The sequence below is a fragment of the Athene noctua genome, chromosome 4, assembly GCF_965140245.1.
Source record: "Athene noctua chromosome 4, bAthNoc1.hap1.1, whole genome shotgun sequence".
NCBI classification, from domain to species: domain Eukaryota; kingdom Metazoa; phylum Chordata; class Aves; order Strigiformes; family Strigidae; genus Athene; species Athene noctua.
Genome location: NC_134040.1, coordinates 75,730,795 through 75,984,212, shown reverse-complemented (window position 1 = coordinate 75,984,212; position 253,418 = coordinate 75,730,795). Strand labels below are relative to the sequence as shown.

At 37.9% G+C, this 253,418-nt stretch overlaps 3 protein-coding genes across 12 annotated transcripts; 1 reads left to right on the top strand and 2 right to left on the bottom strand.

Moving 5' to 3' along the window:
- Window positions 1-46,078: 46,078 nt before the first annotated feature.
- Window positions 46,079-53,770, bottom strand: SPCS3 (signal peptidase complex subunit 3). Its single transcript, XM_074905782.1, has 5 exons — window positions 53,471-53,770; window positions 51,227-51,300; window positions 48,515-48,591; window positions 46,968-47,083; window positions 46,079-46,506 (listed from the first exon to the last, which is right to left on the bottom strand). Exons 1-5 carry the CDS (start codon window positions 53,611-53,613, stop codon window positions 46,374-46,376), a joined length of 543 nt encoding a protein of 180 aa, XP_074761883.1. The 5' UTR covers window positions 53,614-53,770; the 3' UTR covers window positions 46,079-46,373.
- Window positions 53,771-54,942: 1,172 nt separating this feature from the next.
- On the top strand, window positions 54,943-95,967 carry ASB5 (ankyrin repeat and SOCS box containing 5). 8 transcript variants are annotated; one of them, XM_074904085.1, is made up of 10 exons: window positions 54,943-55,192; window positions 56,260-56,420; window positions 57,769-57,879; window positions 67,069-67,361; window positions 88,680-88,759; window positions 89,859-89,966; window positions 91,378-91,528; window positions 91,660-91,794; window positions 93,693-93,884; window positions 95,257-95,967. In XM_074904085.1, the coding sequence occupies exons 4-10, from the start codon at window positions 67,166-67,168 to the stop codon at window positions 95,382-95,384; spliced, it is 990 nt and encodes a 329-aa protein (XP_074760186.1). In that variant the 5' UTR covers window positions 54,943-55,192; window positions 56,260-56,420; window positions 57,769-57,879; window positions 67,069-67,165; the 3' UTR covers window positions 95,385-95,967. The 8 variants fall into 8 exon arrangements, with proteins under 8 accessions (XP_074760186.1, XP_074760185.1, XP_074760183.1 ...); XM_074904084.1 differs by having other exon boundaries at window positions 57,769-57,883; XM_074904082.1 differs by lacking the exon at window positions 57,769-57,879.
- Window positions 95,968-104,520: 8,553 nt separating this feature from the next.
- On the bottom strand, window positions 104,521-183,823 carry WDR17 (WD repeat domain 17). Of its 3 annotated transcripts, XM_074905776.1 has the most exons (32): window positions 179,379-180,358; window positions 178,850-178,901; window positions 159,997-160,097; window positions 150,960-151,088; window positions 149,659-149,842; window positions 147,719-147,949; window positions 142,893-143,144; window positions 142,062-142,184; window positions 141,537-141,724; window positions 140,155-140,323; window positions 138,091-138,182; window positions 136,841-136,923; window positions 135,826-135,912; window positions 134,926-135,090; window positions 131,562-131,764; window positions 131,278-131,427; window positions 131,041-131,171; window positions 129,295-129,420; window positions 124,580-124,735; window positions 124,234-124,298; window positions 123,877-124,009; window positions 122,207-122,298; window positions 121,176-121,275; window positions 119,878-120,017; window positions 117,387-117,407; window positions 116,296-116,407; window positions 115,438-115,579; window positions 115,249-115,351; window positions 114,424-114,525; window positions 109,283-109,378; window positions 108,914-109,097; window positions 104,521-107,217 (listed from the first exon to the last, which is right to left on the bottom strand). In XM_074905776.1, exons 3-32 carry the CDS (start codon window positions 160,060-160,062, stop codon window positions 107,098-107,100), a joined length of 3,945 nt encoding a protein of 1,314 aa, XP_074761877.1. In that variant the 5' UTR covers window positions 160,063-160,097; window positions 178,850-178,901; window positions 179,379-180,358; the 3' UTR covers window positions 104,521-107,097. The 3 variants fall into 3 exon arrangements, with proteins under 3 accessions (XP_074761877.1, XP_074761878.1, XP_074761879.1); XM_074905777.1 differs by lacking the exons at window positions 159,997-160,097; window positions 178,850-178,901; window positions 179,379-180,358 and adding an exon at window positions 183,743-183,823 and having other exon boundaries at window positions 149,608-149,842; XM_074905778.1 differs by lacking the exons at window positions 104,521-107,217; window positions 108,914-109,097; window positions 109,283-109,378; ... (6 more) ...; window positions 178,850-178,901; window positions 179,379-180,358 and adding exons at window positions 119,003-119,295; window positions 183,743-183,823 and having other exon boundaries at window positions 149,608-149,842.
- Window positions 183,824-253,418: the final 69,595 nt, after the last annotated feature.

Genomic DNA, 253,418 nt, shown 5'->3' with positions numbered 1-253,418 from the left:
AATACCAAAAAATAAGAATAAGAAGTATTACATCTCTTAATTTTTCTTATAGTTAACTAAGTGTGGGTTTGGATGCACTGACTAGAGACTCAAGGTTTCATTCAAGGTTTATTAAACTCATTGGCAAACTGTTCTTGAATATAGATACCAGGACTATTTCCAAGATCCTCTTTCAAAATTTAAAATGTAGGGTTTAATTTTCTGTCACTATCGTGAGCCTTTATGACACCACAGATGGCTTTAAAGTATCACTTACAAGATGAATCATGGAACATCTGTTGAAAACACTTTGAGGGTATGAAAGAAAACAATTTCTTCAGGTTTTTTGCTTTTAATACAGAACAGGTTACCTAAAAAACAACTCAGGGATTTTCATAGGACCAAACTATAGATTTTTCCCATGTTCAATAGACGTTTTTTCCATTAAATGTGTGCTTGGTATTGTAATTTGTCTTTAAACGGTGCTTACAGAGATAACATTAAAAGTTGCCATGTAACAAATGAGATTTCCTCTTATTGTGAAGAAGAAAACACTCCCTCTTAGTCACAGCTAGTGTAGAAGAGGGGGGAACACAGTTACAAGACTGTTTCTTTATTTAGTTATGGTTGCCAAATTGGACCACATTCACATTCATCAAGTATTTCAAGCAAGTTCCTTTTTTAAATTGTTTCAAGTGTTTCATTTTTTGAATATAGTTTAATTATGAGAGGCAGATTAACACTGAAAGTTAATTGTAACATTGAGTTGAAAAGTCTGCTTTAACAGAATACCAGCTTTTAAAAAATGAACACAGCTTTTTTACTATGAAAATTTAAATATATATTAATCGGATAATATGAAATTATATTAATTTAGAAATAAACTTTTAAGACTATAGATAGTCCCAAAAGTTCACCAGAAATTATTTTAATAACTTACACTATATTTAGATATTTCAAACAGAACCCCCCACCATAGTCTAGGTTACAAACATCAGCACTGGAATGTTTCACTGGCTGAAGGAAATTTAAAACAAAATATTGGTTTAACTCACAAAAAGCAATTTCAAAATCTTCTAGAATGTTCTTTTCAGCATGCAAGTCCAAATTTTATAAAGATAAAAGAAAAGCCTGAAAGGTCACAGGACTGCAGCTATAACTATCTACTTAAAAAATACGGTATTTGACAGAATTATACTAACAAGATTTTTTGAAAAACAAATTTCAGTGTTGTCATGCTGAAACTCATAATATCAAGGTCAATTCTAATTCAAGTAAGAAATGTTGATATCTCATTTCTGAGTCTTCTCATTACCGTACAGAATCACCAGGGATTGCATAGAGAAAATACATAGTGTCCAATACAAATGTCCTCATATATCACCTCTCATTATTTCCTTACTTATATAAGCACTAAACTACCTGCACCTGATTTCAGGGATAAACAATTTGAGCCCCCTTCCTATTAAGACTCACACATACTCAAGACTATTTTCTCTCAGCTGTCTGCCAGACTACCATAATGCACCTCAGAGCAATTTCTCCCAACCTGCTCTTAAATTGAAACTTGCAAACTCATCTTGGATAATGATAAAGACTTTTGTGCCAAAAAGTTGGGAGAAATAAAAAAGGTAATTATTATCAGCTGGACTTAATAAAAGCAACAGCTTCTCTAAGCTCCTATAACTCACACGGCTATGAAGTTTTACAGTCTCAACATATCCCTTTCTAAAACAGCCTACCAGTATTTTCTTGGCATAGTTCAGACTGGAAGTAACTTTTTTTTTTTTTTTTTTTTTTTTTTAATTAAACCTGTCTTTACATTCTTGGGACCAATTAACTTCTTGGTTTTCATTTGGAAATTGGTTTTGCTTTCTATTTTGGCCAGTAAGGGGCTGAAAGACACCACCATAAATATATAATGGTCTACCAAAAGATGCAAAAGTCATTTGTCTGATGATCCAGCAGAGAAAGAAAAAAGGATCACATGCCACTTCTATTTGACTGAGCTAAGTCAATGATTTCAAAATTTTGCCATCACTGACTCCTGCCAGGACTCCACTTTGAAGGCTCAGCTTTGACTTCTAGAGTACCATTAAGAAAAAGCCAAGCCCTGGGTAAAGGCAAGGAGGGCTATAAACCTCACGAAAAGCAGGCTACTCCAGGAAACAGACACCTTTGGTCATATTGTAACACCAGGACACCAGATATCAAACAAGAAAATGTCATTGTGAGTCATTTTTACATGTCCTCTTCATTGCCATATAATTTCTGCTGGAGGAAAAACAGCAGCACAGAGGAATCCAGATACCAAATAGAATAAACCAAGAGTATATCATTATGCCCATATAACTCCTACCTATCTATAAGCCTAACCCAAAGCCTCTTCAATTTGATTAAAAGAATTTTATTTAGTCTTCTATAAGTCCCATGACTGGAATTACAGAACCAATACCAGTTCTCTGAAGTAATTTTTTTAAACTTAATAAAAGACAAATACAGAAGAAACAAACAGTTCAGAGTGGAGGAGCCTCACAGTATTAATAAAATTATTATTAGTAGGCCCATTAATAAATGCCAACTTATTTGCAGATCTTTAAGTAATGTGCTACGTTAGTGGACCACTTTTGAGTTTTCCCAACATGCTTTCTCATTGTGATCTCTCCTAGAGCCTACAGAATACTATACATACTCTCCTTGTGAATAGATACCTTGAATGCATTCCAAACTAAAAATAACAGTTTTTTCTCTTACAGAAAAAGCCAGAATGCTGTTAATACCTCCAAGTGTCAGAGTCAAGCCAGACCACTACGATCTGTTTAAATAATTTCATATCAAATTATTATGGCTAATTAAAATGGATTCCTTTTTAAATGGTAGTGTCTACCACCTTAGCCAAACAAATTATTACACGATATGCACCGAACAACATGAAATCACAAAATTTTTTGGAATATGCTTGGATACCAGAATGTCATATTAGGTTATCACTTTGAGAGTTAGTTTGCATTCAGCTTCTCATTTGGAGGTTGGTGATCTCTCAAGCTTTCTCAATAATATCATGAATAGTCTGACACCTTTATCATGATATAGTTTTAACCAAATCAGGCAACAGTATGTAGGTTTGTTTTGGTTCATGATAGATAACTACTATTTGAAGGACCTAGTATTTATGAAGGATATTAAGTGACTGAACAGGGAAGTAATATAAAATCATAGAACAGTTTGGGTTGGAAGGGACCTTTAAAGGTCATCTAGTACAACACCCCCTGCAATAAACAGGGACATCTTCAACTGGATCAGGTTGTTCAGGGTCCTGTCCAGCCTGACCTTGAATGTCTCCAGGGAGGGGGCATCTATGACCTCTATGGACAACCTGTTCCAGTGCTTCATTATCCTCATCATAAAAAATTTCTCCCTTATAACTAATCTAAATCTACCCTCCTTTAGTTTAAAACCATCACCCTTTGTCCTATCACAACAGACCTCACCAAAAAGTTTGTCCCCATCTTTCTTGTAAGTGCCCTTTAAAGTACCAGAAAGCCACTGTAAGGTCTCCCCAGAGCTTTCTCTTCTCCAGGCTGAACAACCCCAGCTCTCTCAGCCTGTTCTCACAGGGGAGGTGCTCCAGCCCCCTGATCTTCTTTGTGGCCTCCTCTGGACCCACTCCAACAGGTCCATGTCTTTCCTGTGTTGAGAGCCCCAGAGCTGGACACAGCACTGCAGGTGGGGTCTCACAAGAGCAGAATGGAGAGGGAGAATCCCCTCCCTCAACCTGCTGGCCACACTCCCCTTGATGCAGCCCAGGGTACAGTTGGCTTTCTGAGCTGCAAGTGCACATTGCTGGCTCATAGTCAGTTTTACATCCACCAATATCTCAAGCCATTCTCCACAGGGCTGCTCTCAATATACTCCTCAACCAGCCTGTATTGATACTGGGGGTTGCCCCAACTCAGGTGCAGAACCTTGCACTTGGCCTTGTTGAAACTCATGAACATGTCACATGAAGACTAAAAATATCTGAAGCAAAGTTTCTAATTCACCCATACTTATTGTCACCATCTGTACCTGAACAAAGAAGCACAGTTGTTAAACACAATGCGTTGAATACAAAGCTCAAAAATATAGCACATGAAACCTTTCATCAGTTTTGAAAGAGATGCAGATAAACTGCATTTCTGCAACTGCAGCAGTACAAGCTTCAGTGATATTTTTGGGATATCTCTGCTTTAGTGCACTGGAGAAGAACACTACTACATCTAGTCTACATTAGTCATTTCTAAACCAGCTAAAGGAAATACTTTTCTTACAATATGCTGGTAAATTTGTGTGAATGAGACATAATGATAATAAGTTAAAACTTGGCAGAGTAAAATAGTGTATACTTTTAAGGGTACCAAAAGCAGCCAGTCCATTAGACATCACGGTTTTCTACCTTTTGTAGTGTTTCGCCCTGCTTATTTCCCTTACTTGAGAGAATTCAACTATGTATTGAGGTAATTGCCCTAAATATACACACCCCAGCACTTCTCAGTATAAAGAAACCACTTAAATGAGTTTGTGTGGCTATCAGAAACAGCCACAATAGCAGATACCAGGAACTGCATGGCATTCATGTGAGTCTCAATCTTCCTTTACTAACCTTTCCTTAACACCCTTTCAGTTCAGCAATACTGCCAGCTTCAGTTCCTTCTTTACTTTCTCATGCTCTTGTGTTCATTCTTTTTTCCATGTACAGGAGCGAGTCCAGAATGACCAAAAATAAAGACTTTGCAATCAAAAGTTCAATCTCACAGTTCTATTGTAATTCCCATTAGAGAAGCTGTAACTTCTAACCCACATATTGATGGTGCAAACAGGCTGCAAATGCAATGTGACCCTATTTATATGACCAACATAAACCCACAAAACCAGCTTTCAAATCTATTTCCTTCATGTAAGTCTGAAAAATACATTCCACCTCAAGTTCTTCTGTAGAATATCACCATATTGTAGAGCTGTTTTTCAGAAGATTAATTTTAACATTGTTTGAGAAAATTTTTCTGATGAAATCAAGAGATTATATTACGTTTTTTCATATGCTCCACCAAATATGTAAACAACACTGAACACACCAGTGTGTACATTTTTATGCGTCTAAGTTTTTCAGTCCTCTATTATTTCTAACAACCAGAAAGAACCCCTTCAAGCTTTTCATCGATTGGAAAGCCTGTTGTTTTCTTTGGAATCAGATTCAAAAGACATCACTTTGCACATAACCCATGACAAGCACTGGCTGGTTCGTCGACATGACAACACAAATGAATTTGAAACCCCACTGTCCTCACCATTGCACTATGAAACCTGCAGGTTAGAACCAGATGATGTTCCATGTATTCAGTTAAATATAACGAGACGCTCTATATAACTTAAGAAAAGATGAAAGAGGTGGGTGGAAATCAAAGCACATTTCTAAACCTTGGGAAATAACAGGTTTCCTTTAAATTAAACCAGGTTGTATGGGTACACAACAATGTTTTATATGGTTAAGGTTTTGATTACTTAGAGCACACCCTATTCTACTAGAGTCTAGTAGAATTAATACAAATGGGATGTATGGCATTAAAGCCCATAGGACTGCCAGGGAGCCTTGTTCTGAAATTTCTTGATTTCCATGATGTGGAAATCAAGATGTTTCGATTTTGGCGTAGGTATAGGAAGATCTAAGAAAAAAGACTGTAACTGGGGAAAATGCAGCAATCTTTTTACCAGGAAACCAAGTCAATATCCAGTTGAGAAAATAACAGACATGGAAAGAAAGGAACAATATGATCAACAGAAAATAAATCAGTATAGACATCGAAACATAAGAACAAACAGATGAGTAATTTTTCAGGTTTTAATTAACCTTCTGTAGTCCCTCAAGTACTACTTGAAGTAATGTAGGTATATTATTTATCTTTTCACCAGCTGAAATCTAAAAGGAAAATTTTTTCTAGATTACATAAATTTACCAACTAAACTTTACGTTCCAATTGTTACATGATAAATATCCCTCTGTGTTCCAGAACATGTGCTTTAAACTGAATAAAAAATTAACAGATAAAATGATGGAGACCTTTTATTATAAGATTTAAAAATCCATTTTACTTTACTATAATCTTGATCTTCACATTTTAATATCCAATTATATGCCACATTGAATGAATTCAGATATTTATGCCTGTGTACAAATAACTGTGAACAATGCAGAAACTTTTTTTAGCCAAATACCAAAGGTTTATTAATTAAAGGTTGGTTAATTTTATCCAGTGCATTACAGGTTTTATACATACAGTGTGCATATAGATGTGCATTTATGTAACATATGAAAGAAAGCACTTGTTCTATTAAGTACCTCAAACCTGCAAATTTGACAAATCTAAACACTATAGTGAGATTTTCTAATTCCTTGAGCTAAACCATAGCAAAGTGCATCTTTCCTGCTTTTAGTATATAAAAAACAACCACATCAACATTTTTTCTGAGTATACCTCATTTCTATTTACAAATTGTTTGGATTTCCCTCTCTTCTTCCTTCAACTTTGTTAAATATACTTTCTTTGCAATAGTTTTATCAGATTGTATCTCTTTCTAGCACTGATAGTTAAACAAGCTATTTCAACAGCAAGGTATCTGGTTATCAGACCTGACAAATCCTCACCCATTCACTTCTATCCTGCTGCTTCCTCAGCTTTACCACAATAAATATTTGTGTGACTGCTCTCTAACAGACAATGATTAAGTCATCTGGTTGAAAAGACCTACAAAAATGAGGTAGGGGTAGAACATGGCCAAGAGCAAGCAGACTTGGGGAGAAAAACTGAGATTGGAGACAACCTGCACAAATTCATCCTCTGGTGGGAAATCCAATTAAATCTCGGAATGACTAAGGATTATAAACCTGATTTTAAATCACATAATATCTATTAAACACTGAAACTGCAGACTTTATTTATATTTTCACAATAACCAAAGCAATGTACATGAAAATTGTCTTCTGGGGGAAGGTATAAGGATTTGCATTCAAATATTTTTCTTTCACATTTATTGTATTGAATAGGAAAATTCTTAAATATACTTGAAGACAATCATTCATAACGTTTTGCTTAAAGAAGCAACAAAAACAATGCCAGAAAGTAACCAAATCACAGTCTCAGACAGTAGTTGACATTGCTCAGATTATCATAAAGATTATCAACATCAGAAAGAGACAAAACAGAAGAGAACATTTTTACCATATTACAGAACACTCTTTCTATCATATACGGTCTTGAGTTACAGTTGTAGATCACACCAGAGGGGGGGAAAAAAAAAAAAAAAAAAGCATATGGTTTTAGTAGATACCTTGTAGCTCTAAGATCTTTAACATAATGTTACACATTTTGAAGTAAAAAGAAAAGAACTAGCTGGAAGATTCCTCCTCCCAGTCACTGGAAAGAAAAGACATTTTATAGAACATTCTTTATATAATTCAGGTGTCTGATCCCAGCTGAACAGTGTGTCAGCAGACAAGTTTGCACAATGGATAACCTGAAGTGTACCAGCTAAATGCAGAACCTGATTTTCTGAAAAGCCCGAGTGAAGCTTTGTCTGATGCACGTTTGTCACAGGTGAAATCATGCCATTGATGAAATCATTCTTTTTGCAACCAGTAGAAGTTTGATAGAGAGAGAATATCACCTCTGCCTCTGTTTTTGTGACATTATAACAGATATGTTTTGTCTTTCATTATTACAAGTTTACTTTTTCTAAGAACCCCTGTAAGTTATTGACAGAAATATAGTCCAATCCTCACTATAATTAGTTTTGGACTCTGGAATGTTGTTTTTTATCTGTTTCTTTCTAATGTTTCTCATTCTCATAGATCTGCTTGCAATTTAATTTGCCCATCAGTATTAAATGTATTTTGTAATCTTATTTTCTCATTCAGAAGTTGCCAAAACTCTTCCAGTAGTAGTAATAGCAGCTATATTGGCAACAACCACCAACATTAGTGGTTGACACTCTTAACTCTACCTTGCCACATTACTCTCCAATACATTTAGTGATACACATACCACAGTTTAGAAGATCCTGTTCTAACCTGAATTCTTTGGGGTTTTCCAAAGTTACTACTTTTGCTTACCTCTACAGTGGCCCATTTTTCTTATTAAACTACATTTTCCTCGGAGCCCTACAGCAGAGGAACCAGGAATCAAGAATTAATTTGGAATAGTATTTCAAACACCTCTCATTTAAGATGACATTGTTTTAAAGTTTGAAAGTACTTGACTGATTTAATATAATGTGAAAGCACAGGCACTATAACTAGTTTCTGTGTCCGTGTTTGTTTTATACTAAATCCAAACCAACTGACAGAACTAATCTTGGCTTACATATATGTATATTCATTAATGAAGACATAAAGTATACCCTATGTATATTTCAGTTGGCAGATAACAGATTTCACCTAAACATAGTGAAGTTTCTACAGAGGTCCCAGTTTGTTCAAAAGCTTTCATTGTTTTTGCAGCTGACACTACTTCTTTCCATCCATATAAAGAAATTTCCCATATCAAGGGATTTCAGACTTGGCACAAGAAAAGAGGGTTTGCATTAGTTTCTATACTTGGGCTCTTTCTCCCTCTGTACAAAGTTCATAAATCTATAAATGTCAAGCTACAATGCAATGTTAAAATTCTAACAACCTTACAAAAACGAAATGCACAAGCTTTTAATCGACATATAATACTGTGGTGGGTTGATCCCAGTCGTCAGCTAAACCCCCATCCAGTTGCTTGCTTACTCCTTCCCACTGAGATAGGGGAGAGAATTGGAAGGGCAAAAGCGAGAAAAACTCATGGGTGAAGATAAAGACAGTTTAAGAATTTAAGAAAACCAAAACCAAACAAAAAACCCCAAATGATGCAAAGGCAGTCACTCACCACCTCCCACCAGCAGACCAATGCCCAGCCAATTCCCCAGCAAAGGCCACCTTGGAAAAACTCTCTGCTGCCAATTTATTGCTAAGCGTGACGTTTTATGGCATGGAATGTCTCTTTGGTCATTTCTCACTGTCCCCTCCCAACCTCTTGCCCACCCCCAACCTACTCCCTGGAGGGACAGAGTGAGAAACAGAGAAGGCCTTGATGCTGCGCAAGTGATAAGCAATAGCAAAAATATCGGTGTTATCAACACTGTTTTGATCACAAATCTAAAACACAGCACCATATGGGCTGCTATGAAGAAAATTAATTTCATCCCATGAGACCCAGTACAGCTACTAAGACTGAACAAAGGGTATTTTTAACCGCAACAAGAAATAACAGAGTATGAATTTGGAAAACAGACTGAAAGTATGTTTGTCTAAATATTGTTCAAAAGTAAGTTAACATGTCTCTCCAAAAAGTATTATTGATACACCTAGAAGAATAAGGTTCTGTGTACAGCTATTTAAGAAATACAGCCCTTCTAAAGTTAACATTTAGTAGGCTTACCTCAGGCTTTTTCTAAATGCTAGCCTGCGAGCTATCATTTGGGTTTTGTTAATAGAAAAATCAGTTACAATAGCAGTTATAGCTGAGATGCAAATGAATCAAGTCCTAATATAAAGCTACTCCAGTGGAATGTTTAATCTAAATCAGTCAGAAAGTCAGTTCACTTTGTTTCAAATGGCATTTGTATACTTCATCAAAGGAAGTGCTTATAATGTACATTTTTTTTTTTTCTCTAATGCTTAATGCCTATAAAAAGTAAATGACTGGCAGCAGGAAAAGAAGACACAATACAAACCTACTGTCCTACCAGTGACCTCTATCATGAGTTACAGCTACTGCCTTCTGCAGATGTCGGAGAGAGTTTATCATTCATGTTTCTTCATCCCAAAGCAGTGCCCCAATGCAAAATGAAGGGGGGAAACATGAGTGGCTGTACTACAGGCACTGGAGTCTGTAAACTAGCCGCAATCCCATTCTGTTAAAATCTAAACTATTCTTCATTTCGATTTAAAACAGGTTTGGGGCAAGAACGTTCCCTTTGTCAAAGTATAGCTGCATCACAATCAAAAAAATTTAAAATGAGGTTTTCCTGAAGGAAAATAAAAGGAACTTGTCCATAACTCACATTTTTCAGAAAAAAAAAAAAAAAAAATCCTGAAAGCAAACTAGTTTTAGCTACTAATGTCCTTGACATTACAAGAAACCATTTCTGGTCAGCAGTGGGTCAGGTTTCTTCCTGTTTCCTAAATATAACAGAGAACATGTGCAAGCACAGCTGGCTCCTGACAGAAAAACTGAGCAGGTTCTATGTCAAACTGGGAAGGTAGACACCATCCGGAAGGACACAGTCATCTAGCAAAAAAATAATGAAAAGGACTCATGTACATACAGTCACTGAACATATCAGTGCTTTCATCATAACCAGAAAATGGTTATGCAGCTACAGAAACACTACAACAATATGCCTTTTTGTTCTGATGGCTTTTTTCTTAGAATTGAAAATCTTTAGAGAGCAAATAGCTTTATATCAGCCTTGAAAATTCTAAGTAATGAATACAGAACTGTCTTCTATCTAGAGGTTGATGCTCTTCTTTTATGTAGACCTGCTGTTTTCCTCCATGTGAAGGTTCTGAATTAGATAAATTTGATACACCTAGAGATATCAAATAAAACTGGAAATTTGAAGGGGAGATATAACACAAGCCTCAAAAAGCTGAGTACTACTTCGGTGGCCAGTTGGTTGACTCGAGAATAAAAATAATCTTGAAAATCTAATTGTAGACATTCCACAACCACTCTGTTTTAACACTTTACTCATTACTAGCAAAGTTAAATTCTGAAGCACACAATGGAACAAAATTATAGATATTTCCCTTCAGGCTTCTAAAAATACAGAGTGGTAACAATTAACATAGTGAGCCAGAGGTGAAACAGGCTCCTTTCCCAGGTCAGCACAAAGGCTTTAACTGTCCTTAAGCTTTTTCTGTTCTTAAACTACACCAGCTAGCTCCAGGGCCTCTCACAATTGAGAGACACCAAAAATACTAAGTTATATAAGTCTTTCTGCTAAACGGCTTCAGCTTGCCTCCTGTCACAGGGTGCAACCCACAGGAAATGGGAGCAAGACTCCACTGAAGCTGGCAGCAGGACCCCAGTAAGACAAAACAAAACCAGAATTCAATCGTTTCGTCCTTTTTTTTTTTTTTTTTTTTTTTCCAGAAATCAAGGATAAGAATGTCATTCATTGCTTTTCTGTAGGTTTTCCCACATAAGCATCAAGAAGCAAATAAAGAAAAGGTTTTTCATTATTCAATCATTTCCTATAAGTTTTAAGTACCCATTTAGGGCATTAGACTGTACTATTCCTGTTTAGCACTAGAAGCATCAGCTTGCTTAAAACATAAAAATGGGCACTTCACAGGAGTGTGTTGCAGTAGATAATAAATAAGAGAGTATTTGTAGCATAAAAAATACAGCAACAAATTTATCCATCCTGTGTAAAATTACTGTCCACACACAGAAGACTTTAACCATTCCTCTAATCAGGAAACCAAATGGGCATTTTTTTCATAATTAGCTAAAGCTAAATCCATTTTTTTTTTTCTATAAGTAGGAATAGAGATGACAGAATTATATCCAAATAGAAATCAATAATATTAGGGACAGAGATGAGTATACAGTATAACCAAGGCATTTTATTTTCAAAGTGGACTGCTTATTACACTTGGACAGGAAAACCTAAATCAGTTCTTATGGCACACTTTTATGAAGCCCTCTAAATAAACAAACCAAGTAATTAAATGAAACTGTGGCAGCAGAATGCATGTTTCATTCGTCTTCACCCAGAGGTAGCCAAACCCCCTTTCCTTCTCTATTCCCTTCCTGATGGAAAGGAGGAAGTGAACATCTCGGCCTCCTACTCATTTGCATTGGCTTTCTTCCATGAATCTCTCATCTGGATTTAATTAATTATCACTTAACCGCCTATCAGAAACAGCTCAGTCATTCCTATGCAAAGGCTGATTATTTTGTATTTATCTACATAGGTGATCATTTATGTTATCTTCAGTGTTAATCATGTTAGTCCTGTCCAGTTTGTATTGCATTTTTTACTTTTTAGAGAAAAATGTCACCCGATGGTTTAAAAAAATAAAAAGGTGAAAAAGCATACCTACGTACATACATATTCTGAACAAATAGCTTTGGTAAGGATTTTAAAATACCATTCCTATAACATAATTGATGTAGTAGGCTTTTATTTCATGCTTGTAAATAAGTCTAGTAGCATTGGTCCTCGTCTTACTCATCTTCCACAATTGCTTGCAAACTACCTTACCCTCCCAATTTCAGACGGCAGACTATTGCACCTAATGCCATCCCGTTCACACTCTTAATTATACAAATCATAACTTCCTATAGACATGAGAGTAAATATGGAACAACGAGTCACACAAATGATCTTAGTAGTGCTACCTTTTTGAAATATATCAAGTATGTGAATGGTTCCTCAATAAGCAGGCACCTTCAGAAAAGTTATTAGCAAACAAGAGTAATAGCTATAAAGCACAAGAGCTGATAATTTTCACATAATAACAGTTCTGCCCTCAGCATGTCTTGGCTGGCATCTATGGGAAAAGGAAAATATTCTTTAACACCAGGATATCCCATTGCAACATGGTAATATAAAACACAGTTGCTCCAAACATGTCCGGTGCCAAAAAGTGAAAAGGCTTTCAAAGGGTTGCTGTGAAACACCACAGTAGGGTTATTTTAAAAATGGGGAAATAAACTGTTCCGTGTTTCTATAGACATGATGTTTTAATTTTGTTTGGTTTTTCACTTTTTCCTGTGGCACCGTGGTCAACTAACCCCACAGCACTCTTCCTATTCTCCTGAATAAAAAAAAAAAATAAATTAAAAGGGTTTTGTGAGAAAAAGAGGAGGGAAAAAGACAGACATTTTTATTCAAAAGATGTGAAGCAGTCCATGCTAGCTGACATCCAGCTGCTCTAATTTTGAATTATGTGTCACTCCAGCACTGATTCACTGATATGACTAGATTGTTGCAAGCAACTATTCAAGACTGTGCTACATTTTCCACTTACTCCAAATACAGCCCCAAACATTTACAAGAACACACAACTACACAAATGTTTATTCACCCACTTTTTACAACAATGCCATAATGAAAGTGCTCTATTGTAGTTTCCAGAGTCATAACATTTTCTGTTAAATTTGCAAAAGAAGACAAATTCAGATAGTACTCTTAAAAACCAGAACAGCTACTTCTTGTTGATTTACGAGACTTTTCTATCCAGGTTCGTGAGACAACAGGGCATAGGCTTAGGCCAAAGGATCATCTGGATGTACAGACCTCTCCTCCTACAACAGGGCAACCTGCTTATTGGACAAGGGAAAGGCTGTGGATGTTTTTTACCTCGACTTCACTAACGCTTTTGACACCATTTCCCACAGCATTCTCCTGAAGAAACTGACTGCTCAAGGCTTGGCACAGGCTTGGCTGGGTAACAAACTGGCTGGATGGCCAGGCACAAACAGTTGTGGTGAACGGAGCTAAATCCAGTTGGTGGCCGGTCACGAGTGGTGTCCCCCAGGGCTCGGTTTTGGGGCCACTCCTGTTTAACATCTTCATTGATGATCTAGACGAGGGGATCGAGTGCACCCTCAGTCAGTTTGCAGATGACACCCAGTTGGGTGGGAGTGTTGATCTGCTCGAGGGTAGGGAGGCTCTGCAGAGAGACCTGGACAGGCTGGAGCCATGGGCTGAGGCCAACTGGGGGAGTTTCCATAAGGGCAAATGCCGGGGGCTGCCCTTGGGCCACAACAACCCCCAGCAGCGCTACAGGCTTGGGGAGGAGTGGCTGGAGAGCTGCCAGTCAGAGAGGGACCTGGGGGGGTTGATTGACAGCCCGATGAACAGGAACCAGTAGTGTGCCCAGGTGGCCAAGAAGGCCAATGGCATCCTGGCCTGTGTCAGCAATAGCGTGGCCAGCAGGGACAGGGAAGGGATCTGACCCCTGTACTCGGCACTGGTGAGGCCGCCCCTCGATTCCTGTGTTCAGTTTTGGGCCCCTCACTACAAAAAGGACATGGAATGACTCGAGCGTGTCCAGAGAAGGGCAGCGGAGCTGGGGCAGGGTCTGGAGCACAGGTCGTACGGGGAGCGGCTGAGGGAACTGGGGGTGTTTAGTCTGGAGAAGAGGAGGCTGAGGGGAGACCTCATTGCCCTCTACAGCTACCTGAAAGGAGGGTGCAGAGAGCTGGGGATGAGTCTCTTTAACCAAGGAACAAGCGATAGTACAAGAGGGAATGGCCTCAAGTTGCACCAGGGAAGGTTTAGACTGGATGTTAGGAAGCATTTCTTTCCAGAAGGGGTTGTTAGGGTTGGAATGGGCTGCCCAGGGAGGTGGTGGAGTCCCCATCCCTGGAGGGGTTTAAGAGTTGGGTAGACATAGCGCTGAGGGATATGGTGTAGTTGAGAACTGTCACTGTTAGGTTGGACTAGATGATCTTCAAGGTCTTTTCCAACCTAGATGATTCTGTGAACAAGTACCCTTTTTTTTTTTTTTTCCAGACTAAACAAAATGACTGGGAAGAGTAAGCAAGTATAGAGGGATATTTCCCCCGAATACTCTCCCATTCTGTAGCTAACTTCCAATTTAGTGACTTCCTGAACCAGAGGTGTCATCTTTGCCTTTGACAGATTTTTCTTGAGTGAACTTAGTCAGCCCACCCTTCAGTCTACAGAGATGTTTATAACAGAAAAAAATTTACAGATAGCTCAAAGGGTGAGGCATAACCAATCATAACTTCCTAGTGTTTATTTTTTTAGTTTTTTTTCTAAACCTTGATGCTGACACAATACAAGAATTAGTATTTTTGGATTTTACGTTACTTGGTAGAAGTCATATGCCTTGTTATTACAAAAATGTGATTTAATCAAAACTTGTTAGAGTATAGCAGTTGCAATATATTATCATATTTTTAAAAAAATAACTGGAATGAATATGTTGGTTTTATTGCAGTACCTCCAACTCCTGTTCATTGGAATACCTTTGGCAAGTTCTCCTATGTCTTACATTATCCCCCTACAAAACTTTTAGATGAAAACCCCTCTACTTTAAGATAAAGTAATAATCCAGATAATTCAGGAGTAAAACACATGTGTGTGCACACACACACTACAGTTTTGGTATAGGACACAACACACCGTAAACATTTTTTCTTTTTTTCTGTATCACCTATTTTCTAAAATTATTGACTGCATATACAACTTGTAAGTAAATCTGGTGCATGAAAAACATTAAATAGGCTTTGCACTTTAGTAAAGTGTGCCATACTGCGTAAGTGAAAGAAACTGTGTGATTAAATCTGTAGGCTGGTATATAGATTATCAGACAGCAAAGCACTTCTGTTCATGAATAAACAAGACTCTTGAATGCCTTCCCCTTTCTAGCTCCTCTCTCTCCCCAGCAGAGAGGAGCTACAACAAGACACCATTTCACCATTTCCATCAACAGAAGAGCTTTTGAAGACAGAACTATCAGCATCATTGAACCAGGCTTCACAGCTAGTCTCTGGAAAAAAAAAAAAAAACAACAACAAAAAAAACCCCAAAACATTCTTACTCAGTAAACTGGACAACGTTTATTTCTAAGAACAAAGCACACCCATTGTGAATAAGAGAAAGAAAGGGGTTGCTTTCACAGTCAAAAATTCTGAAAGGAACACACAGCTGCACCTGCAAGCTTTCTTTACTGCCGCACAAGCATCGCCTTACCCTTTCTTAAGGACTGCCTAAAAGCCAAAGGTGCAAAATAAGCTGAACCCTTGTGCATGAGGAAGTGCAATGCTGTCATTACTCTGAGTACACTTTCTTTTGCCTGGGTTTTTTTTGTTTGCTTGCTTTATAAGGACAAGACTGATGTAGAGGATTCTGGGTGCCGTTGCTATCCCAACTTGTTTTGGTTCCAGTCAGGCAAAAAAACCCACAGGCCATTTACAAAACACACAGGCAACAGAAAAGTATCTGGATTGAAGCAAGTTGTTTAGAAATTATTATAATCAAAGTACTATTGCAGGTGAGTAAGAGGCTAAGTACAATACAGGTGTGCTCCTCTGTGTTATTGCTATCGTCTTGCCCCCTCCAGCATGTGGCTAAATACTGTACTTTGCCTAAAAGTTTCTTGTCAAACCTTTTGAAGTTGGTTTAGATTACTATGGTCTCACCAGCCACAAGGGTGTAATGATGTAAAGGGCTCAAAACTCTGCCTAGAGAAGGGAAGAACTTTAAAAACTCAAGCTAGAGCTAAGAAAAAAATAAGAAGGTGCCAGTATCTATGTAAATGTATCTGGAGCTCCATATTGAAGAAGCAGGTCAATTCAGAAAATATTGATATCTTCATAAACAATTCCTGGGCAATCTAAGCTGTAATGAAATTCCATTCTTTGCTGACAGAATCCTTAAAGAAAGAAATAACACAGCTACTGCCTGCCCTCGCTGAAATGCAGCAGGATCATGCAAGTCTGAACTCTCCTACACCAGCAAAGATTAAGCAAGTCCAATAAATATCATGTGTTCTAGATCAACATATATAAACACAGCTGGCAGGATGCATTTGAAGTCTGGATAGCATGAAGTTTCTACCTGCACTTGAGGCTGGTTAATATTTTTAGTTGCAGCTGCTTTGTAGGATGCTGCATTTCAAAGGCATCCAAAACTTCAAGAAAGGGTTAGGTTCACGTGTCCTCCCCATGGGTGGTCCTCTTCCTCTTCAGGCTGACACACAGAGCTAACATTCAGTAGGCTGTGTGATTTCATTCTCCCTCCTCTCCCTGCCTGGACTTTTTTTTTTCCTTTTTTTTCCCCCCTTCTTTTCCCTCCATTCTTTCCCACCCCAAAATCAGCTGTATCCGGCTATAAACATTCATTCTTACAAACAGTGTAAATTGCTCAGTGTACATTATAAGCTTTCTATGCTCTTACTGGCTGCTATTCCAAATGCTAGCCAAATAGCTTAATTTAAGAATTACAACATCTGCATTTGTATACTGAAGGACTTTCTAAAAAGATAAAAGCAGAAGGGCGAATTCTGATCTCACTTATGTCATTGAATAATTTCACTAACGCTAAAAAGAGTTGCTACAGACTTTCCTCCAGGATCACTGAGATCAGGATTTGACCACTTGCTTTAATTATGTGCTTATATTTGCTTCAAACATATAATGAGAAAAGGAAAGTAATTGATGCTGGCATTCCAAATATTTGCTCCCTGTGAATGCTCAGAGTGTGAATTCCATCTATGGTGTGTCTTAATTTCTATGAAAAACTGCATTTTATTGTTTCTCCATTCTCAAATCTACATCTTTAATAGATGGGAAATTGCGTGAATATCTCCTTACACTGGCCTTTTCAATTTACAAGAATAGTATTTACAATTCAAAAGAATAGCAGGAAATGTCTAATAGACTTAGCACTTGGTCTCTAGGAAACGAGAAATACCATGCTAATCACCGAAGGCTGCACCTTAACTATATTAAAAGTGTTTAAGCAAGCATGAGAAAGTGTACTTTTCTGTGGGCAGCGGTACTCTGAACACAGAAAATACAGATATTTTTAAAAAAAGAAGTCATTACTCTTATCAGCTGTAAACATGAGCAAATTGTATTCTTCTGTTGTAGACTTAAAAAGAAGGATCAGTAAGCTTAATCTGCACAAAAATTCTGAAAATTGTCTTGGACATCTTGAAGATGTTTATAATCTTGAATTATTATTTTTTTCCATATCAAATATGTAGTCTACAGACAAAATACCAAAAAATGTTAAACTTCAGTCCTGCAAAACCTAGTAACGTTAACCTTATGAGTTGTAAGTATTCAGGCAAATTGTACTCCACAGTTGTTTATATTTTAAAAAGCAGCAACCATGATTTGCAGCCCAAAAACTCTGAAAATTATATTAAAAATCCTAAAACTAAGGGGTTTCTTTTAAAAGGTTTTCATATCAAATAGATAGTTTACAAGTAAAATAGCAAAGAACATTAAATTTCAGCCCCACAAATCCAAGTAAAAACTACAAGATAGATAAGATGCTGTCATCCTCATGCACTTTTACCAATACTAATGTGTATTGACCAACTTAATCGTGGAAATGTACCTCTGCAGTCTTATTTTCTTCTGCTTGCCCTTAATGGCACTTATATAACACCATTAGCCTTCCACAGATGTAATGGATTAGTATAAACAGAAAATATAATTCTCAGTCTGAATAAGAAATGAAAACATTCGTTATTTACTTGCTTTGGCAAACAATAATTTTAAAAAGTATTTTATTACCAAGACAAAAAAATTCACTGTTGAATGCATGGGTAGAGAAGACACCTAACAACACAGGCACAACCATCTTTACACAGTCAGGCTACTTGATCAGCAACTTTCCAGCTAAAATTATGCACAAAATTGCGAAGTAACGCAAAATTACAGATAACATGTTACAAAAGTAAAACATCTAACACTAAAGATAACAAAAAGGACAACTACAATCATCATTATCTCTTCTGAAACTTTTCCAGAAAAAAAAAAACACAAACCCAAAGCATGGACAATGCATTTGATGCTCATATCATGGACACAGATAACACAGGTATAATCAGTATATTTGATGATTCTACAGACCAAAAAACCTACATCTTCCTCCCTAAACAGACTCATGGCTGTATGAAGTAAAATATGTGGAAGTAGAGTATTTCAGAGTACTTTCACAATAATCTGCTGATGTTGATATGTTTGTGTACTCGCTTTAAGTCTCTAAAAGGGAAACACAGACCACATTGCTTTCTTCGTCATCTCTGACACTACCAGAAGTTTTAAGCTTCTTCGTAGACTTCCTTTAAAGTGCACTAGGTATGTAGGGGGGAAAAGTTGTTGGATTTGGCAGTTTCGAGTAACAGCTGCTGTGTAAGGATGGCAGTTCTGCTCCCTAGGAGACATCTCACCTTGTTCTAATTGCAAGTCACTGTTCAAAAGCCCCTCAGGATTTCTAACAACTTGACCTATTCTCTTAGTTTCCAACACAAGGGCAAAAGATTTTAAAAAATTTTTGTTGGTTAAAATTTTGTTTGGTTTTAGCATTGCCGCATCAGCCTCCTTCCTTCATGGTGAGTCACTACGACTCACCCGCATAATTAATTATAGCAACCTGTGGGAGCAGAGAAGAAAAGAGCTTCTAATAAGAACATATAGGACTGCCACAGGCTACGAAATAGCCACATAAGCGGAAGAACAGCCCTCTTGCACACAGTTCACATCACAAGCCCTTCCCCATCTCCTCAGGGGTGACAAAGTGGAAGACGTCATATGGAAAAAGATTAATTTCAAGTTGGTTGATGACTATGTCTATCCCCCAGTCTTAAAATTCACTATACATATAATACACTAACACAGGCAGGAAACAGAAATCTCTTGGAGTAACTATACAGTTTTCACTTCAGCCACAAGAACCTGATGTACTACAAAGGAGTCTGCATCCATTATAATGAAATCTTAAATATTTGAGTGCTGCAGTCCAAACAACAACTCAACCAGTCAGGGACAGAACGTATCGTGCATGTAACCACTATTACTGTAATTGTAGCTTCAACAGCAAATTTTAGGTTTTGTTTCAAGAAACAGCCCAAATACAAACTACCAACTGAGCTATAAGACCTATTTAATAGTTCACAGCTTCATGTTAAATAGCATCTTTGGTGTAGACAGGTAATGACTTGGCAATATCTTGCAGCTTGGAGATCTTCTTAAAAGACATCTGTGAAGAATGGCCACCTAAAATAAGCCAATGACATGTAGACACAGACAAGAAGAAGTGCCACCAAAGCTGTGGAATCTCCTTGGAAGTACCAGAACATGAGCAAGCTGAGCAAGACTATTGCTGGGACCCTGAGCACCTCACTCCAGCTACCGACACAGGGCCAACCACGAAGCATGACCAAGGGCAAGCTGCGACAGTGCCAGCCTAGCCCTCATCAACCACTTTGGGCCAGGGCTGGGCACGTGATCACTGCTACCAAGCCACGGGGGGACTGCGGGCCCTGACCCAGCAGGCCAATGTCCTTTTCCCATGGCCCTGCCCCACTGTTGTGGGACTGGGTCTGACACTGGTTCCCCTCATGGGGCCTGACCCTGACCCCCACCCACAGGCTGACATCCAGGCCGGCCCTTGCCTGTGCCATCCCCAGGGATGTACCTGATTCCTGGGCTGGAGCCACCCCTCGTTGCCCTGCTCCTGGCTGGGGTGGTGGGATATCCCTGTCTAGAAAAGCCCTGCCCTGGGATACCCTGAACTACCTGACCTAAAGATGGCCCTATTTTGTGATTCCTGAGGTCTCCTTCCCCTTGATTTATTCAGGATTCTGTGACTTAAACATATTTTATTATTGCACCAATGTCGAGTTTCTAAGATATGGGAAGCACAGGATCATTCAGGTTGGAAGGGATCTCTTGAGATCATGCAGTCCAGTCCCCCCCAAATTTTTTTTTTTTTGGCAGTTTTAATGATGCAGGTATTATTCATCAAGACATTTACCATTTATAGAAAGCTTTAAAAATCCAAGTATCTCCACAGCAACACACATTTTTCCACCTTTCTCAAAAGTACATGGACTATTTTTAAAGCAGAGTCACTGCATTTCTGGTCTCAATAGGCGTATTTAAGAAAAGTCTCTTCACAGCTACAGCAAATAACTAAATACTTCTAATTCCTAATTACACTGTAAACTACATACTCTTTGAGGACTTATTCTATTAGTAAATGAGAGTCAAGTTTGCACTCAGAAGATTAGTCTTGATTAATATGTTAGAGTAATTATGCAAACATATTTACGTTACAATTATTATAAAAACAATGATTTTGGTTATCTGCTTCATTTCTAGCTGACTCAAGAAAGAAGGAAACAGTCAGGGACCAAACCTTACCTTTAAAAAAGACATTACAGCATTACTAGACTTTGTAAAATTCTGCTAGTTATGAAAAATCACATGCATTCTGGAAGGAAATTAAACTCACATTAGATTATAACTGAAAGTCTTTTAAATTTTGGCATTTATCATTTTGACTCTTGGTAGAAAATTATAGTTAACCCACAGACTTGTGGCAATTTCGTTACAAAGAGAAGGGTCTGAGGAATTACTTGTAAAAAAAAAAATGTGATGTTCCTGGGCTGCTTTATCTTGTCTATCCTCTGCAATGAGAGTTTGAAACTAATACAACTTAAGCAAACTGCATTATATTTATAAGATAGCAGCAACAAGCAACACTACTATATTTTGGTTTTATACATCATTTTTCACCAGGGGATCTCAGAATAGTTAAAAGTAAGGAAATGTCAGTAATCCATTTTACAGGTAGATAAATTTCACAGATTTCAGTTTTTCTCTGCCTATTTCACATCCTCCTATGCAAGGAGAAACAATGGAAACTATATTTAGCAGCAGCTTCCAAACTGTGCCCTGTGAGAATTCAATAATTCACAGAATCACAGTCAAGTGCTTTTAGTGTGCTCTTTAAAAAAGTACGTATGGATGCAGAAGTTCTGAAATTTGATAGCTGTTAATTGGGCCCAAAATTTTGCAAGCTGACCATTTATACATGTTCCCACATACTTTAAAGTGCTGTTCTTTGTAAAGCCTACTGTAAAATCCCTGATTCCCATACTCTAATATTTTACACCTACCCAACTGAAACTGAAGCCAAACTGAAATTTGTCTGTCTGGACAAATATTTCCTATCTCTGAAAGTGTTTTCCCTTTACGAATTAAAGGCAAAAATCGAAGTCATAAAACTTTGTGGAAAGAAGTATTCCAATGTAACTGAATACACTGGGCTTTTTTTAAAAAAAAAAAAAAATTTAAAATGGGTTTGCATTCAAATTGAAATTTTCAAGGAAGAAATATTTCTTTTTTAAAAATCAGAAATTTATCATCATCTGGAGGGGGGGGATAAATCTGACAAATCTGCATTTTTGTACCGGGTGGAGAGGTGATAAATTTTATTAGTAAATATCTTTATAACTCCCTAGTATGGTAGTGCTGAGTATCTCAAGTTTTTAATGATGGACTCTTATTCATGATCCTAAAGAATAGCCTGAGGTTTCATATTCACAAAACCCAGTCCCAGAGTCTATATGCCTTATCAGCTGCCTCAGGCTATATGGAGGTCTGTAGATTTAGCAACAATTTCAGCAACAAATATAAATAACTACGTATACAAATCCAAACTTCATTCAAGTTCCAAACTATCTTAAATGTAGGACTAGAAGGCTAACTATAAATCTTAGAAAATAAAATAAGAAAAAAAAAAATCTTGAATTTAGTGTCTTTTCTTCTTCACCTCCATCCATTTATTTATCATGTTAAATAGCAACAGCACCAAATTATATCAGCTTCAGATTCTTGCCACTTCTGTTTTCTTTAATCATCAAAATAACGACCAATACTCCTGGCATGTTTGTGTAACAAATTTCATATCTAAAAGCTCAGTGTTGTGTCAAGGGAAATCTTTGTACACCCAAACATGTCCTAAATGCTTCCTGGCTGTAGTTGAGCAGGTTCCCACCAAAAGATTGAGGTCACCTCAGGAAACAAAGTGAAATTAAACATTTCCACATTAACATTTGCAAGAATTTAAATGGTCAGACAGATGGCTTTCATGGCTATTTCAAGAGTCTGTGATAGACAGCTTCCATAGGAAAATAAAAGATTAAGTATCCTTCTGTGTACAACTTAATACGTTGAAGCACTGAACTTATACACCTGTATCAATCCACCAAAATCCACAGAAATAGCAGTCTGTTCCTGGTGTGCTATGGGGCTTTGTTCCCTTAAACTATATAGCAGAGAGGAAAACCTTGCCTCACCGATGTAGGTTTGGAGAGCTGAATGTTGGCTGTTGTGCCTGCAAATGCCTCTGGACATGAGCTTACACCACAAACCAAAGAAGAAAAAGATCTTAGATTCACAAACAGCTTACAGCTCCCACTGTTTCTACCCATGAAGTTGCCATAATTCAGTTATAAATTTTCTTACTGGGAGACTGTGAATGTTGCTAGTTACCATATCTGCATCCCTGCAGAGTCAGATGTGCCAAGGTCTGCCCTGCTGGGCTTGTCAGGGAAGGTAAGAGATAACAGGAATGCAGTCAAAGTTGGAAATGGCAGAGCTTAGTACGGCTTCTGCAAGCCCTCAGACCAGAAACGTAACTCAGGTTTCCTGGCAGCAGTTTTAGACTGCGTCAAGTCTGAAACAATGAAACCTATTGTCCCTCATCACTAGGGCAATTCGGGTTTTAGTTATACAGGTTTATAGCTGATACAAACACTGAAACTCTAACTTATGAAATTTTATGCTCAGTTGCAAACTTTTAAATAGTTCAGGAATAAATATAACAATAGATAAACTGGATTTATTATTAAATACAGCCCTCTCAAATGATGAAGCTGAGACGTTATAAAACAGATGAGGGAATTTAGCTACACAACTTGTAACAAAAGAATAGCCGCAAGGTTAAATCCCTAGCTACAACTGGAAAAAAGATATCACAGGAAACAAGTAATCACGCAAGTACTAGCCAGTATTCTGCTCATCTACGTCAATTTTAAATACTAATACTTTTATTCAGAGGCTATCTACACTGACAAAACCAGGGCCAGAAAACAGACAATTCTGCTTCATGCAAATCTTTGATATAAGCTTTTCAGGATGAAAAGGTCTTCAGGGTCCCCTCAGCATTGAAGCATAACCTGCTTTAGAATTGAAAAGAGAAAAGGAAGAACAGAAAAATCCCTCTTCTACTACTCTGAAAAAAGCTTTGGGCATGAAGAAGATGCTATATGATTCCTAACATTATGGTTCCTTCTGTAACCATAGTTTGCATTTTAAATCTAAACTTTGGTTGTCATCTCAAAGATAGAACTCATTCTGCTATAATAAGCACTTAGAATGTGACCGTACATATTTTTATCCCAGGATGTAATGCCTAGACATAAAAATTAAGACAGAGGTTAACCTTTTCATTCACTACGATCCTCATTATTCTGTACAGAAGTGAACTTCAACACATCTAATACAGGTAAAAGTCATGGTAAATGTGAATGACAAAAAAAGTCCTAACAACATACTTCCTGTAAATCCTACCAAATACCAAACCCAATGCCAACAAATGTCTTAGCCTTGAAAGCCTTCAAAAGTACTTTCTAGTGATTAGGAAAAGGAGGTATTTTACGAATATACTCACATTCTCCAATACTGAATGCTGCTACTTTGCACTACTGAAGTGTTTTTCAGGGCTCAGCTTAACTGACAACCAGGTAAGGAGCTTGCAGGAAGTAAATCTAAGTCCTGCTGACCTAACTTACTTGACAATACATAAAAATAAAAGACATTCTTAAGATGTAAGTACTCTACATACCTAACACTGGACTTGAAGTCCAGATGATTTTATATGTAGATTCTCACTCAACTGAATAAAATAGAATGGAAAAAAAGAGAACTTGAAAAAAATGTAATTGCCCAAAGATCTGAAAAAAATCCCAATAGCAACGATGCCCAAACTGCATTTCACATGCAGTCGCTTGACCTGCAATAAGAGAAGGGTGTTAATTTCTGATTACTACCGTAAAACATATTCAACTGCACATATTTTTTAAAGAATGTCTTCATCTGGAAGAACTGGAAGTTAAAGTCATAAAACTCTTTTTTCAAATTTTAATGAAGAGTGGATTGCAGTTCAAATTTCATAACACAACTGAGACTTGCAAAATATTTTTGAAGTATAAAAGCATTGACTTTATCTCAACATTCAATATACATATAGAATGGATAATGGTTTATACATATAGCATTTGACAACATAAGTGCTTTAACTGAAAAATCCATGTTTTTTCACGTACCTACATGTTGCATGTGGGCTAAATATACCGCAATGCATATTTTTAACAAAATGCATTTTGTAAGTAAAGCAACAGTGAAGGAGCGTTATTAAAAAGCCATGTATCCCCACAGTTAAGGGTAGAAACGCACTTTATAAACTAGTCGGGGAAGGTCTGGCAACCAAGGCACAAAGCAAAGGAGCCACATGAGGCCCAAGGGACACTTCCAGGGAACCCAGCACCCACTCACCGGCCAGGAAGCAGGAAGGATGAGGAGCAAACACCACCCCAAGAGCTGAATGCCTCCTCCAACAGTGGCTCACAAGAAAACAGGCAGAGAACACATGGGGCAGTGGGAAAGTAGGGTCCACCTTTCTGTCACCCTCTGCCACTCCCTGGGGCAGCAGGGGACGTGGCAGGTCAGGGGGCCTTGTGCCCTGCCAAGGAGAGACTGAGGGAAAGACCTAGCATCTGGGGTGGCAATCGCTTGGAAACACACTGTTCAGCCATAGCTGGCAGCAAAAGTGGCTTTCTGTGTGGCTGCACCCAGTGGCCACCACTGGCTAGCTTTCTAGGGCAGCACCAAAGAAAGCAATTCCAGCAGCTGGTGCCCTGTTAGCCTAAAGGAGGGATGCTTGTACATGGAGGAAGGAGAGGGGCAATACTGTTGCAACAGAGAAAGGAGGCCAAGAGTGCAAGCAAAAAGAATTTTAGCAGAGGATTTAATGCTACAGGAAGAAAAGAGTGTGCAAGTCATCTCAGGTGTCAAACAATAGACACTGTATTTCAGAAGTAAAACATTTTGTCTCCAGGATTATGCATTACAAACTGAACAGTAGGCTAGAGCTTGAGAAAATAAATAAAAGAAGGCACAGACAGTAATCTTTCATTTAATCCTCTGGCAAAACCCCCAAATAATCAACTTTTGCATGTTCTCCATCATGCGAGGGTTTAATTTAAAATAGTAGAATGTAAACTTATGTGAAAAGTCTGTTAGCTGCACATTTTGCCATAGTTATCTGGATTCTTCTGATTTTATTGGCTTGGTAAATTCTTAATTGATTACACAAATAAAAAGAAATAAAAAGGTAAGGAGATAAATTGCAAACCACGAAAACAGTACTAGCTGAGTCCAAGGTCCATATAGGCAAGCACCTTGATCACCAACAGTGGAAAAAGCACGAAGTAGGTAAGTATATATGAGCTTGTGCAAGTAAAAATCTTCTCAGTTATTTTCATCTCAAAGGTTATCCCAAAGCTGATGGGGTTTTTTTAGTAACCACTCATAGATGTCTCTTTCAAATGCTTAGGCCCCCCCTGAACTCAAGCAGATATTTTTCATGTCATTCATGAACATAGTCCTTGTTCTGCAAATGGTTCTGGAAGCAGCTTTCAGCTGAAACATCTCTAAATCATCACTGACTCTGAACTCACAGGAAATTCACCACTGCATAAGCAAAAGAAAAGTGACAGAATTACTTCTAAAAGTCAAAATATTAGGGGGAAATAACTATCATATGCTTATAAGAAGGCTAAAAGAATAACACTTGCATACACAGAGAAAAAAAAGCTAAAAACTCTGGTCTTAGAGAGAACTAATTATGAATGTCTTACAGTTAAAAAATCAATTATTGTTTGATTCTTAACCTGAACATCTTTCGTTATTTCAAATATGCGTGTTGTCACTACTCTGTTATTCTCATACAGAATAAATTGCAAATATCCTAAGTCTATTCCATACAGAATTGGCAGCCAGAAACTTGTCATTTAAAAATTGTACAAAATTGGGTGCCATACAAACATTGCCAGTAGAAAGCTTCGGAGATTAATTTCCAACTGTGTTTTGCAAATCACGGTTTATGTATTTTTTACCTGTTTTTCCTGCTATTGCTACCAAGAATATACAAATACATTCAAAACACTTCAGAGGTGAAAAAACACATGGAAAATTCAGGTCCAGAGTGACAGAGCTGATCCATTTTTCTCTTCCATTTTGGAAGTAATGCTAAGACCTTAAAACCCACAGGTAAAGGAGGGCAGGGGAGGATGGAACTTTATGTCATATTACCTAGGCAATTGGGTTAAAGATTACAGAAGAACAAGAGAACATTTATTTTTAGCTTTTGTACGAAAAGCTGAAGCAGTCTCAGTTGCAAGAATTTGCAACACTAATTCACATCTCTTTCATGTGGAAGAACCTAAGGCCTGCTTAAATTGAACAGGATAATTAAATTAAAACATTACCCTTTGTACACAAACATTTCAGCAGATTTTAGCTTGTTTGTAACCATAACTATTTCATGAAATAATCTTTATGGGACAGCCAAGAATCTGGTTCATTACATCAGCAATGAGTAGCAATTTCTCTTATTTATCTCAAATCAGTTTCACTTTGATACCACAGTTTAATCAATACTGTATGTATTATAATTTATTGCTTACTGTGATAATTGATTTTTCCATCTATAGGTGTATCTAACTCCTTAAGGCATCTGTTGTCAATTTACTGGCAAAACTAAATATGTTTATTTAAAAAACAGGGTTTTGGCATTGCTAACTCATTTGTAGCAGGACAAATATTCCTCAGTGGTTAATTTCTTGATTATAGCCTGAAGTCATGTTTGTAAAAGAAAAAAACCAACCCTTACCAAAAATGCACAAAGCCTTACTTTATTTCAGATCTTGTGTAACTTTGTATAATTTTGAGATGTAATACATGTCCATTATTTGATAAGCAAAAACAATTTTAATTTAGTAGCCTCAAAGTTTTTGGTAATCTCCAACAAGCCAGGAGCAGGCTTTTTGTCACATCCTACCTGCAAACAATCCATTTCCAAGTGCCAGGCAAACATTGCCCAGTTTGCTAACACAACACGTTTGTTTACATAGGCAGTGAAACAGGCCTTATCTAGTTCTTTTTGTGATTTACTGTTCACTTTTGCCAGAAAGTGATGCTACTACTTTTATTCTGTTAACTTCACTTCCCCACTGTTCACCTTCTTTCTACCATCACCTGTAAGTTTTCCCCTCCATGCAAGCAGACCAAACTTCCATGTTTTTCCTACAGAACCTGAATCATAAAACCCTAGTTCTTTAAAAGTTTAAGAAGTCTTTTGGATACAGGACTGCCGCCTTATAGCAATCACAAATCCATGTACCTTGTTCAGTTTACTTAGGTTTTCTGGAACACTTATAAGTGACACCATGGAACAGGTTCCTGGGGGGGAAATGAATATAAATAAAATCTGAGGCAGGCATGAGGAAAAATTAGGATATCTTGAAGACAGCCTTAGCTTCCCTACTGAGGAAGTTTGAGCAGAGATCAACATTAACTGAGCAGCTAGGTCCTGGTCACTGGAAATTTATGTGTGTGTATGCCGGTCTGCTTCAGTTGTCATGAAGCTCTTTGAAAATAAACTAATGAACCATTAAAACTTCCAGTGAGGTAAATAATTATCATCCTTCTTTCACAGATGAGTAAATAAAGATAGTAAATAAATAGCTGGTCTGAAGCCACAGAGGGAATTCAGTAGTTACAGAAACAGAACACCAGTTTTCATGTTTACATATTCCCTTTTCAAAGCTTCTATCCCACTCTACTTCTTCGTTCTGATTACATATTAGTCTGTTACTGCTTCCAGCTAGCACACTTAGCTCAGATTCACAGGAAAACCTCACAACGGAACAGAATAATGTATACGTTATACAGTATAATACAGCGTAGAGATCTCTAAACCGGATCCAGAATAAGCAGCAAGACAAAGCACATCAGCCTGAAGTAATCTGTTAGTAGAGGAAGACTCAAAAAATTATTCCTTCAGAGGTCAGTTTTAAGGTCATGACAGCATCAGTCATCTCATTTGCAACACAAGCATCTTCCCACTATGCTCTACTACCAACTACAGGCAAAAAGTAGCTTACTTCATTAGGAGTTTGACACCTAGCTTTGTAACAAAATTCCAGCCCAAGTTATTGAAACTATAGCAGTACATTGCCTGATAGACCAGCTTTCATGCTACTTAATTACATCCACGTGAACCAGTAACTCAGCACAGATCAACTACCGATTGATCTTTTTGAAAAGAGAAGTACCGTGAGGAGCATGGAAGAGCCACTAGCTGAGCTTCTGTAACTGGGGACTGGGTTTACACTCTGGACTACTAGGTAGGAACTGAAACCTTAGTACTACTTTTGTAGAGATAAAACAGAAAGCTTTGTATTCCAGGTTCTTAAAGAACAACAGCACCAAAGAAGGTAGCATAGAAAAGATACATTTGACAAAGAGTACAATTCTCAGCAGCAAATCATGGCCAAACAGAAAGAAAAACAATCCTCTTACTTAAACTACTTATCAGTAAAATATGACTGGTCAAAAAAGCTTGATGGAACCACAAGAGGCTGCTTGATAGGGATGGCTACACAAGAACATGTGTGGCATACGGAAATGGAAAAGAAGGTACATCATTAAAAATAAAAACTGAGTGACACTTGAGGGCACTGCACTTAAGAATAGGGAGAAGGTCAATCCTTTATTTCATAAAGATACAGAAAGTTAGCTTATTTCTTACTTCATTTGTGTAATGCAGAATAAGAAAAATCATAGTTATTCCTCTGCTCCCACATCTCATGCCTGTATAATGCCTTTAATTAAAATTTGAAATGAAAACACATAACATATAAAAGCAGGAAAGTATAATTTCTGTCTTCGACAAGGTAACATTTTAAAGCATTACAATTTGAATTGTTTTACAGTGGATACATTTTAGAACTTTTACTTTCCAAAAGATTTCCTTAAAACTGGCATCTCTCCAAGAAGAATTTTGTGTTTGCTACTACATTTGTCTACTGGAAAAATGTTTAGGAACTTAAGAATAATATAGCACCTCAATCCATTTATGGGTATCCATTTGAAAGTCTGTACACAGTTAATTTATACAAAACAATTTTTTTAGGGCTGAACTAACGGTTCAAACCAGTGAAGCTTTGAACTTTTTTATTAAATAAACTTGGTTCTGCAAAAAACAAAGTTACCAAGAATCCAGATGTGGTCCATAGCCATACTAAGGGAAGATGGGAAGATATAAATGTCTCTCTTTTAGGCCTGTAACACCACCTTTATAAAATTGTACTTCCACTGAATTGAGTTTAGGTGTTTGATGAGAGAGCTTGGCATAGAGGAAGAGTTGTTGGGAGTAGGGCAAAGAAATTTTAGAGAAACAGACTTATCAGAATGATTAAAGCAAAAGCTGAGAACCCCAAAAGCATATTGATATGCAGAAATGAAATGTTCACAGAAGTCAACCATATTTCATTTTAGTGATTGACTGACACCTAATAAATATAATAGTATGTCTATATATTTAGGCAATATCGCTCTGTGGATTTGCATACATTGTCTTTCATATTTCAATCCATCTGTTCATGGTCTGAGGTTGTATTTTTATTAAATTGCTCACTCTATAACGTATTCCAAGATCTTTAAAAGATTTTCAGTAGACAACCACTGAAATATCTGGTAATTTGATAATGTTAATATAGCCCTATAAAAAAAAAAGTCAGAACACATACACATTTAGGAGCAACTCTTCCAGATGACAGTTTAAAGAGTTTGCCAAACATAGTTAAGGAGCACTGATAAATTAACATGAAAATGACCGTATATGACACAGTATGTTTTCTCTTTAGTGAATTAACAGACAACTCTAGTCTATTAGTGTTCTCAGTGCTATATACACATCAAATCACCACTAAAAATACAACTTCCGTAATTTTAACTTCAACTCCCAGATAAACAAGACTCCTTTAACATGACAGCTACAAGCATTCATGAGAAAATAAGTCTTCTAAGCAGTCATGTAACAGAAGCCATATGCAGAGACACATACCAGTAGCATAGCAGATCAAAATCTTGCTATGCTGAACTCAGTCTCCTCAAGAAACAATTCTGTTCCATTTTCTGACACAGAAGAACCAATATTTACAGGAGTATATTTCTCACATGGTAAAATCAGTTATGTGACTTAGTTGGATCTCAAGTTGTTTTGCCAATTATTAGGCCTAGCATAAAGGACACAGCCAGCATAAAGATGAACCAATAACCAAACTGTATTTGATACAAAAGGGTCAGTACATGGGTGAGCGCTGGGGGTACAAACCAGTCAGATTATACATAGTCGACATCAATCCCACTGACCCCAACAATGACACCACACAACAAACAATGGGTGGAATAAATGGTGACATGCAGTCTCCCATAGAAGGGACAGGAAACAACCGAGTCAACAAGCCAAACACATAAGACCAAGGAAGCCACACACTGAATCTCTACACAGCCCACATTTACAAAAGCCAGACCTGACTGGAGCCCAGTCCCAGGGAGGCGGGAGGTCCTTCCCCAACAGGGAACTCTGCACAGGGCACCCACCTCACACACAGACACTGCCCTGCCTGCAAGTGGTCCCAGCTTTTATCCCTCAGTGGGACACCTGACCTTCGGTTACTGAATGTGGGACACCTGGGGTCATTTACCCAATGGCTCTGTCTGCCAGGCTGCCACACCCTGGAGGGAAGCCTAAAGGTAAACTCACACCCCTTTGTGAAGGGCTGTGGGAATCACCCATATGTCAACCTTAATTTGGGGCTTAGGGTTGAAACCCCAGCATTTCACAAGTGTTGTCACAAAGAGGAGCAGTTGGGAAACTCCAGTGGATCTGGACGGACTAGATAGGAAAAAGACATTTACAAAAGAACTTGAAGGGAGGGGAGAGGGGGGTGTGTTTGAAAACATCAATCCCTTATCACAAATGTGTAAAGTGCATAAAAATTAAAACATAAAAATCCATCACAGTCTGTGGCTTATCACATTACAATGCGTATTCTTCTTCTGGTCACTGTGTTCCTGTTTTAGTGCTAGTTTTCACAATATTGTTATACTGAATTTAACATTTTAAAGACCTAAGCCTTTGAAATATTAAACTTATTCTGCTAAATACTTCAAAAGACAGCTCCAAAGATTGGAGAAACTTAATGCCAGAGAAAGCAGTCAGCTCTTTGCAGAATGTAACTCCTGTAAATCTTCAAAGTAAGGGCAGTCTCTAAAGACAATGGATTGGGCAAGAAATTTTTAGCATGCCATTAATCCAAAAAAAGCTCAAAACAAAAGTACAAGCAGATTGGGTTGTCTCTCTGAAAACAATACTTTCCATGCCATAGTATTTCTTCAATATAATTTTCATTTCGCTACAACATTACTTCGAGTTTTCTTTAGCAGACTTTCTTTGAAAGGTGGGAATTTCTGAAGCATAGACTCCACTTGCGAGTCATTACTATTGTTTCCTTTAAATTTTCTCACCAGCTCATCCTGCATCACTTCCCTTGTTCTCATGAATGAACAACAGTAATGGAAACATATCCATTGGTGAGAAAGACTGAGAAAACTATTGTGATAGGTTTAAAATGCCCTGTCAACAAAAAGTTAAATTTAATTCTAGTTGCTAACTTTTAGGATTGTAGGTAGGAATTAAGAAAATTTGTTTCCTTGTTTAATACAAACTCATTTAAACTTTGAAGCCATGTGACTTCTTAACAGCAAATAAAATGCACCCATCTTGTGCAACACTGTTTTATGATCCATTACCGTAAAAAGGAAAGGGAATGTGATTTTAATCTTAAAATAATATGCCATTTGTGTAAAGTCAATGCATCATCAAGGCTTCATTTCCCCATAGCATCTCTGTATTTCAGCACAAGGGGAAAAAACCCCCGTCCTTACATACCATGAAATCTTACCGCCCTTCAAGATTAATGGGTACTAGTCTGTACGTACATTAAGAGGTCACTCGACCCCATCTGTTGTGCAATAGCCAGGCACACTGGGATAAGAGGAGGAGACTGAAAAGCTTAGTTTCCCCTCTATAATTCATTGCATGCAATCTTTGTGTTGCGGACCCTTCGTGCATTATGCCTGTCAAACTCCCTTTGATGGAATTTCTGAGCATGACTAGAGTGCCACACCATCACATCAGGCTCTGCCAAGTGCTGTTTTCCTGCAGCAAATCCCCCCAGTTATTGAGGCCTTTCTTAATATTGGGTCTGGAGGTTAGAAAACAAACAAACAAAACTTCACCAAACAAACAAGAGAATAAATTCCCCATGGAAATAAGAGGAATGATCTAGTTTTATTAAGCATGTGCAAGCTTTCACAGGTTGCAGACACGGTGTTACTCAGCTATCAAGAGGGACAGGAGATGCAAAGACCTTTCAAAGTGCCCTTCCATGAAGGAGCACTATAACACAAACTCTGACTAGATAGCTATCTAACTACTGATGGTCCTCTAACACAACTGACCACAAACATTGCTAATGCTTCTCTCCTGTCACGATTATAAATACACCGTCTTCAGGGAACAGCCTTGCAACAAGATTCTCTTTCTTCTTGTTTGCTGCTCTTTTATCCATTAAAACTGTCTCAAAAAGATGCTTTCTCTCGATATTAAGATCTTGCTTGTACTGTTAAGTCAAAAGCCCCCGGTGCTATATGTAATATTGCCATCTAGTGACATACTGCAAGGGTGTTTCCTGCTGATAAACTGCTCAATCACTTTTTTCCCAATAAAATCTAGCTCAGTGTATTAGTGTTAATAAAGGATTATTCAAACCGTTAATGTAGTTTAATACAAAAGGAAATATTATTTTATTGATTTTACAATATTTCTCACTGTGTGTTTGCATTTCCATGATTAGAAATCTGGCTGGTACCTTTTAATATTGCTAATGACAAAGACCTTTATATCAGTAGGAAGTGGAAGTTAGTATTTTCTCCTTCAGAAAGGGATAATGTGGAACTATTTGCATGGTTGCAGACCTTGCTGTTAGTGCTCTGAACAGTCATGTGCATTTTTACTTGTTTTACATTTTAAAATAGTGCCTTCTCCTGATGCATGTCTTACATGCCATCACCTTAATCAATACCAGCTACTTTCAAAACTATAAACATAAGACCCGATAGCCTAAGTGGAAAAGCTAATCTTGTCAAAAAATGAACAGGCTTGTGCTGTGGATCAGCACCATACACCCACTGCTGGGTTGCAGACTTCTCTTGGGCAGAAGTTAGTCCCAGCAAGGTCAGGTGAGAGACAGTGCCACAGGCTCGCCCTACTGAGACACTGAAAATCCGCTGAAACAGCAGAAGCTGCTCCAACACTGTCTTGTTAAAGCAATAAAAGCTCTAGGGAATCACAGTCAAACCCCAACCTGACAGTAACCCTGTCATGCTCCCTCCCTTCAGCTTTACAGGGCCTGTAGCATGCACCTCAGCCTTCCCAGCCCTGGGGAGACTGCACTGCACTGCCTCTCACCACTCTCATGACAGGTTTATAGCTCATAGTTCCACAAATAAAGGACATTTCCAAAGGGCCTGTCATAGTTTACACAAATTAATTGGTTGACAAGGTTACCGTTACCTGTCTCTCAACGTATCACCAGTTCCAAGCAGTCTTTGAAATGGCGCTGCTTGCTAGAAGTTATTTTACGCATGTGTTGGCAGGGTGGGATGCCCTATCTGAGCCATTTTTAGGCTTTGGACCCAGCCAATGAAGGTGACCATTTGGTTGAATTTCTTAGAGTTCACAGATGAAATGAATGAGGTTCAAATGAAAGAAATGGAAACCTAACCATGCTAGTTTTGCACCTCAAACGGCTAAGTGCAGTGTTAAGCAGATAATAATTGATTATCGATGCATGACTAAAGGAGCTATTATACTTTATTCATTCAGAGAGAAACTGTGTTTTGTCAATCAGATCTTTACTTCACCACTACTTACTTAGTGCTACAGAGGGATCAGCTCTTGAGCCAGGGTGTAAGAGGTGAAGGAAGGGTGGAAGATTTTCTTCCAAATCCGTTACCTTTACACAAAGTCATCCTCTGTCGTATCTTATCTTGGCACTTTCAATGTGTGGCACTTTCCAAGTGGCTTATGAACACTATTGATCCCTACTTACAGTAGATCTAGACTTTGTCAAAAATACTTTCCTAGTGCTTGCACATGAGAGAAAAACCCACAACATTCTGGAACAGGTATAAAAAAGCTCAATAGATGTAGTCCTCTCTCTTTCTTTCACATATATACAGAATATAATATTTTCTTATGCCAGTTATTTTTGTCCTTTTATTTGGAGTGGCTAAAGTTGGGTAGGGAAAGGATAAAAATAGTGGTTTGTTTCTAACACAGTGGGAACTGCCAAGACAGCAGTTCTCATTTCATGCTCAATCCTTTCTGTTGTTTTTAACCAAGACTTCTTTGAGACTCATGCTGCTGCAGCACTAGCAACTGACTGGTATCTTTTCTCCTTGGGAAGCAGCTGTTCCCACTTAGCAGGGGTACATGCTCAGAACACAGGCGTTTACCTTAAAGAACGGGGTCAATGTGGTTATCTGTATAGAAATACCACCCCACTTCAAAGGACAGCTATTCATGCTCCACTGCCCAAATATTTAGGAAAAATATTTTTATTTTGTTTCCTACAGAAGACTTTTAACAGGCAGTTAATAAACACACTGAAAATTGCCAACAACAGCAGAACACCAGAAAGAAGATAATGTTGTCCGGTCTTGTCATTCTCTTATCACAACCCCTGCATATACAGTTCAAAATTGAAAAATTTGACTTCATAATGAATTAGGTTTCAAAGTGCTTGTGAGACAACCAACCATTACTCCTATAAATTTTAAAACTCTGTACCCTAGTTCTGTCATCTGTAACTCTGGCCCATGAAAGATCTGTAGAGGAGCCAAGAATAATATCCCAGAGTCCTGACTCCGTCATGGACTTTAATTGTAAGGATTCTTTCATTTGTAACAGATGACTGGTCAAATCCCAGGGATAAACTAAACAGTACTATCTTAAATGTCACCAGACATTTAATGTCTAGAAAAGGGAAATGCAAGGATATCACCTATGTACACATGTACATCGTTTTGACTCATTTTTTACCATATTATATATGGCATTCATAAATATGTCAAATATTACAAAAGATGTCACATTAAGATTAAGCCCACCACTGTTTAACATAAAACACCTTGAGAAGTCATTAATTAAATTAAAATCTGTCAAGTCTAATGGGTAACAAGCTGCACAATAGCATTATATATCTAAAATTAAAACCAAAGCTTCTTATATCCTACTGCAAAAATGGACACTTTTCAATCTCAGTTGTTTTGTAAAGCGAATGCCTGACATCTGCTGGTAATTATACAAACTGTATATTGCTGAATCAAACTGTCTTTAGCTTTGAGACTAAGGAACATGCTTTAGAATATATAAATTATTCTAATAAAAAAGATTTAAATTATTATATTCATGATACAATGAGGTTTCAAAACTGAACTGCATCAATGTTGCTTTTACTTGTTTGATGAAAGGTAGCGAGTGTCTTAAAATTTCCTACAAAATTTTCCTACAGGAGTGATCAAGTCCGGTCCTTGAAAACAGTTTTTCCCCAAGATGATTTATGTGCACGCTACTTTTAATAAATTAGCAGAAGCAATTCTAGTGGTATTGTACTTCAGATTCCCTTTTCTTTAGATTGAACATTTTTTAGAAAAATACTATTCTGTAATATTTCACTCATGCTACCGAAAAATAAAATTGCTAATTGAAACAACAGGACTGCAGAAATGCTCATTAAAATACAGACTTACAAAAGTCCCACCTGTGATGAAGGCTGCAAAACATGCCTTTATTTAAGAAGACTTATAGAGAGTCAGTAAAGACATAAGAAAAAAAAAGGGATATTGCACTAGAAAAAGCAGCAAAAGGGGACTGCCCTAAAAACAATAAACTGAAGGCTTTCTGTTTTTCACCCTTTCATGAGTTACATGATTCTTTTTCAAAAATTTGGGGATTTCCCAGCATAAATAAGTAGGACTCAGTTTTACAATACTTAAGCACCTGTGATTTTATGAAGGAACAATATAACATGAGTCTTTGTAAAACAATTCAGAAACTAATTTTGTGCATGAAGAAGTCAGCATATCAGAATGAAAATAATCCTGCTGGATCACAAACAGAAATTAGGAGAGAAAGAAAGAACATACACAGCAAAATGGGGAATTGTAAAACATTTTACAAATTCTTTAATATGGAGGTAGCAAATAAAATGCTGTTTGACAAATTTTAGAGGGAAAAATAACTCAAAACTTCCAAAGTTATCAGCTGACCTTTACTTAAAGTCTGTATGGATATCAGATAGCAGAACTCCTTCTGTCACAGAATCTGATCTTTCACTCCAAACAAAAATAAATTTTATTGGACAAGATTTTCTCTTGCCCTGTAGAAGAATCACCATGAACCCCATGAAACGGAGAGGGGGGGGAAAAAAAAAAAAAAAAAAAGTAAAAGCCATTGCCTCCATCCATTTTTATTTTCTCAATTTTCCTCTGTGCCAAAAAACCCAATAAAATAGAATTAAAATCTGGTAGAGTATTTTTGAATCCCTAAAATTCCCTGGTATTGACCATTTTTTGAAGGATTACACTGAAATAAAATACACATTTATACCATACATAGTTACTGGCTCTCACTGGAAGGATAATAGTTTGTTATGTTAAATACAAATGGAAGTTCCACATTATTTGTTTTCTTTATTATTAAAAAATCAGAAATTTTATAGTACTTGAACAATTTCTCCTCCTCATGGGATAGGGAGAGCGTTAAAAAAAAGAGACATGTGACTAATGAACTCATGACATTATTACTATGCTAAGTATCCAGGAAAAAAACAAACATACCTTATCTGAAGTCATCCACTGACTGACTTTGATGAATATTGATGGGATTATCATGGAATTAGCTGCCTTTGAGGAGTGGCCTACTGTCCATTTTCAGGAAGTCAGCAAATTTCTGACTGATAACTTATAAAAATGGGGGATGGGAAAAGAATAGTGCTGACTATTCACCAAGCAAAGACAACTCTCAAGTCCCAAAAAGTTTTGTTACTTTTTTATATCAATATGCTTTTGGAAGATTTAAATATTTGCAAGGACAAATCCCATCCATTTTAAGAAAATTAGAAGTGTCAAATCTGCAAATCCTTTTTCCTTAGAGACTTCAGACACAGTATAGCTTAATGTTATTCTGGAATACCATGGTAGGGAGTTGCTTTGCCAGTATTTCTACTTATTGGTTATGGGTTTTTAAACAGTAAAAAAAGGTTGTTTGTTTATAAAGAAAGGGAGTCCATTAAAAATCAGCTTGTTGGGATGCCAAAAATATTAAAACCCACAAAGATATATTCTGTAACTGGGTCAAAGATTATCTGGGTTATTCTGAATTCTAAAACTGAGTGGCAGGACATTCTTGAAGCAGCACAGACTTCTGCTTTTATACTTTCCAGCCAAGCTTGTAAGAGACAGACTTTTGCTTTCTTGCAAAATTAATGTTACACCCTTCATAGAGCTGTTTTCCAAATACAGAATAAAAATGATAATAAACTTTATCACACAGTCAAGGCTTAAGTTATTTTCTAGATACAAGGAAGTTATTTATTTTTTTTCCCCTTCTCCTTTTGACAGAAAGATGGCAACTCTAGATGCCAGAATGTTAAAAACCCATTGACTACTCTGTGCTTTTTCCAAGACATAGCACTAGTTTACTTGGAGCCGTTCAGAATTTTTACTTCATCCATCTTCTTTGATTTCTAGCAGTTATAAGCAACGCATTCCTTAGATTCAAGACTCAAGGGTGAAAATCCAGAAGAAGTACATTTGTTGACCTTATTTATGTGAATTTCTGTCTGTACAACGTTTTCAGTGACATATGCTCAATTGCATGTAAGAAATTCTCCAACCACTTTCAGCTTGCAACCAGAAAGTTCCTTTTAAATATAATTGTTTTCAAAAAGCACTTGAACATCATTAGAAAGCAGTATTTGTAACACTTTCTACTCAGTCCAGGACTATTACAGCATCAATTCGCTCAGTTGAAATGCAGTTTCAGATCTGTGTTTAAGATTATGCAGATACAATTTCTCACGTTCTTATACTGCATGGATTTATGCAATGTGATACCTCCAGAGAACAAGATTAAATTAAATACAATACAGGAAACTTGCATTAACTGTGAAGAATATAAATATCACATAATTCTACTGATTGTATCAACATCTTAACATTAAGAATCACAAAAGCTATAAAAATAGCCAGAGTCATCTTTAAATCCTTCATTTAATCAGTCATTCAAGACATTAGTACGTAGATTTCTAATAAAGATTAACTGAATGGGGTGGTGGGAAATTAGAAGTAAATATTCAATTACAAATACTTCATAATACAACTTATTTTTGTTATCCGATACCACATATGGCTTCTACATGTATACACAATTTTAAAAATCTAGACAGCAATAACCAAAGAATGTGGGTGGAATGTGGAAAGTGTCCTGACAGTCATCCCTTCATCTATTCTTCTCTCCTAGTTACCCCAAAATAAAAAATTCAGACTATTTTGGTTAAAGATTTAACTCTTCTCAGTGTCTAGAGCTATCATTACCAGCTCTATGCTCCCAATACTATATTTAGCAAGTAACACTCTAACCCTAAAGCATATGACTAAGTCATATCTACTACATACCTTTGATGAGTTAATGGATCTATTGCCTAAGTTCTGGCAACTAAGGCACCAAAATTTTGGGACTCCAGTTTTGGAAACTGCTTTCTCATACTTCATTATGGCCTGTGATTTTAACTATTGAAACAGTTATCTGGAGCATGAATATACCACTTAGTGGAGTAACTCATACACTAAGGTGAGCTGGGATAGTTTTACTTACATTAATATGATTGCATAAATGCCAGCCTCCAACCACAAATCCTTTCCCACCTCAGCCCCTAGGCACATAACTTAGCTGCTGCCCCATCATCGTGATGAGGGGGACACTGCTTCAACCCACCTCCCATTGCTGGGCTCCTCGTCCCAGGGTGGACAGGGGCCACAGATGACCACATCAAGAGCTTACGCAGGCAGGGAATGCTCTCTTCATCAAAACCCACAAGAGAAATACAAAACTTAGGTACACGCCGTAATGGGCCAACCCAATCTATACCATCAACCTTTCCCAGGGGTAAGTTCTATCAGATATAAATCATCCCAGACAGACACTAGCATCACCTGTTATTTCCAGCAAAAGTTCCATATCTTCCTAGAAAATCTGTGTTAATTTTAGGAAATTCTTCTTGATGGATGAGGGGAAAGATTCAGGCTAAATATTCAAACACAAATACGCTATACAAACACATTCTACTCCCACCCCCAGTAGATGTAACACTTTTCTTCCCATGGACAGCAAAGTAATATGCATTTCAAAACCTGGAACTCAGGTGCTCTTAAACGCACACACCTATAAGTCATAGTTTGTAAAAAACCCACTGATTTCCTATTCTGAAGGTCAAAATTTGGAGGGAATGTACAGCCTCCACCATCAAAAAATACTTACAGAGTACCCCAGCACTGACTTTGCTAGAGACAGATACATAGGGAGAATAATTTAATATGATTTACTGACTACCTTTGCTTGAATGTCCAAACAGTTACAAGTTTCTACACAGAGCATGATCTCTAAATTTCATAAAGTATAATTCCTATTCTATCCCCTATGCTATTAATGAGAATAGTAAACAGCATGAGAGCCAGGAAAAACTAAGAGAAATGAAAAAACCCACCTCTAAAACATGAAGCCCAACACAGTCTTCCAGTCTGATACTGAAAAACTTACAGCTACTAACTGTGTATAAGCTTCCAAATAGTTTTACACCTATCTTGCAAGTATTTTCCCCTCTTTGGATCTTTTCCCTAAAGCTCATTAATAGCACCAAAGACAGTGTCAAAAGCCTTATTTCAATCAAGATAGCTTGGTACAGTCTTCACTGTTTCTAGGGATGCTCCTTTGACTAATTCTTCAAAGCTATTTTGCTCAAATGTTTTTGAAAATGTGAGGCCTAGTGAGATACTCCATTTAGGAGTGAGACTTGACAATACAGAGAGGTGGCAATGAAGCAAAGTTCCTATGGAAGTGGATCAGAGCTTTTGAAATGAGATAGTCCTTACAGTGAGATCAGATAATATATCTGATGAGATATATAATTTAAAATAGTTTTATTACAGCTTGAAATTGTACAAAGTACTTTTTAAGATTAATATTTGTAAATGTAAAAACCCCCAATCCTCAAAAAGAAGAATGCTAGTGTTGGCTGTTGCCACACATGCAGCTTGATTGCAGGAGCCAGTGCTCCTCTCTATTTCTTACTATGCTGGTTCCTAAAGCAAAAAACAAGTGAACTGGTAGTATTTAATGAGATGGGGGCCGGAAGAGCAGAGAAGAAAAAGAAACTCTGACCCTCTCCTTTCAGAATTGGGACAGAAAGAGGAAAAAATAAAACAGGAGGAAAATTACCTTTTAGAAAAAGAAAAAAAAAAAAAAAAAAAAAAGAAAAACCAGCCACAATCTCATCACTATTAGTTCACAATCACAGTTAAACTACTTCTATCTTAAACTTCAATTACTACCTTACACAAAAAGAGCTCTTTTATCTGCCTGCCTTGTCAGCCACTCATAACTACTTCTAATACAAGCCATTTTTAAAGGCAAATATTTTTTAGACTTAAACCAAATACTCATTTCTGAACTGACCATCCATAGCCACACCCAAACCCCTTTTTCTCATAACAGCTCCTATCACCACACTCTGAAACCTACGTGTACAAAATCCAAGTCATCGTCCTCAGCATGAGCACCCAGGATCACAGCAGTCACTTGGAAAAAAACAAAACAAACCCAGTAACGCAAGAAACACTGAGCAAGGAGGCAGACTGAATTAACAGCACTATCTGTACCTGTTGGCCCTGTTGCACCACAGAAGCAAACCCCACACGTGAAGTCCAAAGCCGTGCTCTGCAAAGGGAGTGCCCCATGAGGAGTTCCCAATCAGGAGTCCTCAGTTTCACGTTTGCCTGCCAACCACCTGTGCAGCCAGGTGGTGGAAGCCCATGGAAGGCTGGTCACACACTGTCCCAGGCAATTCTACCTACCGCCAGACAATGTTTTTGAGAAGGTTGCTCACAAAAACACTTCCAGTATGGCTTAAGAATACCAATCTCTTTCTGGAAATAAATACGTAATTTTCTTGTAAAGCACTTGGAAGTCATTGGATTACAAGTGCAAAATACATGGTAATTGCTGTTAACAGACTTACAGGTATACTATAAACATGTCTTCAAATTATAGAAACACTTGATCACTGTCATGGTCCTCTAGCGCTGGAAATATGTATATTGTCTCTAATCCATTTTTGCCAGTTTCATGATTTTAAAGGAGTGCTGGCTGTTTTGCCAGAGCCAATGGCCTGGAGCACTGCTAACAAGCACAGGGGGATACAGCTGGAAAGCAGAGGGTAGTTCCAGGTGTCTTTGGTGGGCATCATTAACACTCAGCTGGGGGAAGAAAAGGAGTCAGGAGGTCAGATATCACCTTTTGACCACATCTTGAGTTTTGAAATATTAATTATATATTTGACCCCATTATATTTATTCTTAATCAATAGCTTGTAAGTCTGGATAATGTAACGATATTGATTCAGAGGGATGTTTTTGTTTGGTTTGTTTTCTCAACGGCTAATGCAACGAGGATATAGTTTCATTGTTAGACCATTAACGTTTGGAAAAAGAAATCATTAATGCAACTCTTCTGGAGTTTGGAGTAAACAGAAAAGAGAGAGCGAAAATTCTATCTTTCCATTTAAAACAAGTGAATTAAGAATTGCTAATTAAGAACAATTATTAGTGGATAAACTAAATAGTAACTTGCTTAAAAGGAATTATTACTGTGACACGATATTGAGGGAAAAAGAAACTTTAACAATGGAATGCCTAATCTGTGCTAATCCAAATACCTGTGCTTTATCACTTCAAGAAAGTGCAGATTCACAAAAATAGTCCCAGGGAAATGGTAGAGGGTGCCAGAAAAAAAAAAACAAACAGCTGCAGTTTGGCTTGTTCAAGCTAAATTCTGAATTTTTTCTGCTTAATAAAAACATGCCTGATGTGGCTACTGTAATACGAGCATTTACATGTGTGCTTGGAAGGGGACTCTTCATGCTAAAAATTATATGCCTGTTTGCTTGTTTGTTCCCATGAACAGTTTTAAATGTTTTCAAAAGTTTTGAACTGTTATAAACTGTAGCAGAAGAGACAAGACAAAGTAAAAGCCATTTGTTCTCATGAAAGTTTTTAAGTTTGAAATGGTTTTTAATGGAGAAAAATCAATTTTCTTCCAAAATAAAGCAAGCAAATAAACCAGACCATTCCGTAAGTACCATAGACTTACAACTAGTTATTTTCTATATATTTTCTGACAAATTTGGCGTAAGATTGCTCCTTCAATACCTGAATTTTCAATCTAAATACTTTCATTTTACAGAACTGTTCCTGCAAAACCTCTCTTGAAATAATTTTCAGAAGCATATAATTTTCAACATTTGGAATCCAAAAACATTGCAGGAACACTACTTGAATCTGGCTGTTAAGCAATGATACAGCTAGCTTTAATTTCTTTGTTTAGAAGACGCTTATTAAAAGAATAAACCACCAATAGTTAAAAATAATTTATTTTCTCAATGTCTATTTTCAATATCTATAGTGCCAATCCACAAGACTCTAGGGCAGGGTAGCAGAGCTTTAAATACAGATTTTAAAAGTTATTTTCCTTTCTTGCATAGGGCTTTCCATGTTGCAAAGCATGCTCTCACCAGTAAATAGAAACCCAGGCCACTTTAAGATTCAGTCTTTAGACAGGAGCTCCTGTCTCCAGAACCTCAATAAATTGCTACCTAAAATGCATCAGAAGTGTTTTCAGTTCAAATTTCCTACAAAATTGTTTCAAGACTTTTCCCATTAAATAAATCAGTTGCTGGGGAATACACCTTTTGTACACATCCCTACATAAACCATCATTATTTAGTTAGTAACACATGTCAGAAAATAATCAGCTGCCAGCAATACTACTACTTATTTTTATAAGATGTATCAGAAGAGACAAGGGAAAGTAAATATGACATGTCCCATAAAAGGGTATTCTTTTTATAAATGATTTGAGCATTGTCACAACAAAATACAGCAGTCATTTTACTTTTTGAAAGGCTTTAAAGAGACCAACTGAGGAATTTGTCTTTTTACTCCTTGAACCAAGAAGAGAACAGAAAGCCTCTTGTCCTGCCTGGTAGCGAAGAAGCAAAGAGCAAGCTATTACAGTATCATTTAAGTGCTCATCTATGCTGTCTTCTTCCTCAGGATAAAACTGAGCTCTGCTCCCTAAGAACTTGAAAACTCAAAGTGATGGTTTCTTCTTCAGCCCTCTAAAGGGCTTACATCAAACATTCTAATTCCTCTTTACTGGAAGAGGCTAGAAAACTTCAAGCATTATGCTTAAAGCTACAATTTGTGTCTTGAAATTCTGATATCTGCTGGGAGGAATATACCAATTTGGAGAAAAGGAGGTAGATTTATCTCTGACATTTTTTGACAGCGGATCCTTGTCTTCATAGTTAAAAGCATGTTTTCCACAGACAGCCATTATATTCATTAGAAGAATACTGGCAAAGGAATACAGGGAAGCAGTCGAATGCCAAACCCCAAGAAATCAGTTTCAGTAAACATTTCAGGAATATAATTTATGAATAAACCAATCACTCACTTGGCAATTAACAAAACCACTCCACAACTCTGCCCAGCTATCTCTAAAAAAAAATTTCCCTTCTGTATATCAGCATTCTCTATAACAGTTTTTAGAGCAATATATATTTTTGATATCAAAGCACAGAAAAACTAGAATGTATTTAGAATGTACTAAATAATCACTTTGGGGCAATTCACAAATATTAGACCCCTTTTCAAAAGCAAGTTGGCTTCCTCAAAATCTGTCAGCTCTTCAGTGAACTCTCAAGAAAGAGGGGACCCCGCTCCAATCTTTTGCATCTCCTTTTGAAAGGTTTCTCACACTGCAATTCTCATTATTTTTCGTATTTTTTTTCTGATTTGCAGTATTAAAAAGCTTAAACTATGTTTGCTATTTTTAAAAGCCCCCAGTACACTCAGAACATTTGGCATTTGTCAAGAATTTAACTTCTACCATATTTTGGTTGAATATATACATGTACATGAAGAACTATGTCAGAAAGTGGCAAGATATGCAAGTGCTCCTCCTTCTGGACACATGATGAGCACATAACACTGGTCAATCAGTATGAACCAAGAAGCAATCCTGATACCCTGGTTTCTTCTTTCTGTCCTCCCAGCAATGACAGGCATTTGCAGCTGTAGTTGAGTGAAGGAGGACACAAAGAGCAGGACGTGCAGCCACAGAGGCCACTTCTTCAGCAGAGGCGCTGACTGGAACTGCGACACACTGCTTGCTACCTTTCCTGGTTGATGCAAATCAGGAAGACTTGCAGGTAGACTCATATCCAAATTCAAGTTGGTAAATCTGTCTCAATTTCTCTATGTTCCCATGGAAAATCCTCTATTTCTTAAATGTTTTCCCAGACTGTTTTGGAGAATAGCTGTCCCATTCCTTTCTGGGAAAGGGCCCCTCTAATATTAGTTGCCCCAGCCCGCTCCCGAACAAGTGTCTTCATTCTCCCTGCCAAGCAGATCCCAATAAAGATCAAGTGGTTGCTTTTGTAGCCTTTCTTCACCTAAAGCTTTCTTCTTACTGACTTATGCTTCATACACTGAAAAGATTTTTTTAACTCTTCCAGTTAACTGCATTTTAAGCAGTTATTAAAATGTTTTATAATACAGAATTGCATGCGGGCTACATCAACGGCACACAAAACAAGATCTACAGGCTGACAGATAATGAACAGTTTTCAAAGTAATTATTGGCAGTCCTAAAAAGCTCCGAGTTTACTTTCTGTAATGCACTAAGCATGCACATTTAGCAAAATGCTGTAAACCAGAATAGCCATTTCCTTCAGGCACTGGCAGAAACTGACTCCAGAAGGTGTATTTGAGTTCTACACAGATTAAATAACTATCACAGTACCTAAAAAAAAAAACACAGTAAGACTACCTTCTGGTTTAAAAACGTTTATTTAAAAGAAAAGCAGATCTATACCCAGATGGCCAGGAGAAAAAAACAGAAATCCCCAGTTCCACCCTCCCTGCCCCATCCCCCCCCGCAACATTGCTGTGCAATTTACCTTTCCCTTAAGTTTCAGCTTCAGTGTTTTAATTAAAAAAAACAACACACACACCTGAACTTTCATTTCCTTTTTCTATGCTCTTAGACCTGAGGAAATTAAGTACCTTTCACTGAAGGGTTGCATGGGATGTGAGAAGAAACCGCCATAAAATTTATTCACAATATACAAGTATAAAAATATCTTGCTTAGGATTCAGTATTATAATTTAATAACTTTTAGTTGTTTCATAGGTATCTGGGAAAGGTACAGACACATGTCCTGATCCTGTTACAAGAGGTAGAATGCCAGCATTTGGTACAACATTCCAAGAGAGAGTCAAAGTGACATTCCTGTTTCCCCTGCAAAAGCAACAAAGAATATCAGTACAAATACTCAAGTTAACTAATTTAATTAACAATAGTAAATAAATTAGGATACAAATTGTTTTCCTGAATCAGAAATAATGGGCTTTTTAATTTTATGTAGTTACTTCATGAAGTATTACCTATTTCCCAGATAAGCTTTTTTTTTTTTTTACTGCTACCTAACTCCTTTGGAGTGGAGTGCATTACAGAACCAACTCTACACAGACAAGAATACTGGAAACAGAAACCTACTGCTTATATTAGCAGTGTATCTTCTCGTCTACAGAAGAAACAGGATACCTTGTATTCCAAGGTAATCTTCTAACAATCAAACTACAAAGAATCAGATAGAACACATGTACCTTACCAGAGCAGTAAAAACACATATAAAATGCAATGTACGCAAGTAAATCAAGACAGTGACATGAAGAGTAATTAGAAAAGGATGTACGTACTTGAGACCATTTCCATCATCGAAGAAAAAGTACTTTGACTTCATGTCTTTCAAGAACAGCCTTGGGTTATCTCCTCTCAACATTATCTTGTCCCAAAGGACCACCTGGTTTAGAGCCTAAAACCAGAATTGTCATTAAGTTGGCACGGTACCTTACAAGATCATAGTCAGTCACTGGAATTTCACAGCATTGTTCATCTAAAAACCCTGAAGTTGAAATATGTGCTTGTAATCCATAACTAATTTAACAAAATAATGCTTTACAGGAGGGAAAATAATATTACTACAGACTGAAATGTGGCACAGAATAAATGGGAACAACAAAGAACAGCTCAGTAAAACATGAGAAAGCCATTTAAAATAGCCATAAACTTTCAAAGTCTTACAAATAATGATGGGTTTTCCTTTTGAATTGCAAAGATAAGTCACTTTTCAAGCAGTATTTTGACTCTGTTTCAAATAAAGGACTTAAATCGAGCTATCATGACACTGCCTAGATATTTAACATTTTTCCAACTTTAATGGAAAAAAACCTACTGGAATTGCAAGTGTAACCCCAAGAATTGTATGAACAAATCAAAAGACTGACCCCAAAAATCTCAAATATTTGAAACTTTACACTGTTCTTTTAAGTAGTTAAGTGCTAGAGTCTTGTTTAGTACCTTACAGAACAATTTAGAAAAAAATATTTCTAAATATTTGTAAGAACTATTGATTTATGTGAAAAAAAACCCCAACCTAAGTAAAACAAGACAACAAAGTCCCAGATATAGAACCTTAAAAACTATTTTAGTATAAACACAGTATTGGCATGTATAAAATAACTAAGATAGTTTAAAATAAAAATGTAGGTAGATAGTTTTGTGTCAAAAGTTAAGAAAAAACCCCAGGCTTTCACTATATCCTTGCAAAGGGACCACAGTAGCTTTGACTAGAATCCAGTGGTACCATGGCGTCATGATGTTTCATTAAGGTAATTTATTTCCATACGCTGTTCTACATAGCTCCTATCAGATCAGTGAAAAAAGCTGATCCAAACTGAAGTATCAGTAGCATCCAATTTAAAGGATGCAGCAAGGCCAATTATTTTGAGTAGTATGACAAGATAGCATAAATGTATTATGAAGCTACAGTACAGGCAAACACATCTGTGATCTATGAATAAAAGACCCATCACACCTGGCCAGACCAAAGGCCACTACATCTTGTTTGTAACAGCAGTCAACTGCAGAACATCAGGGAAAAGTAAAACAAACAGAACAAATAAGTGGGGGAAAAAAAAATAATTTACAGTCCACTATTGTCAGTGAACAACAAGGCATGTGTCACCATTCTCGACTCTGCTGGCCACATACCAAGTTAGGTTTCATGAGGGTGACTTTCCCACCTGGCAGTTAACCTGTCAATAAAATAACAATCTTGAAGACCAGTAAAACCAGTCCAAGCTAGTAGGAAATGTGGTGCCTTAACTCTTCCCAGCAGAACTTCAGAATGTTAAAAATAGCTGCTGTACAAAATGGGTAATTGCTTCAACTTTTTGATACTTACATTGTTTTTTGTTGAATATTCTGCCGACAAATACAGAAACAATTGTTTAACATTCCAGTCAAATATACTCTGCAGATGTATGCAAGTTAAGAAATATACCATATTGTACTTACATAACCTTGTTTTATTTTGACAAGATCTATACAGACTATGATAATTACAGTGAGTTCTTACCTTTCAACATACCTCATCTTATTTATAAATCAGAGCCCTTCCAGGAGTTCTAATAAATATTTTAATCCTATTAAAGCAACAGGTTTCAGGGCTGTTCTTTTTTTACTATTTAAGAAATCTAACAGCTATTTCCTCCAATGATTTAAGAGTTCTATATTTGACACTGCAACCCAGTAACAATAATCCACTGCTAGACAATCTATGATAAAACCTTAAAAGGCAAGACAGAATTCTTCAGTAAATATCTTCAAGGCAATTATTCATACTGTCAACTGGTATCTAACTGTGGATCGAGATACAGTGGCATTAAATAAGATATAAACACAAAATTAACAGAGTGTACAGAGTTTAAAGATCCTATAATACCCACATTAGGGAAGTTAGTAGATGGGAAGTACTGCATATTGGAAGGCACATCAGGAATTAGTAAATTTAATTACCTACTTACTCCAAAGAAAGTCAGCTGATTACAATGGAACAAAACTGCTCAGATTTTTGGTCAACAGTAAAGAACTAATGACTGCTATTTGAGAGTGTCAGTATAATAAAGCTATTATTCTAAATACTTGTCTGTTTATTTGGCAATAAAATGCACCATGCGTCACTAAGCAAAAGATCTTTTAACTCACTTTTATTCCAGTATTGTTTTTTATTATATTTGACATTATCTCAAAGAATAAATTAAGTAGATTCTCCAACCAGCCGCAAAAGCTGTTCTATCTTGTTTCACTCATCCCAAGACTCATGTTAAGCCGCTAATTCTAAAGGCAAGTAAGGAAAGAATTTAATAATTAACTGCTGTTTCTGCATGGATAGAGCTATTTTATTTGGAACATTTTTCATCACCTAACTCAAAACAGGATTCTGAAGATCTCCTTTGTAGAATTTCTTAATACTTGTTAAAAGTTAGCCATGAATTAAGTAAGCTAAAAAGAGTTTGTGAAAACTGTCTCCTCCCCTTTCTCTAGTTTCTTTTTCTGTCATTTTATTTAATTCTTCCTAGGACTAACAACTTGTTTCCTTTAGCTAAGAGAGCCCACATCCCAGTAGCTCTTTACAAATTTTGTCCAGAAAGACTAATCAGAAAGTTGTATCTTACAACCCTACACACTGCAAGGCTTGTTTATGCCAGGCATGAAATATTAAGTCAGAGATTTATATAAAAAAAATATCAAACTACTACTATTAAAAGTCATTAAAACATGGAATCTTTATGTCCACATACTGCAGACTAATCCTCGTATAAGAACATTTCTTTTAGTGGTCCTGTCCTGCCTTGTTCTGTCTCCTACTATATACACTGCATACAATTAATCTACTTTTGAATTTCAGTCTCTGGTTTTAATACGTATAAGCATTTCAGAGGTAAAACTCAGACTTAGGACTTCACATCTCCTGCTTCCATCTGATAAAAAAAAAAAAATCCCACTTACTCCTGTGCAACGCATATCTGCAAAAATGTGATTAACCTGTTTATCCAGTGTTCACACACATTCAAGACTTATTTTGTTTGATCTACTTACACAGTGTGGTACTCTTCAAAACAGGGAAACTGAAACACTGAGGTAATCAGTGCCTTGCCCAACAGTGACAAAAAACACCAGACAGGGAAAAATCCCAAGAATCTCAGCCCAGCTGCAAAGCAAGGCTTAGTGTAATCACCTGAGGTAAAGCACGCTGTCTCATATTGACTTCTGCAGAAAAACACAGATTTATTTTTTTCAATGTCAATATCCTAAATCCTAAGAATGATACCCTTCTACCACCAAAAAACCTACGCAAAATAAAACCAAAACATCCCCACATAACCCTCTTTCCCCAATAAAAAAGAGGCTAACAAGGAAGCAGAAAAATACAAAAGAAAGGTCACAAAAAGGTAACAGCAATGAGAAAGAGGCCAAAAAATAATGTGATAAATTTTGTAGTACCTCATATGCTTCCCAATGAATTTCATAATATTCAACATTAAAGATTTGATAGTTTAACATCTAAGCAAGTAAAATATTACAATGTCTTTTTATTTTTAAAGGAAGACAGGTACTTGTATGCAATTATTATGTGGCTAGAACTTTGAAAACCTCACAACAAAAGAGTATGAAAGGTGCACTGGAGTTTCTAGATTCAGTATGACAGTCAAAACAGTATGTTATATAAACCCCATAATTCACACCTCAAACCAATACGTACTTCACTTAACGGTAACACTGTCCAGATGTTAAAATGCAGTTCCTGTTATTAGATACACTGCACTGTACTTCACTATAGAGCTTAATTTTAAAACCAGGAATTTAAAAAAAAAAAAAAAAAAGAGAGAAAACATGCCCTGTGTCATCTCCTAGACACAGAACAAGCTCCTCCAAGTTCTATTTTACTGCCCTACCTATGTAAATACCACTTTTCATTGCTTTAGATTTATATTTGAAGACAAACTGCTAGTTTTCCCCAAGTCCTGAATATCTGAAGATTAAGTAACAAAAATAGATGTAAAGATGTTCTTATTTCAAAGTGTTTGCAAACCATTTTTCCCATTAAGGATATCTGCAGTAATGTCAAATGTGATGAATCCCAGATCACTTCTTTCTCTAGGTCCAGTGAAATCTTCTACATTTTTTCTAAGACAAAACAAAACACAAGATTATCTTTCCTCATTATTTCTCTTTCATGCGTTACATAAATTATTCTTATTACATATCTCATCCATTTCCTGTACTTTCCTTTAAATACTTTTGGCTAAAATACAGTCAACATTATAAAATAAAACATGCCTTCCAGAAATTACGGAGCCAGTTTTGAGTGACAGACCTTGCCACTACAGTAGTCTAAATTATATAAGTAGTCTATAGACTTTTTCCTGTTAACAAAAATCTCTATCTGTACCTAAACTACCACACATTTCATTTTAGTAAAATATGTGTTAGCCATCTGCAAATATATAAAGCTGACTGGAATACCGCCAGCAAAGCTGTCTGCTGGCAACGATTTTCAATATTATTTCTCAACTTTCCATAAAAAAAAGCCTCTAGTGCTCAGTCTCATACAAGACACTTCAGCCATTCTGATAAAACAGCGTTTACGTTTGTAGTTCACATAACTTAGAAGATTTCTCAATGGAATGTGTTTTTTTCTACATTATTATTACAAATCAGTGTTTGAAGAAATATCTGACATTGCCATACTAAACCACATTAGAAAAAACCCCTGGAAAATAACAGACACACAGAAGATATTTTCATATGTATTCACAAAATTTGGTCAACTTACACTCTACAAGGAGGACCACCATAAAGAGGTTGGTAATCAGCTAATGTAACAAAACTTTTATGAATTATGAGCTTCTTACATTTATTCCAGCTTGAAAATTAGTCCATTAAAATATCATTTCATTAAAATTAGACTTAGTAATCTCAAAGAAAAAAAAAAGTTTACCAGCAGAAAAAACACTTTTGGAGACAGTAGTTAAGAAAAACACCAGCAAGACTTTCCAATGTAGGTCTTGCTGTAAATTTCCATTTCTCTGCAAAAAGCAACGTCTTTTTAAGCAGTAAACCTTATCAAGCATTTGACTTCATTTCTGAATCCCTGACAATGTGGTAATGGGCCTTAAGCTAGGGACATGCAGAATTTCTCAGAAGTTCCAAGAAAAGCAACTAAGGTATAACATCTCTCGTTAATAGCAGATCAGCACATCATGGAAGGGACTGGTATAACACTGTAAATTCATACAAATTGGGTATTAGTAGTCTCCCTCATATGCATCAAGCTCACCAGAGCACTCAAAAAGATGCTTTTATGATGGTTTTATATTGTTTGCAATCCTCAATCTAGCATAAATGCAGAATTTATTTTCACGAGAGAACGTCAATACAAAATGCAATGGCAGTTCACACCTTTTATTTGCATTCACCTCCCCTTTCAAACCCTGCTGCTAGCCATCCACTCCTGCCACCTACCTTGGGGTGCTCCAAAGCTCCACGAGCTGCTTTAGCTCACTGACTTGGCCAAAACCAAACTAAATGGACTCATTAGTCGAGCTAAAACAGCTCAGTCTTCAAGGACCATGTGGCTAAAAGCAGCAGCAAAGACTTCCACTTTTTGGTGGCTGTAGCAGCTGCTCAACTGCTCGCGAAACTACGGCCCTCCACACCATACACACTTAACTCGATTAAAGTTTCCTGTGACAGTTTCGTTTTCAAAAAAAAAAAAAAAAAATTGTAAAAAAGGTTCCCTGGCACAAATTTGCATCGGCATATTGTGTCACGCGGGCAACATGCTTCTGGTGTGGCGTCACGTATTCCGTCTACACCTGGCGCACTGGACGGGAAGGTGAGCCGGCCCAGTCAGGCTGCTGTCACCGAGCTCGCCCAAAAGAAAGTATGTTACCAGAGGGAAAACGCACGGGACCTACGCATTAAAAGAGAGGGACTACGGGGAGAAACCGCGTATCGGTTTACGTCCCCGCAGTTTGCCGCGCGGACGGCGGCGGAACGCCCAAGGCGGGCGGCGCCGCCCCAGCTCCCGCCCGGCAGGGGCGTGAGGCGGCGGAGCGCCGTCGTGGGGCTCCCCCATTGGCGCGGGCAGGAGCGAGGGCGCGGGCAGGAAGCGGAGACCTCCGCGGCCCCGGCCGGGGCAGCCGCTGGAGCGGCAGCGGCAAGAGGCCCTCGCCGCCGCCCCGCGGCGGGGCGCTGCGGCCCCCAGACAAGCTCCTTCCCCGCGCCGGCGGGCAGCCCGCCGCCCGGCCCGGCCCTCCGCCGGCGCTCCCTCCCCTCTCCCGCCCGCACTCACAGCGTGACCCGGGAGACGGCGATGCTGACGGGCACGCTGCGCTCCTTGAAGGCGGTGGTGATGAAGCAGCCGAAGGTGAGCGCCGCCATCACGCTCAAAGAGAAGGCGAAGAGCGAGTTGGCCCGGGACAGCACCGTGTTCATCTCCCCGCTCGGCCCGGCCGCCGCGCCGCGCAGGCTCCCAGGCTCCGGCCGCTGCTCGGACGGGGGGCGGCTCCCGCGGGCCCGGCGGCGCTGGGACGCGGCAGGAAACGGGCGGCGGCGCCTTCGCTGGGCCGGCCGAGGGAGGGGCGCGCGCGCGCGCCGCCGGCGGGGCGGGGCGTGGCCTCGCCGAGAGCCCGCCCGCCGGGGCGGGGCCACACGCCTCCCGCGCCTGCGCTCGCGGCGGGGGCGGTGCCCTCCCGCTTCCGCCTGTCGCAACATGGCGGCGCGGCCTGTAGCCGAGGGCCCGCCTGTAGCCGAGGGCCCGCCTGCTGCCTGGGCGGCCCTCTGCCGCCCCCCACCTGTGCTCCTGCCGGGTAGCCGTTAGTTTTGCGCCGCGATACCTTTTGGGACCCGCGCACTCGCAGGTCCTGTTTTGCTGGTTAAGGATACTAATTAAATTCGGACACCAGAGTGAAAAGAGTAGGTGTATTTTATTGGTGACAGCCAGATAATGTAACAGAGTAATGCAGAAAACATGCAGTAAGAAAAGGCAGAATAGTGCACCTAAAGCAACAAACAGGAAAATACAGGGTAATGCATCAAATCATTACTACATGAGAGAGAGAATAGTGATTAAGAAAGATCCATCACCATTTGCACACGTTGCCATCACCCAGACCCGCAGATGCTGGGCAGCCCTGGTCACAGCGAGGGTTTGCAGAGCCTGTCCCGGCAAGGGGGAAATCCTACGCGGTGCCTCCACCCATAGGTGAGGCTGCCAAAGTCGCTGTGAGCAGGTCCGGCCTTATATACCCAAAAATCAGAATAGCTGGCACCTTTGTTTTGAGGGGAAAATTTGTGGATTAATTCTCCTGTTGGATTCCACCCAAAGCCTGGCCAGGGCTTGGAGAGGGAGACCAAGGGAGTTTCTATCAAGGCCAAATAGGTGGGTTCTCAGCCTTGAACAAGGCTAAACAAGGGAAGTTGGATACATTCTCTCAGCATTTCATCCTGATTATATTCTAGGCTGCATCTTTCACTAGCGAGTTACATACTTTGTTAATGATTACAGACTAAGTTAGCAGCTTCGGCTTGGGGCCTGTTGCTCAGGCTTTGGTATTTCAATGCTTTAGCACTTTTTACATCAGCATAAGTGGGTTATTATAACTTAGTACAATACCTACTAGCACAATGGTTTGCAGTTATAAAATATACAGGATTCATCTATAGGTCAACTCTGGCTTGGGCTGGTTGTTCAGGCCTTAACACTTCAGGACCCTCTCACATTTGTGAGTCTGGAGAAAGAAGAGGGTTGTGCCCTTTGGTTGTGGTATATCAAATGTGACTGACTTTCATAAAAGAGTCTGTACAGTATTTCTGCATCTGGTTTACAGAAGAAAAAACACCTGAAGGCAAGACGTGCCTGCTTAATTCTGTCCTGTTCAGCTGTGCGTGGTTTATTTTCCTTCTGTGAGCAGGTGCAACAGCAGCGTGTCTATCTCCTGCGTGGCTATGGGAAGGTCCCCAGTGCTGCTCACAGCTGTGGCCCCTCAGAGCAGCACATGGTGGAGGCACATCTGTAAGTGGGCCCTGGTGGAGGGCTTCGTGGGGTTGCTATTCACTACTCTTGCCATTAATACTAGCGATATATATTCTTGCCCTAGCTCCTTCATAACATTGGGGGGAAAAAAGGGATGTTACGTGTTGGAGCATTTTTTTATTAATTAATTGTTTGCCACCTGCTATATTTCTAAGGCATTTGTTCTTAAGAGTGAAGTTAGTATATGTAGCTCTGTTGGATTTTTACATTTATATAGTAAAACGTAAATAACTTTTGAGGTGAAGGCTTGTTTTTTCCCTTGATGTCTATATCTTCCTTTCATTGGCATTGTGCCTTGCCATTCATAACCTTGTTTCCTATGGGATGTTCCTATTCATTTCTGCTTTGTTACATACATACACAGTATGTAAGTATCTTGTTTAGAAACCTTATTTAGTAGCATAGCATGTCACTGGAATCCTTTTTCTTTACCAGACAGCTCAGTGGTCCTGCACCATTCTCAGGATGACACAGTCTTTCACCTTACTCTTCCGAGTTCATTGAAATTTTGCTACAAATTGATGCTAAAAAAGTTTAGCTTATGTAGTGAGGTGGTTTTAAACTCCTCTTCCTAGGTCCGTACTTGGCACCAGTTCCTGCTTCCAGGTCTTGCAACATTATGAGTCTGAGAACTAGGGGGGGAAAGAGAGCCTATACACTGGTGTTTTGAGTTTTTTCCATGTTCCACTGTATTAAGTACACCTGAATAACACAGATTTCTCAGTGCGGACAACAGGTGTCAGCAGTGGTTCAGTTATATTTAACTTCTTCCCAGCACTTAAGATCCCAATGCTGTAAATACACGAGCTCAGATACAGTGGTCTAAAAAGGTGGAAGGCCTTACGGTGACTGAAGGGATGGGGAGAAGGAGGTGTGGACTGTCAGGACATTTTGAAATTCATAAGTTCTGTAATGATGGTGCTGTTTCTTCTCCTCCCCTGTAACTGAGAGTCAGGTCCGTGATTCAGGGAAGAAAAATCTTTGCAAATAAATGTTGGGAATGGAAGAGGCAAAAGATGATACTAATGCTCTGTGTTTCCACCCAGCTTGAGTATCTGCAGCACATCTATGTTTAGCACTATTATTAAATGCAGGATGTGAAGGATGTGGAGACATTCCTTGCAGCTGGGAAGCTCTGTTCCACTATGCTGTTGGTTTCCATGTCTGTGCATTTGCCATAATGAAATCCATCACCGGCCCAAAGAGGGTAAGTTAATTGCAATGTTCTGATGATAAACTCTGCCAGTTTGCATTTGGTAATTCTTGACATTCCTGATATTTCAGACGAGTTTCAGAAGCACAGAGAGTTTCTTTTGTAAAGGTTTTTGTTGACTTGTTATTTTAGGTTTTGATTTTCTATTCAAAACATTAATTGTTGTGAGGTAAAGGGTTTTGATTTATGGTTTATGGAACATAGTGTTACTGAAACCTTGGATAACTGTTACTGAAAAGTGGGTACTTTTCACAAAAATATTTGAAGACTTAGAAACAAAATGGAAGCTTTAACTGCAAACTGGGGAACCTAAACTTTTGAGAAGCTGTTAAATCTTTGCCGTAATCAACAAGATAGTTCCAAATGTGAATGCTATTATTTTCTTATATATGCAAGCAAAAGGCTCATTTGCCTTTGCTCTTGCTTTTAGGTCTTACAGTTGGTACTCAGTTTTTCATTAGATATTAAACAACTCTGCTGTTGGTGAAAACTTAAATAACTAAGGCAGAACCTATAGGAGTAAAATAGTGAAATTTCCAAAGCAGCAGTCAAGTACCCGAAGAAGACTGAAATCAAAAAGTTTAGCCAAATTCATGTTAGCGTGTTTTTTAAGACAAATTAATAAATATGCCCGTTGCTCATGTAGTTTTGGATTTCTTTTAGTAGAACCCTTAAATAAATGTCACTTAAAAGCACAATATGCAGGGAAAGACAGATGGTGTAGTTTATTCAAGGACTAATCCATTACTGTTTCAGAACAAATAAATCTTCTGTAGGTTTTTGATGACTGAAAATCTTGAAAAATTAAAAGAGGAGAAAAATTTTGAAATTGGGAAGGCAGTTGTGAATTAAGAATGGAAGAGGATTATACGCAATAGCTGTTTCCTGGTAAATTCCAAGTTGTTCTGTGAAAAATATAAAATCTATTCTTTTAGTAAAGAATAATGGCATAATATTAATGTCACAAGTCACTGTCAGGTAAATATATTGTGTTAGTCTGAATTGATCAAATACTATAATTATGAAAACAGATTTATAGAATCTTGGGGAGGCAGAAATGTTGGGGAGACCATTTGTAAGATGCAGTGGTGTAAGGTATTCAGTGTGCCTGAGCAGTTTACTTGGGCCCACACCAGTGGAGCACCTAAGGTATGGCAGTGGTCGGGCTGGTTCTTACTTCAAGAAATTTCAATTGTTCAACTGAACAAAATGCAGAGATGGGATTGGGAGCAGGTCTGAAACGTAGAATTCTCTATTCTTCTGTCCTTCCCCAAAATTATCCAACTTCAGAATTGTGCTCTAACGCACTCTTTGATCTATTAATTGTGTTCTTTTTTTATAGTGTCATCACTTCAGCAGGATTGATTCCAGTCAGCAGCTGGTGATTAGAGTAGTCTTCTGAGAGAAAGTAGCTTTCTTTCTTTGGTTGATATGTTTCTACTCTGATGTTCAAGTTAGTAAGTGATTCCTTTAATCATCTTTAAACAAAATGGCAAGTGTTGACATTGACCATCAGCAGAGATCTATGAGTTCTTTGTTTTTCTGCTGAAGTCAGATTGGTTCTAACATGGTACACATAGGCAGGAGCTTCAAGGTGGCTGACAGTTTGGGGTGTATGGTTTGTGAATTCCAAGTGGAGGGGAGGTGTTAACTGTAGCCCACATAGTAGCAACTTTAGCCTTCTCGGAGCTTAAATTTCTAAGTTTACATGTGAAAGTTTAGGTGCCTGTGGCATCTTTGGCACCTAGCTAATTAGATGAGGATTGTATAGATAACTTTTTTTGGTCTAGGGCCATGTCTGTACTTCGTAAATTTTACCATAAGTGTCTAAATCCTTTATTTAATTTGTATTTTATTAATCATTGACATGTTAACTCTTTAAGAGACAATAATAACACACAGCCTCTTAGGCTGCTCTGACAGTGGCATCATGCAGATGAAGGTTAATAATAAATTAAGGATTAAGAATAAATATGGCCATGAACACCTTGGGGAATTTTTGTCTCTATTGCAACAGCCCCCTTTCAGCTAGCACCTCTTCTGGGTGGACCATTTTTACAACTGCTGTGGAAAGGCTGTGGCTAAGAGTAGCCTTTCCAGTCTGCATTGAAGGGTTTTTGTTTCTAACCTTCTCACCTCTGTTTCTTTGCTTTGGATGTAGAAAGCATGGAGAATAAGAATATAAGCAAACAGAAATTTTCATTTGCCTCTGTATTCTTATTGCTAGTCCTTCAGTAAGAAATCTCAGGAAATTTTTAAGTTTCTGATTTCAGAATGAACTTGATATTTTATAACACTGTCTCATTTAGCGTCGTAAGAATGCTGTGTTGGAGATGGAACCAAATATTCTTGGCTCCAAAAGCAACTCTTAAGTATATTTTGGAGCCCAATGCAGTTCATTTTTGGCTCCTGGCAGGTTTGCTATTGCCCATTCCATGGCATATGAAGCCATGTTAGGTAAAGTCCTCTCGTACATCAGTGCTTCATCTGAAGCTTTCACACTTCATTGTGCTTTGCATTCTGTGGCAAGAAGCCTGTGTGCTGCTGATCCACCTCACTCTGGTTTTACCTCATTTCCTAAGTCAGTTACAAGTTCTTCATCACAAAGTATTTTTATGTCTCTTGTTAAAGCACCAAGCAGAGACTGTCATGCCTCAGCTTGCGGAAAAGAATGTTTTGCAAGCTCTGTCATGATGCTATCACTTAACTGATACCAATTTTAGTGGATGGAAAAAACCTTTCTGATATGAACACTAGCCATGAGAGTCAGTGTGTAGTGACATATGCTTGCAGAATAATCTTTTAACTTTCATCCCTACCAAGTCATGAAACTGACTTTGTAATTTCCTTTTATTAATACCATTCACAGGCACCAAAATACACTTTACACAGAAAGGAGACAAATGAAGTCCATTTTACTTAGTCTAGAAGAAAACCTGGCAAAAGTAATAAGGAAGGAGATATAAAGTTAAAAGAAACAGATTATTTCACTGGTTTTAGAAACAGTTTGTAATGAAGAAAAAAATCAGTTAAACAATCAAAGAAAAATTAACAAGCTGTAATATAGAATATAATTAACAATTTTGAAAGGAATTCAAACTGGTAGCAGAAAACATTAAGAACTCAGAGGTACTGTTTCAAGCAAACTTTTCACTTTGGAATTATTGACAGTTGTCTAATCTTGATGACATAATTTAAAGGTCTTACACATAAATAAATAAATAATTAATACGGATCTAAAATAGTTTCATAAGTCCAGGTAGTATTATTTCAAACAGCTGAAGAGGTCTGTCTAGGTTTCAAAGTGGTAGAGAGTTATTAGATTATATTTAGATTAATAGGGAGGTTGCACTGCCTGCTAGAGAAATGAGAAATAGCAAAGTTAGTTCTGTCAAGCTAGTTCAAACACCAAAAGCATAGTAGCTGTACTACCACATACCTAAGGAAGAGGGTGAGTTAGTTGCTGAAGAAGGAATCTGTGAAGTTCTATAGGCAAGTGGTTGGTGATTAAAACATTGGTTTGGACCCAAGAAAGGAACTGTACAAAGGGAAAGAGATGCAAAATGAGGAGACTTCAAAGTTTCACTGATGCAGCCATATCAGTACACTGAGTTATCAGAAATTACAGCTAAATATCCTTATTAAGAGGCAGTTGGTATGTGCATTTTGACATTACTCTCCCCTCATAGTCTGCTACTACTTTTTAACAGGAGGTTCCTATCTCTGTAGCAGAATAGGTGGTAGGGAGCATGAGTGGCTTTTTCAGTGTAAAGTCCAGCAGGTTTAAACTCATCAACAGTTTAAATTGACAGATCTTGAACTTAAGTGGCTGAATACCGATACACATTCCTTCCTGTTGATTTCCTGGAGGAGAAAATGAGGGGCAGGGACCTTTAGCTGAGTAATGGATTCAGCAGCTGGAGGTGGTAACTTTTTAAATTCCTGGAGGGCAAGATTTGCTAGAGTCTGTCTGTCAGCAGTCTGTGTGTGTCTGCTGTCTGACACATTTTTGGTTTATAGAAATGTCTCAAGGACACATGCAACTTATTTTTGAATCTTCTTCTATAATACTCTTAATAAGTGGGTTGTGTTAGGAATCCAAAGAGAACAGCAACGAATACAGTGGGACAAATTTACTATGTTTATTAGGAGAACTCAGATTGAGTTTACTTGTAAGCAGATCAGTTATACCTGTTTCCCTCTGTATAGAACTTTATTGTCAGTGATTAGATGGACTGGTTAAGCAGATCAAGCACACTCATATGATAATGTTGCTGATAGCAGGGATTGTTTGATATTAGACCTGAAGTGAAATCTATCACTATTATGAGAAGCAGCTGTCTAGTGGGTGTCTAACAAAGTGATACACCTTTAATATTTCTGTGTATTCTTTCAAAGAACTGAGAAAGTTAGAAAACTGGAATTTTGTAATTGCTACGTTTTGTAATTGAAAGGTTGCATCATTCATGTACCAGAACAACTTGATTTGTACAGAACCTAAACTGTATCAGAGCACTGATTTTAATAGTGGAGAATAAAAAAAGTACTACCATATCCACCCAAAGGTGTGAATTTAGACTTTCTGGAGCAATTTGAGAAGTGATGGAAATAATGTGCAACACCAACATACAGAGAGAAACTACATATGTACAAAATATGCATAAGATAAATTTTTGTGCATTAAAGCTTTATAAACGATCTGGTGTGTTTTGTAGTTTTATGAGAGAACGGGAATGGTGTCTAAATACATAGTTGTTTAGTAGAATGAGTGTCAAAAGTCAGAGCATGACTACTAAGCGGAGGAGAGTGACATGTTTTATGACACTGATTTTCCCTGTTACTGTCACTGCATTGCATTTTGAAAGAGTCTTTTGGTTAAATTCTTCAGTTGGGTTGTCGGAGACTAGCATGAATTATGAGAACTGCAGAAATCTGGATGAAAAATGACTTTGGGTATCATTTATAACTTCACATGGCATTGTGTATATTCTGAATAGACAGGAATACTTCAGGAAGAAAAGCTGTGAAGAGATGTAGGTCTTTATTTGTTTTACAGTGTTGTGTTTGTTTCAATTGGCAACACAACTGTGAAATATTTGTGCTGAGAAAATGGCTTTGTCATGTAGTCAAGTAAGTCTATAGAATTTTCAAGGATAGCAACAGGGTGCAGTGAAGAGCAGTTGAGATCTGAACTAAGTGTGGTCTTTTCTGGACCAAAGTTTGTGTTCTCTCACTTTTCTACTTTTCACTCCCCCAAAACAGTAGCACAAAGTCTGTACTTTGGCCACCTTTTCATATTTGACAAAGAAAGAGTAGTGTCTGTGTTATGCTAATGGGTTTAAATTCCTGTTTGGAAAAGGACTCAGCAGCTGCTTGATGTCTTCCAGTCACTCCAATTTCTGAATTTCTTGTAGCTATAAATAGTGTTTATTTGTTTTTCTATGACTAAGCATAGATGCATAATACCCTTACCTTATGAAGGATATTCCTGAAAATGTTTAATATTTTTTGAAGGTTGTTTTTATGGTATGTCCGTCTTTTTTGTCTTACCTCCAATGTTAACTTAAGGTAGCATTTTGCATAGCAACATAGATGAGCAAATGCACTTTAAAATAGTAGCTCCGTGTCTGGATTTATTCAGTTCAAATGCTTTGAATAGGAGATAATAGAAAAAATTACTTAACATCAAGGAGGAAACAATGTAAACAGCATTCAGTAACTTTAGATGAGTCAGATAAAATTTTAAGTATTGAGGATTAGCATCCCATACACCTACTAAAATACAAGTCAGCAGGTCACCAAGCAGGTCATTTTTCATGCTGAATTAGATGTTGCCTTTTCAGTAGTTCAGGCTTCTCAGCATTTTTGAGTCCTTCATCAAGTATTGTATGCTTACATCAGAAACTTGGTACAAGAACTGATTTTATTTTAAACTCTTTCTGTTTCGAGGTCATTGTTTCAGAAGTTTCTCCTCATGGGTTGTCTATAATGTATACAACAATGTATTCTTCAAAGCACCTAAGAGTTCCCATTCCTCTGCCTGGCATCCTATTTAATTAAATTATCTTCTGCTATATTTGTTATTAGCCAGAAGTTTCTAAACCAGAATGACTATCTTAACTTCTTGTGTATTTTTAGCCAAATCGCTTGTATATGGGGAAAGACATGCCGGTGAAGGTCACACAAATAATTCCCTATAGTGTATTGTATATCTTGTCTTTAAAAAAAACATTTTCACTTTCAGACATTTAGATGCATCTCCAAAATACTAAAGCAAGCTATTAAGACTAAGTGTAACAGAATTTGTGTAATTAGTGCTCTTCTACAGCCTATATTAAGTATATTACTTTAAAAGATTCAATTAGAAGTAAATATTTTTTCCAGAACCAAAGACACAGTACATGCTTGCTGTAACGAAATCATATTTCTAAGTGTTTTACAGACTTTAATATTAAAAAATGCTTTCAAAGACTAAATATTGTCTCAGTTGTGTTATTTTTCTTGTGTATCTTGCCTTACTGAACATTAAGTACACCAGTCTTCTAAAGCATTGAGGAAAAATTGCCAGAATAAAATAATTAATGTGGTTATGTAATTAATCATAGAAGACGGAGCATACTTTTTTTCTGAGAGTTCCTCGCTTAGGGTGTGGGTAAATTGCACGAGATTTCACCATCAGTTTGAACTAGCATAAACAGGAGCCACTGCTGAATACTGTCTGCACTTGGCCACTACACAGTAGGGCATTAAAGAACAGGCTACTTCAGGCACTGAGTTTGAAATGAACCACTTTTGTAGCTATTATAAGTGGCAATATTGTCATCTTGAATATACTTGCTGTGTTCTTTAGAAATGATACCTGACCAAGCTACATTAAAAGGGTATTTAAGACCATAAATTCAAGCATTTTAAGTTTTTTAAATTACAATAGTTAATTGCCAGAAATGGGGAAAACACACCAGAGAAATCATGACATTGTTCTTGGTTTATTTGCTGGGAATATACTAGTATGTCAAGCTAGGGGGATCCTTGTCTGTCACAGTATTACTATGTTCTTAAAACAAACCAAAAATTCTAACACAGTTTATCTGCAGCGTAGCTTGGTGCCATTTTCCCGTATGCTGTGATGAAGCCTTAAATGTTGGAATAATTTTACATGCTATCCCTTTTGTAGCCGTTAAGTGACTGAACCTTCAATATTACGTTTTATTTCATTTTGTTATCCAAATTTTGTATTGAAAGAAAAATTATGAGATACCTAGTTAGTTTCAGTACTGTTTTCACCACAATATCTGAGTGTTTTGTTAACAGCAATGAAGTCACCTTCAGAATGCTTATCTTGAGTGGTCCTTTTAAACCCATTTTACAAGAGAGGAAATGAGGCAGAGAAATTTCATTCCCAAAAGTGAAACTGTACAGGAAATGTGAATGTCCGGATGAAGCCACTGCTCAAGCCCTTTGATATTTTTATTACATTGTATATTTGTTACATATTGCTGATGCATTTCTATTTGGAAGCTCTCAGTATCCTGCACTGATTCAAGACCAGACTCCAATCTCTTCATGTTGCTATGCAATACAAAGCTTGGAACACTTGTCAGTTTTTTATGCTCTTTCATGGCATCACATTGACTGTTTGATCCTTTATTTATTATGCTTGTACTTTCTGATTTCCATTACAACATCTGTAGCTTTAGCTTTCTGTTACTGGTTCTCCCAGTCTGCATGGGCTTGCTCTCTGCTATTTTATGTTCAAGTTTCAGGATTCACAGTATTAATCCTTCCAAAAACCTGTCTGAGCAGTAACATCTGAACAGTTGTTCTGTTTTCATGACTGGATGCCTGGTAGCATCGATTTGCCAACAAGCTGCAATGGCAATTTTGGCAGAGGTTTAGTAGCCTTAGATTAGGATAAAATTGGTTATTCTGTGCAGTTGGGAGAGTTTCCAGTTAGGCTGGCACATATGAGTTATAGAGCTTTGAAAAAGAAGAAATATTATTGGAAGAGTAATTTTGCCAGCTTTTTATGAGCCTGTGTGACCTGAAATTCTCAAAACTCATAATTTCTTTAATTTTTCTGTAGTTTATAGCTAAGGAATGACATTTTTGAGAGGTCAGAAGACAAACTTTGATACAGAAATTACCCTCCTGCTCGATGTTTATGTTGTTTCTAAAAGCAGAAGTTTTGCAGATCGAGGATCTTTGAAAGATCACTTACAAAATATTACATGCATCCACAGCCTCATTTTTGAAAAAGTTTTTGTTAACCCTTTACAGAAAAGTTCAACCTGAAGGAGACAACTTAACAACAGAGAAATTTCTTTTCAGTGATTTATCTACTGCAGTTATAAGAAGCAGAAAACACTATTATAAGGGGAAGATTAACTCAGCACTGCTGTTAACTCCAGCTGTTATTTATAGTAATTGCTATTTGGATTTTTGCCTCCTCAAAGAAAGACTATTTTGTTAATTAATAAAATATGGGAGAAGTTCAGATGAGAAAGCACAATTTCTATATGGCAATATGGAGTCAGGGAAAAAAAAAAGGCTCAGGTAAAACAGTATAAAGAATAAAAATGGTTTCCATGAGGTAATTATCATTCTTCCTTATTCTGGTAAATTTGCAAAACAGGTACTTAAGATGGCTGGGGAGTTCTGTGGACTGATTGAGTTAAGCTTGATAATGCTAGCAGAAATATGGAAGAAGTAAGAAATTCCAATACTGGATGTGTTACTAAGGAAAATATCATTTCTATTAATGATTGAAACGGAAATTGGCAGTGGTGGCTCAGAACATAATGCCTATTTATCCTTATGGAAAACATGACACCTCAATTCAGTGTCAGATAACAATGTGCCAAATATAAAAAGGGATTTTGATTTGGCATTTTAAGTACTCACTCCTGCTTCTAACTATGGTATGAGGAGAGCAGTTCCTATTCTGGCTGGATGAGAAAATGTCTATAAATGAAATTTAGGAGAAAATGTGTACATTTTTAACAGAATAATATAGTTTACAGTGTAAACTGCTTTTAAATTGCCTTTTCTAGTTACTGTTTTGACTTTGATGTGGATTAAATTTTTTTCAAAGAAAAAGGCTGAACGTTTCTCTCAAGATAAGCATAATTCAGTTCCTGTTTGCTAAGAACCTTGATATTTATTTCCAAGCACATTTCCTTTTATAATTGTCTTTTCTTCATTGATATAGGTTTATTTGAATGTAGTTTCCAGAAAACATTATAGTTTCTTACTCTAATAAATTACTTCTGGAGCCAGATGATAAGACGTTCTTTATTTTGTATCATATTTGAATATAGTTTCCAGAAAACATAATAGTTTCTTACTCTTAATAAATTACTTCTGAAACCAGATGATAAGAAGTTCTTTATTTTGTATCATATCCTTAATGTCTGCTATGCTGTTCATTGAAGTCAGGGGGATCTGTGGATGCAGTGACATTTGGATCATACCCTCTGTTCCTGATGGACAGTTGCCAACATTCTAAAATGTTTTTTTCTCACCATCAGACAAGAAAATCCAGGGTAGAATAGAAAGGCTGCTTCAGTTTAAGATTACTATGGGTAGAATATTTTAAACTGTAATTCAAGACACTATTTTATTTAAAAGGAAATATGAAAGTTTAGAACAGGACCCTTTCTTATGCTGCCATGATTCGTTATTTTGGGGTTAAAGCTTACTTAGGAATCTAGTTCTGTCCTTCAGCTCCTCCATTTATATCATGTTGTGACACCATTATTCACTCAGCAATTACTCACACTAATGGAACAACTTGTGCATATCTGCTCATAACTGTAATAGCTTTATGGTATATAAGCGATTAATTCTTTAAAAATGGAAGGAATTTTGATTCCCCTCTCTAAAACTGGCCAAGAAGTAAAGCCTGTCATGTCATAGGTTTAAAATAATACAATGAAGCACAATGAAAAGTGTATCATAAGCATTAGAAATTTTCCACGTTGTATGTTTACCATTGCATTTATTTATTTATAATTACATTTTAATTAATTTAATTTTAGATGCACCAAGGTCTTATTTATTAAAATATCTAAGAGTTTGATTCTTATGATCTACTCTGAAAACTGGTTTTTGTATAATGCTATAAGCAACGTATACTAGATATTTTCAATCAGCCTGAACAAGATAATAAAAGACTGTCAATGCTGGTTTGTATTAAATCCCTGTTTCTTTATTAATCTGTATTTCAAGTGTTTACTGATGTGGTTCTAATTTTGTAAGAAAAAAGTCGAATATAAAATGAAGTAGCACAAAAAGCAACTGTACTTAAGAAGCAGGAGAATTTATTTTAACAAAAACTGATTACGTGTTAAACTGGTTCAGTACATGAAATTACTGTTCTTAATAATAATACTTAGGACAATGTATTTTTAAAAATGTATTAATAGGGTAAATAAATGAAATGGAAGTGTAGAATTTGGAATGAAACAGGCCTTCTGAGTGGAACAAGTACAATCCAGGGTCTTGGAACCTCTGTCTGTTCTGTCCCACTTGAATATCACCAGGCTAGCAGGAGTGGTAGTGAACTCAATACTATGTACAGTATAAATAATCGTCATATTTTGAGCAGCAAGCATCATGACCAGCTGATATTTTCTTTCCTCAGGACCAGTTGTTCCCAAGAGTGCGTGGCTGAAGCCATATGATCTTATCAACACATTTGAGAGCCCTACCCAAACACTGACAGAGATTTTGCTGCAGCAATGACTGTCATAGAAGAAAGTCGCCCTTTTGCCCAGCAGCTATCCAATGTCTACTTTACTATACTTTCACTTTTTTGTTTTAAACTTTTTGTGAAGATCAGCCTTGCTATTCTTAGTCATTTCTACATTGTGAAAGGAAACCGTAAGGAAGCAGCAAGGATAGCTGCTGAATTTTACGGCGTTCCTCAAGGACAAGGTATATTTGTACTTACTATCTTATCCCTACTGTTTGGGGGTTTTGTTGCTATTGTGTTTTTTCCAGGCAATTACTTATCTGCTAGCCTCATTTATATTCAGTTTGTCAAATGATATGTGTGAGTGTTGGGTTTTTTTCTGTAGTTCTCACTGTATTTTTTTAACAAAAATGTTCTGTTAGGTTATTTAAGCTTTTTTTTTTTTTTTTTTTTGGTTAATGTTAAGTTCAGAATAAAACTGAAGTATTACAGCCAGTGTCCTGTTAGGAGAGAGGCAATACTTAAGATGGTTATATTTAAGATTGCTGAATATTTCCCAGTCTAAAACTATATTCCCAGTTGCTTCTAAGGTTCCACAGTTTGCCTATATGTGGTTGAAATTTTCCATGCTTGGCATGTGATTATTTTTCAACACTTTAGTGAAACTAGTCCAGATATTTCTTGAATTATTTCTTGATTAAGTTAAAATTTTCTTACAATAATTTATTTGAGAAGATACAGTCCTTCTGTACTAGTGTCTTGGCATATATCAGGAAGCTTACTTACTGTTTGTCAGGGTGAGCTTTAGGCATCTGTGTGGAAACCTGTCAAATTTTACATGGTTGAAAGCTCTTGTGAAAGTTCCTTTTTATGTTTGCTCAAGCAGAACTTTGGAAGAGGTGGGCACTACTGTTTCCCCAAGCTCATCTATGGTGAGCTAGTACCATTTTCATTCAATTCTTTTTCTGGGTCACAGAACACAGAAAACTCCTTGAAAAGATGCACCAGGTGTTTGCTCTACTTGAGATCCCTGCTGCCTTGCTTGTCTTTATTGTTGTTCCTTGTATTCTGGGATGACATCAAGTTGGAGTTAGGCAATGGAACAGGAAGAATTTTCTTGCCTCTTCTTACACCTTCACCACTCATCCCTAGGGACTGTGAACGAAAAGAAATATTTGCCTGAGTTAAAGGCAAAGGGAGAAACTGTAGAAACGAGCCAGAAACGGTTTCAAACCTAAAGATCTTTTCAGTCTTCAATGTTGGCACAAAAGCTAGACATCTTGTGTGTATGTGTTTAAATTTGCAAACCAGAGACACTTACTTTCTAAAGCAGGAACTGTCTTGCTTGGCAGAAGATTTACTTGAGGTGAATTTATACCATGTATTCTCTGCATGATTTAAAGACCCGAAACCCAGGGGTTTTACATCTGAGTATGTTAGTGACATAATTTGAACTTTTACACATGTGTTTGTGTGTGAGCATATGTACAAATACATATATATGTGGGGGTGTGGGGGTGTACTATGTATTCACTACAGTAGGATGGGAAGGACTGTCTATCCCACTGACAGAAATACTTGCAGGGAATGTGGTAGCCCTCACTTGAAATCAATAATTTTATGTCAGAAACCGCTGGCTAGCTCTGAGGTGGCTCATTTTGGGAAGAGTAACATAGAATCTCGGTAAAGAATGAAAAAGATTGGTGAAAAAATAAAGGGAAAGGAATAACATCTATCAGGTTGGAAAGTCAAATAGTCTCTACAGTGTTACCTGTTGCTGAATCCAGGAGACTTTAGTGTGGTCATTTGTCAAATGTCTGAACTATTATATCTAAATAAATGTATATTCAGCATTCTAGTAGCTAGCCCATGCAAAAGATGAAAATCTATCACTCTTGCAGGTTACTATTTTGCTTAGGTAGCAGGGATCTATTTTGATTTATAGGCTCAAACAGATGATAGAGTTTCTGGTTTTCTGCTTCGTTTATTAAAAGAAAATAGTGCAACTGTTTTGTGCTTAAACTGTATTTTCACAACTCGACACCAGCGTGTCTTAATTTTTCATTGCCCAACTCGCAGTGTTTGGGTCTGGATTTGTAACAGTCCTAAGCACAGGTTCAGCTAATGTTACATAATCTGCAAATTCAGCCATTTGTTGTGATTAACAGGACCAATCCTTGCTCTTTGGGATGCAAATAAGACTCCTCAAAATTACTATTTTATCTTTCCTATACCTTTGCTCTATGTTTGTAGAAGGGGGCATGTTACTGTCTCAACTCACACTGTGTTGTGGGATTTGGTTTATTTATGTTTGTGAAATACAGTAGAATACCTCAGTAAAGTTTATACAATACCATGTAACAAAATACCCTCTTCAAAGTAATATCTGGAAGATGTACAATAAGTGTGAAGCTACAGCCTGAAATGGTAAATGATAAGATTAAATATTGAATATCATCTTAATTAGTGATCCTATTCTGTGTTTTTTCTTAAGCAACAGAGAAACCTCAGCAGAAAGAAAAAGAACCCAAACAAAAACAAAACCAAAAACCCAGAAATTAGCCTTTCATTGCTTAATTGAAGTTTATAGTATTTCAAGAAGTAATTCAAATTAGAGGAAATGTTAGTTTTCATTTTCTAGTTTAAACCTAATTACAAACTCTTAAAATTTTGTTAGTGTTGGTATTTTCAGTTTATTTGTAATAGTACAAAAATTAAGTTTTGCTATTATGTCTTGGCTAGGATAGGGTGCCATAACTCTGAAAAAGAAAAGAGCCTTTGGAAATAATGTGCTACTAGGCATAGGTATTATTTATGTTTACTGAATTGAGTTCTTGAGTTAAAATAAGACTTTCTTTTATGAAGCGTCTCTAATTTAGGATATTTTAGGTACTGAGCAGTAGTCCTTGGTGGAACTCCTTTTATCAATCTGAGGGTGTACAGGCCAGTACAAGGTTTGAGGTCCAGGCATCACACATTCCATGGGTGATTTCCTTTGTTTTGTGGCTTGTTCTTGGTTGAATACAAGGAGCCAGCTTTACCTGTGTGACCTGCCTACCATGGTCTTCTTGCTACATATTAGTAGTGAAACAGGTCACGTTCCTTAATATTTCAAGAGTATTTTCTCTCCAGTTTGGATAGTCACCAATCTACTGTTAAATCTGTCCTTTGGATGTCATATGTATGTGAACAGCTGGATCGGAATAGGGTCCCAATAATTAGTTAGAAGTTATATTGTGTATGTGGCATTGAAATATAAGAACTAGAATAGTGTTCAGCATCGGCTAAGACCAGAAAAGTGTATATGAAAGCTCTTCTAATTATAAGTCAGATTAATTTGTTTATGGAGATGAAGTCTGAGTAAAACTTTTGTGTACAGCTGAAAGACACCTTCGGAGGTAGTTTGGATGCTCTAGGATCAAATACATGTGGGTTGTCTGGCAAATGTTTGGCTAACCTGTTTTTAAAATGCTTAGTGATTTCTGCAGCAACCTTATGCAACCAATTACAGTTTTTACTATTCTCATCACTAGAATGCTTCCCACTTCCCCCAAGACCTACCTAAGTCTTTATTTCTGCAAACTAAATACATAAAATATGACTATCAGTTTTTCTCCATGTATGAAAAGTAATCAATTTAAAGACTATTACAATGCATCTTTCTACCTCTACCTTTTTTGTCTTTTCTAGAATAAAGATAAAAGGATTTAACTTAGTCTGTCCTCCTAAGTCTTGTTTTCTAGACCTGGAATTACCATAGTTGCTCTCTTTTGGACTTCTGCCGGTTCACATACAGTTCATAGCCAACTTTACTGATGTCTAATTCCCCACGTTAAACAGAGTGCTCCAGCTGAGTCTTGGAACTGTTAGCTGTATAAAAGCGGAACAGTTATGTCACGTGCCATATATATGATACCGTATGTAATGCCTCCTGGAATGATGCTTTTTCTTTTCCTTTTTTTACCCCCTAACAGGAATGTATTAACAATATACAGTCTGTAGCCTATAAATCCCATGTTAAAACAGAGTCACTGTACTATGCATTTGCTTTTTCCTCTCTAAGTATAATACGTTGTACTGGCCTTCAGCTAACTTCGTGTGCTTGATATCAGACAATTTCTCCATTTTACTCATCTGTTTTGAATTGTTTCCCTCTGAGCAGTTGCAGCACCAGCAGTTTAGTGTAATCTACTGATTTAAAAAACATAAATACAATATTCTATCATACACAGTATTAAAAAACTGAATAGCACCAAATGCAGGACAGAACTCTGCAGTCTTTTACATTTGTTTAAAGACTTAAAAGACTTAAGTCTTTGTTTAAAGACGTCTTAATAAACTATCAGAATTGAATTCTTTTTTCAGTGAAGTCAATGGTGTTACTACTGTAAAAGAATTAAATGAGAAAGGGATCCACTGTGTTATAAAGGTCCCATTTACTGGATTATTTTTAACTTGGGCGCTAATTTTGTAAACTCTTCTTCATATACACATACTTGCCCCATTGAATTGAAATCAGGGACTATAGCTGTGTTATAAGTAGGTTATGGTGCCTAGCTTTTCTTTTTTTTTTATTGTGTTGAAGTGAACACGTATTTATACATTATGCTAGCAAAGTCAACATTTTATTAATTTAATTTACTTCTTTATGGAAAAAGTCAGAGCATGTATACGTTTATTCCCTTTTAAAATTCTGTGCCCTACAAACTGACCTACAAAAATTAACTTACTTGCAAATTAACTTTAGGTATAATTAGCTCCTTAGCAGGCTATCTGCAGTGACAGTGATCTGCACAGTAAGATTTCTTTTCTTACTGTATATCCAGACCTGTGAAGAGTTAATAACTCATACTTTTGTACAGCTGTTCCTGGATAGAAACCAAAGGATCAAAAGCAACATTTCAACTCTTCCTACTATACCAACTAGCCGGTCATATCATGAAAGTGCTCTGTATATACAAGCACTGAGCTGGAGCTTCAGCTGAGCTTTATAATAAAATTCAGCTTTAAGATAAGATAGTAACAGTGTGGTATGAAGTGATTTCAAAATGTAAGTTTATATCACATCTTAAATGTTAATTCATTGTCAGGTGTTTTGGGTCTGTAAGATATAAACTCTGCTGACAAATACTGGTAAGAGCTTGGTTTGTATGGAAGAGTCCATACTTTGATAATACAGATAACTTTATAGAAGGAGGTATAGTTCCCATTCATAAACTTTTTATAAGGCAAAAGAGTCTATTTTATCAAAATTAAACCTGATACTCAGTAACTCTCAGAATGCTTTTAGCTGCAAGCAGAAGGTGATATAGAGGAACTTTCTTACGAAAGAATAATTTTCCAGAAGTTAATACAGCATAAATGACAAACAACTACTCATGTACTTATAGAGATACCTGGGATCTGATGCATAAGCTAAATAGTTCTGACAACATAAAATGCTTTTTCTGCAATATCCTCTTTTTTAATTATCTCAACTCTTTGAAAAAATTTTCATAGAATATCACTTTATGTATAACAATACTATTCTAAAGTAATATTTGAAAGTTATTTGAAAGCAGAATTTGTAGTATTTGAGTATAACCCCTCAAAATATATTACACTGTTTTTTGCAGAACTGGAGAGGTGAATTATTCCCTGATTTCTTCTAAGTTTTTAAAAAATTAAGACTACTCTTGAATGAACATAGCAAGTTCTAAGCTACTTGCCTTTGCTCTATCTGCCTTGGCCAGGCATGGTAGGAATGCTCAGTACACTCGTTATTCCTTGTTACCCTAAATGAAGACATCCATGCGATTGTGGTAGATCAAGGCTGGAGTCCCCATCTCCTTTCAGGATTCTGAGGCTTGTAAATAGTATGAAACCTTTTGTTTCTTTCTTTTTGTTGTTCACTGTGCACTGCTCGGGTGGACCCAAGAAACTGGTCCATTAAATACAACTCAGATGGGGAATAATGCTGTGTTTGACTGTTAGAGATCTGCTGTTTGGAAAGCTTGATTCCCTTTTGAACTGTAGTGAATAATTAGAGCAAAGTTTTCCTATTATTTTATTCTAACAAGTTGCAATTGATAATGTCACTCAGCAACAGTTGTTAGGTAGGAAAGATAGGCACAAGGCATTTTCTCAACTCGCATTCCACAGAGATCACAGTTCTATTAATAAAAGCCATATAAGACCCCTACTAGCTTCCTGGATACAATAGGGATTAATTTAGTAATGACAGGAATATTGTATGGCATACCTATTCACCATACCACTTGGCGTAAGGCACCCCATTTAGCATTTGTTTCTCATATGCAGCACGCAAGCTAATGGTGTAAAAATGTTTAAGATAGTGTGAATGTTCTTTTTTGAAAGTTCAGAAGGGAGGGGTTTTTTTTTTTGATGGAGCTCATCACCTTCTCTTATATGCTAAATGACTTTGCCTAGCATGACAAATAACTGCCAAAGAAGAGTCACGCTTCAAAATAAATCTCAAGAAGACACTTGCTTAGAATGAAGCAAATGACACCACACATCAGCAAGATACCAGAACCATTTTCCTCTGAAGAACATAATTACCTTAAAGGGATTTTGGTGAGAGTTATATGATGCAACTAGACCGGCGTGGCCAGAGCCCTGACCTATGTGCGGTAACAAAACCCAAGCACATCTGTTGGCAAGCACTGACTATTCCCTCACCTTAAAGAAAATCTCTGAGGCTACAGAAACTTGTAGTGAATATATCTGCTGGAGCCTGTTTGCATACTGGCTTCCCTGAACTGATATATCATGTGGATTTCTTTGTGTTTTTTTGTTTATTTGTATTTGTATGTCAGGATCTCCTGGAGAATAGCATTGCCACACGCTGTATTTTATGGTCAGTGTCATTTATGTGCGCCTCCCTAAAATATGTCTTTTCTGAAGATGGACCTTAACTTGTTACCAGCCTAGGTTCTCTTGGCTTGCTTGATGTGCACACTCTTAAGTTAATGGACATGGAAATCCCCTTCATCAATTGATTATTTTTATGGAAGAAATGAATAATAAGCTTTTGAACTACAAACAAGTACAAAATGAAACATTATGAACTGGGATGTAGCTTAAAACCTGGGTTTTTAAAGGTGCATAGCAATAAGACTGAAAGATAGTCCTGGAGCAATCTGCCCACAAGTCCTTAAAGACCACTGTTGTTAGAGAAAAGCGGTTAGGAAACTCCAGTACTGGATCAGAGCAAGCTCAAACATATCTGCACTGGTTTTTGTTTGGTTTGTTGTTTGTTTTGTTTTTTTTTTTTTTTCAGCAGTGGGGCGTAAGGCAACAGGGGAAGTCCAAAATAGCATAGCTCCCTGAAGGTGATGTTCCTTCCCTCAGCCATAGACTGGTTATGGCCACAGTTCTGCTATTCACACGCCTCTCTTGTAGGGGATGTTCTCAAACATTTGCAATGCAGGCAGGCAGCGAGTGAACTCCTGCCAGAGTTAGATGATGATGGCTTCGGGGGAATGCATTACGTGCCTAAGTAGTGAGCTCTATTCATGACTGCAGCAATGCTGGCTGGTTGGTCATAAATCCATTATGGCATGCTGCATCTGTTGCACTAGTGGATGTTACTCTTTGCTATGTCTAGAGTCTTTCTGGCAGTAGATATGATCTCTCTCTCTTTATGGCTGTTGTGTCATGGTAATTGGCTGAAGATCCACTCTGTGGTGCTCTATACCACTCCCATGCTGACTACTTCTCTCATGCCTTGTGTCTTTCTTCCTGAAGCCCAGGCCTGCTTTGTTTGGCTAAGTTCATCAGCATGACTGCTGTGATTTGGTTTACTTTAGCCCACATATTAGCAAATATTCTGTGTTACCAATGTCTGTCTGCATGAAGAGGTCTGGTGAGTACGCAGTGCAAATCCACAAGCCAGGCAATGTAGTAAATGTATCCCTGTTCCATATTTGACCTCTGTGGGGGCTGAGACAGAGCCTTTATTATATCAGAATTTAAAATCTTTTCTAAGCCTTCTATTCGGATTCCCATCATCCAGAGATACAAGGCCTAACATCTGCAAAAGTCCCAGGGGGAGAAGTAGGAAAATTACTAGCCATCCATGCTGTTGCTACCTTAATAATAGTAATAATAATTTGTATTTTCAGCTAAGAGACAGTGATGATACTATATAAAGAGCAGGACTATATAATAGGCTTTTTTAATGCTCATAGTCTCCTAGAGAAATGTCACTTTATGCTTAAATAACTAATAACCATTTAAGTATTATCTGCATATCTGCTGGCATTTGTTAAGTTGTGGAGGACAGAGGACTGGTTGGTGACACCTGGGTAATGCCCAAGCTTCTGGTTGACTGTTGATGACTTCGAATATCATTGTATTGGCTGTGAAGTATGACTTGATGCAAGAATCTGTTTTTATTAAAAAAAAAAAAAAAAAAAAAGTTCCAGTCCTTTCCCTGTCCTGCTGTTAGAGATTTATCACTGTAGTTTTATGGTGCATTGAAGTTCCTTGGCATTGAGCCGGCACTGCAGGATGTTACAGTGGTTACTGTGGCCTTTTAGGATGCTATGGTTTTCTTGCTAACCCTATTTCTGTAATCATTGCCAAAAATTGCTTTGTTTTGGCTTCTCCTAAAGGAAGGAATGTTCAAGATCGCTCTGCTGGTTCATTTCTGGCAACATCAAATAACAGGCAACTCTTGGGGTACTGGCACTGAGATCCAGGGACCCTGTCTATCATTTCAGCTTCATGGCTGTGCTCTGTGGATCACATTAGCAGGAAGAAGCAGTTTCTAGTCCTGTTCCAGAATTTAGTGTGGCAGGTTCCATGCAGTCACTGTGACCCCATTATAATAATCCTGGTCATAAAGGTAGAGTGAATCTGAAAGTGCAAAACAGTTTGGGAAACAAGGTGGCTTACTGGTTGGGTCTTTTGAGGAGGGTTGCACACAAATGCAATTTTGTCAAATTTTTCCTAACATAAATTGTTGTTATTGGAGTTTGGACTGTATTGCATTGGACTGCATCATGTGTTGAAAGGTCTGGGGGTGGTGGTGTTTGTCATTGTTTTTATTAACATATTTTTTTGTCTGTTATCACCATTGCATCTTTATTGCCTTAAGAAGAGCTTTTAAAATAGAATGAGTTTCCCATTGAAAGGGAGGAGCAAAGATTTCGTTCCATTTTCATTCCCACCTCTTAAGAACTGCTGCCGCTGCTGTAAACTCAGACCTATTTGCTGACATAGAAATGTTGAGACTTTACTCATACTTCTTTTTATGAAAATCTGGATAAAGATGATTGTGAAGAAAATCACTTGAAAGTTTCCTTTAACAGTTTTTCCCCTGGGTTATAAAAGTTTAATAGAACTAATTATTAGTGAAATGCAGTGTAGTGGTTTATTTAAAGCTTTTATGCTAAATTAAGTCAGAATTCCAAAATCTTACAGTTTCCTTATTCTCAGACTGTAGTGTCTGCCCCTTCCTCTGGCTGCTTTTTGCAGGTAGCTGCATTGCTTCCATGAATAACTGTAATCTAAATACTGTCGCTAATTGCTTGTGTGCCAAGGCAGGGAAGGTAATGGTCTCTACTGTATTTTCTACATGCTTCGATATCTACTTAGATTTCTGTTGCGGGTTTTCTGGCAGATTTTGGAAGTGTTTGAGTTTCTTCTGTAGAGAAAATCTGAACAACAGAATCTGAGTACCAAGCCCTAAGTAGTTTCAAATATTAATAGTTCTATTACCTAATAAAGTTGAGAGATACTGATTCTTATTTTGTAAGCCAGTGCATGAATGGCTGACTTGAGGAAGATCCCATAGCAATTCCAAGTCAGAGGTGGAAGTGAATTAGTGAGTTCTTCAGTCTTACTCCACAGTTTTAACTGAATGTTCATTGCCTTTTTATATCAACACCTCAAGTATATTTTTAATACATTTTCAGTTCTTTTCTGATGTTGTTCTAGCTTTCTTCTTCTTTTTTTTTAAAAAAAAAAAAAACACCAACTTTTACTGTTTTATTTGGACTTTTTAATGACTTTTGCCCAGAGAATAAATGGTTATGCCTAGCAGAATTTAGTGAAAAGCTGCTTCTAGAGTACTGAGTGGAATATGCTTCACCTTTAAAGCATGAAAAAAGATAACTCATATTTGTATACATTTCATTCTGATGTCCAACAAAGTATTCAAAGTAACTTCATAATAATGAGTGGCAAGTGTCTATAGAATAGAGGTACTTTTCCTCATACTCTTGCCTTGATGGTGGCAGATTTTGGGGTAGTCTAACTCCCTTGGTAGCTCATTGCTTCCTATGCAGTTCTCTGGATGAGAGCGAGCAGGTGCTATCGACTTGCAGAATCACGATCAACAACCTATAAGGTTGTAAAGTAGGTATGTTTATTCAGTGCTGAGGCACATGGGGGATCTGATCTCTCCACCACAAACATGCACACCTACCGTGGTAATTTGTCTTGGCTTTATACAACGAAGTGTTACATATTCATGATAGTTTCAAAACCACCTATACATATTCATAATCTTTTCACGAAAAGGCAGGTTTTATTATAATGAGTTCTAAGAAGCCATTTCCATATGCTCCGCCCTGGTCTCTTCCTAGTTGTGTCTGCGCAGTCGTGGTGGTCGTGGGCCAGGGTCTCAGAGATGAAGTAACTCCTCTACCTCGCTGTTGAGCTTTTCACCTTTGTCTCTTGCGCATGCCCCCTGGACCCTCCAAACCACAAAGCCACTTCAGCCGGTTTAAGTTTCTTTGGGCAGCAAGTCTTTGGTCTTATCAGGAACTTGCCTGTAACAGACCTCCTTACACATTGACTTAAAATGTGTTGTTTCAGCTAAATAATTGCTATCCCGTTCGCCCTTAAGTGTTAGTTCCCTTTATCACTACTGACTCCCTGGAGGTCTTTTTCTTTGAAGCCATGGCAGCTGTCCGTGTATCTGCTGGTTGCCTTGCTCCTGCAAGTCACACCACTGAGACTAGTAAGAGAGAATGGGGGCTGGAATATTTGTGGAAAGCAAGTTGTATGAACTACTTCCAGATTTGTAGCACTCCTCTGGAAGGACCCAACTTCATTCTCAGCTGACAGCCTCACCCACAAAACTCCTACAAAAACATGTGGGTCTTGTCTTCCTAGCCCACTGTCAATCCCTGCTCTGCAGTGCCAGATACTTTGCTTGATCCTGATCCTTACCACCTTCTCCTGAATGTTCTGGGTTTCCATTCCAAATGGAAAGGGATTGTAAAACTGAGATGAGCCTCAGAGCCATGGCAAGTACAGAAATTGTCATCTGTTATTTCTCGCCTGGAGAAAGTGCTGGTATCTTCCTGACACAGACACATGTATACACATCCTTACTCCTGTTAATCAAGTACTTGTTAAATTGTAGTGTTTTCTTCAAGTAAATAAGTAATTCTAGTATTAAAGGGATATATTTCTAATGTGCCCTTTCATAATGAGCCTTTTTGCAAAAGCTCTGTTCAAGACTTATTTGCAGAATCTGATTGCTGAATGTGTAGAAGTGATTCTTTCAGTCTGTGAGATATTCTGGTTCATTCAGCTAGATAAAACCTGAGGAAAATGGATTTCAGAAAGCAGCATAACGTCTGGGAAAGTGCAGTTTTGTTCTCCCTTGTGAGAATAGCTGTAGCCTACTTGCTTCTGTTCTGTAAAGAGTGTAATGGCATTCCAGTAGGGCAGTTCTCATGTTCTGCAATTTCAAGGTGAAATTTGCAGCTGCTCCTTCTTCCCCTTACCCTACATAACTATAATCTTGCCTCTGATTTTCTCTTAAAGAAAACCAAGAGGGATATAGAAAATGTCATTAAATACTTGTGTATTATTTCAACATCATAGGGATTAATTTTTGTCAGGTACTTGAAAGGAGTAGTATTAATGAAACCCACTAATGTTAATTTCCTTTTAAAAAGTTTACAAAATGGCTAGTTTTTATATCATAGGAGAGGATAGTAATGAAGTGCCAGAAGGAAGTGGTTGGGGAGGTAAAGGCAGTTTCTTCACATGTTATTAGTACAGAGAAAGCACAGTCCTTTACCCATGCTGGAATTTTATCATGGATTGCTTCTCACTGCAGATTTCTGTATAGTATCAGCATGGTACATAGTAACAAACAAAAAAATTCTACTACTAGTTGGCTGCCCTTGTATTTGTTACTATTTTTGAAAAATATTGACTTGTGCTTCTTCTGACAAGATTACAGTCTTACTTTCATAATGCGATCAGACTTCGGAAATAACAGTGAATTTTTTTTTTTTTTTGTAGTCAAACCATATTTCTATTTATTCAGGATGTAGTTTCTAGTTGACATCTGTAGGATACCTTGTCCCCTATTAAAAAAAAAAAAAAAAAAAAAAAATCACGAGGAACCAGAACTACTTCATAGTTTCATGGATTCTTCTGAATTCCAAAATCTCTCTTAACTGCAAGTTACATGTAATAATTATTGTTTCTATTATTAAAACAATTGCCGTTCTGATAAAACAGTTTTAGTTTTTCTGTTTCAGATTGCTTGTTGTTCAAGCAAAAAAGCACTGAATACTTATGCTTTAAGAATCTGTTTCTTTTTTGGTTAAATGATTAAAAAATTAACACCTTCTTTCCATTTAAATCATGTAAATAGTTAAGACTCATGCTGCAGCTAAGCTGATTCTTTCTCTGTTTTAAAAATAGAAAATGCTAGAGCAGTCCCTCCCTTCCCCCACTATGTACTCACTAGTCCAAGCTAGTAAATGTTACTGAATGGATTTCAGTGTTGTAGCCATTCTACAGTAAGTACAGCAAGATCCTTTGTGAAAAAGCAAAGGGAGGAAAAAAGGTAGTAGAAATCCATTTGTGGATGTTCGTCAGACCAGAGTACCTGCACCAATGACAGACAGGCTTTCCTCAAGAAACAAATAATGGCAACAAACACTGCTGTTCAGAGGAGCCAGAGTCTCCCCAAAAGACGCCTAGAAAGTATAGGGGAGTGTCCTGCGAAACGAAAAGCTAGCTGGGGTATTCTGACCAGCCAAGGTTAGTATAGCAGCCATTTCAGAAACCATGTACTGAAATATGCTAAGCTGACCCAATTTATGATGTTCTAGCTCGAAACTGTTCTTTTTGGGTTTTTTATAGGTGTAATATAAATGCATGCTTATGTTAGCAGCACTTTATTGTCTTGCATGTGTTAATACGAGGGTGTTGAAGCTATTTTTGTTCTTTCTGTGCTTTTATCAGCTGATCTAAAATAAATTTTCTTGTTTATCTGCCCTATTTGTTTTAGCAAGTGTTTAAGGCTTGACTTACCCTGACTTTTGCTGTCCTGTCACAAGGTAACTGGATACTGAAGGGTAATTGTTTACAACAGGGAACAGGGGAATGAAAGGAGGGGGAGGAGTAAACTTTACATATAACTTTATGTGTAAAGAGAAGTTTATAGGTAGCTGAAGTAGGAAGCAATGGAAGAACTACAGGTGACAATTATTGTCCTGTACTAAGATACTAAAGACAAAGATGTAAGGGTTTGCATAGAGAAATACTTAGGAGGTATTTAAGTTGCTGGACACTGACATTTTCAGCAATAGAAACAAACTGTTATGAAAGAAATGTTTAGGACTGCTATTGTCTGTGCCATATTTTCCTAATTTTTTAATAATACAAGTGTGTAAAAGGGAGCTTTGAGTAATTGTGAGAATCTAATAGGGATTTTTTAAGAGAGTGATCATAATTCCAGTTAATATTGACCATATCATAAGGCTTAGAGTGAAACAAAAAAGAAAATAAGGAAATCAAACTTTAAATTTTTGGTAATATGATATCAGATTAAAAACTGGAGATGTTACAATAGTCAAGGAAAGGAAGAGACAGGAAAGAGAGATTTGATATATTGTGCATAAAAATAATTATGAATTTACCATGTAAAATGTAGCTAAATCTTATAGGAATCAGTTATTCTTAAAATACCTTTGCTAATTTCCAGTACTGCCAGTTTTAGAATTAAGCAATATTCAAGAATTTAAGCAACAGTTACCATAGCTTCTCAAGTAACTGTTTGAATGCAGTGGCACTCTAAGGTAATATTTATTCATCAGTTTTAAAATGCAGCATATGTTTTGCCCTCATATTGTTTACTGTTTGGGCTAAAATTTCCTGATATATAGTAGCTTTTATTTATGAAGATTTCAGATAGTAGTTCCAGAAAAACTAGGACATTCTGCCTCCAACTGAAAATAAATTTTATGGTTTATCTGTATTAGCACAAGCCACTCCTTGACATGGTTCAGGGGTAGGCTCTTGTGCCGTTCTTATAAAGAAATAGCCACAGCTAGTCAAGTTTTGAACATTTTCAAAAACACAGTAAAGTAAAATTTGCTGAAGAATCCATCTTAACACAGTGCAGTTACTTACAGCCCCTTTGTGACTGTCAAACTGGGTGTATATTTTTTCTGATGGACATCGTGAAGTACCGAGAGACTTCTGTTGCAGTTGAGGCTTCTGGTTGTTACACTTCACTTGAATAACAGGTATATCTAATATCAAATCTGAAGGAGGCTCTTTTATTCCCTCTCTATTCCCAACCATGGGGGTATCCAAACCAAACTGTGTTCTTCAGGTACCCTTGCAGAGCAAAGGAAGAGAAAGTCATACTGCAATGTGGTATGTAATTAAATATGCAGATTGGAAAATGGACTAAAAGTGATGTGGGAGGTAGAATATGTCATTATAAGACTTGATAGAAGGTCAAAAGGATAGAGTCAGGCTAGGAAAAGGCCTTTGGCCTACTGGTTGAAGGTCCACAGCCAGACTATTTTACCAAAATCTCCTGGACGTGGCAAAAATCAGCACACTAGGCCCAGCTTTGCTGCCCAGCTGGGTACTGCTTTTAAGGCTAAGGGATTAGGCCACATGCTGCATTCACTCTCTGGCAGGCTGGGAAAACACTGAGAATTCTGAGCACATCTTGGGGAAAATTGCTTGCAGTCTGGAGTAAGACAGACCGCATTTGAGGAGGAAGATTACTCCACGCAGAAGTTCTCCAGAGTCTGAACTCAGGTCAGAATGTCTGTATGCCTTCTCTGTCACCTTCTAGTCGAGAAGGCTGCTGAAAACCCCTTACTTTTAGTGATTTGTCCAAGGAAATAATAACAGACTAAGAGTACTACCTGCTGCTCCACATTCTTTCATTAAATCTGATGTGGGTCTAACGGATTACTGAATGTAGAGTTGGATGGGAATTTATGCCTGGCTGCTCTAGCTATGACACACAGAGTTTGCAAGCTACTTTCAGCTAGAAAAATAGCAAGTCGTTTATCCTTCAAGAAGATGGAAAAAACAAACTGCATGAGCAATGGACAGGGGAGTTGTTTCTGTGCTTTCATGTGACGGGAGAAGGGGCCTGACACACTTGTTCCTGCGTGTGCAAGGCCCGGCACAGAGCCAGCAGCAACAACTGCTGCTGCCGCTGCCATCATCATTGCCATTGCCTTCACGTAGCATAATGTTGTTTCTGTGGGGAAGCAAGCAAGTTATGTTTGGATGTCACTGTTGTGGTTTTTTAGGATTTTTAGTACAGTTTAGTGGCTCATGTTTCTGTGTGAAAAGTATGTTAAATTGCAATGCCAAAGCACTCAAAATCTAGGAATTGTTCGAAGTAATGTTGCCTGTGCCATGCTGATTTGATCCTCTAATGCATTATAACTCGGTATGTGACAACACAGTCCCACACTGTACTTTTCCCCAAAGCTCCTGCTTCCTTTGGTGTGCAAGATGGGTGATGTTATGAGAATGCATTAGTTTTATACTCAGAAAACATACAGCCTATGTTTTCCTGTATGTTGCAAAGGTTAGAGAGCCTGTAGTGAATGGTAGGAAAAAAGGGTTAACCTTCTGATGTCCCTAAAAGCAAATTCTATTCTTGTCTTTGCTGTGGCACGTGTGTGTTTTAAGACCAATCATCTAACCTGAAAGTTTCTTTACTGATCATGGTTATTATTATCTAAGGCTGAAATTTCAGAAGCTCAAAGCTCTCATAACCATAATTAAACTATGCTTTCAGTGTACACTCTAATGCTTAAGTCCTCTGGAAAAAATAAGTTATTAGATTGGTTTTACAATTTAAGCATTAAAATTCTGGTTTTTGGTTCCTGAGTTATGAAACTGTATGAATGGATGATGTTATGAGGATAGATTCAGCAGGGTTTTTGAAGTATTCTTTTGTTATTGGGAGAATACCATGAAAAAGGCAATATAAAATTAAAATGTTATTTATTGCTAGTTTATAGTTTGGATAGCATGTCTTAAAGAGCATCCTACTAGATATGGAGATACAAAATAATTTAAATACAGCACTGGAATAGCAAATCTAATGTGCGATCATGTAGTTGCATCATAAACAGAACTGTGTGGGAGAATACACTTGGTGTGTATGGTTTTCAAGAGTAGGAAATCATTGGCATTTGCATTTGGAATGAAATCCCCAAATTTTGAAAGTCTATATGATGATAAACATTGCACAGGATATTGTTTTGAACCAATCAAGGTTTCATTTTTTGTATGCACAAGTTTATATATGTATGTGTTTATATTTATATATTGTCATATAATTTTAAATTTCAAACAAAGATTATTTGAAATGTTGAAATTAAAGTTTTAAATGCCACTTGAACTGCATCTTCTCAGACATATTTTAAATCATCTCTAACCTAAATTCTGATTCTTCGGGATCTTCAGTGTGATTGTTGTAATTTCATTTGTTGAGAAGAAGTGGCTTCTGTTTTGCTGGTCATATCTAATCATAGTGGTTAAGCACCACAGATGCACTTCTTAACTTTTAAATCCCTGACTTAAGATTCTTTTCCAACAGTTTTGAACATCACCCTTCTTTATCCTGCAAAAGCTTTAGACAAATGGGTGATTTTGTAGTGCCACAGTAAAAATCTGTTAGAACTTAATTACATATAGGAAATGTCACTGGAGTGAAGTGTGTCCCTCGATCTTGGGGCTATAATGTTACAGAGTTTTTCTGTTACAGTTATTGATCCTGTGTGTTGCTTCAGTTGACACAAACGGAAACACTCAAAATGCATCTTAAGAAGTAAAAGGTAACAGTGATGAGCTTAATACATAGCATTTGATAGTTTTTCAGCAATAAATATTAGCTATAACACTTTCCAGCAGTCTGTGTTTCTCATCTCCCAGTAATGAATTGTGGCAGGCTTCTGTTTTCAGTTCTCCTCTGATGATACTGCTTCTTCTGATGACTGGGACACCACCTATTTACCCTTCGAGCAGTATTTTTCTAAAGTGCTGAGCTCTGGTATAAATCTTCTCCCAGAGAAGCCAGTGAGATTTTCATTCATTTCCAGTACTCCTTGTTTTGAATATCCAACTTTTTAATGTACTTTTCATACTATCTTTTGGGGTTTTTTTGTTTGGTTGGTTGGTTAGTTGTTTTTTTTTTAAGACTACACAAGTTTTTAGAAATAAAAACAAAAGGATGGGGTGACTGGAGTTAATGACCTTTGTGAAAATATTTTTATTTAGTATTTTCTGCTGTGATCATAACTGCAGCAATGGCTTACAGGTAATTGCAGGTGGATGTAAAGGAGTGAAGGCGGTAGGAAAACATGATGAAAATAACATTAATGACTTAGAAATTGATCAAAGTCAGAACTGCAAATCCCCATGTTGGGGGATTTTTCATTGCTGAGAATAGTTATCAATACTCCAATTTAACAACCAAAGAATTGTTCAGAAGATAATTGAGGCAGTAGTGAACTGCTAAAAGAAAAACACAGTTCAGCATACTGATCAAATAGCATTTGAAACATGTTCAGAATATCTTTGCTTATTTCTTTTCTAAGTATAAGTTGTAAAATAATACATGAACATTTGGCAGTGCTTCCCTTAAAAATCTATGTACTAATACTGATTTTTGAGGATACAAAACTGTGTGTCTCATTGTATGAGGTTAAAAAAGGAGTTTGTCCTGTAGTTCTTATTCAGCAAAAGGTTCTCTTGATTTCACTGTGAGTTTCTCTTGTGTTGAAATTCCAGTTAATCTGTCTTGGAAGGCAAATGAACAGATACTGTCATGTTCAGAAACGTGAAAAATTAACAAAAAGGGCCACAGTCCTTTAGCGTAAGAAAAGAAACTGTCAACTTGTATATTCTCATATCTTTAACGCTGTGTTTACTGAAGGCTGAAAGTTCATATTACAGTGAACTGCTGATCTCCTTCCAAGCATAGCTGGGGTGTATTAAGAACAGGCCCAACTAGCAAGAACAGATTTTTTAAATTTTTTTTTTTTTTTATTTTCCAGATTGAAAGCAATGAGTAGGATTTATAATTGCAATTGGCTGGAAGTGCCATGGGGTGATGGAGATTTAGGTATTGTATGATACTTTGAAAATTTTTTTTTTTAACATTTCCTGTTAATACAGTGAATATGTTCATTCTCTCTTGTCAGTGTTTACAAAGCAATGTAGGCTGCCCTTCCTGGTAAACTATACACCAGAGAACTTGGAACTAACGTGGCTTCTAATTATAGTTGGAGGTACTTGGTATACAGCATCTGTCAGAGACAACTTCAGTAGGGAATTAATGCATTAACAGTTTTGGAATAGACTCTGTGTGTGTTGTCTGTAACAGCAGTATTAGCTATGAATGAAAAAATGTCCTTGCTTATATACTTGTTAATGCTTTCCAGGTGAGACACATAGCAAGTTTGTGGATTAGCAGAAGGTAGTAATCTAGACAAAGAATTCATGTTAAAACACCTTTGATGTTTATTTATGATACATATTTATTTTGAACATATTTTTGTCCCTGTGGTATTTAATGATTAATTACTATGTTTGCTGATAAATCTGTTGGAATATGAAAGGATTTTTTCCAAACCTGGTTTGCACAAAATATTTCTGCAGCATTTTGCTTATAGATTTTATTTCTAGTAGAGATGATAAGCATTTTGTATTTGATGGATTTAGCAGAAACAGCTAGCTGCTGGATGTCTCTACAGGAACATAGGGATATAAGGTGGGTCTACGTGCAAAACAGAGCTCACAATGGGTGTTATTTGATTCTCAAATGTCACTGGAGTAATGGCATTAACAGACATTCTTCTGAGCAATCCAAGAGAGAAGGAGGTGAAAGATAGGTGGAAAAAAATGTTGCTTTCACATCCTACCTGCAGCTTTGTTCTGTTTGGAGATATACACAGCTAAAAAATGTCCAAAGTGTGAGTGTATTTAACAGGCATAAAAACTTCATTATGCTTACAATTTCATTAGACGTTTTTCTATATAATAGTTAAGTGTCGTCTTTTTTTTTTTTTTTCCCTGTTATTTTAGGAGTAGGATAAACTGTCAAGAGAGAGATGTTATCTGTAGAGGCAGGGGGACAAAATTTCAAAATCAGTCTCTAAATACAGGTTTTAATTATTTTTTGCAGCTGTCAGCAGGAGAACTTTATGGATCTAATCAGTTTGAATTTAGAATGACTCAAGTGCTGGTTCCCATACTACCACAAAAGGAAAATACTGGTCAAAATTCTCATAGCGATTAAACACATCCAACCTACAATAGGATAAATATATCTGAGCTTATTGGGATGACAGAGAAAATACTGATGTTTTGTCAAAATCAGGTCACTTTAAGATTTCTGAGCTCAGGTTTTGTAGTATAATGCCCCGTAAAATCCCAATCATTTTGTGTTTGGTTTTTTTTAGCTGTTATTCTGACCAACAATAAGAATTGCAAAATATTACATTTAGTAAACCTAGAGGAAAAAGTATAGGGAACGATGTGTGCGCATGCACATACACATGCAAACACAGATGATCAGAGCTTATTGCAAATAATTCTGAAAGAGTGTTGGAAGCTGGATCTTGACTATGGTCCATCTACTTCCATAGATGAAAGAGTACAAGGAGCTTTACAGATACTGGATACTCTGACATTATAGAAATCTCTATGCATTTTTAAGATCAGGTTTACAAAGCTTTAATCTCCTGTATATTTTAACTTCTGTTATCAGCTTTATATAGTCTTATGATAATTTAAATACTCGTCTGTGTTTTTGTTTTGCTAAGTTTTTGATCTGAATAGCATCCAGTAGTGCAGAGTTCCACAGTATAGTTATATGTTCTGTGAGAAGATATGGTTTTACATATGAGTCAGTTTTGGTTTCATGCACTAACACCTCTAGGAAAACTGAGGTTTTATCTAACTTTCCATATTGTGCACAATTTTGTATGTTTTTAAGTATGCCCTCATTTCTTTTCAGGTTGAGCAGTCTTAATCTATTTGGTTATTCTTGATGTGATTTGAGGGGGTTATTTATTGTAACCAAAAGTGTGCTTTCTGAAACAGGCTAGTGGGCAGAAGGGGTCCAACAGGGAACAGGAACAGAGTCTGTTCCTAGTCAGTGGTTATCTTAGAGCTTAGACTGATGATTGCCAGTGACTGAGCCTTCTTGTTTAAAATTCATTGCCTTGTCACTAAAATGCAGCCACTGGCTTTGCAGGCAGTCCTAGTCCATTGCAACAAAGTCAGATACGTTTACACACTGGAGATTCATCTGCCGTTGTTACCGATTCATCATACTTAGCTAATTCTACATTTCTTCATGGATTTTTTGGCAGTTTGATATAACTCACATGAATGATTGTATTAGCATTTTACAGTTCCAGTGATTTTTTTCTTATAGCAATAAATATTGGTAATTCATAATATATTTTGAAGGTGGTTCTTCCTTACACAGTCTCTCAAAACTTGATTTGCAAAGTTCAAACAAAAAATTGCTATCAGCTATGCCTGCAACCCTGTCTGGCGGGAAGGGACCTGTCAGTGCCCAGTCTTCTAGAGGAAAGGGCAGGTTCTTCATCAGGAGCCACTGGATGATTCTGGGACCTGTGTTGGGAGTTAAGGGGATGTATGTCTGTAAAGGCAGGGTTGTTTGTTTTCTGTTTTTTCCTCTTTTTTTGGGGGGTAATAAATTAAGGAAAATAAATGCCAAACTTTACATTAAGCATATTTAACTATTCTTAGCCCAAATAGATTATTAATGAGAACTTAGACTTAATACTGTATTTCTACTATAGCCATTTTTTTAGTGTGATTCTCACTGTATTTCTCTTCTTGCACTTGTGTAGTAGCTGCAGAATAATATCATATACAAGTATTTCCATATTTATTTTCACATACATCAGCTTTTTTAGGATTTTTTTCAGGCAGGTTCATATCTGGTCTAAGTTCAAATATCAGTTTGTTGAAGTCTGTAAATTTCTATATGTCAGTTGCAAAAATAAGTCATATTATTACTGAAATCACTATATCAATATTTTGTTCTCTGTACCACATAATTATTTAGTAGAGATGTTTACAGTTAATAATAGAGCAGTTTTTATTTTCTAGAAACTGGTAATTTGAAATACGGTCTCTAAAGAGAAAAAATTAATTTCATGGGACAGTTAACCTCATTCTGTGCATTATATTTTCTGCTTTGCTCTATGCATTCCAAAATCATTCTAATTCATATGGTTTACTCAATAAATGTTGTTATTATATAGGTTCTTGGGCAGATCGCTCACCTCTGCATGAGGCAGCCAGTCAAGGACGTCTTCTTTCTCTAAAGACTTTATTGTCACAGGTGAAGGCTGCTTTCATTTTTAATGTTACTTAAGTTCTCAGCATAGAATATTAATGCAGATTTAGTATGCTTTGCTTTACTTTTTTCACTTGAATTTTTCAGAGAAATTTTAAATAATTTTTGATATGATAAAATATAAGTTAATTAAAATATTTTGTCTGTATGTTTTAAAACTTCCCCCCCCCAAAAAAAACTTTTTACAGAAGCTGTATCTAAATGTGTATCAATCAGTCTTCCCCTCTTGCATGGTATAAGACAGTGTGGTACCACTGCTTTAAGCTCAGCAGGGTTAGTCAGGAAGATACTTGTTGAGGGGATGAATCACTGAAAGATTCTGGGTTTTGCATAGTTGTGATTAAAAAAAATATATTTTTTTAATAGCAAAGGCAGAGGCTGTAAACTGCTGAATTTTAATATTACAGTATTTTCATATTAGCTATTACAATACTGAAAAATTACACCATAGAATACATTTGATGAAAGCAAATAGTTGCAATTATTAGTTTTTTTCAGAAACAAACAACGTCTACTGCAGAAAATTTCAAGGGCTTGATGATTTTATCAATCCAAGAAGTGTTTTTCTTGCTAACATTCATGGCTTTAGATATTTCAGATCTTAAGTCAGAGAATCATGGAATCACAGGAGACTTTAGGCTCAGAGCCTTATTGAGTTTTTAAGATCACCAAGGGTGGAGATGCACCAATCTTTCTGGACCTCTGTTTGAGGGTTTCACTGTCCCCACAGTGAAATTTTTTTCCATATAACTAATTGGAATTCACCACGTTCCAACTTGTGTCTGTTGCCTTTTGTCCTCTCACTGTGCATCCCAACAGTCTGTTCCCATCTTCTTTATACCCTCTATAACCTATTCCTATTTCCAATTTTTTTTTTAAAAAAAGAGCTGACAACTTACTTTTATTCTGTTATATACATTGATTGATGAGTAATTCCTTTTATGCTCACTGAAGATTTATTTATTGCAAGTAGAGTTTTAAGCCTATTTAGAGTATTATAAACTATCCATATGAACAGTAGTATGAGGAAAGGACTCTTAACAGCTTTTGTATGATCTTTATATGTCATCGATTTCTTGTTTAGGGGTACAATGTAGACACACTAACAATTGACCAAGTAACTCCACTTCATGAAGCCTGCCTGGGAGATCATGTAGGATGTGCAAGAATCCTTCTCGAAGCAGGAGCAAATGTAAGGGTGTTTTTTTTGTATATGAAGTCGAGTGCTAACCTTGGTTTGACTGAGAAGGATATATTCCTTAATTATTATTTTTTAAAATTAGTATTTCTCTCTACTCACCCTATTGATTGCGTTGATCTCATTTACTTCCAATAAACTGCCATCTGAAAGCTAGCAAAGGAGAGTGATGGGCATACACTGAGACATATTAATGAATTGGAGAGAATTTGCTAGCAGTATGTCACCAGTCTTACTTCTTCTCTGAAGTTAATTATGTTATTTCTCGTCTAAAATATGGAATGCGTCCCTCTCTTTACTGGTTTCCTCTTTGAGTGGCTTGCAGGAGACAGCTCTTTTAACTTGCAGAATGTCTTTTGTTACACTGCACCTGTGTGCTCTTAAGATTCTTTGGTCTGAGTACAAAAAGGCACTGGCTCTTTCCTGTACTCCTGACACAGGCTGGCTGGCTGTTATCCCAGAACAAAAACGGGACTTTACAGACCACTTTCACTGCAATCTCTGCTGACATCAGAAGATCATCTGAAGATGCATAGTTTCTCAAGTCTGTGATCTGTGATGGAAATATTTATTGTCCTTACAATTCCATTTTGAAAACCATGTAGGATCTGTCTATGTTATTACAGAAAAAAAAATATACATAGATGTTCCCAAAACCAATTCCTCTCACCTTCAGCTAGCACAAGGATTCTAAAGATACAAGACTATAGGTACTATAGACAAAACTATAACAAATTTAATCTTCCTATCTGAGTTTTTTTAGTACCTTTAATTGTTTTGGTGGGTTTGTGGAGTGTGTGGAAGAGGATAGGCCAGAGTCTGGAAGGAGCCCTCTCCTAATGCCTGTGCTCCTTCTTTAGTATTTTTAGCCCTCACAAACTTGCCTAGTTTCTCTCCTCATTTTCTCACACGGGGAATATTAACTAGTGAGGTGGCGAGGTTGGTATCAAAACAGTGAGCCTGTTCTATTAGCTTTGTCTCCATCCTGTGAAATACCACTCCAACCTGGAGATTAAAATCACAGAAGAAAATGGGAAATAATTCTCACATTTAATATGGAGTTTGCATTCTTGACAGCTGCAGAGAGAAGGTCCCCATTATCCCATGTATCAATGAAACAAGCTAAGGGCAGTGACTTTTGAAAATTATCTACTGCCTAGATGTTAATTGCTCTTTAGTATTCCAGGTGTATTTTTGTTTATTCAACACAGTTTAACAAGAATAGTAGTGAACTAATTTCAACTGAGTGTGGTGAGAGGAAGACAGTAACTAGCACAGGGACTGATCAGTCAAGCTAGTTGTTTTAACCAGTAATTTTTTTGCTATTTTAATGCAATTTCTAACTATATTCTGTTTAAAATTTTACCTTTCAGTTCTGTTTGTAAATAGATGTTATATATTCTAGGTAAACGCTACAACAATTGATGGAGTGACACCTTTATTTAACGCATGTTCGAGAGGCAGTGCGGCATGTGCTGAGCTCCTGTTAGAGTATGGGGCCAAAGCTCAGTGGGAGTCCTGTCTTCCATCACCGACTCATGAAGCAGCCAGCAGAGGTACAAATTACCTGATAAACAAACATGGAGTTGATGAATGTCTCAATAATAGCATTAAAAAATGTGTTCGATTTTGTCTATGGGACAGCTTACTGAATTCAAGCAAACTCTGTTGTGCTTTGTACTGACAGGTCACAGTGAATGTCTGGAGGTACTGATATCCTGGGGTATAGACGTTGACCAAGATCTTCCGCATTTAGGAACACCTCTGTATGTAGCATGTGTTTCACAGCAGATCCACTGTATTCGAAAGCTTCTTTATGCAGGTATGTCATGACTGAAATAAAAAACATTAATAGTTTGTAAAATAAGCTTTGAAGTGAGCTGTGCTCAGTCAATGAAACTAGAACCCTTGCTTGCAGGGGTCTACTTCTAAGAGAATGTTCATTTTCTGTAGGAAAACAAAAGTTAAAGTATCAGCTTTGAGAAAGGAATTTTATATAGTAACCATTGAACTTTCAACAGAACTTTGTTAGCAATGTAGTCCCACCCTTCTTCATTCTTCAGCATGTTGTGATTGATCTTTTCACGAGGCATAGAGGCTGAGGTGCAGAAAGAAGAGGTAAGGTTAAAGCCATTTGATCCTAAATTTCACATTATTTATTTAATCAATTGGAAAGAGATGTTGGAGACTCACTCTGTTTCGGCACAAGTCCTGGGACACAGTTGGCATAGCTACAGGATCATTTGCTGTGTTTCAGGTAGTGACATACAGGGGGTTTGTGTCCTGCAGCACAATGAATGAAAGTGTATAGATGAATAATTACAGACTTGCCATCATTGTACCAGAATTGTTTTTCTAGTTAATTGCAGGCTATTTAGAACTTAAGCAGTTAAATTATTTCTTGTTAAGTTAGTCTTCTTGTATGATTATCCTATATCATAAATCTTATGTTCAGGAACCGCAGAAGTAGAATTAGCATATTTTGTGATTCAAATACTACCATAAATTAAAAACTGTGACAGAAAGGCATATTCTACATTTGTTCATGCCCTGAAGTAGAAAATGGTATGTAAATTGATCATATAAATAACTACTTCTGGCAATCTCAATTTTTTGGTATTTTACCGGTTTATGAGAATGTGTTAGAAATTGAAAAGCAAATAGATAATGAAATAGGCAAGAAATTGTTACTGTGGAAGTACTGTCAAATTGTTAATACTGAGAACAATGAGTTATTCTGACTTCAAATCTAATTGCTAGGCCTGTGATATTATTAAATTATTTTAATCAAGTGAGAATTAAAAAGGGAAAAATTGTTGATTCAGGGAGAAAAGTTGGTACAGAAGCCAATTTTGAGTCTCACAAGGTCAGTAATGCTCTCTTAAGAAGCCTGGGTTTTTCTTTTGTGAGAATAGTCTAGAAAACTGTTGGGGTAAACCCAGTTTTAGGGGACTAACAGCAAAATTCTTCCATACTAGTTTTTCTTGAATATGAATGCATTATGGCAAAGTAATTTAGTACATTTTAATTTATAATAAATTAGCAGTTCCTTATTAATACAAAAGTGTAGTGATTAGAATTCTGTGGAATGAGAGAATTAATGTTTTGAGGTATTTTTCCCTGTTGGCTTTCTTGACTGTGTACCCCACCTTAACTAATTTTACATCTTTTATAGAAAAATAATTGATAAAGTTTGGATGGGAATCTATTTCAAACCCTTTGCCAGCTTCAACATATGAAAAACTATAAAGTGTCCAAGTTAGGTTCCTTCTTGAGTTGGTGTACTTACAAAGATACAAATACTAATCTTCAGTTTAGTGATTCTTTTTAAAGACTTAAGTATTTTTTAATGCAGCGCAAATCTTCTTAGACATGTACAAAATACACTTTTTTATAATTAGTGCAACAATGATTCTCACATGATCTACTCTGATTTTTTTATTTTCCTCTTTTTGTATATTCCTTTAAAATCTAGTTGTGTTTATGTAATAAAACCTAGGATACACATATGGATTAACACACCCCCAGCCCCCCCCCCCCCCCCCCCCCCCCCCGATATGATTAGCTATATTTATACAACAAAATTAATAAAGTGGCTAAATTCACTGTGGCATTCTAGGACAGGGGAGGTGTTTTTGTTTGGTTTATAACATCATCTTTAGTCAATGACAGTTTTAATTAATCTCTTCTTATACCTCTTTATGTGCATCTACCCACCAGGTGCCAATGTGCAGAAAGGAAAGCATTTGGAAACTCCACTCCATGCTGCTGCCCAGCATTCTAGTACAGAGATCGTAAACTTACTTCTTGAATTTGGGGCAGACATAAATGCCAAAAATACAGATTTTGAGAGGCCTGTTGATTTAGCTGCTCCAAGCAGTTTAGTGGAGAGACTGCTGCTCATCCATGAAGGTAAGTTTTACATGTGTTTTTGCAACTATAACTTGTATTCTTTAAAAAAACCACCTCACGCACCCAAAAACCCCCAACAGCACAAACAACCTATGTTATAGAAGCTAACATTGTGCTTTATGAAATGAATATATTAGCATTCAGGTAAATTCCTTTCTAAATATAAAAATACACAGTAATATTTAGTCTCAGTCCAGAGCCTGCTGACCAAGCAGTATCAGAATTTATACTAGCTGAAAAAGTATCATCTTATATTTATTGAGTCTTTACATAATTAGACATTAAAGCTGCATTTTTATTGGCTGTTACAGGGCTTGTTAAAAAGAAACAATATTTCAATTTCAGATTAAAAATATATTTAGTTTTGACCCGCTGTCCCAATATTTTTAAAAATATATTTTTAAGTGCATATAAAGCACTTTGATGGTGGGCAAAAAGTATAATAAGTTTCATTTTGTAAATTTTATTTACTGAATTGTAAGTACCTGAGAAATAAAGAGTTGACATTTAGGAGTCCCTTAAAACTCTTAAAGGTGCGTTGCCTTAGAGAGAGACAGACAATATCTCAAAGGGAACTGGGTTTGTTCAGACTGGACTATGTACAGTGTATAAATCAACCACAAGACAAACGTGGGAAATAAGCAGAGAAACTATTGCAATAACCATGGGCACCTCTTTGGAGGTGAACTGACAAGTAACATTCATTTATGTTTTCCTTCAGAAACATCTCTGTAGTCTGAATGCTGGTAAAAAAACCCCTCTAAAAACAGTTGGTTATCACAAAATTACCAAGGCTAGTAGGATTTTTAAAAGCCACAGACAAAAAAAATTAATTGGCATGAAACGTGTATGGATGTTTTGCCCAGAGAAACACAGCAATGTGTTCATTTTGAAGGAGCAGGAGAGTAGAGTGACAGAGGCATTATCATGAGCTAGCAAGACCACTAAACGTGGTCCAGGATCACGAGGTATTTTGCCTGCTATTTGTTGCAGTGATGCATTGGTAGTGCAGCTTGTAGTGCTGTAGCATGTATTTCACCTGTTCTATGAATAAAAACTTGAAAAAACCTGCAGTTTTTACAGTTGTTGACATCAGGTATTTTCTGGGAGCAGATTTTTAATTTAAACACACAAATTATTTGCTGACCTGACCTTGCTTGTTTGAGTATTTCCCGAATAAGGTTTCAGCAGCCCCAGTCTTTTATCTTTGAGGGCAAAAAGACGATGAAGAAAAAGGGAGGAAAAGGACAAATATGCAAAATGCGAACTTTTTTGGCTTTTTAGAAATTGCATTATTGTGCAAGACTGTTGGAAAACAAAGTAGTGGCTTTTTCTATTTGTATAATTAAACACCTTTCTTTTTTGTTTGCAGCCACACCACCTTCTCTTTGTCAGCTCTGCCGACTATGTATCCGAAATTACATAGGAAGAGCTAGACTGCATCTTGTCCCACAACTCCAGCTGCCGACAATACTGAAGAATTTCTTACAGTATAGATAATATAGTAATTAACCTTCAGAAACTTGAATAACAAGTACTTTTCCTTCTTTCTGTTCATTGTACGTTTTATCTGAAGAACTGCTGGGCGGAAAAAAAGCCTTTTGCATATTACTTTAAAAAAAAAAGCGCTATCTTTGTCACCTCGTGTTGGTATATAATAATAATAATAATTGGGAGCCATTCAGCAACTGGTAGCAAGGTGCTAATAAGGCTGAATTGACTAAGTGTGCTGACACTCTGGGAAATGATTGTATAGCTTTAGCTTAACACTTACTAAATAGATTTAGTGCTGTTAATTTTAATTTTGTTTATACTTTTAAAATCTGTTTGACACACCTGAACCACAAACAGTTTCTTCATTATTATTTGTTGTTTGTTTATTTGGAGGCATTATTTCATGTGTTTTTAAATTTCTATTGTTTGTGTACCTAAAAATACTTGGTGATAGGTGCACTATATACATTGATAAAAATAAAACAAATAGTGAGAAACTTCCTTTATTCTTCCTCACTGCCTGTGCTGTGAATTGGAATTATGCTGCTGTGAACATAAACACAATTTTTTCAGCCATGCACAGTTTATAGATTCTCTGTTTATTAGCACAGTTAGTAACTTTAAAAATTCTGTAGGAATATTCCTCAAAAGCCTTAATGCTGAGAGAATTTTTATCTCCTCTTGTAAAATAGAATTATCTGTGCTCTTTATCTTTTCATAACAATGCTGTATCATAACTCATGGGCATATTAAATAATTATTTGCCTCAGAGAAAGGCATATATTATTGTACAGTATCTGTGAGGTTTCTGAAGGCATATTTTGGAGATGTGGATACTGAATCTTCAACCTCAGATTCAGGAGGTGGATGCAAGACTCCAGAAGTACATCAGTTCCCTGTATCAGAACAGGTATCACCCTGAAAAGGACATTGTTTCTCTTGCTGTCCAGTTTATAACAATTACCCAGCTCCAGAAATCATGCTGCAGAATTCTAGAATGCTCTATCAGGCATTTCTGTGATCAGGTTGAAATGTTACTGTTCAACTCTTTAGCCAGAGCAGGAATGCTGACACCCCAAAAGCCATTAGGATACCCGATGGATTTTTGCCTCGCTCATGCCCTTGCATGGTGACAATTGCCAGTCATGCCAAAAAAGGTGATCTGACAATTTCATTGCAATACGGCGCTCCTTCTCTGAGTCTTTTCATTGAGTCTTTCTCTGAGAACAGAATACTTGCTCAGTGACTGATACTCAATTCCTGTAAAGCAAAGCATGAGACATGTGAAAATTAAACACTTGCCCCTGGTGATTCACCCTCTTCCATTCCTTTTCAGTGACTCCTTTCAGTATTTCTGTTCCTACTGGAAAGATGCTAAGTGGGGAACTAACTATAGGGGAAGTTTGCACAGAGAAGAATGCTTACTCAGTTGCTAAATTCTATCCACCTAATAAAAATGCAGCGCTCTGACACTTGTTAAAAGTAATCTTAATTTGCTTCTGTTCCCTGAAAAAACTCTAGCGAAGGCCTCTTCAGGAGTCCCTGTAAAGGAAAGTCAGATGCAAGGAAAAGATACTGCTTAGGAGTCCATAAGGTACATACTCTGTAATGGAGCAAGTTGGGTGGTTTTGGTTTTCATCCAGAAACTAGTAATTTGTGGGTTTATGTACAATACCATTATTGTGTATTACTTCAAGAAACGAGGAAGTGCCAAGCCAGCCATGGCACTGTTGAACTTTTCTGTGCAGAATGAGATCATTTAGACCCTCACCTTGAAGTGTGCACAGCACTTTTCAAGTTTGACTCAGGAAAAGTGCCCTTACGCTTTCTCACGTACTAGACAGTAAGATTAGTTTTCAGCAAGCATAGCTATTCTGCAAAACACCCGTTCAAAACAAAAACAGATAATGTTAAAAGTTTTGCTGAGAGTCATAACAGAGTCCAAGCCAACTCTTTGCAAATAGGTGTGTTTGTGCTCTCGTGGCATTTTCAGTGTCTATTTCCACCATTTCCACTGATCCTTGCTGTCATCCAAAGAGCAAAGAAGACCATCTTTAAGAGTTTACAGGTATTTGGTACTACTTTAATTCTATAGAATATTAGACTAGCTGGAAAAGCAATCCAGAACTAGTTTACAGTAATTTACGGCATCAATCTCAGGCACTGAGGCAGCACTCAACATAATCTTTAATCTGTTTTTACCAGGTAATTATATGAAAATAAGAGTCACTTTGGCAAGCTGAGCCAAGTTGGATGGGCACCACTTCTGTTACTATGTAACAGGAACAAACAACATAGGGGATGGATGTTGCCGGGCAAGGCTATGTACTGGAACACGTCTCTGGCAGATCAGACCACGCTAATGCTAATGCCACATACCAAAAATACATAGTAATGAAATGCCTGACATTAGTGTTTGGCAAAATTCTTTCCATGAAGATGGTCCCTTGTTTAGCCAGAAATGAAAGGGAAAGGGCTTGCTTTTGTTCTTGTTACGTGAGGGCCCCGTTACAATGGGGCTCTGATAGGTTGAATTCTTGGTATGAACTAAAGGTTATATATTAAAATATTAGGAACCAGGATACGAAACAGATGTTGAAACATGCCAGAGCACTGTTAAAGACTACTACAGCCACCCAAGTTCAGAAGGTGCCACCTTTACTAGCTGAAGCATCTCTTTTATGAATTATTACACCAGTTAAAAAGCATCACAAGACATTTTCAGGAGAAAAAAAAAAAATTAAGAAACGTGTAATATCTCAATTCTTCGAAGAAATCCAGCTGTGAAATCCTGCAGGCCTGCTGGCAAGGCACTCGAGACACACAGGCTCTTGGAAAACACACGGAACCGGCCCCGCGTTTATGGCCGGGGCTGCCCGGGCCGCGGGGCGGCTCCGCCTGCCCCAAGGGGCCGCCTGGCAGCGGCTCCAGCGGCGCCCGGGGCCTGCCCCTGCCCGGGGCCTTGCCTGCCAGCGCGACCGCTGCCAAGCGGCGGCGAGGGGCTCCGGACGGCGATCGTGGCCCTGCGCCACCGCGGCTTCCCGGCAGCCGCCGCCGCCCGCCCCGGGCTGGGCTGGCGGCAGAGCCTCTACCCCCGCCCCGGGCAGTGCCGCCGGTAGCCGCGCGGGGACCCGGGGGCCGCGATCCAGCGCCAGCGCCCGCGGCGGCCGTGGGGGCGGAGGGGGGTGCCGGCCTAAGGCCGGTCTTTGAGTTCCCCCTCCACGAGAATCAGGTGCATAAAGCGTAAACGCCCAGGCTCAGCAGTGGCTTTCGGCAAGATTTGTCTTATTTTTTGTATTTGTACAAACGAGGCCTTAGTACTAAAAGCCTCCCTGGGTGAATAAAAGGTTTTTCTGGGGCAGAAAAACGCAGTTTGGGCAACAAAATGGTACAGGCATCTTTTTCACACCTGCTCACGACCGAAATATTTTTCCCTGTTGCATTAAGGTTTTTTTTGCGAAAGAGAAGCTGAACCTCGCCCAGCAGCTGTAGAGGGAAGGAGTCCGTGTAAGGCGGGAGCAGCAGGAGTGCCAGAGCGGGACACCTACCCCACGCTGCTGACCCGGGGGGCGCTGGGGACGCCCAAGGGCCGTTTCATCACTGTCCATCACTACCACGGACCTGTTACTCAGTATCTTCCATAGCTTGTCCTGGTTTGGCAAGAAATAGCACAGTCATAAATGAGAAATGGGTTTTAAAAGTGAAATTTGGCTCTGGAAGAAGAGTTTGAGAAGCTTTAAGCTAGCTGATTGAGCTCACAGGCCTCGATAATCGACTGCTGCTTGATTCCCTTCAGTTTGACCAAATTGTTTTGGTCAGGCTATTTAAGATGATTGTATACTTGTTTCCCTGTTTTCACAATTAAGTTAATTATATGTTATGGAACTGTAAAAACTAAAAAACTAATATTGAATGATTATTTTTTTTTTCATATAATCAATTCCTGAACACTTTTTTTTTTTTCTTCAGAACGAAAAAAACCCTCAAGACAGGGAGGTTGGTTTTACTGACTACTATTATCAGGCACAGACAGCCATGGTCACCAGATCAGCAGCTTCAAATGCTATCAAGAGTAACATCAAACTAATAGAAATAATGATGGAGCCCAGTATTAACATAAACAGAAGGTTAATGCCATCATTAATATGTACATGAGAATGCAAGAAGGGGAAGAGAATCTATGTAGTGTTTTTGTTGTTGTTTTTTATTTTCTTAAAAAGAAGAGCAGGACCAGAGCTTGGAACAGTCATGTTTTACCACAGGTACAGTGCTAATTGTCAGAATAACTGAAGGCAGAGAGCAGCAGGCCTCCTTCGGTTGCTTTTGTCTTGCTTGCTTTAACATGGTTGGGGAATGCCGTTAGAACCATACGGGTAATAACATGAATTGGGTCATGTGTACAGTATTTTGAATTATTCCTAGTGTTTTGTGATGTTTGGTGACTGCTGTGGGGCTACATTCAGCATTCCTTGGGTAGTGTATCAGTGTTATGCTACTGGAGTAAATTTAAATTTAATAAATAGCACTTCTACCATTAACATATTATTGATAAATACACCCCTCTGCTACTCCTGAATACTGCTGAGTTCCTTAGCTCTTCTTGGCTGAATCATTACACCTATAGTAGAGACAAAACTTGTCACTGATATTCTTTGAAGAACTAAATGGCTCTGGGTTCAAGGGAGTAGCAGTGGATGTTGTATAGTGTCCTTGTAGTCAAATTACTGCGATGTAGAGTGGGTAAGTGGTTGAGGAGGTGCATGGAATATTGGCTGGACTGTCATATTCAAAAGGTGTGATCAAATTGTGGTAGGTATGTCCAGCTGATCCTTAGGGATCACTTCTTGGGCCAGTATTGTTTAATGTCTTTATTAATGACCTGGGACAATGGGATGGAGCACATGCATAGCAAACAGAGGAGTGACTGACAAGCTGGAGGCCCCTCCAGGTTCAGAGGGACTTCAACAGGCTGGAGAAAAAGGCAGACAGGACATGACACTCAGCAAGGACCAAGTCCAGCACTGGGGATGCAGTAAACCGTGCACCGCTATGGGCTGCAGCCAGTTGGTTAGAAAGGACCTTTGCAGAAAAGGGCGTAGGGGTTCCTGATGGAGAAGCAGTTGAACAGTTGAGCCCTGATGGGGGCCAGCAGCATCTTGGGCTGCGTTAGTTAGTGTGTCATATGCCAGAACTTTGGGAAGTGATTCTGTTCCTCTGTGGCTCTTGTGAGACTGCACTCTGTGTTGGACCACCCAGCACCAAACATACATTACCATGCTGGAGCGAGCCTGGGAAGGGCAGCCCCTTGCTGACCTACAAGGGGCGGCTGAGAAGATGGTGTTTGTTCAACCTTAAGAAGAGCAGGTGAAGTGATAATACAGTGGCTAATTATTTTCTTCTTCTGCTAATTAGGCTAATTTATGTGAAAAATAAGTATTAGGAATTCAATCAGTGATGACATCAGATGGTCTTCAAGAGAAAAACGATATTTTTAAATCAATCAGTTTGAGTTCATAATTCTGTTCATTTTAATGTTGTTCATTACTCCTCTCTTCTGTAAGAGAAACTATATGACCTTTTTAAAAAAAATGAAACTCCTGCATCAATCCAATCTTGCAAATATTTGTACATGTATTGGTCTTGCTGCAACCAGTTCAGATATTTTGAGGCCTATAGAGATCATTAGCCTGTCTAATTTGACCTGCTCTGTGTTGCAGGCCACTGCATTTCACCTGAATTTTCTTACATTCAGCTTCCTAACCAGTGCATTAACTAAAGCAGGCCTTTTTTTTTTTTTTTTTTTTTAAGACACTCTGTCTCAATTAAAAGTCATTGTGGCCATATCAATTATATTTCCCAAATTAAGTTGAGTTCACTGGTTTATTTCCTTTTGGATCCCTTTTCTAGGCAGAGTTCTCAGTGTCGTTCTCAAAATGCTGGCACCAACATGAAACCTAACATTCCCCTATAAGTCTCTTCTATGCCACAGACCATGGTAAAAAAATCTCCTCTCATATTTTTTTAATGTACCATGTGTTGCATGTACTGGGACTGTACAAGGTCTTCCAGCTTCTTGATACCAGTGACAGTTGCAGGAGTAAATGAGGCATCTGCAAACAGAATTTAGACATTAAACTTCAGCTGCATCTTGACCTTCTTTCGGCTGGGATAGTGTTAACTTTTCTTCTTAGTAGCTAGACTAGTGCTGTGCACTGGATTCATTATGGGATTTGGTATGAGAAGACTGTTGATAATACACTGATGTTTTCAGTTGTTGCTAAGAAATCAAGGACTTTCCAACTTCTTCCCACATCCTGCCCATGTGCAGGTGTAGCAGAAGCTGGGAGGGGGTGCAGCCAGAGCACCAGGCCCAAATTTGCCAATGGAATATTCCATATCATGTAATGTCATGCTCAGTGTATAAAGAAGGGTCAGCCAGGAAGGGGGAGATTTCCTATCTCGCTTCCAAGATTGTGGTTTTGGGATCTTGTTTTTTTTGGGGATTGCTAGCCAGGAACAGGCTGGGTATCAGTCAGTGAGGGTGAGCAATTGCATCTGTACTTTCTATTATTGTTACTGTTTTATTTTCAGTTATTAAGCTGTTTTTATCTGAACCTGTAAGTCTCCCTTTACCTTCCAATTTTCTATTATTCCCCAGGCCAGGGAGGGTGAGCAAACAGCTGTGCAGTGTTTGGCTGCGGCTGGATTTAAAATTTCTGAAGAGAATCAAGTATTCTGATTGCCAGATGTCAAAAGAAAAATTTGTTCTGTACCATCAGAAGGATGTATATGATCACAGTTCGTCAGAGGTTGTTTTCTTTTTTCTTTTCTTCAATATTGGATTTACTTTGCCAAGTAAGATATTTAACTAGAATGACAGTTACTGTACTCTTCAAATAGTTGTTCAAATTAAGCATGTGTGGTTTTAAGGCATATTGTGTAATTTCTCAACATTCTATTTCATGCTTTGGTATGATGATCTCATGCATGTTATGCCCCCAAAATGCTGAAACCATCCCATTTTAGTGTTTTTCAACACAAGCAAAATGTTCAAATTAAAAAGACAATACAGTGCACTTTTACCATAGAACCTGTTTAATGTTTCCCCTTCTCTTTATGTTTTTTTTTTGTGTACCATTCATTTTATACAGCTGCCAAGATCATCTGGGTGTCAGTCAAGTTGGGGGAAAGGGCAGTAACTGCAAATAAACTAGAAAACTGAATAGCTAACTGATCAGATGCTTAACATACTACTGAAATGAACAACCTGTGATTTTTGCTTTAAAGGGTGGTTTAACATTAAACGAAGTTTGGGACAACATGCAGCGTCTTTGTTGCTCCACATCCTCTGAGAACATAGCTGGTATCCGAAAGGAAAAAATGTTTGCCATATCACGTAAGTTTGTTTCTCACATCACACTGTCTTCATTTTAATCTTTTCAGATTGTAGCATTGCGTAGTTTGGTTTACTTTTGCTATAAAGGCAACAAAGAGATTTTGTGTTTAAAATTTGAAGGCATCAGATACAATTTCTTAGAAAATAGGAAGTTTGGAGGGGATTGCCGTTATTTTTTTACCATAAAAATCCTTTGAGCTTTTCCCTGGCATGGCATCTACAGAAATTATTCTCATATTCAAAAATGCTTCTATTACCTTCCTGAGAGCTCTGGTTTATTCTGGATACTTTCACCATACTGAAATCACTTTTCCTCCCTCCCGTTACATAATGGAGATCTTAATTTTGTTGATGACTGTGTGACTGGGCAGGTGCTCCAGTCCTGACCTAAGCCCTGACACACCTGGGCTGCGTAGGGAACTGTGGGAGATGCTGCAGGAAAAGCGGGACAGGAGGAGTCAGCCCTGCAGCAGGGGGGGGCCCTGCTCGCAGGTGTGCTGCTGAACCCTGCCGCGGCCCTGCCCACATCCATCCCAGCCTGCGGGGCTGGTTTGGATCCTGGTAGCAATAGTCCCAAACTGATCAGTCAGATCAATTTTCAGGTTCTTTGTATGTATTTTTCACTTTTCCCACCAACATTAGTCTATACTGGTTCAAATAATCACATCCTCAGAAGATGGCAGTGCTTGGGCTTTTTGTAGATACAGGGCTAAAAAGCTGCTTTCATAAGGAAGGATGACGCCTTCTTTCACTGCTTAACTATAAAATTGTACACTAAATAAAAGGTGATTAAAACATCCCTGGCACTTTAAAATTATGTAGTTTTAATACTTTGAATTTTCAAAGGCACTTTCTTTTAATATAGTTTGCCAACTTTCCCCCTGGCCCCAACACCCTGCATCTAGATTCCTCAGAAACAAGAGGCAAAACAGGAATTCATTTGAAGACAACCATGTGAAACAAGCTGACAGATCCTCTTATGATGAATGATTGGTAACTCCCAGGAGACCACCAAAAGGATTAACCAGAGTGTGGAACTTGAAACACAAACCCCATTCTGATTACAGTAGTGTTGATGCATAATCAACAAAAAGAAATCTAAGTTTACTGTCTGTTAGGGAATAATGCTCTTTTAAGCAAATGAATTGTAAACCTCTTATTCTAAAATGCAACAAATTCTGCAAGACTGTAATTTACTTGGTTTTGTATCATACTCTTGCTTCTTGTTTAGCTTCATATCTTCCTAGAGCTGGATAGTATTTTATCAGTGAATTTTTCTGATGCTACTGATACAACATTAGAAGCCACAAAGTGTAACTGTTGCATGTGAAATATTCACAAAACTGAGAGTGTACTTCATATCTTCATATCTTGACCTATTGTGCAAATGCATACTGGTCTTCACAACTGTTTTTCTAAATCTATTCTCCACCCTGTGTTTTTAGTAAGTTTTATCTAGAGAAAAGATGATCCTGTATTTCATTTCTTTCCTACGTAAAGGTGTAAGCTTCAAGTTTTAAATAAAGCTAATGCTTATTCTGAAAAGAGTATCCAGACTCAGTAGTTTAGTTTTGTTTTCTGTGTAAGGAATGAGGGATTTTCCTGCATTAGTGTCGTCGTAAACTGTTGTAACTCTGGATTTAAGTGATTTTACCCAATGAAGAAATTCAACAACATGGATTTAAAGTGCCGTATCTCATTTTAATGTCAGTCTTTGCAATGGGAAGAGTTTATAGTACGACAGATTTTATTTTTGTATTGTTTTGGAACCCACCTAGGAAAGTCTCACATGTGACTGCAGTCTGTGAAGCTTATAAACATGTCAGTAATGTTGGTCAGGTTCTTTCAACTGAACAATTCATTTGATTTTGTGGGGACAAATTGATGTTAAACTTAACTGAGATATAATAGTAATTGGAAAGCACCAGCTGTAGAGCTTGATAAATTCCTTCATTCAAATAGAAGTACAACTTTTACAGAAGAGTCAAACAATCATTTGAAGACAAAGGATTCTTTAATATTAAGGGGAAATACCTGTATTTGACTAGCTGTGCCAGACAATGAAGTCACACATTAGCAAACAATCTGAAATTATTTTTGAAAATGATAAGTCTATATAGTTCGACAGTTGCAACCACAGTTGTAGCAGTAAACACAATTACAACCTTCACTGCATGTTCCTCTAACTCACCACATGGGGTACAACCACATTAAAGAAAATGCAACCTCATTTTATTCACAATGACCATTACCTGATGGATTCCCAACATAAAAAGCACCCTTTGACTTAATTTTTGTATTTCAGCAATGAGAGTGTTCTTAACCCTTACACTAATTTAAAGAGGGACTAGATTTGTCTAAGTTTCCATGTTAAGGCACAGTTCATGTGCAACAGATTGATGAAGTTATACTACATATTGTAAGATATTTAAACCAAAATATTGGTAAAAATCCTTAGGACACAGCAAAAGATTTTAAATACAGTGGAGTGGCAGTTGAGTCAATCCTTCAGATCCCAACCATTAGTCATAGGGCTGCATGTTCAGTTCTTACCTTTGCTCTCCAACTCTGTATTAACAACTTTTACATATAAGGTTGTACAATTTATGTGAAAAAAGATAGCTAGTCTTTCATTTGACAGAAGCAACACATCAGATACTGACTGGTGGAAGATTCTTTCAAAAACTATGAATTTTTATTTCTGAAGTCCCAACTCTCATTCCCCAAGCTCCACAGGATTAAACAAGGAAAACATTTTCCAAACAACACCTGCAAAAAGTAAAACATCCTGTTCCAGCATCCAAGTATGTACAAAAATGTTTTTGTATAGATTACAAAACAGCTAAGCTTTTTTTTTTTTTCCCCCCAATATATTATTACACCAGAAATCCTGTAATAATACTCTAGAACACCGACAGAACGAATTTTAACTTTTTAAAGAGGGTGAAAAAAAAGAGAATTTGTTATTTCTAAACTCTAACCCACCTTTCCAGCAGGGTGGCATTATTAGTTCTAGTTAAACAAGAGCATTGTTTACCTATATATCGAGGATTTTGTTCAATAGGGTCTGCTAAGAGACCTTGTTTTATTTCCAGCTTTACAACAGTTTCTCTAGAAATAGTTCTGCCAATTTTAACTTCTTTACATTTTATGTAACTATCAGAATTTAAAAATTTATTTTAAAGCAGCATCAAAAATATAACAACAGATAAAGAGATTTATGCTTGTGTGCCATCAATTAAGCTAATAAAGTATACTATAACCAAGGCATCTTTTCTACAGGGAAGTAATTCTAAGATTTATTAATAAGAATAAGATTTGTCTTATGATTAAATTCAGTACTGTACACAGCTTTAAATTTTAAATATTCTTAGTATTCTATTGCCATAATTTTCTTTCCATTTGAGCACAGCTTTAGTAAATAAAAATATATGCACAAATATTTACTTCTGGTCTGTCATACTTTATGTATATTTATAACTAATACAAAATGTAAAAAGAAAGTAAGCATTTTAAATGTACATAATATACTTAAATAATTTCAATACATTTGCTGTTTGTTCCTTACAAACCCTTTGTTTTTTTTTAAAAAAAAAAGTTTTTATAAATACATTTTAGCTTCCAGTGAAAGGGGGAACAGTTGCCAAAGATGAACTTATTAAAAAATAGAATTTTATAATCTAGATATTCAAACCTATCTAGACAAAACATTAGTAAACATCTTTGTACTGCTATTAAAGTACAATAACTAATGGATGAAAAAAATAATCTAAGCACTTTTTATATTTTACTTTTGCTATAGAATCCTGTGTGTAAAAATTAGTTAAAATTAAAAAGGGGGACATAAGGTGTGAAACAGTCACAGGATTCCAGTCATTCTAAAAAGAGGTTGTAGTGGCTATCAATAAAGTCATTCTATTATGTATTTGAAAGTGTGTTTATGGATTTCACAGTTTGTTATCAATATTTTGATAATGTGCAGATAGTTGCTTACTTCTTTTACAAGGCATCTGTTTACACAGACGACTGAAATATGTCTGTATCGTCTGACAACACTTATTTAAAAAAAGACATGGCTGTCTATGAAGTTAGGACCTTTTTTTTTTTCTTTGGATTCTCAAATAAATTTTTCTTTGGATTATCAACAAACATTTGTATAGAAATCCTTTTTTTGTTCTCATTTTACAATTTTCAAAGTCCAAGTACTTGCCCTTCAGGAGGAATCAACTGCCATCTTTCTGTCCTTTGAAAATCAAGGTTAAATCAGTATTAACTCCCAGAATGTTATTTTAAGCACTATAAAGTACAGAGGAAAACACCTCATCAAAATGGGTTAAGTCGTATTCCTGTTCCTAGTGGTGAAAAAGGATTCACTTTGGCCCACATCAAAGCATCGTTCAGTGAAACAGCAGATTTTCCATCTTCAAGGAAGAACACTGGACCCTGTACAGCAAAAATGTTTGGTGAGGAAAAGAAAAAGAAAGTCCACATGTATTATGTAAAGGCTGCCACAACAGGAGACACATTTTGTTTTATCTCAGAAGAATGTGAAAACCTGATTTACAACTATCATCTATGTGCAAAAATTGTAACCCGCCAACTTAAAGCTTTGATAATAGTTACACATTATAAATTGAGTGAACTTGTTATGTTCCAAAATCTGGAGAACCCAACATTTCATAATCCTTAAAATTTTAGCTTTATTTGTACTAATTGTGGTATTTTAGATATGTTTGTCAATTATTCCAGAGTTAATTTTAGTCTGAATTAGAAGCTGAGGTAACAAGTTTTCTTCCTTCAGAATACGGTACGTATTTCATTGTGTTTGTCATTACCTGTGCTGATCTATGTGTTTCCTGATCGACAAAAAAAACAATATAATGCCTCCATAAATTGCTTGAAAACATGAAGTCTACAGAATAATTTAAAATGTTTACTATGGAAGGACAAAATACTAGTTTATGTGATGGAAGAGGAGCTATTTGCTAATTTCTTTATTTGACAAAATACAGTCTCAAACCTGCAATTCAGTTTAAGTGCCTTCTTAAAGGGTTATGCTCTCCAAACTTGCTACTTAAAACTTGTAAACCCATGCAATCAGGCTGCCGTACCTTAGTATTAACTAAGTGACGTGTGAGCTGGTCTGCATACCTAAAGCAATGACTCCTAATATTCAGTAATCCAGAAAGAAGGATATTGTAGATGACAAGCTTGTGACACTATATTTGCTATTCTTGTTGGATGGAGTATAACAACAGCAGCTTTATGTGGCTGTTGGCAAACGTTGAGAGTATAGCCACAGACAGTGACTGCTGGTCTGATATAGAAGCGTTGGCAGCAAGGGTGGTTTTTTTTTCAGACTTGAGGGTCTGCAGTTGTGAATTTTGTTTACCTCAAATATCCCACTAGCATTTTGCAATCTCCAGTTTCTGACGCAAAACTATCCCTCTTAATCCCTAACCAATCATGTTACTCTTTGGGCTGGCATCTTGCACTGGAAGAGGAAATAGACTCATCCTCGTGTAAGGGAGAAACTGTCTGGAGATAGGAGCCTGAAGGTAGTGTTTTCAGGCTCTTGCCAACTTTCCCTTTGTGGAAATAACAACATATATGAAAGAGGTGTTAAAAGGACTGGTATGTTTTGATCATAAAGTTCTAGGTGAGTGATGAATAAATATATTTGAATATTTGTCCTCCAATATCTGGCTTTTAATTAATCATGAATTACAAGTTTTACAGTATGCATTTCCATAATGATAAAATACAACAGAGTACTGTTAGTGTGTGGTTGAAGATAAATAATTTCCTGTTTTTTATTCAAGATGTGGTGAGGTAGTGGGCAAAGTTCTGTCTAAAGTTACATGCACTTTAGACAGAATATTTGGCAAAGGAAATCTGTCTTTCACATGGAAATTTAAAAGTTTTGGATTGGGAAACTAGGCAATTATTTGATTGGACAATTCTTCTTTATATAGCTTTTCTTATATAGTACTTGTCCTCTTTTAACTTCTGCTACTGTGACCCCAGGGAAAAAACATTTTTCTTTCCAAAGGATGGGAGAGACCTTAGATTTGTGGCAACCTCACGACTAGTCAGTGCTGTCACCAAGAAAGAACTCCTCAGCTCTCTGAAACCATACCTGTATCCTTAGCCCTGTCAAACAAGAGATGTGAACATCTGAATGACTAGGGAGATTTGATCCAGTGACATAGTCGGGCCCAACCATTCCCTTCAGAGGCTCCTCTTGTATTCGTGATACGAGTGTTGAATACACTGTTCTCTGTGATTCAGACGGCGGGGTGCATGGCAATTCATCGGTAGGCCTATGAACAAAAGACACTTGTTTTTCAACTACATGTCTTAATTTGTGTTAGAATTTGAGAGCCACAAAGTACTAATTGTTTACATTCATATTCAGATTTTACAAAGGAAGTAAATATTGCATTTACAACTTAATGATTAAATATTAATAGTCTCATTCATGGTAGTTTTATATTTTTCTACCTACTTGTTTAATTGAGTACAAGCTCTCCATGCCTCTAGTTCCTCAGAAAGCTGTTCAATTTTCAAAGGTACAGATACTTCTCGTCTTTTTAAAAGCTGACTGAAAAGGAATGCAAGTAATTGAAGTCCAAATTAATTTTAACGATGAATATTTTCTTAAAAGACAAACAAGATAGACAGTAGTAATATAAAACTATTTGTGATTGGATATGGAAATAACTTAATGGAAACAAACTGATCCTTCACAATAATCACTATATTAAACCTTAGAAATATTAAATCACTAGATATAAAAGTATACCTTTTCATTTAACTTTGATTTTAATTGTCCCTATTCACCCCTTATTTAAGCTTGTCTTTAGCTCTAATTTTTAATTTGAGGCTGTTCTATATTGTAAGACTATATGTGTTCTTATTTCTTAATAGTGACAATTTTACTAAAATTAAGGATCCATTTTGCCTACATATAGTAGATATGATAAAAATATAATTAGAGTAACACGGTTCAATACATGCTCTGAGACAGCCTTGTTTCACCTGATTACTTGTGGAAAACAGTTTAAAAACCCTTGCAGTGGATGCATTTTTTATTTATCAAAATATAATACAAGGGCCAGTTATTACCTGACCTAATTCAGCAAACTCCTATTTGTGTTACGAAGCCTTAAAAAAATCCATCTTAAAATGGGCTGGAATCTAAAAATCTATGAATCTTGAAAATATTGGGCAGTCTGAGAGAAAAATTTAGAGCAGTGTTGTTCTGTGGTTCTTTAAATCCCAGGAAAACTTAAAGCATAACAGGCAAAGTATCACAAACTGAGTCTCACAGCTTGTTACTAGTCTATTAATTTCCATATCAGAATAGCCCTCCTGTAAAAGCTTATATTTCATCTTCTTGTTCTCCATACATAAGTCTGGAGGAGGAGCAAAGAAAAAAACCAAACACATGAACAGTCCTTTTTCATTCATCCTCTCATCAAGTTTCAGAGACGAGGATGGCTAAGAGGAAGAAAGTGTTGTTGAGACATCTAATGGGGAGAGGTTGAAGAAAAGGAGTAAACACATTTCTGATGTTAAATTTATGTTGTTTAATTATACTTGTTAATCAAATTTGATAAATATCAAGAGATGCAGGAAATCTCACAATACTATTAAGGTATTAAAGGACTGGACCACGTATATGCAACATTTATTCTTGAGGAAATGATCTGAAATTGTTGGCAAAGCTACAGTGGTCAGTTAGTGCAGCTAGTGGAGCAGTAACAGCATGAACCATGCCAGCACAGCTTGCACTATGAAATCAGTGACATTTTGGAGCCGGCCTTGCTAGCCAGCAAGTCAGGTGACAACACCAAAAGGATATGACAGTCCCAGATAGTGGGGGAAAAATGGAAATTAGTTAGTGGATAGCAGCATGGTTACCAAAACAGACAGGAAGACAAAACAAATGTAGTTATACTCAGGAAAGAACACTAAAGTATGGTATGTAAGCCTATTTTATTAATCAGGTAAGATAAAGATTATTGATCTTAATCTTTCTCCTTTCAAGTCCACGTTGGTTGGTTCAAGTCCAAGTGGAACAAGTGGGGTTAGGTCAAGTCAAGTGTACCAGGTGAAATCAAGTGGGTCAGGTTGAGCTGGACTGGGCAATTCTGGTTAAGTCAAGTGGGCTGGATCAAGTCAAGCAGGCCAAGTCTGGACACATCAAGTGGGTGAGGTCAAGTCAAGTCAATTGGATCAGTCTGAGCTGCTTCAAGTCAAGTCTAGTCAGGTGGTCTAGTCAGGTCAGGTCAAGTCAAGTCAGGTGACGGGTTGGTATTGAGTTGGGCCAAGTGGGAAGGACCAGGCCAGGTCAGATCAAGTGGGCCAGGTCAAGTGTTTTAAAGTCTGGGAATATCAGATTACTGAGTAAAAGAAGGCTATGATCTGTCATAATGGAGATGTGGTGGGATGGCTCCTATGACTGGAGTGTTGGAATGGAAGGATACAGGCTCTTTAACAAGGACAGGCAGGGGAGATGAGGAGCAGGGATCAACCTCTATGTCACTGACCAGCTGGAGGGCACGGAGCTCTGCCTGGGGATGGATGAGGAGCCGACCGAGAGCTCATGGGTCAGGATTAAAGGGAGGGCTGGGACAGGGGACGTTTTGCTGGAGGTCTGCTACAGGCCACCCGACCAGGATGACCGAGCAGATGAGGCCCTCTGTAGACAGATAGGAGCAGCCTCACATTCACAAGCCCTGGTCCTCATGGGGGACTTCAGCCATCCCAATATCTGTTGGAGGGACAACACAGCAGGGCATAAGCAATCCAGGAGGTTCCTGGAATGAGTTGATGATGACTTCCTTCTCCTGTGGAGGATAGAGATAGAGGAGCCTATGAGGAGAGGTGCTATGCTGGACCTTGTTCTCATCAACAAGGAGGAGCAGGTGGGGAGTGTGAAGCTCAAGGGCAGCCTTGGTTGCAGTGACCATGAAAAGGTGGAGTTCAGGATCCTTAAGACATCAAGGAGGGCACACAGCAAGCTCGCTACCCTGGACTTCAGGAGAGCAGACTTCGGCCTCTTCAGGGATCTGCTTGGCAGAGTAGCATGGGATAAAGCCCTGGAGGGGAAAGGGGCCCAGGGAAGAGGGGCCCAAGAAAGCTGGTTGATATTCAAGGATCACCTCCTCCAAGCTCAGGAGTGATGATGCATCCTGACAAGAGGAAGTCACGTAAGAACGCCAGGAGGCCTGCATGGAGGAACAAGGAGCTCCTGGACAAACTCAGGCACAGAAAGGAAGCTTACAGAGCGTGGAAGCAAGGACAGGTATCCCGGGAGGAATACAGAGAAACTGAGCAGCCAGGGATCAGGTTAGGAAGGCCAAAGCACTGATGCAATTCACTCTTAACAGGGACATCAGGAGCAATAAGAAAAGTTTCTATAGGTGTGTTGGTGATAACAGGACAACTAGGGCAAACCTAGTGGACCCTCTCCAGCAGGAAATGGGAGACATGGTTACCCAGGACATGGAGAAGGCTGAGGTTCTGAATGACTTTTTTTCCTCAGTCTTCACCAGCAAGGGCTCCAGCCACACCACTCAAGACACAGAAAGAAAAGGTGGGGACTGGAAGAATGAAGAACTGCCCAGGAGAAGATCAGGTTTGAGACCATCAAAGGAACCTGAAAATGCAGTAGTCCATGGGACCTGATGAAGGAACATCTGAATGGACATCTGAAGGAACTGGTGGATGAAGTGTCTAAGCCACTATCCATCCTATTTGAGAAGTCATGGCAGTCCAGTGAAGTTCCCACTGACCGGCAAAGGGAAAACATAACACCCATTTTTAAAAAGGGAAAATGGAAGACCCAGGGATCTACAGGCCAGTTAGTCTCACCTCTGTGTTTGGCAAGATTATGGAGCAGATCCTCCTGGAAACTGTGCTAAGGCACATGGAAAATAAGGAGGTGATTCGTGACAGCCAACATGGCTTCACTAAGGGCAAATCGTGCCTGACAAATCTGATGGCCTTATCTGATGGGTTTATAGCATACATGGATAAGGGAAGAGCAACTGATGCCATCCACCTGGACTTGTGCAAAGCATTTGACCATGTCCCACACGACATCCCTGTCTGTAAATTGGGGAGACGTGGTTTTGACAGATGGACCACTCAGTGAATAAGGAATTGGCTGGATGGTTACACTCAAAGAGTTGCGGTCAATGGCTCAATGTCCAAGTGACGAGTGGCATCCCTCAGAGGTTGGTATTGGTAATGACACCTTTTAACATCTTTGTTGGCAACACTGACAGTGGCATTAAGAGCACCCTCAGCAAGTTTGCGACGACACCAAGCTGTGTGTGCAGCCAACATGCTGGGGGAAAGGATGTCATCCAAAGGGACCTGAACAAGCTTGGGAGGTGGGACTGTGCAAACATGTTCAACAAGGCCAAGTGCAAGGTCCTGCACATGGGTCAGGGCAATCCCAAGCACAAATACAGGCTGGGCGAGGAGTGGATTGAGAGCAGCCCTGCGGAGAAGGACTTGGGAGTGTTGGTGGATGGAAAACTGGCTATGAGCCAGAAATGTGAGCTTGCAGCCCAGAAAGCCAACCATATCCTGGGCTGCATCAAGAGAAGCAGGTGATGGTGATTCTCTCTCTCTGCTCTGCTCTCATGAGACCCCACCTGCAGTGCTGTGTCCAACTCTGGGGCCCCCAACATAAGAAGGACATGGACCTGCTTGAGTGGGTCCAGAGGAGGCCATGAAGATGATCGGGGGCTGGAGCACCTCCCCTATGAGGACAGGCTGAGAGAGTTGGGGTTGTTCAGCCTGGAGAAGAGAAGGCTCTGGGGAGACCTTATAGCGGCCTTCCAGTACTTAAAGGGGGCTACGGGAAAGGTGGGGAGGGACTCTTTATCAGGGAGTGTAGTGGTAGGATGAGGGATAATGGTTTTAAACTGAAAGAGGGTAGATTAGATTTAGATTAGATATAAGGAAGAAATTCTTTACAGTGAGGGTGGTGAGACACTGGCACAGGTTGCCCAGAGAAGCTGTGGCTGCCCCCTCCCTGGCAGTGTTCAAGGCCAGGTTGGACGGGGCTTTGAGCAGCCTGGGCTAGTGGAAGGTGTCCCTGCCCATGGCAGGGGGCTTGGAACTAGAAGATCTTTAAGGTCCCTTCCAACCCAAACCATTCTATGATATGAATTCTGTGATACAAGGTCAAGGTACGTTTCTTGGGGGGAGTGAAGATAGTGCCCAGTCATGAACTCTAAATTCAAATCTGTCCTTGTTGCTATTGAGTAAGTCTTGTCTAATAGACAGTCACAGATACAAAACTAGAACCGTTACTGGCAACATATAATCGTGCATGGAGTTCATGCTGAATACCCATCTACTTCTAAGAAGTTTTTTTCTTACAGAATGAAGAGTTTGACTGAAATCCTGGATTCACAAATTGTTGCATTACCTCACAGGGTTCTACGTGTATAATGTAAAAAGTAAAGAAGGTTCTATATGCAGGCATGCGTATATCCTTATATCTTTATAACAGAACTGAGAATTCAGAGCTGGGGTTTTTTTGGGGGGGCGAAGCGGGGGGGGAATGGGGAAGCGTGGACAATGTATGGCATACATCTTACGTTACTGAAACCATAACATTACCTTGTATACTCATAAAGTGCAGGTACAATGCTATTGTACTGTCTTCTGATAGCAAGTAAAGCACCAATGTAACCACACAAAATCAGCAACTCATTCCGAAACCTGTAAGTGGACAAGTATTAATCATGAACAATAACAAGTACTTGCAAAAATACTAAACAAACTCATATTCTAATTATAATTTTAAAACCTAATTTATCCATCCATTTTGTGAATATGTTTGCTGATTATGCTTACTTTCTGTGTGATGTAATTGTTAAAACAGACTCCACCTGCTTTTCAGTTATTAAATTTTAAATAGCGTGTACAACACACAGTTATTAAGCACAAGTATGTAAAGTTACAAAACCAATGTCACTCAGACCTTTTAACATGGTAAAACTCTAAATGTAAGTAAAATTGCCCCACATATTAGTGTGGACTCCAGTTTTGCCATGTTTCCCCACAGGCCACAGGTAAGTGATAAGCTTTTTGCTCCTTTTAGTTCTTCACATGTACACCTGTGCGGGCACTCAGGTCTAGCTTCAACAATCTGTCATAAAGGTGAACCACAGCTATCCAACTATTTTAGAGTTAATTCTGAGGGCAACAGCTCAAATTTCCTTAACAATTTGAGATAGAAACCTGTATTATGTGAGGTATCACTGCTCTTTCTTCAGGAAGCTGAAACCAGAGCTGATCAAAGTGAGATTCTTCAAATAAAACCAACATTGATTCACTCATTGTAAATGCCCCACAGAGGAAGAAACAGTAAAATACCTTTTTAATTCCAAAAGTCTCCTTTAATGAAAATTGCAGTTTTATAAGTAAGGAAAATATACTCACTCACTACATTTATGCAACACTAATCGTTCAGTGCGTATGTAACTCAGAAGATCAAGATAGGGACAGACTGAATCTAAAGTCCAATCTGAGCCACAAAGTTGTTCTGTTGAAAAACAGAAACAAAAATATCTCAAGAGGCAAGCTATAAAATTACTTATGCTTTATAAGGTTTCTTTACCAAGTACCTACCTTTCACATACTGAATGCCAATAGGGAGAGCCTTTTCAGGTTCACTGCTTAACAGATAGTACTTTATAGTTTCGAATATATCCCCATCTGCCTGAATTGTCTCTGCCAACCGCATACATTCTTCTACATCAGGAAGATTACACTGGAAAACAAAGATTTTGCCAAAGCATTATTGTAACATTCAAACAATTCTCTAAGATGCAGAGAAATACTGAAGTTTGATCAAACTCCCACTGAGTCATCACTGTTTGAAGGACATATCTGCATATAATTAAGAATTAATTAAGCAAGCCATCTAGGCCAGAGAACAACACAGAAGGAGAAGGTTCTGTAACTTTATTTTAAGCAGTATCAGCTTTCATTGCTAACATTTTTGTGAACTTTTTATTACTGCTTAATAGATGTGCAGTCTAAGTTGAATTTTAAGGGATTTAGTGGAGCAGACCCTTTTGCTGCTGAGAAGGAAAGGGAGATTTAAGATTATAGACATACTATGTAAAACAATTCAGAACAGTACAGAAAGCTGATCTGCCAAGACATGAATAGGCTGCACTTCAGTGATGAGGAGGTTATAAACCATACTGACAGGTAATTCTGAAGAGCATAAGTTACTTCAGGAAGTAACCTGTGTCATGGAAAGACTACACACAGAGTAGAATTAAAGAACTAAAGATCTTCTTATGCAATATGGAAAATAAAATCAGAGAAGACTAAGAGCAAAAAAGGATATGTAACATATACGACTGTAAATGATAAATTCATCCTACAGATTTATTTGGCCTTAAGTTTTCTGAAATTAGTAAACAAATCAATACATAACCTCTTGTTAATATTCAGGTAAATTCTTTTTAATTGTACCTTTTCATGCAGGTCATTTATTTCTGCTACGCATCCAGGATAAAAAGCACATAGTTTTACTAACTGCAGTTTATTATCAGGAATCATCATAAGAAGATCAGCTGCTAAATCCCTGCACAAACAAAAGATGACATGTAGTTATTCTTGATGGTTTGTTATAGGAGGAAACTCTGTTTTCTCTTTTATATTCCTTTTATAAAGAAGAGTTTACTGAAAAAACCCAACTTTTTCCATAGAAGAGCAGGAACAACTTCAGCCTTTAAGACTATTTTGGTGCAATAAATGAGGCTTAACCTATTAATCTTTTTGAGGAAGTCACGTGTTAATTTTCTGTTACTTTACTTGGTTGAATTAAACAGCTGTGCAGTCCTAAAGCATCAGAACCATCTCAAAGTGAGATGGAAGAATGTGTGAGCAGGGATGGGAAGGGAGAATAGGACCTATCCAGTTTGAAAGAAGGTAAGATGCTAATGTGGCTCTGTCATGAAACCATCCTCAAAGGCTTGAGGCCTCTAGAGCTCCATGACATCAGCATAAATTATCTCTCAGTCATCCAGAATGGCTAGTGCTTCTGTGGCATTACAAAAGAAGAATTATAAAAGATAATAATGTAATACTCATTTTTATCCTTCTGAAAAGAAAATTGGGTTTTAGCAAACTGACATTTCTGAAAAATTATCTTTTTATCATTTGTTACCTCCTCCTCAATACAACAAGCAGCTGGAGGGAACACATGTAAATATTAAGAAATTATTTTGAAACAATTTTTCTATTGAGCTTTTAATAACTGATTATTCTGGTTGTTCTGTGACTCTTCTATTCATGCAGACATTATTTCTCCTGTGACACAAAAGACTGACTTGCCCCTGTGTAAGGCAAAAACTCCTACTATGCTCTCCTTGCTTAAATACGGTCTTTGGCTTAAAAATGTTTGAGTAAGCTACTATCCAATATTTGCAACTGCTTTTTATCCCACTTTCAAGTATTGATCACAATTAAAAAATGAGAGAACTTATTTTAAGCTTATTTTTATCATCACGCTTATTGTCACACACTTTTCAAATCTCTCTTTCTATAAACAAGCAAAATACCTGTATCCAAGGGATGGAAAGCTAAAAGAAAGACATTGAAACAGTAATGAACAAAACTTTGTTTTGTATTCTTTCTTTACAGAAGAAAAATCTAATAGAAACTACAACAGCAAATCTAAGGGTTAGGTTAACTGACTCTAACAACAACAACAACAACAACAAATAGTTTTCCAATGCCTTTTGACAACCTAAAGAAGTTAATGCCAAAAGGTCTTTGGCTAATGCCAAAAAATCTGTTATGCTATCACCATGCAATAACCATTTCTCTAAGTTACAGAAAGGCTTTTTCATAATATAGGATATTTCACAAGTTCTTAAACTATTTTCAAGATCTGCTACTCACACATACTCATCTTCATAGGCAATTTAACCATTTTTTAAAAGTTATTAGAAATTGCTCAGCCAAAAAACCAGAAATCAAATATTTATTTAAAAAATCCAAAGAAGCCCTCATATAATGGCCTATAAATTGTGTTACCTGGAATGTTTTTTTAAGAAGTAAATGGAAAACACTATCAGTATAAAGAACAAAATCAGGTGGCTGAGTCTGCATATGCAGAATTCAGTATGTCAAGTAAAACACCACTAGCCTTCTCAATAGTAGAAGGTTGCTTTTAACAGCATTTAGGTGCTAAACACAAGTAAAATGAAAATTATGTTCTTAAACAGTCACACATTTTCCCAAGGCTGTATATTTGGAAAGATGGGGAAGAACATGGGCATGAATGCTGAGTTTTGACTTTGATGTTTCAATTTTATATTTCAGAGCATTTCTAAAAAAACCCAAACAAACCCACAGCAACACACCCCACCCCCCCCACTCCCCCCCCAACCAAAAACCAAAAAGCATTCCATCAATAACCGATATAATTATTAACTCATCAAGGTCCTTGTGGTATTCCTTGAGGTGTCTACAATTAAGTGTGTCTCTACAGTGAAATATTTCCAGTTAATGGATATCCTTAAGCATAACAAGCGGTAAAGCCAAAAAAGAAGCCCTTCAAGTATCAGAGGCTCTTGAACTCCAGCTTCCCCATACACGATCTTAATACATGCAGTGGACCAAGGGGTATTACACTGTGCCAGTATTTCTTTATTACAAAATATGAAGAGATTCAGGAATCTCTAATATTTTCCTACAAAATAGAAAAATATGCTGTAATGGCTACAAATCAGAATCCAGGATTGCAGGCTGTAGCTGTAATAACAGGTGTTCAGTATAGCATATGAAACCCACTGACAAATCCAGATGTATACTTGGGCAATATGCAGGACATATAATTTTATGATATTTTATGATAATTGTATCACAAATACCCATATAGACTTCAGTGTACATATGCCATAAGTTTGCAGAAGTTTTATGTACATACACATAAATGCTGCACTGAGTACTTGTTACAGCACTGAGATCAGAACAAGCTTTTGTTATGGAACTGGAAAAGATATACACTGTTTTTCTTGACACCACATCCATTATGAGGCTACATAAAAATCACTCTTCACAATGAAGGAAGGGACATCAGAAAAAGAGCTTCAGAGACTTTTTAAAAGGTGCAGATGGAGTTGCTAAAACAACCCTGTTTAAACTGGTGCAATGCAGACATGCTAAATCATTGCAAACCCAAAGCATTTCCTATTTTATTGTTTTCTGCAGTGCTTTATTGTCTAAGGCAGGCTAAATGCTCTGTAGAGAGGAGTTCTACTATGTTTCTCTCAGGCTACCTCTAGATATTTAAGCAAGTACCAACTGTAGCAGAAAAACTGATACTTCAATGTAATATCTGTTTAATGTCAAATGTTAATTCTAAAACACCTGTACAGCTGCCAAACATACCTTAAGAAGATTTTCTGCTTGTCATTGGTAAACAAAAAGCAGACCAAAATTGTATCCTTCAAAGTAAAACCACTACAAGGAGGAAAAAAAATTGAGATAGTTTCCCCTATACACAACCGAGAAATTACTTACTCCTGCAGAATTAAATAGTAATCCTGTTTCATCCTTAAATCTTGTCAGCTGTCTTGTATTCCCAATACCAATATAAAACAATTCTTCAACCTCTTAGATTTTTATATTTTTCAAGCAAGTACTTAAAAATCACTTCACAGATCTTAATTAAGCTTCTGTCCTTTTGACTTCACAACTCAATTCTAGCCTTTCTTTGTCTGAAGCAGTCTTTTTTACTCAGTACAGACTAGAATTTATTATGCTACCTATTGCCCAAGTATATTTTTTCAGTGGGTTTCATACTCTGTTTGACAATGACTCTTCTCTCATTTACAATGCATACATAATGTATTTTGAGATTAAAGCAGAATATTTGCAAGCCCTGTACTTCAAAGGTCTAATACAGCAATTCTTATTCAAGCAGCAATTCTTATTCTACCTACCCATAGTGGTTTGGTCTCTATAAAAGTTTCAGAATGAAACACCTTTATTGTTTTGTCAGGGGAGGGAAAAAATATCTTCTTTGGATTAAGAAATTCTTACCATGTTGTTACTGTCATACATTTTCTTGCTAGTAATTCTAGGGCATAATGTGTTGCTTGTGCTGCACTTTCTCCTAAGACAGTACCCACACTGATTGCCAACTCCAGTTCATTTCCACGAATCAGGTTTGCCATCGCAAGCTTGCTCAATGAAAAAATTATATCATTAAGGGACACAAGCATTTCTGGGGATTCACCATGTTGAGCATATGACATACATTTATGAGACTGCTTTTCACAGGACAAAATATGCATTAATTAACGCAACTTTATAGATAATTTGGGTCTCTCAAAAGAGTAAATAATTGTGCACCAAGTGTTAATCAGTTTTTAAATAATCACATAGATTTCCTTTAGCAGAATCTTCCTTTATTCAACCAAAGAGATTACATTAACATCATACCTAAGCAAGGTAGCAATTCCTTTCTAGTGTTAAGTAAGGACACTAGCTTTCAGAGTACATATTTCCTCTCTCTTTTGATGAAAGGAGACTAAAAAAACCCAAAACTAAACCAGGAAGGACTCTCCTGTTCTTACCCTCTTCGGGCAACTGGAGTTGTTGATAGACATAGCAGAATATAAAACAGTAAGAGATTACACAACAACTTGAAATATGTCTATTTTGAAATGCAGGCATTAACTGATTATTGCTTTCTCTCTGAACAGCTCATTAAGATGGAATTTTACTCATTTTGGGTGATAGAGGAGGAAGAACATGTTGAGTCAGCAACAGCAAAATCCAGAGAGAATGACGAAAACAAACAGTTTGTAAAACTACCAACAAAATAAAAAAATCTATTAAAACGTTTCCTACATGTCAGCCCTATTTTTGTACTGAACGGTGGTTTTTTTCCTATTTAATTAATCATTTAGACTGCAAACTCTTCAAGGTAGAGATTGCATCTTTTGTAGCACAATGAAGTTCCAGTTCTGAATGGGCCTTTTGAGTCACTATAAACAGTAAACAGTAATACTTGTGTGTATATGCATATTTGTACTTAGGTACCTTATATTTTCTAATATAACAAGATACTGTATATATGAAAAAACAATTAAATAATAACATACTACTTTCTATGCATGAGAGAAATCTCAAATTTAACAGAACCAGGGGAGTTTTGTGCCTAACTTTAATATTGTAAGGATCAAACTCTCTATATAAATGTATACAAAGCAAATACCAAGTAATACATTTTAGAATGTGGTCCATACATTTTGAAAAACAGTTAACATGTAGAGTTGTACTAAGGAAGAAGTCAATGCTGACCTTTCCATAGTTAAAGAGGAAAAAAAATGTACCTCTATATTTTCAACAGCCAGATGGCAACATGCTGCAAGCACTGCATGGCCATCCTGGAAATACCATTCTGCCAGTTCTTTACTGACCTTGTGCAGGAGCCTGCAAAAACAAAACATGAATTCTGCAAGATCACCTAAAGGTTGGGGTTCTTTGGCTCTTAATTTACGTACAAGTCACCACATCTGCTTCTGCACCCTAAATTTATCCAAATTTACTCTCTATTTATCTTACAGATAATGACTACTAGCTTTCAAAATGCAATCAGTTTGAGCTTCATCCACCGCTTATGTTGGTGCGTATGCAGGTAGGTCAGTTTCCCAAAATCTACATCAAGATGGAAATGTCTCTTCAGATTGACAGAAGAAAAATCAAATATTTGGATATTCATTCAGTACCTGTGAACTCTGCAAAAATCTCTAATTGATCAAAAATTGCACATGTAAATGAAGTAACTACACAGCCTCCGAGCTGCTTTTGTTACTACACATAGAAATTGATAATTGGTAATTTAGGTTTTTGAGCACTGTTCTAAACAAGGACAGATGCATGGTTTCTTTTATGGGCACATACAATGAAAATATGGCCATTAGTTTACGTTGTTGGAAACTTCACTGATGATAAACAGCGAAGCTTCAGGAGGAGAAGGTGCATAAAACATAGGGTCTTACAGATACTTATTAATGCTAATTCTTACTCTACTTACCAAAAATTTTAAGTTAATATGCTACATATTTAAACATACTTAAGTGCATAGGAATGCACCTTAAATATCATGCAAATGAAAAACATATTTATAATTACAATACATACCTACAAAAAAATCCATTTGGTGCCAGAAGGCGGCACAACAGGGGAATTATTCAGTGTATCATCAGTTAGTAATTCTATCAACCAAGTACTAGAAGATGTAGTATTTTGTTGTGAAATTCTACATTGATGATGCCAAATTAAACCACTAGAGTTTATCTTGCTTGATGACTTTACATGCTGCACTAAAATGAGGCTTTAGCTATAAACTAGAACAACTTACTCGTTATAATCATCTGTATTGTTTCCACCAGAATTTGAAGATCCACTTGTTGTGGAGAGTGGTGATACCTGAATATTTCCCTCACAAGCTGCCTAGAAGTGAAAAAAAAAAAAAAAAAAAAAAGAGGATTAATGAATGAACCAATCAAACTGAATATGAAATGTGATTTTTCAACAACAAAAAATAATTTAAGATCTATAAAAATTCTTCTAAAGCCCAGTTATAACAAAGGAAATGTTTAAACCAGTTAACTTACTCATAATCTTAGCCTAGCTGTATCCAGCCATACAAAAATTCTCCAGAAGCAAGACCTCTTCCTTCTTATGCATTTGTACAGGATTTTTCCAGCATTTGAATATGTTTAAAATGGACAGAGGGTTATAACCTTGATTTTTACACCCCAAGGAGCAAGTGGCTGTGAGTGAAGGATGAACTCCATAGATACTCCTCAGTAGTTATACCAGTAAATCTGGAAAGCTTTATATAGAGGCATAAGCTGAAACTTTTAATGTCTGGCAACAAATTATTTCTAACATTAAATGAGAAGAGATCAGTGTGGGTTAAAAGAAAATTCTTTCATGTGCTTTAAGGTGTAGCTGAGATAACAAAATTAAAACTCAGGGCTCAGTTAAAAGAGAAAGGTAATCCTGTTATTTTATTGCTTAATATTAGCTGATAAAACTTCTAAGACAAAGACTAATTTATGAATTGCAATAAAAGCAACTCCCTGAAACGTCTCTCTTAAAAGAAAAATTAGATCTTTCTAAAGCTTTAAGGTCCTAACATTATAACTTGTTAAATTTAAGCATAACTCAGAGTTCCATTCTGTGCACTATTCAGCTGCTATTAGAAAAACAACTTACAGGTAGTTTCTAAAGGACAAATTCATGTGCATTATTAAAGTTCTTATCTCTGAGGCAACTGAATGTTCAAGAACAGATAGGCATGAGAGAATGTACCAGGGACAAATCTTGGCATTTTATTTAACAAACTACATTAACTATGTAGAAATTACTCAAAAATAATAAATGAATGGTGAGAAAGAGTAAAACAAAGTATCAGCCTTGAACATTTTGTGTGCCCTTTAAGTTGTGTTTACATTAGGAACCAGAAAGGACAAATGTGCTTTTAGTAATCTCTTGTACTGTTTTTTGCATTAATTTGAACGTTTGATTTCCTGCAAGCAGGTTCTTACTGGAAGACACTTGATTTCTTGGTTGGATACCAACATAAAATAAATGGATTTTAAGTTTGGCAGAGCTGTATGAGCCCCCTGCGGCTTTTGACACTTCCTTATGTTGACATTTCATTACTCAAGTCTTCACTCCTAAATGTTTATAATTGCTCAGAAATGCAACAGAAATCCTACATGTCTTTGATGTTAAGGGCAGTACTGACGGCTGAAAGTCATGTTAGTTTTCTACTTCAACCAAGACTGTATACATCAGTTTTCATTATGGGCAATTTAGAAGAATCAGGCTTAAAATCTGTAAACACGAGATAACTTTTTATGACTTCTGCATAAAAACTAGTCAATACAACACAAAAGTAAAGAGTAAGTATCATTATTTAGCCATTTTTCAAAAATGAACAGAGCTAGCCTTTTAAATATGCTTGTCATCAGAGTTAGAAATGAATAGCTAAATACATCTCCCACACTGTAATAATACCTGTGCAACAAGAAGAGCCTCTTTAAGCTGGCCTCTTGAAGTAAAGAAAGAAACTAGTTTCTTCACATCTCCAATAGCTATACAGTATGGGATGACATCATCACTTTCTTCCTGAATTAACTGATCAGCTCTCCTAATTGAACAAATGAATAAATAGACAAGAGAGATCTACACATATACATATATTGCTGAAATACTCTACGGTTCTATCCCAAACCTTACTGAATAAAAAGTAAGATCACTGGAATGCTGTAACAAAAGCAAAGTACAACTGATATTAGTATCCGTCCTTCCTACTTGTCTGTGTCCTTTTGTGGACAGAAGCTACAATTCAGCACCATATTTTTATTACCTTACCTTTGCATTAACTTCCTCCAATATTTCATTGATACACCAGGTGCAACTGAGAGAGCTTTGTCCCACTAGAAAAAAGCAGCAATACATTTAACCTGATCATTTTATTTTAAGAAACAGCTGTATTTTTGACTAGTTTCCTGTTTCTCCCATTAAAAATAAATGTCAAGAGACTAAATAAGGAATGAGCTATGCATTAGACTGCATATGTTAAAAACTATATAATTGGAGCAAGATTACTCTTTTCTGGACTTGTGACCCATTTTGATGCTACCCCATCTATGCTAGGGTAGCCGGTTTTCAGAAACTTCATACTTTATTGTTCTTCAATAATGTTCTAATATTTTACCTCTCCAAGTTCTACCATTAGTTCACAATATCGCTGAATTTGTCCTAATCTTAAATGTATTTCTGCAGCTTCTTTAAGCCTTTCCTCTTTGCTTGGTGCACCAATACCACCTCCATACTTGGACATTTTTACTGTTGTCAGTTCTTGTGCCTTGGACTGAAGGAAAGCAAAAAAAAGATTAAAAAAAGTCAAAAAACCCAACAGTTTTCTATGCTGAAAACAAGATTTGTTAAGAATGAAGTAGTATCAAACATTACAATGGAATATAAAGGCTATCATTTAAGAAAAAAAACCTTTTGAGAAAAGGCTAATTGGAAGAAATTACAATGAGATTACAGTGAACTATTGCATTGTTACCAAAGTAACTGTGTTATGTGTTTTGTTGGACACATACATTTGCCTGGATCATCTTCCTTTAATCTCTTCTATATATACTGGAAATTCTCAACCATTTTCTCACATGTAATAATAATTCACTCAGATGACCATCATAAAAATCTTGATAGTTTTGAAATTTAAAAAAAAAAAAAAAGTAAACATACAGAGTTGGAAATTGTACTTATTATCATTATAATGATGTCCACATAAAGAAAGAATAAAGATAGTAGGCTTGACTTGTGTCTTGATCTGTCATAACACATTAACCTTATGACCAATAAATGATTTATATTCCCAACCACTGCAAGTTTTATATTAGTTGAAGAGGTAAGATAAAATTTCTCCACCTGGCAGAGTTTGAGAAATAAGTTGCAACAGGATATTTAAATTAATAAAAAAAATAATTTAAATAAATATAAAAATATTTTAAATAAATATAAAATTATTAATTTAAATTCAATAAAAATTTAAAAAGGCAAAAGTAGCTTCACTTCACATTTCAAGAATTCTCAGTTTAACTCTATCGTCAATGCATGTAAGACAGCACTTGGCTATTCATGGCTTTACAATACCATATAAGGAGGATAGAGAATGGATATTGAACATTCTTCACCAAAATAAACTGTAATATACATAAATGGCAGTTACTGAGAAAGGCATATTTTTTTTAAAACAAACAGTTACTTCTTTACTTGGCACCTTTATTTTTTTATCGTTTTCATGCTGAAGTCTCCAATGTATCCTCTTTGTTTACTAAAAACAGCAAAAACCACACAGGCTCTAGGTCCCTACTTCATCCTGCAACGTTTAGGTGCTGCAATATCTAGGTGCATTATCCAGTTTCCTAAGAAAAAACTGGTATTAGCAGCCATACACAAGCACTCAGCATCACCCTACCCCTACTTCCTCTTAAAGCCCTCAAGCAAGATTCTGAATCAGCAAAACCAGGACAAAAATCTTTTAATTAATATGAACACTTAATCCAGATCCACAGAATGATCAGCAATTACTGTAGTTACTCTAGGTCACCTCAATTATATCTGCATGAAATCATGTTGCAAGGATAAACAGATTTCTTGCACTGCATGAGTCAAGAATTAATGCAGTCTTCTCAGGATAACTGGCTGAGAAAACGGGCTTTTGGACACAGGGACACACATACACAGAGCTTCATAGTATAGGAAGTAGGTAGCATGGGGAATAAACAACCTAGAGACATGTGCATGCCTGGGGGGCTACAGTCTTACTGGCATCAGAGAGATGTGGTGGGATGGCTCCTGTGACTGGAGTGTTGGAATGGAAGGATACAGGCTCTTTAACAAGGACAGGCAGGGGAGATGAGGAGCAGGGATCAACCTCTATGTCACTGACCAGCTGGAGGGCATGGAGCTCTGCCTGGGGATGGATGAGGAGCCGACCGAGAGCTCATGGGTCAGGATTAAAGGGAGGGCTGGGACAGGGGACGTTTTGCTGGGGGTCTGCTACAGGCCACCCGACCAGGATGACCGAGCAGATGAGGCCCTCTGTAGACAGATAGGAGCAGCCTCACATTCACAAGCCCTGGTCCTCATGTGGGACTTCAGCCATCCCAATATCTGTTGGAGGGACAACACAGCAGGGCATAAGCAATCCAGGAGGTTCCTGGAATGAGTTGATGATGACTTCCTTCTCCTGTGGAGGATAGAGATAGAGGAGCCTATGAGGAGAGGTGCTATGCTGGACCTTGTTCTCATCAACAAGGAGGAGCAGGTGGGGAGTGTGAAGCTCAAGGGCAGCCTTGGTTGCAGTGACCATGAAAAGGTGGAGTTCAGGATCCTTAAGACATCAAGGAGGGCACACAGCAAGCTCGCTACCCTGGACTTCAGGAGAGCAGACTTCGGCCTCTTCAGGGATCTGCTTGGCAGAGTAGCATGGGATAAAGCCCTGGAGGGGAAAGGGGCCCAGGGAAGAGGGGCCCAAGAAAGCTGGTTGATATTCAAGGATCACCTCCTCCAAGCTCAGGAGTGATGATGCATCCTGACAAGAGGAAGTCACGTAAGAACGCCAGGAGGCCTGCATGGAGGAACAAGGAGCTCCTGGACAAACTCAGGCACAGAAAGGAAGCTTACAGAGCGTGGAAGCAAGGACAGGTATCCCGGGAGGAATACAGAGAAACTGAGCAGCCAGGGATCAGGTTAGGAAGGCCAAAGCACTGATATAATTAAATGTGGCCATGGATGTCAAGGGCAATAAGAAAAGCTTCTATAGGTGTGTTGGTGATAACAGGACAACTAGGGCAAATGTGGACCCTCTCCAGCAGGAAATGGGAGACATGGTTACCCAGGACATGGAGAAGGCTGAGGTTCTGAATGACTTTTTTTCCTCAGTCTTCACCAGCAAGGGCTCCAGCCACACCACTCAAGACACAGAAAGAAAAGGTGGGGACTGGAAGAATGAAGAACTGCCCAGGAGAAGATCAGGTTTGAGACCATCAAAGGAACCTGAAAATGCAGTAGTCCATGGGACCTGATGAAGGAACATCTGAATGGACATCTGAAGGAACTGGTGGATGAAGTGTCTAAGCCACTATCCATCCTATTTGAGAAGTCATGGCAGTCCAGTGAAGTTCCCACTGACCGGCAAAGGGAAAACATAACACCCATTTTTAAAAAGGGAAAATGGAAGACCCAGGGATCTACAGGCCAGTCAGTCTCACCTCTGTGTCTGGCAGGATTATGGAGCAGATCCTCCTGGAAACTGTGCTAAGGCACATGGAAAATAAGGAGGTGATTCGTGACAGCCAACATGGCTTCACTAAGGGCAAATCGTGCCTGACAAATCTGATGGCCTTATCTGATGGGTTTATAGCATACATGGATAAGGGAAGAGCAACTGATGCCATCCACCTGGACTTGTGCAAAGCATTTGACCATGTCCCACACGACATCCCTGTCTGTAAATTGGGGAGACGTGGTTTTGACAGACGGACCACTCAGTGAATAAGGAATTGGCTGGATGGTTACACTCAAAGAGTTGCGGTCAATGGCTCAATGTCCAAGTGGGGAGCAGTGACGAGAGTTGAGGTTCTCCAGTCTGGAGAAGGCTCCAGGGAGACCTTATAGCAGCCTTCCAGTACTTAAAGGGGGCTACAGGAAAGATGGGGAGGGACTCTTTATCAGCAGAGTCGGGATAGTACAAGAGGTAATGGTTTTAAACTGAAAGAAATTAGATCCGGATTAGATATATGGACGAAATTCTTTACTGTGAGGGTGGTGAGACACTGGAACAGGTTGTCCAGAGAGGTTGTGGCTGCCCCCTCCCTGGCAGTGTTCAAGGCCAGGTTGGACGGGGCTTTGAGCAACCTGGGCTAGTGGAAGGTGTCCCTGCCCATGGCAGAGGGTTGGAACTAGATGATCTTTGAGGTATTCTCCATCCCAAACCATTCTATGATTAGCACAGCAGCTGCTATTACAGTTAACATCACCAATAAAAAACTTCTATCACTTAAGTTTCATAAGGTATGTAGGAGACTCTTTTAAAGAGTCTGTGATTTTGCAGAAGAGACAGCCTGCAACAGCAAACAAGAGGTGATACATAGCAGGTATTTAGCCCTGGGGGTGTCAAGTGGGGAGTTATGCATTTCCTGATGCATACCAATAAATACTTTTCTTCTATTTCCAACTCTGTCATTGCAGTACAGGATTCTTTAGTATTCCTAATAAGTCCCTGACAGAACCACATAACTCCATATTCTGTACAAATTTTTTGTCTGGTTGCATATTCATATATGCAGCTACTAAGAAATTTATGTCCTAGTACTTGAATTTCACATTTGTATCTGAGTCACTCTTTAGTTGCATATCTATATTAATTACAGGTTCTTGGTTTTCCATTCCTTCTTCCAGACAGCTACAAAGCATACTTCTGCTCCCCTCCCTTCCATTTTCAGACATGAATTCCCCTGTCCTTGCATTTAAACATCATGTTCAAAACTTCATGTTTATACCACCAAATAATTTGATTTTACTGAAAAGTACAGTATATATAATAGGGAAGACAAATTCGCTTCATAGTTCAAGCTGTAGTGATGCTTGCTTTGCAATTTCTTTCCATTATTTTGAAAACTGATTTTCTAGTTAACAACTGTCTCCTAGCATTTTAACACTGAACATGCATGAAGTCATTGCAGATGCTATTGTTCTAACAGACTAGCATTGCACAGAGAACTGATATTGCATAAATATATTTGGACATGAAATAAACTGTGACTTCTGTAAATCATTAAATTTTATTTTAAAAGAGTGAAATACTACATGGATTAACAAAACATTTTCACATATTGTTTATGCTTCACTTACCATTCTAAATCTAATGAGATGTTTCATATGCATAATTCCTTTGCAGTAGTGTTGTGGAAGCAAACTGTCATCCTGTCCTTTTATTACAGCAACCAAATCCCATAAATTTTTGCTGCCTCCTGGAGGCTAAAATTGTTAGGGAAGAAAAGAGTTGTATTAAGTAATGTTCAAAAGAGAAATCTGAATTTAAAAAGACATCGGAAAACATTTGTCAGTCAATTCCAAGAAATACAATTTCAGACCATTTCAATATCAGAAGCTTTACTATGAAGACATGAATTAGTTCAAGACACTACAACTCCTTCAGTCTTCTTGAAGGCTGTGAAGATACAGCAAGATCCATGAAGTATTTGGTTATGTGTGGACATCGTTGAGGGCTCGCCATTAAGGGCTTTCCCTTTTGCTCCCAAAGGAATATAAGCTCTCTGGTGGCTACTACTGGCATAAACCAACATTGAGCTGCTGGGATGCAGGAGCTGCCCTAACACTTGTTTACCATTTTCTGTAAAGCAAAGGCATAGGCCAGGTAAAAAAAATTTCAAGGCTTGACTGCTACAATCCGGTTTCCTATCTTAAAATAGGCACATATAACTGTATATGCACAAAATGTTGCAGGCCATCAATGCATTTTTTAAAAAAATAAATTTTAAATATTTTTATTGGTCTAACATTTGAATCAATCCTTCTATAGAGCTAGGATGATGGTTTAACACTGAATGAGGTCTAGAAGAGAGTGAGTAATTAAAAACCTTGACCTGAAGGAACTTTTCTAAGAATAACAGGATTACAGGTTTAGAAGACCTATCATTTCTGAGCTAGTAAAAAATGGAAGATCCTATAGGAAAAAAAAACAAACAGATGCACAACACTATTTTCTGGACTCAAAAAGCACCACAGATGATCAAAAAAAGTTTTTGTTCTTGGAAAATTCTAATACTCTTATAACATGGAATTCCATAAAACATATTTTTATTAAACCAGGAAATGTTAAGATTTGTAATCGAGGAAGATTGTTTCAGCATTTCTAAATCATACTCTTCAATCTAGCTAGTAATTAAAACAAATATTTTGGATAAACTAGGTCCTTGTAGATTAGTGTAGTGATTTAAATTACAACAGTACTTGACACAAGCTGTAGTTCCAGGTAATTTTTGTCCTTGTTCTACCTCAAATTCAGCTCCTATGCAGGTAAGCACTCACAGGGACCCAGTAGTTTATGTTTTTAACTCAGTTGCACAGTGATTGCAGTGATTTATAGGAAATATTACAGTACAGTGGAGCAAAGGCTCTGGGGCACCGGGAACACTGGGGCAAGGGTCATCCAGATCTACATCTCCTAGAAGTACTATAGCAGTTTTGGCCCAGACACTGGGGCAGTTCAAACCTTATCTGTAATGAGGGTGACCCTTTGATGGATTAAAATTAAAACCTTCAATGTTGTTTTATAAAACACATCTTTTCTTGAATAGAAAATTGTCAAATCAAACTTTTCCTATGGAAAATGAAATTATCCTATCTATTTCACTTTGTGAAAAATTGGTGTTCACAACTGACAATTCAGTCATGGACATATTTACAGGCAGAAATGTTAAGAGACAGAAATGATTTCTGCATATTTTCTGAGCTCCCTTTAAGAAGCAGAGAAAAAAAAAATATAGAGAAGAAAGAAATTTCAGTTTTGGAGACTGACTTCAGAAGAGAAAGTCACGCACACTTACAACATCCTTAAATTTGTAGAATACTTACTGAAAAACATTCTGAAAACCATCTCAGTTTTTTTCCTCGAGGATTTCCTGTCAATTTTTCCACTTCTTGTTTAATATCCCTGGAAACTTTACCACACAGCAAAGGAGGAGCACCAGATTCCACAGCACGATCTAACACGTACAAAGATTTATGAATGAAAATTTAAAAAAAGAGAAGAAAAAAGAGAAGTAGTATAGCAACATACAGAAAATTAAAACAACAGTACATACAACTTACCTGTATTACCAATAATCTCATCCCAGCATCTATCTGCTAAGATATTTATTTGTAGAGGGTTTATAAGAGGTGTCAATGACCAGAGTCTCACAGTGGAGTCACGAGAGCAAGATGCCATAGTAAATGGACGACTAGGATGACATGTTAGTCCTAGTAGAGAGGGCATTTAAAAATGTAGTCAAATAATTAAGTTTATCTAATAACCAGTTTGATTAAATTATAAATGTTTAAATATTTTAAAATGCATGTCAATACAGCAATAAAACAAAATTTTAAAATATTACCATATACATCTGCACCATGATCATAAACTGTGTCCAAACATGTCCCATCTCTTGTGTCCCAGACTCGAATTGTATAGTCCCAACTGCCGGATATTAGAAGGTATGGAATTTCAGGATTCCACATCAGTCCCCGCACTGGAGCTGTATGTCCACTAAGAACATTTATACAAGCATCCTGTGTATAATCCCATATTCGAACAGTACTGAAATAGAATAAAAAAGACACGTCCATCAAATTACCTACTGAAATACGATTATCTCTCTACTTCAGCAATAGTCTAAGATTCAAATTTATCAAAAAATTTAATTGCAATATGTTTATAGAAGTTTTATTAGGAGAGGTTGGAGCCAGTGCTCTTCATGCTTAGGATATGGTACAAAATACACCAAAGACAATTCACCAGCATAAGAAAAAATTCCATCTACCGCATAGTCTTTCAAAATCACACATTCACCATTATCTTGGATGTCAGTGAGAGAAAGTAAGTTTGTCCATATGCCTGAATGAGTAATAAATTTCTGTTAGGACTCTCAAGGGGAAAAAAATGAAAGAAAACCAAAGCAAAACTGCAAGAGCTATCCTTCCTACGGCTTTAATAGCCCTCTAACAGACCCAGGAAACCACAGATCTGTTAGTCTAACCTCAGTTCCTGGAAAAATTATGAAGATCATAGTGGGTACTATTGAAAAGCATTTGAATAATAACGCAATCATCAAACACAGTCAATATAGGTTGACAAAGGGAAAATCCTGTTTAGCTAATTTGATATTCTTCTACAATAAGGTCACCTGCATAGTGGATGAAAGGAAAGCAGTGGATGTAGTTTTTCTGGATTTTAGTAAGATTTTTGATACTGTCCCTCACAGCATCCTTCTGGACAGGTTCTCCAGTGGTGGGATGAGCAGGTTCACAGTGCGCTGGGTGAAGAACTGGCTGAACAGCTCAAAGGGTTGTAGTGAATGGGGCTATATCTGGCTGGCAACTTGTCACAAGTGGTGTTCCTCAGGGTTCAAATCCAGGGCCAGTCCTGTTCAATGTATTAATCAAAGATCTGGATGCAGGAGTTGAATGCACCATTAGCAAGTTTGCTTATGATAACAAATTGGGAGGTGCTGTTGACTCTCTTCAAGGACAAGAGGCCTTGCAGAGAGATCTAGATAGATTGGAGCACTGGGTAACAATTAATGGGATGAAATTTAACAAGTCCAAATGACAGATTCTGTACCTGGGACAGAGTAACGCCGGGCACAAGTAAAACTGGGGAGAGGAGTGGCTGGCGAGCAGCCCTGCAGGAAGGGCTCTGGGGGTGCTGGCTGACAGCAGGCTCAGTATCAGTCAGCAGTGTGCCCTGGCAGCCCAGAGGGCAAACCGCATCCTGGGCTGCATCAGACACAGCACAACCAGCCGGGCAGAGGAGGTGATTGTCCCGCTGTATTCAGCCTTGGTGCGGCCTCACCTTGAGTACTGCGTGCAGTTCTGGGCCCCACGATTCAAGAAGGATGTTCAGGTCCTCGAATGCATCCAGAGGAGGGCAACAAAGCTGCTGAAAGGGCTGGAGGTATGTCCTGTGAGGAGCTGCTAAGGTCTTGTCTAGGTTGGAGCAAAGGAGGCTGAGGGGCAACCTCACTGCTCTCTACAGCTTCCTGAGGAGGGGAAATGGAGATGGAGGTGCTGAGCTCTTCTCCCTCCAGTGGTAGGATGTGTGGGAATGGTTCAAAGCAGCTCCAGGGGAAGTTTAGACTGGATATTAGGAAGCATTTCCTTACCAAGAGGGTGGTCATTGGAACAGGCTTCCTAGAGAGGTGGTCGATGCCCCAAGCCTGTCAGTGTTTAGGAGGCATTTGGACAACGCCCTTAATAATTTGCTTTAACTTTTGGTCAGCCCTGAACTGGTCAGACAGTTGGACTAGATGATTGTTGTAGGTCCCATCAATTGAAGGATTCTATTCTATTATCTTCTCTCCTTTAAGCATTTGTCACATGGTCGAAGTAGACACCACGTTATCTTAAATTGTGAAACTCCCACCACAATTATACAAGTAACGAGGAAGAAATTCATGCCAAATTTCTCACTTTTTTCTTCCCTTTTAACCAAGCAAGTTTCCAACATTTCCTTTTATTTTCAGTAGTTGCTATCACTGGGTACAGCTAATTGAACAGACTACAGAATGAGGAAGTTAAAAGTTCAGTTTCTTGAAAAGATCATTGTAATTCCGGCTAAACTTTATTACATTATCAAATATGTTACCAAAGCTCACTCATGGCAGCAAAGCCACCTATTATGGTTTCTCCAGCACTGCAGAGGGGCCATTTGATGGACCTTGCATCACAAAGTAGAATCCACAAGTTAGAATATGTACTCATGGGTGACACCTGCATGCTGTTCCTATGTACTGTATAAGCCTAGGTCCTAAACAGGTCATCTGAAAAAGTTCTGAGTTTGATTACGAACAGGAGTGTTACCAAGTTCAATAAACTTAAAAGACTTTTTACTTTCTGTGTTACCTGGGACTAAGTTATTCAGTGATCCCCTTCCCTCAAAGTGCAAGTGTGACTGGATTCTTGAAATCCCTCTGTAAACTTATTACATGGCTATGATTGGTAATAAAATCAGAATATCTCATAATGACCCTATGACAGAATTTTACATTCATTAGGTCTTGCCTATGTGAAATAGAGAGTATTTACACATAAAAAGTTTGTTGTCAAGTTGGTTTCTTTCATGAATCATTACTCTATGAACTAACAGATTTTGCTGCAAGCATAGACACCTAATTAATGATACTGGGGAAAGCAACAGAAGCCAATACTCCAAACTTGCGAACCTTTTTTACAATAATGTTTTGTATACTCTGCAGAGAAGTGGCTTAGAATCATAGAAAAATCCTTCCTCCTGCTTACCACAGACTGATGTGTTCTCCCTCTAAAAAATGTAAACAAACCCAACAGATTTACCTAGCGCTCATCAAAAGTCAGCACAGATTCTACTTCATTATACTTTCGAAAGACATCAAGTAAGAGCAGGTCTCGCACCCATATCTTTGGACATAATGTAAATGCGTGGCATCCTCCTTGTATCATTACTGGAAGTAACAGGTATCAGTCACTGACTACACTCTTTAGAAAGCATTTGGAAAGTTGCATTGCTACAGCAGTTATGACAATTTTAGATAATGATCCTGCTGCCCAAATACTAAGCTAACAGCAAAGCTACAGCCTGAATCTGAACAAGGCAGAGATTTAGATTACTGTATTATTCACAGAGTTTTTAGAGGTGGGAGCACCAGTACAACTAAAGATCTTAAGTTTCTCCAGTAGTCCTGCTTGAGATTTTAAGTTTTCCAATAGTTCAGAAATACACACCCATCATCAGAGCCGCTGCAGAGGATTCCTTCTCTCAGAGGAGACCACCGTACATGAAAGACCTTTGCAGTATGCCCTGTAAAAACTTTCAGTGGCTGATCAGAGCTGGTTGCTAAGTAGTAAACACGAACATTTTTATCCTCACAACCGGTAGCTATCATATCTCTGCAAAATAAAAACAGTAAAATCCTCAGTCACAGGGATCAAAAGTATTTATGTTGTTTTAGTTTAAAAATAAATGTGTATTTTGCAATTTACTTTAAAAAATAACGTATTTTTGTTTCTCCTTTGTCTTTTTAGGATGTAATTATTGATAACCCAATTAAGTGTACTAAATCAGAAAAAAACTCTGATAAATATCCATTAGTTGCAATAGGGAATAGTATTTAGAATAGACTAGCTGCAATAGGGAATAGACTACAGTCTGACCAAGCACCTAACACACAACTATTAATAGATTGAATTGCTGCTTAATTGTTTTTTGACAAAGACTTCTCATGTTGTTATTAGAAATTATCTGCAAAATTAACATATATCACAGTGTATTTAGTTGCCTGCTGTGTCGTCAGCTTAGGCAGTCATTAAAAGGAAACCAATCTAAACTCCTCCTTCATGGTATTGAATGCGTGTATTTTTTTCTCCATTATATATTCAGCCAGATATATTTTTTTTCTCTCATCAATGCGAAAAGATCCTCTTTTGAAAGCTAAGTAAGTTCATTCTGGGCAATAAAATACACTACTGGGAATATAGAGTGACTACAGACATATCCTACCGTGGAACAGAAACAACTTCAGTACTCTAATATCACAGAAAATATCACATTCTAAATAACTCTGTATTATTTTACTTGATTTAATAAGTAAATATTATAAATTCTTTGAGTCAATTTTTACTTACTTGTTGTTTTGACTCCAATCACAGCCAAACACTGCAGCTGGATGCTTGTACTTGTGAAGAACCTTTCCATCAATGGTTCGAATAATACTGAAACCAATTACAATGCAATATTATGAGGAAAAAGGCATTCTGAGTAGGCTATCCAAAAGACAAGTTTAATTCTGTGCAAATAATCCAGATACCGAAAAAAGGATACAGAAAGAATATGAGAAATCTTTATTCCTACAGCCCCTCAACTACAAGACTAACTATATATTTCTGAACAAAACCTTTAATTGGACTGAAGAGTTCATGTCCTTCAGAGGGGCTGTAAAGATGTCCACTGTGGTACCTCCCTACCTGAAAGAATCCTCAAAGCTCAAAATCTAAGTTTCAGCTATGGCTTAAAGGTAGAAATAGCTCTTTAGGGATTTAAAAAAAAAAAAAAAAAAAAAAAAAGTTGATTGTTTTCTAGAATTCATGCTTGTTATGTTTGAGCTGAAATAACATGGGTAGAAAAGGGAAAGAATGAACAAGGATTTAAAAATGTACTGAAACACAATACATGCAAAATTGTTCTCAATGGGCATTTGTAAGTTTTAACAAATAAGTTATTACACTTCTGTAATAGTAAAACTGCAATTACTTTGTTCTAAAATAGTGATTCCTAGTCCTTGAAATAATAAACTTCAAAAAAATTTTAAAAATTAAGACAAGCAAAGTGGGATAGCTTTTGAAAAGTGTCCTCCATGTCTATAGATAAGAAACCTAAAAAATATACTTGGCTAAATAAAAATCAACACCCAGTTTCACTGAGTGTCTTAGACATTATTCCTCTAGCAAATATCTCCTTTATTTTTTTCTTAAAATCCTGAAAAATATATCCTAACAAGTACAGGAGATTAATATAATCCAAGTTTTGCCCAGTAAGAAAAGGTTTAATTTAATCAGTGACAGTACTGTCATAGTTTACTGACTTGAGAAGTGCATTTAGCCTTTTTTTTTTTTTTTTTTTTTTTCTTCCAGTAACACTCACCAAAATCCATCACTGCTGCAGGTTGCTATTCTTTTGGAATCTTTATGACTCCAGGCAATGCAGAAGATTCCATTCTTTCCATGCTTCAAAAAATGCAAAATACCTATCAATAAGAAATAATTCACTCCTTTTTCTCTCATCTATTGACTCATCTTTTTTATTTGAAAAAAGATGAAGCTCATATGGGCTTCAGCCCTTTTCTCCCAGTAAAGTATACTGTACAGAAACACATTATAATGAGTTCCCAATATAGCTGGGATATTAGAGAATTCAAAGCCAAAAAAAATTGGGACTGAGGAGAGACACAGTAAAACTGCCATACTCTCTGGGATGCAAGAGACAAAACTGGGTCAAGTTGAAGAATGAGCAAGCCATAACTATATAAACGTGAAGCTTGAATAAACGTTAGTTACTTCTTGGCATAATGAAGTTAGTGGGCATGAATCATTGTGGTATGTGAAAACTTAAGTAGGACATGTATCAGGATGAGTGTTTGAGAAAAGATGTTTAGTAGCGCAAGTGCAAATCTTCTGAGTGTTAGAACTCGGGAACTCCTGAATGTATTTATATGTGTTTTCTGCCTCCCCACCACCCCATCTCTGTCTTCTTAAAGAGCATCTTTTGTCCTCTGATGCAGATGCCACAGTTAATTATGTCTGTATAATCTGAAGATCACCACTGTAAACTAAGAATACACAAAATAGTATAAAATACTATAACACAGTACTAAATAGCTCCTGCTGCCAATAACAATTATGTTACTGTTTCAGGACTTGCAAAGGCCTGCATAGATTTCAGGTAATACAAAGCAAGATTCTAAATAAGGCATATTGTTTCGTGTGCTGTAAAACAGAGCTTTATTCGTCTAAACTTCAGGGACAGACGTATTTTTCTGGGCCTTACATGTGAAAATACGGAACATCACTTTAAAGTCTATATATCCATATACATTTACACATTTAAGAAAAAAATCAGCTGTGCTTTTGCTGTGTAACACTACAGAACTGTTTTTAAAATAATGGAGACCATCCAGTGCTTCATCATTCTTTCGTTACAAACCCAGTCTGAGAAAGTAAAAATATTTCTGCCTCAGAGATAAACAGGCACCCACATAATTATTTCTATAGATTTTTATATTATAGCACCTTTTAAAAACATAGGAACTTTGACCCATCTTTAGTTATTGACACTAGAGGAAATTACTAACTTACATTTCATACAGACAAAAAAAAGAAGTAATCTCATTTTACCTCACTGAATCTGGTTATCATTTTGCCTTTCGGTACATCCCAGATGAAGCCACCATTTCTGGATGTTGCACCAGCTATGCAGTTTAGATCTCCTTTAGAGAAAGATAAATTTTAAACATCTCACAATAAATACAAGATCACAATATTGTTTGAGTAGTGTGTTTCTACTTCAAATTCAGAAGATGATCAATGGCACATAAACAAGAGTTTTTCATAGTTTAAAGCCAGCATTTGATAGTAAGTCACAAATATCAATTTCAGCAAAAGCCTGACCTGCTTTTCTACATTCTTATTTTGAGGAAAGGTCAAAATAAGAGCTGTATTGTTGGAAAAAGTATTCTCAATGCCTGATGAAAGTCTTGCAGTTAAGGTGACAAGAAAATAATGTCCATGATTCGTATGACTCAAACTGAAAACCAAATCAAATCTCAATGTTTCAGGCTTAAAATTGTAGCAACCACAGCATTTTCTTTTAAAGTTCCCTGTGTACTAAGACAAATCAGGAAGAACAGGACAGAACACGTAACAGTACTTTGCTTTCTTAATCTTGCACCACTGCAGCACCTAAACCCATCGAGAGTGTAGCTCAATCTGTAACCACACTCTACAGGGTAGAAAAATCTGAATATATGACTCTGTGGTGAGAACCTGAAAACCGAATTCAGGTCTAATCCAAAAGCCACTAAATTCTCCCCTCACCATAGCGATCCTCTACCCCAATATAGCTACACTCTTCCTAAATAGCTACACAGCACATTATATAAAAGATTTGACTGTTTTATACCACACTTCAGAGGTGGAAAAGGCAATCTATACAGGAGGAGTCTAGAAAAGTACATATATAAGAGGAAAAGAGATTCAGGTAGGAGAACGATAGGAAAAAAAAATTTAAAAATAAGAGTAATCACTATGTTCAAAGGTCTTTTGAGACGACATACAAATGGTGGCATGAGTAGGATTATATATTAGGAATAAAGTACAAGGCAGAGAGACACTCTCTAGGAGAAAGGGATGTGAAAGAAGGAGAAGTTCTGCCTGGGATGGACCAGGAACTTTTGGACAGAATGGTAAGGAATTGAAGTTGAAGCACATGCTTCCCATTAGCTTAATTTTTTCTTTTTAGAAATCAGAATACAAGACTTGAAAAACACCCCCAAGTGAACAAACTATTCTCTCAATGTGAGATACTACTACAAACCGAATTCAAATTTCAAACCAAAATAATAAAAACCATCATGTTTCATATTGCCATAATTTCCATTAAGCAAGACAAATCATCTGTGAAGAGGAACAAGGTGGAAGAGACACTCTAAAATTAAAGAAGTGTAAATTCATTTCACATATGCAGACTACATTGAGCTTCACATCACAATATTTCTTTACTGTCAGCTATTAATTCTTAGTTTAAAAACGTAGGAGAGAAAGGCAGGCAGCTGAATTATTTAGACTTTTAAAAAAATGCATCTGCTGTCCAAAAGAATTAAAACACAACAAGAGAGCCTACTTATCATCAACTACTGACATTAGTAACTATCAGAAATGTACACCCAGGTTCACCTAAGTGGGTTGCAGACCAGTTTTAAGAAGAAAATTTCCCACTGACTTCAGTGACTTCTCTAAGAAAAAGTAGATGCTTTGCAGAAAAGGTTCTCCCTATTCTAATAAAGTAAAAGCAGAGCCCTTCAGTGACAAGAATCCTACACAAAGAAGGAAGAGAAAGAACTAAACACATATGTTCCACTTTTTCATCACAAAACAGAATCTGAATTCCTTTAATTAGCTGCTTCCCATGCAAAGAAAACTTTCTCATCATCTGCATAATGTAATGCTAGAAAGGTTCTGGAGGTTTTCCTTCCTCCATTCTGACTCAGTATGAAATACTGAGATCAATCCTCATAAGGGTAAGCCTCAACAACGTCTGAAGCATTGAATTCTACAGGTTTCACCGATAATAGTTATGCTTAAACCTTAGATTTCTATCTAAAATTAATACTTTCATCACACAAATTCTGCTAGTCAATGCTTAATCAAAAACCATTTAGACCTAAAGCAAAATATTCTTACCTGGAGCCCAAGAAAGGGAATAAATAACCCCCTCATTACCAGGAGATGTGTAAACTGCTGTTAAAGTATTTATGTCCCAAACTTTTATTGTGCCATCAAATGAAGCTGTAGCAAGAAGATCAGGGTTATCAGGTTTGAATTTGCAATCAAAGATGGTCTCAACATGTCCCTTGAATGAAACAAATATTTAATCGATTTTTATTACATTTGATTTTTTTTCAGAATTTCAACTCTAGATCAAACTCTAAAATACACTGTATTCTAACTTGTCAGGTCAATTATGAGTTCCAAAAAACCTGTATGTTATGGCTCATCAGTCAAAATTAAAAAGCATAAAATAGCTTGGACTATAACACTCCTTCCCTTTCATAGATCATCATTAAAGATAAAAAAATCCTGCCCTGAAAAAACAGGGTGATGCAAGGCCAGGGAGCTGTTAGCATCTTCTGTTGGAACTGAGTTGCTAAAAAATAGAATTAAAAAACTTAAGCTAATAACTGAAACAAACCAAGAAAAATTAATTTTTAAAAAAAGAATTAATTTGACCCTTTAGGTAAAAAGCATCTGACTGAAAAAATAAAGCTTTGTATGTTGAACATGTTCTACAAGTTTTCTAGTATTCCATTGAGTTTTCTATGTTACTGAATACAGTCTATACTCAACTGCAGTTTAAACGTCAATCCATTAAAAATACCACATTCAACTGCTTGTTTTCTAAGACATGCATTTGTAGACTTTAACTTGATACATACATGAGAAACATAATATTTAAGAACTTTTTTAAGCCTCAGCTGCTTTACAGGACCAAACCTATTAAAAATGGAAAAATATCACCAACTCTATTCAAATACGTATTCTCAGCACAGCTGAGAGTTATTCAAGTTTTTCCAATGAAAAGGAAATGAGGAAAGAGGAATAGAGAAAAATCCTCAAGAATAACAAAAATCCCAGTGAAGAGGCAGCTCACTATGTGATAAACCCAGTTTTGTGTTTCTGCTTTAAAGATGATTTAATAATTCAGTCTTTGTCATTTTAAACTGAGTGACCTCACCGAGATGCACATATTTTTCTCTCTGATTCCACTAGAATTTTTATTCTGGATTATAGAAAACCCTCCAGATAATATTTCTGAGAAGGCCATCAAATTGAAATTTCAGTTAAAAAGAAGCCCAAGCCCTTAAATCTTTATTTATGGATGAAAACAAACTGCCAGAATACTTCCAACAGGATGCAGTCTTTTGCAACAAAGAACTACTTTCACTCTTTCACATGATAGAAACTGTTTTACAGTGCTGTGAAGACTTCATTCTCCAATTTTTGATGTTAGAAGAACGTGTATAAGCCAAATAAACTCTCATTCCAAAGACAGAGATAAAACGTACCAAATCTCTAAGGAAATCCCACTTTTTGGCTCCCATGTCATAAAGCCCCACTCCACCATCCATGAAGCAACAGACAGCATGACCAGGAGGAAGAGAAAATGCTTGGTTTTGGGTTAAAGTTGGAGGAGGAACAGCCTCACTTGTTGAGGATGTATGGTGATTTTTAGTAGGATACTGTGATGAACATGCTTAACAAAATAAAGCAAAAAAATTAAACAGATAAGAATATTTTTCATTTGATAATAAGTAACAATTATAAAGAGTAACATGCTTTGTATTCCAACGAGGTTAAACACAAAAAAAATGAAGAATTCCTGTATGAAGCCTGGCCTAGTAAAGAAGGACCTTATGAAGTGCTTGATCCTTTACACTTTTGTCTAGTTCACTGGCACCAGAAGGTGTGTTTAATTAAGAACTTCAGAGATGACAGAAACTTAGAGATTGACTTAGATATAACAAGATTCATAAACAAGATTTTCTTAACTTACAGCCATTGCAATGAATAACAATAAAAATTACACTTACACTTTTTCTTTGGAGGAGAACTTAGCACATGCAAACCATGGAAACCAGTTTTCTTCAATTTAAAGTTATCTATAGGTGTTGTACGTGATACATTCCAAACACGTAATACACCAACCTGAGAATCTGAGGTTTAAAAAAACATACAAAAAACATTTATTTTTTTTAGAATTTATTATCCTCTTTACGGTACACAGAGGTATGAGGTTTAAGGACTGAGTTAAGCAAAAATACAACAATGAATTAAACCTAGAATCCTAAGAAGAATTTTATAAGCAAACACTGTCATCTCCGTGGTAATATCACTATTAACAACAATAATTATTAACATTAGTTATTTAAACTTCAGTAGATATATTCTACAAAACCTCTCTCATTATAAAATATTCTCAGTCTCACTTTCCTTATTCATTAATTCAACCTCAGCAGTAACTAATGTCTATGGTGTAGACGAGAGGCTATCTTTTTAAAGCCTTCTAAAGATAGAGAAAGAAAAGCAGGGGATCAAGAAGTGACATCCACAAGTAAAATGCATTTTTATTCCTATTCGCAAAGTAACGCTCACATTTGTTGCTAAAGTGTGCATGAGGAAAACATTATTTAGTATAAAAAAATAAAGTCACTTTTTCATGTACTCAACAAATACAGAATAAGTAAAAACTGCTCAGCTTAGTTCTCTGTTATTTTCTACAGTTTTATGGGTTGGGTTTTTTGTACAATGCATGTATGCTTTTATTTGTAGAAATGTTAAGAAACAGAAAGATCAAACATTGTCAATTTTGAATGTTGTCCTATATTTATTACCTTAGTAAAATCAGGAAATAAAAGGCTTACCTCCAGTTATAAACATTCCAGGTGCACTAGAAACCCAGGCTAAACACTGAACAGATGCTGCTGCACTGGGAAAATTAAAAGTTGTGATACAGGACAGAGATTCAGAATCAACTAGTCGAATACCGTTATGTAAATTAGCAACAAGAAGGTAGTCAGTTGACAAAGGGTCCCACTCCAGTGCTGTAACTGGATCCTCTTCATCTGTTCCTTCAAGAGACTCTGGTCTTAAGACATGTTTCTGATTTTTAGAACCTTTATGGGCAAAAGGAAACATTATTTCAAAATGAAATCGAGTATATCTTTTCAAGAGTTACACGTTTGTAAACATCATTTTTATCTCTCCCTGAAATTTTTAATAGCCTGCTCCACCATCTGCACCAGTGAAATTAATGAGCTGGCTTTGCAATATTTCACTTAAAGTAGTTCTGGCTTCATCAGATCTGACTTTCTTTTTAGTAGAGCAGAAAATAGAAACAGCTGTCAGGTTTATTAACATAATTTTACACTAAAGAAAAGTATGTTAAATCATATACATTGTTGTAACAATTTCCATGAGTAGAGGCCTGCAGCACAGTCTAAAATACATGTCATTTGAGTATAAGTAAATCTGCACCCCACAGCAAATACAGGCAAAATAAAGGCAGTATGAATTCGGAAAAAATAAAAATAAAAAAATAGTGGCAGTCAAAATAGTGTTTATGAACAACTGCCTTTTCATTTTTCTTCCTCAAAACTATGTGTGCAATTATGAAGAATTCATAGATTTTCCTAGATGAAGCCAGAACAGGTCTTTAAATATCTAATTGGATACCTGCATAACAGAAGACATATTTCATTTGATGATTGAGAATGACAACTTTTAACATGAAGAAATACATTATCCCACAAAACATGATGTTTAATTCCCACTTTTGTTTTTTTTGGGGAGCTGGCTCTTAGTTTTATAAGACAGCATACAGTCCAAATGAATATTTAACAAAATAGATCTGTATTTTTGAAGATGTGATCTTGTATCAAAAAAACAAACTCATTTTATATTCCTTTTCTAGAAATAAGGAATTGACATCTTCCATTTATCAGTATTTAATCTAGTTTTCAATTTTGATAATGAGGAATAGAATTGATTTGTCACATTATAATAAATGCCAAGACCTACCTATATTCCTTAATGATTGATGTAGAACAAAGACTACTCCGATACATACTAAAAAGAATGTTGAAAAGCTTTTGTTCACTAAGGGACATTCTGAATATTATAACAACTCTCATCATGATCTTCTAGGGAAAATGCTATTATTAGTGCTCATTATATCTAAGGTAACTTTATAAATCAATTACCAGAAATGAGGGAAATAATTTCAGACTGCACAACAATTAATAGCATAAACTGATTCTCATTCCATTTATGTTTGTAATTATGACAACTGTAAAGTTGAACTTGTCTCCTTTTGAAGCATCAGGAATAATAACAGGAATAACATCAGAAATATCATCAGACAGCTGCCTTAAATTTACCAAAAACTTTGGGATTCCTGCTTTCTTCAACAATGTCCCCTGCTTACATTTCAATTCAAATTTTTTGCTGAATGAAAATCAACATTCAAATGAAAACCAAGAACTAACAACAAAGCAGAATTGACATTTTTCAGTTGTCATTTTTCAGTTAGCTTTACAAGAACTAAAAGCAAAAAATCCTGGAGTGATCAAAGCCAGTCATGCTCAAATACTTCAGTCCCAAGAAAGCAAATCAACTGGTGGGAGAGAATGGCTATCTAGGAGCTATTCAGTTTTACCTGTGCTTCACAAAAGAGTCCAGAAGCAAAGCTCATGGAAACCCTGTTAAATTTTATTTTCCATTAAAAGAAGACATCAGATCAGCACTGTGAATCATGCAACTGAGTCACAGGTCATTTAAGTAAGCTGTGCCTATTTTGAGAACAAATGAAAGGTAAACTACAATAGTACAGAACATTTGGCTCTACATGACTGCAGTGTATTTCTTTAAAAACAGAGTACTCATCTTAAATCCTTGCATATTTTTTCTTCGCACTAAACGTTCTGCTACATTAATGAATAGTCTGGACTTAAGAAGAAAATTGAGCCACAAGCAAAAAAACCTAAGTAGATAACAATAAAGGAAAAAAAAAAAAAAGTTGTGTGGTTTGCTAATTGTGCAGCTGGGACTCACATTTAAATAGAAAGACTAGAGCTTTCAGTGCGTCTACACTGAACTTTCAGGCAATTAACAGGAACTTGTGGATGTTCGGGTTCTCTCAAGATAGTGTTTTGTAGGATATCCTAAAAAAGTACTGAAACCGTTAAAAGTAAGGAATAAGAATTTTTTAAAAAAATTATTTCATTTGGTGACAAACTAGGTTCTGGTCCAATAAGAAGCCGTTTTACACATTCTGACATCAGGTAGATGAGAGCTGAACTTTGATCTCAAAGCGGAAAATTAGCTTCTATTTTATTGAAAAGTACCAACTCTTTGTGTGTGTGTGTGTGTGTGTGTGTGTGTGTTTCCCCTTCTTTTTTAAATAGTGGGCCTATAATCATCCTATTCATACCACTTTCTTCTTCTATGTATTGTTATTTTTTAAAGGTACCAATTAGAAAAGTCAGATGAATTTTGACTGTAAATTCCAATCTAGAATCCCACAGTTGATAAAACAAGTAATTTGGATAAGCCTACATTTTCAGTTATATTTGACACATATTAAAGTCCTTTATGAAAGTGTAACCACAGCAATGGTACTTTATTACAGTAATACAGCCTATTTTTCAGTATTACCTAATTTTGAGACATATTTTAATGAATTTATCTGTTCACCAAAATTTTGTTATCTATTCTTAAACACATCTATGTTTTTATCTAAAATTCTTTGTCTTTTTCTAATAAAGAGAGCAAGTTAAAAGAAAACTAACACTGGTCTGCATTCTTTCAAATTCATTATGATTGCTTCAATGTCATTGACTCAATTACAAGAATATAATCCTTTGAACTGAAATATTCAAATTTCTTATTGCATGCAAGTCTGGGCTTTGAATGGCAGATCTATGGTATTTCAACTAGTAGTTGTTCTTCAATGCATTTGAATTTGTTATACTCATTTATACCACAGAGCAAAATTTGCCAATTGGTTCTTACAATTAATTTGTAAGTATACCTCTGCAGATCAGTGATTTTTTTTGTTATATAAAATCAAACAGAAATCCTATTTGACTAAAAAGTTTTTTACACCCATTTCATTGAAAGTGTGTTGAGGTTTAAAAAGCACTTAATAGGATCCAACAGAAAGTGTACTACTTTTCTTGAGTAATTTTGAGAACGTGAAATTATAAACAGTTTAAAAACACACACCTGAAAAGTTCATTTTTTAAAAGCCAAAGTGCAACATTTTCTTTTTAATTCTAAAAAATTTATTAAACAAACTGCTCTACTGAAATCCAGGACTTTCCGTGAAAAAGTTCTGACAATTTTCACCCAACTGTGTATAAACTTTCAATTTACTTCTCTGTTGGAAACCAAGAATCTTACATAAGTCAAGAACAGGAAACAAATTTTATGGTTATTTTTATTTTAAAATTATCTTAACGAATATGTATAATATTACAATAATAATGGAAAACTATCCTAACTGGAGAGACAGGCAAAATTTCTGTGATAGTTGAAATTCAATTTCAAACTAATGCAAGTAGGTTTTTCTTCAGCAGTAATGGATAACTTGCAATAAAGAAATTTTTATAGTAACTTCAATTGTGATTTATACAAAACTGCCACTACTGCTAGCTTTTTTAGCCAATATTATATTTGCATTTGCAGAACATAATTTTTGACATTTTAAATTACTTTCCTACTATTTCTATTTTCATGTTCAAATCATTCTAGACAAACTTAATGAAAAGTCTCAGTTTGATATATATTTAGAGATTATCATACTAAAATAGATTTTCTTTTCCCAATGCCAATACTGGTACAGTCAGCACTACAGAAGGAAGGGAATCTATTCTCTGTGACATCCTGAGTGACAACTTAGTAGAATGAACTGAAGAAGAATAAATTTTGCATGTCTGTTGGCGCATAATACTATGTAAAATGAACACATTATTTAAAAAACAATTTTTCTCACAAAGTTGAAAATCAGTTTTTACCAGAGGAAGAAAAAGTAGCCAGAACAAAAGATTTGAAGTAGTCCACCTAATACAGATATCGGTCTTTGTAGAAATCTGTTTTTATGAAAGAGTGCTAAATTTTAGCTTTAAATGAGCTTATCAACCAGACATCCTCACAAGCAGAGTACTGAACTGTTTATAAAGTATGCACAAATTTACTCAGTGGATTTCAGACAAAGAGATAAATATTTCCCATATAGTCTTTGACAGAACAGAATCATGAAGATAATATGAAGCATGACATGAGATTCTAGCTACAAAAGTGCAGAGGGCTCTAGAACAAATGCAAGCAAAGTAACTGACTAAAGCAAAAGATTCAAGCCAGTCAATTCAGAAGAACAAACTTGCTGGAAAACAGTTCAGTAGAATATCATGGCTGTTGTCATTCCTTAAAAAACCAGTTTACTGTACTTGTCGAAAATTTCAATGTTATCTTGGTCACAAAAAGGAGAAGATACAAAGAAAATGCTCTGCAGTCTTTATCTAAGAAAACATTTTTTGCAATATTGAAGGAGTAGGAATACTATGAACTAAGAACAAGTCTTTATGTACATATATTATAAAACCTAAATTAAAAAAGCACAGAATTACACATATATACAGAGATAAAAATATATGTATAAAAATAAATATTTTAGCGTATCAGTTTTTACCTGGCTGAAAAATAGATAGGCTTCCATCAGTATGTCCAAATACTACTTTTCCTTTTTTCTTTGGATGCCATCTAAATAGACTGATATCTGACAAGAAACTATGTGCTTCTCTATGTACAGTTACCCCGCTGTCAGGTCCTGAGATAGTCCAAATGTACAACGGACCTCTGTGGGATACAAACGCAACGGCATCACCTGCGTTCCAGCACCAGCTAAGTGACGCAGGAATTCCTGAAACATACAGGTAAACCTTATAAGAACAAGGATATGAAATTCAGTGTGTTACTGCTTGACCCAGTATCAGCAACTTTCTTGAAAAGCTGTAGAAATAATTATTCTACATAAAAATGATCAGACTGAAATTTTGACAACTGTGTGAACATCTTATGGTGTAAAAGCATACCTATAGGCAGGAATTTCCCAAATTATTTTAATGCTACTTCGATGGGCTGTATTTTATGATACCTATACTTCATTAGTGCCAAAACCATTCACACATATGAAAGGGGATAAGCCTGATCCTGTAATCAGTACTTTCATTCATGCACAATTCCATTCACCATTATGTTTTACTGTAAACTATTTGCTACTAAGCTGGTAAAATGCTTTAAAGTTTAAAATGTCTATTTTTGCAAAACACAGTGAAATTTAATTTAGAGATAAATATAACAGAGGCAGATATTCGTGACAAAATTGGAAAATTAACTCAAAAGAAGTCTGTTAAAGACTTAAAAGAAGTCTCTTTCTTCAGTATATATGACAGCTTTAATTCAGTTGCCTAACACCTAACTGTAGGCATTCTAGTTTAAGGATTTTAACCTCCAACTCCCATTATCCTTATAACTTAATAATGTGTGTCTGAAGAAATAAATAATGGTAAGACAAACTCAAGATGAAAATTCAAAACTGTAGTTAGACATTTTAAATGTGGTAGTGTCATATTAAGCAGCATTACTAGGAGGTTTAAACATATTATCCCTAGAAGTAAATTAGCTTTTAAAAAGTTTAAAATAATAATAATAACACTTCTTTCACATGTAATCATTGGCTGAAGTAGTTTTTTTAAACAAGCAATGTATTAAAAAATAAGTATCAGGCTTTACATTAATGCATAAACTCATACAATATTCCTTAGAATAGATCAAATCAGTGTGGTTTTTTTCCTACTTATTCCTTTTGCAGGATATACAAGATGTACAAGATTTTTAGAAGTATCCTATGTGCTCTGGCAAGAACAGAGTAGGGGGTCCCAAAATGTCTTAGAACCACCTGAGATACTGTTTCTGGATTGCACCTGTTTTCCAAGAATGCAAATGTAGGAGTCAAGGACACATGACGGAGACTGACAACAGAAACACAGTTACTGGTTTCGACTGAAGGGTTTGAATCAGAACTGGGCGGGGAAATGTGACAGTCACAGACAGACATTTAACCCCTACACTTCTATTACAATCTCCAAATCATCAGTCTCAAGCCCACAGAGAAGATGCAGGTAGACAAGCATTAGGGTATTTAAACAAAAACTGGTTTTCTACTTCACTGATAATTTATACTTGAATCTATTGAAGGCTACGCTTTATTTTCTTTCGCTTCCATAAAGTTATTACGAAAACACACAAGGTGTAAAACTTAATGATTTATCCTTTTATACAGTGATGGAAAATATTTTTTTTCCCGCTAAACAATGGCAAAGGAAATTCCTGAATCGGTCATGTACTTTAGAAAAATTAACCTCTTTCTTTACCAATTACCAGATGGTTGAGAGCAATTTACTCAAATACACTATAATTATTTTCTAAAAATATGCAACAAATTTGACAGGAATATTGTGTTAAACTTCTGGCCTATCAACTGCTTAGAGTTTACTCTATTTCAAGTATTTCTGATACCTGTGGATGAAAAAGCTGTATGGATCAAACAGATCTCCATGTCCGAAATACCTTTTGTATTGTCCAGCTTGGCCACAACTTTCTGTTCAGTCACATTCCAAACAACCACTAAACTATCTGCACTGGCACTTGCAAACATGTCAGGATTGTGAGGACACCAAGATATGGCTGTGATTGTCTTCTTATGCTCAGACATAATTGCTTGTAGCTTGAATTCATTGTATCGGTGATCCAGCTAAACAAAAAGTAAAATTCATTTTAGAAACACGTCTTTTGTAAACTCACTTTAAGTACTGTTGGCTTGGAGAGTAGTCTATATAACAGTGTTAGACTTACAGATGAATTTATAGTGGATTTAACAATTGTCAGTACCTGCCATCTCAATAAATTAAATTCTCATACATTTGACTTGGACAGAAGAGTTGTCAAATATTCAATTAGCCCAACCAGCATTAACACAGTCTGTCCTCTTGTCACTTATAAACTACCATATACCATTAATAACTGCACTCAAACACAATGCTAAAATGCTTTATTTATAGGCATGTAACCATCATTTAGTAATCGGCAAGGTGTTAAACAGGATAGAATATGAAAATGAGTTTGAAATCCTTATAATTTCTTAAATCACTTCAGAAACAATACAATTAGAAACAATACAAAACAACAATACAATTAGAAACAATAAATCAAATGCCCGAACCTGACACAGTAAATTTTGTTTATTTTAATCCTACCAGCAGTATAACTCATGAAGTTAAAATAAGTGCATCCTTTATTTCCTGACACTTTTCTCAGCCTGAAAATTCCACATCACAGCTTTTCTATTTTTTTGTTAGGCGTTGATGTATAGTAACTGCAAAGTTCAGAAAACCATGGTGCTGAGCAGTTCAGAAATGAAAAAAGTAGTAACTTGTTCCAAATCAAAGAAAGGTAGGCCACTGAATCTACAACTTTGCACAGTGGATTAAACTACGTCAAAAGACTACTTTCACACTACAGCTTCAAATGAAACTATGGAATTGCTTCATTTCTCTCAGAACCTGCTCTTTATCACTGCACTTCATTCATCTCAAGTGTTTGCTGGATGGATAGCCTGTCTTTTAAGAATAATTCTTGACATACACAACTTCAAATATAAAGTTTATATCAATCTTTTGCATTAGCTATAACAAGCAGAAAAAATAATTTGGAAGGGATATCTTGAATGGAAGACTGAGCTTTATATAGACATCTTCTCAACAGTAATCATACTTCTAAAAACATTGTAGAAAAATTTACTGAAAGGGTTCAAAGTGAGATAGGGAACAATGTAAAAATATAATTAGTCTGTTCAATAAAAATAATCTTACCTGATAAATATAAATAGCAAGGGTAGCACAGTAGGCAAATCTGTCCCCACTAGCAGCACATACATCCTTGTTCCATGGCTGACATCCAGCAGCTAAAAGTCCCACTTGTTTAACCTGTGACATTTTTGCCTTTAAAAGAGAAATTCATTAGACTACAACAAGATTACAGAATGTTAAAGAACAGAATAAAACATTTTTGTTCCCATAAATAACATATACATATGTACCTTAAAAATATAGCTAGCCTTTATGTTTTAATAGTATCATCTTGTGTTTATGAGGCACAAACGAATGTATCTGAAATAGAGCCAAGCAGATGTTCAGACGCTTCTGTGCTACACAAGACTGTTCACAGGAATTAATTTGGGAGAAGAAAAGTAGGGGGACAGCACGTGAAAACTTAAATCGTTCTTGATCATCTGAAACTGTTCTTCATCACTTTCAATTTCTTCTGCAGTCTGGTTCAACACCTTCTACATTACAAAGCAATGCCTTCTCTGCTCTCCTCTTCCTCCCCCACAAAGACAGCTGGACAAAATAAACCATATGCTAATACTTCTGTTTTAATTAAGTTAAGCAATGTGTCTAAAAAGGTCTTCACACCACTTGCATAAAACAACTATGCATTGCTTATTATCATTACCCTTTTTGGAGAAGCTTTCTAAATTTTCTTAACAATTACTGTTTAACAAAAAAAGTTGAAGTAAACTACACCTTCGCTGTCCAATACAAGTTTCAAACTACCAGCTCTGCTCAGAATGGGGCAACAACTGACTTTAATGTAAAGACACAGGAAATGTTTTGCCAGTCCAGAGCAATTATGCACCTAGCCCATGTTTCATTCATGATAATATCAAAATGTTACTTAGAGCACATGAGCCTGGCCATTTTTCTATGATCCATTTACATAGGTCAAACCCATTCTACTATGACCAAGAATGCACACATTTGTAAAGGTATTATTAAAACTCAAATCCTGGCTAGGTTGTACAAGATGACCTCCAGAGGTTCCTTTCAACCTCAACCATTCTGTGATTTAAGAAAACATTCAAAATGAGCCTTATTGCGTTTATTTACAGCAGACAAGTAAGGAAGGCCATCAGTTTTCACAGAGTCTCTGAATTCACTTTGAAACCAGTCTTCATGTGATACAAATGTTCCAGGTTCAAGCCAGCTATCAACTGGTGCAATGCCTGCTCCATCAACCTGCAGAAATAATTGTGGCTTTACCACCACTATAGAAGGCTCCAGTGGCCAAACTACAACTGAGGTTGACAAGGATGACTAAGTAGATCACAGTCTGCAACAGTGTGGTGATCTAAATGGCAGAACAAGGTCCAAATACCTGCAAAAAGGCTTTATCACTTCTGCATAGAAGTTAAATCAATCCAAACAAGGCTCTGTGAGCATGACAAAGTACTACCCATACACAGAATATTTAGATAATCCATAGCTGAAACCTCTTCATACATATGACCTCAGCTGGGCTAGCAGCAGAATCCTAATACTGGAAAATAATTGTACTTGGATCAGTGAGAGCTCCTGCAGACAAGAATCTTCTTGTGCAGACTGGTGAAAGCCAGATCTGCTGAGTTTCACCGTAACACTCAGTGCTTCAGCATGGGATAAGGTAAGGTCCAGACATAAAAATTTACTCCTCCAACTATGTTACAGAATGTCTCATTTAAGGACATTTTTATACTGTGGATAAATTAATGGACTAAAGGAGATTATATGGAAAAACATTACATGGAGTATAAAGATAGGAACTTTAGGTCAGAGAGCTGAGACTATAATCTTAAAAAGCCAGGAGAGTTACGTTCAATTCATGAAGTGTTAGGTATGTTTTCAAGCCCCACAAAGGAAAGGGAATTAAAAAGAAAAAATGAGACTTCAAACACAATCAAGTATTTTGAGGGAGCAACTGCTGATTAAGTGAAAGGGTTGGTTATTTAATGCTTTGCTGTGTAACAGCTTTAGGAGACATATGTTGTCTGCAGATCACTCTTCACCTACTTGGTAACAACAGTATGGAGGGGGAAATATTTTTCTGAATGAAATTAGTATTAAGGCACATATAGAAAAAAACTTTATACAGGTATGGTAATAGTGACCTATAGTACCGAAGGGAACCTATCAGTCAGTGTTGACAAAAAGCTGATTATATAAATGGTAACAAGGTTTCATTGTAATGCATATATACATGGGATGAAAACGAAGTTGAATGATCAATTTTATCTTCCATTTTTCTTATCTGCTTGAGGTATCTACTTGGCAGATAAACAGTAATGAATAAATGTAAGAAGCAACCTCCATGAAATTGTAGGTCTTTCATTTTGGAAAGTGTGAAATAAAAAAAATAAATTGAAAGAGACTTATTTTGAGTGCTTCTTTAGTAGAAGATCAGGATCAGATCGAATGTTTGGGACAGATCATCTCAAAAATATCACTGACTATAGTTAGAGTGCTTAAAGGTTCTGACAGTTCTAGATGCCTAAAGAAAATGAAACACCCATGTTTAACCTCTGAAAATTTTGGTAAAGGAAACTGTACAACAATAGAACAGATATATGCAGAAAAACAAGTTACAAGATACAGCTCTGCTGCAGACTAGTGCTTTGACTATTAGCCTTCCTTTCTGTCTCTGACAACAATATTAATCTTCTGACTTCGGCAGCAAATAAGTTAGAGATTCTAGAGAGAACAGTTCTATAAATTGTACCCCTTAGAGGTTCAGTTGCATTCCATATTATGTCATAAATTACATGAGTCCCACAGAAAAAAATTTATCTTATTATTTAAAGAATCATCATCATCATCACAAAGTCACAAGAAACAGACTCCAGATTTCTGATTTTGCCATTTAGTGTTCTTTTTAGTAAAATTAAAATTCCAGAGGTCCTTTCTGTGCAATTAAAACAATCACATCTATTCAGAAATATCTGGATTTGGGGCACTCACAACTGCAACACAGACTTTTTCCAGTCACGATGAAAAAATAACTGGCACCATTAACAATCACTTTCTCTAAAATCTAAGTCACCCAGGTGATTACATAACAATTTACTGAAACACAGCGTAATACCTGGAACCAGAACTCTTGGTTTCCACTCTTGCTTCCAAAGAAAATGATGGCTAAAACACTGGATGTGTCAGCAAACAGGTAAGGAACATTAAAAAAAGTCATGGTGAAGTAGAAGAGAATTTGATGTACAATACTGGATTGTCATAGGTTTAGTTTCTAGGTCTACCACATCAAAGAATGATTAAAAGTTAACATCTCTTGAGACACTAAGAGTGCATAAATATTTATTTAATTGTAAAAACAAACTTATTTTGTACAGATCCTCTTTTTTTACCTTCTCATATGGGAGCTAAGAGGTTCCTGATTTGATGAAGTTTAATCTGTAAGAAAATATTACCTTAAATCTTGCTTAATTTGCAGTTTTATTATAAGTAAAATTCACTGTAAAATTAAGATCTATTACAGATGCTAAAATAGAATTCCACAAATGTTTCTTTCAGAGTAACAACAGATTTGTCTTAGGATTCTGCAGTAATTGTATTTTAAAAAAAATATAAATCCTGTTAATGTATTCAATAGACCTTCATTTTTACCCTGATATGAGAGAAGGTTTTCATAACTACATGAACTCTAGTCTATAGGCAAATACTATTCTAAGTAGCTGTAAATAAGGAGGATTCCAAACCTAAGTGCTGAAATCTAGAACAAAAAGGTGCTCTACACTGGTTTTACGATTACCATGATCGCACAAAACAGACTAGCACTTTGGGTTTGGAGACAGTTCCACTGCTAGTGCTACTACTTCCATGTTTTCCATGCAGCTGATATACATAAAAGCCTCTTCACTGTTATTTTTTCATGTCATCAGGACACCTGCATAGCTTAGGGTATTTCAATGGTTTTCAAATGCGTATGTCACCGATTAGAATTCAGGCTGAGTTAATCATGACCAGAAATCATTTCATCAAATGGCTCTAAAATGATTTCAGCCTAGTTCTAAATGTATGTCTGTAAACATTACTGGGTATGTTATATGAAGTACTGTATTTGAAATAGAACACATTTGTCGTCTTTTTTCTACATTTACATTAATGACAAAAGGTAACATACTTTTTTTTTGGAAGAAATACATCAATAGAAGCCTCATTCACAAGTGTAATTTCAAAGAATCATTCTTTTGATACTATTTTTCTTAGTCTGACATCCAAATCAAAATGTCTCCTAAATAAGTTCAATATTTAGATTTAAAAAATGCTGCTTTGTGATATATTGTTATTTCACTGAGTTAATAGTTCATGCTTAAGAAGCATTATTAAACTTTGATTCTTTATATTGATTTTTCCTATTCAAGTATATGTTAAAAATTACATAGGTAAAATATTCTGAGCTGTATTATAGAAAGGAATTTGCACTTTAATAATATTTGCGTTTTTAAACTTGTTAATGTTTCCTGTTCCTTGTAATGAGTTATATACTGTTTTACAAAAAATACTGTAATTAAGAAGTAGCATTTGCTTTGAAATTCAGTACAAGAGCATCTAGAAGAAATTACAATTGTGTCGTACTGTTATTCTCTTGTATCATGCATTAAAGCAGTTTCCTGCAGATCTTATCAGACATTATAGATTTCTGTTGAATATACTTACAGTACAAGGGAAAAAGCAGCATTCTCAGAACAGCCTGAGTAAAATGGCAGAAAACTAAAAATGCAGTATAACTGAATAAATATATATATATATATGTATGATTTCACACATGTTGCATCTTTATACAATGGAGATTTTTTAAAATAAGGGATGTACAAGTAATTATATCGGACTCTTAAGAATAGATGGAAAAAAACTGTGCATGTAAAAAACATATACCACACGGGGAAAGCTGTCAAAGGATGCCCACAGTTTCCAAGGAGATGAAGGGAAGAGGGAGGACAGCAAAACCTTTCTTTTCAATTGGTATGAGCAGCAACATTCTAAGTCCTTCCTTGTTGCTAAATATAGAAAAAAAATGAAACTGAAATTTTGTATACCATAGAATATTATTTAAAAATAATAACTGAATGGACTAGATACATAGACATGGCTATATATCAATAACTTAAAGATAAATGCCTAATAATCCCTACCTTAGCATAAGTATCATTTTTTGTAAACCACTTAAGAATTTCCATGTTCATTCCGATACCTTGCTGCTCCCAAAAATGCAAAATCTTGTTCTGGTTGTAGAATGAAATCACTTTACTTGACAGATGAAGGAACTAAACCTTGATGTTCACAGAATAATGCAGTTACTAAAGGATGCAGGAGAAAAGACGGAGCATTGTGTCGCACCACACACAAAAACCAGCAGTGTCAGTAGCCTGGCAACTGCAGCTCTTTAACAGGCACCATTTTAATTTTAACCTAACTCTGTTTTCTCTGCTTCAGCTACTTAGTGTATTTCATTGCTTGTTGTATTTCCTGAGTATACTACAATGATATTTACAGAATAATAGCTCTTTTAATCAATCAGCACCCTTTAATTATCAGAGATGTGCTTGCATGTTATAAGTTTTCATAAATTTATAACCATTAAACACAACTAAGAACACATGCTTACATTATTAGCAATTGTGGTTCACATGGTGTATGACCTGTCCAAATGAGAACATATGCAATAGGGCATGCACACAGAAGTGAATATAGTAGCCTTATGTTAATCAATATGCTTCTAGTTTCTGAACAGCTATACGTAGTAAAGTGTTAGCATCCTCTGCTTCTGTTCATTCTATTGTCACTGTCTTCAAATCAAGTTCATGTATTTTCTTGTGTGGAAAGCTTGCTGTCACTCCTGTATTTTTGACATATAAACCTGTTATATCTCATGCAGACTACTGTCCTCAGGTACCGGGGTTTTTTTGTCAATATGCCAATGACAATGTAATAATTAAAGATCTTCTTTACTGATATAAAAGTGATGTCTCCTTAAAGACACTGGGTATATTTACCCATCTTTGTGGGAAAATCCATTGGAGATGAAAATGTGACCTGTGAACCACAGAGTTTCAAACTCACCACTCTATCCATTGGGATCAGTTTAAAGCACCAGATGAAACAATGAATTTATCTTGTTAAAAGCATGAAGGTCTTCCAACCTAGCAAGAAATCTCTGCAAGCTTGCAAGACACAGTGGAAACCAACTTCTTCCTAACTGCGCCTGCCTCAGTAGCATCAAGTCTCATGTAAGAACATAAGCATAATTAGTACTAGCCTTCTTTCCAACCAATGGGGTTGGAAAATACCAAGCACATTATAGCCACATTGAGAAATTAAATTCTGATTATTATGCCCAGACCCATTAAATAAAGGATAATTGAAAATATTCTGGTACATATGCATCTTAAAAGCCAATGGACAAATTAAATTTACTAAGACTAAACAGAGTAATGAAATTTCAAAAAATTTCAATGTTTCTGGAAGAAGCATTTAAGAAGTTAGTATATTTTCTAAATTCTATTCTGTACTATATATCCATTACATTTAAATGTATTTATATCCATTACTTTATGAATCTGGGAATCTCAAAAGTAAAAGTAAGCACCATCAGAAGATAAGCAATCTTACACTATGAAAACTTTGATGATATGTATATTGTCAAAGATCAGCTGTCATGGATTTTAATAGATCCATAGGAAAAAAAGGTCAGAAACAAAGAAATAGATGGCAGTGTCATATTTCAGTTATAATTTCTTAAGAACCAGACAGCTCAGTATCAGTTGAGCTACTCCCTTTAAACAAAAATTGTTCCTACTTTGCGCAGAGTTCCAAATGGCAAAGAGTTTTCAGGTTTTGAACATAGGTCTCCAGATAATGACGCTGTACACACACTACTGCCAGCAACCGCTTCTGTGCAAAAGATGAGCAAAGACTAACTATATTAATTATGACCGTCATCATCTAGAATGAAGTAGAATTAGTACATAGGTTTATGCATGTACTGCCCTACATGCTTCCCAACAGAATTTAACCTAGGTTGTCTGCTGCTTGGTAAGAGGGTCAAGTTGGTCTACCACTGACCACTACAGACAAAGAGTTTGTATGCTTCTCTGTGAAAATTAGAAAAGGTTTTTCTACATTTGTATCAGTTCATGACACACAGACTGACTGTGGCTGCAGAAGAATCAGAAGATTAACCACAGGAATGAAGACAATGCCTTGGACAAGGCTTTGATTTTCAGCAAGACTCTTTAGAAACACCAGAAGCCTTTAGACTCTTGCAACCAGCATTTGCAGATGGCATTTCATAACTTATGATAACCTGTTCAAAATAAGTACATTCAGTTATCCACATGCTGACTAGGAAAAGAACACTGTTATTTAAAAAGATCATTTTTAATGAACAAGTGTTCTACTAGTGTTCGCAGCCATTTTAAACCTTCACAATAAACTCAGAGCCAAATTACTACTAGAACTGATTTAACCACAGTATCTTTGGCTTCACAAGAGAGGAAGTTGGAGACCTCTCACTGAAGTCTGGAAAAAGTTTGCATTTGAAATCATAGTCTGAGACTGTATTTTTACAGAAATAAACACTTATTTGAAACCAAATATATTAATTCAAGATCGATACCCTGCTTGGAAAACCTAAGGCCAACCCTAAAAGATCATAACTTGGGGTAAGTTTTACAAAGGAGTGTTTTTGACTGTCTGGACTACAGTACTTGTACAGTTTAACTAGAATATCCTTTACTGTGAAGTTTTAACAAGATAATCTAAAAAGAAACAATAGGGTTTGAAACAGAACACGGAGAACTGCTGGTCCATCTAATAATGCATCACGAGCAATGTTGAACTACATACCTCATCAACCTGAGACACTGTATCTAGCAGTGGTAACAAAAGTCATATCGTACCAGAAATCTAGTTTTCAGATACTGCGCGATATACAAAGAAATACATACAACCATGTTTGATCTCAGTATAAAGCATCTAACAGTCTCCATAAGAATTTTGTTCTCGTCTTCCAACCCAGAGCTACTACAATCACCAGAAGGTTGCTTTTCTGCTGGCAAGTTGCCAAGACACTTTTGATTTCAGATAGTTACCTCTTGACACATCTCACACGTGAATCCCTGACATGCAGCTATTAAAAGGTAACTCCAGATCTGAAACATTCGTATCATGAGTGACATGTAAAATGAGAACAGTGTAAAGTATTAAAATCTAGTTTTTAATATGTATGAGCATGTAACTGGCATTACCGAGTAATACACAATAATACAATTAGAGCAGCTGCTGGCCTTTATGTTTCAGTAGCATCTCTTGCACTTTGATTCATTAGATGAGAATATACTATCGTAATGAGAAACAAAAATTACAGAAATATATGGTTACATAAAGGAGCTTGATACAATGACAAAAATGTGACATATTCACTTCCGACCATAAATCTATGAAAGCAGCAGTAAATCAAGCTTGCCCAAAGTATGCAGTTAATATAACAATAAAAAAAATTTCCGAGATATCCTGCAAATGTTGCTATAGTAACAACTCCTCCTCCTTGGAAAAATGTTAATTAAAACATAGAGATATCCAAGGTACAACTTGGAAATAACCCTAAGTGAATTTAGTATCTCCCAAATATTTTTGTTTTTCTCAGCTACTGCTTATAATTATTTTAGTTTACTCCATGCACAGTATATTAATTACTCCTAACACAATAAAATTGAATGTTTGATTTCTATCTCATTACATGTTAAAGAATTAGTACTCATTAAATTTTGCAACGTAAAAAATACAAGTAGGTGGCCACCAAACTTCCAATATCTTTTATTCAGCTATCAATATTAATTTTCAAAAAGCTCATTTTAGATGTGCTTATCTCTGATTTAAGACCTCATTAAAGCTACTAAAAAATCCCTTCTTAGCACCACTATGGGAATATTACTTTTGGTACTAGTAATATAATAAACAGAAGCTTAAAATAGAAAAATATAAAGGAAATAAAAGAGAAAATATTAACTTAAACAATTCTTACTCGTTGTTGTCCTTCATACCAATCATCTTCATCAAACCAGTGGGAAATATAAGTCATCCAAGCCATGACAGAAGGCACAGTTGAAATAAAAAATACAGGACCTGAACACAGGTAAGCACAGTGAGTCCTGTGCTAAAATTTACTCTTACACTACAACAAGCTACTCAAAAGATGAGCTGAACTCTGTGATATGATTCTACATTAATAAGCTTTACATTCATAAATATATAATCTGAAATATTTTTAGCAGCAATTTAAATGCTATATGTATTGGATTCTGAACTGGAAAAGAGAAATCACACTAAAGCACTTACTAATTATATATTCCAGTATTATAAATTAAAGCAGGTCAGTGCTTCAAGCTCAGTTTTACAGTGCTTTTGTGCTCTGAAAATGAGGTGCTGTTTGAGCCATTCTTATTTGTCTCCTAAAAAATAATTTTCCTTTTTTTTCAAATGTACTGTCTGTAAGAAATGTGGTTCAGTGCACAAAAGCTTGTATTGAAATGTAAACCACCTTCAGAATCATGGGAAATTATATGTTTTGGTTATGTAGGGAGTGGTTTCAACTGGCACAGTAGGAGGGGCCACGATTATTGCAAGTGTCAAATATGTTAACGCTTTTTTAAAAAGGGAAAAAGGAAAGAAAAAAAAAAGATCTGCATCTCTTGTTCGCAGCCAGCAGAGCCTGAAGGGCTCAGATACAGCCACCGGCACTGGCGGGGAAATTTACACATCCTAATTTTCACTAATTCATCAGAATGCATCTGCTTCTTTTCTCTCCCTTGGGCGAGTTTTGTATATCTGACTATTTATTCCTTCTGCAACTAGTTATCCTTTTCTGGTATGCTCACAAGTTTCACATCAGATTTCACAGTGCATTACACCAATGAAAACAAGAGGTAAAGTGAGGAATAAAAGCTGTATTGTTCAAACCACAATTCAGTACTGCAGCAGCACACTTAATGAGCTATGCTGTTTAGGAGACATTATCATATAAATCTTCCTGACTGTATGGTTGCAGCAACTATCAAAACCTCAACAGAGATTATGGACACCTAAAAGACCCCTGGTTTCTTAAGAAATCTAGAACCCAGACAACCTCTGCCTTTCTGTACTGGATTAACAAGCCGTTTACCAAAATTCATAATATAATAAATGAGAAAGCTAGACTGTGAAGTCAATTGTTCAACCAAGAAATAAACAAAGAAAAATTTATTTAGGAAAAGAACAGCTGGAAGTACCAGATATTAATCTGGAGTTACCGGGCAATGCTACTTACCATTTCCAAAGAGCAATTCAGTGTCATTGCCAGGCCTACTCTAGCACACATAGGTTCCATTAAGGCTTTCATATGAGCAAGCTACATTCTCAGACACACAGCAGGGAAATAAAGAAAAGCAGCAATAATTTTGCTTTCCAACCTCTTACTCAGAAATTATGACACCAAAGGGGAAAAAAACCCCCAAACCAAACACAAAATAATAAAAATTTAAATCAAGACACCCACTATATTTATGGGAAGTAGCATTCCTGGATTAGCAGACTGTTTTTTGTGGTTATGCAGTCCTCCAGATAAATGGATACATACACAAGAACATAGAGAGGAACTTCCCACCATACTGCTGAAAAATGATTCTGGTAAAGTAACTACATTTTAGAAACTAAAGTTGCTATGCATATGTAATAACTAGTATGTAAATACGCTATACAATAGGAATTATATTATCAATGTATGTTACAAGTCAAAAAGGTCTGTTACTATTTAGCACTCACAAACATTAACTTCTCATCATTTGAAGTGGAAATTGCAATAGTGTTGGAAGTGTGGGAAAAGCAAAACAGCAAAAAATCTGCAAAACACACATTTCCAACACAAGGTGCCCAGAACAAACACAGGGCGGGATGGAGATCCAGTGATTTGCGTTGCCATGGCACCAAGGAGGAATGCGAAACAAGGTGGAGGCCGAGCAGTTCAGGCTGCGTGGTCCCGTTCTTCCACTTTTCTCAAGGAACATTTGACGTGACTATGCAGATTTATCTCCTGCTCTTCCTTCCCCATCTCTCAAGGACTGTTTTGCAGTACTCTGCAGACCTTATCTCTCATTCCTCCTGTTTTCCCACAAAACCAGCACACACCTTGCACCAAGAAATGTGCTCTGATGTTACTCAAGAAACAATGGCTTGACCACAGTCCCACCCACTCATACATACATACTTAGATAAATGCTGCCCCGAGTTTGTATCTAACTCGGAGGGACAATCATCAAATACCAAATCGGAGGGACAGATTGATGGGTTTGTGCTCCTCCCCCCCAACAGAAGGGACGCCTTTTGGTAAGATTTGGGCCCTTGGCTACATCGAGTGATTACCCAGGAATTAAGTGTGTGTGATTGCAATCATTTTTTTTGTGTGTAGTGCTATATAGCCAACCTGCAGTCTGTGCATTTATCGTAGGCAATCTCAAAGAATCTCTAGTTGTTGCATAAGAATAAACCATACTATTTGTGAATCTGACTGCTCCTCTTAAATGCAACCAGACCTACAGCATACAGGCTGTTCGTGCATCTGGTGTCAGGCCTATAGTTACAGCCATAACTGGCACACCTATTAAGAGAGAAATCCAGCCACCCCTAGTCCCTCTAATCTCTGAAGACCGGCTAGAACGCAAAGGGATCAATCTCTTACCAAATTAATTCATTATCTTAAATGCAACAAATAGCTATCAATGCTGTAATATACATATAATTATAAGAACATGCTTTAGAGAAACACAAGATATCTTGCTAGGCTCAACACTTTAGCTATTTTATATTGTCATGTGCATTTTAAAAAGCAAGTGAGATACAAAAAATAAGTCAACTAAAAGCATACAAAACTAGCATTCTAGATCTAATGCTGTTCTGAGTCATTTCACAATGCTTAGCACCTCCTGCATCCTCAGTCATATCAGCACATATTCAAGTGCATTGTCCAGACTGTCCACATACCCTCACCAGGTCTCACTGAGGTTGTGTCAGAGGGCTATGACTGAGCCAGCATGCTGGAAAAGGCCAACATCTACAACTCCATAAGGGCAGCTGGACAATACAGGACTGTAGACTCTGAGGGAGGCTTTCCATTAGGAGTAGGACTCTTGTCTGCCTGTGGAGACACCAACAGGGAACAGCATGAGCAGGCTACTTTGCCAAGTATGGAAGTCAGAAGCCAAAGGTGACTGCAAAGCAGGCAGAGGTGGGGGGGAGGTGGAGGAGGTGACCTCAATGAAGAGGAACATAGTACTCAAGAGCAGCAGAACAGGTCCACTGACAGTAACCAGGTTCAGGTGACAGTCCAGTGATCACAAGTTCACAGTGCCAAAACAAATCCAAGATCAGGACAGGAATTTAGAAAGGCAAGGTGAGGAGCAGCAAGGTGTTCGGGCAGACACATTGTGGCAATGGTATAGTTCTGGCAAAGACCAAGGCAACAGCCTGGGCTCCAATGCACTCTAGAACCAAGGGGTGGAAAGTGCATGGATGGAGAGCCCAGACAAGGTTTCTCATAGTTCTTTCTCCCAACGTTGCTATTTTCACAGTGACCCAAGTTACACAGCTGCACCATAGCAGAGCTTGCCTTGAGCACAGAGAATTAAACCACTGGCATGAGGAGGAAAGAGAATAAAGGTGGAGACTCCAGAACAAGAGTTATGGGCTGGTCAGGTCAATTAGAGCCAGTGCATTGGTAGAGTGGAAGGTGCTGAGGACCAGCCATATCATCATTATATCAGATATCTTGATGCCATATCTTCATCAGGTCAGAGTCTTGTAAGCTCAGAAGAGGTCACTACACTAGCACTCTGACAGAGAAAGAGCATCAGTTTGAATGCCCATGGTCAATTTTATTTTCTCACAGTATAACACCCAGTAGTGGGAAGCAGCTGTCACTGGCAGTATTACATTGAAGAATCTAACAGCATTCAACCATCCTGAGTTCTGAAAACTTCCTCTGCTCACTAAGACTCTTGTGTCCTTTATCCCAACCCTGTAATGAAACCCTGTATCCTGTTACCACAACAGGAGAATGCTTTTCCTGTATTGCTGTTTGATAAACTTCACAACCCCAATGCAGGGATGGCAGACAGAAATGGAACAAAAGATGGTTACTAAGGTGAAAGATACACTGTGGGGATAGGGAGTGACTGGGGAGCTTGAGACTAACCAACAGCTGGCTGGATGCTCAATGGGCCAAGCCTGACAACAGATAGCTGTATAAATGGCAGACAGACCATATCTCACAGCTGTAACCTCCGAAACCATGAGTTGCAGGGAGTCAATGAAACTTGCTGAGTCAGGAGGAAGAGTACAAACTAGTCAGATGAAAGAGATGGATGGCATTACAAACTTTATCACCTAGATGGGTCATACAAAGGTAATGTTGTTCATATAAGGTATTTCCACTTATAGAATTATAGAATGGGTTGGGCTGGAAGGGGCATTAAAGGCCATCTAGTTCCAACTCCCTTACCATGGGCAGGGACATCTTCCACTAGACCAGGTTGCTCAAAGGCTTGAACACTTCCAGGGAGGGGGCAGCCACAACTTTTATAGGCAACCTATTCCAGTGTCTCACCACCCTCACAGTAAAGATTTCTTCCTTATATCTAATATAAATCTACCCTCTTTCAGTTTAAAACCATTACCCCTTGTCCTATCCCTACACTCCCTAGTAGAGTCCCTCCCCATCTTTCCCGTAGGCTGCAATTAAGTACTGGAAGGCTGCTATAAAGTCTCCTGGAAGTCTTTTCTTCTCCAGGCTGAACAACACCAACTCTCTCAGACTGTCCTCATAGGGGAGGTGCTCCAGCCCCTGGGTCATGCTTGTGGCCCTCCTCTGGACCCACTCAAGCAGGTCCATGTCCTTCTTATGTTGGGGGCCCCAGAGCTAGACACAGCACTGCAGGTGGGGTCTCACAAGAGCAGAGTAGAGGGGGAGAATCACCTCCCTTGACCTGCTGGCCACACTTCTCTTGAAGCAGCCCAGGATACAGTTGGCTTTCAGGTCTGCAAGCGTATATTGATGGCTCATAGTCAGTTTTTCTGCTACTCTCAAGTCCTTCTCCGCAAGGCTGGTCTCAATCCACTCATCACCCAGCCTGTATTTATGCTTGGAACTGCCCCAACCCACATGCAGGACCTTGAATTTGGCCTTGCTGAACTTCATAAGGTTTGTAGGGACCCAGCTCTCAAGCCTGTCCAGGTCCCTCTAGATGACATCCCTTCCCTCCAGTGTCAACTGCACCACACAACTTGGTGTCATTGGCAAACTCACTGAGGGTGCATTCAATCCCACTGTCCGTGTCACCAAGAAAGATGTTAAACAGCATCAGTCCCAATACCAGTCCCCGAGGAATGCCACTCATCACTGCTCTCTACTTGAATATCGAGCAATTCATTGCAACTCTTTGAGTGTAACCATCCAGCCAATTCCTTATCCACCCAGTGGTCCATCCATCAAAGATATGTCTCCCATTTAGAGACAAGGACGTCATGTGGAACAGCATGAAAAGCTCTGCACAAGTGCAGGTGGATGGCATCAGTTGCTCTTCCCTTATCTACCAATGCTGTAGCCCCACTGTAGAAGGCCACCAGGTTTGTCAGGCACGATTTACCCTTAGTGAAGCAATGTTGGCTGTCCCCAATCACCTCCCTATTTTCCACGTGCCTTAGCATAGTTTCCATGAGGATCTGCTCCATGATCTTGACAGGCAGAGGTGAGACTGACTGGCCTGTAGATCCCTGTGTCTCCCATTTTTCCCCTTTTAAAAGTGAGTGTTATGTTTCCCCTTTTCCAGTCAGTTGGAACTTCACTGGACTGCCATGACTTCTCAAAGATGGTGGATAGTGGCTTAGACACTTCATCTACCAGTTCGCTCAGGACCCGCAGATGCATCTCATCAGGTTCCATGGACTAGTGCACCTTCAGGTTCCTTTGGTCTCAAACCTGATCTTCTCATAGACTCATCAAAGTTGGAAAAGACCTTGAAGATCACCTAGCCCAACCATTAACCTAACAATGACAGTTCTCAACAACACCATATCCCTAAGTGCTGTGTCGACCCAATTCTTAAATATCTCCAGGGATGGAGATTCCACCACTGCCCTGGGAAGCCCATTCCAACGCCTAACAACCCGTTCTGTAAAAAAATGCTTCCTAACATTCAGTCTAAATCATCCCTGGTGCAACTGGAGGCCATTCCCTCTTGTCCTGTTCTTTGTTACTGGGTTAAAGAGACTCATCCCCAGCTCTCTGCACCCTCCTTTCAGGTAGCTGTAGAGGGCGATGAGGTCTCCCCTCAGCCTCCTCTTCTCCAGACTAAACACCCCCAGTTCCCTCAGCCGCTCCTCGTACGACCTGTGCTCCAGACCCTGCACCAGCTCCGTTGCCCTTCTCTGGACACGCTTGAGTCATTCAATGTCCTTTTTGTAGTGAGGGGCCCAAAACTGAACACAGGAATCGAGGGGCGGCCTCCCCAGTGCCGAGTACAGGGCTCAGATCCCTTCCTTGTCCCTGCTGGCCACGCTATTGCTGACACAAGCCAGGATGCCATTGGCCTTCTTGGCCACCTGGGCACACTGCTGGCTCCTGTTCATCGGGCTGTCAATCAAGACCCCCAGGTCCCTCTCTGACTGGCAGCTCTCCAGCCACTCCTCCCCAAGCCTGTAGCGCTGCTGGGGGTTGTTGTGGCCCAAGGGCAGCCCCCGGCATTTGGCCTCATTGAAACTCCTCCAGCTGGGCTCAGCCCATGGCTCCAGCCTGTCCAGGTCTCTCTGCAGAGCCTCCCTGCCCTCGAGCAGATCAACACTCCCACCCAACTGGGTGTCATCTGCAAACTGACTGGGGGTGCACTCGATCCCCTCGTCTAGATCATCAATAAAGATGTTAAACAGGAGTGGCCCCAAAACCAAGCCCTCAAGGACACCACTCACGACCAGCTGCCAACTAGATTTAATTCCATTGACTAAAACTCCTTGGGCCCAGCCATTCAGACAGTTTTTTTATCCAGCAAAGCGTGTGCCCATTCAAGCCACGAGCAGACAGTTTTGCCAGGAGAATGCTGTGGGAAATATGTGAATGTGGGAAACAGTGTCAAAGGCCTTGCTAAAATCAAGGTAAACAACATCCACAGCCTTTCCCTCATCCAATAAGCAGGTCGTCCTGTCATATAAAGAGATCAGGTTTGTCAGGCAGGACCTGCCTTTCATAAACCCATGCTGACTGGGCCTGATCATCTGGCTGTCCCACACATGTTGTGTGATGGTACTCAGGATGAGCTGCTCCATCAGCTTCCCGGGCACTGACATCAAGTTCACAGGCCTGTAATTTCCCAGATCATCCTTCCAAACCTTCTTATATATGGGCATCACATTGGCCGATTTCCAATCTGTCAGGACCTCCCCAGTCAGCCAGGACTGCTGGGAAATGGTGGAAAGTGGCTTGGCAAGCACTCAGCCAGCTCCTTCAGCACCCTCGGGTGTATCCCATCCAGTCCCATAGACTTGTGTGTGTGTCTGTGTGATGCAGCAGGTCACTGACTCTCTCCTCCTGTATTGTGGGGGGAGTTGTTCTCCCAGTCTCTGTCTTCTGGCTGAGGAGTCTAGATTCCCTCAGTACAACTGGTCTTGTTATTAAAGACAGGCAAAAAATGCATTAAGCACCTCAGCCTTTTCCTCATTACCCATAGCCACGTTTCCTCCTGTGTCTAGCAGGGGATGGAGGCTCTCCCTGGTCTTTCTTTTGCTGTTGACATACTTATAGAAACATTTCATGTTGTCTTTGACTGCTGAAGCCACATTAATCTCCAGCTGGGCTTTAGATCTCCCAACTTCCACCCTGCATAGCCTCACAGCCTCTCTGTAATCACTGTGACTCTGTGAGTGACTAGCCTCTTCTTCCAAAGGCCCTAAACTCTCCTTTTCTTCCTGAGTTGCAGCCAAAGCTCCCTGTGCAGCCAGGGTGGTCTTCTCCGGTGTTGGCTTCTCTTAGAGCACCTGGGGACAGCCTGCTCCTGTGCCATTAACACTTCCTTCTCAAAGAGTGTCCAGCCTTCCTGGACCCCTATACACTTCAGGATTGTCTCCCAAGGGATCCTGTCAAGTAGGTGCCTAAACAAGACAAAGTCAGCCCTTTGGAAGTCCAGGATGACAGTTCTTCTGCCCCCTCTCCTGGTGTCTCTAAGAATAAAGAACTCTACATGATTGCTGTGCCCTAGTCGTCCTCCAACCCCCACCCACATCATCCACCAGTCCTTCTCTGTTCACAAAGAGGAGATCCAGCAGGGCACCTTCTCTGGTCAGTTCACTCACCAGCTGTGTCGTTATCTCCCACACATTCCAGAATTTTCCAGGACTGGTCCCATTCTGCTGGGACTATTTCCAGCAGATGTCTGGGAAGTTAAAGTCTGCCACAAGAACAAGGGCAAGCGATCGTGAAATTTTTCCTAAGTGCCTATAGAATATTTCGTTCACCTCTCTGTCCTGGTTGGGTGGCTGTGGTGGTTTAGGCCCTGCCGGGACCAGAGACCATGTTGCCGTGGTCCCTCCCCGAACCCTCGGCCGGTCAGGGTTGGAAGTGAGGCACAAACCCCAGGATTTGAATAAGGAAATTTTTAATACAACAGTGTAACAAATAACAATCTGAACAACATCAATAGCAATAACAACAACAACAAACTGTAATAACAGTAAACAAGACAAAAGGTATACAGAGAAATACTGCAATAGATACAGCCAGCCCACCGCGCGTGCTTCCCTGGACCAAAGCCACAAAGGAAAGCCTTCCTGCACTTCAGCACCGGACCTGACATCGGCATGGTATCGCATAACCCGTCTGGAGCTCCCTTCCCACTGCTGGGGAAACTTAACCCTATCCTAGCTGAACCAGGACATAATCCACCCCTTTATTCTATACCATCTGCGTCATGTCCAGCTGCCATTTAGCAGTTAACAATAACAAAACAACAATTAACAAAAGCACAATATAATTCACAGCATGTTCTCACCCAGAATCAAGTCCCCTGTGGTACACATCAGACCTCTCCATCCTCCTGCATCACCCACCAGGTACACCCAGGGCCTTGAGCAAAAGCAATCCTGTGGATGGGTTTGCCTTTGCCTGGCACAAGACTAAGCTAGACCATTTTCCCCAATATATTCCTCATGCGCACCACAGGGACTTTATCCCCATCTACAGCACGTGGAAGTTTTGACTGAGCCTGGCCAGCTCGACTGGCAGATCCTCTGTGTTGACTAGCCAGGTGGCCTTTGCTAGATGCATGTCCCAGTCTTTGAAGGTCCCACCTCCCAATGCTTTCAGTGTGATTTTTAACAGTCCATTGTAGCGCTCGATCTTCCCAGAGGCTGGTGCGTGGTAGGGCATATGGTAGACACACTCGATGCCATGTTCTTCTGCCCAAACATTTATGAGGTTGTTTCAGAAGTGGGTCCCTTGTCTGATTCAATTCTCTCTGGAGTGCCGTGTCGCCACAGGACTTGGGTTTCAAGGCCCAGGATGGCGTTCCAGACAGTGGCGTGGGGTGCTGGGTAAGTTTCCAGCCATCCAGTGGTTACTTCCACCATTGTGAGCACGTGGCGCTTGCTTCGGCGGGTCTGTGGCAGTGTGATGGAGTCGATCTGCCAGGCCTCTCCATATCTATATTTCAACCATCGCTCTCCATTTCGCTGGGGCTTCACCTGCTTGGCTTGTCTGATTGCAGCACACGTCTCACATCTGTGGATCATCTCTGCAGTGGTGTCAATGGTGAGGTCCACCCCTCGATCTCGAGCCCACCTGTATGTTGCATGTCTACCTTGGTGGCCCAAGGTCTCATGGGCCCACCGGGCTATGAACAGTTCACCTTTACGCTGCCAGTCCAAGTCCACCTGAGCCACCTGATCAGCTTGGTCCGCCTGCCGGTTGTGTTGATGTTCATCAGTGGCCTGACTCTTGGGTACATGGGCATCCACATGGCGCACCTTCACAACAAGGTTTTCCACACGGGCTGCAATGTCCTGCCATATTCAAGCAGTCCAGACGGTTTTACCCTTACGTTGCCAGTTGTTCTGCTTCCATTGCTGTAACCATTTCCACAGGGTATTCACCACTGCCCACAAGTCAGTGTAGAGGTAAAGCCTAGGCCACTTTTCCCGCTCAGCAATATCCAAAGCAAGCTGGATGGCTTCCACCTCTGCAAACTGGCTCGATTCACCCTGTCCCTCAGCAGCTTCAGTGACCCGTCGTGTGGGACTCCATACAGCAGCCTTCCATCGTCGATGTCTTCCCACAGTGTGACAAGACCCACCAGTGAACAGGGCATACCGCTTCTCCTCATATGGTGGGGCCTCCTTGGCACGTGTCACCTCCTGCTCTGGTGACATCCCGGAATCTTTGCTCTCCGGCCAATTCTTGATTACCTCCAATATCCCTGGGTGACTGGGGCTCCCTGTTCAAGCCCGTTGTGTTATCAACACAACCCATTTACTCCACGTGGCATCAGTTGCATGATGAGTGGAGGAGGCCTTTCCTTTGAACATCCACCCCAGCACCGGCAGTTGGGGTGCCAGGAGGAGCTGTGTTTCAGTGCCGACCACTTCTGAGGCAGCCCAAACTCCTTCGTACGCTGCCAGTATCTCCTTCTCAGTTGGTGTGTAATTAGCTTCAGAACCTTTGTATCCCCGGCTCCAAAAGCCTAGAGGTCGGCCTTTGGTTTCCCCAGGTGCTCTCTGCCAGAGGCTCCAGGTAGGGACATTCTCCCTGGCTGCGGTGTAGAGCATGGTCTTAACCTCCTGCTCTTCCCGGACTGGCCCAAGAGCTACTGCCTGGGCAATCTCCCGCTTAATTTGTTCAAAGGATTGTTGTTGCTCCAGGCCCCATTCAAAATCGTTCTTCTTATGGGTTACGTGGTAGAGAGGGCTCACAATCAGGCTGTAGTTCGGGATGTGCATCCTCCAGAACCCCACAGCGCCCAGGAAAGACTGAGTCTCCTTTTTAGAGGTTGGTGGGGCCATGGCTGTTATCTTGTTTATCACCTCCATAGGGATGTGGCCACACCCATCTTGCCATTTTATCCCTAGGAATTGAATTTCCCTTGCAGGCCCCTTAACTTTCTTTTGCTCAATGGCAAAGCTGGCCTTCAGGAGGATTTCAATTATCTTCTTCCCTTTCTCAAAGACTTCCTTGGCTGTGTCCCCCCATACAATGATGTCATCAATATACTGCAGGTGTTCTGGGGCCCCACCTTTCTCCAGTGCAGTATGGACCAGTCCATGGCAAATGGTGGAGCTGTGGTTCCACCCCTGGGGCAATCGATTCCAGGTGTACTGGATGCCTCTCCAAGTGAACGCGAACTGTGGCCTGCACTCTGGCGCTATCAGAATGGAGAAGAACGCGTTAGCAATGTCAATCGTGGCGTACCACTTGGCTGCCTTCGACTCCAGTTCATACTGGAGGTCGAGCATGTCCGGCACTGCAGCACTCATTGCTGGCGTAATTTCATTCAGGCCACGGTAGTCCACATTTAGCCTCCATTCACCATTAGGATTTCTCACTGGCCATATAGGGCTGTTGAGGGGTGAGTGAGTTTTGCTGATCACCTTCTGGCTTTCTAGTTGACGGATCAGCCGATGGATGGGGACCAGGGAATCTCGGCTGGTGCGGTACTGCCGCCGGTGCACCGTCCTGGTAGCAATCGGCACTCGCTGCTCCTCAACCTTAAGCCGCCCCACCACTGAGGGATCCTCTGAGAGGCCGGGTAAGGTGGACAACTGTCCAACCTCCTCCAGGGCAGCTACACCAAAAGCCCGCCGGTACCCTTTTGGGTCTTTGAAGTGCCCTCTCCTGAGATAGTCTATGCCCAGGATGCACGGGGCATCTGGGCCAGTCACAATGGGGTGCTTATGCCAGTCCTTCCCAGTCAGGCTCACTTCAGCTTCCAGTAGGGTCAGCTGTTGGGATCCCCCTGTCACTCCAGAGATGCAGATGGATTCAACCCCACTGTAGCTCGATGGCATCAGGGTGCACTGTGCTCGAGTGTCCACCAAAGCCTTATATTCTTGTGGGTCTGATGTGCCAGGCCATCGGATCCACACTGTCCAGTAAATCCGATTATCCCTTTCCTCCACCTGGTTGGAGGCAGGGCCCCTCTAACCCTGCTCATCATCACTCACTTCTTGCAAAAATGATTTACTGGTCCCCTCAAGAGGGTCAGACATAACGTTCACCATTCTATTCTGTCTGGGGGATTTCTGACTGGACACTGGAGCTGCACTCTTCTTTGACTCCCCTTTTGTGATGGTCTTCCCTTTCAGCTTCTCTACTCGTGCAGCTAGGGCAGCAGTGGGCTGTTCATCCCACCTCATGTTTTCTCCATGGTCACAGAGGAAAAACCACAGGGTGCCTCGTGGTGTGTACCTTCTACTGCCTTTCTCTTGGGTGGGGAAACATTTATTTCTAATGGCTGAGACATTAGCCTGTGCAGGTGCAATGTAGGACATGTCCTCTTCCATATTCTGGACTCTCTCAGACAGTCCCTTTACAGCTGAAACTCAGGAATGTTGAGATGAAGGGAGATTTCCCTCATATTGCCAGAGCTTGCCAACCACTCCATCCACTGTTAGGGTCTGTGTGTCTGCCCACTAGGACACTATTGCCAATGCTTTCGAGTGTGCTTCTGGTGCGCTCTTCAGGAACTTTTGCCACATCAGGTGTGTGCAAGGGGCCTGATCTGGGTCCATGGGCAACTGCTTATCATTCAGATCATCATAGATCATCTCAAACACAGCCAGTTCCCTGAGATTCTGGATGCCTTTCTCAACATTGGTCCACTTGCTTAGCTGACATAGGATATCATCCTTGTAGGGGTGCCTCTCCCTTACACTGAGCAGGAGTTGCCTCCAAAGGCTGAGGGTTTGAGTCTGTTACCCTATTGCCCTGTCAATGCCAGCATCCTTGGCCAAAGATCCCAGCTGCTTGGCCTCTCTCCCCTCCATCTCAAAAGCACTGGCTCCATTGTCCCAGCATCAGAGCAGCCAGGTGCAAATCTGCTCACCTCCCAGGCGGCCGAAATCCCTCCGCATATCTCACAGCTCAGTCGGGGATAGAGATCGGACAGTCACCTCTGGCCCTTCCTCCTGTTCCCCTGATGGGCCTGGCTCATCCTCATCCCTCACTCTGCGAACTGACTTTCTGGTATATTTTGTTTTCTGTATCAGGGCGACTGATACCAGCACTGGCTGGCTCTGGCTCAGCTGTTGTACCAGCAAGTTCACTCTCAGATCCTGCAGCCCTTTCTCCCCCTTGAGGGTAGTGAGTGGTATTAAAGAGGACATGGTAGGCATGGGCAAGTCCCCAACACATTGCAGCGATTTGTGTCGCCTGGGTTTTGCCCGCTTGGTAACACACCCTTTCTAAGCACTCCATCAGTTTATCAGGGTTCTGCATTTGTTCGGGAGTGAAATTCCAAAGCATTGGAGGAGACCACTGACCCAGGCATTTGCCCATCTTTTGCCACATACCTTGCCACTATTATCTGACCTTGGGGCAGGTTTCTGCGTACTGCTATTGTTAGAGAAGTACCACCTGGCCAAAACCAAAATGAGGCAGACATTCAGAAAGCATTGTGCCACACTCACACTGGCCTGGATGCTCCAAGGATAATTGAAACTCTCAAAAACTGAGAGGATCTCTTCCCCTGGCTCACCCATAGAGGGGGTGAGACCCCTAACAAACAGGTACTGGCCTGCCCCCACACACAGCGATACAAGCACATTATAAGCAGTCAGTAGCCAGTATAGCAAAAAGAGACCCTTTACACATTTTCTACCGACAACAAACATCAGCACTGGGTCCATACATTGGATATAAGGATTAATCCAGCCCCACCACGCAAGCAGTGCTGGCCCACTTGCAAACATTTCTTAAACAATACAAATACAAACAGAAAAAACTGCACCCAACAGATTGCTCCAACACACTCTGGTCAGGGTCCGTCCCTTTTTGAACCTTATTTCAACCCTCTTGAGCCCCGCATTGGGCGCCAAAAAGGGCTGTGGTGGTTTAGGCCTTGCCAGGACCAGAGACCATGTTGCCATTGTCGCTCCCCCACCCTCAGCCGGTCAGGGTTGGAAGTGAGGCACAAACCCCAGGATTGAAATAAGGAAAGATTTAATCTAACAGTGTAACAAATAACAATCTGAACAACAACAATAGCAATAACAACAACAATAAACATTAATAATAGTAAACAAGACAAAAGATATACGGAAAAATACTGCAGTGAACACAGCCAGCCCGCCATGCGTGCTTCCCGCAACAAAAGCCACAAAGGAAAGCTTCCCACTCTGCCGCGCCGGACCTGATGTCAGCATGGTATGAATAACCCGGTTGGAGATCCCTTCCCCCTGCTGGGGAAGCTTAACCCTATCCTAGCTGAACCAGGACAGTGGCCTATAGTAGACTCCTACTACAACATCTGCCCTGTTAGCCCTCCCCCTGATCCTAACACAAAGACACTCTACCCTGTCTTCACCATACTTGTGCTCGAAGCAATCATAATAGTCCCTAACATACAGCACCACCCACCGCCTCTCCTTCCTTGTCTGTCCCCTCTAAAGAGCTTGTAGCCATCAACTGCTTCACTCCAGTCATGGGAGACATCCCACCATGTTTCTGTGAGAGTCACTACATCATAGTTTTCTTGTTGCATCATGGCTTCAAGCTCCTCCTGTTTGTTAACCATGCTGTGTGCATTGGTATAGATGCACTTCAGATGGGCCGATGTCCCCAGCACCTTTTCGCATTTAGAGGTCCTGAGTCTGGCCTGACCTTTCACAGCTGTTACCATGGTTGCTAATCTATCGATATCCCTTGCATCACATACAGTGTGTAGTTCTTCATTCTCCCAGTCCTCTGTGTCTTGAGTGGTGTGGCTGGAGCTATTGCTGGTGAAGACTGAGGAAAAAAAGTCATTCAGAAGCTCAGCCTTCTCCATGTCCTGGGTAACCATGTCTCCCATTTCCTGCTGGAGAGGGTCCACATTTGCCCTAGTTGTCCTGTTATCACCAACATACCTATAGAAGCTTTTCTCACTGCCCTTGACATCCATGGCCACATTTAATTACATCAGGGCTTTGACCTTCCTAACCTAATCCCTAGCTGCTCAGTTTCTCTGTATTCCTCCCAGGATACTTGTCCTTGTTCTGTTGGCTTCCTTTCTGTGCCTGAGTTTGTCCAGGAGCTCCTTGTTCCTCCATGCAGGCCTCCTGGCGTTCTTACGTGACTTCCTCTTGTCAGGATGCATCATCACTCCTGAGCTTGGAGGAGGTGATCCTTGAATATCAACCAGCTTTCTTGGGCCCCTCTTCCCTGGGCCCCTTTCCCCTCCAGGGCTTTATCCCATGCTACTCTGCCAAGCAGATCCCTGAAGAGGCCGAAGTCTGCTCTCCTGAAGTCCAGGGTAGCGAGCTTGCTGTGTGCCCTCCTTGATGTCTTAAGGATCTTGAACTCCATTATTTTATGGTCACTGCAACCAAGGCTGCCCTTGAGCTTCACACTCCCCACCAGCTCCTCCTTGTTGGTGAGAACATGCAACAAACTCCTGTGAGGGTTGTAATGCATATATCCAGAACAATTGTAGGATCTGCTACTACAAACAGCTATGTGCCACTGTAGAATTTAGTGACTGCACAAATAAGTGTAGGAAACCTTCATGTAAGGTGTTGATACTGGAAAAGGTCTATGTTCTACACTAAACTTTTTTTTTTTTTTTTCCAGCTTTACTGGTTGCTAATATGTATAGTCTAAGAGATATTGAGATTACAGAGGAAATTTCTTCTCATGTATATGAGCATCATCTTTGAAGAATAACAGAAATTGCACAGTAGTTCTGTGAATATGTACAAAGAACACTGTCTGAAGTGACAATGAATCAATCCCACCACCAATATAAGGTTCTTTAATCTGTATTTGGATTCCTAAATCAAATTATTATCAAAAAGTTGGATATTGAACAGTTTGACTTGATTTTAAATTCAGAAACGTCTACTAGCTTCAAGTAGGAGAGGACTGAATTTCAAGTGAAGGCTTATGTTATTGACAATGACAATCTTCAGTTAAGTTTGGACATTAGGCAGGACAGAAAGCCCAAATACTAGGAAATTTCCTCCGAGATGCAGTACTACAGGAGTAAGATAGTAATTGGGTTTTGTCAACTGCTTTTAATGATTCTGCCTTATGTGATAATAAGGAAGGATGTACAATCTAAGAATAATGACAGTTATTGGAGGTTACCACCTCCAGTATGACAGATAAAACAGCTGAATACTTGGCTCTAGAGTTTGCTTGACTAGGCATAAATACAAAAAACCTGAAACACTTAGAAGGATAAAATGGAAGTGATGTAAATTGTGATGTTTAGGATAACAACATTACAATGTGTTGCTAAAGTTCAGTGCTACAAAGGTCAAGAAATACAAAAAACCCAAACAAACCAAAAATAGAAATAAATGTTTATCTTCTATTTGTATTTGATATGAAAGTTGATCTTACTTCTGGACAGCCCAGTGCAGATATCTTTTTATTATGAGAGTAAGTTACTACCTTGCCCTCTACAAGGACATGACCTTAAAAGAGTCTGAAAGGATATGCTGAAGAGTATAGTGGCCTCAATCTCTACACACTGAAACATATACCTAAATATAACATGCATATATAGTTTACTTGGAAAACAGGGTAAAGGATTACATCTGAAAAGAATGATCTGTGTGCCATTGGAACAAACAAACTGATACTATTCTCCCATGCTATCTGGTGCTATCTGAAGTCAGAAATGCATTTCAGTTATGAAGAAAGATTTTCAAGAACAGAAGAGAGGCAAGAAATCTCTCTATCTTGATCTTCCACTTTTGCCACCAAATTTACTGTTATTTAATAATCTGTAGTTGATACACTGTGCCAAATCAACTACGCCCTTATTTTTTTTCCAAATGCATTTCTAACCACTGTTTATGTTTCAGCTTAAATCTTATCTAGAGAAATATTTAGATGTTTCTCTGCATCATTTCTTTAAAAACTCACTTTGATGTATTCTTGCCATAAATCAGTAGCATTCAGTATGTTTCAAAATTAAGAATGATTGTCAATCAATGGACTATATTAACACTTCATGGAAACTGGTATTTTAGTAAGCTGTCCTGGTTCAGCTAGGATAGGGTTAAGTTACCCCAGCAGTGGGGAGGGAGCTCTAGCCAGGTTATTCGATACCATGCTGATGTCAGGTCCAGGCACCCGAGTGCAGGAACAGTTTTCTTTGTTGCTTTTGTCCCAGAGGGTACCCACGACGGGACTGCTCTGTCCTGTTGGTATATCTCTGTATATCTTTCGTCCTGTTTACTGTTATTATGGCTTATTGTTATTGTTGTTGTTCGATTTATTAATTGTTATACTGTTGTATTAAGTTTTTCCTTATCTCAACCCTGGGGTTTGTAACTCACTCCCTGCCCTGTACGGTCTGAGGGTCGGGGAGGAACAATGGCAACGTGGTCTCGGGTCCTGGCAGGGCCTAAACAACCATGGACGTAAGCTTATCTCCAGATTCACTTTACCCAATTCTATGACAAAATGGATTCTCCGTCAATCCATGTAGACATTATTTCATAATATGTCCCACCATAGCTCTAAAAATTATCTACTGAATTACTAAAGACTAACATGCCACAACTTTACATTTTCTCTTCTGACACATTTTGAAGCCACAAAATCAATTACAGGAATTAATGTCTTCATAACAAAACATACAACAAAAAAATCCAAGAACTTCAATGAATTTTTATACTCTTGTAATTTAATGAATTTTTACGTGCAATAATTTATACGGTATTACGTTAATTTATTACATCAATATCTATGGTAAAGAAGTCAGTTAAAAAGCCTCGGGTTTTACTTATTAATTAAGAACCTTTACACTGAGAATATGTAGCATGTAATGATCTTAAAATACAGTGTTTACAGTAAGGCTGTGCGGTAAGTAAACATACAATAATGACACAGCAAACCTACGTCTCAGTGATCCTATGTCATATGAGGTCAGTTAAGAATTAGATTTCCTCTACTCCTTCAAAGCTACTGATGACACAAACATAAGCAGGTCTCTAAATGGTTGTCCTTTTTATTGTTTCCCATCATTTGCTCTTTCCCAAGAAGCTCTATAGATTTATCAGGACAAAATGACATACAGGATAGCCAGGCCACCTCACAGTGATTAGAATAAGCTGTAACAGATGTGCAACACCATCATCATCACCAGATATGCACCAGGATAAGGCTTTAGAACAACCTTCCCACAAGAGTACAAGGACAAAAACATAGCTACTTTTAAGATTGAGCTTTATCAGTTTATGGAGGAGATTAGGCTCTAACTGCTAACAATAGCAGTGGATTGGACTAGATCATGCATCTTCCTAAGGATGTTCCATAATTGTATCTTGAAAAATAAATTCAAGGAAACTTTATGGCCTTTTTTTCTTGTAAGAAATAAACAGCTTGAGGGAAAAAAAAAAGAAGAGTTTATATGTACAGTGCCACTGTTACTATGGCTTAGCAGATGCTTCCATTCAAATTCTGTGAAGAATACTTATAAAATTTAAGAAAATAGAAAGTTTTTCATATATATATATATATATATATATATATATATGTGATATTCAAATCTCTTGGTCAGAAGAGACAAACATGGCACACAGGACATGTATGGAGAAAAACTATAACCTTATTCATAAAGCTATGTCTATCCGGAAATGCTTGTCTGTTTCATAATCACTACCTGTATAAAATCTGAATGTACTCAAAGCTGAAGAGCTGAAGTGCCCCAGTTTCTGAAAAAAAAAAAAAAAAATTAAAAAACCATCCCATCTGTCAACAAACAGTGAATATGGCCAGAAAGATGTTGCTTATATTTTCTTTATCATGCTCATAGGATTTATCTATGTCTAGCTAAGTCACTTAATTCATTCAAATAAATTTAGATAATAGTGCAAATCCCTGTCTGGAATGATAACGAGCACATGTTAAAGTAAATATTTTAATAATAATAACAACAATTTTTTAAACTATATTTTGCTGATTTAGATGTTAAGATAATAATAATTGTTATTTAATTTATATTTATTTCTACAGCAGCTATAAGAAATAACACAAACACTTGCTCAGTCTATTTAATTCAACATATCAGGAACTTTCCTTAGCAGAAAAACATTTCAGCATCTGAAGCACAAACAAGCCCACAGAGAACATAAAACTTGAAAGTAGAGAAAGAAAAAATTAATGAGAAAAGAAGAAGTAATTCTTTCTACCTGTGAAGTTCAAGGTAATATTTCAAATCCCTCAGATCTAAGGCACATCCCTGTGCTATTCATCATCTGTATGGATTTGTTAATGGATTTGGTGAGCTAAGAGAGGTTGAATAGCCAAAGTATGGATGACAACCAGCTGGATATCATTTGTACAAACTGTACTCTCTCTCACACATCTGCTATTACTAATTTTCCAAATTTGGAAAACTAGCTAAAGCTGGACACAGGCAAGATAGAGCTGATATTATTAGAAAAAACAGATCAACTCTTGAAAAGTTTGTCTCCAAGATAATGTTCTAAAACACTGAGATTTTGCGCTCTAAGAATTTGTACAGAACACTCAGTTTCACAGTTCTGTTCAGACACTTCAGGGGCCACTTGTGCTCCAATAACCGTAAAAGAAAAAGAACCCAAAAACCCCAAATACCACAACCATCTCCAAAAAAAGAAACCTCTTTAACTGCAACAAGATTGAACTCCATTCTCTGGAAATCTGAATGGGATACAACTACATGCATGTTCATAGCCAGCAAGTTAAATATGAAAAACAGGCTGTAGGTTAGTAACAAATGATTACAGAGTTCTTCCCAACACTAAGCTCACACTTGAAAGCAGAATTCTTAATTGTTCCTTCCTGGCATCTAAAACTTATGTATCAATTTGATCTTCAAGATCTAACATATCATCTTTCATTCAATCATTATCAGTCTCCCACTACAGACATTTTCAGACAATAGGTAACAACTAGAAAAGGAAGTTAAGAGAAAGAAAATAGTAGCATTAATTTTAGTGTTCTTAGACCTTGGTTTGCTGGGGGTGGGGTGAGGAATCAATGCTAGTATAAACAACCCACATGATTGTTTAACCATATTGAAAAAGAGAATACAGAAGGTCAAAACCAAAAAGATTAGGGTTCAGACTATCAATAAACAAGGTAACTCATGTCTCATTAAAAAAGAGGTTACCGAGCAAGAGGCAAAAGCAGGTTGTCCAATAGCACAAGTCAATGCCAACAATTATATCTAAGACAGAAAAAAAAAAAAAGATCTTAAAACATATAAATCAAAGGGATGGGATAAACTCTATCTTCCCCAAAAACCCTGCAAGTAGAGATACTTGGTTTCAAGAGACCATGAAACTGAATACAAACTATACAACTATTCTACAACAAGCACAATGGAATCAGTCAAAGGGAGAGTGAGGAAAGACCCTCACAAAATAAGTCAAACATTGGATGTGATAGATCATGGGAAAAGTATGAGCCATTAACGGGATGTGGTCACAAGAAGAGATATACAATGCATTAGAAAAGGTATTTTCAACACAGAAGGAAGCTTAACACCATTATACCAGGCACTCACACACTGTTTGGTAAGCATATTTGGGAGAGATGGATTTAAACATATTAAATGCAGTGTTTTAAAAAAATGATGGAAGGAGGAGGCAATTACCAGAGATATAGAAGTTTTATTTACATCACAATACCATAAAGCCTAAGCATCAGGATTCAAATTGGCCACGTAGGCCAGAAAGTAGATAAAGGTTCCAATATCTGAACCAAACTTCTAGTCAGTAGAAACATTAGGAAAAAAACTTCATTAAGTTGGAAAAAAGCAGTTATCAACTTCACCAATATAAAGACCTGTAACATACAGCTCAAGAAAAAAGATGATATTAATGATCTTCCACTCCAACAACTGCTTCTGAGAGCATCCCCCAATATTAAATAGTAAATTAGACACTGGGCACTGAATGGAAAGATTCATCACTGATGAAGATTGCAGAAATTACTAATTATCAACTTGTCTGCTTACAAACAGCTTCCCACCTAAAACTAAACAAAGTAGCAAAGGCAAAAAATCTAAGGAGGAGCCTCAGAGGAGATGACCCTGGAGTCAGGGTCATCACCATAAGTGAAAACGCCACCAAATGACAGAAAGAACTGGAAGAGACAAGTTTCCACTCTTCACATTGCCTTGAGAGCTCGTATATGATATTGTTAACATTAAAAAAAAAAGTCAGCAAAACTGTACAAGCCTTTACTTCTAATCTAGTAATCCCAAACATCACAGCGAAACCAAATTCTCCAACCTGTGCTAGAACCAGATAAGGAAAAAATGGCCCCAATGGATTCAGCCGAGGTGTACATATTATAGGACTGAAATGGGCAAAAGAAGAGCGTACAAAGCTTCCGTCCTTATCCTGTGCCCAGCAAACAACTCAGCTGCTACCACAAGTAATTGCTAACTTGAACACTATATCACTGAATTGCCTTTACCCTACAGGTGCATTCTCAGTTCTCACAGACAGTTGCTATAATTCAAATGTTAGATTGATACTTACTTCTCTTCTCGTGCTGGGTATCTTTTGCCTCATATAACAAAATATGTGAGTTACATGGTATCATCACTAGAATTTTGCTGAAGTAACTCTTATTGTCCACATCAACTCTGACCCACAGACTGCAGAAAGAAGAAACATTGCCTTCCCTAAGTTATCATCTCCTATTCCCACTGTTAGAAATAAAATACTGGCCCGCTGAGTTAAATGGAACATTAGTCAAACTCACTGAGGACTTTCTAATGTTGTTTTTGCTACGTGGAAATCTTCCTCATAGCAGACGACCAAATTACAAATTCATCATATTGTTATGGGTCCTTTAAATAGCCAGAGCTACTCAACCAGTCCAGGATTTGGTGTAACAGAATGCACAGAATGACACTTCTGTTAAAACAGAGATGGAAAAAACCAGTAGATATCTTGTCAGGGAGAATAATTAATAAGTTACAAAAAAAAATTAATAAGTAAAACAATGCTCACAAGGTATTTTATAATTGTAGCATTATCTGTATTACTCCATACATACTCCGCACTACCTTTGCAAGTTCTTTAGATCACCGTATCTCCATATGGATTACAACCATTAGTCAAAGATGACTAGTTTTAACTGAAGCTTTTGAACAGTTGTGATATGCAAAACATAAATAACAATAACACAAACCTAGCATGATGGTTTTGTGCAAGGCACTTCTCTAACAGAAACTTTAAAATATATCAATAACCTATACAGATGTGCCTTTAATCAGGAAATAAATGGCACAACGTAAGTGAACTGCTGCTATTTTAGGACTACAAAAAATTAGGAAGTGCAAAAGTTAGCACCTTGAACTTAATTTAAAACAATGGGAAATATGCCTTAACATGAATAACTTAAGCAAAATAACACTTTGCTAGAGTCTGAAGAACATCTGATTGTTCCCTGTATGGGTTTATTATCAGGACTCTTCTCCCTAAATGCTCTTATGAATAGCAGGAAACTGCATAATGTCATGACAAAATGTTTAGACAAGGCATAAAACCAGAAAGCTCTACACTCCTAACATAGAAGAGATTTAAACTCTATAAGTAGTTAGAAAGAGACACATTTCTCAGCCCATGACGTTTCTGAAAGACAGAGTGCATGATCATCAGAAAGATGTTCGTGAAACAAGCAATTTTGGGGCCTGAAAAGGAAATTTCTAAGTATTTATGTTCTGTATCATGCAGTGGTTAAGCCAGTTATCAGCAACACTACGGTCTTCGTTGATTTTGAAGTCCAGGATTATGATCTTTACTACAACATTCCAAGTAAGTGAAGATCTCACTCAGACTTTCCTTTCACACTTGCCATTTTCAAGTCTTCCAAAACAGTTTCTCAAATCTCCCCATGACCATTTGCATGTAAACCTACATCTCTGAAGACAACAGAAAAAAATATTTAACAGAAAGAACTTTTAACACTTATTTCTTCATTTGCAGAGACTGCTGTCTTAAATTTGTTCTCCTAAGCCTTGTTTGCTTAACCTTTAGTTTTCTTTTTTACTTGAATAATTTTTTTAGTGCTTTAAGCTTGTTTTTGCTCCGCCCTCCCGCACTTGTCCCAGCTGGGAAAAGCACTTTAAGTATAAACAAGCCCAAATCTCTCCCTCCCAACGCAGCGCCAGTGTTTTCCACGCTTTTCGCTTCCTCTAAAGATTGCTGCCTCCGTGTTGACTGGATTTTATGTTCCCCCAAGAGCACCTCTATGCAGGGATACGCATCCAGTCGAAAAGTCCCCAAGCCAGTGCGAAGCCCCAACAGTACCGCCAGCCCGCTGCTGGGTACCTCAGCCCTTCAGATGCCTTCAGACCGAAGCCGCGAAAGCCCCGCAGGGCCAGGCCGCCTCGCCTCGCCCCAGGCCGCAGGTGGGCGGCCCGCCCCAGGCCGCAGAGCCGCCGCCCAAGACACAACCGAGTCCGCACCGGGTCCAACCGCCCGGGCGGGGCGAGGAAACGCCGCACCGCACACCTCCGGCCCGCTGCCCGGCGGCGGCCGCCGGCCCTCACCTGTCCCGCAGCGCCCACCGCGCGTCTCCGCCGCCGCCGCGCAGGGGGAAACCAGCCCCGTCTCCCGGGCAACCCGACGGGCCCGCCCCCGCCGCGCGCTCATTGGAGGAGGCGCCGTGGGGCGGAAGCGGGGCCGCGTTACTGGGCAACCGGGCGGCGCGTGCTCCGCGCTCCCCTGCGCGGCGGCGCCCCGGGGAGACCCGGAGACCCGGGAGACACCGAGGGCGCCGGCCCCGGCCCCGCGCCGCCGCCCGCGTTGGCCCGGGAGGTAGCTGGGAGCGGGGAGGGCTCCCCGTGACGGCGAGGGGGTCAGAAACCCGGGTCCGGAGGAAAGGGCGGACTGCAGGCGCTCCGAGGATCCCGGGGAGCGCTGACCTCGTACCCCCGGACGGCGCTGTTGTCAAGCTAAACATTCTGAGATGATAGAATTTGGAGCCGTCTAGCTGTAGCTGCGCCTCGTTTGTAGGGACGTGCTGGGCGACTGCAGGAACTGCGGGCTGTCTGCCGGGTTACGCGCTGACGGAACCCGTCAAATGCGGGTCACAAAACGCATTCCCCTGGACCCAGCCCCGCCAGCCTGGCGTCAGCAGGTACATACATGGGCGTTTAATCCACAGACATCTAACGCACAACATCTGCTTGGTTTTCTCTTCTACTTTTTCCCTCCTCCGGTGGTTTGTGCTGCTGGATGGTGACTTGCACCATGGAACAACTATTTTTTTCCTTGAATTACTGTTTGTACAGAACAATTTCCTGATTCCATTTGCTACGTCGCCGTTACTGTGTTGGTGTCAATGCAATGCAAATAGTGGGGAGGTTGCCCTTGAGTTGTGGAACAACAACTCCAAAGATGGTTCTTGATTTTTCACTAAAGCCAACTCAACCTCCGTGGGTAGTATCTATGCATGCTCAGATAAGAAAAAATGTTTTCTTACTCTGGACAAAAATAATCTATTTCTTGAGGAGATCTGTGCTACAATGTAATTCCTGACCTTGCCAATAGATTCTTCTTTAGCAGAAGAAACTGTGAAGAGGTGGAGGGAGTATCACTTTGTGTGAAAATGTACAGCTCCAACACACATCCCCTGACAGCAAAAATTTTGCTGAATTGGCTTCCTTCCCTAGAAGCCTATGCTAAGTTTTATTATCTTCTTGAATACCATAACAATCATAGCTGCTTATACCAGAAGTCCCAAGCAATATATTCCATATCCAACAATAGTCAATACAAGAAGTAGGTGCCAAGCAAGTAAAGGAATAAAGCCATGCAGCCTCTCCCTCTTTACCTTATGCCTTTTGACAGTCATGAATCAGGGACTTGGTCATGCAAAAGGTCCCACAAGCACGATATTCCATCTCCAACAAAAGCTTCTAGTGGAGCTAGGTGCAAAGAATATAAGGAAAAAAAATTATTATTTCCCCCTTGATACTATATTTTTTGGCAAATAAAAATGATGAGATTCCTGTACTAAGCGTTACATTCAGATCATGGATATGTACCCCTGACATTTATCTATCCCCCTAAACTTTTTATCTCCAAAACATCCCACCATACTGAATTCTGTTACTAAAGTCCTGCAGAAAAGCATCTGCAGTTGTTGCTTTTAAAACATCCATCTGGTAATCTATGTGCTTCCTTTTTAATGACAAGTAGCAAATAATTTTATGTTCAATTTCTATGTGCAATTCATGCTTTCATAGCTCTTTTCATCCATCCCTTTCACAGGTTGAAGAGATCTAGCCTATTTTGTGTCTTAGATAAGACCTCATCTATAAATTCAAATGGCCTTCCTTGTTGCCTTTATCTTTTCTAGTTCTACTCCATTCTTTTGATATAGGTTGTTGGGAGATAATGGACATGTGAGCATGTGCATGCCTCGGCAAGGACATAGAACAAAGAACTCAGCAACCAACTCCAGGAGATGGGTTGGGCGGAGAAAGACATTTGAGTGTGGCGCTTATTATCCAATCGGGAGAAGGCTTGAAGCGTGTGGACAAAGCTAACTGTCCAATCATAAGGATTGCACCATGTACCGTTCGCGTGCACAGGAGAAACCTATAAAAGGGCTTGCTTACCTTCAATAAATTGGCATTGCTTGATCATACTGGCCGTGTGCGTGTTCATAGCTCCCACATAAGGTGACTAGAACTGCCTAAAGATTATTCCTGGAAAAGAGATGGTCTGTGGGTCATAGGACAGGTTCATGGGATCTTATGATAGTACACTATGTAGGATAGCACAAGAGGATGATTCAGATTACAAGGGGACTTCTGAGACAATCTAGTCAAACCTCCTTTTCAAAGCAGGGTAAGTTACGAGGTCAGACCAGGTTGCTCATGGCTTTACTTTTGTCATCTGCTGAACTTCATTTTGTTGACACCTTTCTTATGCTGGGGGCCCAAAACTGCATGCAGCATTACAGATGTGGTCTAAGAAGTGCTGAGTAGAGAAAAAAAAAGTTAACTGTGTGTAACAGAAAAATGTTTTAATACTTACTCTTTCAAATATTAAGGATAGAAACCTTTTATTTCAATAGGACTGCTCACATCTGAGTGAATAAAGTTGTAATTTTCTCTGGATTCTGAGATTATATTTAGCACTGCAGTCTCTGTTATGTTGTATTGTATTTTGGTTAGAAAAATAACACAATTTTCACTGACTACTATGAGTCTTGATTAATTTAGGCATACATAGTAACTCCCTTATGGAAAGTGTCCAGCTCTACCATGATACTAAGAACAAATCCTACTACTTCTAACTTCCGTGTGACTTTCAGCTCAAGAAATGTATCATGGTGAAATGTGCTATCTTATTGCCATCCATGTCCATCATACACAGCCTTATCTAGAGCATTAGTTAGAGTTGCCAGCACCTTAAGTTTTTACAGAATTATATCTTGTTCTTTCTCAGATGCTGAAAGCTAAACTGAAGTTTATTCAGCTAGTTGTTTCTTTTTTTTACCAGAGCTCTGTATTTTCTCCTGCATTCATGTTATTAGAATCATAGAAGGTTGGAAGAGGCCTTAAAGATCTTTCAGTTCCAACTAGAAGATGGCAGGGGGGCCATGGCAGGGACACCTTCCACTAGACCAGGTTGCTCAAAGTCCCATCCAACCTGGCCTCCAATACTTCCAGGGAGGGGGCATCTACAACTTCTTTGGGCAATCTGTTCCAGCATCTTACCACCCTCACAGTGAAGAATTTCTTCCTTATATATAATATAAATCTACCCTCTTTCAGTTTAAAATCATTACCTCTTGTCCTATCACTACACTGCTTGATAAAGAGTCCCCCCCATCTTCCCTGCAGGCCCCCTTTAAGTACTGGAAGGCTGCTGTAAAGTGTCCCTGAAGCTTTCTCTTCTCCAGGCTGAACAACCCCAACTCTCTCAGCCTGTCCTCTTAAGGGAGGTGCTTCAGCCCCCTGATCATCCTCATGGCCTCCTCTGGACTCGCTCCAACATGTCTGTATTCTTATGTCGGGGGCCCCAGAGCTGGACACAGTACTGCATGTGGGGTCTCACAAGAGCAGAGTAGAGGGGAAGATTCACCTTCCTCGACCTGTTGACCATGTTTTTTTTGATGCAGCCCAGGATACGGTTGGCTTTCTGTGCTGCAAGCACACATTGCTGGGTTATCTTGAGCTTCTCGTCAACCAACACCCCCAAATCCTCCACCTTATGTGTATTTGTCCTTGGAATTGCCTCAACCCATGTGCAGGACCTTGCACTTGGCCTTGTTGAACTTCACGAAGTTTGCACGGGCCCACCTCTCAAGCCTGTCAAGGTACCTCTGAATGTCATCCCTTTCCTCCAGTGTGTCAACCACAGCACACAGCTTGGTGTTGTTAAAACAGGATACATTTACCATGTTGTACTATGAATAATACAATCAAACAAGTAGAAATGGAACTTTAAATTGGATCAAAAAAATAGTTTTAATTTCCATCATATGCAGAATCAACAAGTACTCAGAATTTTGGTAGCTTTCATGTTATTCCTATGATGTGACTGACCTCTGGTGGGAGTCAGCACATATTATTTAATTTCTCACTAAGAAGTTTTTTCCACCAGTGCTCCTATAATACTATTAGCATGCTGGCAAGGATCATATGCTTTTCTACCTTGTGTTAACTCAAATTACATCTAGCAAAGGATTTCACATAGGACTCAGGCTGATGATTATTATTCTCCATTCTTGCTGATAAGAGCTTATTGAAAGGTGTCAAAAGAAGAAAATACTTGAAAGAAATTTCATTTGGTATGCTTAGTTCATGCAGTTGTTTTATTAGATGCATACAGTCTCTGCTGTGGCTAAAATCAATAGCCCTGAATAAGCTATTTTAAGTGGAGGAAATTCCACCTTGGCCGTGCTGTTGTTTCCATTAGTAGTTACAGCATTAGGATTGCATAGAATTAATTTCAGGAAGTGGAATATCTGTCACATAGTCCAACATTTTCAAATGAGATCAGAACAAACCAGAAAGTCTCACTTGCCCTTAGTTACTTGTATGGGGTGGATTTTGAACACAGAAGTTCTGCAGGACCTGAGGAAGTACAAAGTGACAGACTCTTCCCAGATGATGGTTACCAGTAGTTTTCAAAAAAGCAGGGTTTTTTTAGCAACATTGGATGCTCACTACTCTTAACTGGCTAGCGTACAGGTTCTAGTTACAAAATCTAGCAGCAGGGTGAGATTCACTTTGAGACTGGGGCACTTAGGTTGAAGTGCTGGACTGGTAGGTATATAAACTGCCATTACCATTAATTTCTCACAGGAGTCGCACAAGATCTTTCACAGTCTCTCACAGAGTTTCTCAGTTTACTAGAGACTAGGTGTTTAGGGAAAAATGAATTGTTTGCTGGAATCTGTTGACTGTACTGATTAGATCATTATGGACTATAATGGGAATTTTAAACACCTAAGTTTAAGCCACCTGAATCCCTCGTCAGTTATTTATTGGCAACAGACATTTAACCTAGGTAATACTACCCTCCTGCAGTGATCCTGACCATAAGACCATTGCATATTGCAGAGTTAACTAGCTCAGATAATATTGACCCTGGGAAGGCACAGGCTTATGCTGTGCTGTGCTGCACCTCCCACCTCACTGTCAGGCCTGTGGTGTGCCACGCTTCTCCCATGACTGCAGGACAAACTCAGCCAGCTCCTTTGTAACAGAGGAGGCTGCAAGCCATGGTACCACAGGCTAGGCCACCTGCATGGTCTTGCCTTTAAAAGCGCAGCAGGAAGTTCTCCTGTGAATATCCTTCCTGTTTACAGCAGAAAGGATGAATAGAGTTGTTTTCTTGTAAGAAAATCCTATAGTAGCTCAAATGACCAACATGGGGTAACCTGTTCTACCTGCAAGGTCTGCACAGTGTGCTGCATAAGGATCAGAGGCCCATTCAATGTTGCGCAACTTTGGGCTCCCAGCATCTAAAGGGAGGTAAGATTATCTGTACTATTCTCTCTTTCTTTATATTCTTTGCTGTAATGGAGAGCATTTTAAATGATAGTTTACAGAGTCCGAGTGCCTTTCTAACTGGGATCCTAATGGACCAGCATCTCCTGATGCAAAATACCTCCTTTTCTGATTTTTTTTTTTTTTCAGAAATACTTGTGGGATTTGTAGCCCACTACAAAAAAGTAACTTCAGAGGCATATTGATGCTAGTTAAAACATATATTTTAGAATCAAAAAACTGTGGAGGCTGATTTTGTTCCCTTCTTCAGGTATTGTACAGCTCCAGTTGGCTTGGCAGAATTCCTTCAAGGAAGAAAAAGCAAAGAGTTGGCAAATGTAATTATGTGTTACTCCTTTTATTATAGAACAAAATAGGTAAATTTTATAGACCAGAATAGAGGTACACTGAGATCATTATGCGTTTACACATCTGTATAGGAATAAGCTCTTAACAAACAGTACATACAAGTCTTTTTGTTAAAGGCAGTACATACTAATGTCATGCTATGTGCTCAGGTCATATAGCAGTAACTCATGGCCATGTATGGGTCTCTACAACGAAGGCCTGTGATTAAACTATCAAGATTCTGCTTAAAATCCTTATCTCCTTGTTAAAATGTCTTCTGCAGTGGCTCAGTACAGCATCTTGTATAAATATCAACCACAAAATCATGATAATTTCTAAGTCTCCTGGATGTTACAAAACATGTACTCAATGGACCTATTTATTTAAAAGTACATTGTATTCTCCCTCTTGCTTGCTTCCTTCCTCTCCTCCATAGCCTTCTTCAGAGAGATAGATATAAACTGTCCTATCATTCAATCACACTACCAACATCTCTTATTTCACAGGTAACAGTCATATTTTCTCTCAAATGGTTTATTTCATACACTTCTATTTAAACTTGAAGCAATTATTCTCATCTTACATTTAGCATTAAATTAAATCCTGTGAAATAGGTTTCTTTATTTTTCTCTGAATATCTTAGCACTCATTTGAACTAATAGATAAAGATACCATAAAAACATTTGTGTTGAGTCAGAAGCTGTGTGTTATGAGTTACTTATGTTTTTTAACAACTAGGCACTCAATTTTTTTAGTTTTAGATATTTGCAGAAACCGAGAGTCATTTCAGATCTTTAATGATAGACAACTTTTCTACTCATTTTCAGTAACTCTTTGCTGATAGAAAGGAAGAAGATTATATTGCCAGTTATACTACAACTCTTTTGTGTTCGTTTAAATTCATCCTTACTGAAGCTGCAAGCTCTTAACACTTACAATGAGTTTTGGTAACTCCAACCTGGATCACAAGAAAACAAGGCTTGAGATGCCATGGAAGAGAATGAGATGCCACAGGCCAGGATGAGGTGTAGTGATGCCCAGCAAAGCGAAGCAAGTCCCAGCAGTGGTGTAAGCAGCTGAAGGGGAGAGAGAAATCATGGTTGGTGAACTGCTGGGGACAAACTCCTCTGTGTGCCTGCAAGGGAAAAGCCTCTTCTGTGGCAGGTGGGACCTGGCTGTGCAAGGCACAGGAGTGGGGTAGTATTTGCTCCAAATTAGTGTCAGGCTCAGGAGAAAAGGTCTGGCCACTACCAAAAATGCTACAGAGGCACCTATGTGTGTTTGAAATCTTAATATTAACATGTACTCACTTATGCAGGGTGGTTTCTGATTACTTCTTTATGAATGTTTCTAAAGGCTGAACCTGCACATGTTTTAATATCAGGCAGTGAGAAGCATGCTTGCACAGAGTCCCTGTCAGTCCCTGTCTCCAGCAGGCAGATGTCACGCCAGCAGGTCAGCCAGCTTCAAGACATAAAGGCCAAAATCACCCCTTTGGCTAGGAAAGGCTCTCTGTCATGCTCAAACAGCCGTGGCTGGGTCCAGATGCAGTGGGATAGGGTGAGATCAAATAGAGCTCCATGTCCAGTGCCAATGGGTGTGCGGGCTGTGGAACTCCCTGGGGCATGCAGTGGGATGGAGATGGGTGGTGGGGCTGCATGTTGTGGGCAGAGGCCATGCAAGGTTGTCCATGCTCTGCTACAGAGCACGTGGCACGTGTGGGGGCAGACCTCGCCACTGTGGGAGAAGAAAACTGGAAATTGTCTGGAGTCAGGGTTTTCCATTCATGCTGGAACTTAATTTTTGAGTTAGCTCTGTTCACTGTCAGTACATCAGATTGTAGAGCTACAGTCTGATCTCTTCCCTTGTGGACCTGTGAAATCACATCTTTACTGCTCCTACCATGTCCTCCATGAACTTCTGTCCTCCCCTCCTGCTCTGCCTGCTTCTTATTTCTTTCAGTCCCTTGTCTACATCTTTTATTCTTCAGTAGCCTTTCAGAGACCAGGTGCATAACTAATTATTTGCTGCTAGCCCTCTTTACTGTGATTTTCCTAGTGTTTATATCTACCATATTGTAGCCTCTACTCAGCAGGAGTTCTCTCTACTTTTCTTTCACTTTCTCCTATCATTTTCTCTCAATTACAAGTTAGAAGCCAACAGCTTTTAAGTAAGGGATGGTAACTTAGTCAATACTTAGTAAGATGATGTCAGGCTGTGGCAGTTCTGTTGAAGAATTAAAAAAAGTCAGAGTTCACACACTCTTCTTGTCTGTAGTAAAATGTTATATTAATCCTTCATATGCAGAGCATGGAAGATTAAATAACAACTCCACTTAATTCACATTTCTTTCCATCTTCTTTCCTGCCTCTGGTCCCTCCTCAGTACCCCTCAAACCCTTCAGTTTTCATAGAATAAACCAGGAAATATTTCTTGTCAGGTGCTTTCATGCAGGTATAATTTCTTCATGCTTGCTTACTCATCTCTGGAGGCTAAATCAGTGAAAGCAACATAGTGGATGTAACTGGAACGAGACCAAGTTCCAGAAGTGAGATCTTGTTGTTTCCAACTTTGGAAAACTGTGTCATCTACATTTAAAAAAAAAAAAAAAAAAAAAAAAAAAAGTACTGTAACTATTTTTATAGAAACAATGCATTTAAAAAACTTTATAGTAGTAAGATCCAGGAGTAATGAATCCTGCCTTTCATTACAGCAAGCAAAAGTTTTATCACTGATTTCAGCTGGGGCAAGATTTTGCTTGGACATAGCTGAAACAGAGATAAGGTCAGTTCTAAAGGCACTGTCACTGTTCAGAATTTATTGAAACATCAGACTTACTGTTAGGAAAGTACAGCAGAACTACTGTGGTAGGTAAATGCATTGTATCATTTCAACTTAAAAAATGTTGGAAACAGCTGTCCATTTTTGAGCTCTAATTAATGAGCTCTACTTTTGAAAACTGCTGCAGTGGTTCACATTTATAATCATCTAGACAAACATGTCTGGTGGTATCACTGTTTTGATCTGTCATGTAATTTTTTTATATCTTAACCAAATCAGAGGAAAGAAAAGGCAAAATTTGTTCAGAATTTGACACAAGCTAGTTACTGTATATGTGTGTTTAATTTCTTATCTTTTAAATGGTTTCAGTATAAGCATATCCTAGGCTGGTGTATGGCAAACCTAGAGGAATTGCTAATAGGTTGATTTTGAGTATTATATAGCTGTATTAATTTCCTTTATATAGTTACCATAGGTTCCTGTGGTTTTTAGATGCAATGCTGAACTGCTGAAGAACATAATTCTAAATTACTTATGTTTTTAAAAAGCAAGAGAGAAACATGATGACAGTTCAGACTGACACATTTATCATCAACGTTAAAGATAATCTTTTAACTTCCCGCTAGCTCTTAAAAAAAAAATGAAACCTTCAAAAGCACAGGAAGTCTAGACTCCTGCTTTTATGTAAAACTTTTGCAAGAGAAGAAAGAACATGTCTGCTTCTAGACTTCTGTGGTTTTACAGTGAAATGTTGCTTTCATCTGAAATATTTTATTTAGATGAGAAAAAAAAATCACTTGATTATAGAACTCCTGTATCCTGTCTCTTCCTACTTATACCTACAAACTCAGTCTTATTCATTCATTGGTACAAGGGAAAATGACAGTTCATGTAGTACTCGTGATAGTCTGAGTTTTAAAAAGAAAAATTTTTGAGATACTAATTAAAATTAATTGGTATTAGATCTTGATTAGTTCATGGATTTAATTATGCCAAGAATGTGAATTTCTTTCAGGGTGCATGTGATTCTTCACTCATGAAGCATGAGTTTTCATTTTACTCCTTTTGAGCTGCTTATTTCTATTCCACTTTGTAACTTCAGCATCTATATATATTTCAGTTTTGAGTAATCACTTCTGATACAGCTTCAAGTAAAATTACGTTGCCAGGAAGAATGACCAAATTTGAAAATAAAACATAAACTGAATTTTTCTTAGTGACTTGAAAAACTAAACCTCAGATGAATGTGAATGATTCAGAACGTACAGCTAGTTTCAACATAAAATAGGGAGTGGAAGGGAAAGAATTGCAGTGGTTTGCTGTCACCTTCCTCTCTTAACTAGAAGAAGGAGAAATAATCTTTGTCTCTCTTGCTCCTGGGAAAGCTGCAGATGTGATTGTCCTGACTACAGGCCTGTGGATATTCATCCTGGTCTAACTCCTTTTGGAAGTAAATGGAAGTAAAACAGAACACGTGTGCAATTATTAAGTGACAGTCACTTAACAGTGAGTTTTAGAGTTAATACACATTTATCATCTTTGAAAAGTACGTGATTTCATAATTAAATGATCAGTATGCAAATTTCTAGTCATAACTACACTAGAAATTCTACTAGCATCAGATACTTGTATATGTCAGGGTTTCAGAGCCAGCGGTTGATAATGTACAACTGTTCTGGTTTAAAAACTCTTTGGTATTATTAAGAATTTGTCTGGGGGCTAGAAATCTGTTCAATTTGTTTTGTTCTTGGATTTCATGGTGTCTTCTGTCAAGGAGGTTAACAGAAGTGATCTTGAGCAGTGAATTCTCATCAGACGCTTTCTAACTAGATGCCCCATTGTATAAAATACAAGTTTTTAATCACCTTCTGCACTGACAAAAGCAAGTGTCCATTTTTGCTGAAATGCATGAAATTGAACATCTCTGACAGGAAAACAGTCCCTTAAAATAAACCAGTTTCCTATAGAAACACTGTCTTGTTTTTTCACTAGTGGAATTTATATTGTAAAATCTTGATAGCTTACTTGCAGTGTTTAAAAAATAACACCTAGTTATTGCTGCCATTTAATAAAAAACCCTCCACATTAATTTTGCACTATCTAGTGTCACACATCTTGGGGGAGCTGATGGGTTTTCGGTCTAGTGATTCTAGTTAATGCTAATTCTTCACATTATTTACCATCTGAAATATATTAATGCAACAATGGAAATCTGCTTTTCTAAGCAATTAGAAAACATATGTGTTTCAGATAAACGATGACAGTAGTTTAACGTAGCTTATAGTATACAGATTTGAATTTACCTGGTATGCTGTAAACAGATTGGTAACCCTTAACAGTTGGCAGTTTAATAGCTCTGAAGATGTGTTTTACATTCTGTGACTGGGTCTTGCTCAGATTACTGAAGTGTTTAGAAAATCATGGTGATCTGCCTACATTTTTGAATTTATAAGAAAAAAAATGGTATTTGTGTAAATACAAGAGAAGAGTCTGAAAGGCAACAATAGGATTTAAAAAAAAAATTAATTGCTGATGATTCATAAAATGAAATGCAACACTGAAAAAGGGTCAAAACTTTTTGTTCTGCTACACTTGTTAAATAATGACGTATATGTGCTTAACTTGCCTAAATGAGTAATGTACTCCTCAACAAAAAACTAATTTTACCTTTCATAATGTTGAACATTTCATAATCATGTCCCTTTTGCTGCACAACTGAAGCTTAAGAGGCAAGTTAGGGCAATATTCTATTTTTCCTATTTCTCTTGAAGTACTTAAGGGTATTTTTAGATTCCTTGCTCTTCCTTGCCCTTTTTTTTAAAAAAAATAAAATTAAAAAAAAATAATCTTTCTTTTACTCTCCCCCCCCCTTTTTTCTTTTCTTTTTTTTTTTTTTTTTTCCTGCCTGTTTCTTTCCTTTCTTATTCTGTGCTATTTTTACCTGGAAAAAGATAAGCCAAGTGAAGTTTCCTCTCTGACTGAAAACCTCACAGCTTTCAGAACACTCATCTTCAGTAACAGGCTGAAAGTTTTTGCCTTGCTGCGAGAGATCCCATCTCCTGACCTTTCAAGCTCTGCTCGTTGAGGCTGATGGTTTCACTCAACACTACTGAGAGCTGTAGCAAATAGGAGGATTGGCGTTGTGGACGGAGATGTGCTTTTCCAGAACTACTTGACTGCAGAATCTTGAAGATTAGCGTAAAAGATATTGACTTTGACTTGGTGTTTGAGGAGGAATCAGCGTACCAAGGAGAACTGTGGGCTGGTTTTGGAGTTTTTGTTTATGTGTTTTCTGCTATTTGGTTTTTATTGTGGCTTTGTTATTGTTGCTCTGTTTTTTGTTCTGTGGTTTGGTTATTTTTTAATCAGCTGCTCAGTTTACCTGCACAGCAGGGTGCTGTGGTTTTCTGAGCGATGCTACTTGGTCCAGTAAAACACAGGAGAGTGGTAGTATTGCTGACTCCACGATCAACTCTGTACCTCATTCAGGCTTATTTATTGCATGTCACAGACGTAATTTACATTTGGGTAGCAGTGTGTGCTGGTGACATCTCCCAATAACGCGAGGTGATGGTTGTATTTCTTTTAATATGGGGAATATTTCTTTAAGGCTTTCTTTACAGTCTTGTAATTTCTGTAGCACAAAAATGAATAATAAAATTTATCAAGCAGCTATTTCAGAGCCATAGACCAAAAAAACCCCACCCACAACAACCAGACAACGAGTAGGGTGAAAACCTGTTGAAATATTTGTTCTTTATAAAAGTCAGTGGATGGAAGCTGGTTCCCTGCCGTGACCGCTGTGCCAAGCTGAGGGCAGAACCCGTCCCTACACACACGGGAACGGGCCGACGCCCGCAGCAGCTGCCTGTCCCTCAGGTTTGAGCCCTGCCCGTGCCGAGGGGGCGCAGAGCGCCGCCGGGGAGCCCGGCGCCGAGGCACCGCTGCGGCCGGTTCGCCGCCGGGCCGCGGGGCCGCGCCTTCCCGCCGGGCTCGCCCGGCACAGTGGGAACCGGCCGGGACGGAGCGGCCCCTGGCGCCGCTGCCCCTCCCGCAGCCGCCCTCATTCATCCCCACGGCGCTGACGTCATCCCCACGGCGCTGACGTCATCCCCACGGCTTGCCGCAGCACAGCCACCGTCGGCCCGGGCTCCCCCGCTCCAGCAGGGGGCGGTGCGCTCCCGCCGGCGGCGGCCGGGAGGACCCGCCGGGCTCGGAGCTGTCAGCGCGCTGGGCGGGAGCTCCTGCCCGTCACTTCCCACCTCCTTTCAGTTGTACGTTTTCTCCGCTGAGAATTCATGAAGAACAGAGCACAGTTTTTAACTAGAGAACATTTCAAACCAGTGGAACAGAGTGAAAGTGAGAACATGATCTGGTATAATTTTGTCTCTTAGCACCCTGCTTTTTCCTTACTATATTTAATTCTGTCTTTCCCTTTCCAGTAGCCTGGGGTAGTTAGCTCTGTTCTATATTAAAAAAAAAAAAAAAAAAAAAAAAAAAAAGCAATGACTACATCATCCGTTTTTAAAGTGAGTGGAAATCCCTTGTCTTTGAGGAGGAGAGTGAAGCCAGGTTGTTCATGTTTTCCTGCCAGCACAGGGTGGGCTGAATGTGGGTGCATCTGCCTGTGTGCAGGTGGAGAACTGGAGTGTAAGTTAAGGTCTGACAGAGAGCAGGTCATGGGGGAGGACACGAGACAACGCAGTTCCTAATTTTAGACCGGAATTTCCTGAAGCCAGAATTGTCGATTCAGGTCACTGTCCCAACAGCACTGTTTTTCTGCTTGATTAGAGTTGATTTGGTTGACAGAGGAGTGCAGTTTGTATTGAAGCTGATGCTTATCGAGCCAGGGCTAGGTAAGTAAGGGCAATGTAAAGCAAGGACCAGAAAAGCATGTGAGATGTAGGAGCACTGTGTCGACTGACCTTGTTTTATGGAACTGCACCCTGGAAAAAACAATCTCTCTTAGCATCTCTTGAAAAGAAAAGTAATTGTGCCCAAGCCTTTTTAAATAGCCTTTTGGACGGGTCTTCATTAATTGCAACAGCCTGAGTTAAAATTCAGGGGGATTTTATTAAAACACTAACAGAGTTGGTTCATAGCCTTTCTCAAAACCAGGGGAAACTAAATCCAGTCATCTGGGCACTATATGCATAATCCATTTCTGCTTAGAGGTAGAGAACCAAGTAATACTTTTCAGGGGTGGCCAGAGGGAGGAGAAGGGAGAAGGTTGGGGAGAGGAGAGCAGAAAGAGCGTATCACATCACTTTCAGTGCTTATCACTTTTGCCCTTATTCCAGTTTGGCTCCAGTAAAGGTTTCTAAGTCTCTACCACTTAACACAGTTTAGACTTACAGGTAGGGATCTTCAAAGGATTTGTGTTCTGTGGATTGCTTTTTTTTACAAGTTGTTCTGTATTAAATTCTGCTTTTCAAGAGGGGAAAAAGGTCTGAAGGGATCGATGTAAAATCTGTGCCATGGAAGGAAGACTCCCTATGTAGCTTTCTGTCCTCTTCAAAAGATTTTGCTGGTCTTTATCCAGAACTTGTTTTACCAGGTCTGCAAATTGGAACATTGTGCTAAGGTGACCTAAGTACAGCTTGGTTATCCATCTACTTCAGATATTGTGAAATGGGATATTATCTCTTGGTAGACCTTATCAAAGTCCTTATTATGTCCTTCTGTTCAGCTTCCCTTATTTCCCAGCAAACCTTTTGAAGCACCTCAGATTCTCAGTCTCTGTCCCTCTGAAAACCTCAAGGAGGGACTGCTTTTTTTTGCTTGGTCTTCAGGTCAGCACACTTATACACAGATACAGGTTTAGGAGGCCTTTACGGTATCATGCTTGGCATAAAAAGGTAGGGAAATGTATGAGGGAAATGTAAGGAATTTTTATTCTAGGGACTTCAACTGTGGTACAGCGTGAGGTTGTGATATAGACTGTGATCTGGTAATCAACCTGGGTAAAAATACGAGGTTTTGATAAATGAGTGAGGATTGCTTATAATTTTACAACCTCATTTAATCATCAAAGTATTGCTGATTTCAGTTTGGTTTGGGAACTCTGTCTTGTGAGCTGGAGCTTGTAAACTGTAGTCTGGGATCTTATTCATCCTAGAATAGCTCATATACCTGTACAAGAAAGTGAAAAAATTTCTGTTCCTGTCTGTCAGAGCCCTCAAATTCCACTCTTTTAAAGAAAATAACGTATAATAGTACATAGCATAATGTTTCTTCCTGTTCTGAAACCCTTTCCTTGTAATGAAGGAAAAGCAAATGTGTTACTGATCTGGGCTTCTTCTAGTTTCAAGTGCAATCTCCTCATATTGTATTCTCTGCTTCTAAAACTGAAATCTTATGAACAGATTTCTTTTATGGAGATCTTTGTGTGCCGCTGCCAGCCAGCATGCACTGGAAGTTGCAAAATGCCAGTATGTACTCTCTATTTATTTCATAGAAACAGATCTGAAAATGTAGAAGCGATTTGTGCAGTGCTTTTAATTTGAACATAGTTCCATTAATTTGTGCATGTTTCTATTATCAATCATCATGTTCTAATGCATATAGGATGTTTATCCTGTGTAAGAGCACTGGTTTTTAAATTGCCAGCTATATAATATTACTTTTCATTTATTTAGTAGTTTGTTTGCTCATAGAGCTGTTCTTAATAAAAAACAAAGCCATGGTAAGGGTGATACAAATGTTATTGATGATACTGGCTATTGTGGTCCAGGACTGACTACAGGGTAAGTAGTAATAACTGATAGTAGGTGCCAGGGGCATCACACCAACTCATCTGGATTATTGCCAAGAGAAATATTTATTTAGTCCTGGCAGGTGATTTTTTCTGTCTTTCTAAGAATATGAAGCAGTCCAACAGTTGCTTCAGATATTGTTGGGGCAGGTAAGCAGTGGCTCAACAAAGTTGCAGTAATCAATTTTCTGTAAAAGAAAATAAAATATACTGCTAGTAGTGAGTGGGAGAGAGCATGTTGGAGAAGGCTGGTTCCAAAATGTTGCTTGTGAAATATGAAACATTTTGGTGATCTTTGAAAAGAGAAATGCTCTCAAGTGAGCCAAAAAAACCCACCATTTTTTTGCTGTCTTCTTGAGTAATTTTGACTTTTGGTGAGATTCCTGTTGCTAATAGTGAAACCAGTCAGGATATTGTCAGACATTGAGAGCAGCCCTGCAGAGAAGGACTTGGGGCTATTGGTGGATGAAAAACTATGAGCCACAAGTGTGTGTTTGCAGCTCAGAAAGCCTGGGCTGCATCAAGAGGAGTGTGGCCAGCAGGTCGAGGGAGGGGATTCTCTCCCTCTACTCAGCTCTCATGAGACCCCACCTGCAGTGCTGTGTCCAGCTCTGGGGCCCCCAACATAAGAAGGACATGGACCTGTTGGAGCAAGTCCAGAGGGGAGCCACAAAGATGATCAAGGGGCTGGAGCACCTCCCGTATGAGGACAGGCTGAGAGCTGGTGTTGTTCACCAACACCAACCAACAGGTTTCCCGGAGAAGCTGTGGCTGCCCCCTCCCTGGCAGTGTTCAGGGCCAGGTTGGACGGGGCTTTGAGCAACCTGTTCTAGTGGAAGGTGTCTCTGCTCATGGCTGGGGGTTTGTAACTAGATGATCTTTAAGGTCCCTTCCAACCCAAACCACTCTATGGTTCAATGATATGCTTTCATACTGTATGAGAAAGCTAGTACAATCATTGAAGTTATCAAAAGTGGGGAAAGAGAGGATGATAATAGCATAAATGAATGAAGGGGCTGATACTGGTGTAGGAAAAAATAGTGAATATTTTTCTATTGACTTGTGTATTTAGAAAAAATAGTTATTATTTTGCTGTTGATTTGTGTGTTTAGCACTTCTCACTTTTCTTAACAGAATGGGTAAAACTTCACAGGTATCCTAGATACCTAGAAACATGGTTTCTTTATCCTTGATACTAGTTCATTTTACTGAAGCTTTTTTGTTTCCTTTTCTCCTCAAACACACTTAGAACTTTTGGCAATATCCTTGTACTCTCAGAGGTAAATTTTTTCAACTGACTTCTAAAACTATAATCATTCCCGTAGCATAGTAAAGATATTAATTGGAGATTTTTTTCTCATCTTTCAGTGCAAAAGTTGTATAGTGTGTGGGAAATGGACATGGCTAATCAGCATGTTTTTATACATATGGACTTTTACATTGTTTTCTCTTCCAGTTGTAAAAACACAGTTGCAAAACCAAACCAGAACCCAGTTTTATGTTTCTAACCTTTGTTTCCAAAGCTGGGAAAAAATTATTACCTACCTCTACTGATGAAGGTGTGACTTCAAATGCAGAAAAAAGTGTTGAAGATTCACTGTGCAGGTCACAGATTCTGAATTGAAAGATGAATATAATGACGACTTGTCTTACTCAAGTGACGCTGGCATGATGAATGTAGATGAGGTCCTGTTGAAATCACTGGTTTTACTGGGTTTCCTTTTAATACTGTTGGAGAACGGCTTGCAGAGAGCAAGGCCATGGGTCTCTGCAGGAGCTGATTGCAGCCATCTGAGGTAAACAAAGGAAAAAACCCAGGGTACAGTTATACTAACAAAGGACTGTTATGTTAACAAAGAGAGAAACTGAGGTACACAATGGCCTTGAAGGTAAAAAAACAACCTTGGGAAAAAAAGGCAGGCCGTAAGAGGGAAGATGTTGTGACATATCTGAAATGCCACAAGGGGCTGGGATATTATAATGTAGCCTTTTACATGTATCCAATAGATTTGTGAGTAGTATGCATGATTATTGTAGAGTGCTTATATAAGGTGTGATTCCTTTCAATAAAGTTGAAGCTTGCTCTATCATTCACATTGTATCAGCTGCTTGCTTCTTCCGCCTGCCGCAAAATACAGAGATACAGAGATGTTAGCTCCTATGAAGTAGTGGAGACACAAAAGTAGGAAACACTTTGAAGGAAAAACTCTAGGCAGAAGTAGCAAGAAAAACCCAAAATTTCTGTGTCCTTCAAAGTTTTGGGTTTTTTTGTTTTATGAATATTTGCACTGGTGATGGGAGGCAGCAGAAGGAGTAACACAGAAAAGCACTTAACTGAGAATGATGAAATTGAACTTTTTGGTGAAGTACTTTCTTGAGACTTGGAAGTGTAAGAGTTATTTGCTTTTGCATTGATTATTTCGGCAGTCAGGAAAAACTATTTTAGTGTGGTTTATATGAATTTTCATTTCAAAACATGATCCCAAACAACAACTAAATCTTTTCTGACCATGTCAATGTCAGATATTTCATACAAGAAAACTGTTTAAGTCTGTCTGAAGGTACTGATAATAAATATCATAGCTGAAGTGTTTATTCATCCTTTGCCACAGCCCAGAGAATGGCATATATTTGGACCAGGTCCCCTGCCACAGTCTTCGTCTGATAAAAAGTGTTTTCTGAACAGTTCTCTTACATTAATGGCCCAATAATGTACCAAATATTGGCACAGAGTGGCCTAAATTTTCCCCTTTTGAAAGCAGGTACACTTTGTGAATCAGTAATATAACTAATATACCTAATGTTTTTCCATTTTAAGATTTTCAAATCTTGAAGTGCTTGCACTGGGCCTCTGGTTACTAGCCTCTCTATGCCTATGGTGAGAGTTTGCAGGAGAGAAATGCTGCCTGTGTTAGAGGAAGATTGATTTAGAGTCTATGTTAGCAAACTGAGATTGCTGGATGTGCATCAGTGTTGCTGTTGTTGTGAGAGGGTTAATCATCTTTTTTGAAAGCTTATGGTGATTATGAGAGGTCTCCAGTGACTGGAGAAAGGTAAATAACATGCTCACTTTCAAGAAGAAAAAGAATAATATAGAGGGAACTTTACACAGAATCACAGACTCATCAAGGTTGAAAAAGACCTTGAAGATCAACAAGTTCAACCATTGGCCATAAGCTAACATTGACAGTTCCCCAAAACACCACATCCCTAAGCTTTATGTCAACCCAACTCTTAAACACTTGCAGAGATGGGGACTCCACCACTGTCCTGGGAAGCCCATTTTAATGCCTAACAACCCATAAAGAAATACTTCCTAATATCCATTCTAAAACTTCCCTGGTGCAACTGGAGGCCATTACCTCTTGTCCTGTTCTTTGTTACTGGGTTAAAGAGACTCATCCCCAGCTCTCTGCAACCTCCTTTCAGGCAGCTGTAGAGGGCGATGAGGTCTCCCCTCAGCCTCCTCTTCTCCAGACTAAACACCCCCAGTTCCCTCAGCCGCTCCCCGTACAACCTGTGCTCCAGACCCTGCACCAGCTCCGTTGCCCTTCTCTGGACACGCTCGAGTCATTCAATGTCCTTTTTGTAGTGAGGGGCCCAAAACTGAACACAGGAATCGAGGGGCGGCCTCACCAGTGCCGAGCACAGGGGTAAGATCCCTTCCCTGTCCCTGCTGGCCACGCTATTGCTGACACAAGCCAGGATGCCATTGGCCTTCTTGGCCACCTGGGCACACTGCTGGCTCCTGTTCAGCCGGCTGTCAATCAATCCCCCCAGGTCCCTCTCTGACTGGCAGCTCTCCAGCCACTCCTCCCCAAGCCTGTAGCGCTGCTGGGGGTTGTTGTGGCCCAAGGGCAGCCCCTGGCATTTGGCCTCATTGAAACTCCTCCAGCTGGGCTCAGCCCATGGCTCCAGCCTGTCCAGGTCTCTCTGCAGAGCCTCCCTACCCTCGAGCAGATCAACACTCCCACCCAACTGGGTGTCATCTGCAAACTGACTGAGGGTGCACTCGATCCCCTCGTCTAGATCATCTGTAAAGATGTTAGACAGGAGTGGCCCCAAAACCGAGCCCTGAAGGACTCCACTCATGACCAGCTGTCAATTGGATTTAACTCCATTAACTACAGGTTTTGGGCCAGGCCATTCAACCATTTTTTTACCCAGCGAAGCGTGTGCCCATCCAAGCCATGAGCAGCCAGTTTCGCCAGGAGAATGCTGTGGGAGATGGTGTCAAAGGCCTTACTAAAGTCAAGATAAACAACATCCACAGCCTTTCCCTCATCCAATGAGCAGGTCGACTTGTCATAAAAGGTCAATTTTGTCAAGCAGGACCTGCCCTTCATAAACCCATGCTGACTGGGCCTGATCATCTGCTTGTCCCTCATGTGTTGTGTGATGGTACTCAGGGTGAGCTGCTCCATCAGCTTCCCAGGCACCAACATCAAGCTGTCAGGCCTGTAATTTCCCGAATCATCTTTACTAACCTTCTTATATATGGTCATCACGTTGGCCAATTTCCAATCTGTCAGGACCTCCCCAGTCAGCCAGGACTGCTGGTAAGTGATGGAAAGCGGCTTGACGAGCACCCCAGCCAGCTCCTTCATCACTCTCGGGTGTATCCCATCCAGTCCTATAGACTTGTGTGTGTCTGTGTGATGCAGCAGGTCACTGACTCTCTCCTCCTGGATTCCAGGGGTGTCGTTCTCTCAGTCTCTGTCTTCTGGCTGAGGAGGCTGGATTCCCTCAGTACGACTGGTCTTGTTATTAAAGACTGAGGCAAAGAAGGCATTAAGCACCTCAGCCTTTTCCTCATCATTTGTTACCGTGTTTCCTCCTGCATTTAGCAGGGGATGGGGGCTCTCCCTGGTCTTTCTTTTGCTGTTGACATACGTACAGAAACATTTCTTGTTATCTTTGACTGCTGCAGCCAAGTTAATTTCTAGCTGGGCTTTAGACCTCCTGATTTCTGCCCTGCATAGTCTCACAGCATCTTTGTAATCACTGTGAGTGACTAGCTCCTTCTTCCAAAGGCTGTAAACTTCCCTTTTCTCCCGGAGTTGCAGCCAAAGCTCCCTGTTTAGCCAGGGAGGTCTTCTCTGGCACCAGCTTCTCTTACAGCACCTGGGGACAGCCTGCTCCTGTGCCATTAACACTTCCTTCTCAAAGAGTGCCCAGCCTTCCTGGGCCCCTATACCCTTCAGGACTGTCTACCAAAGTATTCTGTCAAACACGTGCCTAAACAAGACAAAGTCAGCCCTTTGGAAGTCCAGGATGTCAGTTCTGCTGCCCCCTCTCCTGCCTTCTCTAAGAATAGAGAACACTATTATTTCATGATTGCTGTGCCCTAGTCAGCCTCCAACCCCCACATCATCCACCAGTCCTTGTCTGTTCACAAAGAGGAGATCCAGCAGGGCACCTTCTCTGGTCAGTTCACTGATCAGGTGCATCAGGAAGTTATCTCCCACACATTCCAGGAGTCTCTGTGGCTGATCCCACTCTGCTGCGTCCTATTTCCAGCAGATGTCTGGGAAGTTAAAGTCTGCCACAAGAACAAGGGCAAGTGATTGTGACATTTTTCCTAAGTGCCTATAGAATATTTCATTCACCTCTCTGTCCTGGTTGGGTGGCCTACAGTAGACTCCTACTACATCTGCCCTGTTGGCCTTCCCCCTGATCCTAACACAAAGACACTCTACCCTGTCTTCACTACACTTGTGCTCGAAGCAATCATAACAGTCCCTAACATACAGCACCACCCACCGCCTCTCCTTCCTTGTCTGTCTCCTCTAAAGAGCTTGTAGCCATCAACTGCTTCACTCCAGTCATGGGAGACATCCCACCATGTTTCTGTGATAGTCACTACATCATAGTTTTCTTCTTGCATCATGGCTTCAAGCTCCTCCTGTTTGTTACCCATGCTGTGTGCATTGGTATAGATGCACTTCAGATGGGCCGATGTCCCCAGCACCTTTTCGCATTTAGAGGTCCTGAGTCTGGCCTGACCTTTCACAGGTGTTACCATGTTTGCTGATCCATCAATATCCCTTGCATCTTTGTTGTGCTGCATGGCTCCATCCTTTGCCTCCACTGGGATAGCAGGGCAAGGGTCATTGCTGGCACACCAGCCCACAAACTCTGGCAATCTACCCTGGGCCTTATATCTGGGAGGTCCAGTTTTGTCCCCTTCCCCCTTCAAATCGAGTTTAAAGCTCTCTCAATGAGACCAGCTAACTCCTGCCCCTATATCCTTTTCCCCTTGTGGGACAGGTGCATCCCACCTGATGCCAAAAAGTCTAGCATCCTGTGTACTAACTCATGATTCAAAAATTCAGAGGCCTGACAGTAACACCAGTCTCAGAGCCACAATTTCATTTGTTGAGTTCTCCTATAATCCTCTTCATTCATTCCCACAACTGAAGGGACAAGACAGTCTCCTCTCAATTCCTGGGAAGATTATGGAATAAATCTTCTTGGCAACCATTGCCTGGCACAGAAAGGTAACTAAGGTGGATGACAACAGCCAGCATGGCTTTACTAAGGACAAATCGTGTCTGACTAACTGGATTACATTCTATAATGAGACAGCTGGCTCTGCGGACAGGGGGAGAAGAGGTCAATAATGATCTTAACAATATGAATACACAGTAATACTTAACAAAACTTAAGAATTTTGAGATGTTTTTTTACAGCAGTATAGAGTTCTGGCCACAATGTAGATGGGAAAGCAGCTGCACTGTATGTCTCAAAGAGCAGAGGTGAACAGTTTGAAGCCTAATTAGTGGCTGCTTACAAGTGATGCACTTCAGAGGCTGATAATGGTGCAAATATTACAACATTTTCATCACTCACCTGGATGTTGGTATGGATGCTGCCGTTATGTTTCTGAAAAACAGTGAAATGGGTGGGGGAGAGAGGCAGTCTATATGCTGGACTATATGTGAGGCTAGCATTCAAAGGGGCCTCAGATAGTGAAATGTTGGGGTTTCAACCCCAAGCCCCAAATGAAGGTTGACATATGGGTGATTCCCACAGCCCTTCACAAAGGGGGGTGAGTTCACCTTTAGGCTTCCCTCCAGGGTGCAGCAGCCTGGCAGACAGAGCCATTGGGTAAATGACCCCAGGTGTCCCACATTCAGTAACCAAAGGTCAGGTGTCCCACTTGGGGATAAAAGCTGGGACCCCTTGCAGGCACGGCAGTGTCTGTGTGTGAGGTGGATGCCCTGTGCAGAGTTCCCTGTTGGGGAAGGACCTCCCGCCTCCCTGGGACTGGGCTCCAGTCAGGTCTGGCTTTTGTAAACGTGGGCTGTGTAGAGATTCAGTGTGTGGCTTCCCTGGTCTTATGTGTTTGGCTTGTTGACTCAGTTGTTTCCTGTCCCTTCTATGGGAGACTGCATGTCACTGTTTGTTCCACCCATTGTTTGTTGTGTGGTGTCATTGTTGGGGTCAGTGGGATTGATGTTGATTATGTTTATTATCTGACTGATTTGTTTGTATCCCCAGCGCTCACCCATGTACTGACCCTTTTGTATCAAATACAGTTTAGTTACTGTTTCATCTTTATGCTGGCTGTGTTCTTTATGCTAGGCCTAATAATTGGCAAAACAGCTATCTGTAGGAGTAGACCAAAAGGTGAAATTCGGTGACAACAGACATGAAGTCCTGCAGCTGGGCTGGCATAACTGTATGCAACATTATAACCTGGTGGGTGGCCATGAAACAGCTCTTTAGTAAAGGACCTGAGATTGAATGAGGATTTAAATGTGAGTCAGCACCATGTGATGAAAGCTGTCTGCATGCTTGGTGGCCACAGTACATGTAGCCAGCATAACAAGGGAAGTGATTCTTCCCCCTCATTCAGCACTTGAGATTGCATCAGGTGAGTACTGCGTGGAGATATGTCCATCCTTCCCCCCCTCCATAAGAAGACTGCTGAACTGGAATATGTTCAGCAGATGGCTATCAGAATGGTTAAGGGGATGGAGCACAGTGGAGATTTTTACACTCTTGAATTCACAGAGTTCTCATTTTGTAAAGGGATAAATATATACAATTATTTCATACAAAATGGGTCATTAAAAACTGTGTGCTTTTAACACCTAGGATTGTGTGGGCTGAGAAGTTGTGATGTGAAAACAAAATCTGATATTTTTGCTAGGAAGCAGTTTGGAAAGAATGCTGTTCTTACCAAACACACAAAGGTTAAGAAAAATAAAGTAATAGCTACCCTTAGTATTCCAATTTACATTATGAAAAAGATTAAAAATAAATAGATTAAAGGAGTTTTATGATTGGCTTATTCAGTATTTTCCTCTTACACTTATTCTAGTCTGCTTTGGTTTCCATAGATACTAGTTTAATCATGATGCACAGAGCTATTTCTAATTACAGTATATGCCAGCATAAAATTAATTCTTTGAGTATCTTAAGTAACAAACAGCTTGCAGCTTGTTCTTTGGCATTTTATTACCACAAATCCTGAAGCAGCACGTTAGCACATCATATTTAATCCGTTCAATTTTATTAAAAAGAGAATAAGTCTTTAAATATATACCTGCTTAGATCTGTGTCAGTGGAGACACATTAAAGAAGGAATGTATTGTACCCAAGGTTGATGCACTTGTTTCAAATTATATAGCATTTGTAAATGATCAGTGGCTATTGTAGAAAAGATTTGTCATACTGAACATCCAATACAATCCAGTTTTGTTGTCTAGTTTTTATCAATGTGAAGTCTCTGTGACATCTTTAAATTTTCCTTAGGCAAATGTATGTTTTTCCTTACAAAATAAAGGGCATGAGTTAGATATATGTCCTGAAGAACTTTAAATATGCAGGAGTTGGATTCTACAACTAAATGCAGGTGAAGCAGACATATGGTTCAGTGAGAAGTTACTCAGGTGCAGTGATCACAGAATAGGTCACAAACAAAAAAAGCTGGATTTTCCCAGTGCTGAATGTGAATAGTAGAGCAGTAAGTGGCAGCTGGTGATCAGTGCTGTCAAAAACCATGCCAGGACTTGTTATTTGTTTTCTAAATGAAACAAACACTTGTCTTATTTTACCTTATTAATGTACAATCTTCTCTTATGTCAAATAATTTTTATTTAATTTCCTTATTCAACTGTCTTCCACCTCCAAGGCACTGGCTATGCTAACACTTTATCTTCCCAAATATGTTTCTGCAGTCTAAAGTAGAAAGAATAGAATTAGAACTTTTTGCATTATGATTGTTATCTGACAATAATAAGATGCTTAATTAAAATGTCTTCTCCATCTTTTTGACTGTTAATAAGCTGTGTTGTCAGGAATGCAAAATAGTCTTTCCTTAAATGTTTAAGATAAAGGTAGACATTTGCAGATTTGTACAGATTTGAACTGGAGCTAAAATTTAAGGTTTTTTAATACAGAATTTTGAAATATATATAAGCAAAACTATTTTACAACTGTTGCTATACTGATCATCTATTTATCAAACCTGGAGCAAAGTGTGAAATAGACTTTCTATTTCACATGTGGTGAGTGTTCTGGAAGTTTATTTATATTGTTTTATTGACTCACCTAAACAGTGATGTAGTATGCATTAAGAAATATCATGCATACAGAAAGCAAATTTAAATAATCTTAAAAATAGAGATGATTGTCATGTGCAGGTGGCTTATTGAATGTACTTAACTGATGCACTTTTTCTTACTCTTGTTTCTGATTTGAGACTAATGTAGATCTTCCAAGTTTCTTCTAATTAGCAGAAAGGAATAGATTTCTATTAGGAGTAAGTTCTGCTTCCTTTGTGAAAAACTTACATCAGTAGAACTCGTTTAAAACCTGAACTACACAATTAATGCTTTCGATATTAATTTTCTCTTTGACTTCAGTAGAAGTCTTTATGTGAGCAAAGGTATGAATTAGGATCGGAATATATCTGTAAATTCTAGAATTTTAAACTTTTAAAAATGATACACTGACTTTGCTTGATTTACAGGTATTAACTATGTTTAATGAGTATGGAAAGCTTATGCTCATATTTCTCTTCAACACTATTTGGACCATGGAATAGACAGAAGAACCACTGTCTTTCCCATTTGCTTCTTACATAAAATGTCCTTCAATCATATATTGATCGATCGTATATTGTATAGTGAACTCTGTCTTTTTATACGAAGTATTATTATATGCTTGAAGTTTTTTAAAAAAACCTTTGCCACCATTTATCAATTCAATCACTTTCAGGTTAGTTTTCATATGTACATCAAGAGATGCTACACTCATTGTAAGTTAATCATTATTCTCTCATTTGTCACTTGGAAAATTATTTGCAGACTGAGATTTTTCATGATATTTTTTGATAAATCTGTCTTACTTCATCTTTATCCTTCACTTTCAAACTTTCTAAGATTTCTCATGTAGAAATCTACCTGCATGAGATGACTGGTCTACTAGATGTTAAAGGTATTTTTTTACATTTGGAAATATATGCTTTTTTCAGGGACCTTATTTATGCGTTTGCATTACAACAAATTAGAATATGCTTTTAACTAATATTTCACCTTCTTAAAGAATACTTTACAGATGAGCAAGTGAAATAGTTTTGTATATTTTAATGTGGCTAGAAACATAGGTCTGTGAGCACTGTGTAAAAAATTGTTTCATCAGTACTGGTAGAGCTCCTAATCTAAATTGACCTGGTTATAAAAGAACCAATGTTAAAAGAAACCAAACCAACAAAAAGTACCACTCCCCCACCCCCAAACAACAAAAAAAAGTGAGTTTGCTAGATTTGATGTACAATGCTTGGAATCTTCTTTTTATGCTCTCTTAGCTGTTGGGTACTCCCATCATGTTACTATCAAAAAGTGCTGTTGTAATAGATTAGAGTAATCAATAAAAGATGGCATATAGTGCAGCACACTGAAACGAAATCCAATCTAAGAACTCACACAATTGATATTTTTATATATTCCCATAAACACTGTTATGAAAGTTCAAGTAAATAGGCAGTATTAGTTTCAAAAACTATGGGGCTGTACTAATAATACATAATCACTTCTATCATTAGAATTAACTGTGAAATTCCTTGTGGAATTTCCAAATGGATTGTGGATTCTTTCTTCAAAATATATTGACATTTTCAAGTGGATTGACATCTTATGTCAACAGAGTGGTTGGACATCATTCATTATTGGCAGATGGAAGTGGTATCTCTGGGTTATGGTTTACAGTCAACTCAAACCTTGTTCTCTCCTGATTCTTCAAGCCTCACAGATATAGCATAGAGGACTGCTTACATCCATTTGTTTCAAATATATTGATAATTTACTCTTTTATTTCACTAAGTGATCTTGTAGCTATCCTAGTATGTTTGAGTAACCAAATAATTGCTAGATACTTCTCTGAACTGAGGAGGGAAAAAACAGTATAGGAGATGCAAGAACTGGTGGATTGTATGAGAATATATTTAGATTTTTCATCATATTTGGTGATAGAGGAAGTGTGAATTCAGCTTACAAACTTAAAGAAGTTAATGTAAGCCTGTTCAGGGTTAGAATAACATGACTTGTTTTAAAGGTAGCTGAATCCAATGAACTTTGGTAGTTATGAGGTGGCTGCTTCTGTCTGTTTCCAGATAATCTGTAGCCAGGCTACTTTCCAGTGGGCACACACACATACATAAACAAATGCACATATTACAGGCACAGCCAGCCTTTGCAGGCACCTGCATAAACACATACAGTGCTCATGAATGTGAACAACATGACCCAGACAAGTGTACTGACCAGTAGCTTGCTTACATGTGTCAGGTCTCTTTTATTCCCTGACTCCTCTCCATTTTGCTGGTCTTGTTCCTTGTTGATCCATCTTGATTGCTCCTTATCTCCACCCTTGTCTTCCCAAAATTAACACTTTGCATGTAGCTACTTGGATCCCAGTTGTACCTAGGTACCACTGACTTTGCTAGAGTCCCCTCCCTAAAAGGTCCTCACTGCCTGCCTTTAATTATCCGTGAGGTTTGGCCATTCCTGTTCTGACTCTCCCTTAACCACTTGTGAATTCTGGCCTTTCCTCTCAGTGCAATTTGCAGCTTCTGTCAGATTCTCACTCTTATTCAATACGTCCAGAATTTCTCATATCGTGTTCAGTAGTTATGTTGTGTTCAGGCAGTGAAACCCAATGCCAGAGCCTGGTCATCTGCCTGCATACCTTATCAACTCAAACAGACATCATCTGTTGATGAAATACTGCAACATATTTTTCACAGACAATTCAATATGGTGTCCTTAGTGAGTACAACTTACAGGCTTTTTTCTTCTGAGGTGAGGCAGTGGGTTGGTTTGCCTGGGGTTGTTTTTAGTTTGGTGGGTTTTTTTTAACTTCCCAACACTTCTGTACATAAGTGGTAGAATCCAGATTCATCAAAATAATTTTCAGGTTCGCCTGTGCTATTTCCTTGCACAGTTGTTTTGTCCATACAAAAAAACCCCTGCATGTACCAAGGACAGGTGCTTGAAAATTGTGCCTGCATGAAGTGAGAGTCTATTTATTAAATCTGTACTTAGGTGGCTGTGAGCTTGTTAGATTTGTAGGAAATTGTAGGTGCTGAGCAGCTAAGGGTCTCTAGCCTTATGCAGGTTGTTAAAGACCACTTTTAAAAGAAAAAAAAATCTCAAGTGTGGCCTGGTGAAGTGACATAAATGTTAATAGCCTTGTTCCTCTCTGTCTCTGAAAATATGATTCTGCTGGGGCAAAATAAGATCTTCTTGAACAGCAGATAGAATCAGTTTGGCTGACTTTCCTTTATGTGACCTGCCATTAAATTGGTATGATTTTTGAAATAAGCCTGAATGCTTTGAATTTTAAGGGGATTTTTTTTATTTTTAGTTTTTTTAGAATGCTCATGCTCAAATTCTTGTGGTTTAGATTAGAATTGTCATCAACAACAGCAATGGAAAGCAAATGTTGAACTGTAATGCTGGAATAATGTAGGAGACACTGCTTGTATTTCAAGTTATATAAAAATAGTTACTAAAAACATATCAAAACTCTATGAAGACTTCCTGACTATCTATAGTCATCTATAGTTCTTTTCTAGGAGTCATTTTTGAGGCTTGTAGGCATGTTTATATTTCTGAAAAAGAGGTGACATAGTGTTTATTATAATTAAGGTAATTTCTTCTATCAGAATACCTGCTGTCTTACTTTCAGTGAAGTCAAAGATAATTTTTAAAATTTATGAGTCTCTAGTGCCTTATAAGGAGGTTTGTATTTCAGCAGGTTGTAGGTGACTTCAGTGTCAGGACATGCCAGGGTAGCTACTTGTGTAGAGACAAAAATATATAAATGTAGATTAGGAAATACCCTTTATCTGAAAATGACTGTACAAGTAGCATTTCCATCTATGCTATGAGCTGTATTATACTAAAACTTTACTCTCTCTCTTTGGTAAAATAAGGCCATTTGATTCATCTAACCTAGCCAACTATTGATATTGTATTGTCTAAAATGGGGTTTGTGGGGTTGTTATTGATGCTAGTTGGAGGAAATAGGCATTTGCCTCAACAGTGAAAACAGATTTTGGTAACAACAGGATTGTTCATAATATTTTAGTTCATGTATCACAGCTTTAATGTGAGACAGTGGTTAAAAATCTTACTTCATTCTAAAAGGCTTAAGAATATTCTGTGTGACTCATTTAGGGTTTGTAGATTTGTTCTCAGTGTAAACTACAGCAGTGTGATTTTTTGTAATATCTATTGGCTTTGAAATACAGTGTATACTTTGTAAGCAAAGAAATTTGTACTGTTTAAAAAGCATGAAATGCAGATGTTTAGCATTATGTGAAGTGCTTATTTTGACTGGATGAATGTTCTGATGGGTGATGATGCAGACATTTAGATTTTATAAATGGTTGCTTTTCAGAGTTGCCAGTAATGGAACTGAAAAAATAGCAATATTTCTTGATTTTTAGCCTTGAGCAGTACAGAAGACCTAGTTTTGAGATTCAGTTATGAAAAGAGTAGCTCTATGAAGAGTTTTATATATATGGTGATGGTAATACAGTTAGCTTGGAAATATCTGTGGGAATAATCCACCTGTTCGGTTTGGTAGTGGCTATGTACAGATTAAAGTTTTTTCGGAGGGAATTAGAAGGGGCAAATAAATAGTTAAAATGCAGGTAGCAGGGAATATTTTAGAGTATAAGGAAAAAAGTCCAGCACTCCTAAGCAGGTTCCTGTTGGAAGTAAAAAGACAGTATTTTTGTAAGTGAAAATTGTATCTAAACAGAGAAAAGAACAAAAGTTCAGGCATAATATTCTGGTACTGTGTTTAAGTCAAATGAAAAGAGATTTAAGCAGCAGTTTACTATGGGTCCAATCTCCCCACCTCCCAAAACTTCTTTAAGTCATAAAGATACCACCAGAGGGCAACTGATAGACCACTAAGGTATAAAATGTAAACTCAAGGAAGATACAACCATAACACACAAAGCTGAGTCATCATAATAATTACTCGTGGCATTGTTACTTAATATACAGGAGCTAGATTCCACCTAATGAGGACCAAACCTAAAGCATAGTCACAAATGATGTGCAGTAGAAGAGGTATTTAATCAGGAAGATAGCAACTGATTGGCAGAATCAAATAGAACTCATCTGAGCCCACTGAAAGAAACCTGAAATTGTTTAATTGATAACTGTGGTTTTTAATCTCCAATTTAAACCAGATTTGGTGCTAGATAAGCAGCAGATGGCAAAAGAGTGCACTCTTTTTTTCCTTTTAAAAGGAGGCAAAAGAGACCCTGAGAATTTTTTAGGGTGCTACAGACTAAATTTATTTGAATAATGAGGTTGTATTGTTTAAAAGGTATATTGCTCATCTCACTTCCTGAAGTTTCTATTATTTTTTTTTTTCATTGGGCTAGTGAGTTGTTTTGATTCGATTCACAAGGGCTATTTCAAGTAGTTTTGTGTTTTCTTATGCTGGTGGAATTTTGACTAAGCTTTTCTGTTCATGGGTGGAAAGGTACATTAAAGATTGAAATAGCCTATCAAAAGTTAGGCTAGCAAGTGATATGCCTGAATTTCCATAAAATGTGCTCACTGACTGCTAGTGATTTCATACTGTATCATTGTTCCCAGCATGTGTATCTTTATAGTACTTCAGGAGGTCTCTTATGGTCTGTATAATGAGCTTAGTAGCAGTTGGAAAAAGATATTAAAATCTGCAAGGAAGAAAACTAATTGCTAGTTTTGATTCTCAAATATTTGAAGTAGCAAAAATAGATTGATGTTCAAAACTAATTTTACAGTTCATTGGATGGATGTAAGAGAAAAGGAAGAGAAAATAACTGAATTGACTTGGCCGAGGAGAGCATGGGAGAGGATCATTGAGAGGATGTCAAAAGCGTAACAACTGAATCACTGATCTACTTGAGGAAAAGTTAGAGGACAGAGACCAGAATTAGCTTCGAGTATTTGGTAGGTTTTAGAGTGTGGGTGGAGTGTTTTGTTATTTTCTTAACATTAGGTGGGAGGAATAAGGCATGTCCTATCCAAAGCATGCTTCAATTTGATGATGAGGATGTGCCATTAAAACTGTTTCAGGCAGCAAAGGCAAGTGAATTTGCATCTTTCATTTCACAGGTGAGTATTCTTGGATTGTACTTTGGTGTAAAATATGGTTTGTTTCTTCATCTGTATTTCCCAAGGGAATTATCTTCTAATTACTGAAGGAAAAGCAGTTGGCACTTGCCCTCATTCTGACACCTACTTTACTGAAGATATGCCAGGAGAGGGATGGAGTTTTAGATACTTTGTTTTTTCAGTCTTCCTGTTGGTTATGCCTAGTCAACTTCCTGATTGATGTGCAAGATATTTTTTCATACCCTTTAAAATGTCTAGCTTTGTCCCTGGAGTCCTGTCATAAGATCCTAACTTTCAGACTTAGGACTAAAGAGCTGAGAATTAAAATGAAAGATAACCTGTAGATGCGCAAGTCTTTTATTGTATCTAATTCTTATCAAAGTATTGAAAAGATCTGAGAATATATATGCAAACTTACTGATTTGAGATCAATGTGCAATTGAGAAGTAGGAGACATGGAAGTTACTTGTGTAAATAGTTTTTTCTTGTTCTGGTGCTGTTCTCTGGGAATCTGTTCAAGCCTCAAAGAAAGAACTATTCAATAAGAATCCTTTGGTTGCAACTGCCAGTGAGTACTCACACTTCCATGAATTAACTTAACTGGGCTAATTTTTTCCTTTCCTTTTTTAAAAAAATGTTTCCATCAGATATATTTAGATATTATCATATGATGTTGAGTAACTCCTAGAAAATCATTCCTCATCTATTACATCTATTAGATCTAGATACATGGAATCTATTTGATCCTCAATCAATTGTTATAGATTTTTAATTGCTGTTTTATCCCTTGCTTGGACTGACAAATGTGGAACTTGCTTCGGAGTCATTTCTGCACAGAGTATACAGAGACTATCATGCCGAACACACACCAGTCATGTGACTAAAGTCTGATACATGATTTATCTTGAATCATACCTTTTCTTTTTTTTCTGGAACAAACAAGATATATTTGCAACTGCTAGGAGCATAGCAACCCTCACTGATTTTTCTAAATATTTGAGTCAGACATTGCAGTAAGATCTTTAAAAGTAGAAAAATTAAAGCTTATGCTAGCTGGTATAATGAGATTTAAACTCTATTCCCAGTCCTATTTTCTGTCTTTTTTACTTTATATGTAGGGACAACCTAGCCTCATTGCTTGTTTCACACATTTTCTTTGCTGGATGTGTCTGTGCTTTTGACTGCATAATCTACATATTGCTTATGTGTTATGTAATCTGTGAGTCTGAGCCACAAAAGATGCAAAATCACTACAGTCTGATTGTAAAAAGCCTGCCTTGCATTCCCTGATTTCTGGGGAAGAGTAGATCCTCATCTTCTCTGTCTTTGTAGGCAAGTTCTGGGTTGTTCTCTGAGTTGACAGGGATACTGTCCAGTCTAGTTCTCCCATGCCTTAGGAAAAGACCTTAGGTACTTTAAAGGGGAGAATAGTCTGTAGCTATTACTATAAATATATAGTAGTTAAAGTCTGTAATAATAGCTTTCAGGTGATTTAAAAAACCTTTTTGTAGATGTGCTTTCTCTTTTTTCATGTAAAGACTAACAGAGTTTTTAGACTAAGTGCTTCATTCTTTAAATGAGGTTTTAGAAAATTAATATTCCTGTCACTAGAACTGTACTGTAAACAGAAAGTAGTCATGCTGCCAAGTGACAGTGAATGCAAGAGTTGCTTTTGGAATTGAATGGAGTTCCTTTGTAGTTTATACTGTGAAATGTTTTAAAATGTTTTATACTTTTCCACACTATATAAATGGAAATAAGAGTATGTCAAAATATACAGCTTTAAGTAGTATGTTTACTTGCTGATTTTACTTTGCCCCAGAGTGCAAAGATTATTTTTGTTTCCCTAGTGAAACTCAATAAGGGTTGAATTGGAGTTATATTTATAGTAGAAAATATATTTCAGAAACTACTTGCCTTGAAAGAATAAGCATGTTAATTTCAACTAGTCACAGACAGTTAAGTTTATCCCAAAAGTAAAATAGAAATTTTTGTTTATTAATGTATTATCTGCTGCCTTCGAGACAAACTAAAATAATTTTGTTCCTTTCCAGTACTTGTATTTTGGAATTGCCACTACCATTGCATTCTGAATCCTAAGGAGGTCTACAAAGAATTTTACTCTTAAGATCAATTCATCCACTATTTTAAAATACTGATGAATATTTATTAGGTTTTAAGGAAGGAAGGTGAAATTGTTTTAGCATGCAGTGGTAACATAGTATGGTATCTGTACATATGTTATAGCTTTCTCTCTATTGAATTAAAAGATTAATAGATGTATTTGGAAATATGCAACAGTTATGATTTGCTTTTTAAATATGTAGTTGGACAAATTATTTGGGGCAGGTAAGCTGATGTAGATACTAGCAAATGTTTATTCTCCTTTTTTTGTGTGTGAATAGCAAGATCATTGTTTGGTATTTATATCTGTTCCACAGTGGCAAAGCTATTTTGTTTAAATGTTGGTTTTGTTAAAGTAATTCTTTCCATCTCTGCATTGCCTATAGAACTGTTAGTAGCAGAATGCAGTATATTGTGATATTTTTTAATTCAATGGATATCTGAAAAAAGTAATCCAACACCAGTCATGTCACAGGTACTGATGTGATGACGCTAACAAAAACGTGATTACTCTTAAGGTTTTACTACTCTGAAGTTTAACAAAAACATGTTTCTTCATTTTCCCTTGAACAGCACATATCTATCTTAGAAACGTTTTCATTTGCATGTTGCAGTGCTTCTCTCAGTTACTCTTTTCTTTTAAACATTAAAAGGAGATACACCATTTCCATTTAAATTGCAATTTCTTATATACCTAAATGAGAGCAGAATTAGTTTGTCAGGTATATGGAGTTCTGGAATTTTGTGGCCTTTCTATTGAGTATATTACTCAATAGACATAAAGGTCTGTTCTATATCTTTATCTTTATAAAACTGTTAAAGCTTAAGTTTCAGTTATTTGTGTGTTCTGGTAAGTTGTTTTTGCCCTTGATGGAGATCTTTTTCACATATAACACCTATTTAGAACTATAAATTCAATTCTTTATTTAATCTTTACTACTATATCTATGCTTTGAATTTTTCATGGCTGGTCTGAAAACTGGAAGGCTTTGTCAGGAGTCCAACTGGATACATGACCTGAGTGTCAAATGTCCAGATTTCACAATTTGGAATATACAGGCCTGACAGCCTGTTGTCAGAAGGTGAAACTTTGAGGCTATGCTCTGTTCACTGTCATTACTGTCCGTACATGACAAAGACAGCTTAGAGGCACTAGATTAATTGAATCATATAACTTTGTTACAAGAATGGTATGCAGAAGGTACTGGGTGCTGATGGGCATTCAGTAGTACTGGTGGTGATAAAGGGGAGCAGGTAAAGAATCACAGTCTGGAACTTCTCAATACAGACATTCTCATGAGTTCTGACAATACTGTTAAACAATCTGTCCTTGCTTCAAACTGGGTGTCTAATGATGATCTTTGCAGAGGGTGGCAGCCATGTCACTGAGTTTGGTTTCTTTGTCCTGATTAATTTTTTTTCCTCCCCCCGCCCCCATGAGGCAGGGCACCACACTCTCTTCTATTAAATCTCTTAATTCCTAGCTGTATGCTATCATATCATAATATCCCTAAGGCTATTGTGTATATATCTCATTAACTTTCCCATAAATCTGAGATACAAATGACTACCAGAATAAGAGAGCAAATTTATATTCTGCTTTAGGTATCTTCTACATATAAATATCAATTAAAAATCTTAAGCAAAACCCTGACCATCTCCAAACCCCTTGTGCTAAAAAAAAAAAGCTGCTTTTTAACATATGGCAGGCTAAATTTTTGTCTTTATCGCTTGACTAGAGTTCTAGCATTTTTATCATTGACCCGAAGGTCCTATCTTTTCCAGCAACAGTCCTCAGACTATACCTGCTTTATGTAGCTGGATTAAGATGAAACAGATGGCTGGTTGCAAAAGAGAACATAAAAATGCATAGAAATATTCTAAATGCTCTGCTGCTTCTCATCGTGTTTAGCACAGGGTCATTTTGTGATTTTTTTTTCTTACTGAATTCTTGCTGAAGATGAAAATGTGCTGTGGGTTGTAAAACTCTTAATTCCCCACCCTTAATAGCCTGATGAAAGACTGAATAATCCTCATGCAAGTTAGAACATTAGCATGAAGTCCATAGAGGCTGAAGGAAACCAGGAACTCCTGAAAAATTTCTGATTAAATGACATTTTATTTTAATTCTGTCTTGACTTAGTGGATGAGTTCAAATCATTGGATTTCAAGTGACATCTCTGCTACATGGTTCATTTATAATGTGTCTGATGCAAGTTGATACTCAGCAGAGAGGTTTATTGTCCCAGGAAGCTGTTTACTAGTTTGGGGTGACCCAGCTTTGTTGATCCTTGAGGGATAGAGTTCTTTTAATGAACTTGAAGATCTTTATGCTTAATTGATTCGGTAGATTTTTAAAGCAGTAGCTTATGAATTGCTTAGCTTGAAAGGTTAGTCCTGCCTGTGGTCTAGGGTGTTTTCCAGGATAACCATGAAGGATGCAGAACTTTGTGGTGTGATAGTGTTTTCTTTTTTGTCTTTTCCTCTGATTATCATCTCATGTCTTATCCCTGAGCCTTTTGATCTGTTTTTTTTTTTTTTAATTTTAAAATACTAGTCTGATGGATTATTTGCATTGCTAGATTATCAGTTTGAAGACTGATGAACCCAGTGCTGCACTGAATATAGTAAAAGATGTTTTCTACATACTAATACTTATTCTTGTCAGGTGGTGCACTTAGCATCTCATCTTCTAAGACCTGTACATCTCCTGATTTATTCACCTGAGAATACTTTGCAGTCTGCGGTGTTCCACGATATTGGCATTTTGTTTTGAAGACTGTGGTATTTGTATCAGTGGTTTATATTAGACAGACTTCTCCTATTCCATGGAAAATGAGGCAAAATGAGGAAATTTCATTGTGGCTGCTCTCACCTGGATCTCAAATGTATTTGAAACTGAAGACAGTGAATATTGATATCTTGCTCTGTGGTCCAGGGAATAAAGTGAAATGGTTGGGTCTTATCTGACTTGACCCGGGTCAATCGTGACTAGCCCTACTGAAATCAATGAGGTTAGAGTAGTATAAAATCAGTGCTGAGTGAGTGTCAGACTGAAGTTGAACACTACTTAGAACTGAATGTTATCAGTGTTATTTCTAAAGCCTAGTATTTTATCTTTTAATGTCACCTGGAGTATCATTGTAGTCTCTGTGAAGCCTTTTGTAGGAACACTATGCCTAGCTAAATACTAAATGATTTTGAGAAGTAGTTGACAGAAGACCTTGTTCATAACCCCTATCCCAGTGTGCTATAACCAAAGCTATAAATAACCCGCCTTCTCTCTGTCTGCTGAAATGTTTGCAGAAGCATACATTCCCTTTCTTTTTTTAAACTAGCATAATTTCCTGTATGTAGTGTGGATAATGAAGATAAGGCTATTAAGTTTTGTTTAAAATAATTGTTAGTTAATATTTTAACTGTTTCAGATTTCCATAATGGTGTAAATTCGATTAAATTTCTCTTAAACAGCTGATAAGTGGTCAAGTTACTTCAGAATCTTTTTGCTTCAAAATAAATATTTCTAAGACAAGAACTGTCATCTAACAGCTGTGTTGACAGCAAGATCACCTCAAAACTTTCTTGAGACTTGTTCAAGATCATGTTTTAATACTTTATTTTCTTGTGATCCTAGAAATTACAAAGCAGAGTTTAGAGAGCATTTCAAGGGCCTGGATTTGTAGATTAAATGCCAGTCTAGGCAGTGCTTTCCAAGGAGTCTCAAGGAATGGATCAAAGAGTGTCTTTTGCACTTGTGAGACTGCTGTTTGAGTTTATAACTTCATTGATCTAAGACTGCTATAGAACATGGCTGATCAGTTTAGCAGAGAAAGAGGTCACTTTCATCACTTTTTCAGAACTTGTGTCCAGTTTCCCAGTTGCAAAATATTTATTTCACTTGAAGATCTGCTAGATGCTCTGGAAAAGGTAGTTTGAAGGTCCTGAATGTTAAAAGAACTGATTCTTTCTTGAGATTGAATTTTTGAAAATCTGTCAAGATATCCGTGGCCTTCAGAGAAAGCTAAAGGTCAACCCATTCTGACTCAATTTATGTATAATAGTTGATATTATGAGTTAGCGTGTGTACCTATTCTGAAAGAACTCAAGATTAACTCAAGGAACACGTGATAGCTCCAGAGTCTCTTGTAACCTCTAGGCTTCATATGTGTGCCATTGCTTTTCATTTCCATAAATCCTTAGTTTCTTTAAATATTATATCTAAATCCTTCCTAATGCTTTGAGGGAGTATAATAAAGGAAGGGAGTGTAGTTACTTCAGTTTGAGAAGGTTATTCTTAAAGACAAGAAAAGCATTAAAGTTCTGACTTGCCAAGCATCACATTTTCCATCACAATGTTTTCATGATGAAAATATATTTTAAATGTTTCATGACAAGAAAATGGTTCTAAGGACCTTGCGAAATGTAATTGAGTATTTCATTTTTCATATTGTGCTCAAGTAGCTGCTGTTTCTAACTGAAATTGATGAGATTGGGTTTTTAATAATGAAATTGCTCCTAATGAGGTAGAGATAGAGATGCTTGTGCATATCAGTAAAGCTCCTGAGATGTTAGGAGAAGACAGGGACTGTAATTCACCTGAATGAAAGGACAAGGGGATTTTCTGGCTATCCCTAAATGGAAGCTCCTGTCCAAAGATGTGTTAAATAGCAATGTATGCTTTGGAGATGAGACTCCTTACTGGTATAGAACTCTTTCAGGCATATCTGTATATTCAGAGTTGCTATAGGAACATGGTTTTAGATAGACTTAAGTAGAGAATAAACAGAGAAATTAATGTACAGTACTTCCTGATGAATGAGATGTCCTTTAGTGCCTCACATCTTGATGCCATCTGGACTACAATTCATTATTATTCCACTATGTCATAGGTTTCTTCTAAAATATACTTTTAATTGTGCTTCAGCAATAAATGCTGAATATAATAAACTGAGGGCTGAAAGAAGTGCTACTCTGCAGGGGTTGGGTCACTCACAGCAAGAAGCAGAAGGTTTAATAATGAATCTCTCAATTTGCTTTTATGTATGTTAAAAATATGGCTGTAAAAATGCCTAAGAATACATACAATTTGCATAAAACTTCAAATAACAATTCTGGGAATTGGCTGTACCAAATTTTATTCTAAGGATAATTGTCTTTTTAATTTAGACTTCTGGTGGAAGATGGTGCCTGACTGGTGTGTTTTCAAAGTTAATGAACCTTTACTTTGGTTGTATTGACTGGGAAATAAATGGCAGCACTGACTATAGTTCCTGGTGTTCAAATATAAGGGTTGATACTGAGAAATGCTGAACTAGTTAGTCATCAAGAGGATGATTTGGGATGACATATTTAGATGTTTAAAATAGAGGGGGAAAAAAATAGACAAAATAGAAGTCTGCATCAGTGAAATATGCATGGTGAGGGTAATGATAGATTTAATGAACTGAGAATTTAACAGGCTTTAGGAAAGCACAGTGAAAACTTAGAAGTGAAATACAGCAAAATATTTATTTTGTTACCAAGAAGTATTCTCTAGGTGATACTGACTGCTACTAAAGCTTCATATTAGTTTCCTCTAAACACTATTTTCCCTAATCTCAGTATTATGGATGGCCAGCTGTGAGCTGAAACTCAGTAGCTTCAAGATGCCTTCTGTGCTCCCTGCTGGATCACCCCTGCCTCACTGCAGTCCTTTTTTTTTTTTTTTTTATCAGAGACAAGCAATGTTATGTATCAGACAAACTGTAATCTGTGTTTTATCTTTTAACTGACATCTAGGCTTTTAGATTTTGCATATGTGTTTGTGTTGCAGATTCATTCTGCATAAAATCTCCGGAGACTCAGTATTTTATCTTTAACATATTTTAACATATTTAACTTATTTTTCACACAATGCTAACTTCCACATTGAGTTTCATTATCTTGAGATATAATAGAGATACAAGGCTTTTCAGTTAAAGGAAGTTTATTTGAACTGTCTATAACTTCTCATTTTATGATATTATGTGGGGTTTTATTTTATCTTTGTTGATTTTTAAAAAGTGTCTTCTGGCGTCATATCTCCTTCTCATTGTAAATAATTATATGATGAAGTAGAACCAAGAAATTAAAGTGAATTAGTTTTCATTAACTAGGAGCAAGGATTTTTGAAGTATGTGAGGGTATACATATTACAGACATGACAGATGGGAAAAATTTTTCTCCATAGATCTGCCATGGTTTGCATTAGGGAGAGGTTTGGATATAAAGACAAGGAAATACAGGAAAGTTGTAATTCAGAATTTCTAGATAGTCTGGAAAGAGTTTAGTGCTGGAAGGGAAGAAAGGAGAACTGGTTCGCAAGAAGGATGGCTTCTGGCACAGCAGAGAGCGTGCTACCTCCTTCTCCCAGCCACGTTATATCTGGTAAGCATATGGCATATTACAAAAATCTGTGAGAAGATGGGAGTTTGGAGAAGAAAGGGCCACATATAATAAAAATTGGCAAGCATTTCCTCTCATCCCCCTCCACCCCCAATAAAAAAAGTTGATTTTAAGCCTTTGGCTTGCCATCTTGCGAGATGGACTGCTTGACTGAAACCAAAATCTCAGACCTGATGGCAAAGTGATTCTTAGATTCTGGAGATGGTAAGACCATGGTAAGACAATAAATATCTCTTGGTGAAATTTAACTCAAATAATGGGAGGATCCAGAGGGTTGACTTGAGGTTTATAGGGATCTAGCATATCTGTAGAAAATCTGTTGTTCCTAAGTGAAAAACTAGTAATGGGAATACTTTAGGTTTGAGACTGTCTAGTAGAGAGGAGGACTTTATTGAATTGAAAAAATGAGTGAGAAATTAGGTGAAAAGGAACACAAGTCAAACTCATGATTCTTTAAAAAAAAAAAGGGATGAATGTGTGTCAAAAAGTAAACAAACATGAGAATTATAGGAAAGCCATCTGCAGGAAAACAATAATGCAGTTCTTGCTGCTAACAAAAACTATGAACTGCAACTATGCTGATGTGGAGAAATGACAGGAGAATAATGATAGATCAGTAAGACTGCACCAGAAATCCCCAAAGATCTACTGGAACAGACAAAGAGTATTCAGAGTCTGAAGCTACAGGAAAAGGATAGGGCTGAAAAGGTCAGGATAGCAAATGGATTATGACAATTGAGGAATGGAAAAGGTTTATTAAAAAAAATAAATTCTTCTGACTAATGTGGAGAAAGCATTTAAAGTTTGTCTTCTCAAACAAGGTTATTTCTTGGTTGCTTATTTTTAAAAAGCAACTGGCAAAAAAGACTAGTACAGAGGAGCCAGAGATTGAAGACATTCAAGTCTGCAGGGCAATAGAATAATTACTGTGCAAATGGATGCACTCTCTGAACAAATGGACATTTGAGAAGAATGGTTGAAGTCCCACAAGAGGAAAAACACAGTATGCATTTTTGAAATGTCAGGCTTGTCAGTCTAATTCTTTCTGTGTAACAGATTTTATTTCATTTGTCAGGGTAACTTGGCTAGTGCACACAGAGGAAGCAGTGCATCTGAAACCTTAGTAATAGTTTTATACTGTCTCATATGAGAAAAGTAGAGAGGAAAAAAGTAGTTTCATCTAGCCATAAGATCAGTGCACAAGTATTTGAAAAGTTTTATTCAAAATAAGTAGAATTAGTATACAAAATGATCTGATAAATCACAGAAGATACCTAAAATCAACAAGATGAAATACAACATCAATATGTACGAGGTATGGCACTTAAGAGGGAAAGTCAAATGCAAATGAGAATAGCAGAATAGATGGAGCTATCACAGAAAAGGCAAATCTAGCACTGGGAGATACTGATGAAAGCACTGCATGAAGATCTTGAATGTGCTTATTTCGTAATGTTCCAGGTATTGTATTAGATGGCATCTGTCAAGTGTCGACCACTACTGTGATGGAGTGATTTACACAAAATCATGAGGCTTAAAAGGAAGGGAAAATTAACAACAGGTTTGTGTAGAAAGACTTGAAAAACTTCTTCCTTCAGTCTTTTATGAAAAGAGAAAAAGGAGTGTAATGGAGAAATAAAATATAGTTTATTAGAACAATGATTGTAATAGTTTTCTCTGAATCTCTCCCCACCACTGAAATGTGATAAGACAATTCCCAGGAGGCTACAACAATATGCAGAAAATTTCATTAATTATAAAATAGGAAAACATCTACATTAAACAGTGAAGTCTGCAGTTGTATGTACCTCAGCTGTACTGTTCGTTTGCCTCAAAGGCTTGCCACATTTTTGGTCAAATTTATATGATGACTTGTACTCTGAAAATTTATCATTTAATCTGATTACTTAAAATATTATTTCCATTATAAAATGGATTTCACTTGACACTGTTTGTATATTGCATGAGGATGCTCAGTGCAAAGTTAGATGAAATTACAGGGAAAGATGCATGGTTTCAGAATATAGGACAAGTACCTTACAAGAAATTATATATATCCATTCTTTTCTTTAATTGAAGATGTCTGTTTTCTACAAAGTATAACTCAGGTTAATGTAAGAGTGTTTTCAGTGTGAAGAATTTTTCTGTTCAGGAAAGTAGATGTGACATTACATTAGGCCTTTAATAACAAAAGAGAAACTAGTAAAATAAGGAGTTCATTGTACTTATTAATGGAGTAGTATTTAATCAGACATTTTACACCTACATTATTATAATAAACCATATTCTTATTCATTATTTGAAAATATCTTTAGACACTTTATTGTATGCAGAAAGTATGCAACTTCTTTTATACAATGTGTTTTGCAGTTATTTGAATAAATTTCTTTTGTATTCTGTGAGAAGAAAACTTGTATAAGTGGAGCATGAAGTGTAAGAGAATTTTATTATCTGACTTGTTTTTGATATGAATTATTGACAGAGTCAGACTTACTTCTGTGTGGCAGTGTCTGTTCAGGAATGTTTAAATATCTGCTGTTGATTTGTAAGTTTTCAAATGGCCATCAGTTGCTTGTTTAAGAATTTATTTCAGATCTTATCTATAATACTTGTTTAATACTATGTAGATGTGGTGCCATGATACCTTATATTTGGATATGCTGTTGTGACAGGAACCTGAGTTTTCCATAATGATCAAGTGCATTTGTCTAAATATTCTTTTATAGTGAGTCTCCAGAGAAGTAGGGTTTTTTCCTAACTCAAAAAAGCCAGGATTTATAAGACTAAAGCTATAATAATTACCTTTTTAAATATAGAAAACTCAAAAGTGATTATGTCAGAGAGTAGAAATAAAAAAGGGGTGTTGTAAACATCTGCCCACAGTGCCCTGTCATGTGGGGTCTTAAGTCAGTTTGAGTTTCTGACCTACAGGAAATTCTATGGACTCCTCTCTGGTGTGGGGGTTATTTTTTCTTTGAGGCTTGGTTGTCTGCTTCACATGCTGCTCATCAGTAAACTTATTCTCTTCATCTTGTGTTCTTTGGGTCCACTCTAACTTCCTCCTTTACCCACTACCCCCTTCAAAGTATCTCCACCATAAGCCCACTCAGCTACTCTTGGGGGAAAGAACAGTCTTTCCCTGGCATCTGTTCCCAGTTATTTCCAAGGGGTCTTACTTGAGCTAGGTAGTCTGTTAAAGGCACATAGCATAAATGAAGAATAAACCAACAAACCACTATCTGTTACATATATGCATATTCTTTTAATTTCAGTACTTCTAAAGAGCATTACATGAATCACATCAGTAAACAGAATAACCTTCTGCTTCAGTTCCTTAGGGACTTTACTGTAGCATAATAAAACAAATGACATGAAAACCCTTTTAGCTATAATGAAACCCAAATAATTGTTTAAACTTTTATGAAGTAAACTGATCTCAAACTGAAATAATCTGAATGGATATTCTAGCTACATCTAGTTATGTAATAAAAGCATCAGATGTATTTCCCCCTGGTATTAGAAGGGTAATGTGAGTGGGAAATTCTTGTTTATAAGAGCTGTCTCTTCTAAACTTCCTTTCAGGTCTGCTGTTTCTCCACCCATTTAGTTCTTTGATACTTTATTCTTTCCACCCTTGAGTTCTTTTACAGAAGAGATTACCTGAAGCTGTTTGAGGAGGATGTTTGATTTATTTTGGCGTGTTTCTCACTCCTCATTTTATTCACTTTCTCAGCTAGTCTGGGTTGTGCAGCCACTGTTTCTTTCCTGGTGGCTTTTTACCACATACCTGCCCTCTTAGTCTGCTGTCAATTCTGTCAACTTCAGCTAGAGAGGCAGTTAAAGCAGCTGTTACTGAGCCAAACTGTGAAATAAGGATTAGACCTTAATCCTTGCATGACGGTCAGGGCTAAAGCCAGTCCAGTCTTGATAAGAGAGACTGAGATTTGCATTTTAAAGATATAATTAAACTAGGAGTTTCAAAGGCATTCTGCAATGACCTGGTTAATATTTAATGTTTTCTTCCCTCACCATGGACTTCATTAAATTTCCTCAGTGTGTTTGTGGTAACATTCTAGGTGTGGGGGATGATCCTCAAAAGACAGTACTTTTCATGGCCTCTTTCTCACGGCAATACAGAAAACAGTAACTCTTCTGCGTTCCAGTGCTCTTCTGTGGATCTTTTCTAAATCTAACTTCTGCAAATGTGATGTTCCCCTGTAGAGCTGCTTTCTTTTGCTCCATATTCAGTTTGGGCAGAAGGCTGGTGGTGGTGGAGAGTAGCGCTGTCTGGATTGCTGTAAGTACGTACCATAGCTGGAGGAAACATGAGTTGCTGCTCCCTGGTAGATCTGTGTTGCTGAGGAGATGAGATGCTGTGCTAAACATCTGGGTATATTCATCCAGCCATATTGCACAAGGGCAAACTAAGTGATCTCTAAAGACCTGAGAATAGCTTCACTTCTATTACGAGTTTGACTGGCAAGTTAAGAATATGTACCTACCGTCTGACCTGAAACCTAGATAATGCCTCTGGGAACGTCACAGAAGTTGATTCCAGAGCAAAAGAGACTGATTGCACAGTATGTGCCAGATATTTCTTCAGATGCACAACATTTGCTTTTAGAAAATACCTCTGTCTTTCTAATACTGTCCCTAGCCAAAGTGATCTGCAGTACCTAAAAACTTAAGTGTCACTGGATGTGTGGTCTGGTAGTTTTATGTTACTGGGGTGTAATTTAACACTAGCACAAAAACCACAGATCTCTTTTATGCAAATAAAATCCCTTGTGTTATTATATGGAGTATCCTGAAATGCACTATAATTAATTTTGCTTTCAGAAAATGGATAGATACTAGCTGAATTATCAATACTTAAGGCACGGTCTGTGGTGTAAGATAGGATACTCTGCCATAGATTCATGTATCTGAAAAATTACTGCATGCAGTTTTGGTTTAAACTTTTTTTTACACTTAATCAGGTGACAGGTTGAATGAAGATTAGTTGAATAACATTAGTTAAATGAATAACATTCATCTAGTTATTAATAGACCTTGAATATATTTCTGTATTCTGGAACCATTCAGCTATTTTCTCTGGCAGAGAATGTCTTAATGACAATTAAAATCATAAAGAGTATGCTTCTGTTCTTCCTCAGTTCCTTTAGTGCTTTCTGAAGGCTGTGTTTGTGATTCCAAGAACTGCTTTACTGTTTGCTCTTTATTATATTACTGGGATTACTTATAAGTGATATTTCCATTAAAAGAACTGGCATTAGCTGTGTACACACCTGTCTGGATAATATTTGTACAGGTGTGTATATATGTGTATAATAGAGATAAAGAGAACCAATTACATGCATTTGAATAAAATAGTGATATATTTTTTAGATTTTATTTCAAAACATGTCATTTTGCTACATCTAATCTTTACAGTTCTGCTTCTTATTTTTAATGTTACCTCTATTCCTCTCTTCCTGTTACTGTGTCCGGGTAATTACAGTAACACAATTGATTATTTTGGGCCCTAGAGGTTGGTGTCCTTGATGTACTGATCTGCTTATAATCTCAGCATAATAGCATGGATAAAAACATAGCCATTATAGCTTTTCCCTATTATCCTTGATTCAATAGCATGGTAGGTGGCCAGGTTAGATTTTGTTTTGTGTTTAGCAAAGCTAAGAAATAATCCCTGATTCACTAGTACTGAGATCTTTTGTTCACTGCTGATCAATTTCAGGACTCTAGATTCAAAATCTAAAAACTGGAATGACTACCCAGTTGGAAACAGAAGACTTGAAGGTGCATCAAGCTGCATATATAAATGGTGTCCTAATTCCAGGAGGTGGATCAGACTGACATCATAATTTCTCTGTTTCATATAATTATCTATCTGCACATAAAGATAACTGAATATTACAAAAATCAGTATGCCTTAAGGTCACAGAAGTTGCCATAAATTTGCCAGAAAGCTGCACCTGGTAACTTCTGGATTGGGAAATGGCAGTCATTAATGATATAGTCTTACAACACAGCAAGACTGTTACTATAGATTAAAGTCAACTTCTTCCTTTGGTTTCCAGAATGTGGGGTTATAGTGGATATAACTGAGATTGGAATGTGAGCTGATTTGCTTTTCCCAGTACTGATAAACAACAATGAAAGTGGATCAGTATATAGACATTTAAATTAAAGCATCTAACTTAAATTGGAGATAAATGGTAAAATGTTATTTTCAGATATTCATCAAACCAAGGTTGACTCGATTAATAGTCTAATATACTGTCTCAATAAGTGAATTAAAATAACAATTAACATAAACACAACTAATGTTACAAAATGGATGAAAACAGGTCATAAGATTTTTTGCTGTGCCAACAAAAATATACTCATTTAGTGATAGCTTCATCAAAGATGATGATGTTAACACAATAGCCCACACTGAATTAGTAGGGATAATTGCTGCAATAACTGAACAAAGATGTGACTACTTAGGGTTCAGACCGGTTGTTGGAACCGTAACAACTTCTTTTTTGCGATACAGATTTCTTTGACTCTTGCAAAAAAGGTTGGGTTTTTTTATACTTAAGCTTATCAAATGCAGGAAGTGAAAAAGGAATTAACAAGCTGCAACTCACGCTGCAGACATAACATGTCTTGATTCATTGCTTTATAACCTCTTCAGGTCAGAATTTGCAGCAGCCTATAGAAAGAATGAGTCAGAAATCCTCATAAGAAATACGATGTGGGTTAATCTGCCTCCTACACTGTGTCTCACTGACACCTACCTTGAACTTGAGGATCTATTTTCAGTCTGAAGTTTGTTTCAATAATATCTAGATCGTGATTTGTTTGATACTTTGGCCTTTGTAATGTCATAGGTCAAATAGATGGTCTTTTCAGGTTTGAGAAATATGGGAAAACTTGCAGTTGCTGAAAGTGTTCAACACATGAGAATTCTTGTTGCATAATGGTGTGATTTTTAGAAACGTTGATGAAACCTAATCATATATGTTTTGTAGAAAATTGAATATTTTTGCAAACTTGGCTTATGGCCCAAAAATTTCAGGGGCAGAAGAGTGAGAGAAATTCTTTACAGTGAGGGTGGTGAGACACTGGCACAGGTTGCCCAGAGAAGCTGTGGCTGCCCCCTCCCTGGCAGTGTTCAAGGTCAGGCTGGACGGGGCTTTGAGCAACCTGGGCTAGTGGAAGGTGTCCCTGACCATGGCAGGGGGTTGGAACTAGATGGTCTTTAATATCCCTTCTAACCCAAACCGTTCTATAAGTCTAAAAAATGTCCAAACGTTTGAATCTCTAGAGTTTCTGTAATGGCACTAAGGGCTTGCGTTCATCACAACATTAATATAAAAAAGCTATAACTAATATTTCTCCTTACTGCAGATGTGGTCCAACCACCTCCATCACTGGAGTGTGATTTTGATTCCAACTGAAATTTTTTGACTGCCACTTGTTAGTGCAAATTACTGTACTTCAATGTAACTTTAGTATTATGGCCATATCACTTATGAGAGGCAATAGAATGACAAATATCTAGTCAGGTGACACATAATGCTTGCCATAATTTATGAGGAGAATTCCTCAGTTCTTAGTGTAGAGATATAAGGAGATATGGATTGTAAGCCTGTAATTTCAGTGTTATTTTTGCACTAGGTTGCCTAGCTAGTCACCAAGTCACAAATGTGTTTAGCTCGAGGTATAGCAACTCCAATTAACACCACAGCAGGTGTTTAAGTCCAGATCATTTACTTCATGCTTACAGAAGGTGTGGAAGATGAGAAGTGAGGATTTGGACAGGCAGTAATTCTTAAGTGGTTAGGTGCAGTAATTTAACTTGAAAACAGAGATGCAAATAAAGTAACAAATGACTGAGGCTTGGTCTTGCACTGTTCTGTGTTATAGTGTCAACATGCTCTGAAGTCTAAGAGGTCACCAAGTGGCTAAGTGTCATGTTGAAATTATGAATATCAAACCTTTGTTCCTGATCCTCAGACATTTTTCTAAATCCTTCTGCTCTTCTTACTTCTCTCTTGCACTGAAGTTCCCCCTGCCCCCTGCTTAGCCTTCTAGTTTCAGGAGTGTTTCAGAGGATATGTAAATGGCTTGCTGTTTTTCTCCTTTTCGTAACAAAATATTTCGTTGCAGTACCACAGTATTGCTAGAAAAACATTACGATTCACTTCTACTTTCCATGTAATTAACATTCCTGGTTGAATAGGAATTTAACAATATTGTATACTTCTTCAAATGCTGTATAAGGACTTTCAGGAAAAAGATCAAATAAATAGTATGGTATCTCTATCAATATTTATTATAGAAAGTTGTACATATGCTCAAGTACATATGTTACATATGTACATATGTTACATATACTGAAAGTGGGATCATCAAGTCCTGCTAATTAGTAGACAAGATGCTGCTCACATTACAGTTTCACGAAAATGAAAATTTTGAGTCTTTTTCACAGGTTATGCCATCTGGTTTCACTTTATTTGGTGCATGATTAGCATTAACTTTTAATTCTTTTCATGTACAAACTGCCTAAATTAACTCCTTTGTTTCCCATGTCTTCTAAATTGTTAGCCTAATTAAAGAGCTCAGTTAGCAGAACACTGCATATTAATCACATGGCCTTTTTTAATAACATGCTAATTTATTAGGATAAAATAACACTGTAACACTTCAAGAAATGGAACTTTCATATGTTTCTATTCATAATATCTGAATTTTCAGAATTATCAGCAGATACCATCATCCAGTGTTCTTACTGAGTTAAGTGCGTGGAATCAGTGCTCAGTGATTGAAATTTAGTTTTCATGGTAATATTACTTTCAATCTCTCTTCTTTGAGACAGTGTCAGCTGCATAATATTGTCAGATCTTCAGAAAGAGGACTTTCTTTTACTCTGTGCTTTAGTATGTGATTCTTACTTGTGGAAATATGAGATAGTGTATACGTGCTTCTGAAATTCAATTCCAAACCCCAAAAGCCTCTCAGGTTTATAAGAGCAATCGTCTATAAAATGAATTTATTTCTAATGTCTGTATCGTTTAGTTAGTTTACTATTGCAGATAGTACTGGAAGTATGTGATTTTAAATTATTTTTTTTGCATTATCAAGAACATTTACTGCATTAATTCATTAGAATGATCACAGAAAGCCTGTTTTTCTCTCCATTGTGTCTCCAGTTCAGTATGATAATGTGGCTGTGTGAACTGAATGATTCTACCAGGAACAATTAGCCTGACAATACACTTGAACATATAGATATGCTTTAAATACCTTGATATTTCAAGACTTTTTTGTACATATTGTCATAAAAGCTGAGTAATTGCACTGAGTCAACTGGTCATGAAACATGATACAACTTCTGAATGCTGGAGTAGATCCTAAGAGTTTTTAAATTTTGCTTGGCAGCAGGGTTAATGTCACAGATTATACTGTTTTATGTAATCAGATATCTCTGAAAGTCCAATATTTTACTTTCAAACTGTTTCATATACTAGCAAAACCATATCTTTTAGTTGCTGTTTGAGTAGTCCCAGCAAAAGATGGGCATTTCCAAGCCCTATTAATAAATTTCAGCTTTTATGGATTCATTCTATGATTTTAGTCTCTGTGCTTGGAAGAGGCAATGTTTGGAGACCCTCCTAACTGTCAAAACATCTTATTTATGTACCTTTTTATAATTTCTCTCATCCTCAAGAGATAAAAGAGCAGCCGGCAAAAGTTTTAAGAAACAGTTTTGTTAGGTTTTCTAAGAAAACACTTGTAAAAGATAAGTACTAGCTCCTGAAAACTGGCATAACAATTCCAGTATTGGAAAAGGATGGTGTGAAAGAAATAAGTATTTCTATTCTTATCAATATGGTGTTGATCTCAGGCAAGAGATTAAATGTTTCTTATGAGACTTGATTAATCAGAAGTTGAAGGAATATAATTAATGCAGTCAGGTAAGATTAATGGAAAGTAGATCTTGACAAAATTAATGTAATGATACATTTAAAAGCAGACAGGGGATGCTGGAAATCAATGTTCTTAAAAATATATGTAATACAAGTTTAAAATGGTACACTTTAGAGTAGAAGTTGGCGGATGGCTCCCAGTTAATTTTAAATGGGGAATAGGCTCCTATGTGTTGTATTTTAAGTGGGACCCTGAAGGGATTGATAATAAAATGTTTAACATTTTTTTAGGCATATGGAGCAAAGTATAAAATAATAGTTATTATGAAACACTTAAAGAATGCAGTGCATCGTTTAGCTAAAGAGAAGAGGTTCTGAGATGGTCACTTTCTGAAGTATGATAGATTAAAAAAAATAATAGAAAGCCATTTCATCTAGTCAATAAAACATAGTAGACCCAAGTGCTGAAAGTTTAAAACGTGTTTTTTCAGACCAGTATTTGACTAGGTAGAATTTTGATGGTCCAGATAGTCTTGTGTTGAAACAACTTTATAGTGGCTATTGTGCTGGTCCTCTGACCTTGCAGTGATGTGTCCCACGTAGATGAGTATTCATAAATGGGATTATACAACAGGAAAAACTGATGCTTTTCAAATATTAAATTTGAGACTTGTCAACATTTTATTAGCTTGCTGTTTATAGGAAGACCAAGTGGATGAGGCCCTCTATAGATGGATAGGAGCAGCCTCACTTCACAAGCCCTGGTCTTCATGGGAGACTTCAACCACCATGATATCTCTTGGAGGGACAACACAGCGGGGCATAAGCAACCCAGGAAGTTCCTGGAATACATTGGTGATAACTTCCTTCTCCAAGTGATGGAGGAGCCAATGAGGAGAGGTGCTATCCTCACCAGCAAAGAGAGGCTGGTGGGGAGTGTGAAGCCCAAGGGCAGCCTTGGCTGCAGTGACCATGAAATGGTGGAGGTCATGATCCTGAGGGCAGCACAGAGGGTGCACAGCAAGCTCACTACCCTGGACTTCAGGAGAGCAGACTTTGGCCTCTTCAGGAATCTGCTTGGCAGAGTAGCATGGGATAAAGCCCTGAAGGGGAGAGGGGCCCAGGAAGGCTGGTTAATACTTGAGGATTTTCTCATCCAAGCTCAGGAGTGATGCATCCTGACAAAAAGGAAGTCGGGTAAGAACACCAGGAGGCCTGCATGGATGAAGGAGATCCTGGACAAGCTCAGACATAAAAAAGAAGCTAACAGAGGGTGGAAGCAAGGACAGGTATCCTGGGAGGAATACAGAGAAACTGTCTGAGCAGCCAGGGATCAGGTTAGGCAGGCCAAAACCCTGATAGAATTAAATCTGTCCAGGGATGTCAAGGGCAACAAGAAAAGTTTCAATAGGTACATTGCTGATAAAAGGAAGACTAGGGCAAATGTGGGCCCTCTCTGGAAGGAAACAGGAGATCTGGTTACCCAGGACATGAGATACTCAACTACTTACCCCTGTCTTCACTGTCAAGGGCTCTAGCCATACTGCCCAAGGTGCAGAAAGGAAAGGCAGGGACTGGAAGAATGATCCTCCTGCTGTAAGAGAGAATCAAGTTTGAGACCATGTAAGGTACCTGAGGGTGCATAAGTCCATGGGACCTGACAAAGTGTATCCAAGGGTCCTGAGGAAACTGGCAGATGAAGTGGCTGAATCACTATCCATCCTATTTGAGAAGTCATGGCAGTCCAGTGAAGTTCCCACTGACTGGAAAAGGGGAAGCATGACACCCATTTTTAAAAAGGGAAAAATGGAAAACTTGGGAAGCTACAGGCCGGTCAGTCTCATCTCTGTGTCTGGCAAGACCACGGAGTGGATTGGAAACTATACTAGGGCACATGGAAAATAAGAAGTGAGTGGTGACAGCCAATGTGACTTCACTAAGGGAAAATGGTGCCTGATTAATCTGGTGGCCCTCTATGATGGGGTTAAGTGTTGGTAGATAAGGGAAGAGCCACTGATGTCATCTACCTGGACTTGTGCAAAGCATCTGACACTATCCTGCATGACATCTTGTCTCAAAATTGGAGATGTAGATTTGATGGATGGACCACTCTGGATAAAGAATTGGCTGGATAATTGCACTTCAAGTTGTGGTCAATGGCTTAATATTCAAGTGGAGGAGGTTATGAGTGGCACTCCTCAGGGGTCAGTATGGGACTGGTGCTGTTTAACATTTTTGGTGACATGGACAGTGGGATTGAGTGCACCCTCAGCAAGTTTGCCAATGATTCCAAGCTGTGTGGTGCGGTCGACACGCTAGAAGGAAGAGATGTCATCCTGAGGGACCTGGGCAGGCTTGAGAGGTGGGACTGTGCACGTGGGCCAGGGCAATCCCAAGCATAAGTACAGGCTGAGTGATGAGTGGATTAGGATCAGCCCTGTGGAGAAGGACTTGGGGGTGTTGGTTGACAAGAAGCTCAACATGACCCAGCGATGGGCCAACTGTATCCTGGGCTGCATCAAGAGAACTGTGACCAGCAGGTCAAGGGAGGCAATTCTCCCCCCTCTACTCCAGTGTCCTGAGACCCCACCTGCAGTACTATGTCCAGCTCTCGGGCCCCCAGCATATAAAGGACATGGACACATTGGAGCAAGTCCACAGGAGGGCCACAAAGATGACCTGGGGGCGGGAGCACCTCCTGTATAAGGACAGGCTGAGGGAGTTGGGGTTGTTCAGCCTGGAGAAGAGAAGGCTCTGGGAAGAACTTATAGTGGCCTTCCAGTACTTAAAGGGGGCTACAGGAAATATGAGGAAGGACTCTTTATCAGGAAGTGTAGTGATAGGACAAGGGGCAATGGCTTTAAAATGAAAGAGGGTAGATTCAGATTAGATATAAGGAAGAAATAATTTACTGTGAGACATGGGAACAGGTTGCCCATAAAAGTGGCTGCTTCCTCCCTGGCAGTGTTCAAGGCCAGGTTGGACGGGGCTTTGAGCAACCTGGGCTAGTGGAGGGTGTCCCTGACCATGGCAGTTAGGTTTGGAACTAGATGGTCTTTAAGGTCCCTTCCAACTCAAACCATTCTGTGATATATGCTGTAGAGCTGGTATGAGTTGAAAATCTAGTTTTCATAACTAGTATGTTTGAACCCTATCTTTTAGTTTTTTGTCAGAGCTATGACTTGACTTTCTGTTACCATGTGTGTTCTGGCATAAAGTACTTTCAAATAGAAGAGCTACTTTTCTTACTCTCTCTTCTCCCCTCCACCCTTTTAAGGCTCTTATTTTTCAAATGTAACACTCTTACACCTATATTCTAAAACTACAAACTCTGAGGAATGAAAAGGAAACTTGTAGGAGTCTTTGGCATTTGGAATATTATTCACATTTCATTCACTTTTCAAGCTATTCATTGCAACTAATAACTTTCTAAGACCAAAGAATTAAAGTACCTATAAATGTAAATTTTCAAGTAACTTGTAGCAGCAGTTACAATGCTTGCTGAATTCTGACCAGATTGGGCTCAAATAATAGTTTAACGACTTGGATATGCCAAGAATCATTTAATTAACATAGTCTATGTTATAGGCTATCTTGGTTAAGTGCCTGGCACAACTTATGTTCGATAGTTTGGTTAGTCTTTTTTTATCCCTTCTGTACTTCATTGAGGAATTGCAGAGTTTATTGTAACTGCTGAGGAAAAAAATCCATGTTTCTAGAAATACCTTTATTTGTACTGTTCCACTGTCTTTTTTGAGATTTTTGGCTTATGAAAATAATTCCTTTCAGAGAAAGAACTGAGTATTTACCACTATAAGGATTAGCATTTTAAAACTACGGAACAAATTTTCAGTTTACTCTGCTAATTTTCCATCCAACATTATCTTGATACATCAGAACTAATAGATATCTAATGCCCAATTGACATTATTGACTTAAGGCCTTATGGGGAAGCAAGAAAAAAAAGAAAACTCATAGATATTCTACAGAACATGTATCATGTAACTGAAAACATGAAGCATGAATGACAAACATCTCGTTGAAAGGAATCAAAGACCTTATGATAAACCATTATGATAAACAGATGGGTTATAAGAGTGAGGTGAACAAGAGTGTTTTAGACTCACTTTAAAGTGTGCGGATTAGTTCTGATTTAAGACACTAATCTTGCCCTGAGACAATCTCCTTGTCTTCACTTAAGGCTGATTTGCAGCAGCATTTTTGAGTCTGGACCCCTAACTGTTCTCAGCAATTCAGTCCATAAAATTCAACATTATTTCTGATTTATAAAATAGATAAAAGTAGGGAGGAGAGAGTATCTTCTACTTCTCTAACCACATTTCCAATAGGGGCATGAATGCACTTACCTAAATAGTTTGTCTTTTTGAGCACCACATAATGATAAAGCTACATTTTCATTCTGTAAAATACTGTTAAATAGATTACAGCTATATCATGTAGTTAGCCAGATTGTCCATGCTTGATGGAACTCAGACTTGGGAAAATCAAAATCCTGCAGGATGGGGTTATTACTCTGTCATTATCATTTTATCACTGTAGAAGCAGCTATCATCATTTAATTAGTGATAGCAAGGGTGTTGGGAGTTCTTTTACTCAAGGAAGTGATTTTTATTCTTTCGAGTCTTTGGGTAGGAACAATCTATTCTCTATACTTTAAATCTGTTTCAATCTCCACTAGAAAGACTAGGAATTAGTAGGAAAAAAAGTTGACAGAAGATGTCGTATGGCAGATAAACCTGCAGCTGAGATGAATGTATAACACAAACTGTAGAGAATAAATGAGAGATGTCTTTAGCCCAAACTATTCAAGGTAGTTGTCGTTGGGTGTTATACAGTTTGCCTGTTATTAGGTACCTGGAAAGCAAACATTGAGTGAGATACTCTTAAAGAAGATGTATTGTGTTGGGCATTAAGCAGCTTATTTTGAGAAAATTTGAATCTGAGATCTGATCTTCTCTGAGAATTTTGGGGATGTTACCATGGCTAGGAAGATATCTAGAATAAGAATGCGACCTATAAGTTACGTAGGTGAGTTGCAGGAGATGGAGAGTGCTCTGCATATGTGGCTGAAAATCTGAAAACTCAAGAAGTAAGACCTGTGGGGCTTTGAGGCATAAGATTTCCAGTATGCAAGCTTCTGCAGCACCCTTGTCTCTGGACAATTCCAGCCATCTGTGTTTTGTCTTTTAATAGCTGTTTGCAATAACATAGTGTATAGTGTTAGCAAGAACAGTACTGTCTTTGGATGCATCGTTCTTCAATGTTCAGTAGCCTTTGAAAGAGACTCCATGGGAACTGAAAACCTTTCAAAGATATTCCTCAAATGTGAATTGTCCCTTGTTTCATCTGTTATCTGTTATCTTTCTCCCCACTGCACAAGAAAGTTTGGAGGTCCCTAGAAATATTGCTCTTGTAATGATGCCTTTCTTGTTTCTTCTGAAGGACCATCTTTGTCACCAGTTTCCCCAGCTGTACTGAAGAAGATTCTTGAGAATTCTCTTGTTCTGAGACCCAAGAGGACAAAATGCTATTATATTCAACATAAGGGCTCTGCAGCATTGTGTGAGAGTTACCTAGATGGTGTGTTAAAAACCTTACATGTTACTGTCTGGACTGGTGGCAATGTTCAAGAGCTAAAAAAAAAAATATACTAGGTAAAAAATGAGGTGTAAATTTTTGTTGGATGAATTAACCTTGATCTGAAATGTATGCTCAACTGGGGAAGGGTATAGATGAATAGAATTAATATCTGTGGAATTTTACAACTGAAAAGGCAGTGAAAAAATCAGATTTAGAAACAGATAAATGGGCATCTAATTGTGGAAGTAAATTGGTGATTATATCAACTACAGTAATGAGCTATCTATAGAAGGCAATTTTTCCTCTTGGTGGAAGGTTGCCTTCCTTTTCTTCATTATCCACATATTACAATGTCTCAACAACCTAAATTTATACAATAAAGTTAAAAATTTTCTAAAGGTCATACAGATAATAGATGTGCTAATTCTCTTAGAACTGCATAAACAATGCAATGTGCTTTGGGGACGTTTTGCAATGTTTCTTTTTAGCATATTGTCTTGGACTGCTACATGCCTAAGTAAATAGTTGATTCATGTGTAGTTTGGTTTAGGAGGCTGGAATGAGGCCGAGTAATTATGTCTTTTAAGAGTTAGACAGAGGGTTATTCTGACTTTGAAGCAAGAGTTACATGTCCATTATACATAACTGAAGAATAGGATAGCTGTCAGTCCGGATTAGAATCAGATGTTTCAAGAGAGCTCTTCATGTTAGTGTGTGACCCCTGTCGACTTCCCTTTCTCATTTCTGCTTGATGTCAGTGGGAAGGAGTGAAAGGATGTTTATTCATTTCTCAGAGCAATGCTCCCAAACACAGGTCTTCAGGGTCACATTTCTTTTTAAAGTAACAATTGACAAAGCTTCAGCAGTTATCTCTTAGCTGTTACGTTGCATTTAGTGACGTTTTTCCCTTCATGGTGGAAGTCTAACAGAAAATGTGACCATCATACTGTAAGATATTCCTGAAAAGAAATAATTAGCAGGGCAATGACAGGACTGTGAGAGATAGTCATACACCCTGGCAGTCCTTTCAGCAGATGGCCAAATAGGAGAAAAAGTGTTGATGGAACCAAAACTTTATTTGCATTTTTTTCGGTCACAAGTTTTTGTGTATGATTTTGTGTATGCTATTCACTTTAAGAAAAAAATAGTGGGAGAACATCAAGTTTCCATCCTGTCTTAGTCAAATGTCTGGGTTTTGACCCTGTTGCAGTTCATAGAACTGCTGGATCTGCTGTTGCTTTTCTCTGTTACAGGTAGAAAAAAAGATGTAGTATTAAGCTATTAGTAGCAGAATTGCTCACAAATACAATAAATTGTTATAATTTAAGAATTGAAATAATTCTTATACAACATTTGAAATGTTTAATTTTTCGTTTGATACTTTGTAAGAAAACCAAACAGGAATATTTATCTTAAAAATATTTCTTCTACAGTTGTGTGTGATTTTGTTTTTTTCCCCAACTGCCCCATTCCTTTCCCCACTTCTTGTGGGTGGACATGTATGTGAATTCAGACATTACTTGAATGTAGAAGACTGGAGTATTCACTTTAAGGAAGTGATGTTCTGACAGAGTCCTGTCAAACAAACAAAACTGGAACAAGCAATCCAAAGATCTCCCAAACAGCTTTATAAATTTAAAAATATAATTTATTGGGACAAAAGCTAAAATCTGGTTGCTTTTGAAATAGAAATTCATATCTCTTGAGTGCTGAAGATTGAAGTGATGGATCCTTTTTTTCACTATCACAGAATCATCTAGGTTGGAAAGGACCCTGGAGATCATCTAGTCCAACTGTTCTCCTAGCACAGTTCTTTCTACTCTGACATATTTCACTGGCATTCTTGGTTGCAATAAGCAATGTAGTACTTGCTGGGTTCCCTGGGCAAAGTTTGTATGGTGGGGGTGTGTTGCATTTTTTTTTGCTTTAAATTTTTTCTTTGTGGTCACCTCTAAGGTCTGTCTGGGAGTATGCTCTCTTCTCCTTTTCAGAGTCTCCCATTGTACACCTCTGCAGGTTGCCTACCTGCTTTCTGTAAGCTTTTGACAAATGAAGGTGAGGAGTTACTTTCCAAAACAATCTTACTGCTCTCCAAAAGTCTGCATTTGTCCCCATTAGCAGCAATAAATTCAAGGCAAATAGACAGCCCTTCCTCTGCAGCTCAGCCATACTTGCAAAATACAGCTTACAGATAGTAAGTGGTGAACAAATAAATGAAGTGGATGCTTTCCATCGCAGTTCATGATAATGTCTTAAACAGGACAGAAGTCTCAGGGATAGGATGTCATTTGGCCCAGCAGGAAATTGCTGGGAATGAACAGGTGCTTAGAAACAACAGAACTCTGGATGTGGAGCATGTAGCGACAGGCCTGCTTGGCTGGATAGCAATGCTCAAGAACCAAGCCAGGCTTGACAGTTAGCCAAGAAGTTTGCTGTTAATATTATACTGCTATGAATATTTCACAAAATACTGCATTAGAGGCTTTTCAGAGTTACCAGATCATAGCTTGTTTTGACAATTCTTCAGTAAAGATAGCTGCAGGTACTGTGCTTGTCAGTCAAGGAAATTAGGACTCTGTTTGGGGGTGGAGGGAAGATATTGGACTGTCCATACAAATGTGAAGCAGAAAAAATACCCTGAAGATACTCTTATAACTTGCTCACACAAACACTTTAAATAAGGGACAATAAAGGAGGTTTGTAGTTCCTTTAGGCTTGGTTTATAACTAATCTGGTTGCATATGTGTAAAAAAAATAAACACATAAGTGTAAAAGACCATGGTAAAAAGTAGAATAAGTGAAATAAGTAATTAAAAAATCTAAATAGAGCTTTTCAAGGTTTATCAAAACATTTAAACAGTTATAAAAGCCTTGCATGTATTTGTATGTTGGATTAGCTCCAGAAGTGTTTTTTGTACAGTAAATTCTAGCTGATGTGTTGAGATGCTCATTTTTTTCTGGTTGAGGACCCAGTTCCTCAGTAACCCTATATCTTCAGGTTGTCTTTAATGGAACGGTATGTGGATTTGAACATGTCATCCTTTTTATTATGTCCGAAAACCATTTTAGCTTAATAATCAGTTTCAAACATTCTTTTTCTTATTCCCCTCCCTTCTCATCAACTCTGTCTGAAGCTCTTAAGTTATAATTTAGTTAGGAAGCTATTTCAGCCTTTCTTTTACTGTAGCATTGCTTATACTCCCCTGCTTAGTCCATTTGGAAAGATGAGGTATGATGGGTTTTTTTTGTCCAATTACATAGAAAATGCAGTCAGCTATAAAGTATTTAGCTAATGCTTCTGACGCTTTGGTAGGGCCTCAGCAGAGTTTGTCCTTTTGAGGAGAAAAATGACCTTCTCTCCACCCAACACTGTTTATATCTCTGAAATAATTTTCTATATGATCTATTGAATTTTTAATGCAGACCTATAACTTGTCAATGATAAATAACACGATATGCAAATTTAACACTCTACAATGGGTAGCTTAGTATGTTACTTTTGTTTTTAATTCTTGCATAGTCTTTTTGGTTCTTAATTATCTATGTATAAGAATAGTAGTTCTGTATGGTAATCAAAGAAAAGATTTAAACTGATTAACATGTAGACAAGGATATTACAGAAGAAACTCAGCAGTGGAAGGCTCCCAATACTTTGCGTGTCAAAAATTGATTTCCTCAAATTTATACTGGAATATGAGTGTGCAGTTCTGTCAGGTCTCTGTGTAAAGTTTTCTTGTGACTTCAGATTCTAAGTTGATTTCATGTATGTCTTTGGTGTAAAGTTTAATATGTTTACCCTTTCAAAAGGAAGAGTATCCTGAAGTTGTGTAGCAGAGGTCAGAATTATAGGTCACTCAAGACATATCTTGTACTCCAGAACTCTTGTCTGTTGTTACTGGCCTGTCTGTATCCATGCTATTGAGTAGACTTAATGTAATAGAAAAGACAGAAGTGGAATTTATATTTACTGTCTTGCCTTTCCTATGTTTGTTACACATTCTAAGTAAAGACAAAATTCAAGACATGTACAAGTTGTTCCATGAGAACAAAGAATGTTTAAGGAGGTATTTTGCTGAGGTTACTGCCCTGTGAGAACGGTCCCTCAATTTACTGTTCAAGTGCATCCATTCATTGAAGAGAAAAAAAGTATTAAGTTATTTGTGTACAAATATCAAAGTGAAAGAGAAGACGAAGAGGTAAAACCTTGAACGTTCTACTTCAGTGTTTGTTAATACAATGGAGTACACTATTTTTATGCTTAACTATTAGACAAAGAAAGCTTGGATCCTATTCTATTGCACGTTAGGTTGCTGTCACTGCTGGTCCTGTTCGTGCTTCATTCTCCTTTTCCAATCTGAAGAAAAACTCTATTCTTTCTGTGCAACAAGTATTTTTGTGTTACTAGTATACATGATATAATACAAAATGACAGAAAGTAGTACCTTGGACTTTGACTACGTTTGCCAAGTGCTTCACTCACATGTTCTCACTCTAAAATCTGAAGTAGGCATTATTCTGTATACTATAGGACTGCAAAGTGGGTGGTAGTACACTGAGTTTCAATTCCACCTTTAACATTTAAGCTAGTAAATTGGTAGCTTATTTAAAATCAGATTTTATGGAATTATTATTTTAATAAAAGTACTAATCCTAAATATTCATAACATTCCTGTGGAGAGCATAGTCAAAACATATCAGAAGTTATCTTTGACTTAATATCAGGTAATTCATTAGATCCCAGTCAAGGGTGTGATGTTTTATAGTCTGGCAAGCAATTCTGAAGGAAGTCTATCCATGTCAGGCTGAACTTAGGTGAATTTAAGTGACCAGTTTTCTATATGGAATTGTTAAAACTAGCACACTTCTTAAACAAGTTCATATAATCTACTTTGCAGTCTTAGGTGGATGTCTACACCCTCAAAAGGGTGACAATCCCACCACTAAATGGACAGAATGTACCAACTGCTAGTAATCTGAAGTTACACTCCTCCATTTCTTTTAAGTAAGGTTTCAATAACTCTTCAGTCCTGGTGTTTTTCCAGCTATGCATGACCTCAGCATTTCTTATTGCTGAAACAGTTTCTGTGGTCCAGAGATGTATTTCATGCCCTTCCAGTATCACAAAAAAGCTTAAATGGACTTCCTAGTAAATAGTAATTGTTTTCCATCATTATAGTTAACACAATGAAATATATGTATCATCCTATATTGCGAGGATACCATTCAAGATTTAGAAACTTCTGCTGGTTTACAGTGGATAGTTTCTTTTCAAGTTGTGTGTATGTGTGTTGGTCGGTTTATCTTTGTTTAATGGTTGACATTTGCCCTTGCACTAAACATAGCAGAGGCACTATTACTACTTCACAAAGTTTGTAGAGTAAGTAGTGACAAATGGTGGTGTTAGGCAATCTAGATACTGATGGTCACATCTCTCCGAATGCAGCGTTTTTAATATAATAACATAACGGTATATTAGAAGAATGTAGCAATACGATTACTTGTTTCTGAAAGTTGTCACGTACAAAGTAGTTGTTGATCATCTATTCAAGTGGAATGTGATTACAAATCTGACCTAGAGTACATAATTTTTCAAGTTTAGCAGTGCACTTTCCCAGCATTTTTTTAAAACACTTGCATTTTATGATCATCAATATTTTAGAGTAGTGGAAGTATTAAATTTTATTTTTAAAAATAGAGAACAAAATCAAAGAAGGAGGAAAAGATTTAAAGTGGTTACCTCATGCAGCAGAGGTAGAAATGAATTCCAGAAATACTAGTTGATATACTAGAAAGTGAAAGATCAAGAAATGAAAAAGCTATGAAGTGAGATGAGATTTTTTTCGTGGATGACATTGATAAGACGAAAAGAGGTACTGGCGATGGTGAAGTTAGATTGGGTCCTGAAATTGTGTTACTAGCAAGATACAGTAGGAAACTTAGATCCATTAAATGATGTTGTCCAGCTAATGAACCTCATATATAGCTGAAACTTTGGAATTTTCTTGGGCTGGAAGAAACTGGGGAGAATAACAAGAAGGAGGTGGGTTGTTTTTTTAATTTTTATTTGCACAATGTAAGGAGAGGCATTATGTGTTTCAATAGCTAAAGCTAAAATGATGATTTTTGTTCAGAACAGGGATGTCCATAAAAGGATTGTATAGATACAGTTATAGTGATATAAGAAGGCTGGTATACTTCCCTTGTTAAGAAAGACTGATTCTGTTTCTCAGTCTTAACAACTTAAATGTGTAAAACATTGGGGCTGCTGTGAAAAGATGGTGACTGGTTATGTATAATGAACAAAGAGGAAGGAAACATGTATCTATAAATAACAATGTAGAACAGTGTCTTAATAGCAAAACTCTATGGAATTGTTTTTGAATGAACTTCATAAAACCACCTAGAATGGGCGTGTGAGAATTTTTGTAGTATTTCTATAGTTTTATAACTAATCTGTGGTCTTATTTCTGAGAGAAGTGTTTAGCATTGCTCACAATAACTGTGTTCCTTTCCTTTAAGTACAGCGCAGTGAGGTTTTTCTTGCTTACATATCAAAAGAAACCATTTGTCTTGTGTTCTTTTATCAGTTTGTTTATGGGAAGACTCCAGAGGAAGGGCTTTTTCTGTTTTAACCCCAATATAATAAAAATGCTGTTAGTGTACAGTCTGTTAGAGAAAACAAGTTCTTCTGAAGTATACTGGCCCTTAATGATGTGTTTCTGTTGTCATGGAAATGGGGATTTTTTTTCCAAGTAGGATTATTTGTTCTACTTCTGCTTTTTATAGTCCTCCCTTCATAAGTTTAGTTTTGTACTGGCAGTGTTGTGCTTCATGAAAGAACAGCCATACGTCCTTTATCATCCTTTTAGTTCTCTTTTATGTCCATTGGAATTTGATGGCTAAAAGACTGAGGAAGAAACAAATATTGGCGGGTATGAAGATACCAGGCATGTACCCCACTATACACAAACAGCCTCAGTCTGTCAGGAAAAAGAAGGCCCTGTTGTAATGAAACATGCATTTAAAAAGTTAAAAATTGCATTGGAGCAAATAATAGCTATTGTTAGCACTTAACTCTGAAGTTTACATGTGTATAAAAAGGTAAATTACAGATGGACGCCATGAAAACAGTCCAATTCTTATTGTGTCTGTTGTTTGTCATTGTCTAAACAAGAGATCTGCTGTTAAAGGTTTTGTGCTTAAAGACAGTTTCAAGTTATTTACAGTTCTTTCATACTTGTTTGTTCTGGATCTTAGTAAGAAAAATGACTGAAACATATGGTTAAATGCAATTTTCTGAATAATTAGAAAGTGAGAGTAGCGAGTTAATCCTATGTCACTTCTGATGCTAGGAAGCCTGAGGTGTGTCAGTGTCAGACATACCTCTTCAAGGTGTCCATGAAACACTGCACAGAATTCCCATCCATGGTGAGGTTCAACATACCTCACCACCTGCCACGCTTTTATAGTCTTCTTCCTCACCATTAAATTTATCAGTTAAAGATAGTCTTTCTCCTCACAATAAAACCATTAATTTGTCATCTAAAGAGTGTGAAATGTCAGTGAAGGACAAGTCATACATGTTAGAACATCAGACAGGACCATCTGTACATCTTTCTGTAACACCTGCAAGCTGTCACAAGACATAGCATGGGGTCATTCAGCGGCCACTTACCCTAACATGTGGGTGCCAGCTAGGGAGGCTTAGTTGGGTCAGCATATACCTCAAGATCACTAGTTCCTCATTATGTCTTCAGACATGGTTCCTACTATAACAGTTTTTCTGTATGTGTATCTTAAAAGCACTTTAAGCATGTGATATTTGTGAAAAATAAGCAAATAAGCATTTTTGTGCTGATTCAGAGAGAAAGCGTGATTCAGATTCTGCATAACTTCAGCCTCTGCTCTGAAGGTATGTGGTACTTCTGAGAAAAAGAAGGAAAGGTTACAAGATCATAATTCAGAAGCAAACTTAGAATGTCTCTTCTTTCACAGGAGACTCTCCTACTGCATCTGCCATTGTTTTTTCTCTGATATGATATTTCATCCTTCCTTTAAAAGTTCATGTTATAATGAAACGTGTAAGTAGTGAATGACAACTGCAATGGAGTTCCTAAGAGGTAGATCTTGCAAACTTGGAATCATAAGTTACTACAGCCTGTTTAGAGGATGAAAAACATGGAGGGAAAAACAGCTAGTCATAACAAATCCCATGTTTATCCATGCCAAATTCCACCTTTTCCCAAATCTTTATATTAGGTGCATACTGTGTTTCCAGTGTAGTGAATTTCAGGAGTCTTTATGCCTTTGAGGATTTAATTTTTTAGTTGTCTTGTTCATTTCTTTTTACCGAGTTGCTACGTATTTTGAAATCTAGCACCACAGTGTTCACTGATTGTTTTCCTTCTGTACTGATGTGCTTAGTTTATTAATGCCTTCACTTAGGGCAAAACTGTATTTACATTTGGATAGGTGTAAATTGCACTTTCTCTTTAAAAATAAACAAGACACTCAAAGGTATATTTCAATCCCTATTATTATTACAACTATCATTAATAATTGTTTAAGAAATGAAAAAAATATCTTGTTAGTGCTGGGTAATGAAGAGGCACACTAGCAAGTTAGTATTTTATTAAACTTGTCATTTTAAAAATTTATGCAAGTAATTATTTCACACCTGAACATCTCAGATTACTTTTTTTTAGGTACTGTGTGATAAGTATGTAAAGTATTCTTGAAATAGTTAGAAAACAGTTTTTGAACATACTCATGATCTACAATATTAGCAGATTCAGAATGACATAAAGAATCTTCATGTTTATCATGCATTACACAATTAAGGAAAGAATATTCAAGTTACTGTAACCCACACCTGAGTTCTTAATGGTAAAGCAAAAAATCCAGGGATTTTTTATGCTAGTAGGCTGTGTTATGAGCATAATAACATTAAAAAAATCCTGACTTTGTTCAGCCAGAATTTTGTGTTCTGAAAATACTTTAGACCACAGTTTGAGAGACAGGCCAGTAAACTTCTTTAGAATCTCTCATCACATTAAGAGTTGGCTTTAAAATTATTATATTTGTCCAAGGATTAGTGGAAAAAATATTTGATACTTTTATTTGGTGACATTTTTGCAGTGTAGAGTGTAACTCCTCCCTTGTGAAAACACTAGATTTTAATAGGTGCAAAGATGTTTTAGAGGTGTCTGATATGTAAAACACAAATCACTTTATGCTAGAGTAAAGGTGGTAATTCAAGAAATGTGGTTTGGTTTGCTGTGTTTTAATCAACAGCTTTTACTCTCTTTGTGGGAACCTTTTTTGTTGTCATCTGAAAACTGATCTGCAATCCATTTATGTGATTTAGTTTTCCAGATTAGGAAGATCCTCTAATCACGTTGTATTAAGAGATTGCAATTAGAGTTTGTAAAGAAATCTTACAGAATCACAGGATATTATCTTGAATATCACCCAAAATGTGCCACTTCAAAAAGAAAAAAAAAAAGTTTTGTTAATCTTTATTTCCCCTAGCCTGTCCTGTTATAACGTTGCTGTGTAATAAGGATATTGTATGCTACTTTGATGCTTTCGAAGGCACTAAGTGTATAACAGAGATTAAAAAAGGGATTACAGGGTCCAGGGAATTTGCTGAACCAGCATCATTAAACCAGTGCTTATGGAAGATATTTATAAACTGTTCTTTTGTAGCCTGTAATTGAACAGTCAATTTCAGTTATGTTTTTTAAATCTTATTCTCTGATTTTCTAGCCATGATAAGGGGATGGGTTGAGGGATACAGTGCAGAACTTAGTGTATGTTCTCTTAGGATACATGCCTTTTGTTACTGGGCTTGCATATTGCAGAAGGCTCTCATTTGCTGAATATTTTGCAAACGAATAGAACTGCATAGGAGTATATATGTGTATGTTTTATATGCATGCATCTACGTATGTATATACATACACATACTTACATGAAGCACATATGCACACATATATATAGGTGAACTTTGTCTATAGAATCTTTCTCTCCTAATAGAGTTAGAAGTATGCAATGTATTCCTATTGTTTTCAAAAAAGTTAGGTTTTGTTTTTGTCATGACAGTTATTCTAACAGAACGACAATGATGCCTGTTTTAGATTCCTTACATTTGTCACATGTAGGCCATCCAAGACAGTGATACATGGCTCATTAGGGGATATACTAAGGAGTAAAAAGCTTGCTTTTTATAAATTGCTATAAGCACAGTTAAACTTTCATTATTTTACAAATTGAATATGTCATCTCTCCAGTTTTAACAAATAAACACAGGCAACTAAACTTGACCTTAAATAAGCATTAAACATCTATGATTTTGTCAGCTGCACAATTCTCCATTAGCCTTGAGCTTTCTGTGGCGGTGAGAGGACTCACCCAGCAGCCTTTTGTTTATTTCTGTTTCTTACTTTACTGCTAATCTCCCTTTTTTGGCTTGTTTTCCCTTCTTCATTCCTTTCAGAACTTGGATGAAATGGACGCAGTTGGAGAAAAGGCCAGTGGTAGCGAAAATGTAGCTGGCATCTACACAAAGAATCTACTGTAGCTGCTCCCAAACCAGACCTTGAAGAAAAGAGTCCACAGTGGGACATCTGAACTCGTTAGCAACCAAATATTTACTGCCATTGCAAGGACATCTTGTTTGTTCTATTCTTTTCTCTTTCTCTAACTTCTTATATTCCATAAATCTCAACTGAATCATCCATAATATTCTACCTTGTCTGATGTGAAAATTCTCTGAAGCAAAATGACCTCCTCAGCACCCTGCCTGGGTCTCCCATGCACTTTATGATGTGTGGATGATCTTAGATGCATAATTTTCATTTATGTTTCCATGTGTTAATGAGAAGCCTCTTCTCATGAAAAGATCATTACTATAGACAGTCTCAAAATTGATTGTATTCCTTTTTTTGAAATGTATATAGTAATATATTAATTTTGCAGTTCTAAAAAGCAACAGTGTAAAATTCGTGTTTGAGTTTCTACTGAGAGTAAATAACACTTTCAGCTAGTGTAAGATGATTAGAATTTTTCCCATGGAGTTTTGTTTTAAAATACGGTATGTATCATTTATGCAGTTACATGTTGCATTAATTTTGTTTCACATGACAGTTCATAGTGTGGAAAACCAAGCATTTGTTATTCCTGATTATTATTCTTATGACTTCTGATGTCCAGAAAGTCTTAATGGCAAAGATTATTCTGTGTCAAATGTGCGAACAAAGACAATGTCTAAACTACAACTTGTAGAATAGTGGAGGGAGAACTTTAAATTACCTGACTTGGATACTGCAGATGGTTTACTGTGTAGCTTACTCTTTAGTGGTTTATGTGCTGTATATGTGCAGTAACTTGGTTATTTCTTCTGTGTTGTGAATCATGTGGAGAAACTGTAAAACCTGAAGTGGAAAGCAGAAGAAAAATATGAGTTTATAGAGATGCCCCATTCCTAAGTGTAAATCAACTCCTCCATCTGAACCTTGTAGGCAGGGTGTGGGTAACATCTTGAGGTAAGATTTAAAGGATAATTAAGTTTTAATGTCACCTTGAATTTTGTCACATTTGCACACATTGAACTGTCATGGGAGTGAGGGAGCCTCAGTTGTAAAAATGTGGTGCTTTCTTTCCCTATGAAGCAGCATTTCCTATGGGAAGCTGCCGTTTCCCAGTGGGAATGGTCACACTTCTTTCTCTGATAAGTAGAAGCAAGATCTAACTGATGGTGAGAACCATTGTGAAAAAAGTAGCATTCTTGTCTGTGCAATTTTATCTCTTCCCCACCCCTTTCTTTCCATACATGTTTATTTTTTTTTTCTTGTTACTTTAATTGTATGGGGTGTGTTGCATATTCTTTTGTGCCCAGATGCCTTCTCACCTTCTAACGTAGAGGTAGATGTAGTCTTCCTCAAGATATAAGGGGTTAGACCAAGTACAACCTTTTGAAATGATCAAAAAGTGCTTTCAGAAATTTAAACTTTGAACATAAGAGAGACTTTACAGAGCTGAAGAGAAACTTGAATGCTTTAATATACTGATACCACTAATGGAAGAGATACACAGGGAGATAAACATACTTTTGTTGCTTGTGGGGCAAGTAACATCTTTAATCACTGAGTGTCAGCAACTTCCTCCAAAAGCCTGGTGATAAGGGAAGAAAAAACAAAGATGTTGGCTGTAACCTTACATATATCAGACCTCTAAATTTTGAAGCTATTTGAACACTTCAGTGTACAAAGACCACAGAAGTCAAGGGAATCTCAGAGCACATTAAGATATGAAATCTCTCAGCAAACATAATTACAGCTTTAATGAAGTGATTAAGAAACCAGAAGGGACTAATGTGGTCACCTAGTCCAAACTCCTGCATAATGCAGGAATTAATCAGAATTCCTGTGACCTAATTAAAGTTTAACTAGGAAAATATCAGATCTTGATTTTTTTTTTGTGTATTCAAGAATTCAATCTTGCCAAATTTCTCCAGTGTTTTGAAGAAAAATTTGAATATAATTTCTGTTCTGAATTTGTCCATTTTTAAATTCCAGCAATATTGACTGAACTTGTACAAATTTCAGAGATTTGTTTTCTTGTAGGTACTTTGATGTAATATAGATGCTCCTCAACTTTTTTGTTAAAATTACCAGACTAATCACTCTGAGTTTTTAAATTGGACAGATCTTTTCTTTAATCATGTCTGTAGCCTTTTTTGAAGTACCTCCAGTTTTCAGCTTCATCTTTGCATTGGTGGCACCAAAAACTATATGGCATGTTTCAATAAATAGTTATACTGGTAGGCAATCTTAGACTACAATCACAGAGTGGTTGGGGTTGGAGAAGTCCCCCAGAGACAATGTAGTCCAAGTCCCCTGATAAAAGCAGGATCATCTAGAACTCTGTGTTTGTGTATGCTACCCCATGAAATGTTCTTTTTTTATCAGTACATCCAATACACATCATTATGGGTATTTACCAGTGCATCCACTATCCACAACACTATTTAGGGGGAAAAGAACTCTATGGGATGATCACAGTGCTGTGCTTATGGCATGGCCTCCAGTTCTGAAAGGTGATGTGAACAGCCAGCTGCCACTGGGCTTTAAATATGCTCACAGGCTTAGAGTTGACACTTAGAGTGTCCATGTGGAGAATCTAGCTATAAAATTTAGAATCCCTTATGTATAAATGTGGTAATGGGAATGTCCTTGAATTTTACTGTCTGGCATTCATGTTCAGCTGACAGTCCTCCATTGTTCCATCCACTGTCAGCATCTTTTCAGAGTTAAAGCTTACTGGATGGGTAACAGTATCCTACGAATATGTGGCCAACTACTTTTGTCCCTAGAGGTATTAATTCATACTTGGCCTGTTAAAAAAAGATTTATTTTTTATTTTTAGTTACCATAATGATTCAAGTTCTTCAGAATTTTAGGGGATAGTACTGGCAGTGTTAACTCTTTTTAATCTTGAAAATTTTACTTTTCAAAACTAAAGCTTTACTGATAATAATCATGAAACATATCCAGTCAGACTGAAGGTTTTAAATTATAGATAACACTTACAATAGCTACAGATAATAATCTGGAAGTATATTAAGATTGGTATTCTGAATCAGAGGTCCTATTAATCAAGTTTTTATTATCTTTCTCCTCTTGATTGATACAGCATATTTGAGTACTGAGAGAAGAAAATTCTTAATTGTTTTGTTGTAAGGCTGGATATCATATGCAGTGGTGAAAGATTCTCAGTGAAGAAATTCTTTTAAACAGATGAGAATTTCGCAAAGGGGTTAATTTTCAGAACACAATGTCGTTAGTGGCTATCAGTATAGAACATAATGAGGCTATATGCAAGGAGGTCCCCTTCACTCTCTCCTCTTCAATAAAGTCCCTGTTACTAGAAGTGTTAGATTATAGAAGGATGTCGAAATAAATGAGAATAAATTAAGGTCATTAAAGAAAGGATGTTCATTATACTTCTGTCCAGTGTAACATCCAGACTTGAGCACTAATAGGATTTTAATAACCTCTCAAACCTCTTTTTTAGTGTTCTGTGTTTGTATAACACTTATTTTTTAATTCTCTGTATCAAACAATGACTGATATTATTAGTGAGAATGCAAAAATTTATTTTATGTAGTAATAGACTTGTATTGGGTGAGGGCTGTTCTGAAATGTCTTTAGGTTATATGACCATCTTGCTATTTCTTTGATAACTGCCTGTTTTAAACTGGTACTTTGTTCCTCTAGAAGAATGTAATAATTATGGGGAGTTAGTAGAACTATACATCATCCCACCATTGGGATGTGCAACAATATTCTACCACTGTTATATTTTACCTTCTTCCTTCTTTGCTCCCTTAACATACCATTTCGCCACTAATTCTGCCAATTTTTCATATTGATAAGCATTTCTCCTTTTTCTGGATACTTGTGTGAATATCTGGCATGAGTTAAACTCTGTGATGTGCTGTTTGTTTATTTTGATAAGTATCTTGTGAAGCTGTAAATAAGATATGCACATCCTAGAACAGGCAATTAAATACATTTTGGAAGTCCTAAAGCTTCTTAATGCTTCTAACCTTACTCTGGGAT

Coding starts and splice junctions, on each gene's coding strand:
- SPCS3 (XM_074905782.1), bottom strand. CDS start 53,613: ATGAACACGGTGCTGTCCCGGGCCAACTCGCTCTTCGCCTTCTCTTTG. Junction 48,592..51,226: donor CACATTTGACATTACTGCAG/ATATCCTTAATG, acceptor TAACTTGCATAC/ATCTGCAGAGTATATTTGAC. Junction 46,507..46,967: donor GATGATGGAAATGGTCTCAA/GTACGTACATCC, acceptor TTGCTTTTGCAG/GGGAAACAGGAATGTCACTT.
- ASB5 (XM_074904082.1), top strand. CDS start 67,166: ATGACTGTCATAGAAGAAAGTCGCCCTTTTGCCCAGCAGCTATCCAAT. Junction 67,362..88,679: donor CGGCGTTCCTCAAGGACAAG/GTATATTTGTAC, acceptor GTTATTATATAG/GTTCTTGGGCAGATCGCTCA. Junction 93,885..95,256: donor ACTGCTGCTCATCCATGAAG/GTAAGTTTTACA, acceptor TTTTGTTTGCAG/CCACACCACCTTCTCTTTGT.
- WDR17 (XM_074905776.1), bottom strand. CDS start 160,062: ATGGCTTGGATGACTTATATTTCCCACTGGTTTGATGAAGATGATTGG. Junction 136,924..138,090: donor TGATAACCAGATTCAGTGAG/GTAAAATGAGAT, acceptor CATTTTTTGAAG/CATGGAAAGAATGGAATCTT. Junction 135,091..135,825: donor GATTGGAGTCAAAACAACAA/GTAAGTAAAAAT, acceptor TTTATTTTGCAG/AGATATGATAGCTACCGGTT.